This window comes from Pimephales promelas, chromosome 20 (assembly GCF_988280905.1).
Source record: "Pimephales promelas chromosome 20, fPimPro1.hap1.1, whole genome shotgun sequence".
In the NCBI taxonomy this organism is placed as follows: domain Eukaryota; kingdom Metazoa; phylum Chordata; class Actinopteri; order Cypriniformes; family Leuciscidae; genus Pimephales; species Pimephales promelas.
The window spans coordinates 3,120,119-3,338,448 of record NC_142788.1 but is presented as its reverse complement, the minus strand read 5'-3'; the positions used below and the strand labels follow the sequence as shown (position 1 = coordinate 3,338,448).

General features: G+C 38.5%; 4 protein-coding genes and 1 long non-coding RNA gene across 14 annotated transcripts; all 5 read right to left on the bottom strand.

Moving 5' to 3' along the window:
• Window positions 1-73,359: 73,359 nt before the first annotated feature.
• On the bottom strand, window positions 73,360-130,717 carry cc2d2a (coiled-coil and C2 domain containing 2A). Its single transcript, XM_089124367.1, has 38 exons — window positions 130,310-130,717; window positions 130,148-130,220; window positions 128,995-129,039; window positions 125,544-125,624; window positions 124,894-125,002; window positions 122,072-122,163; window positions 121,892-121,993; window positions 120,032-120,124; window positions 119,608-119,826; window positions 117,860-118,019; window positions 117,645-117,781; window positions 116,919-117,050; window positions 111,938-112,147; window positions 111,757-111,863; window positions 109,013-109,153; window positions 108,784-108,940; window positions 108,401-108,645; window positions 104,292-104,469; window positions 104,051-104,204; window positions 101,402-101,549; window positions 101,186-101,324; window positions 100,813-101,016; window positions 98,920-99,012; window positions 98,170-98,261; window positions 92,321-92,488; window positions 92,184-92,235; window positions 91,601-91,710; window positions 89,904-89,997; window positions 89,726-89,824; window positions 87,138-87,314; window positions 84,885-85,088; window positions 84,712-84,801; window positions 83,111-83,224; window positions 79,657-79,791; window positions 76,967-77,089; window positions 76,821-76,879; window positions 74,829-75,006; window positions 73,360-74,354 (listed from the first exon to the last, which is right to left on the bottom strand). The coding sequence occupies exons 1-38, from the start codon at window positions 130,321-130,323 to the stop codon at window positions 74,166-74,168; spliced, it is 4,917 nt and encodes a 1,638-aa protein (XP_088980493.1). The 5' UTR covers window positions 130,324-130,717; the 3' UTR covers window positions 73,360-74,165.
• Window positions 130,718-131,892: 1,175 nt separating this feature from the next.
• On the bottom strand, window positions 131,893-141,697 carry c1qtnf7 (C1q and TNF related 7). Its single transcript, XM_039651289.2, has 3 exons — window positions 141,387-141,697; window positions 135,568-135,807; window positions 131,893-133,359 (listed from the first exon to the last, which is right to left on the bottom strand). The coding sequence occupies exons 1-3, from the start codon at window positions 141,412-141,414 to the stop codon at window positions 132,731-132,733; spliced, it is 897 nt and encodes a 298-aa protein (XP_039507223.2). The 5' UTR covers window positions 141,415-141,697; the 3' UTR covers window positions 131,893-132,730.
• A 3-nt stretch (window positions 141,698-141,700) lies between these two features.
• LOC120462661 (NLR family CARD domain-containing protein 3) lies at window positions 141,701-155,708 on the bottom strand. 7 transcript variants are annotated; one of them, XM_039651284.2, is made up of 16 exons: window positions 155,623-155,708; window positions 155,310-155,375; window positions 154,795-154,942; window positions 154,487-154,597; window positions 153,347-153,454; window positions 150,722-150,826; window positions 150,558-150,621; window positions 149,157-149,361; window positions 147,267-149,067; window positions 147,001-147,174; window positions 146,751-146,918; window positions 145,667-145,840; window positions 144,337-144,495; window positions 143,941-144,114; window positions 142,216-142,386; window positions 141,701-142,076 (listed from the first exon to the last, which is right to left on the bottom strand). In XM_039651284.2, exons 3-16 carry the CDS (start codon window positions 154,902-154,904, stop codon window positions 141,917-141,919), a joined length of 3,684 nt encoding a protein of 1,227 aa, XP_039507218.2. In that variant the 5' UTR covers window positions 154,905-154,942; window positions 155,310-155,375; window positions 155,623-155,708; the 3' UTR covers window positions 141,701-141,916. The 7 variants fall into 7 exon arrangements, with proteins under 7 accessions (XP_039507218.2, XP_039507219.2, XP_039507220.2 ...); XM_039651285.2 differs by having other exon boundaries at window positions 155,310-155,372; window positions 155,623-155,698; XM_039651286.2 differs by lacking the exon at window positions 155,623-155,708 and adding an exon at window positions 155,541-155,607.
• Window positions 155,709-156,098: 390 nt separating this feature from the next.
• Window positions 156,099-206,365, bottom strand: cpeb2 (cytoplasmic polyadenylation element binding protein 2). 4 transcript variants are annotated; one of them, XM_089124363.1, is made up of 11 exons: window positions 205,183-206,361; window positions 191,842-192,105; window positions 184,963-185,053; window positions 175,584-175,634; window positions 169,886-169,909; window positions 169,332-169,505; window positions 167,618-167,707; window positions 167,357-167,475; window positions 164,457-164,571; window positions 164,155-164,336; window positions 156,099-160,978 (listed from the first exon to the last, which is right to left on the bottom strand). In XM_089124363.1, the coding sequence occupies exons 1-11, from the start codon at window positions 206,005-206,007 to the stop codon at window positions 160,751-160,753; spliced, it is 2,163 nt and encodes a 720-aa protein (XP_088980489.1). In that variant the 5' UTR covers window positions 206,008-206,361; the 3' UTR covers window positions 156,099-160,750. The 4 variants fall into 4 exon arrangements, with proteins under 4 accessions (XP_088980489.1, XP_088980491.1, XP_088980490.1 ...); XM_089124365.1 differs by lacking the exon at window positions 175,584-175,634 and having other exon boundaries at window positions 205,183-206,365; XM_089124364.1 differs by lacking the exon at window positions 169,886-169,909 and having other exon boundaries at window positions 205,183-206,364.
• LOC148970517 (uncharacterized) lies at window positions 193,732-196,864 on the bottom strand. Its single transcript, XR_016148050.1, has 3 exons — window positions 195,921-196,864; window positions 194,749-194,861; window positions 193,732-194,583 (listed from the first exon to the last, which is right to left on the bottom strand). It is a non-coding gene; the product is annotated as an uncharacterized LOC148970517 (long non-coding RNA).
• Window positions 206,366-218,330: the final 11,965 nt, after the last annotated feature.

The window sequence follows — 218,330 nt, the reverse complement described above, 5'->3', positions numbered from 1 at the left end:
GTTCAGTTTGTGCTATTGGTAAGTCTTCCAATCAACCTCCAGATGGGTTACTTCAACCGCTGCCGGTGCCTTCGAGACCCTGGTCCCATATCGCTCTAGATTTCATTACCGCCCTCCCACCCTCTCAGGGTAACACAGTGATTTTAACTGTGGTGGACCGATTCTCGAAGGCAGCACATTTCATCCCCTTACCCAAATTACCTTCAGCTAAGGAGACAGCGGTTACGATCGTAGATCACGTCTTTCGGTTACATGGCCTCCCGATGGACGTGGTTTCCGACAGAGGTCCCCAATTTGTGTCCAAATTTTGGCGAGAATTTTGTAAATTACTGGGGGCGACTGTTAGTCTGTCCTCTGGGTTTCACCCCCAGAGCAATGGTCAAACTGAGAGAGCCAACCAAGATGTGGAAAGAACGTTGCGATGTATGGTTTCCAAGTACCCTTCCTCTTGGAGTCAGCAACTGTCAATGGTGGAGTACGCCCACAATACGTTACCAGTGTCATCTACGGGCCTTTCTCCGTTTGAGTGTAGTGTAGGTTACCAGCCACCAATCTTTCCCAGTCTGGAATCCGAAGTCGCGGTCCCCTCCGCCCACGCCTTCATCCAGAGGTGTCATCGCACTTGGACTAGAGCCCGTGAGACTCTACTCCAAGTGGGAGCGCGCACCAAGGCCAAAGCCGATCGCCACCGGCGGAAGCCTCCCGTATACGTCGTCGGTTCCAAAGTGTGGCTTTCTACCAAGAACATTCCTCTCCGATCCGTCTCGAATAAACTTGCTCCCAAATTTATTGGCCCATTTGCTGTCACCAAGATCATTAGTCCGGTGGCAGTCCGCCTTCAACTTCCTCTTGCGTACAAGAGAATTCATCCCGTGTTCCATGTATCCAAAGTCAAGCCCGTGTTTTATGCTCGCATTAATCCGCCAGTCCCGGTTCCCCCACCGCCGCGACTCGTAGATGGGGAACCATCCTATTCGGTCAATCGCATTCTGGATTCTAGACGGAGGGGACGCGGATTCCAGTACTTGGTGGACTGGGAAGGTTACGGTCCGGAGGAGAGAAGTTGGGTTCCTGCTAGAGACATTCTGGATCACTCTCTTATCGATGATTACAATCGACAGGTAAGGGAGTCTGAGAACGCCAGGAGGCGTTCTTAGGGAGAGGGGTACTGTCACGGTGGACAGTTCCTCTGTTTCCTTCTAGTCTCGTGTTTATGTTGTTGTATGAATGCACGTGTGTGAGGGGCGTGTCTGTGTGGCATTACCTGATCCACTCCAGCTGCTCATCATCAATCATCACCAGCTGCAGTCGATTACCACCATGCATATATACTCACCACTGTTCTCTCATCTTTGTCAGATCGTTGTTTGGTGTTGGTGTGTCTGTGTTCCTGATCCCTGCGTTCCTGATCGTCTCGTCCTCCGTGAAGTGTCGATCGTGTTTTGAGTATTGTTCACCGTGTCCTGTGGAATTCACCGTCTGTCTTCACATCATCTGGTTGACCGTCGAAGTCCCTGCGTCACCTTGTATCTGGCTTACTGCATTGGACTGAGTTTCAATAAATCACTGTTCACTCGCAATTGCTCCCTGTGATATATTGCACCATGACACAGACTTAAGAGACTTGAAGGCTCTGAATGATTCAGACAGTGTAAATATTCTTTAGGGTGAATGAAATTAGAGTCACTCGAACCTTCACAGTGGATCACATGCACGAGTTAGCACAGGCCACAATCAGTGGTGAAGGAAGTGCTGAATCTCAGTACTTAAGTAAAAGTACAAATAACCAGATGAATATTTACTTTAGTAAAAGTAGAAGTAACACAATGACAACCATACGCAAGTAAAAAGTACCTGATTTTAAATGTACTTTAAGTATTAAAAGTAAAAGTACATTGCATAACAATTGATTCTCTTAATGACTATTTTCTAATGATTAATAAAACATTTAATTCTAACTCATTCAACCTAATACTCCTATAATGATGTTCAATAATGATGGAAAAAAAGTGTTGTCACCATTTCTGAAACAAGCTTGCAATTAGGCAATATAAACCATGCTTATCCTTACTATATAACTATGTTTGGCAGTAAACGCGATTCATTTATGGTGTAATTCTGAACCTCTTGGCTTGCCATAATCTTAACCAAACGTATATTACACACGGTGTGTTTCCTATGCACATAAAAACACATTTTCGCGTATATATTGCATGATAAACACACTGCGTGCGAGACGCATTTAGTTGATGTATCTATGGCAACCAAACGTCACTGGTGAGACAAACGTGCAATGAACGGACGGTCAGATTACGGTTTGGCAGGGGAAAAACTGATCAGAAAATATAATGAAAATGTAACAGAAGTTGTAGAAATGTAGTGGAGTAGAAAGTATAATAATTGCTGCAAAATGTAACGAAGTAAAAGTAAAAAGTATGCACTATTTATTTTACTCAAGTAAAGTAAAGATACGTAAAAAATACTTAAGTAAAGTAACAAAGTATTTGTACTTCGTTACATTCCACCACTGGCCACAATACATGTCCGTTCAAATGCTCCCAAGCCCATGACAAGAACATATTGCCTTGGAAATAATCTTTAGTTTTTTCAGTACATGACCAATATAATTACATTCACATATACATATATATATATATATATATATATATATATAATATAAATATATATAAATAGTAACAGTGAAAGCATCCAAAGTGCATTTGAAATTGTAATTAAATATAGAAATATGTAAATGCACTAAATCCAGCAGAAACTTTGAACTTTGCTTTGTGATGCTCATGACGGGCTGGCATTTTTACTAAACATTTGCAAACACTTTAGCATTTATCAACTTTTGGACACGCTAAACCACTTTCTCAATGCTTTCTCTGATCCACTGTTAATCCCTCAATGCAAGTGCATAAGTGACTCATAATCCAGGGAATCTTTTTATTTAGAAAGTGTTGATATCATTTCTGTCAAGTGTTTTTGCACTGGGTCCATGAGATCCTAGTTACAGCGCTGTATCTCGACAATGTCTCAGGTTTACCAGATTGAGCAATAAAATTTCCCTCTGGGTGGGGACGTCATTGTAGTGTGACTTAAAAAAACACAATGTGATGAATGACTAATTACATTAGCTATAAAATTACAAACATGGTGCTGTTAGCTCTCGGCTCTACTGTTAGCTAAAACCAAGGTACTGTAAACATGCCACAGAAGAGAGGGGTCGACAACCGTTACTAACCGCATTTATGACCCAGGTGCTCCCAGCTTTACCCTGAGGGGTCAATCAACAACTAGAAGATATGAAGGTCCGTTTATAAATCTGTAAAACAAGTGTTGTCAACTAACTCTCATTAGAGTATTAGCAGACTGTCTGCTTATTATGCTAACTCTTTATTGTGATGCTCCTCAACAGACTTTCTACTGACTATAAGTAAGTTTGCAACTGCATGTCAACTTATTCTATTAACCATATTTTTTACTAACCCGAACCAGTCTAATAATACTCTAATGAGAGTTAGTTGACAAGTATATGCAATGTTACTTAAAGTCAAAAAAGGTCTAAAGGGGACCATCGACAAAAGGGTTACAATAATTTTTTTGGTTTGTACTGCAAGAACAAAAATTAGAAGAAATATGATTGCTAGGTGTAAATTATATTTGAGCTGCACAAATTCATTAAATACTGTATATTTCTTCACTGCACGTCATTAACATTCTGTATAAGTGAAGGAAGTGAAGTAGTTTGGTTTATTCTGAAACAACAGATTGTGACAACCCAGATAGCAAACTGACATTGAATCAACGTGGAAACATGACATCGAAACAACGTTGATCCGACATTGTTTTGCTCATCGAATTAACGCTGAACCAACGTCAGACGCGTCATTCTTTCAAAACTAACGGAAAATCAACTTGAAATCAACGTTGTTTCAACGTTATGAAAGCAAACCAATTTTCGATTTTCATTTAGCTTTGAAGAATGCCGCGTCTGACGTTGGTTCAACGTTAATTCGATGAGCAAAATCAACGTCGTTTCAATGTCATGAGAGACGTCGTTTCCACGTTGATTCAATGTCAGTTTGCTGTCTGGGAACGTTTGCCTTGGTTTAGTTTGCTTTCATGCACATGTGTAAAACTGTCCTTTGTGCATTTTTTTATGTTATGGGATTCTGCTCATAGTGTTCACCCATCAAAATGAGGACTAGCGATTGCTACACACACGCACACCTATACAAATGTGCATAAGCCTTGATTCAGTCACACTTTATATAGGGGGTCCTATTCTCACTAACTACATATTAACCACGACTTTTGCCTCAATAAACAATACAGGGTTCTCAAGTTTGAGCAAAAGCTTGGAGTGAGATCACACGCGGTTAGGGGAGGAGCCATAATGAAGCCCCGCCCCACCCATCCCCGCCCCCAATTTTACCCATTGTTCATAATTAACCAGAACAAATTAAAATTATAACAATTAGTAAATCTGATAAATGAGCAATTCATCACATCAAATACTCTTTAATGCAGTATTACAAATATAGCTAACCAAAAATATAACAAATTGCTCCAAACAGTTTCAAACAAATCTTTAAAAATTGCATTTTGATTTTTGAATGCGTCTTCTATCTAGACGAATGATTTATTGTGTGGTGGGACATTGAGAACAAATGGACAGATTAGAGTGCACCACCTCTTCCACTGTCTCCTCCTCTAATCTGGCAACCTTTTTAGGGGGCTTACCCTTTGGTGCCCAAAATGACAAAATATCTTTCTGCTTTTTTCCTGACATCTTTGAAAAATACAAATGCAACATTATGACAATGATTAAATTTTACCCAGAGCAATCTGCTGTAATACATCCTTAATGTAACTAGAAAGACTATTAATATTACAGTATAATATAATTTAAAATAAAATCAGTAAATCTTCATTCCTTTCCATACCCACTAACATTTCTCTTAGTTTCAGATAACGTAAGATAGCAAAACTGAGCCTGGTTGCAAAGTAGTTGTAGAGTTTTTGACTGCATCAATAATAATGTACGATGGGCTACATATTAAATGTTCTAGCCCAAAAATGTTAGACGAGCTTCTTCCAACTTACCTTCTTCTCCATCACGACACATGTGTTCGCGCGATGTTGTTGGTTACCTAGTAACGAACGTACGGTGGCCGAGGATGTTCCGTCCATTTCCGTGTGTTCGCGCTACTGAATGACATGTCATGTATAGATCAGTGGTGCACGCAGCGCGCATACAGTATATGTTGCCTAGTAACGAACGCAATCTGGCGGAGATACGCGCTGGCGGCAGGAAACTTCACTTTGTTTGCCTGCGTCTCGTATACAACGTTAGAAAGCTTTCGGCCAGGACAACTTGGTTGGCATTGCCTTTTCAGCGTGAGAAATACACAGTGTGGCGTGTGAGCGTGTGAACCGGTCGAAATGTGTGTGTCTCACGGCCAATGCGTGAGACTTGAGAACCCTGAAACAATATTTGGCACAAATTACTGCTTATTAAAGGGATACTCCTCCTTTTTTTTTTTTTACATTTTATAAAAATTTTACAACACCCCCACAGTTAAACAGTTGGGTTTTACCGTTTCCGAATCCATTCAGCCGATATCAGTAACCAGACAGTTTCTGATCCCATTTACTTCCATAGTATATATTTTTTCTACTATAAGTCAATGGAACCAGAAACTGTCTGGTCTACCTCAACTGTTTAAATCTGGGGGAGTTGAACCTATTTCCAAAAAAAAGTGGAGTATCCTTTAATATTTAGTAAGGTAGTTGTTAAGTTTAGGTATTGGGGATGTAGAATATAATCATGCAGAAAAAGACATTACTATAATAAACGCCCAATGTTAATAAGCAACTAGTTAATAGTGAGAATTGGACCATAAACTAAAGTGTTACCCTTGATTCCGACTCTATCTGTGCGTTCACACCGGATGTGAATAGCATCTCAAATTCGTGTCTAGTTTGACGCTTGACCACTTTGTGTTAATTCGCACGTCAAGAGTGAAACTGTCAGAAAACACGTCAGAATCAGGTCAGAATCAACACCCGTTGGCGGCCATCTTTATTACGTTGATCGAGCATTCATCGAGAGAGTCACCGCTCTGTATTTACTCCGGAGAGCAGAACAGCGGCGTGAGGATCATCGTCGCCGTATTTGTGTCCGCCGGACCCTTCGAAGGCGAACCTTTTGGCAAGTTTCACCATTTGCTCGCTCCAGGAGCTGCGCTGGATGACGGCCGCTGTCAGCGGTACTTCCGCCTGTCCCGCGCCCAGTTTGATGACCTGTTGTCCCGCATCGGAGCGAGGATCACCCTCGCCCTCATCCATCTAATCTGTCATTTATTTTTCTCTCTCACGTCCAGACACAAACTTATGCACATGTATGTTGGTTGTTTTTACATCATAATCTTATTTCATATAATCTAGATATGGAATAAATAACATTCAATGCAAAATGAACGTCTCATATATTGAAATAAAGTTTTAAGTGATAAAATATTTGCTTTGTTGTGCATTAGAACCACACCAGGCATTTAGTCATATTACAAAATAATTTATTGAAGCATCCAGATACTTCACCATGTGAGCAAGCAGCAGGCTTCTGATTGGTTAAAGGCCAATTTATACTTCTGCGTCGAGGGTACGGTAATGTGCGGCGTTGGCTACGCACGTAGGCGACGCCGTTATGAGCATTTATACTTCTGCGTTCAGGTCTTGGTTGCTCTGCAGTACTGCTCCGAAACGCTAGTTGGCGGCGGAGGGTTTTAATGTTCCACTGTGTTTAGATTCCTCGCGGCTAGGTTACTACAAGCAATAGCGATTGAAAGAGAGTGGATCATGTTGGAGTTGGAGCTTATTGAGGTGGAAAAACAGTTCACTTTAGTGAAATGACTAAAACTGAAAGGCAGAAATGAGAGAAGACGTCGGAGGAGATGAAACGTGTGGAAATCATAGACAGTGATGGAAATGCGTGAAAAGGTACGTGCGGAAATGTGTAGGAGGAAATGCGATGCTACCAAGCCGACCAATCACCGATCTTGCGGTCGGCGTCGTCGCGACGTGTAGTTACATTTTTGAGGAGGTGCGCGTCAGGCGACGGCGAAGGGTACGCGCAATGGGACGCGTCTGTGCGTATGCTACGCCGTACCTACTGCGCGCACCCTACGCAGAAGTATAAATTGGCCTTAACGCGGCGAGAACTGACGCCAAAGTTCCGATTTTTCAACTCGGACGGCAGGACGCGTGAATGCACAAATGGCACTAACTAAATCATTTGCGCGTAACGCGCTTAATGCGCCAGACGCTCAATTGGCGCCATTCATGCAAACTTGAAAAAAAAAAAATTTCGTAGGAATTTTTTACAAGCGTAATGCGTCTTTGCATTGACTTAACATTGAAATCATTCGCGCCTGACGCGCTATTCGCATCCGGTGTGAACGCACCATTACAGTTACAAATGAATAAAACATATTTTTTCATTTTTTTCAGAGTGGGAATCAAGTCGGTTTTGGGTGTGTGTGTGTGTGTGTGTGTTTGGGGGGGGGGGGGTTCTTGGAATACTCCAGTTTCAGAGAAGATCAATTACACAACATTTTAAAAACTTTGGGTTTCAACCGCGACAACTGATGTGCTTAACCACACAATTAGACACTGCTGCTTTTTATCACATTTCCCATTATGAATTATGACACAGCTTGATTTGTTGGTCGGTTGGGTCAGAAGCGAACCGCTCCAGAGTCTGTATTTAGTAGGGCTGAGACCACCAGGCGATATCAGTGCAGATATTTGTGCCGGAACCGATTCACATACGATTTTTCTTTGTGTATAGCTGTAAAAATGTGGCCAATATCAGATTCAAGTGTCAACAGATCATGGTCTAGGACTGACCCACATGCGCAAAAGAGGAATTAAAAGAGTCACGAAGCACGCAGTCATAGGGAAGTAAACAGGGAAAGCATTAAAGTAAGTGATTAAGCGGAAGACAAGGCAATATAAAGAAACAAAGACGAGGATGCAAAAAAAGAGATGCGAACGTTGCTCTTGAGTTACTTCCGATACGACTGTTCAGACTGAGAACATTCAGAACCACAAATGTGAAGTGGCCCGAATCAGAATCGGAAAGGTTTGTGTCGTTCACACTGTCATTACAAAAAGACTGATTTGAGCCTCATTTACCTGAAATCTGAACATACCCTTAGATACTTCTCTTAAAGTTAGCCATACCTGGTGACATCTTTGGATCCTGCAGCTGTTTGGATTATGTCTTTCATTTCTAAAAGGTCATGATGACAGTCACGTGTCACCCTAAGGCTAAACCAAACACGACCACACCCACACAAATCTTTAATAGGGTCTCGGTAACACACCTACCTTTGAAACCAAATCTCAACTGAAAACAACTGTAATGTCCACCCTTACACAAAACACACACACCTCTTTAGTCTGACACAAACTGGTCCGTCTCAGCTCCCAGCCACACACACGGCTCTGATCGTCAGATACACCGCTCGGCTCGTCTTTCGCCTCAAGTGTGTCACTAATATAGGACAGCTGAACCTTTAGCGACTAAATACAACCTATACAGGCCCTACTCTCTCAGCTCTCGTTCTCCTCGCCCCATAACTCCCCAAGGTGCTGTCACAGAATACAGGAAACTAGGACGAAAGACAGGAGGAAAGAGAGCGTCAGTTCTAGAAGCAGAGCAAGAGTGTTCTCCTTTCAGAGAAAATACAACTAAAATGTAACTAATTCACTCTTAACAACCAACACACTCACTCAATACATTTCTTAACCAGGGGTGCATTTCCCAAAAACATTGTTAGACAACTGTTCCCTCAATGCTAACTACTACCCGCTGTTTCCCAAAACCATACAGTAGTTCCAATGAACATTCCCAAACAGCATCGCGCACTTGTGTGTCTGAAACTACAGCTCTCGACCTGTGGTTCGAAGCACAGTTCACTGTTAGTACGACAAGTGGACATTCATTTTCCTGCTGGAAAATCCAGCATAAACCAGCATGAATTCAATGTTGGTCAAACTGGTCTAGTTGCATTTCCTCTATCCATGATGGAGACCAACAAACCAGAAACTAGCATCCCATGCTGATCCCAGCACGCCAAACAGACCTTATGCTGGTGACTAGCGATGCTGGATTATTCAGTAGGGCAACATGACATCATGACTTTTGCGTAAACATACACACCACTTCAAGTCAAGTGGTGTGTTATCTATATGCATTTTGAGACATATCCTTCGTATGTCTACGCCGTTAAATGTCCGAGCGAAACGAAGCAAAATGTAGATCTACATCTGGGAAGCGATAGTTTTTTTCCTCGAATGTTAGGGAAGACTCATTAATGTTATTAACCCCAGTGATGGGTAGGATTAGCTGTTAAATGCCCGAGCGAAACGAAGCAAAATGTAGATCTACATCTGGGGAGTGATATCTTTTCCGGATGGTAGGGGAAGTCTCATAAATGGTATCAACCCCAGTGACGGGTGGGTTTAGGGACGGAGTTGGGGTAGCTCATATATTTATATATACAGTAATGTAACGTTAAGTCAACGCATTCATAAACACGCTGAAAAGCGATTATGTTGATAGCTCGCCAAAAATGAAAATACGAATTGGCGTGTCATATACAGTATACACCATTTCATGAGATCAGTCTGAGGGGGGATTATATATTTTAAACGAAGGCCAGTTTTAACAACCATGTTATTATGGTTACAGGAAATGGTCATAACTAGCTAGTTAATTTTTGTCCATCGATCGATTGTACTTTGGAAGTTAGGCAGTGAGTTACGTCATTGTATGGGAAACGCACCCGGGGTCAGTTATTATGGTGAAGGTCACTAGCCAGTCCCTCCAGAAAAACGCGATTATGTGATCGCTGAATTTAATGCAAAATCAGCCAAAGTCCGCATATTTATGCGGAGGCCGCATTTTTTCAAATACGCCGCACTTTCGCCGCATAAATTGCCGATTTCCGTGCAAAATATGCGGAGTTTGCATGATTTCATAATCCTCGCATTTTCGCTGCAAAAAAGTCACATGTATCTTAGCAGAAAGTTGAAAAATGTTGCGTTTGCTTCACGCAAGAGCAGCCATTTCCCCCTGTTTCCATGGGAACGTTGTGAAGTGACGCAATTACGCGACGGGATAGCTCACAGCTGAAGTTATTGCAGAGGCCGGACAGACTCACGGAGGCGATTGACATCTCACAAATCGAACTCGTATAACTGTCTGTCACACGTTCTACCGTCACATCGTTACTTAATAAACAAAATAAGATAAAAGAAGTAGCATCAAACAGAAATTACCCGCACACATGGGGTGTTCGAAGCGCACACAGTTCAACAGGGAGCGCGCAGCTCTTAAAGGGGCCACACCTTATTTACACTCGTTTCAGTCTGAAATAAGATGAGAAATTAAATATTCCCAGCACTTTCTATGATGTAGTATTCTTGCTTATCAAAAGAAGTAATAAGAAATTACTCTTTACATTAAGGTAGTAACCTAGTGAGAACAGGGTGTTGGGGGAATCACTTTTTTTCCTCTTTTTCATCAATCCGCAGTTTTTGCAAGTTCCTGCAATTTTGTAAATTCCCACAATTTTTGCAAATTCCCGCAATTTCATCGCATAAAATTGCATAAATATCCTGCATATTACATCGCATTTTTAAAGAAAACGGGCCGCGTAATCAAGGATTTTTGGCCGCAACAATCACAAAAAAACTCTGCGTTGGACTGACTAGCTTCGTTTCCATTACAGATTTGCGCAAGACTTTTGCGATATTTTCTAAATGTCGATAAAAAACTATTGCGAAATGACGATGTTATGCGATAATGTCCTCTCGCGATAAGTCCTTTGTGTAATGTTGGTATATGTTTACGTATATCTCAGCCACCGCACTAGCCATTATTTTTAATGGAAGGAGACATAGACGTGTTATCCATCATTAATGGCGAGGAAAGCCCCTTGTACTTGTGAACAGCACCTATGAGGTGTTTCTCCCTCCTATCTGCTTCAAGCTCTTGATCAATTGTGGCATTTCTTTGTTGTTTGGAATCCAGTATTTCTGTAATAATTTTTTTCTTTTATGAGTTTAACGAAAAAATTTGTGTCGTCTTCTACCCAAACATACTGTATGCCGCGCCGACTTTAACATACACCATGTGACCTGTAAATGCGAAAAAACTGTTTCCATTACAGTTTTGCAAAACATTCCTTTTTTGAATTGCCTGAAAAAGCTTAACATTTTTTTTTTCTTCTTTTTGTGAAATTGACTTGTTTTTATGGGCCGTTTTTTCAATTCGGAATATCAATTGGCGCAATTTGACGAGTAATGGAAACGCGGCTACTGACAGATTAGCCTCAAGCCCAACTTTACATGTAGATTAGGGTGTGCTTACAGTGCGTGTGATGTACATTTCATCATTAGCATAGTACTTGTGCACTGTATGTGCACAGCTAGCATTGTTATTGATTCTACCTTCTGTAAACACTACTAAGGGTACGAGATGCACTAAAAATGGGAAAAAAATATTTCGCGTTTTTCCTCGTACAGTACAAACGACAACGTTTTCAAAACGATCCGTTCACACGGATCTGCAAAAATGACTAAAATCGCTGTATTGTTTATGCCAGGCCATTAGGTGGCGATGTCACAGTAAAGAAACACTACTCGCCTAGAGACTGAAAACGTAATAAACATGCGCATGATGTCACTGTTTTCACAAATTCACATTTTTGTCGTAAACACTAAGACGATAACAGTTTCGTTCTCAAAAACTTGCACATTGAAAAATGTTTGTAATAGTTTTCTGTTTCTGTTTTTTAGTTGAAAACTGTGTCGTGTAAATGGCCACAACTGATGGATTCGGCCTCAGACACCACCGCACCGAACAGAAAGTGAACACTTCGAGGAAATCGTTCGTCCTCATATTCCAAATTTAATGGATTCCTACCGAAATTACTGTGAATTTGCTGAACAAAGGTAAATGTGACCAAACCTTAAGGATCTGCAGGTTTTTATTAGTTCACTAGACCATTTAGATCCCAAAATCAGGCCCACCCCACCCTGGATTTTCTGCTCCATTTTCAGGTACAGTATTTGTTGCAGTCTCTCTCTTTTCGTTTTGGCTCTGATAATCATTTCCTGCATGTTGTAAGAGGTCATCATTTCAGAAGCACTGCAGCATTGTGTTTTATCAGTGTGTTCAGCGCTGACATTATCAGCAGCTGATAGCATTATTCTGTGTGTCTGTGTGTGAATGCGGTCTAAGGTTAGGTGGAAGCACTGTAACAGAACGAGATTTATTTCTGGGTCTCTTATCTGACCTGTATTTAAATTTTCAACCCTGTCTGCCAGCATGGTCTTCACACGCACATACACACACACACACACACACACACACACGGACATTTTTTTTACATTTAATTTGTGTTACATTGCATGCCAAACACCTTACCCAGGGGGCAAAGGGGGTTTAGCAGACATGGGCTGCTGTAAAAGGTTGTCATATAAAAATGAAATCTATGATGTCTGAGGATCGCAACCTGGGTGGACAACCCGGTGAACAAGCTGCTGGAAACTTGTAATTAGGGTCAAAACAATGCTACCTCAAATTCTGCTTTAACTCCCCGGAATCACCCAAACATGCTAAAACGGTTTGATTATATTCATGAATCCTGAGCCATATCTCCCTGATACTTTATGCTAGAAACAAACTGAGCATACCGTTCAAAAGAGTGGAAGATAAGCTTTCATCTGATGCATTGACTGTACATGTAATTAGAAAGTAAGAGTGAACAATGCCTCTTAATTCATAGGTAGGCAAAAAAAAGAAAAAAATATATAACATTCCATTTGTAATCGGTAACATTCTTTACCCTTTGTTGTTGTTAAAATAAAAAAAAAAATTACCATGTGAAGTTAACTTTTACTAGATGAAATCATATTTTGATCATTTTCACTAACCATACAGTCCCTATGGTCCATAACAAATTTAGAGGGAATTCAATTTCAAGCCTATAATAGCCTGTCAATTCAAACTAGTTCCAAGAAAGAAGTTAACCATTAACTGATGTTTATGTATTTACAGTATATAGTTTGCATATTTATGCAATATATATATTATTTGTATTGCAATGTCTAGTATTTGTAATATTCTTTCACAAGTGGGATAGCTTTATTCTATCAAAAAAAAAAGGATTTGAGGATTTTGGGTTAGGCTGGTTTCTGAGTGTGAGACAGGTACTGACAACTAAATGTTGAAATACTAAAACACACAGGTATCATGTGTGGAGTAGTTTTAAAAGTATTTAGTGATTAAAACTGTTACATTAAGCAGCAATTTGTAAAAAAAAACAACAACAACAAAAAAACAACAATAATAATAATAATTAATGAAATAAACAAACAGATTACAATTCAGGGTGATAACTAATTTCTGTAATAATGTTTATACAAGTTGTATAGCTGTTTTCGGAGTCACTGCTGCTGTCGCTGCTCTCTAGTGTTTCAGCATGCTGTATCCTACTACATTTGGTTGCCAACCCCTGGCAATGGCATCCTATGTAGCATGGAATTCACCTTTGGCTAAGCCCCGCCCCCCTTAGTTACTGTTGCTACATCCGTCAAACTTCATCTGCGCTCTGCATGGCTTATGCTGTAACAGCTGTTCCTGCTGAAATGGTATCAAACTTTTATAAAGCAGCATATAAAGTGTCTGATAGAAGTAGGCAAAAGGGGCTGCAATATGCGTTCAGAGGCTATATTCAAGACACACAGGTGAAACGCAAGAAACAACAAGGCATCCAAAATAGAGGCAAAAGCATAACGTTACCGGTCACAGTCAAAAAAATGAACCATCGCATTTCCTACTAATGGAGACGGAGGCTGGGACTATAACAATATCAGGGAGCAACACTGTTCATGCAAAGCTGGGTAGGTCTCTATTCACTTCTATAATCGTTATTACAAAGCAAACGGACTACACGAGTACTGTATAACATTGTATTTATTAGCAGCATGTGCTAGCGTATCAACAACCAGTATGAGAACCGAAATCATAACCTAAAACATTATAAAACGGTCTAACTAGTATAACTTCAAACTCACAGTAAGGTTAGAAGCAAAAAAGATGTGCTTGTTGTTGATATTTGCGGGGTTTAGCTGACTGAGGACGTCCATACAGTTTAATCCAAACACGAGACTTGTCACTGTCAGGATTTTACTTCGGTTTTGGGAAGGGAAAAAACGGACACCCCCTCCAACCTCTCTGGGAAACGCGTATCTGTGTTGCAAATGCCCGAGGCACAATGTTTAACCATATTTTGGATAAAACTACGACGGTAATAGCCTGCCGAGACCAAAAATATGAGACGCCTGTGTTGAAAGTCAATGGAGCGCTGTCAAAAAGTGTCGGACCTCTGTGGGAGCTGGTTCTTGGCTGGGCTGTGATTGGTCAATCTACATTCTAGGGGCGTGGCTTAGCCAAATGTGAATTGCCTTCAACTGCTTGGCCCTCATCCAGAAATCATCCAAAATTCCTGAAGGGGGGATTTCTGGCTTGGCAATATTTGCATTCTTGTCAATAATGGTTGCCAGAGCTGCCCGTTTAAGGTGGAAGAGAAATGCGTTTTCAGTCGGAAGAAGTAGCTTTAAGAGTATTGATTTGTTGTTCAATAACTTGTATGCTCTCAGTGTCCCCAGATCAGAATCTTCAAAGTGATCAGCTGAGGATGTATACACATCTATGATGAGGCCTCGTGCCAGGTGAAGCAGGTAATCTGTTATGTTATCAGTTGTGTTTTGACCAAACTCTTCAAGTGCAGGTATGTCCATTCTCATGCTGCTTTTGAACCAAGACTTCTTACCAGTGAAATAAGGATAACTAGTTGTATCTCTTCCACTAAGACTGTGGACAAATGGCATAGCACAGCATAGTGAAGGTCCCAGTGCTGCTACCATTTCATGAATGGGCAGATAGGCATTCTCTGTTGTTCTCACCCACAGCTCTGGGAGAGTACTGATGTATGTTGAACCATAGTACAGGCACATGACAATGATTTCTGTGTCATTGGCATGGATGACAACTCTGCCAACTCCTTCATTCTGGACACTGTAGAGGGTGTGGAGTATTATCCTTGTGTCTGCCTCCTTCTGTGTGGACTCAAGAGCAGGAACATCCCTGACAGAACCATCTGCAAGCACAACGGTCTTTGTCTCTTCTTTAAATCCACCACCCAGGTAGATACGAGTCAGGCCAATAGGAGGCTTGAGTTGTTCATGCTCACACCACCTCTCACAGAGGAATTGAAGGAGATTTGCTTTATTGGCTGATACAGAAAAAAACTGGATCTGGAGCTGTGAACTGCTCACTAACTTCATATACTTTGGCAGATTTTAATTTTTTTTTTTTAATTTTTAAGTTAACAGATCATTGCCAGTGGTGGAGAACTCAACATTATTGACTTTATTGGCAAACATGAGTGCAGTGACTTCCCCCCCATCCCTCTTCCAGGAAGATGGCAGTATGAGGACTGGTACCAAGGTGAGCTTAGTGAAGATCCTGAAAGAGGAGACCAGAGTGACCATCATTCCTGATCTGCCTCAAAGGATCTTCACTAAGCTTGCCTTGGTACCAGTCCAGTCAATAATGTTAAGTTCTCCACCACTGGCAATGATCTGTTAACTTTAACATATGTGAAGGAAAAAAACATCAGTTGTCATCGACGCTATGTGTGCCGTACGCCACTGGTCTTTTCACAAAGGTGAAACATTTGGACACATTGCTGATAGATATAAAAAAATGCTGATGAATGATGTACCTGTTGGCACTGAGATTATACACTTCTGTTGTGACAGATACAGTGGACCAAGCCTTAAGTCTGCTGAGCAAAGCCGGAGGTACACACAAAAATCTGCCAAAGTATATGAAGTTAGTGAGCAGTTCACAGCTCCAAATCCACAGGAGTTTTTTTTTCTGTATCAGCCAATAAAGCAAATCTCCTTCAATTCCTCTGTGAGAGGTGGTGTGAGCATGAACAACTCAAGCCTCCTATTGGCCTGACTCGTATCTACCTGGGTGGTGGATTTAAAGAAGAGACAAAGACCGTTGTGCTTGCAGATGGTTCTGTCAGGGATGTTCCTGCTCTTGAGTCCACACAGAAGGAGGCAGACACAAGGATAATACTCCACACCCTCTACAGTGTCCAGAATGAAGGAGTTGGCAGAGTTGTCATCCATGCCAATGACACAGAAATCATTGTCATGTGCCTGTACTATGGTTCAACATACATCAGTACTCTCCCAGAGCTGTGGGTGAAAACAACAGAGAATGCCTATCTGCCCATTCATGAAATGGTAGCAGCACTGGGACCTTCACTATGCCGTGCTATGCCATTTGTCCACAGTCTTAGTGGAAGAGATACAACTAGTTATCCTTATTTCACTGGTAAGAAGTCTTGGTTCAAAAGCAGCATGAGAATGGACATACCTGCACTTGAAGAGTTTGGTCAAAACACAACTGATAACATAACAGATTACCTGCTTCACCTGGCACGAGGCCTCATCATAGATGTGTATACATCCTCAGCTGATCACTTTGAATATTTTGATCTGGGGACACTGAGAGCATACAAGTTATTGAACAACAAATCAATACTCTTAAAGCTACTTCCTCCGACTGAAAACGCATTTCTCTTCCACCTTAAACGGGCAGCTCTGGCAACCATTATTGACAAGAATGCAAATATTGCCAAGCCAGAAATCCCCCCTTTAGGAATTTTGGATGATTTCTGGATGAGGGCCAAGCAGTTGAAGTTCCAATTCCATCTACACAGCCTGTCTGGCCTGTGTCATTGGCCATGGTAATATATGTGGTTGTGTTAAAGGTTGTCAGAAGAACTGCTCCTGTGCAAAGAGGGCAATTCCATGCTACATAGGATGCCATTGCCAAGGGTTGCATGCTGCATGCTGAGTTGTTCAGCATCCTGAAACACTAGAGAGCAGCGACAGCAGCAGTGACTCCGAAAACAGCAAAAACAAATTGTATAAACATTATTACAGAAATTAGTTATCACCCTGAATTGTAATCTGTTTCATTAATTATTATTATTATTATTTTTTACAAATTGCTGCTTAATGTAAGAGTTTTAATCATTAAGTACTTTTAAAACTACTCCACACATGATACCTGTGTGTTTTAGTATTTCAACATTTAGTTGTCAGTACCTGTCTCACACTCAGTAACCAGCCTAACCCAAAATCCTCAAATCCTTTTTTTTTTTTGATAGAATAAAGCTATCCCACTTGTGAAAGAATATTACAAATACTAGACATTGCAATACAAATAATATATATATTGCATAAATATGCAAACTATATACTGTACATACATAAACATCAGTTAATGGTTAACTTCTTTCTTGGAACTAGTTTGAATTGACAGGCTATTATAGGCTTGAAATTGAATTCCCTCTAAATTTGTTATGGACCATAGGGACTGTATGGTTAGTGAAAATGATCAAAATATGATTTCATCTAGTAAAAGTTAACTTCACATGGTAATTTGTTTATTTTAACAACAACAAAGGGTAAAGAATGTTACCGATTACAAATGGAATGTTATATATATATTTTTTTTTTTTGTGCCTACCTATGAATTAAGAGGCATTGTTCACTCTTACTTTCTAATTACATGTACAGTCAATGCATCAGATGAAAGCTTATCTTCCACTCTTTTGAACGGTATGCTCAGTTTGTTTCTAGCATAAAGTATCAGGGAGATATGGCTCAGGATTCATGAATATAATCAAACCGTTTTAGCATGTTTGGGTGATTCCGGGGAGTTAAAGCAGAATTTGAGGTAGCATTGTTTTGACCCTAATTACAAGTTTCCAGCAGCTTGTTCACCGGGTTGTCCACCCAGGTTGTGATCCTCAGACATCGTAGATTTCATTTTTATATGACAACCTTTTACAGCAGCCCATGTCTGATTTCCTAAAAAACAGGTGTTTTGCCCCCTGGGTACCTGTTGAAAGGATGAACGAGTCATAGAGTTAGGACAAAAAAGGCCCATATGGGAAGATTTGAATGTCTTTATTGGTCCAAATGCCTTCACATGCTTGAGCTTTGCAGCTGCACACACACACACACACACACACACACACACACACTAGGCTATTTATACACAGTTTCCTTTTATTTATCCATTGTATTGTTTAGCGCACATCTGCTGCAGTCATGAGCACAATAGACGGGGCCACATCATGACACACAAGCGAAGAGTCTACGAACACAGTTTGTTAGATTCAGACTGAAAAAAGTTGATGATTTTTTGCAAGACTATACCAGATGTTAGCTTTCTACAGCATTTTTAGGCACAATTCTGTCTCAAAGATCTTCCACAAGATATTCTAAGCCAATAAATAGACTACAAATACTGTAAACAAACATAAAAATACTATTTTACCCAATGTTTCTGTGTGCTGTGATTTGTGCTTATTAGAGTCTTACATTGTTAGCTTAGCTACATGCTAACATCAAATTCTATTAAAATTATTTTGTCCTCTTTGCATTTCGTGTGAGAATGACTGTTGCACTCAGAGTTACTGCCTATCTTCAAAATCAATCCCTTATGAGGTTTTATTTCAGCTGTTCTGTCTTGAAAGAGGATTGTTCACTCTGTTTTTAAAACCTTTCACTTTCTCTCTGTCCTGTGTTCTTCTCTGGAAAGAGATATAGTATTTGGAGCTGGAAAAAACTGAAAATTTTGTGGAAAAACCAAGCAAACCAAATATAGCTATCGAAGGGCATACCATAGACTTCTGTTGTTTTTATATAACAACTAACCCCAACTTTAGCACTACCAATAAAAGACTAGTTTAATTTTTTTACTTAATGTACCACCCAATGGATGTTTTGCAAGCTTTTTGTTTATATATATATATATATATCACTTATTTATACTTGGTACCAAAAAGTTAGACTTTATTTTGATGGTCCCTTTTAAACATTTATAATGTTGCACCTAAATGTCAACTAACTCTTATTAGAGTATTAGTAGTCTCAGCCTCAGACGTCACGCCCACGGAACGTTGGCTAAACGTCTGATGCATATGGTACACTTAACTGGAAACACTTCAGGAATGTCGAAGTCGTCATCTGATTGGTTGAATTTTATCGGATTTCCGGGGGGCGTCAGTGTCGCGTTTATTTTCGGTCCGCCGGGAAAACAAAGCGCAGACGTGTGATTGCGGAGAAAAACTGTTGTGTTTATATGAGTGACAATGAGCACTTATCAAGATCAGCTAAACGTAGTTGTCCCCTCCTATCTATTGTGGAAGATCAAGTGAAGTACTTAATTGCGAAGGGGATATCACTACCCTATCTCACGACCAATTCGTACGAATTCGTACGAATGATTCAAAAGTGGCTAATTCGTACTAATTCATACGACCTCACTCGTACAAATTTGTACGATTTGTCTAAACCCACGTGACGGTTATGTTTAGGGGCGGGGTCAGGGGTAGGTCATTCGTACGAATTCATACGAATTGGCTAATTCGTAAAATATGTACGATTTAGCTAAATCGTACTAATTCGTACGAGTGAGGTCGTACAAATTGTTACGAATTAGCCACCTCGTAAAATTCGTACGAATTCCCGTGAGATCGGGTTGGATATCAGCCGCGTTTGTGGGCTAACATGAAACAACAGACGCTGACATCGCAGCTGGCCGATTCAGTATTCATATATAGGGCGCACTGAATTTTATAAGGCGCATTAGATACTGCAGAGTCAAACGTTTGACTGGGTTTGCGTTATGCATCCACTAGATGTGCTAAAGGCTAAAGGGAATGAAGTGAGTGCGCGGCACCGGAGGTGAGGCGTTTATAGTAGGCGTGAGCGGGGACGTAATGTGCGCGGCTCGCTGACAGCTACAGCTGGCTGATTTGAATGAGACGACCCGGTTACTGTGAACGGGGAGCGCTTTATGAAGCGCCGAAGACAGTGTGTCTGTTAAGAGTGAGCACTCGTGAGCGGGCACGTGATTTACACACATAACCTGATTTATACGAGGTTGAACTGGCCGTGTGACAAAGCGGGCATAAGATGGACATGAGCGCGAGTTCGTGGGTGAATTTAATAACGCGGAGCGTTGTTAACCAATCGATCCATACATGAGGCGGAGCGCCTCCGGTGACTGCTGACTGACTTGTTGCACGCCGGTCTGTTGTTGTGGGGACATTTCCACGCCCCGAAACGTGACACTGAACGAAACGAACTGTAGTTGGTTGTTTGACATGTCGGTCAAACGGCCTTATGGGCGGGCCTTGGCCAAAGAAAGCTGCTATGAATTCCAGACCTTCAGCCGTCAGTCTGAAGGTCTGGCTATGCGAGACTAGAGTAGTAGACTAACTCAGAACTCGTACGAACTTCTTACTCCACTTGACGAGCAGCACATTAAACAAAGGACTCAAAGTTTGGCTGGTTAATACGGGGTAGCTGTTTAATCTGAGCTGGTAGATGCCATTATTACATCATCTAGCTTCACAGCTTTTTTCTCCTGTCTTAGCACATTAAACTTGTATATTTTAACATTGAAAGAGTGGACTTGACCTTAGTAACCCCCTCACCACATTTAACAGATCAGATACACTCCGTGGCCATTTGTCTGTGAGCATTCGTCTTGAACTTCAACACAAGCATTAAAATAGCCTTGGGTTCCTCAGGCTTCTGTCAGGCTAAAGATGAGTGAAGGGGAGAACTGACGGGTTAAGCTCTTAAAAGCTTCCTCAGCAGGTGTCAAACACATTAAGAAGCAAACACACACCGAGACATCCACCAAAACCTTATCAGGGTAGACAACACATTTCTTGAAGAAAACAAGACTGTGAGGGATGGATGTACAGTCCATTAAATACACCTTATTCACGGCAGCGCCATCTTTGATTTTTAACGAGAATGAAAGCGAGGCTGTGAGGGATAGACTTGCATCTCTTCAATGGGCTGTACTGTTATTTAATGTGCTTTCGGATTGTTCTGCTCATGAAACACTGGAAAAATATCTTTCCAAGAAATGTCAGTTGACAAAAAACTCCCGACAATGTAAGCTGCGGAAAATTGTAAGTAATCTAGCCGCTTTATTCAGCTTTTTACAGCGGATGCCATTGGAAACACGGTAAGTCTATCCCTCACAGCCTCACTTTCATACCTGTCATGGCGCTGCTCTGAATAAGGTTGAATAAGGCTTTAACTCTCCAAATGTCTCATGTTGTGTTTGGAAAAGACCACTCTATCCATGAATAAGGTCCACACACACACACACACAAATTCCTACCCTCATTTCCTGAATCTGAAAGGTCTCAAAATGGCTGACTGAACTGTAAACAAGATCACTATCGTACTACACACACCCACAGAATGCTACATCCCAAAACGAGACAAAACATGGCTCTCTAAAATATGTAGTGTGTGTTTGTGTCTGACCTGCATTAACACTCTTTAACAATGGCTAAAACACACACACTCACATACATACTAAAATTAGCCAGTGGGGCCTATGGCATTCCTTAAACACAAAGCTATGAAAAACATACACACATTTAGATTGTAGAAAGCTGTGTTGTTGCTGGGTGCTGAGGAAGGTTGTGCCGGTTTAGTTCGAGTACATTCTTTCCTCCCCAGACGGGAAATGGCCATTTGTCATTGCCTCAAATAACAGTGTTTACTTCCTGTTGCCATCAGGGTTTTGTTTCTCTTTGAACAACAACTGGAGAGAAATCAACCCAGCAGAAGGAAACTGGAAATCACATGTTTTTTGGGAATCACCTTAAAGGCCACTCCCATTATTCAGTGTGTTGACGTAATTTCCACTGAAATAGGAAGACAGGACAGGACATATCAGTCTCCCTTTTTAAAATAGCCAGTAGCGTCAAGTTTATATCAGAGCCATTGAGCTAAAATCCATAAACTAAAATTGATAACCCCTTTGATATTTAATATGAAACTGTTACTAAAGCAAAACAGTGATCATAATCATGCTGAGGGAGTGACTTTGCGTAGATGTCGTTTTGAAACTTTTGTTGGTGTGTGTCTCATCTACTCGTCAGTGCTGTTTCTAACGCCGAGTCTGTCTAACAGTTTCTCCTCCTAATCTCCTCCATGTTGTGCTAATATCATACAGTGCTATTGCGTGTGTGTGTGTGCGCGCCAGCAGGTCACGTGACACTAACGTGAAACCAGACTTCATTCGCCCCAATAGAAAGCATATTTACACTGTGTGGATCATTCCCTGTGCACTATGTGCCATTTACTATGTAGAAAATGTAAATGTATGAACAAGTGACCGATTTCAGCCACAACTTCATCGTCTATTTATAATATAGGGGGTGGGGCTTCAGATTCTAGAGAGCATTTGATTGGACAGAAAATCTGATGAAGTGCAGAGTGATGTCATCAAAATCATTGATTCATATTGGCGGAAGTGAGAGAATACATATATCTTCTAAATATGAATTTTGTCATTGGTTTTGGAACACATATAGTAACAGTAAGGCTAAAAAATGTATACTAAAGTTCATAAGGGACTTTAACTATAGACGAATCCGACGAGCGTTCTTGTGTAGGCTGCCATCTTGTGGCGACGCCATTACTGAGCTGTTACACCGGCATAGACATATGCACCGGTATGTAAACAAACCTCGGAGATAAGGTGATAACGCACCCTTGATGACAGCTACAGCCAGGCAGACTTGTTGGGTTGATGATGTTAGACATTGGCCTCCAGTCACAGATGAAGGTACAAACGATCTTACAGATTATTTATGAAAATAGCTTGGCAAGCTAGCTAGGCTAACGTTTGCTACCGAGGAAACTAAAAAAAGATCTGTCCATTTGGAAACAATAAATAAATAAATAAATGAAATCAAATAAACAATTTCATGTTTTTCATTTGTGTCCATTATTTATCTCATTTTTACATTGCAACGGGCATGGGTAAGGTAACGTTACAGCTAGAAAGTATACATAATATCGACCAACTACTGTTTTTAAACCATGGAAAGAGGTCAATATAACAGCAGGAGAACAATTATGTCACAAAACGTTACATTCAGCTCAGGAAAGCCATTTAATGACCATAGCATGTTAATTGAATAGAAAAAATAACAAGAGAGGAGATTTTGCTGATCACTATATCACACATTTATTATATTTTTTTACTTATGTCATTAAATAATTGTTATTATACGCGAATGTCCGCGTCTTGTACTCGCCCAGGAGATCTGTGTAAACCGTACGGCTCCAGACAGGGGCAGTCGACCCAGGGTATTCACAATGTTTTCTCTTCAAAATTGAAATTTTACTGCTGCCACCATTGAAACAATTTATAACAGAAACTGTTTACCCACTCGACATTATACAAGGGCTAACGTTGTAGCGTTAGTGACAGTCGTAAATCGCGAGCTGTTTATTCCAGTGGACGCAAGTTGCAACTAAAACAATAGAAGGCAATGGCGCAACGCTACCCAGCAACAGCTCAGTAATGGCGCCCGCTTACTTCCGGTAGTTTCGCCGGATTCGTCTATACAAGTAACGCTTCATTTCGATTGTCCAACATTCTAATAGAGAGCCTAAGTCCCGCCCCACCACTTCCGGCTCATGGGACCTTATTTCGGAAAAAAATATGCATGGTAGTCAATGGCGAGAGACAACTTATGTTTTTATTCCGTCTGAACTGTGCCCTGAATTACACATATGACGTTTGTCAATTTAAAAGGTAATTCTGAAAGTCAAAAACGTTGCAGTTTGTCATAAAACAGAAGAGTAACTTTTAGGTTTATGTGAAAATCGCTCAATGAACTACATCTCCCAGAAGCGAAACAAGTGAGATCCGCTGCTCGTGTGTGTGCAGTCTGGTACAAAACACTCTGGTATGACGGCATAACATTACTATTATAACGTAAGACTATAGAAACAATGACAGACATTAGCTTCAGTAAAGTTAGCTTCATTCATTGAGAGAAAATATGTGCCTTTGGGGTTTGTAGTCTTTATACGTATTTTCACAGTCTTATGCCTCAACGGTTTTGCATCAAACTGCGACTTTCTTGACTTTAAAATGTATCTTCTAAATTGACAAACATCATATGTGTAATTAAATAAGGTCCCATGGTGGTCAACCGGAAGGGGAGGGACTTAGGCTCTCTATAAGTGACTTTACAACCACGTCAACTATCTCTCATTAGAGTATTAGACTGTCAAGAGCAACATGCAGGTTGGACACTTCTATATAGCGTAGTGTATGTTGATGATCAAACAACTACATTTTCTGAACTGGACTAATGTATGTTTAGCCATTAACGATATTTTGAGAAAAATTGTGATAAAATAAGTTTTTTAGATATCTGCTAAAAAAATAAAGAGTTGGCAAATATTAAGCACAGTCTACTAACAATCGAATAATGACAGCTAGTTGACATGCATAGTTATAGAATTTCTAAAGTGGACCATCAAAATAAAAAGTGTTACCAATTTGTAAATTGTTAGGGCCCACCAGAACAATTGTTGAAACTGGAAGTGACGATCGGCGAGGTTTTAAATTCAAGCTCAGGTTACAATAGATGCGAATGAAGAAATCGAGTTCTCCGATGTTGACGAACCTGAACCATAATAGTCTACTAATACTGTAATGAGAGTTAGTTGACATGTAGGTACAACGTTACTTATAGTTAGTAGAATGTCTAATGTGGACCATCAAAATAAAGTGAAACCAAAGAATACACATTATACAAACATGGCATCAGATGATGTTTGTCATTTTGCAAGAGCTTATAAAGTAGTTTTCACAGAGCCGGCCCGAGCCTTTTGGGGGCCCTAAGCAGAATTCCACTTAAAACTTACCATCACGACCTATTGGTTTTCATTAAAGCGAGAAAAATGGAATTTTCTTTTATTGACAATCACTGAGAAATGGTCTATTATTTAAAATGCAAAAAAAAAAAAAACATTTATTATTTTCAAGGTGAAAAGGATTCATTTGCCTGGATCCACACCGAAGAAAACGTCTAAATGTCACATTTTTAATAAAGCAGCCTAAATAGTCCACTTTGGAAAATGTGTAGATGTCAGGTTTTCATTAAACCGAGAAAAATGTTTTTTTTTTTTTTATTTACGATCACTGAGAAATGTTCTATTATTTAAAATACATACATATATATATATATATATATATATATATATATATATAATTTTCAAGGTGAAAAGGATTCATTTGCCTGGATCCACCCCGAAGAAAACGTCTAAATGTCACGTTTTTAATGAAGCACCCTAATGAGTAAAATGTCTATTTTTCCGGCGTCCCCCAGCTCCTCGTTTAAGCAAAAGGTACGCTAAAACAACGTATTACATCGACGTTAAACCTCGTTAACCGTGTTAACCATAACCTTTTAAATACTCGACCTAGTTCTGTTGCTTAGCAACGGGAAGAAACTCCTGTAACTTCAGTGCCCAACCCGTATCACGACAAGACGTGAAATAATCACGTTGGTCCAATATGGAAAACGTGTAGATGTCACGGTTTAGTTTAAACTCAGAACCATAAATAGGGCTATACTGCCCTCTTGTGTCAAATTATATTTCTATATTTATTTTTCCAACAAATAAAACTAAACCCGCAATAGATGCAGTGGCTCAGTTGATAAAGCGTTGGGCTTTAATCAAGAAGATCTGAGTTCAATTCCCATACTTGCGTTAAATTGTTGTGATTATATCAAACAAAGTGGCCTAAACAATATTTCTTCAACCCGGTTTTTTACAGTCTATGATCTAGACACAGACACACCCTTCCAAAAAATTACTGCAGTTTTTTTAGAAGTAATACTGCATGTAGAAAATGCAGTTTTTTGGACACGAAAAAACTGCATTATTGCAGTATACAGTAGTTGGAGTACAACTGCAGTAGAACTGCAACATAACTGCAGTAGTATTACAATAATACTGCAATATAACTGTGGTAGTACTGCAATATAAGTGCAATAGTACTACAATAATATTGCAATTGAAATGCGGTAGTACTGCAATATAACTGCAGTAGTACTACAATAATACTGCAATATAAGTGCGGTAGTACTGCAATATACTGTACAGTAAGTGCCATAGTACTGCAATAATATTGCAATATAACTGCGGTAGTACTGCAACATAAGTGCAGTAGTACTACAATAATACTGCAATATAACTGCGATACTACTGCAAGATAACTGCGGTAGTACTGCAATATAAGTGCAGTAGTACTATAATAATACTGCAAGATAACTGCGGTAGTACTGCAATATAAGTGCCATAGTACTGCAATAATACTGCAATATAACTGCGGTAGTACTGCAATATAACTGCGGTAGTCCTGCAATAACTGCGGTAGTACTGCAATAATACTGCAATATAGCTGTGGTGGTACTGCAATAATACTGCAATATAGCCGCGGTAGCACTGCACTACATAATTCGACTAAAGTACAATACTACTGAAATGCAATACAAATAAAATGCTGTACAATACCATTGAAATACAACCAGAATATCCCAAATAAGTTTTCACACATCTGCAATAATGAATTAAGGTACAAAACAGGGAATGTCTCAAACTGCAATGCAACAAATAATGTGATTTTACTTTTTATTTTATTTCAAATAACAGGCTGAGAGTTAGACAATGTATTTAAAGTGTTTATTTACAAATCATGCATACATCTTCCCCCACATTATTCAGAGAAGTTGTGTTTTTTGAAGAGCTTATTCTCATTCCACTTCGTTCTTTTCACTGCCTTGATCTCGGATGTGGAAACACGATTTTGGAAGTCTGTAATTGTTACGTGTGTGTACTGAGTAGGGTTGGGTATCGAGAATCGAGTATCGATTGGAACCGAGACTAACTTTTCGTTTTTCCCGGAATCGTTCAAAAGTTAAAATTTCGATTCCTAGTTTCGATATTCACAGTCCGCCGAGCGGAAGAAGAAACCGCTGAACAACACCAACGAAGAAGCGTCTACCGGAAGTGTTGGCATAACGCGAGTCAACATGAGTAACGCGCGAGTCGAACATGAGTAGCTTACGTCGGCGATCCAAAGTGTGGCTTCACTTTTCTAAAAATAACGAAATCTCGGCAAAATGCAAAATTTGTGACAGGAGTATTTCCTTCAGAAAGGCCGTTGGTTAGCAAGGTTAGCTAAACTTTTTTGACCCCGCCTCTTAAAAGAATCGGAATCGAAAATCGTTAGGAACCGGAATCGAAACAAGGAATCGGAATCGGAATCAGAATCGTTCAAATTCAAATGATACCCAAGCCTAGTACTGAGCGATTAGTGTGTGTGCTATTTCTTTTGAGCTTACAGATGGCGATGTAGAGTTGTACAGCGGAAAGCGAAGTGACGTCACGGGAGTTCCCGCTATTTAAGCGGTGCCGGTTCTGTCGCTCTCTCTCACAGCGCCCTCAGATCTCCTCTTCTCTCCGCCTACGGCCGCCTAATTACCAGCTGGGGTTTTCGTGATCACCTGTGTGTTGTCGTCTCGCCATGCGGGAGCGAGGCGAATGATTGTTTTCTTTTGATTCTAGTTTATTTGTTTAAACCAGGTAGTGGCTTTATTTCCTTTGTACACTTTTTATTATTTATTTAGTATAGTGAAGGGAAGCAGCGGCCCGGAAGATTCACCCGTTTTATTTCTTTTCGGGAGCCAGGTAAGATCTCTCCCGACTGAAGTACAGGGTTAGTAAGGGTTTCTGTTTTCCCTTTATGGGCCCTACCTGTGTTATTTTTATTTTGATGAATTTATGATTTATTGTTTACTCAACTCTCAAGGCCTCTCTAATTAAAACTATGGTGTGTTAACGCCAGAAACGCTACCCCAATCGTCTGTGATTTCTATATGTTCTGTCTTTTGTCCATGGGAGAATTTGAAACGAGCTGAACTAGATTGAGGGCTGTAACAGTAATAAACAAACAAAAAGAACCAGAGACAATCTTTTCAGTTACTCTTCACCACAGGCATATATTATGCTTAAAATGAATCTGCAAGTTAATGCAGGAACACGCCACTGTTTTTTTGAAATAGGGGATATTCAATGCAATTAATATTGTGCCATAATTAAACAAATCCAGCATTTGGAAACAAACTCAATCTGCTTTGTAAAGGAAAACTCGACTCATAAACAAAGCAAGCAATGTGCAAGTGAAAAGGTCAATTTGAGCGAAAATGCAGTGTGAGACACTTGGTAGGGATGCAAATCATTGGATTTTGGCCGATATTCGATATGCCGATATTTGCAAACTCATTTTGGCTGATACCGATATTTATACACATTTCTCACCATATAATAACATATAAAAAAATACACGCACACACATTTTGATTACTGAAGAGAAATCAAATAAAGTCTCTCTCATGTACTACCGTTACCTTACTACCCTCATGTGTTGTAGATAAGGCAATACAAAAGACAAACAACATTTGATTCTATCATAAATATAATTTTTACAAATTTAGACAGACATTCACACCTTATACTGTAGGCTACGCGAGTTGCACATATAAAATGAAGATAAGGAACAAACACGATCCATCAGGAAAAGCCATATGTCGCTGAATTTTACTGCGCTTTATGAGAGTTTAAGAGTTTTTCTTTTGCGTGAAGAAGCCGTTCGGCGGAGATGTGTTAAAATATAGGAGTGCATTGATGATTATTAGGCTACCGGTATAATAACCCTCCTGGCTCCAGGTCTGAGTGAGCCATTCACTCTTACCTTTGTTCTTTGATTAACATTAATATCGGCCGATACCGATGATCATTAAGCTTTTATCGGCTGATACCGATGTCGTGCTGATGTCATTGTGCGTCCCTAACACTTGGCTTTATATGAGAGATCTCGGCTCGATTTTCTCATAAATGCAGTTGAGCAACTTCCTCTTCTAAAACAGTAGACAGTGATAAACTAGGTGATTAATTTAGTCTCCCAGGTGAGGCCCACTTGCGCTAGTCTCCCAGGAGAAGCCCACTTGCCTTTGCATACAGCTGTGGAAAATGGCCGGTGAACAGGTGTTTACTGTATCTATAATGAACCTTTTTGGGGTTTTCTTTAGCAAAATGTTATTCTTTATCTAGACATATCCATATTAGATTTGATCTAATTGAAATGCATCCTATTTATGTTAATTTATGGTTTATTGTTCAGCATTAATAATGATTGAACACTCCTGAACACTCCAGATAAAAGTTAAATTACTCACCCTCATGTCATTCCAACCCCACAAGACACGGGGAACACAACTGAAGATCTTTTTGATGAAATCTTTGTCACTCCATTGACAGTCTACACAGTTTGCCCAATAACATGCATTTCTGGAAAAAAGCAGAGACACAATTTTTAAAGTCTGTGAGTGCATATTTGTTTCACCGCAGCCATCGTCTTCTGTTTTTAGTTGTTACCAGTACATTTTCCTGGAAATAGCAATCACACAAAAAAGTAAGTTAGCCTACTTTAAAAAAAACAAAAAAAAAACATCCTTTTCTGCACATAATGTCAAACTACAGAACATATTTGCTTGTATTTTCCAGTAAGTTTGTGTCTGATATTTCTAATATTCATGATATTAAATTTAAACAATTTAACTAAAGTCACCATTATGTATAGCACTTTATACAATACAAATAGTTTTTAAAAAAATGCGTTAAAAGTGATAAAGACAATAATGCTGCAAAGTGCAAACATAAGTTACACAATCTGCTGTGACGCAATTAACACTAACGTTAAACAGTGTAACGTTAAACCGGAGAATGGTAAAACTAACATTACAGAATAGAAGCGGCGTTTCCTCTTATTTTCCCACTGGGTTGAACAACATATACGTAAAGTCTTTTTACACCAATCTAAAATATAAAAAAAGAGAAATATGAGGACATTATATGTAATAATTTACTCACCTCTAAGCTGAATGACTTGACAAGGCCTCGCGCAATGAACTTCTTTTCTTCCAGAAAACGCTTCTCTTCCATTCCACTTGTTAATGAACGTCACCACGAGTAACGCTGTCATGTCTTTGTGTTTTAATTGTGATAGTTCATAAATATGAACGTATATGAACGATAATTTCAGTGAGGAAAACAACCAAACCGTATTTTATGGAGCAGACACTGCGCGGAAAGACGCTAACTGTTGACAGTAATGAGCATCAGCTGCTCTCGAGACTCGTTGTCAGGACAACGTTCGCGCGAAGGAAGCTCTGGTCACATGGGCTATGTCTCGCACAAAACAGCATAACTGCAGTAGGCCAAGACTTCAGATGCAAAAAAACAAGAACTTCATCTTTTTTTCATACTATAAAGCTCCTTTATTTAGGTTCAGTAATTTCACTTTTTAATGGCAACTAAACTGATATCATTGCCTGAGAGCCCAATAAAAACAAAAACCTAAAAAAAAATGGATTAGTTTTCTCTATCAAAAAAAGTCTATCACTTTTTAAAGTGTATCACTGAACTGAAGTTATTGTATCTATAGGCTACTTCATTATACTGCAAATCTACAGTTGTACTGCAGTTTTATTTCACTATTCTGAAGTTGTACTTTTTGTACTGTGGTTTTACTGCAGTTGCACTTCAATGTACTCTAGTCACATTGTATCTATACTGCAGTTATACTTCGTTAATACTGCAAATCTACAGTTGTACTGCAGTTTTACTTCACTATTCTGAAGTTGTACTTTTTGTTCTGTGGTTTTACTGCAGTTGCACTTCAATGTACTGCAGTCACATTGTATCTATACTGCAGTTATACTGCAGTTACACTTCGTTAATACTGCAAATCTACAGTTGTACTTCATTGTACTGCAGTTATACTGCTTTGAACTGCAGTTATTTTTCGTAAGAGCAACAGTTGTAACTTGTAGGCAGGTATATTGATCATTAAATCAGAGTTTTGTTGTCTTGAATGACTCATTCAGTCATTTTCATTCATTCATTGATTTATGTCACTTGTTTAAGTAATCTAAAAAAAATAAAAATAAAAAATAACCCCGATTAGAGGGCCCCCTGGTGGTCAGGGGGCCCTAAGCGGCCGCTTAGTTCGCTTATGCCTTGGGCCGGCTCTGAGTTTTCAAGTGAAACAAGCGTGGTGTGGATTCTTAATTATGTAAACAAGCATCTCTAAACTCCATTCTGACAGCAGATTGTGTAAAAGTGTATTCAATGCCATTAAACTGGACCTGCACATGGTGGCTTAAACTCAACTGGTGTTCAGCCAAACAAAAAACACATATTCTGCCAATGTAAAGAGACACTGAGAAATGCTGCACTCCCACAAATACATTTCTGTTTTTATATAATATATTTCTTGTGCCATAAATATCTAAAATAAGATTTTTTTTAATATTCTCTTGACTATAAAAATGTCCTGAGAAAGAAAATGTGGAAATAGACATTGCCATAAAAATAGTCGATGCCAAGGGAACGTGGAAGTCAGGATCAGGAACTATTTGAACTAATGAACATTTGCTCTTTTTCTCACACACTCAACTACATCATTAAGTGCGGGCCCATGCAGGCAACTGATTTCCTAGCTTTTTCGTGCCTCTCATTGGACTCGACTCTCTGTTTCTTCTCTGCTTTGCAGTGGGGCTTTAATTTTTCGTGCTGAACAGGTGACTGTACATTATCCACCCACTCTAAACTGGGTCATCAGGCTGAAAAGTGAACTGGTGTAGTGGGAGAGGTCCAGTTGTGTTCCTGAATTACATATTAAACAATGTGTATGTAACATGCAAATGAACGATTAAGAGTTGGATTTTAACTTAAACTATTAAAAGGACCGGTAAGCATGCATGAGAACATATATTTCAACTCTTCTCCCCAATGGCCCACAGGCATCATCAGTCAATCATCAGTTTTACATGTATACTGAGAAGGTGAAGAGGGCCAAGTACTGAACCCTGAGGTATCCCAATATAAGCTTTTTAGCTCTTAGTATGCATATGTTAGCCTAAAGGTAATGAATAAGCTGGTGTATTCCAAAAACAATGACAAAATTCGCATTTAGCATTCAAAACTTACAGTCTCTCACTTCCGCTGAATTGGATCACAGATTTTTATGATGTCACCAGCTTCAGCTTCTCATCACATCTTCTGTCCAATCAAATGCTCTCTAGAATCTAAAGCTCCGCCCCATATGCTATAAAAACCTGGTCAAAGCGACCGTTGACACTACACAGAGCAATATGTGTTGGAGATGTGTGTTTTCGGTTGCTCAAACGCTTGAGTTTTCCGTTTTCCAACTGTTTGTTGGTTAAGAATGAAATGTCTAGAATTTATTCACACCTCTCCAATGTATCACCAGCGCTCGGATTCGCTTCCATGGTGCTGTCAAGTACGACCTGCAGTCTGTGAGGTAAACGAAACGCTATTGGCTATTTGAAAAGGGGGAGGAGCCACTCAATAAGTCCTGCCTCAGCTTCCTGTTTCAGTGGAAATTACGTCAACGCATCAAACAAAGCTGTGCTTCAGTGGGCCTTTAACATCTGACATTAACATTTTAAAGCAGTAGTTTCTTTCTTCAGTCGAAAAGAAATGAAGGTTTTTGATGAAAACATTCCAGGATTTTCTCCATATAATGGACTTCAATGGGAACCAAACGGTTCAAGGACCAAAAAGACAGTTTCAGTGCAAACTGTTCAAAGGGCTTTAAACGACACCAGACGATGAATAAGGGTCTTATCAAGCGAAACGATCGCTCATTTAATAAATAAATAACAAAGTTTAAGTTTTATAAGCTCAAATGCTCGCCATGCTCTGTTCTGTGATGCGCGTTCGTGACTCTCCTGTTCGAACTTGTTCATCAAAATAAACGAATCTTTTTTCGTGTCATTAAACGAACGAAATGAACGAATTGACTTGGAAAAATATTTGTTCATTTAATTTTACTCTTAATAGCAAAGAACCCATTTTCCTGCCTTCTAATGTTATGCTATTGAGAAGGATATTGTCAGTGAGACTAACAGCTGGAACTAGGGCATTTTTATATATTTTTGGGCTAATTATAAGTAACTTTGCAACTACATGTCAGCTAACTCTCATATGAGTACTAGTAGATTGTTAGGTATAGGGTTCAGGTTAGTGGAATAAGTTGGCATGTACTGTAAGTTGCTTATAGTGTGTTGAGGAGCATCACAATAAAGAGTTAGCAGATATTAAGCACAGTCTACTAACAATCGAATACTACGGCTAGTTGACATGCATAGTTATAGAATGTCTAAAGTGGACCATCGAAATAAAGTCTTACCAATTTGTAAATTGGTAAGGGCCCACCAGCACGATTGTTGAAACTGGGATGTCTCGTCACATTACAGTGAAATCAAACTGTAGAAACATCTGAAGTTGACAGCCCACACACGCATGGCTGCACTTCAGTCTGCCCATCATTATCCCCCGAACTTTGACCTTTGACATCACATCCCAGTTTCTCCTCTTGGCAGACAACAGACTCTGACTGACCTATGAGGGTCATTTCATCTCTGTAGCCTCTAACGTCTATGCACATGAACCCTGACCTTATGTGAGTGTAGAAGATAACGGACAGGTATGATGTTACTGAAGGACTTGCACACCAGCGGAGGAACAGACTAGACAGGTAGAAAATAGACACTGAGGAAAACTTAACAAATGCAGCTCTAAACATCATCTTACCACAAGAACCAAACGTTATAATCCATATTTAGCCCCGGATACTTATATGGAAGAACTCAGTGAACATCATCAAAACACTCTCACTGTAAAAATACACAACTCAACAGAATGAAAACGAGGAAATGTGGAAGAATGGTTAAGACACACATACACAACCAAAATATAACACGGGTGAACAGGCCCTGGCCCGCTGCCCCAGGATACAGTCTAACACATGACACCCACACCTGTGTGAATTTCAGGAAGCACGCACACACACACACACACACACACACTGAGACGTTGGGTTTTCGTGTTTTATGGGGACATTTCACAGTGTAGTGCTTTTTAAACTCTGAAAACTGTATATTCTCTCCTCTTACACTAACCCTACCCCTAAACCCACCCATCACAAACAACTTTCTGTATTTTTACATTTAAAAAAATGTAATTCTGTCTGATTTATGTGCTGTTTTCCTCATGGGGACCAACAAATGTCCCCACAAGCAGACGGATTTTGCATATTGCCATCTTTGTGAGGCAACTCATTTGTTCTTCGTCATGTTCTTCATGGTGTTTGTGATTTAGTTCCTCATTTACTCTGTGTTTAAATATCCCTCGGTATTGTTAATCTGTTGTCAGTTCACGTTAACGCTGAGTTTGATTGTGCTTCCCTTATTTTAATAAAGCCTGTTTACCTTAATCGTCTTCATCGTGTTCCTGCACACACCACGCTTTGCCAGAGTGACATACACGTTATTACTTTTTATTATTTTATTTGATAGTTACACCATATTATTAAGTGATACAAAAGTTAATACAAAAATGATAACATTAATTTATATATATATATATATATATACTGTATATATATATACATATATATATATATATATATATATATATAAATACTGTGTGTGTATATATATATATATATATAAAAAAAATTGTGTTACACTATCTATGCTTATAATGAATTATAGCCAAATTTACACTTAGTATAAATTAGGACTATATATTTATAAAAATATATTTATAAAGACTAATTTAGACCTATACTGCCTGATTAGAACAATTACATTTATATGAATGAATAAAATTATTATTTTAACTGTAAATGTTTTTTGCTTTACTTTAACTGTAAAAAAGTATTAAGCACTATAGGATCAACAGACAAAAACACCACAGGATATGTGTGTGTGTGTGTGTGTGTGTGTGTGTGTGTGTGTGTGTGTGTGTGTGTGTGTGTGTGTGTGTGTGTGTGTGTGTGTGTGTGTGTGTAAAATCATATTGATGAGGTTATGACAGATAACAGCCATGATTGGTCGACAGCTGTTTTCCATGACTTTCCTGTTACCCTTTTCAACACACACACACACACACACACACACACACACACGTTGGTGCACCTATCATTATGAGGACATTCCATAGACGTAATAGTTTTTATACTGTACAAACTGTCTATCCGCTCTCCTTACACTAATCGTACCCCTAAACATACCCATCACACACAACCTTCTGCATTTTTTACATTTTTAATAAGTCAAGGCAAGTCAAATCAAGTCAAGTCACATTCATATAGCACTGTTTACAATACAGATTGTTTCAAAGCATAGGAAATAGGAAATATAATAGGAAAATAATGCAACAATGTTTGTTTCTGGAAGAGAATACTGTCACAGTCCAGAATAAGTAGTTCAGTGATGTTTCATTTATGTTGTAAAAAGTTTTATATATATTTTTATATATATATAGCCACTCTTGTAAACCGTGATGCCATTGTCCAGCACAGTTCAGTTGTCATATAATGGTGTCAATGCAGGCAGATCAAGGCTATTATTGTTGAAAACTGAATTAAATGTTAAATTTCATGTCCCCAACTAAGCAAGCCAAAAGCCAATGGCAACAAAGCTGAAAAAGGCGACAGAGGCAATCTGAATATTTTCCAGTTCCATCTAGTAAAACATTGTTCAGTATGTTTTTAAGCCATCTGAATTATGAGACATTTAATTGAATTTTTATGACATTTAATTATAACATTTCTTTTTTAAATTGTTCCTATTTTCCCTCATGTGTTTAATTTGTGTCAATTAAATGCATATGCCCATATTGAGTGCATTGCCAATCATTATACTGATTACCTGTAAATATATTATGAACCTCATTCATGAAACGCTATCACAATGAACTTCATTTGTAAAAAACGTTTTCCGTAAACTGATGCATATTACGGTTCTATGAATAATTTACACAGAAATTCATACTGCTTATGTGGGCTTTCAAAATATGTTTCTCTACCTCAGACAGACACAGGAGGTTAGAAGAGTGAGTGTGTTGTTCCCGAGATTGACTTGATTCTCACCCTCCCTTCATTATCTGTATAAACCAGCACTGGCCTCAGCGTCTGCCATCACACGCCAAACACACTCTGTGTTGATAGTTCTCAGATATGTTCCAGTCAATTTATGTTAAGTTCCAATTCATTTCTATTTTATTATCATTTTAACCGTGGTGTGTAATTTGATGTTAGATTGAATGTAAAAAAAAGTACTAAATTGCAACTTCATCATTACAAATGTGTAACAAATGCATTTCAACATGACATCATGACTTTTGCGTAAATATGCCACTTTCAAGTCAAGTGGCGTGTTATCTTTAGGCATTTTGAGCTATCCACGTGTATGCGTGTATGTCTGCGCCATTAAATGTCCGAGTGATTTCGCGTGTATGTACACGCCGTTAAATGTCCGAGCGAAACGAAGCAAAATGTAGATCTACATCTGGGGAGTGATATTTTTTTTCCTAGGATGGTAAGGGAACAGTCATAAATGCCATTAACCCCAGTGACGGGTAGGTTTAGGGACGGGTTTGGGGTAGGTCATATATTTATATATACAGTAATTTAACGTTAATTCAACAGCGTTCAAAAACACACTAAAAATACATACTAATTTCAATAGAAATGATATTAAATTATATTGTAGTTTACCATAAAAGCTTGTCAGAACATTTGGCAACACACTTTAATCCTATTTAAAAGACAATATAAGTAATTGTGAAAAAAGTACTGTTCAGCTAATTGCATTTATTATAATGATACATTTTCGAAATTTTGAATTTCGGTTCACGTGCAATGTGTCCGAAAACATTGTTCACTTTGATCTTAAGCATATTCTTTTAAAATATATTATTTACATAATTCTCTTTTTAAAAGTATCCTAAAAGTGTTTTTTTTTTTTCACAAAGGTTGCAACAAGTTCACTATGCGTATAGTCAACTCATTCTCTTCCCAAGGCGTCATATATGACGCTTTTGCCTGAGCGTGGACATCCAACGCCTTGCCCCAGTTCGCACCCTTTAGCGTCACTTCCTGAAATGTTTGTTTGAGTCCTTATCCATGACCATCACAATAGCCTTCACTATGCGGAATACAAATAAACGGCTCCTGAAGACAAAAAAGCTGATGACGTACATTCCAGGTCTTCCACGTCCCGCTCCGGTAATGATGTCTTAGTTAGTCATCAACCAATGAAACTCTCATGTTTGCACACATGGTTCAGACACCGGTCACACTGATGGCGTTTCCCATAGCGTCAATCCAAGACATAGTGTCTCGTTCCACTTTGATAGGGAACTGGCCCAGATCGAAAGAGCTCTCGAGTCTCTGTGATGTTCTGTTATCCTAATAACAGTTTAGTAATGGTGATGAGGTAAGCATTCAATAGAGGGGAAAACAAATCATATTTAACATTTTTAAACAAGCCAGACTCTGGAAAGTAACAGAGAACTGAACAGAGATGAAGGGAAGATGTTTGGAGGAGAGTTTGGTTCATAAGGTCTCGTGAAGACCGAAGTTTACCCTGCTGGGACTTGAGTGTGTGTGTGTGTGTGTGTGTGTGTGTGTGTCTGCCAACACAGCTGACTGTCCTTGCGTTTCCTGTACGCTAACAAGGAAGACTCATTCAGCTGGACGGGATGTGCATCTTCCTCTCTCTGTCGCTGTGCGGAAAAGAAGCGATGACATTACACTATAAAAAGCCTCATTCACTGTTGATTATTGTGATGATTTCTCAGTGATGCTAATTAGAAATACAAAGATACAACAAAAGACAAAGAAAAAACTTCTTCATCCCACCATATGTTCTACACAACATGTGGAATTTACCTTTTTTTCTCTAATTATATTTTAAAAAAATGTATTCTCATGTATAACACTAATTTTCATGATGATTCGACAGTGTAAGGTTTCGTACCATGTTAATAAACTTAGACTGAGAGAGGAAGTAGGTTTGTGTTGGTGACGAGAAACAAAGGATGAAGGCACATTTCTCTCTCTCTCTTCTGAAGCGTGACCTCTCTTTGGGTAGTTTGTGAGACAGGTGAAAGGTCGTGACCTCGACGTAAAGCTCTGCTGGGTGTGGAAGAGGGTCACAGGTGAACCCCGCGGGGCGAAACACAATGCTCACGCACTTCTCACATGCACCGCTCAGGAACATGTGAAAACAAGCCAATCATCACAGAAGAAAGCTGAAATGACAACCAATCACAAATGGCTTAAAGCGTCCACAGGCCACATCCTCATTAAAACATGTGGAGAGCTTCAGAAAGGGCTTTTTGTCTATTCTTCTTTTTTGAATAGTCCAATGCAGTAAAAGATTCTGTTAAAGAGTAAAGACACATTTATCAGCACAGCAACCACAGTAGGCTAATCACTTTTGCGAAACATTACGTTTCTATAAACATAAATCATCAGCTGTATGGAATTCAAAATACTCTTTAATCTATTTTTTTTTTTTGCTCCAGTTTAATGAGCAGAGTAAGACATTTGTAGGGTGATTTTGAAGTATAAACACTGCAGCTATTTGGGGTTTTCAAAACACGGCTCTATTTGTCTGAGAGTCTCAACATGTTGACATAAAGCAAATTCAACGGTGTAAGTTTGGAGTGGATCTACCTGTCAGATCGGTGGGGAATGGCGAATTTCAGTCACAAGGCTGCATAAAAAAAGGATGATTTCACTTGGGACGTGGCTGTAATGTCTGGAGGAGTTTACCCAGACAGCAAACTGACATTGAATCAACGTGGAAACGACGTCTCTCATGACATTGAAACAACGTTGATTTTGCTCATCGAATTAACGTTGAACCAACGTCAGACGCGGCATTCTTCAAAGCTAAATGAAAATCGAAAATTGGTTTGCTTTCATAACGTTGAAACAACGCGTTGATTTCAAGTTGATTTTCCGTTAGTTTTGAAAGAATGACGCGTCTGACGTTGCTTCAACGTTAATTCGATGAGCAAAACAATGTCAGATCAACGTTGTTTCGATGTCATATTTCCACGTTGATTCAATGTCAGTTTGCTATCTGGGTATTAAACAAACATACATAAACTTAAACGAGGAACAAAGAAACACTGCGGTGGCCGAGAGACCTCAACGAGCTGCAATTGAAGAAAACTTACTGTATGCACAATCCCATAGAAAAAACACCAGCAAGTAAAGAAAATATAGGTTTGACAACACATGTACTGGAAAAAACTCACAACACAACCAAATACAGTCACTTTTAAACAATTTAATGCATCATCACTGAATAAAAGTATATTTTTTTTTAGATCTTAATGATCACAGCATTTTGAACACCAGTGTATACTCAGGGGGTGTTCACACTGACAGTTTAGTTGGGAACGGGGCACGGTTCGCATGAAAAATCGCTAATCGTGAACGCTGTCACTGGAGCCGTGTGCGCACTGGGGTACCGAACCCGAGACTACCTGGAGGAGGTGGTCTGAGTTCGGTTGCTCCCGAACCCGTGCCACGGTTCGCGTGAATGTGAAAGCAGCACGGATTCAGGCGCGCACTCGTTCAGGAAGTAAAGTATCCCGCGAATGCGTTTTAGCTTATTGTGATGTATTACGTTAAATAAAACACTTGTAAGGGATGATAGTGTTGATGATTTACCACATTTGGAAATCCACTGTCTCAAAAGAGTCCGTTTGCACAGCCCGATCTCATGAAAGTTCGTGTCTATGGCACGAATGTCATTTCTCGTGGCATTTATACGCCAAAAGCAGTTTTTGCGTGTATTTGGCACGCGATTTTCGCGTACATATTATACGCACTTTTTTGCGTATAATACACACGAACTCCCCACCCCCCTCCCCCCTAAACCTAACCCAGGGTTTTTTAGTGCGTACCATATACACGAAAAAAACACTTTTGGCGTATAAATGCCACGAGAAATGACACTCGTGGTATAGATACGCATCTTCATGAGACTGTGTTGGTTTGCAAGCAGCAGAAGTCCACCTTATGTGACACACGCACAGTAAACCTGTATTGTTCACTCAACTAAGCATAATAGCAGCAAAATTAAAACACAATATTCACCCACGTTCTGTTTTCTATCATGCGCCGTGCACGTTTGCGATGACGTAAGATGCACGCAAACGCACCAGGGTTCGATAGAATCAAGTTGAGTGTGAAACCAGACCAACGCTGCAGGGGGCGCCGGGAGCAAACGCGCTCGGGCTCGGACCGCAGCAAACCAGCCCAGTGTAAAAGCCCCCTACTGGACATTTTGAAAATTGCGAAACATTGAGTCCTTTTTAGGCATTATCTATAGTCTATATAGTCACCTATCACTAAGAATAACAGTAAGCCATGGCCAATAAAATGTTAGGTAGGTCTATTAAATGTCACAACATGTCGTGGTTCTTTCGGATTCATTAAAATGTTCGTATTTTCCAAATGTTAATTGGTACGCAAGAAATCTACACCTGTAAATGGTGCGCTTAACATCTGAACGTTTTGCTCATTAATAAGGCTGCACCTTAATCGGGTACATATTTAAACAGCATTTGAAAAAATATTTTATATAGTAATTACATACGGTTTTTCTTTTTACTTCTACACTAAAAATATTTTTGGTTTAACTTAAAAAAGTAAGTAACCTGGTTGCCTTAAAATTTTAAGTTAAAGATTAATTTAACCATCAGAAACTCAAAATGATATGTTATCTGAACCAAATAAATTATTTAAGTTGATTTGACAAAAGAAAAAAATGTTGTGATTACTAAAATGAGGAGAAGGGGATCTAAGAGCGGGACTTTATTTCTAAGCAAAAACATTAACACCAACAAAAGACAAAGAACTGAACAAACTAGGGGCTTTATATACACAGGCCAAACTAAACATACTAGAAACAGGTGTGCAACCAAATCAGTAACTATGGTAACTAATGAAAACCAGGAAAGTGGGGAACAAAAGGAAACAGGAACAGAACACAAGGTGACTCAAAATAAAAGTCAAACACACAAACACTACACTGAAACAAGACTTGGGCGTTGAATTATTCCACCCTCCAATAAAGGCACGTCTTTTTGAGATAACAGTCCATGGGGAAGTGGAAGGAGGGGTGGGACCTCCAGCAAGAATCCCACGATATTGAGAATGAGGAGGTGACGTCACGCGTATAACTCCGCGGTGCATTGTGGGAGGGATCCGCCATCTTGAGGGGATACGCTATCCGTTGTCATGGTTACTTCGACCATATAACAGTGAAAACATGGATAGCTGGAAAATTCAGTCAATGGTGGGGAAAGAGTAAAGTAGAATTAAAATAAATGCCAATGCACACTACCAGTGGACTAGCCTACACAAAAATTCAGATACTCAGAGTTTTATGTCAAAATCCTAACTAAAATCTTCAAACAATGTAAGTTTCATAAGACTATAAAAAAGTATATTTAATAGGCTACTCGGTCAAAAGAGTTAACACAACTACAAGCCAAGTATACTATGAATACTTTTTTTTAAGTATATGTCTCAATCAAAAGAGAGATGGACATTTAGCCTTGAGATTGTCCATGCTTTTCAACAATTTTGGTTCTCCATGCTCAGTGTGGTACACACAGACACTCAACACAAAGGTCAACTTTGCCCAATTTGGCTTGCAAGTGTGCGTTTCTATATTGCCAGAACATGTGAATTGCTACAGGTGAGTTTGATTGCTTTGATATAAAGGAGCATTGCATGAGTCCATTTTAGGAGTTCTGTGTGGAATGTCTCGGATTTGGCTTTTATTTCCCAGATTTTTTGTGTTGCTCCAATGTAAACAAAGGAAATAGACATGAGAATACCAAAGCATTTGTAATTGCAACTATTGTTTTGGAGAAGTGGCACATTATCTGATATGCCAATATTTTTTGACAAAGACTGTATTTAAAATACAATATTTAAAGTAGTGTACCTTTTATTGGGGCACAGAATGTGTTTATAATTTCAGGGGAATGTTTTATTAAACTTAATGAAATATCAGGTGGCTGGATGTTTTATGCTTCATTTTATTGTTTTAAAACTGATTTTTCAATCATTTTTTTGTTGGACAAAACGTAAATATGTATTTATGTAATACTGTTTGGCGACACAAAATGACACACTGAATACAATTTTGGTGTTTGTTCCCAATTACATTTGAGTTCTACAAAGAGCTTGAGTGACAGGAAAAAGACGAAAAGTATATAATATATAGTCTAATAACAACAGCACATGCCTTTGAGCAGTTTTGTCTTTCTCTCAGATGTTTGGTGGTATGTCAAGTATTTAGATCTACACTGCAGGGATTCATCCCTCCACTGAGCTTTTCCGTTCAAACACACGGTCTGGATCTGTTCAAAGACGTTGGTGAGTATTTGTATGTGTGCTGTTGAAAAGAAGCTGCACTCGGTGTGTATGTTGTGTATGTTTCATGAGCACAGTAGCTATGTGAGAGGTGTCTAGACAAGACCTTTTGATTACAGGCCATCCACATCTTCAGCCGTCCTGCAGAGCTTTCCTGGAACATAATCATTCACTCAGCATGTTGTTTCGTTATAACTTATAATAGAGCTTATGTAACACACAAACACACACACATTGGGTTTTCATTTTTTATGGGGTCTTTCCATAGACATGATTTTTCTTACTGTAAAAAATTATAGATTCTATCCCCTAACCCTAAACATAACCCTCACAGAAACCTTTATGCATTTTTATGATTTATATTATATTTCGTGATTTTTTTCCCCCTCAAAAACATTTTTCCACAAGGACAAGGATTTCAGATATTTCCAGTACTAATCCTCATGTTTACAATATAAAAAATCTAATTGTTTGGTTTTAAGTGTACTTTTTTGACTATGCAATATTGATTGTATTGAAGAGAGGACAGGAAAAGTATTAGGGAGAATAGTTTCCCTTAAATGTTCTTTTAGACTTTCCCTATATAACATTTCATGCAATAACAGTTGCATTATGTATTGTTGTGCACCAACTCTAAAAGCATGCTAATGGAATTTCATAATTTGGCACCAATCCTGAAGGGAGAAATTAGGGATCTAATCAATTCCCGTCAAGGCTCACAGGAAAAGGCTTTTTGCAAAATTCCAAAATGTACCAATACATAAAATCCACTGTGGATTCAAGCAGAAATGACCACTGGTGGCACTAGTGTTTTTTTTTGTTGTTTGTTTTTTACCATCGCTAGGACACATTTCTCAATACTTGGGTCACTTTTTCAAAACTCTAAGGGCCTGCTCACATATTGCGTGTTTTGCGCGGTCCTTATTTCAAATGTAGGTGCGCGGTATGCACGCTCATAATGGAAGTGACTCGGTCGCGGTGTGACACGCTCGTTAATTCCGTGCTGCATCAAGTCAAAAACATCTCTTTTCAAAAACAACTTTTCAGAATACCGCAAGCGCACCATAAGCGCACAATAGGTCACGTGACAAGAACCAACCGGAGCGCAACTGCCCTAGTGCTTTGGAAAAAGGAGAATGTGGCGCACCCAGCGTTTTCTACACGTTTTTAGGCGCTATATGTGAATCCGGCCTTAGTGAACAGCAGTCTGTATGGGGTAAACTATGGATTGGATCATTTAACATCAACAACAACAACATTTATTCAATGACTATATATTTCATATTACGTACAACTTTTCTCACTTCAGACTCAACCGCCAATGTACCAACAGGCCAATTTGCACATGTTTACATGCTCTTTTTTCAAAGAAAACTGTTCAATTTGAGTTTAAAACCTAACATAAAATTGTGTTTGTGGGGTGACAAACTTTTCTAATGTTATGCAAGAATGAGTAGATTTGAAACATGAAGTGTTTTGGTAGTTTAGTGCGTTTTGAATGGGAAATTAATTGCTGTGCCAAGTTGAAAATTAAGTATTGAGAAATGTGTAGCAATTGTAAAATCAACAACAACAACAAAAAAAAACCCTGTAAAAGACAAACAACCTTGGAGTGTTATGGTAATCTGTGTTAGTTTGTGTTTTGGGGTGGGTTGATTTGATTATCAGTGACACCTGTTCTTCATTTCGTTGATTAGTTTGCCTTTTGTATTCAAGCCCTTTGTTTTGTTCAGTTCCTTTGTCTGTTCCCATCTGATTTACCAGTTGTTCTGTTCCAGTTAATCCAGTCTAAATACTCTGACCAATTTGATTTCTCTTTGAGTTTTCATTTAATAAATCTATGGCTGCATTTAGATCCTGTTGTTTCTCATTGTTATTGCAACCGTTGCTGACAGAAGAGCATACTGAATAAATGGCTCTAGTGGCAGTTCGAATCCTCCTGCGCGATCCAGATCAGTTTTTACCTTGTCCATCTGGTACATTACGATAAAGACAGCCTCTGCTCAGAGAAGGACCTCGAGGGAGCTTCCAGGAGACCCTGACCACAGAAGCGCTAAAGCCTTGTAGAAACAATCCAAAACTTCACCAAATGCATTTCTTTCTCAGGTTTACATTTGCCCAACCGATCAGTTAGATTTATTGGAAGGATGGCATGTTATTTTATAAAGCATTCATATTTTAGCGCTATTAACTGTACATTTCATTTCTGGATATTGTAACATGTGCATGGACCAGTCGTATTAATAAAATGTTACTTTATGTCCAGTTTTGAAAAATGCAAGAAGCAACATGCTATAATTTTACAAAAATGTTGCCACAGGCACATTGATAAATGACTGAAAATGATCAATTCAGTATACTCTAATTTTATTCTTATAATATATTTGATGTCATTAGGATTGGTTCCAAATTATGATCATTTATTTATATTTTTGACAAGGGATTTTTACTTGTTTTACAGAGAAAGATTGACTGACTGATATTTTTTAAATCAAAAAACATGTTGAACTGCATATTAAGTTGGGCCATTAGAACATTTACACAATTTCAGCTTTAAATTCGCTTGAACTTTCTTAATGTATGGGCAAAATGTGCCTACAGTAGCCGGTGTGAGGCCTTGGGTGGTGTTCTCATGTTAACCTGTGCCAGTATCCCATCATCCGCAGTGGTGTGGGGTTTGTCTTCGTCTCGCTGGTGAACAAGCCGTCTTTAAAAGCCCCTGACAAGCTGCTATTGAGCGGGGCTGGGCAGATGCCAAGCTCTGTGGGCAGACTGCAGGACTACACACTAATAGATGAGGAGGGAATTACATGGAGATCTGAGCGCGTTCACTTGGAAGAGGGCTGTCGTTTCGGTTTCAAAATAACTTCCAGAAATTCACTAGATGTTTTTTTTTTACTTTGAAACTCTGGGAAGTTTTGGTGTTTTCCTATTCCCCCCTCAGCTCTACAACACTATTAACCTTCTTATCTTATACAATAGTAACTGGATTTTTTTTTTTTCTGAAGAAACTTAAAGTAATGCTTTTACATTTGGACAGATCCACACTAGTGCCGTGAATCAGCGTTGTCCTGGTCATCATGACTGTGTGCTGTGGTGATCTAACCCACATTCTGATCACGATGTCTGTATGTAGGGCACAGCAAGCCAGGCAAATGTCATAAAGTGGGTTGATATCTGATTATGCCTCTTCAGAAGACAATGCAGATACTGAGATAGAGTGTGAGAAATGAAGGAGCGTGAGGGGGAGAGAGAGAACTGAAGAGAGTGGGAGAGGATGAGTGAGAAATGTTAAATATGTTAAATGTGAGACTGAGTTAGAAATGTTAAATATCAGTGCCAGAATTTGTGCTTCTGAATATATATATATATATATATATATATCAGCAGTGTGGTACTCGAGACTCGGACTCGTCTCGGACTCGGTCTCGAGACCATATTTTAATGGTCTTGGTCTTGTCATGGACTCGTGTCCATTTGGACTCGGAATTGACTCGTACTCGAACATTTTTTTTTTTAGGACTCGGAATTATTCCCGAGTCCACTCGAGTTCAATTAAAAATATTTTTCATGATTATTAATGTATGTTAATAAAATATTTCTTTAAATTGATTGACATGCCCAGTGATTGGTGATTTTCTAGTGCGCAACTGCGCATGACAAATTGTAATAAAATTACTTTTAACACCACCTACTATGTGGCCTTTTTACCCTAAACTGATCATATTTTTTAAACTCCAAGTAAATTCAGTATTTTTCTAAGTAAATAAAAGTAAATTAGGTAATCAACCCTCACTGGTCTCGGTCTCGACTCGGACTCGACCGTCTCTGGTCTCGGTGTCGACTCGGACTCGAGTGAGGTGGTCTCGACTACAACACTGATATATATTCTGTATATATATGTCAGGTAACTTTGTATAACACATTTTATATTTTAGCCAACATACTGGGTCATGGTAACTTCAAAAAATCAAATGGTAATCAAAACAATTCTTCAGCTAGCATCTGGATTGACCAGTGATTCTGACTTGTTAAAGTCACGATGACATGGATTAAGAGAGAGGTTATTTGCTGGACATTTGAATCTAGCTGTTTATTAAGACTTGCTTCTATGTATCAGTAATTGATTGGATGTTGAGATGTGGGTGCGACTCAAAAGTGGAGTAATATGAACGCAGGCTTGCCGTGTGCGGGGTATAAACTAACTAAACGATTGGAGAAGTCCAGCATAAGTAATTTTCACTGGAAGATCCAGTTATGAATACATAAATAAGTAAACGGATGAATGATGCACAATAAGATGCATATGAAAAAAGCGTTTTCATTTCATGCCGATTTTAAATCAGTAATACTGTAGTTCCTTTGATCGCTCCACCCACTACTTAGATAACTGTGGCAATTCCAGAGCTAATACATGCAAACGAGCACCGACCCGGCTCCCCTCGGGGGCTCTGGGCGCGTGCATTTATCAGATCCAAAACCCATCCGGGTGCGGCTCCGGTTATATAACTTGATTATAGATAACCTCAGGCCAATCTCGCGCTCTCCGCGGCGGCGACGACTCATTTGAATGTCTGCCCTATCAACTTTGGATGGTCGATTTGGCGCCTACCATGGTGACCATGGGTAACGGGGAATCAGGGTTCGATTCCAGAGAGGCAGCAGGCGCGCAAATTACCCATTTCCGTCACGGAGAGGTAGTGACGAAAAATAACAATACAGGTCTCTTTCGAGGCCCTGTAATTGGAATGAGCGTATCCTAAATCGATGGGCGAGGACCCAGTGGAGGGCAAGTCTGGCGCCATCAGCCGAGGTAATTCCAGCTCCAATAGCGTATACTAAAGTTGCTGCAGTTAAAAAGCTCGGGAGCGGGAGCCTGTCCCGGACCCCTGCCTCACAGCGCCCCCCGGATGCCCTTAAGAGTGTAGAATTAGTTAATCATGCTACAATGTTTTTCTGTTTACGTACTTGGTTATATGTTGTGTATATTTCTGTTTGTTCCCACCAAGCGTGCCGCACAAGCCCTCAAAAGTGAAGCCAAAACGTCTCGATCACCCCCCCCTGTGGCCGGTCCTAGTATAGCTCATAACCCCCGCCTCCCCATGTTATTCAATGGGACGCGAGACCAACTAAACAATTAAATTACACTTCACATATCCTTTTTTCAAAGATAGTTTCTGTCATTTGCTGTAGTTTCTATCACGCTGATGTAATTTCAAGTGTTCGTTTTTAAAATAAGTTTGTTTTTAGTTAGTTATGTGATGATAAAAACGGTGCTCTGACATCATGATTGACAGGTTCTCTGTGCGAGGTAGTCACTGAAGCACCAGCGGACTTTTTTAAATAATGTTGATTATGTGGTTAGTAGTTGTATTTACCTTATTTTAACGAGGTTCTGCAATCGGCAGACATCATTGGAGAAGAACGAAGCAGACAGAGGACACTTAATGAAAGTGCGGGGCGTGTCGCGTGTGCTTGCGTTTGATTCAGCGAGAATGAGGGCGTGGCCTTGATTTCGTGGCTTTACTTCCTGCTCACGACTGGTCCCGAAACACGCAAGTGCGCAGACTCAAGTCCAAGATGTCAGCGTCATATCGAGACTCTGGCGGCTTCGGTTCTCTCTGATGGAAAAGAGCAGAGGGGCGTTGTCCATCTTTTTTTACAATCTATGGTTCCCACTGTTTAATAATTTATGTTGGTGGTTTAAAAACTGTATGAATTACAAATCTGGGTCCACATTTATAAAATGTTGCGTAGAAACCTTCCTACATTTGATTTTACGATAATTTCTGTGTATGTGTGATTCAGAGAGATGAAAATACGCACAAACACACCTGCGTACGCCTCCCAATAAATCAATAAGTCACAAATTATCTTGAAATTGTGTGAGCTGAATGGTTTCAGATACACTGTCTAATTAGTGTCATTAACATATAAAAGAGCACCAGCCAACATCCTTTACTTGAGAACAGTGAGAATGGGAAATATACATGCAGTTCTCCGACTCTCTCAAGGAAATGTACGTCTGCTCAGACCCTGAAGTGGCATGGCAAACGTCAAAGACCGTTCATATCAATATGAGAGTTGCTGTGGATCAGTCTGTGCATACACACGTTTTATAAACGAGGCCTTTCTTGCCATGACAATTAGCATTTAGTGAACAAACTATTTTAAGTTGACTGAACAAAGGGACACATTGAGGACAGGTAAGAGGGTAATTGTACTTAAAATCATGTTGCCTTTTTTTTAAAAAAAATTAAGTGTTTAGAAATAATGTAAAAAAATAATTATTTCTTTCTGGAATGAAAAAGAATAATATGAATATGAAGAATAATAAAAGAATAATATTTAGTCTTTTCAATAGTTAAAGTTACTGAGGACTGTCAAGTTTTTTAAAAAACAAACTGTATCGTAAAAGGAGTCTAGTCACTCCGACTCACTACAAGATTCATTAAGTCATACCATAGCTTTGTGAAAAACCATTCACTGTTAGTCTTCCTCATCACTGGTTCATTTTAGCTGAATCACTCCGACTCATGAACAAATGATTCTGGTTCTGTGTAGATCAATTGATTCATTTAAAAGAATTGACTAATGATGAATTAGAAATCTAAAGATGTGAAGCTGCTCGATACAATAAAGAACTGAATACAAAGAGATCTATGTTTATAATTACAAATACACTTGCTTTTGTATAAATGCCATCGGTACAGAAAGAGAAACTGACAATTATCTTAAACATTACACGATCTTAAACAGCAACAACAAAGCCAAATGTCTCAACAACATTAATTGCAAGTGCTAAAATATCCACAGTAGCAGTAGTTTGAAAGATTAGTTTGATATTAGACGGACATTGATTGCGTACTGCAGTAGTTTATGACTTGACCTTTGTACAGTAAAAGAAGTGTACAGAAACCAGGAGGCTTTCTCCTGAGCGAAACACTGATCTTTGTTCAGCCTCAGTGAATAATAGTGAAGTTCATACAATACACTCCACTGATAGGAGATCAGACGTGTGCACCGATGACTGATGGACCCACGGGACCGGTCTTTATTCCCAGACTCTCTCCGGACTCTGCACTTACCGGCACTGAGGGTGATGTCATGTCGTCTGTCAGCAAAGCTCAGAGAGACAGAGAGCGAGAGACGCCAACACAAGCACAGGCAGAGAAAGGAGACAGAGCTCAGAGAGAAGCCGCTTACTTCCGTTATCATTGAGGTTTCAAGTATCATATCCGCCTCAGATTTTCTCCTGAAATTCCCTAAAAGTCAGTTGTTGACATACAGGAAGAGTATGGTGCTGTACAATTAAGGTGAACGGTTCAGATCGTTTGGTATTGAGAGAATTGGATTAAATGTTCACATTGGTAACTTGGCATCTTTGTTTTTCTTGAAGGGGTGCTTGATTATGATTAGATTTTTCTAACTTTAGTTAGTGTGTAATGTTGCTGTTTGAGCATAAACGACATCTGCAAAAGTTACAACGCTCAAAGTTCAAAGCAAATGGATATATTTGCTTTTAAAGCAAATCGTTTTTTAAGGACTACAACAAACGGCTGGTTGGAACTACACGAGGTTCCTCCCGGATAAGTGACATCACTAACGCTAAAATGTACATAAACCCCGCCCCCAGGAACACGCAGTCTACGTTGAGAAGAGGAAGAGCTGTTGTATAAGCTAACTTTAGCATCCTTCTTTTCACATGCAATAGAAAGTCACTCTGTGTGCAACTCACAACAGTTTCTATACAAGCGATTTATAGATTATCCTGACAGAATATGCTAATTGAAGATTGAAGATAGTTAACTCCACATCAGCAACATAAATCCATCAACTAACCGTTCAGAGATGTCCTGTTGCATTCTACATGTTGTCACTTCTTCTTCTTAGTCTATCCATCTTTTTCTGACTCCGGTTTAAACATAAAATGCAACGGTTTCTTTCTTTCTTTCTTTCTTTCTTTCTTTCTTTTCTTTCTTTCATTTTAGCGTGTGTCTGCGTGAGGTAATTGGAGCTGCTAGCTAACACACGCACAATCTTGAAGCTCCGCCCACTGTGTCGTGAGCTGCAGCTCATTTAAAGGGCCAGACACGGTGCGTTTTTTAACCCTTAAAAAGTGACAAATTTAAAACGCTATATAAAAATATCTGTGGGGTATTTTTAGCTAAAACTTCACATAAAGCAGGTGGACACCAGATATTTATTTTACTTGTGAAAAGGGCATTAGATCGCCCCTTTAAAGAGAAACGGGACTTTTATTTTGTTATTTTGTTTTTCAATAGGTTAGACGTTCTTTGCAGGCAGATTGTACAAATGTAAAAATTAATTCTGATAATAAACTCTTTCACCGCCAGTGTTTAAAAATGGTTGCCAGCATTTTCACAAAATTTTGAATATCTGAACATGCAATAAGTCAAAAGTTAGCCTATATGGTGCACAAGTATATTTCAGACTGTTAAGTAACAGTCATGAAAGTGTACTCTCTTTAAATACCCGTAAGTGGCCTTTTATTTCATTAATATTATCTGCAAGTACAGATTTGAAAAAAAAAAATGTTCATAGTACTTTAAGATTCAAAGTACATTAGAAGTGCACATTCATTACAATTTAGCGCACTTATTTTTCAGCTTATCCATACCATTTCACAAGATGTAAACAACACTGGTCTAGAAGCACTTCCTGTTTCAGTTTTTGAACACTACATAAAAGCAGGGATAAAATACAACCAAAAGAACATTTAAAACTGAATCAAAAAGTTAAACAAACATCTTTAAGATGTTTTCTTTACATGTGAAATAAAGAAAACAGTTACAAACTGAAACAGGAAGTGTTTCTGGACCAGTGTTGTTTACATCTTGTGAAAGTGTTAAAAAAGCGAGTTGGGATTGAGTGTTTACATTAATCCTCTAATATGGTGTCTGAGTTTTATTTTTGGTTCTGGTTAAATTTAGAGTCAGTGGCTGTAATTGTGGTGTGTAATCGTTGCAGTATGTCATCAGGGAAACATTTCAGCACGTGAAAATCCTTCTTTAAATATTTATAGTAGTGATGTTTTAACTAGGACCAGATGTGTTATAGATGTCTGCATTCAAATTAGGAAATGTAATTTTTAAATGAAAGATTTGAGCATATCAGGGCCTTGCTGGACATTTCTGCAACTGATTGTTCAAATAATGAAACGTGATTAAAGCCAATAATGACTTACTGAGAGACACAGACACATCACATTACATTAAAAGAGACACACAATTATGAGAGTCAGACACAGCTGTAGTTATCGACATCATCCAGACGTTGTTTTGTCTACTACTGCGTCTTAGAGAGACATTGTCTGCACATAACAGCCAACTCACATGCAACTACATTAACTTTGAGCCAGACCTGCCAATGTTTTTTGAACTGAGAAAATTGAAATATGTTTTACTGTCTGTCAACAATTTGCAATTATTTTAAGTCTTTCATTTGATCAATATTACAACTTCCAAGCAAGAAGCACACATTTTTATTTTTTTTATTTTTTACTAAAAACAAATGTTTTACTCATAACATGTATATATGAGTCATATTCCAGAAAAAAAAACAAAAAAAACAAACAGTTTTATTCTGCATGGATCCAGTCATGGGCGCCACATGCTAAGATCACATGACCAGTCGTGTTATGCATTTAAGTATTGAGTAATTATGTTAATGATAACAACAATAATAATATTTTTACTTTATATTTAGCCTCTTTCTCCATTGATCCCCATTCTTTGGACTCATTACTATTTGGTCTTGTATACTGTAAATGTAAAACTTACACACACACACAGGAAGTGGAGGAAATGAGGGTGTGTAATGCCATCTCTGCTGTGTTTTTAAAGCATGTCTGTCTATTGATAAGGGCGGATGTGGGGGTAAATATAAAATGGGGTGAAAAAACAATGGTCAAAACGTCAAAAATGGTTTGACCAAAATGGTCAAAAAATGGTCAATGTCTTCCATGCGATTTTGGTATATCTAAATATGTTTAGTGAAAGGTAAAACTTACGAAATCTCCGTGTAAACAATGCGTGACGTAGACGCGCAAGAGATCACTTCCGGCGTTCACTTCCAGTTGGGTTCAGTTGGACATCTGATTCAGATCAGTTTGACGGCTGTTAACAAGAGGTAAAAACGATATAAACACTGTTTGTTTTCTCACACAAACCGCTCGTTTCGTGTCTTAGGCCATCAATGTGTACTTACATTTACGAGTCATTAAATCATGTTTAATTTGGACTTCTCTGTGCATGCTCTTTGAGGTGGTGACCATAGACCTCCATTATATGACTGACAGACAAGAACGGTTTGACCTAAAAATATCAAAATTGAAACTACTGTGGAAACAAAGACACCTACATCTTGGATGCCCTCGAGGTAAGATAAACATAACAAAAATTAATTTCAAAGTGAACTATCCCATTAATGACACCATTTTAGTTTTCGGTTTAGCTCTTTATGTGGGTCAAATATACTAGTTCAGCTAATTGCACTAATATAAACGTTACACTTTAATAGTATGTTTCCCAACTAAACCATTGACTTTAGTACTGTTAACATCATGCTGAGCTACATAAAAACATGACTTTGTGAGAAAATAACTATTTTTAAGGATAATATATTGCTTGACATAAGACCACAAATGGGCTTTTGCCTATGCTTGAGAGTTTTTAAATCAAGCTTTAAGATGCCAGTTTTGTCTTTTTTTACTGGCCCATAAACTTCCATTGTACCTGCCTTATTGTGAATATGATTTTTGTTTGTTTTTAAGGGCCAAACCCAAAATATTTTTTTGAGATAATTGACAGGATGATGCCATAGATGTGACGCCAAAGCGATGTATACTGAACACAAAACACTCCTTAAAGATTTTGACTAAAACATGCTTTAGAAGCAGAAGTCAGAGACCCATGGAAATTACAGCACAAAACACCTTGTGAAATATAATTGCAACCTTATTTAATACACCTGTTAGAAAAGCTTTCTTCAAGCAATTAGTCTCATAACACCTTGCTATATTAATGGCCGATCCACACACAAACACTCATTGAGGCGCTGCTAATGCCACTTTAACATCTGTGTCCCACAGTAAGCCCTTGCGTCACAGTTCGGTTCACTTCAACCCCTCTGACATCACGCTATTACTGGCCTATTGTGGAGGATGAAGAGTTTCTCCACACAAAACCACGGTTTGATCACACAGGTGTTTGCATGAGCATTTCTGAAGACTAAAGAGGGTCTCAGATGAACCTAGACATTGAGTTAATCCCTGTTCGGTGAAAGCATAATCACTGTTATTATCTTGTCACATTTTTAATGGAGCATAAAGCCAGACGAAGGGTTTTGAGACATCCTCTCACATGCAGAATGTATTATGCAACATAATGATGAACATTATGGATTCATGAGGATACGCTTGAGTCAAACAATGGCTTTCTTTTTTGCTGTTTTTGTTAATATTATCACGGGATATTATCAGGGACTTTTATCTGACCAGGAAGAACTGTTATTTTATAAGGAGGGGCTAGGGCGGCCATCTTGATTAAAAAGACAAATGGGGTATGTTTCCCCAAAGCATCGTTAGCCAACTATAGTCACAAGTTCTGTTGTTATCAACAGTTCAACCAATCGTGTTTCCCGAAACCATCATTGTCTTACGTCATAAGGTATCAAACTAAAACAATACCCTTTTCAAACCAGCTTTCAAAAAGATACTTGTGTGTTTAAACCAAAAAAACAAAACAAAACGGTTATTCCAAATAAAGTAATGCTGCGGAGAGAAGTTGTGCTTGTTAAATCAGTTTCCAAGCCAATAAAAGCTTGAAAGGCAGAAAGTTTCACTGGCAATTTGTCAATTTTATAATCACACATTAGTAAAAAAGAAAAGCCCTCAAGTCGATCCAAAATAAAAGTAGGTATAAAAAGGTTTTTTGAAACAAAATTTTAACCAATTCATTTTGAAGCTATTAGAGAAATCTAAAAAATCAAGGCCACCACTTTTAAGCGAATTTACAACAACAGATTTACGAATGTAGTGCATGCGATTCTTCCATTGAAAGTTAAATAAAATCTGATCAATAGTTTTATTGTCTAAATGTATAGATGAAGCAACGTAGGTTAGTCTAGAAAGTCCTACTTTTGACAGAAGGACGCTTCCTCTATAAAGGGATTTGAAGGACAAGTCCCTTAATAACTTAATGTACATTAAAGTGCAGACCTGAGGCATTTGAAAACAACTGCATACTTTTAATTGCCTGATGAACCTGGGTAGATTTGAAGGCAGTGCCATCTGCTAGTTGACTAATTAAAATACTTCTACCAGAAATATGACTTCCTTCTAGATTACTGTCCCTAATAAAATGACAGAAGGCCTGTGCTACAATAAGAAAAAGATATACTAAGACTGGACAGCCCTGCCGAATTCCTCTTTCTAGAAGCAATATCTGGGTTGTACCATGTCCTAATTTCACTGAGCTATTGCCTCCTGAAAACTAAGTTTTCACAGCATTACAAAAATAGGGCCTGAAACCAAATCACTCGAATTAAAGGACGCTCAATAGCATCAAAGGCCTTGATAAAGTCAAAAAAAAAAAGAAAAAAAAAGATTTAAACTGTCATCCTCAATAAGATCAGAGTAATCAATGACGTAAAAGACAAGTACAATATTATTACAAATAGACGGCTTTTCATAAAACCTGATTGATTTTCATCAATAATGGAGTTCAAAATCGACTTGAAACACCCTATAAACAGTTTATAATCATTATTAAGGAGGCTGGTGGGTCTCCAGTTGTCCAAGAAACGTTTTAGGTTTAGGTATTGAGCAAATGACACCCTGCTTCATACTTGTTGTAAGCTCAGAGCAAGTTAAGCTCTCTATATACACTTTGAGGAGGAAAGGGGTTACCTCAGAATAAAACCGTTATCTCGTCGTTACCAGGCGACTTCTTATTTTTTAGTTGAGAAATTGCTTCCTTAACGTCATCAACAGTAATTGGTGAATAATAATTAAAAAAAAACAAAAACGTTTTTATCCTGATTAATAGGATTAACATAATCAAGGTGCTCACAGAGAGTAACTAAGTCAGCTATAGATCAAATTTAGAAATAATAATTTAAATAAAATTAATAACAATATTGGGGAATTTCAGACAGACCCCTCAATATTTTATTAAAAAATTGAATTGTATTTAGCCCTATTTTCAAGTTATTGCTCCAACACTTATGTGACATCATTAATCAATGTGGTTGAACGACCAATTCGCGACAACGTGGTTTCGGGAAACTAGCTAGTTGATTTCTTCAAAGATGCATCATCGTACTATAGCAGTTAAGCAGCGAGTTACGTCGCTGTACGGGAAACACCCAGGCTGTGTTCAAAATCGCACCCATACCCTTAAAGGGTTAGCTCACCCAAAAATGAAAATGAAGTCATTAATTACTCACCCCCATGCTGTACCAACCCCGTAAGACCTTCGTTCGTCTTCAGAACACAAATGAAGATATTTTTGATTAAATTTGAGAGCTGTCTCACTACCACATTGGCTCCTAACGGACTGGCTCTTGACGGCCCAGACAGTCAATGAAGAAAATGTTTAAATATCCCATGTGACCACAGTGGCTCAACTATAAGTTTATCAAGCGACGAGACTACTTTTTGTACGAAAAAACAAACAAAAATAACGACTTTATTCGACTATTCCTTTTCTTCCTTGTTGGCCTGAAACGAGACTTCAATAGATTTCCACGACGCATGCGCGAGAGCTGAACTAAAGTAGTTGAAGGAGATCGCAATTCTCGCGCATGCGTCGTGGAAATCGTATTGAAGTCTCGTTTCAGGCCAACAAGGAAGCAGTGGTCTACAGTGAAGTTAAGGGCATTGTTAGACGTGGAGAGGAGTAGCCTAAAACCCACCCGGCTGTTCTGAATTGACTGTAAGTCATGGCCTCACAGGGCTTGTTGCTTTTAAATAGTTACACCTGTTATACTATTATATATACTACTATTATAACTGTTATACTACAACTATGCCATAGTTATACTATGTATATAGAATAATTTACAACGGCTTTGAAACCAGCTCAACCAATCAGAATCAAGGATCAGAATTTTCAGATTTTCTGTTCCTATTTCTTGGATTCACATTTCTGTGGATTATTTCGAGTAAACATTTCGGAAGACGACTGTCAGTGCAGATCTATGTGTTTATGTTGGCTAATGTTTGGATTAGGCCTGTGTGTGCTACAATAGATTGAATTTTTGCTCTTCGTGGACTCAGCATTTAATTATTTTGTATTCACGGTAATGGGGTTTGTTTGATGCTGTTTGTTTTCATCTTTAATTCACATTATACACTGTCAACATTGAAGAAAACTTGGCTTCCAGTGTTCACAAAAATGAACGGATGGTGTTGATCCCTTTTGGTAACATGGTACCACTTACCAATTTGTGACATCCTGAAAGATAAAAGTGGCATTAGAAGATAATGGTTTACACTAATGTCCACTATAGCACCCCTTGTGGTAACACTGAGAATGTGACACGTTAGCCGTGTTTCCACCGCAGGAACTTTGGGGTGGTACTCAAAAAAGGCCCCCTCAAAAAGTCCCTGCTCGTGAGGTAGTCCAGGAACTTTCGGAGGTGGGACTTGGGCGCTGAACATGCTGATTGGTTGAGTTCACGGCGCTTTTTCAACCAACATTGTTCAAAATCTGTTGCATCATTGATTGCCTGATTTGCCAAATCTTCACAGTACTTTAGACTGCGATTGAAACGCAGACAGCAAAAGGTCTGGGGAAAATGTTCCTGGGACAAATTGTTTCGGGGTAATTTCAGTGGGAATGCGGCTGCACTTGTATTGCGTTATAAATTGCTTTATGACACATTTCAGAACAAAACAAAACCTACCTTGCATTGCTTGATGCATTTGTGTATGCCGACCTACATCCCGGTACTTTCAGCACTAATAAATGAACGAACAATTGGTTTTATATTAACAAGAAAATACGACACAGATGTTTTATATCGCATTTAAGACCAGCTGATAAAGCAGTTTCTAGCATCAACCGAAAGGGAGTTTTGTTGTTATTCTCTGGCTTTCCTTCACCATCACATCAGAGGGAAAGACGGGCTTGACCTTGAATGATGACATCATCCCACTGGGAGGAATGAAACTGTGACTAATCAGCCTCTTCCTCTGCTACTTTAACCTCTCTATTCCTTCACATATCAGTGTTTCCCTCCTGACCGCACTCCTTATTCTGTCATGTCTCATCTGTTTTCCCCATCAACTGGAGGAGGTTTCTCCGGGAGCTTCTGAGGAGGAGACGTGTCTGTTATCCCCATCAGCACGGCTTCTGTCTGGCGCACAGCGTTTCAACTTTCAATCTCACAACACATCCTGTCACTAGACACTATACAAATAAGCCAAAATTCACACACCTTTGTCATAAACCCTCGTGTGGCATTACATTACTACTGCAAATATGATTAGATGGCCAAGCTCCAATCTCTTGCTTTCTGGCTTGCTTCTTGTGAAATCCCAAAACGAAATGCAAATGTGTCCCCAATCCTGAGTCCTCATATAGGACTTGTCCATGATGTGCAGCAGTCAGTACACGTTCAGAATCCCTTTAACACAAACAACATCATCTAATCGGGCCAACTAGTAATAGTTGCTCAATCCAACATTTATCCACTAATCCACAAAACCCCAGGAAAGACAGTGGTTGATGTTGGAATGAATTTGGTCAATTAAATGAAATAAGTCGCAAGTTCATCTGAGCTCTTGAATGGGACACAAAGAATAATTGTTACGTCAAATCATTGTGTTGAGAACCATACTTTTATATCGAAGATCATGCCTAATTATTATGCACATCCCACTAATTCACATTTCTGACATCAAAACCAGGGGTGTGTTTCACAAAAAAAAAAGCGGTAACACTTTACAATACGTGTGCACTATTAAGCATTAATTCATGCTTAACTAATACACAGATAATACTGAATTAATGTGTAACTAATGATTATTTAAGATATTCATTAATGATTACCACATTAGGAACTAATTAAGAGTCTAGTAAGGTTAATGTATTAGTTCATACGTGAGTTGTTATTAATTAAATATGTAATTGTGGATTAATTCCATAATAACTCATTTTTTAACTAATAGCGTTAATTAATATGTTAATTACCAGAATGAGCCAAAGCCCTGTATTTCAACTTCCAGATAATATGACAGGTACACTAATATGCATTAATACATGATTAATTACTTCATTGTTAGTGCAAATTCATGTGCAAATTACTACAATTACTAAATGACTAGTTAATAATGATGTGCCCCATCAAGTAAAGTCATAGCATAATGATACCTTTGCAAATCATTAGCTAATGATTAATTAAAGCAGACAACTGGAAGTTGAAGTGCATAGCTTTGACTAATTGTGGTAATTAGCACATTAATTTACACTATTATTTAATAAAATATGTTATTAAGGAATTAATACACAATAACACATTGAAATAACAGCAATCCATGTATTTCTTAATCTATTAATCATATTGACTCTTTATTAGTTGCTGATGCAGTTATCATTACTTAATGGTTTAGTTCTTCATTAGTTATACATTAACTCATGATTATCTGTGCATTAGTTAATGATGAATTAATGCACATTAGTGCACCCGTATTGTAAAGTGTTACCAAAAAAGCTTTGTTAGCCAACAATGATTGCAAGTTTCGTGGTTATCAACACAATTCAACAATCTGATGTTTCCCAAAAGCACAATCCCAGCAAACATTTTCAAAAAGCATATACGCACCATTTTAGAAGTGTGTGTATGTGAACCCTAGACAAGATGGAAAACATATCGAATCAGACATCTGGAAATAAGGCAAAACAAAAACAGAGAATAAACATGAAAAAATACCCCTCAAACCGTGTCCTAACTACACACGACACAATAAAATTCCAGCGACAGCAAGTGTGTGTCTGTCCACACTAGACGCGACGCGACTGTGAGACGCCACACGTCAATCAAAAATCACAGCCATTCAGAACAGCGTGTGGGCGGAGTCTCTCTGTGAAAGTGCACTGCTGGCCCGCACTCGCATTGGAAATGTGTAAGGACATAATCAAATCAAGAAATAACATTATTAAAAATCAAAACATTAACAAAATAAACTCATTGGGCTCTATCTTGCACCCGGCGCAAATGACTTTATACACTGACGCATTTATCACGTCGGTAAACTAGGAAATGAACTTGCGCTTGTGTGTCGGCGCAAACATTCCCTGGTGCTATTTTGCAGTTCCAGAAAACAATTGCGCCACTGACCAGAAAAAACCTGGTCTAAAGTCAGTGGCGCGTTGCGCGTACATTCAGATGCTATTTTAAGCGCGCATGCTTGGCCATAATACAGAGTGTGAACGACGCGCATACACTGTAGATGATTCTCTCAGCTACACAGATGCATTTTACTTTTTGCAAATGAAACCCCAGATAGCAAACTGACATTGAATCAACGTGGAAATATGACATCGAAACAACGTTGATCTGACATAGTTTTGCTCATCGAATTAACGTTGAACCAACGTCAGACGCGTCATTCTTTTAAAACTAACGGAAAATCAACTTGAAATCAACGCGTTGTTTCAACGTTATGAAAGCAAACCAATTTTCGATTTTCATTTAGCTTTGAAGAATGCCGCGTCTGACGTTGGTTCAACGTTAATTCGATGAGCAAAATCAACGTTGTTTCAATGTCATGAGAGACGTCGCTTCCACGTTGATTCAATGTCAGTTTGCTGTCTGGGACATTATTATAAAAAAAAATATATAAACATGAGGGAAATCATTGTTGTGTCCATGACGATGGGAAAAATAGGCATAAAACTTACACATTTACCCAAGTTATTATATGCATGTTTAACCGAAGCTAATTTGGGTGGGTTTGTCCCGTCCCTAATGTCCCTTTTCTTTCTTTTACGGCCCTGACGAGAACATCGATCTCCTCGGCTGTGAATCGATTGTGAAGTGCGTCTGGTAAATGCACCGTTAAAATAGAATTGCGCAATGAAACAAGCGCACCTCGTTCTTTAGGCTTTTAAAGGGAATGTGATATGACGCTTTTATTGGTTTATTTCCGTTACGCCCAAACCACACATATGAATAATGAAGCTACTCCAGACCAACCCCTGAGCTGAGGCATTTATCCCGCCGGGAAAATAGCAACAGCGCCGAGTTACTTGCGCTTTGCGTTTTGACACTTGCGTTTCAGATCGTTAAAATAGGGCCCATAGAGTAATTTTGTTATGAAGTACAGTTGTATGTTTGCATAGAATTCATTTTGAACGCTATATTACATGCTTTCAAAATCTGAGGTAAATTATCCGTTATCGCTTGTGGCACAGTGACCCAATGCCTTTTTTGAACTTCGACAATCAGTTCCTCGTCGGCCATGTTTGATGATTAAATATTCATGACACGCAGAACTTCCATCCAATGAGATCTCTGTGTGGGCGGATCAGTCAGCCGTGACGTCGCAGAAATAGGAACCGTTTCTAAATTAGAAACTTTGCGTGTCGCCATCGCGTACTGGTTAGGACAAAAACTCTGATTAACATGGAAAAGATTTTACCGCGTATCGCGTGTAGTTAGGACACGGTGTCAGATGTCATGTTTATTATAGTAATAATAAAAGTTGCTAGTTTTGGGAAACAGCCATAATTGGCTTGATAACATCTCCAACGATGCATTGTAGTTAGTAGGCAATGAGTTACTGTCTGGAAACACACACCAACACACCTTCGACCTGCCAATCTATTTGTCAGAACTCCAATTTAAGAAACACCATTGGATTCACATGTCCAAACAGACACATTTTTTTAACAGACCCCTTGCACCCTTTCTCTGTCTCTCTTCAGTGGGCTAAAGTGTGCTGTAAAACTGAAGAGAGTTTCAAATACCTCTCCCTCCCTCCAAGCTTCTGTGCATCCTCACCAGGTTTTGTGCTGCTAATCTCTGATATATCTGGTGTCAGTTACTTGTGACCTCCGGCAAGCAGTACGAAATGTGATCACATTCAGCTTGGGTTTGTGAAATGTCTTGCACTCTTTAGTGGATGCTGGGTCAGTGTGAAACTGTGAAATGACCTTTGAAAAGGTTTGACTTACCTGAAAAAGACAGATTATAACCACACACATACACACGCACATTTTTATATGAAGCTAATCCTAAAATAAAACTTAAAAAGATACACTTTTACCTTGAAGACATCAACAAAAGTTGGCAAGATTTAACTTATGACTAAAGTATAACAGTATAGGTGAGTTAATTACACACACACACACCATAAAACATGGGTTTCCATGTGAAATGACATTCCAGATATAAAAAAATATATACTGTACAAACTGTATATCCCATATCCCAAAACCTACCAACCTACCTCACAGATTTTTTTTTCTGCATTTTTACATTTTCAAAGGACATATCTTAGTATGATTTGTTACGTCAAGCTGTTTTCCTCATGGGGATCAAAACATTTCCCCAAAGAACAAGGATTTCGGATTTGCCATCTTTGGGGACATTTTGTCCCCATAAGGTAGGTTTTACCAGGACAACACATCTCCAAAAACTTCCACCATTTATCATCGTTCTCTCCTCTTTTTGCCCTGCGGCCGTGTGTGTGTCAGAATCCCCCGATGATAGAACTAGATCTTTTTAAACTGGGCGAGTGCGTCACACACACACACTCAGGGACAGGTTGTCCCACAGCCCGCCCCAGATTAGACCCGAGCTGCCGGCAGTGCTAAAGTTAGCGCTGTAATTAGCACGCAGGCTAATTAGCCCAGAGACATGCAGAGCGCACACACAAGACGACAGTGATGGGGGGCAGCGGGTGCCAGTGATACACCACCTCCTTGTGTTCGTGACAGTTAAGGTTAATTTCAACATTTACTAATACATTATTAAAATCAATCAATGTTAATATTTAATGGACCTGACTATACATGAACTGAAATTGAACAGCTGTATTTTTATTAACTAATGTTAAATTATATGTTAAATGTTAAATTAAATGTAAATTTTTTGTAACGCGTTACAAAGTAATGCATTTAAATAATACATTAAAAACTTCTATAGCGGTGAATCAGAGACGACAGCAAGTTTACTTTAATATTTCTCATTTGCTCCATATATGATAGGATTTCCACAACTTGCCAAAAGATGGGAAAAGGTTTCACTTTAGATTAGGGAACATATCCACTATTGAATAGTTGCTCATTAACATGCATATTACTAGCAAATGGACTGTTTATTAGTGCTTATAAAGCATATATTAATGCCTCATTCTGCATGACCAAATGCTGCATCCCTTAATCCTACTCCATGCTTAAACATAACCATTAGTAAGTACTATTAATAAATCAGTAAACTGTTTATTTAAAAAGGGGGGGGGGGGGGACCTCCTGGTTAACAGTGAATATGTGTTACAGTACCTTATCAAAAGTGTTTCCAAGAAAAATAATGAGAGATTGACCACAGCAATCAGGAGAGAAAAAGATCTAACAAATCCGTCAGTCCCCCAATCACCCTCGCAGCAGCATTGATTGATTTTTTGTAATATACTGTCAAGGTAATACAACAAAGTATAGCATTATAAATGTATTCAACTTTTTTAAAAATGAAAACTTGTTGCTAGATTTGTGATGTTGATAATGTCTTGGTTACTACTGTCACCTCCATTGCCTGATGGAGGGAACTAGACGTTGTGTTAATGTACTGACACTGGGTGTCACACTTGGAGAAACGGCCAATGAGAATTTAAGAGTGTAATTTACATGTGCCATTGGACATAAAGGGATAAGATAGGTGGCATGCATCCGCTCATTCAGGTTAGTGCTGAGGAGTCAAAAGTGTGTCCCGGCCCTTCAGCAGGTAGTTCAGCATTGTGGCCATCAGGGAATGGAGATTACAATAGTTACCAAGAAGTTCACCATCTGTCCAACATGACATCATGACTTATGCGTAAACATACACGCCACTTTCGAGTCAAGTGGTGTGTTATCTCTACGCATTTTGAGCTATCCGCGTGTATCCACGTGTATGCGTACGTCTACGCCATTAACGTCTGAGTGATTCCACGTGTCTGTACACGCCATCAAATGTCCGCGCGAAACGAAGCAAAATGTAGATCTACATCTGGGGAGCGATCTTTTTTTTTCTAGGATGGTAAGGGAACAGTCATAAATGCCATTAACCCCAGTGACGGGTAGGTTTAGGGACGAGGTTGAGGTAAGTCATATATTTATATATACAGTAATAACGTTAAGTCAACGGCGTTCATAAACACGCTGAAAAGCGATTATGCGTCTTGATAGCACGCCAAAAATGGAAATACGAATTGGCGTGTCATACACACGCTACTTCATGAGATCAGTCTGATCAGTGAGTCACTTTGATGTTGTGTCGCTATACTGACACTAGGGGTCCCTGTGGAAAGCATCATAACAGCTGAACTGAGTTAGGTACCATGTGCACTTACAACATCGTAACCTAACCTACCCCCAACGCAGGCCGTGTAGTCCTTCGTACCACGCAGGGACAGTACTTAAAATACAAATAGATCTTTTTTTAATACAAAATTCACAGCTTTGCAGCTCAGAAATTAGCACTGGGGAAGTGCTCTACCTATTAGGTAGGAGAAAGGACAGCATTGTGGACATCAGGTAATAGAGATTACACTAGTAACCAGGAAGTTCACCATCTAGCAGTCACATCGATGTTGTGTTCTGCTAGGTAGGAGAAAGAACACTACGGAGACCACATCCTGCCTGAGAGAGGGTTAACATGTGGAGAAAACATCACATGGACTTACCAACTGGGAAGTATAACACGTTGAAAAAAGTAGGCCCATCTGTGGTAAGCCCCTACCTGAAAAGAAAGGAGGTCTACAAAAAACAGCAACTGGAGGAAGAGCACAGCTCTGTCTGGGGGACTACACAAGTTAACAGTCAGCAAAACCGTGCTGTGGACAATACATCATATTGGATTACCATCAGGGAATCACTACATATGGAGCCCCTAGCCAAAAAGTACACAGGCTGGCCTGAAATGGACTTACTTCACGAATTCTGTGCTTGGCATTGAATTCCTGGACATCTGTTCAAGGGGAACCCCTGCCTGTAGAAAAGCAAGGGCTGAACATATACGTTGACGGATCAGTGTGATAGCCACATAATGCAGCGCCATGCCCATCTCGAGGCACAAGTCTGAAGCCAGTGCTGAAGTGATCTCATACACATTGAGCCGAGCGGCGTTATAGCCATCGACAACATGACATCATGACTTTTGCGTGAACATATACGCCACTTTCGAGTCAGGTGGCGTGTTATCTCCACGCATTTTGTGCTATCCGCGTGTATGCGTATATGTCTACGCCATTAACGTCCGCGTCATTCCGCGTGTCCGAACGCGCAGTCAAATCTCCAGTCATAAATGCCATTAACCCCAGTGACGGTTAAGTTTAGGGATGGGGTTGAGGTAAGTCATATCTTTTTTTTACCTAGGATGGTAAGGGAACAGTCATAAATGCCATTAACCCCAGTGACGGTTAGGTTTAGGGACGGGTTTGAGGTAAGTCATATATTTATATAACGTTAAGTGAACGGCGTTCATAAACACGCTGAAAGGCGATTATGCGTCTTGATAGCACGCCAAAAATGGAAATATGAATTGTCGTGTCATACACACGCTACTTCATGAGATCAGTCTGCCATCGAGGACGCCATATGTCCCAGGAGCCTCTGAAACGGTTTTAGTAGGGCCGCTGTTTTTCAACTGAATGACTTCAGGCAATCCAGCCCTGACTCGCCGTGTTCGTTTGTGAGATTCTCTGTCCTGGAGTCCAACTCGAGAAAGGAGATTCTCTGCACTGGGGAAAGCTTCCTCTTTTCCTAGTTGACCTGAAGCCCCAATCGGCTGAGGTGTCTGAGCAACAGGTCCCTGTGCACTTACAATAAATCTCAAGAATGAGCTAGGATCAGCCAGTCATCAAGATTATTGAGAATGCGGATACCCACTTTACTTAGCGGTGTCAGCGCCGCCTCTGCGACAGCCTGAAGGGGAGGACCATGTACTGGTAGGATATCCTAACGAGCTGAGGATCTGAATCAGGTGTGTTAAATAAGGGAGACATACACAATATGCAGAGCAGTGGGTCGCGAGGACTGGAGTTGAGAACCCCTGCTTAAAACCAAAGCAAAGGAACAGTCTGTATTGAGGTAAAAATCAAGATATGAAAGTACGTGTTCTTCGTACGGGCACGGGTCTTTCGGTGCAAACCAATCTAGTTGGCTGACACATGTCAAAAAGTGCATTTACATCTTAGACGGGAGCCTGTGCAGGGCCCGATTCAAAACTTGCAGGTCTAACCCACCATATTTCTTCGGTACGACGAAGCTAGGGCTGTAAAATCCCTTCTTCATCTCGGCTGGAAGGAGCTCTATTGGACCATGTAGGACCACAATTTCCACATGCTGGACAGGGGCGTCTTTGCCCGCCACCGAGGTAAAAAGGATGCTGTTGAACCTGGCCGGGTGCCTGGCGAACTGAATCACATAGACGAGTCTGACTGTTCGGATGAACCTGTCACCATTTCAGGAGGCAGTGCATCCCAACCCTGTGGCTGTGGGTGCACTGGGACATCTACCCTGCTGTGTAAACCCCAACTGTAACCGAAGTGAACCTAGAGTGATTTAGACAGGTGGCAGGGTTCTGTGACCCGGTGGAAATGCTCCTGTTGTTGCCGCCCTCAGTGCTTGCCGTGGCCGCCTTGTGCAGGACCGAGGGGGGAGCGACTCCTTCTCTGACTAAGAAAACGTCGCAACCACAACATTGCCATGGTCATGTTCTCAATATGGTGGCTTAGACCTGCAAGTTTTGAATTGGGCCCTTCACAGGCTCCCGTCTAAGATGTAAATGCACTTTTTGACATGTGTCAGCCAACTAGATTGGTTTGCACCGAAAGACCCGTATACCCGTACAAAAAACACGTACTTTCATATCTTGATTTCCTTTTGGGAGTCATCCCTAAGGATTAATAAAGATAAGTCTAAGTCTAAGTCAAAATGAGGACATTAACCATCCACAAACTCTTTCTCAGTGCGGGAACGACCCAAACCTAAAGGGTCAGAGTTTGTGGCAGTCCAATGATAAGAGAAATCGACCGCAACCAGAAAAACAGGTATCTTTTAAAAAGACTCTCTCTGTCCTTGCTTTTAGGGTTTTTTTGGGGGGGAGAAAGCTGCTGTTTTAGCTAAAGAGCTCTCTGCACTTATCCATGCCCAGGTAGAGAGACTGCTGTGATGCCCTGTTATCGCCAGCAATACTCAGCTTCTTCCCAGAGGTGAAGAACAAATCTGAGTGGATGCACACCATCTCCTTTGTTTAAAGGGAAATTCCACTCGCCAATTCTCATTGTCCTTTCCTCAAATTATCAGATGTACTTTCCCCCTTGGTAGAAGTCGCGTCCCAGGGGGGGTGGGTTGGGGGAAATCACATCACACAGGGCAGAGCGAAATGACTGAAAAGGCCACTTATGCTTTCACTATTAAAGGGGCTCATTCCTGCCGTACTCTCATTTTTGTACCTAATATTCCAGGTGTTTAAATCTGACTGATGCTTGAGTTCAAGAATGTCTTTCTCTACAGTAACTAAAATGGCCACGTTCCCACATGCTCTGTTAATGGTGTCACTCAGCCGAAACGTATCCAACAGATGAAGGGAAAAGGAGAACGAACGAATGAATCTCAAAACAAGAGCCCCGGGAAATGTGTGCGATGGTAATCAAGACCACAGCCAAAGAATGCAGAGTGGAAAAAAATCTAACAATTACGACTCTGTTGGTCAGTAGGAAACTGACTCAGGTGCAATCAGCCCTCATTCACACATTAAATAGAGCTCTTTGTGGGTTCACACACACACACACAGTATCGCGCAGTATCTCTCAAAATCAGAGTATCAAGTGAATGAATGCACCTCACACATTCTCTCTGAATCATTGCAGATTACATATAAAAGAATACAATGAGAACATATTGAGGTATCAGATAACATAGCGCTCCCTAATATGCAAAAACACACACACTCGAATGGCCTACAATAAACATGCACACTTATTCCAAATTCTCTTAAATTCTTTCCTCATTCCCAATCCCTCACAGTAATAGTAGCTCATGCCTCGTTTTTCCATGCACACATACCTGGTTGTGAATAGATGTGGTAGTAACAGATGGAGCTCCATAAATCACAGCAACAAAGAAGAGTGTGTGGCCTATAAAGCGAGCAGCACTGTGGGGAGGAGCAGAGGTCCGGTCTCCAGATCACCCAGGAGGCCACAGGCCATCACACGAGAGGACTTCTACTGTGTCCTCTTGGTCAAGGCTAGATTGGGTGAAAACGATTGCTTCAGATATCATTTGTGTCTGTGTAAGAGTGTGCACAAATATGTCTGTACATTTGCGTTTGTGCAAATGTCTATGCAAGTGTGATGGTATAAATCTGTGCATAGGTTTATGGGGTCAGGTGATTATGGTTTGAAGAGTTTGATTTGACGTATATTGAATAGACAGGTTTTGTCCTGCTCTCAAAGGGTTTGCATAATTGTGTACTATAAATGCATTCAAGTGTTGCACATGAAGCAAGTGAAGGCACAGTTAAAAGTTCAATCCAGCCATGATGAGTGACAGGGCATTTTATTGGTTTTTGTCGGCATTGTGATTGGCCAAACCCAATAATTAATATTCTTACCATGATTTTTTGTGTGTGACTATGCTAAGGTCAGTGTGATGTTCACTTCTGTGTCTGATCACGGTTGTATCAGCTGCTCTCCAGTAGCCAGAGGGGACTTTCCAAACTCAGCACAACCAAACCACTATTCTGCACTTCCTTTATCCCTCTCGTCACGGTTTGCTGTGGTCCAGCGTGACCCGACGGTAGCACTCAGCAGAGAAACTTGCTCTCTACAGTTCCTCCTCGAGCCCAGATTTAGACTCAAAGTTTCAGGCTGGACTCACACAATGCCGGCTTTCACCATCTGACTTCACGCATGACCGCAACATCTCAATGACGCCTTCGGCAGGATAATCTACAACCTCGCACACACACATAGACATCTGGTGGAATGACACTCACACACATTCATGCAAACACAGCAGCGGCATTCAAATGAAGTAATACAAAGAGCTGCAGTGCCGCATATGGCATTTAGTACTGTAGCTCACTGCTGCCCCCTTTTGGCTCTGTCAGGAATTGCTTTATCAAACGTATATATATGATAAACATGAAGTTGCCAATTTTGTTGGGTAATTTTGCAGTATGAATGGTTTTAGTGTCAGCACTTTTTTAAAAATATACTTTAAATGTGTCATTTTAGCGATTAAGGAGGTACCAATGTAATACCTAGAAATCAGAATATTAAAGAGAGACAGTTTAGACCCGGGTCAGTAAGAACCGACTAGCAACCACACAGAACACCCTTTACACTTTCCACCAGAGAGGCTCACACTGAATCTACATTAGAGCCAGACCGATATATCGGCCGATATTAGGCATTTTCCATAATATCGGTTTTGGCAGTTATAATGGCCGATAAATGTTTGTTTAAAAAAATAAAATAAAAACAGACGAAACACGCTTCAATCATCTCTCCTTGGCCTGTTATATTGAAAATGTAAATGTACAATTTGCAGTATGATGTTATCTATTGCTAAATTATGGCTCATCATAGACTAGCTAACCACAAAGCTAGCTAATGCCACTATAATCAGTGGAAGACCGCTAACGTTAACATTAATGAGCTTGGAAACCACAATGAACTTTTTCTGGCTAAATAAAGTAATGATTACTGTATTTATAACTGGCATATCTCTAGTTACAGTCCCTGTAAGTTATACAAGCGAGGAGTGAACATTTAGACATAGAGAAAAAGTATCAAACGTATCTTGTGCAGAAAAGTTAGCTTTTCTTTTACACGTGTGTAAAATACAACAATATTTAATTAAAAAAAAAAATATCGGCCGATATATCGGATTTTAAAACCCAAAAATATTTGTATCGGTATCGGCCTTCAAAAATCCTTTATCGGTCGGGCTCTAATCTACATGCGCTGAACTTCGCATTAAGAGCACATTTGACCAAGTTCAAATCCAATCCTGCAAAATTCCACCAATTTTCACCCCAAATCCGAGTGGAAAAACGAAAGAATGGCTATATTTCGGTCAGTATATCCATGTAATAACAATGGCTGTATTTTTTTGCGGTTTCATTGACGCAAATGAGATGCTGTCTATACTCCATTTGCACATTCCTAAGGGAAATAACACTATAACCATCAACAATATACTTATCTGTGTCCAAACCGACATGAAAGAGAGCAGTGCTGCTGCTCTTATATCAGAATAATGACAGCAACAGAGTTATTTCATTTTCATTCTGCAGTGTTTGATCAGACGCCAGAGAACAATGTGTCCGCGGCTCAACGGAAATGCCGTGCGATGCTTAATGATTCAAACCTCAAGTGGCGTGTTAAAGCTTACGCCGTGTCCTAACCAGATGATGCAGCAACACACTCTCTTTTCCACACCGAAGGCCCGTTCACACTGACACCGGTTGAGTTGGTGAGTGGTTATTTCATCCATCCGCGCCTTAACGCGTATGAAATTTAAAATATCCAGCCGCAACCTGACAAAACTCTGAGATTATTCTTTTATTTTACAGCTTGAACCAATGACCCCGCTTTCAGGTACCCCAGTGATCATGGCGGGAGGTCACGTGCCTTGTGTCTAATGGCCTGATCTGATACAGATGTGATCTGCGGTCATGTCCTTTAGCAGGAAAACAACAGATCTGAGCGGATAAATTAAACTCATATGATGAAGAGGAGCCATCTAGTGGTCATTGCATTATTTACTTTAATCTAGTAATAGTCACAGTGTGATTCTTGATGTCCTTTGTGGTTTCTGTTCTGGCTATTTGTGCATGTTGTTGTGCTTCAGAGTATGCCTGTGCTGTCTGAGTTTAATACAGGAAAGTGGGGCGAGAGAAAGGGGGGATTTAGAGCACATCATGAAGGCAGCACGCAGCTGATGACATTCCAGAGCGGGTCACGTCTTTAAAGAGCACTTGTCGTGAAGAATCAAAAGATTCCTTGATCTTCTGAGAGTCAAGAGTTTATTGCGCTATGAAAACAACTGCAACTTTCTCAAAATATCCTCCTCAGGAAAAAAAAAAGAACTTGTTCTAAATTTCCTAAACGTTCTGAGGTCAGACACACGAATACCTAAATGTTACTCGCTGAAGCAGGAAGGATGCATTCATTTCTAAACACCGGAATAATACATTCAAATGCTGTCAAAGCAATGCTGTTTCAGACTGTGTGTAGCACCTATCTACCCCTCTGCAGATCTGTCACTTCAGTCTGATCTCAATCATTTCATATTCCATCAAAGTTTCCTATTGCACTATTTTAAAAGCTTCCGATTTTGTTTGGTAGGTCTCCCATGACAGATCTACATGCATCACTCAGTGTTTGAAAACGGTTTGTTCGAAGATTTAGTCTCTCTCTAAACCCCGCCTTTCAACGAACTTTCTGTTGTGATTGGTCAGATGACCCAGTCTGTTGTGATTGGTCTAGACTGCTCTGATTGGTCAGATGACCCAGTCTGTTGTGATTAGTCTACTCTGCTCTGATTGGTCAGATGACCTAGTCTGTTGCAATTGGTCTACTCTGCTCTGATTGGTCAGATGGTTCAGTCTGTTGTGATTGGTCTACTCTATTATGATTGGTCAGATGGTTCAGTCTGTTGTGATTGGTCTACTCTGCTCTGATTGGTCAGATGACTCAGTCTGTTGTGATTGGTCTACTCTGCTCTGATTGGTCAGATGGCCCAGTCTGTTGTGATTGGTCTACTCTGCTCTGATTGGTCAGATGACCTAGTCTGTTGCAATTGGTCTACTCTGCTCTGATTGGTCGGATGACCCAGTCCATTGAGATTGGTCTACTCTGCTCTGATTGGTCAGGTGGCCAAGTCTGTTGCAATTGGTCTACTCTGCTCTGATTGGTCAGATGGTTCAGTCTGTTGTGATTGGTCTACTCTGCTCTGATTGGTCAGATGACTCAGTCTGTTGTGATTGGTCTACTCTGCTCTGATTGGTCAGATGGTCCAGTCTGTTGTGATTGATCTACTCTGCTCTGATTGGTCAGATGACCTAGTCTGTTGCAATTGGTCTACTCTGCTCTGATTGGTCGGATGACCCAGTTCATTGAGATTAGGGTTGGGAACCGAGAACTGGTTCTTTTCCAGAACCGGTTGTGTTTTTGAAAAAATACCGGAACCGTGCAAAATTCCTAAGTTTCGGTTCCGAAAACGGTTCTGATGCCGATGCGATATCATCATGTGGGCGAAGTGCTGGGAGTAGAAGACGCCGTCTTATTCCTAAATGACAAAAACTTCACCACTGAAGTTGCGATTTGCTCTCACACGCGCTGCATTTGTCACACACAGATATAGGCACGCTGCGCGCGCCGACCGCCGAGTCACTCTCTAGCCTACATTCAAATCTGTTTGCGCTGAGAGAGAGAGAGAGCAGTTGTCGATATGAAACTGCTTTACAATCACAGTCTCAATATTTATTTGTTTCACATATTCAAATGATTTCCGTTACAGAATTAGTGAGATTATAGTTTGAGTAAACATTGACGGTAGTGGTCAAAACAGATGCAGTCCGTATATTTTTTGTGTTCAGAATTTACAAAATATATACAATGAGCGAGTGCATCATAATGTTGTTTTTTTTCAAACCGTGTTTTTGTCTTATCTTGAATCACTACGTAAAGCCTGTAATAAGCGTTAAAACTCGGACTTCTTGTTTAGACTGGCCGGCGGATCGCAGCTGCTGCGGAGTAGCCCAATGCCTGCGTGACTCGTCATGGACATAAACAGAGAGAAGTAGCTCCGGCAACAATGTTCTTCCGCAAGACGCATGCAGTTATGTTTATTAACTGCTAGAGCGCCGATTTATCCAGTAATGAAATAAGTAAAGTCTTTATGAATCAATCATTCAAACCGTTTTAAAAAATAATCTGTTCTACACACATATGTGTGTTAAAGCATATACTATTCCTTCTGAGAGGGTATTCTTCACTGTTGGAGATACAATAAAGGAGAGGTCTAAATTATTATAGAGAATGCAGAATTTTTTAATTTCCTTTATATATATATATACCCTATATAAATATATATATATATATATATATATATATATATATAATTTTTTTTTTGCAAAGATTGCTTAATAATATTTTGAGTTTGTTTACATTACCAGTCTGTTAAACTAATTTGTCAAGTACTATAAGAAATAAACACAAAAAGGATTGTGGATTTTTCTCTTACTAATATTTTAATTGAATGGGAACCGGAACCGGAATCGTTTGGCGGAACCGGAATCAGAACCGGAACCGGAAAATTTCTCACGATTCCCAACCCTAATTGAGATTGGTCTACTCTGCTCTATTGGTCAGGTGGCCAAGTCTGTTGTGATTGGTCGACTCTGCTCTGATTGGTCAGATGGTCCAGTCTTTTGTGAATATCTACTCTGCTCTGATCGGTCTGAATAGTTTTTTATTCTGTTAGGAGACAAAAACTTTATTTGTCGTGGACTTTGATATTTAAAAATTTTCACACCCTTTTATATTTCACAAAACGCTATAAAACACACCAAAAATAAAGGTAATATTTAAAAAAAAAAAACAAGATTGGAAAAAGAGGAGCCAAACACACAGTATTATGAAGTGTCCAGGTAAAGAGTGAAGCCTCTTGCTGTAAAATTGTCATCAGGAAGTTTATAAAGTTTGATAAGCCTGAAATCAACACACTGATACTAAAAAACAAAAAAACACTCGCAAAACCCAACAAGTTCCAACCAAACTGAGCTGATAACAGCGGACAGATCTGATAGATCCGTTTCTGTCTGTCTGAGGCAGACAAATACATCAGTCACACACAGTGATAACATCTCTCTGTAGTACTAACGAGTCTCTCGAAAGATTTACAATTTCACATGGAAAGATCAGTTAAAAGCATCTGCACGGTTTTATTCTGTAGCACAAATACTGCATAATGTGCTATTTCGACACTTAATTGTGCCTCAACAATCAACTGATTCAGTTTAATAGTGTGCTTACCTCAGCTTGAACCAGTACAGTTCAAATATCTATAAATGAATAAAGTATTCAACTGTAAAGAACATATTCAGGTGATATTGTACCTCATCATCAGAAGAAAATAAAAACATTGTTTTCATGAAAGTGCAATATGGCCTAGACATGTTCCAGGTGGGTTTTGTGACATTGACCCTGAAAGAACGATACTAGGGGAAACAAGAACAAACTTAGCAGTCTAGTGTAATAAAAATGGTCTAAAATTATTTCATAAAAATCGGTCTAGTACAAGCACGAAAAATATTCTTTAAAAATGTTTCTTTAAAAATAAATAATATAACTAGTATTAGTAGCCATAGTGTTAAAACACACTGGCAGGCACAGGAGCACTACAAAATCAAAACATGTATATAAAATATGACATTGATATCAGCATATCTAGAAGTCTTTATATTACTGCTCCGCTGAGATCTAGTGTACAATGAGCAGGGAGGCGATGTAGACCCAAACGGAGAGCACGTTACCGGGGTACGGGTGCACGTGGACCGCCAGGGCAAACTCAACGTTTGGTGCTTCGGCTTTATGAACCCCTGTGCTGTGAACGGCTTCGATGATTGGCCGAATCTCTGAGAAAGGAAGGTGCAGGGGAAACCCAGATATCTGAAACAGAACAATGAACAGGTATGATTAATTAACATCTCGATGAGCACACCTGGCCCTTATACTGATCTGAGAACAGTGTTCGCCAAATGAGCCGGATATTGGGCTGCATGTCACGCTATTTGTAATGCGGGGTGTTTTAGAGAGTCGGAGATCAGGATTTCAACGTCAACATTTATTTACACAAACAAAACGAGTGTAAATCCATGCACATGACGGAGAAGTACTGACAACGACACATACGAAACTTCCACAAAGAATAACAACATGAGACACTGAACAACGAGAAGCTAACTAGCAACAGGTCAGGGTAATCAATCACTATGGCAACAACAAACCAGGGTAACTATAGAAACAAAATATACCAGGAACTAAACAGAGGACGTGAACACTGGGAACAGAAAATACACTTCAAAATAAAAGTCCAAACAGCTAAAGCAAGAAACACGAAACCAGGGAACTTTGTATTCTCACCTTGTATTCTCCCAGAAGGCTTTGCAGCTCGAGGCGATGTTCCTCCGCCACCTCTCGTCCTCCGCTCAGCTCTAATTTTGGCAGGAACTGGCGTAGCGTGGAGACGCAGTAGCGGTTCCAGCGAGTGGGGTGACGGGGTCGCCATTCCATGATCTTCTCCTTCAAAACCTTCTCTATCCTACATCACAGGAGCACAGGCGTTTACTGCACGAATATCATTTCATAACACGCCATTAAATATTTGTACCTACAGTGGATGTGAGAAGTCCCTGTTAAAACAGCTGATTATTGGGATGCACCGATATGAAAATTTTGTCCGATACGATAATTCGATAAATTTGAGAGATAACCGATATATCGGCCGATAAATCTAAATCCAAATTTTTATATAATTTTTTTTTATATAAAGTCTCACCATTAAAATCCATGTCCCAAGCACACAATTATAAGGATGTTATTTTATGTTGCCGATATGACAGACTTGTGTTGCATTAACTGTATTTTCCTAAGCGATTCCGATCATATTTCAGGCAATTTAAAACCATCATGTCGAACAGTGCACATGTGAAGTAAATAATACATTATTTATCGGCTTCAATATATCAGCCAAATTTTCTTATCGGGTGGATAACGATAACATTACAAATAAATATATATCGACCTACACCGATATGGCGGCCGATATATCGCACATCCCTAAAAAAAAAAATAAACAAAGATAAATCAAATCAGACGTTTAACATGTTTAACCCTCTGGGGTTGTTGTTCGTTTCAGAGTCACACTCGGGGTGTTCGGGTCCAAATGGACCCAAAGGATGGGATTCATATTTTAAAAAATAAATAAATAAATAAATCATGATTTTTTTTTTTTTTTACTCTTTTTTAATAATATTTTTTCTTTTCTTTTTTGGTGTTTTGAGAAAATTTCAAAAATAAAAAAAAATTATAATTAGTATTAATGCAATAATTATGACAAAATTTCCCCCCATTGAACATAATAGAAAAAAGATAAAATGTAAAGCAGTATTTCATTTTAGAGTCAATCCTAGGCCTCATAAAAGCAATTTTTGAAATGAGATGGATGCCATCTGGTGGACAAACTGAGCATTTTAAAAATGCAAAACACATGTATAATCTGAATTTTTTGGTGTGTTTGTGTATAAAAGTGTGTTTGTGTGTGTGTCTGGATGTGTCTGTTTTGCACTCTTGATGTTTTATAGATTCACCCCTTCACTGTTGTGTGCTTTTTTTCAAGATCGTGGCTGATTTGTAGATTGTACGCACAAAAAAAAACCCTCAGTATTTTTCAGCATTTTCCATGCGGGTCCATTTGGACACCCCAAATAGGGATGGGCAATGATTAATCGCATCCAAAATAAAAGTTTGTGTTTACATAATATATGTGTGTGTAGTGTGTATGATTAATTTGTATATATAAATATCCACACATGCATGTATATATTCAAGAAAAATGTGTTATTAATATATCAAATATTTATATTTATATATAATATTAATTGTGAATAAATATATATAAAATATATACATGCACATATTTCTTGAATATATACATGCATGTGTGGGTATTTATATATACAAATTAATTATACACAGTACACACACATATATTATGTAAACACAAACTTTTATTTTGGATGCGATTAATCGCGATTAATCGTTGCCCATCCCTAACCCCTAACCACTTAGACTATTCACATCCTGTCCCCAATTTTTTTGGGTGTTCAAATACCAAATATCAACAAAGTCACCAAATTTCGGAGCATTCCAAGGAAGCTTTTTTGATTTAAAAAAAAAAATAAATAAATAAAAAAAATTTAATTCTTCGGGTCCATTTGGGCCGAACAACCCCAGAGGGTGAATGAAAAAGTTACAATGCCACTGACAACCAAAGATATTTCAGAGAAAAGAAAAGTGCATAAGTGTTCACACCCCTGAACTGCCGCATGTCTAAACAAGACTTTTACAACTAACCTGTCCTGTAACTCCACGGCAGCTGCTTTGTCCGTGCGTCTGTACACCAGTGCCTCCGGCTGAAAAACAGCCCTCAAAATCAGTTCTGACAACACAATTTGTGACCCTGTTAAACGGAGGCCTGTGATTGGTGGAGCCGTCCTCACCTGCACACTAGAGAGGCCGGGGTCAGGGAACGATCGTGAGAAAAACGCTTTCCAGAGCTTTGGCTTAGAGACATCGAAACTCATTCTCATGGGAGCAGCGTATGGCTGGATATTAAACCACACCTGAGACACAAATATTATAATCATACACTATTTGACCACATCACATACAATGAAAGCCAGAACACACTGGAATCAACTTCAGTGCAGCTTTGACAGAAACTGCAAGTTTTTAAGTCTCTTCTGCTCACCAAGTAAATATTAAAAGATATTGTTTCAATTTACAATATAAAAGAACTGTTTTCTGTGTATCATCCCATCAATGTTGAAAACAGTTGTGGAAACATTGAAGCAACATTTATTTGAAATAGAAATCTTTTATAGCATTATTAAAGTCTTTATTGTCACTTTTAATCAATTTAAGGTGTCCTTGCTGAATACATTTTTTTATTTTATTTATTTTTTTTTTAAGGAAAACCTTACCCCAAACATTTGAATAGAAGTGTATCACAGTTTCCATATCCTACACAAATAGGCATTGACGCATATGTTTTTGAATATGTGGATTTGAACTTAATCGACACTAGAGCCAGACCGATATATCGGCAGGCCGATATTAGGCATTTTCCAAAATATCGGTATCGGCAGTTATAATGGCCGATAAATGAATATTTTAACAATAAAATGAAAACAGACGAAACACGCTTGAACCATGTCATGAGTGTTGGAGTTGTATAGTTTGTCCACCAGAGGGCACTCTACACCGTCCCTGTTGGGAACACTCGTTGAGTTTGTCACGAGACATATATTGCTTGAATAACAATTAAAAGATCATCCCCATCAGTTCTCTTAACTCAAATAAGCATGACAAAATTTGTGACTATCATGTCGCAGTTCAATAAGCCGAGAGTGAAGCGGAATTAGCTAGTAATAATCACGTTACATTGTTACAGTGTAGTCGACTGACTGACGTGACAGTTATAGCAATGAGACGCATCATCTCTCCTTGGCCTGATATTGAAAATGTATCATAATTTGCAGTATCATGTTATCTATTGCTAAATTATGGCTCATCATACGTAGACTAGCTAACCACAAAGCTAGCTAATGCATCAGTCTGTTCTGTTGTGACAATAAAAGAAACAAGTTACTTTTTAAAATGCATTATCATATTATTTTAGTCAAAACTCCATTTTAGTTAAATAACAACAAATAACTAATGTTAGGGAAATTTGTTAATGTTTTGTTGCGCGTTTCTGAAAAAAAAAAATATATATACACATATATTTTTTATTTTATTTTTTTCAGAAACGCGCAACAAAACATTAACAAATTTCCCTAACATTAGTTATTTGTTATTTCGGCCGATATATCGGAATATCGGATTTTAAAACCAACAAAATATTTGTATCGGTATCGGCCTTCAAAATCCTTTATCGGTCGGGCTCTAATCGACACACTATCGATTTCTTAATTCGGAACACACTGTGATCACAGTTATGAATATGCAACTACTGACATAAACCTTGTATTTTTACTCCTTGTATTTTGATTTACAGTGAGCAGGTAATTACAACAACAACAAAGTCAGACTTGAGGCAGATATGGACAAATAAATAAGAATTTTCTGACTTTTGAGCAATTTTTTTACTGCTTTGCACACATTGTTGATAATTGCCGAGAGAGGCACGTTAGATTCATTTTGAAATTCAGTTTTCAACATTGATATTAATGAGAAATGTTTCTTGAGCATCAAATCCTCATATTAGAATGATTGGTAACACTTTACTTGCATAAGACTAACATGACACCTTCATAACCATGACATGACATATGTTATGAATATGAAGGAAGTTTATGACAACTGTCATTAAGTGTCATTCGCTCAGTTATGACATGTTTAATGCAAATATGACATTGTTTGAGATGTCTTTATGACATCTTGACATAAACCAATACATCATATCCTGTCAGTGTCTTTGGCATGACAACTTGATATTACTGAGACAACACAACCTGTCATAAACATGACATAGCAGATTAATGATCAAACTTAAGAAAGCACTTAGCTTTATAGGTTAACATTACATTAAACTGTCAGGCGGTTGGTTTCAACATTGGCCGTCATGAAGACATTATAACTTTTTAATGATAAACTCAATTAGTACCACTGTAGTTATAATGCCTCATGACAGCCAATGTCAAAGCCAACCACATGACAGTTTAACTTCATTTAATGCCAAAGACACTGACAGGTTATGATGTATTGGTTTTTGTCAAGATGTCATAACAAAGACATCTCAAACAATGTCATATTTGCATTCAAAATGTCATTATTGAGCGAAAGACACATAATGACAGTTGTCATAAACATTCATATTCATAACATGTGTCATGTCAGTCTTATGCACACCCCTTCAAGTAAAGTGTAACCGAATGATTTCTGAAGGATCATGTGACACTGAAGACTGGATTAATGATCCTGAAAATACAGCTTTGATCACAGGAATACATTACAATATATTCAGAATATTTCACAATCTTACTAAAATATAGTGTTGGTGAGCAGAAGAGACTTTTAAAAACAATGCAAAATCTTAATTCTCCCAAACAGCAGTGAATTGTACGTTGTAATATGTATTTCAGCACAGCTGAGGTCATTTATGCGAGCTGTATGCGGTTATACTGACGTTGTCTGAGTTGATGAGGCAGCCGATGGTCTGTAGGGGGCAGAATATGTCGTACTGCCCGTAGTGCTGCCCAGTGCTGGGATTCCAGATCAGATAGCGGTTCTGCTCATACGTCAGAACGTACGCGGTAGGGCCCTGAAACAACGGCACAGGCATCACACAACAACACACGTCCATCCTCACGGGTGTCTGTGCTCAGGCTCACTAACACAGAGATTTTCCACCAACTCTTTCTAGGGCTGTCAACTTTAGTCGTTTAGTCGACTAATCGGTCGATGCCGTTTTGGTCGACTGACATTCGCATTTTTTTTTTTTTTTTAACCAATAGAAATACATTTTCAATGATTTACTCCCCCAGATAGCAGACTGACATTGAATCAACGTGGAAATATGACATCGAAACAACGTTGATCTGACATTGTTTTGCTCATCGAATTAACGTTGAACCAACGTCAGACGCGTCATTCTTTCAAAACTAACGGAAAATCAACTTGAAATCAACGCGTTGTTTCAACGTTATGAAAGCAAACCAATTTTCGATTTCATTTAGCTTTGAAGAATGCCGCGTCTGACGTTGGTTCAACGTTAATTCGATGAGCAAATCAACGTTGTTTCAATGTCATGAGAGACGTCGCTTCCACGTTGATTCAATGTCAGTTTGCTATCTATTCCTTTATAAGCAGTTATTTACTACTGTATTCTAAATATAATTAGCTTTTGTTTTATCCCCAACTTTAAAATGCTTTAATTTAGGCTATTTTTCGTAACTGCGCCACAGTTTAGCGCACACACACATAATACACTCGGGAACCGCACCTGTGGCCGGCTGCGCTGCTGCTCGCGCTCAGTAAGGGATGTACCGGTAGGTAGTTTTGCTGTATTCATTCAGCATTCAGTTCACCCTATTTGTTTAGTCGACAAAATGTCCAAGAAATCCAAATCTTTTGTCTGGCTACATTTTTGTGGAGGTAGGCGACCGCGATCGCGTTGCTCCACATCGCTTGCCTACATTTGAAATCGAACTTGAGCGCGCAAAAGACGTGAGCAGCCCTTTTTAACGGCTTTATCATGCTGACACAATAGATTGTGTTTTCTAAATATGTTTTCGTTTTTATTTGTACACTAGACGCATTTTAAAATAGCCTAAATAATGTAACAAAACGGAAATAAACCTATATGCCTTCTTACAACACAGCCTATTTCGGCTAGATCGGCTGGACAAAAGTTAACCTAAAGATAAACGAGAGCTTTTGTTAAGGCGAGACACTACAGGTGAATAGGGTAAAATTTTAAACTAGCAGATATCACCATGAAACTTTCCCAGTTGATTACCTACATTAAGATGAGAAAAAAATGTATTACAAGTTTTCTGTAATTTAATGTTTAAATATGCAAATGAGGCATTATCTGATTAAATATGCACTAATTTGCATATCTTTAAAACAACGAAATCTGACTATTCAATTTTTTTTTTTTCATTGTGTTCATATAATAGATGGGGAAAAAATTACAGAAGGATTTATGGATATCTACTTTTGTTATCCTGTAAATCAGAATATACCATCAATAGTTTTAAAAAAATGATTTTCGCCATGTTTTTTGGGATAAAATGTTACATAAATCAGGCTAGGAATAATATATTTACAAATCCCTCTGTAAATGTCTTCATAATATAACTAGGTACAAGACTGGAAAGTTTGGTGTATATAGGTGCTACTGAAGTGGAGATTTCAGACTTTGAGTATGAGAAAAAAGTCATTTTGAGAAAACGGGCTTTAAAAATTTATATTCTAAAATTCCACACATTTCTACATGAAAACATTGCTAACAAGCAAAATAACTGGCCAAGTTATTGTTTGTAACAATTTACATGAAAAATGACAACTGAATAAAACAACATTGCCAAATAAGCAGCCACTGTTGTGTTGCGTGGGCTTCATCTTTATTTATAAATTGGCTTCCCATCGACAGCTTGCGTTCAGATGCGCTTCCCGAGGGCATTTCACAGGGTAATACATCACTAATTTTCCTTTTCCCCCTAGCAAGTGACAACTGCTGTAATCTTTTCGATGACTGACGTGAAGTCATTTTCATTCATTCATTCAGAAAGTCCCGCGGAAAGCTAAACCAAATCAGCAAGCGTCAAAGCATACCATGTGACGATTGACGAATCACGTTAATCCCCGAGGTAAACAAATCCCCACTTTTGCTTCCACGATTGGATGTTGATTAAAAGGAAATGACCATATTTGGACCTGACAGCATTGGAAAGGAGAGAGATGTGCTTTGTATGTGATGACAGGGTGTATGCAGCGATCGCGGAGCAGCGCGATCATTTAGAACGCAACTTTTGTTGAATTTATGAGAAATCTACAGGCGCAAACGGACAAAGTGTAGTAAAATAAAGACCTAAATATGTATTTCGGACTTTTTTTCAACACAAGTCTGAAAGAATACATGTTATTGAAGTCAAATATCCCCAAATCTCAAAATTGACCAGTGGAAAAAAAAACGATGTTTTTGCCTGCCGTGTCTCGCCTTAAGATTTTTCATTATGTGGCAGATAGCAGTTAGCCTATATTTTTTGTAGCGTTTGGTGTAAGCAGGTGCGCGATTGTGACTGTCACCATAGACCGAGGACAGAGCTCCTCACTTTTTGCAGTAAAAAAAAAAAAATCACTTAATTTTCATAGAATTTCGTTATTATTATAGTTTGATTTATTTTTGATGTGTTTTCGTTGTTGTTTTATAAATGCTCTATGACAATTGTCTAAAAAATGTTCAATCAAAACATCCGGTTTTTTTTTTTTTTTAGTCGACTAATCGTTGCGCAGGTCGACTAAGGATTTCTTTGGTTGACTACAGCCCTAATGGGGTCACATCAGTAAGTGGGTCACTGTCTCCTGTCAATAGTGTAGTGACGCATCTATGGAGTTAATATTGTGCCAAAATTAAACAAACAAATCCAGCATTTTGTCTCACAATCAATCATAACAGACAGATATGCATTTGTATGCACTAGATTTGGTATTTTGGCAATTTGTATTGGTGGATGGTTTGTATTTATTTGTGAAATATTATCTAGGCTCATTTATTTATATTTGCAAAAAACAATGCATATGGGTTACTCCTCTGCATTTTCGCTTGTGCTTTGTACTTGCACATTACTTTCTGTTTGTTTGCGAGTCGAGTTTTCCTTTCCAAAGCAGATCGAAGCAGTTTGTTTTCAAAATGCTGGATTTGTTTGTTCAATTATAGCACAAAATTAACTCCATACGCAATATATGAAGAGCTCACACAAGCTTTCTGTTGATCAGTGTGCAAAATCTAGTGAGGAAATCTGTCATCCTCATCTGAGATTCCTGATTGTGTGGAAAGCTCTTGAAATGACTGGACTTGACCTGTGTGAATTAGCCAAACACGGTTAGCTTGGAAGCCTGAGACTGAGACTCACCTCAGGAATGGCGGATCCTATGATCAGCCAAGCCCGTTTCCCCATTGACAGGAAGTAGTTACAGAGCAGAACTGCATGCTCCTCCTCATCTCCAGCTAGCAGCGTTAGGAATTGCTAAAAAACAGCACAAATTAAACATCGAGCACATATATATTTAGTCAAATTAAAAATTACTCATTTTTTTTACTAGTATATGACATAATAGTTCATTTATGTACGTGAGGATAGCAAAATAAAGTAAACTGTGACATTTTATACCCAAAAAAATATTCTTACAGTGACTACCAGTGAAATTTTTCAGCAACAATTATTCAGACACTTTGAGCTGACCATGTTTGTTTTCTGTAATTGCTAACGCACCTTTTTACACCACGGACTGAACACAATGAAGCATTGCTTGGTGATTGGTTGACCTAAACTGGTATTATCTAATTGTGTAGCTGACATAATTCATCTGTGAGACAAAATGTCGTATTTTATAACCATTTTTATAACCAAAGCGAATAAACTGTGATAATGTGAGAAATTTTGAAGGTGTCTGAATACATTTTGGTTTAACTGTGTGTATATATATTAGGGCTGGGTAATAAATATCGATTTCTCGATATTAATCGATTCTCATTTTTACGAACCGATATCGATTCTTAAATCTCAAGAATCGATTAGTCATCCTGTTTCATTTGAATGAATGGATCATTGTATCACGGCTGCGCGCATCCAAAAAATCGCAATAATCTTTGTCCTTTGTTACTATTGATATGAAACAAAGTCTCAATTTTCAAATTCCGTCCATTTTCTTTAGAAATTCAAAAACATAAATAGCGTTTTGTCGCTGTGGCGTGAGATCGCTCTGGAGAAGCAGCAGCGCTGATCTCTCTTCCGGCTTAATAATACCAGTCACAGCGCCAAATAAACATGAATGAGCATCTGAAAGTGTGTTAAAGATAGAGTACAACTTATCCAAATCCGGATCATGTCACATTGATTCGCTCAATCTGCGTTTCAACCGTGGAAAGACGTCAACAGCTTGTAATCAATGTCATGTATCGTCATATTTACCTCAGAAAACCCACATAAACTCGTTAGTCAGCTAGAAAAAATAACTCTAGAGAGGAGCATTTTGCTAAATATATACACCATATTACATATGCATTATAATCTTAATGTTCTTCAATATTTAATGCATATTTGAATAAATCTGGCAAGTTTTTTTGACAGCCACCATTTAAATGTTTATATTTCATATAATCTTCTTATTATAAAAATAAATAAAAGTGTAATTTAAGTGTTTGTATAGCTACAAAACAGTTCATTATTACCTTCATATTAGGCTAATGAAGCCTATAGGCTACAACTAGACTCCCATAGTTTACAGCATTTAAGAGATTTGATTCCCTTGAGAAAAATGGCCATTTATTGTAACTGATATCCAAAATAATCGACATTGAATCGAATCGTAATCGAATCGAATTGCAAGCTTGTGAATCGAAATCGAATCGAATTGTGAAATTTGTCTCAATACCCAGCCCTAATATATATATACATATAACACAAACTCAAAGAACAGAAGCTTGAAGCAAACGATGAGAGAAGCGCCTCACGTCGCACGTGCTCCAGAGGTCACAGACTCCTGCGAACGAGACGCTGTCTGGAAGAGAGGGAACGAGCGACACGTATCGTGCCACTAACTCCTGAGGAGAGACAAGAATGGGAGGGTGAACAGAAGGAGCGCCACAGAACGTGTGTGTGTGTGTGTGTGTGTGTGTGTACGGACCGCGGTCTCCTGAGGGCTGTTGGGGAGTGCGTCCAGCAGCTCCTGCGGGGGGTTCAGAGGTCGTATGAAGCGTGTGACGAACACCGTTTTGCCGTTGATGTCGATGACGGTGGAGAGACAGGGCCGGTCGGGGAAATGCCGACTTGCCTCCTTCTCAAACACTTCACTCGCTATCAGCAAACGCTCAACTTCCTGAGACTCAAACTGAGAGGAGGGAATTGAGCACAGTGGTTTCTCTTATATTCATTAAAGGATAATTCTGGTATTTAACATCTTGAGTCTATTTTGTAGTTAGTTTTGAATGAAATAGAGTGGTGGACTTAGAAATTTCAACAACGGGTCCTGTCTCGACTTTTTGACTATTTTAGAATCGCCTGTGACAGCGTTAGACTGGGTGTCTATGGGCATGCACAAACATGTCCTTAAAACAACCCTTAACGTTCATTTTCAAAACTGTGCAACTCACCGAGTGGTTGGTGGTGTTCGTTGATGATTAAAAACAAATATATCGGCGCAATGTACGCTTTCAATCCGTGTTGTTTGCTATAGTGGAACTATTTTTTCAGATACCTCACAACCGTGTATAAACTTCCGCTCGATATTCGAGTCTGAAGCGTTAGCACACTCCCGACCACTTGATGGCGACAACACGGTGTCTAGCGCACCGTAAAAAAGTCACAGACACAGTCGAATATGGAGACTGAGCGAAAAGACTACAACCAAATGTAAACAGACCCCTTTCCGTTAGCTAGCCTAGCGCAGTAATATCAACGAGCACTGAGTCCTCCAGCAGACATCAATGCGATTATAAAAAATGACAAACAAAACACGACAGAAACGGTATTTCGCTAGCTACTTGTTTCGGAACATCAAGGAACACCACCAACCACTCGGTGAGTTACACAGTTTTGAAAATGAACGTTAAGGGTTGTTTTAAGGACATGTTTGTGCATGCCCATAGACACCCAGTCTAACGCTGTCACAGGCGATTCTAAAACAGTCAAAAAGTCGAGACAGGACCCATTGTCAAAACCCAAGTCCACCACTCTATTTCATTCAAAACGAACTACAAAATAGACTCAAGGTGTTAAATATAGGAATTATCCTTTAAGAGCAAAATGTGAGCAAAATGTTAATTTTAGACATTTCTAATCTTTGATACAGTACCGTTTGGGGTCGGTATGATTTTTTAAAAGTTTTTGAAAGAAATCGTTTATGCTTACCAATCAGTAAAAACTTTATATTAAAATTATCCGTTTTCTATGGAAGGTTGTTTCCGCCATTAAAAAAAAAAAAAAAAAAAAAAAAATTATAATTGCAACTTTTACACTTCTGGCTTTTTTCCCCACTTGTTTCATTTCTGTGTGGATTATTTTATATGAATAAAAGGTTCAGAAAGATTTGAAAAGGAAATATTTTACAACATTATAAACATGTTTACTATCACTTTATGGCATCCCTGCTGCTTTAATTAATTAAACTATTAATTAAAAAAATCGAACTGACCCCAAACTTTTGAAGGGTAGCGTATTAACAGGTAAATGCATCAGGGAGAGATATTACACGTACTGATCTAACAGAACTCCACTAAACACACCACACTTACAGGGATGTTCTGGGTAAAGCTATGATGCTCACAGACGCTGTCAATCACGACAGAAAATAATATCAACTTATCTCTCCATTAGTGAAAACAAACACAAACCGTGTAATGCATTTACATACAATCAAAGAAACTCTGAAATGATTCAAATAGAAACTGTGTATCTGTTAAAGCACTTCTATTAATTGATCTACTTCAAATGTGTTTTATACGAGCTGTGAAGTTTCTAAACGTTCCCTTTAGAGGCGGGCTACAGTTCTGGCTTCCTGTGGCTGGATCGTTCTCTATGTAAACGGTTCTCTATGTCTGACACAGACAAGGCTACTAATACATGTTGCAACATTGATCTCATATTAACAGAAAACGTTCAAATATGTCGAATTTTATTGTAACTGAGGGATAAGTCGAAAATATTTCCTGTGGTAATCGACAGCAAGTCAGATTGCTGATCCCAGAATATTCCTTAATAAAACTAGACTCCAAATCTGTTACCTTTACTTCCTTCATCTATTAAAAGCAGTCCAAAGACAACAACGAACAGAGAGAGAGAGAGAAAACAATACAAAAAAATAAATAAATAAAAATCTTACTTTACTCCTAAAAGCCGTTTTTGGTTAAGATAATGATTAAAAGCTCATTGGGTCCTGTACCTTCTCTCTGACGGTGTCTCCAGGCACCAGCTGGGGTTCAATGGTGATGAAGAGGCTGAGGAAGGTCCCTTCGCTCAGGCTGCGGATGGTGTCATATCCCCCTTCACTGCCCAAAGTGCGCTCCTTACTGTATCCCAGCAGCACTGGCGGCGTGGACACCTTAAATGTCCCGTCAATCTAAACACACGACGTACACATTCAACTAAACCAAGATCGCCATCAATCAAACCTGGATATTTTCTGCTTTACTGAGAGAAAACAGCCAATCAAATTTAAAGGTGCAATGTGTAATATCTCAACAATTTAAGATCCGACCTTTTCAGTGGTGTATAAAGACCTTACTTAATGAACCATTACGTTTTATTACCTTAGAATGAGACATTTATATCTCCATATTGCAGTCCCTCCAGGATTTCAAAATTTTTTTTTTTTGTGATTTTTGCGATCAAAATGACTGATTTTGTGGTGGTAATTTCCCAAAATTTGTGAAAAAATTTGCGATTTATATACAACATTTACCATAATAGTATTCAGTCCTTCCAGAAAAACGCGGAGTTTTTTTGTGATTGTTGCGGGCAAAAATGGATTGATTACGCGGCCCATTTTCTTTATAAATGCGATGGAATATGCGGGATATTTATGGAATTTTATGCGATGAAATTGCAGGAATTTGCAAAAATTGAGGGAACTCGCAAAAATTGCGGTGATTCCCCCAACATCCTGTTCTCACTAGGCTAATGTAAGAGTCATTTCTTATTACTTCCCAGTTGAACTCTCTGCAGTGTTATACAGGGTGCGCCTCGAACACCCCATGTGTGCGGGTAATTTCTGTTGGATGCTACTTCTGTTGTTTATTAGGTAAAGATGTGACGGTAGAACGTGTGACAGACAGTTATACGAGATGTCAATCGCCTCCGTGAGTCTGTCTGGCGTCGCGTAATTGCGTCACTTCATAACGTTCCCATGGAAACAGGGGTCAATGGCTGCTCTTGTGTGAAGCAAACGCAACATTTTTCAACTTTCTGCTAAGATACATGTGACTTTTTTTGCAACGAAAATGCGAGTATTATGAAATTATGCAAACCCCGCATATTTTGCACGGAAATCGGCAATTTATGCGGCGAAAGTGCGGCGTATTTGAAAAAATGCGGCCCCCGCATAAATATGCGGACTTTGCATTGAATTCAGCGATCGCATAATCGCGTTTTTCTGGAGGGACTGATATTGTGACGTCGTCATGTTTTTACCGTAGCCGAACACGAACACACAGCGCTACAGAGCGCGTTTCGACACTACCGTGAAAGAGAAGCCGCAGAAAGCTAGAAGCTAGCTATAGACGCCGCGAGTAGGGACTTTTCCCTTGTCAGTGGTGTAAAATATGTAGTTGGACTGTTTCATGTAACCCCTCCCTCGCTGTGTAATGGCTTTGACAATCAGCTGATTAGTACTATTATATTACATATTAAAACCCTTGATTCTCACCTGACTGTGGCTTTGTAAACTTCACCCATGATGTGGTTTATAATGGACTGTGGTACAGAAACAGTGACAATGTTACACACTCGTCTTACTGCTGACGATACGCTTGTCCCGTTTTAGCCACCGTAGCTTCTTCGAAAGGGAGGGATGAGCCCTTAGTGCCACTCGCAACCGAACCACTAGATGCCGCTAAAAATCCCACACTGCACCTTTAAGGGCGTGTTCACGCTTGTAGTTCGGTTCTCTTTGCTGTTTTGGTGCGGACTAAAAAAGAAAATTATACATTTAGTCCTGGTTTGCTTAGTCATTTTGAACAGCGAACCTGAAGATATAAAATAAAGAACAGCTTTTATGACGTAATTTTGCAACCGAACATATGAAACAACACTGTGTTCTGGGATAGATGCGCTGGTTGTGTGTGTGTATCTACATATGATGGTATTTTGACCGGCTGAGAACTCGTGAAGAGCTTATAAACAGCGTCAGGAATCCCTTTATCACACAAATGTAGATCTGCTGTGAGGAGATGCGATTCTGATCCTGTACTGAACTGTGATGGACACATCACGACTATGATGAGAATAAACAGACATGCTGGAGCGTTCTGACCTTTTTAGGGTCACATCAGATTGTTTAGATGTCTTTGGTCTATGCCGGATTCATATTTCAGTCGAACCGCACCAGAACCATATGGAAGTGGATCTCAGTTTACACTTCACACCAAGGACGATAACTGTAAAGATATACATCTAAAAATCTTTCTAAATATTAAAGAATGGCATAGTCCACACCACAACTATAACCATAACGGCACAGTGAAACAATATGGCTGAAATCACTTTCAGCACTGGCTGATGAGTGATAAAAACATTGACAGCCAATCAGAATCCATCCTGCTTTAAAGAGCCCCAGCATTTAAAGCGGCAGGCGACAAAACTGGGGTGCGCACTTAGAATAGACAAAACAATATCTGGACACTAATATAGAGTTTGTTTTATGGAACCAAACCTGCCGTGTCCATTCATAGATGAAATCTTGTACTTAATTCCTTGAACATGGCAGTTTGTGTTAGAAATGTGTGTATGAAGTGTCAGCGTTTAGCATCTTGCCCGAGACTGCAGGTAGATGGTGCTGAAGGGAATCTTGATGGAGCCGAGCCAGTGCCTCTCTATACGCGTGTGGATGGTGTTTCCTCTGTCCCTCTCGTCCTGAAGGAAAGAAGATCGACAGCTCGTGTCATCGCCACATCATGAAGATTAACATGACACACATCTGAAGGCTTCTCACCTCCATCATTGAGAGGACCTCGTCAAAGATGTTGATGAAGACCTCATCTCTGACCGACTGCAGACTGGTGGAGCTGTAGTCTCCGTTCGGCGCGCTGGGGGAGATCGAGGACAACGAGAGGATGATACTTCAACTGAGGACATAACACACCTGACTGAAAGACCAGTGAACTTTAAGGCATCATAGGTCCACACCCAATATGAAGGGACGTTATGCGGCCTTCTAACACACCTCATTTTTCTGGCCAAATTGTATCATTTCACAATGAGAAAAAGGAACTCAGAACAAATGGACAATTTTCAAGAGAAATAAAAATTATTAATATACATAATTTTTATTTTTTTATCATTTATAATGATAATTTTTAATATTTATAATTTTTTAAAATATATATTTATGCTTCATTCAATACTGGGGAATATTAATAATAAAAAAAATGTTCAAAGAAATAGTAAATGATATATATATATATATATATAATTTACTATATATATATATATATATATATCATTTACATGATATATATATCATTATATATATATATATATATATATATATATATATATGAAGAGTTCAGATGCAAAAGCCTCTAAATGCCATTTGAAATTTTCTTCTTTAATGATGATTTTTATCAAACTTGTATATTTAAGTTCAGTAATTTCACTTAAATAACAATTAATAGGTAATTATCATTGCCATTTAAGTGAAATCACTGAACTTAAATATACAAGTTTGATAAAAATCAAAATTAAAGAAGAAAATTTCAAATGGCATTTAGAGGCTTTTGCATCTGAACTCTTCATATATATTACTATTTCTTTGAATATTCCTTTATATTTATATACATATATTGTTTTACAAACTTTATGCTTTGTTCAGTAATGGAGAATATTAATAAAAATATGTTCAAAGAAATAATAAATATTATTAATGCATTTTTTAGTTTTTATACTTCATTAAATCTTTAGTGTGTCGTGTGTCATACTGGAGAATATCAATAAAAATATATATTTACTTCAAAGAAATAAATATTTTATATTTAAAGAATGTTTATATTTAAAGAAATAAATATAAATATTACTAATGTATTTGTTTAATCTTTATGACTCATTCAATACAGAAGAATATCAATAAAATACATTTAGTTAATATTAATAAATATTGTAAATTAATTAAAAAATTTACAAAAATACATTTGTTTCATTAAACACCGGACAATATTAATAAAAATAAAATTTGTCAAGAAATAATAGATACTACTGATATTATATATATATATATATATATATATATATATATATATATAAAATACTTATACTTTATTCAATACTGGAGAAAAAGAAATTTGAATTTTTCAAGAGAAAAAAAGAAATTATAATTTTTCAAGAAAAATTATACTTATTAAAATAATATAATACTGAAGAATATCAAGAAAAAAGGCCTATTTTACCCCCATTTTGTTCTACGTGCTGTGGATTTGAATGCTTATTAGAGTATTGTGTTATTAGTTTAGCAACATGCTATTTGAGTGTTGCTTGGAGCCGCTGACAATGTAGAGCACTTCAAATGAGCCACGGGTGAGGTTTCATTTCAGTCAGGAGACAGAAGCCCATGTAGACAGCGAGCGTTCACTAGGGTTACGAACAGAGCTAATGAGACATGCTGATGTGATGTTACACTGGCTCTCCATGCCTGACCTGAATGGCAGAACAATCTCCTCGTTCCAGCAGGGATTTGGACCCTCGGCGGTGGACGTCTGAAGCACTGAGCGCTGGAAAGACACCTCCACAAACGGCCTGATCAGAGGCTGGAACGCACACACACTCAGATAGTTCAACGATTTCTGAGAGAAGCTGTTGAAAATGTGATTATCTGCTAGATGTCTGTTCTGTGTACGTGCTGGATGGTGTAAATAGAAGGACATTAGACTATAGAAAGAGAGATAGCGGAGATATTAGGAAAGAGGAAAAAGGTCACAAATAAAAGTGTAAGAAGGTTTACGATCAGGCAAGAGCTTTAGGGCCAGCATGAATATTTAGAAAAGCTTTATTTTTGCTCGACACGTGAATCGAGATATGTTGATGTTGTTGAAACGTAGTTATTTTAGGGGCGGAAAAACATAGGGAGGGGTATGTTTGTTTGGGTGCTGATTTCTAATATAAACTGATATCTAATATGAGACTTAGTGCAGTAAGTCTCTCAGAAATCACTTACTGCACTTTTAAATATAATTTCAAGTAAAGGTACAGGATTGGTGCAGCGATGCCGTCATGCCGTTACCTGTCCGAAGGGCCACTCGCTGCCCCCAGGCTTGGCCGACACAGGGGGTTTGCTGAAAACACAACAAACAACACATGAGAGAACGCAGTCGTTTAGTGTCTTCTCATCGCTCAACTTTCCTGGGTGTGTGCAGGTACCTGGCACTGAGTCTGCGGACAGGGATGTCGTATCCTCGGATGATGTTGACCAGGAGTTTGATGTCACCATCGGAGAGGTTTTGAGCGGTCACCTTCTTCCTCTCCTTCCTGCGAGGCTTCAGGGGCCGCTTGGGCTCGGCCAGTTTGAACAGGTTCCAGCCCAACACCCTGAAAAAGCATCCGCTGAGGGTCAGTGTGGAGATATCCCATAACACACTGCAGGATTAGTGAGCTTAAAGGGTTAGTTCACCCAAAAATGAAAATTCTGTCAGTATTTACTCACCCTCATGTTGTTCAACCCCGTGAGACCTTCGTTCATCTTCAGAACACAAATTAAGATATTTAAGATATTAAGATCGCTCCTGCATACTAGTCCATAGGCTTCTTGAGGGACTGGCTCTTGCTGTCCCCGAAAAGTCATTAAAGACATTGTTAAAATAGTCCAAGTGACTACAGTGGCTCAATTTTAACTTTATCAAACGACGAGAACACTTTTGTGCGCAAAAAAACAACAAAAATAACGACTTTATTTCAACTATTCGTTTATTTCTCCCTCTGCGCGAGTCAGGTTACTAGTTTAATAGCGTAAGCTTCTGTTATTGTACGTCACACGCATCACACACACATGACCAGCGTCGGCCAATAGTGAGCCTACGTGTGACGTAGCTCTACGCAATCACACTACGTTAACTGACTTACAGGCTCATGGAGAAGGAAGTGAATAGTTGAAATAAAGTCGTTATTTTTGTTGTTTTTTTGCGCACAAAAGTGTTCTCGTCGTTTGATAAAGTTAAGATTGAGCCCCTGTAATCACTTGGACTATTTTAACGATGTCTTTAATGACTTTTCGGGGACAGCAAGAGCCAGTCCATCAAGAAGCCTATGGACTGTATGCAGGAGCGATCTTAATATCTTAAATATCTTAATTTGTGTTGCGAAGATGAACGAAGGTCTTACGGGGTTGGAACAACATGAGGGTGAGTAAATACTGACAGAATTTTCAGTTTTTTCATTTTAGTTCAGAAACTAACCCTTTAAGCAATAGACACTGAGACACAGGACTTGATCAGCCTCACATAGTCAGCCTCATGTCTCTCATGCTGATGTTGAACACACAAAATAGTATTTCACGTCTATGTTATATTATTGAATTTGTATTGAATTTGATTGATTGAGCAGCATCCCAATACCCCTTTTCCACCAAAAAAAGAGCGGGTTCGGAACTGGTGCTGGTTCAAAGTTGGTTCAACTTGCGACCCTTCTCAGAAGCTGTTTGTTTTTCCACTGACTTGAGAGCCCAGCGAATGTCTTGCTCTCTCTCCCTCACGCATATTGATCAAAATCAATTGAAACGATAGTTAAAGGTTGGACGATTGCAGTTTCACGTGAAGCATTTGGAGATTTTTTTCTCCTGAATTACTGCGGTGTGTGAATTGTGCTAAAAAAAAACATGTTGCATCTTCTCTAAAAAGCGTTCGCCCATTCAGCTGACATAAACCACATTTCAATACACGAAAAAACCTATCCAGTGATTAAGTGTTTTCTGTACTGACGCAAGTCTTGCGCAATGTCCTAAACTGCCAAGATAATCCCACAAGCGTGCCGCGGCTAGACATGCCCGATACACAAACAACTCATTCACTTTAATGAATAATTAAAACAAGTGACCTGTCACTGAACTCACGAGACCTCTGAATCGGTGTATAAAAAAAATCAGTAACACTTTATTAGATTATTTAACTAAGCTACTATTAATAAACTGCACTTCTACGGCATTGTTAATGTTAGTTTCAATATTTAGAGAGTCTCTATAGGCCCATAATATGTGTAGTAGCCATTAAATAAGTGCATTTAGTTTCATTTTTGTTCAAATATTATTATGTTTTTTTTTTTTTACATCAATGCTGATTATGAAAATTGAACAGGATGAGTAAGATGCACAATATATCAGAAGATTTGATGATTTTGACCACTAAAATAAGTTTTGTTTTGTAGAAAGCCTTTCTTTGAAGTGAATTTTGTTTTGTATAAATTGTATCCTAAATTTTAATCAATTTTTTTATCAACCAATTCCCTGGATATAATAAATAAGAACAAATATAGCAGACACTATGATCATGATATGGAGGCGCGGTGCGATTGCATTGCAGGTGAACTGGAGCACATCTCATCATAAATTTTGCTCATTTAAATAATAGTATGTGTGTGTGTGTGTGTGTGTGTGTGTGTGTGTGTGTGTGTGTGTGTGTGTGTGTGTATATATATATACAGTGGTATGAATAAGTTTTGGCACCCATGCTAAAGTTGCCTAAAAAGAGGAATAAAAAATCATCTTTTGGATATTGATCTTAATGCCTTAATTAGAAAAATGAGGAAAACTCCAACCTTTAAGGACACCAATTTTCTTTGTGAATGAATAATGTATCATACATAAATAAATGTTTTTCCTTAAAATACAGGGTGCATAAGTCAGGGCACCTCTATGTTAAATTCCCATAGAGTCAGGCAGATTTTTATTTTTAAAAGCCAGTTATTTCATGGATCCAGGATAATATGCAACCTGATGAAGTTCCCTTGGCCTTTGGGATTAAAATATCCCCACATCATCACACACCATTCACCACACCTAGAGATTGGCATGGGGTACTTTCCATAAGATCATCTTTCAATGCAAATCAAACCAGCTATTAGGCTAACTGAAGTAAAACCATGCCAATCTCTAGGTGTGGTGAATGGTGTGTGATGATGTGGGGATATTTTAATTTTGGTTTCTGAGAGTAAGAAAAGGCTATAAAGCAAAGGTGGTGAAAAGCCCTAATATGCATGTTATATGCTCTGGGAGTGTTTTATGCAAATTACTACCATGGGGCACGTGAGCACTCATTGAGAATATTCGAAATCCATTAACATTACAACGAGGTTAAGAAAAAAAATGTGCAATTGTGCATACACATGAATTGTGTGTTAGGCTAAACTTTAGGTTGAGACGTTCTCCTGTGGGTGAAAATACAAACAATCGACGTAATTATTGGTGAACGAGACCCACTGTCTTTACGAGCGAGTCATTGAATTATTTACTCAACTGATTCATTCAAAAACACTAGTGTTGATTCAACACTGACTTAGTTTAGAATTATTTTAGCTGGCAGAGCCAAAGTAACTGAGTAATATTGTGTCTAAAATGTTTTTGTTTATTGATCTGCTGTATAAAAGCAATATAATACTCCCAATAATACTGCTGTTCTGAATATCACTGTGGCTGTGAAAGCTTAAGCAGAGAAGATTATCTCTCAGCCTGTTCCTCACACAGAGCTTTAATCATTTTTTATAATGTTGGTCGATTTATGATTTAATAATATGGAAAAGAGCAGCTTGAACATTCAGCTAAAACTCTCCTTTAGTGCTCTACAAAGAAAGAAATGTCACATGGGTTTGGAACATAATGCAAAGAGAATCTAACTGCACACTCTCTAAAGCAGATTTTATGTTTATCAACATTTCGGCACAACAAGTAGCCCTTATCAAGGGATAATTCCTACCTCTGCAAGGAATTATACCTTGACAAAGGCTACTTGTTGTGACACAAATAATAAAATGTGCTTAAAGTCCCCCAGTAGTCAATAATTTTATCCCTTAAACCTCATCTTTGAGGTACATATTTAAACTTTATTTCATTGAAAAAAGTCTTCATGCCTTAAAATATCTTGAATGTAACTCGACACCCTCGCCTCATTTAGTATATGCGGTTCTATGAATATGCAAATGAGCCCCACCTCCACTCACTCAGCTCAGAGATCCACTGGTTGACGATCACACGCTGATCTGATTGGTTACAAGGTGGTCTGTGACGTCAGAAACACCAGCGATTACAAAGCGTGTGTTTGAGACTGTCTTTGGTTCACTGCAGTTTTAAGGAGGAAATACTCAGCAATTCTGTCCACTTAGTTATGAACTTACACATGGTGTGTCTTAAAGTGGATTAAAAACATCACATAGACACATAATCAACATTAAAAACTTGACTTTCACCACAGGGGGACATTAAGAGTGTGTGCAGTTATATTCTCTTTGTATTAAGGCTTTTCCTTTAACTTGCACCTCAATGGGTGTGTGTTTGCTTTGCAGTGTTTTGAGGATATGGGTTTGTAACAACATGAGGTTGAGTACATACTGTACATACACTAGTACTGTTGCTCTAAACACACTATCAGCACTCACCATACACTCACCTAAAGGATTATTAGGAACACCACACTAATACTGTGTTTGACCCCCTTTCGCCTTCAGAACTGCCTTAATTCTACGTGGCATTGATTCAACAAGGTGCTGAAAGCATTCTTTAGAAATGTTGGCCCATATTGATAGGATAGCATCTTGCAGTTGATGGAGATTTGTGGGATGAAGCTCCCGTTCCACCACATCCCAAAGATGCTCTATTGGGTTGAGATCTGGTGACTGTGGCGGCCATTTTAGTACGGTCAACTCATTGTCATGTTCAAGAAACATTATCCTGCTGGAAGTAGCCATCAGAGGATGGGGACATGGTGGCCATAAAGGGATGGACATGGTCAGAAACAATGCTCAGGTAGGCAATGGCATTTAAACGATGCCCAATTGGCACTAAGGGGCCTAAAGTGTGCCAAGAAAACATCCCCCACACCATTACACCACCACCACCAGCCTGCACAGTGGGAACAAGGCATGATGGGTCCATGTTCTCATTCTGTTTACGCAAAATTCTGACTCTACCATCTGAAATCGAGACTCATCAGACCAGGCCACATTTTCCCAGTCTTCAACTGTCAAATTTTGGTGAGCTCTTGCAAATTGTCGCCTCTTTTTCCCATTTGTAGTGGAGATGAGTGGTACCCGGTGGGGTCTTCTGCTGTTGTAGCCCATCCGCCTCAAGGTTGTGTGTGTTGTGTCTTTGCTGCATACCTCGGTTGTAACGAGTGGTTATTTCAGTCAAAGTTGCTCTTCTATCAGCTTGAATCAGTCGGCCCATTCTCCTCTGACCTCTCGCATCAACAAGGCGTTTTCTCCCACAGGACTGCCGCATACTGGATGTTTTTCCCTTCTCACACCATTCTTTGTAAACCCTAGAAATGGTTGTGTGTGAAAATCCCAGTAACTGAGCAGATTGTGAAACACTCAGACACCAACAACCATGCCACGCTCAAAATTGCTTAAATCACCTTTCTTTCCCATTCTGACATTCAGTTTGGAGTTCAGGAGATTGTCTTGACCCCTAAATGCATTAAAGCAACTGCCCTGTGATTGGTTGATTAGATAATTGAACAGGTGTTCCTAATAATCCTTTAGGTGAGTGTACAGCAGATCAAACACACAAACACTCTCTCAGTGTGTGATTTCCACAGTAACACACACACACTCTGCAGTGTGGGACTGGACTCCTCTAACATACTTTACACTGATTAATTCTACAGAAAATGGCATCTCATGAACACACAGATCTGAGGGGAGGAACACAAGGAAAATAAAGTAATACAAAAGACTAAAAAAGAACAGAAAAATCCTCAGAACATACCCAGCACCTGGACCACTGAATATACAAACAAACAGGAGAAAAAAAAGAGAAATAAAATACAAAAGCTGTCAAATAAAGATCACTTTATACAGATAATCAGATTAGATAAAAACTGGTGCTCAAACAACACTGCCCATGGCATGAACATACCATAAACTGCTTCTATATAATCAAATACAACAGTGCATGGACTGGATTTAGCTTGATTTCTGAAAATGACATCTAGGAGTGGGCGGAGTCTTAAAGATGAGGACGCCTCAATATTTAAAGTCTAATGAGATCAACAATAGAGACGTTTTACCCGATGCTGGGAACCTCGTCCTCCGAAACCACATCGGACAGGATGAAATGATGCTTCGCTATAAGGGAGCGATTAATGACTGACTCCCGGACCTGAGACAGAGAGACAAACAGAGAATTTGAGAGGGAATTTGATCTGCAGACCAATCCACATTCATCCTATACACAACTGGCATTACTGTCCGCTGTCTTTTCATGTTTAAAACATAGACAAAACAGAAAAAAAAGAGATTTAGGGTCGATATGATTTTTTATTTTATATTAATGTATAGTTTTATTCATCAAGGATGCATTTTATTAATCAAAAGTGACAGTAAAGACATATATAAAGATTTATTTTCTTTAAATAAATGCTGTTTTTTTTAAATTTCTTAAATGAAACTTGAAAAAAGACTGTTTCCATAAAAATATCAACATTAATAATAATATTCATAAATGTTTCTTGAGCATCAAATCCTCATATTAGAGTGATTTCTGAAGGATCATGTGACACTGAAGCCTGGAGTAATGATGCTGAAGATTCAGCTTTGATCACAGGAATACATTACATTTTACCATTGTATATTCAAATAGAAAATGTGTAATAATATTTCAAAAAAGTACTGATTTGCTCTATTCTTGATCAAATAAAGGCAGCCAAGGTGAGCTAAAGAAACTTCTTTCAAAAATATCTGTAAAAATCTTCCCGACCCAAACTTTTGAGCGCTAGTCCATGTAAGAAAGAAAGAAAGCGAAATAACTCAAAACTCACTCTTTGCAGATATTTGGCCACGAGGGCTCGATGTGAATCAATGTGATCTTTTGTATTGATGATCTCGCCATCCTTTAGTCTCTTCTCATAATCCTGAAACAAAACGATGACACAAATCCACCCATTTGTTCTTACATATGAACTGATTACAGGTACATACTTCCTAAAAAGATTGCACTGCAGGTGCTGGAAACCTACATTAACTGTCCTAATGACACCTTGCACAGACATCTACTCGACACTAGGTGGCACTACAATAAACTATAATAATTGACCATTTTTAAAAAAATGTTCAATTTAATTTTTAAATGCAACTTTCAACTCATACCTGGACAGTCTTCCCATTTTTATACATCTTTTTCAACCAGTATCTCTTTGAAGCCCTTGGCCATTCATCTAGTCTGGACAATCTTAGGGCGCCCACGACTTCACAGACAGTTCTGTTATAACCATGTTGAAAACAGGCCGTTTTCACCAAGCGGCAACCATCCGATCTCACTCTTGAATCCAACACGGAAGTGACGTAAACTGCAATTCAGTGACTGGCCACTAGAGACAGGCTCCAAAAGAGAGTCAATCCCATGAAAAATCCCCCAAAAAACATGTCTACGCCTGGAGCAAAAAGTGGTTTTGGTCTATATAGCTAATTTTGCCCTTCATGAAAACTGTGAGGAAGGTGATTTTTTTTACAACTCATCCGTTTAAATTATATTAAAGGGAAAGTTCCCTTTGAAATTAATTTTTAGTCACCACCTCAAAGAGCATGCTCAGAGAAATCCAAATTAAACAATATAGCTGCGAGCAGCGATTGCGGGCCCAAGCCGGTGGCAACGCAACCCCGGTGCCTTTAGTTACCTAAACCCCACTTTTGTCAAACCCCGATTTGCTTCAAACTGCACCGGGGTGGCGGTACCGCCAGCTTTGGCCCTTCATCGCTGCTCGCAGCTATATATATATATATATAAAGCCGGTGGCACCGCCACCTTGGTGCCTTTAGGGTTATTCTGCATGACGTGCAAAAATGTAGCCCCCGCTTTGACTGAGAATGAGGTTAGTGTTTTCAAATTTTTAGGAAAACAAATACATTGAAATATAGCACATGAATTTTAAACTCTTTCAGCTTCAATTACAAATACAATCTTACTTTTATTTAAAGCAAACTTATGATTTAATGACTCGTACATGGAAGTACACATTGATGGCCTAAGACACGAAATGAGCGGTTTGTGTGAGAAAACGAATATTATTTATATTGTTTTTACCTCGTTAACACAGCCACAAAGAGCCCGCGGCCTCAGATCACTTGGACGTGCCTGTGGTTACAAGAGGTAAAAACGATATAAATACTGTTCGTTTTCTCACACAAACCGCTCGTTTCGTGTCTTAGGCCATCAATGTGTGCTTACATTAATCAGTCATTAAATCATGTTTAATTTGGACTTCTCTGTGCATGCTCTTTGAGGTGGTGACCATAGACCTGCATTATATGACTGACAGACACGAACGGTTTGACCTAAAAATATCAAAATTGAAAATACTGTGGAAACAAAGACACCTACATCTAGGATGCCCTTGAGGTAAGCTAAACATACCAAAAATTAATTTCAACTATCCTTTTAAGCCATAATTAGGGGCGTGGCCACTTGAGTGACAGGTGGATTTCCGCTACCGTCACTACTAGCCGTTTGTCTGCTGTCTGTTAGTGTCACGTCACCTCAGCTAATCCGCGTCTTTGTCCATTTTCTGTTATCCGGGAGTGATGCTCTGCCAAGATGGCAACGGCCGGCTCCGCCCACTTTGGGCTTCAAAAATGCTCTTCAGAAACCTACGTGTGATGTCACGGACACATATTTTTTGCAGTCTATGGTTCTCACAGAGGTTAAATGATCTCACCTGGAACACTTTCGGGGATATCTCACGCTCCATGGAGGGGACGCATTTAAAGTGCCTGAACTCCGCCACCTCCTGACTCCGCAGCCTCAGGAGGCGGAAGCGGCGGGAACGCTGCAGCTCCTCATCGGACAGGAAATTAAACTCCTCCTGAAGCTGCTCCAGACGAAAGTATTCAGGAGCCGCCACATCTCCACCACTCACCACCTACACCAAGAATAATATAGAGTTGAGTACTCAAAGATATATTTTAAATGATTAAACTGCATATTTCACCATCAATATCAAGGTTTCTGCCTTTTTTTCAAATTAGAATGGCTAATAGGCACAGCCTTGTGATCCGCAATGTTTAAAGGAGCATTCATGGGAAATGTACCGAGAGTAGCTGCATGATGGAGGTGTTGTTGGGGTCGTTAGGGTCGAGGCGAGACTCAGCCGCCCACTTTCCCAATTTCTTCATATCGTTCAGACTAGATGCCCCGATACAGGCTATAGCGTCCATCTGCCCAAGACCACTGAAGAGAGAGAAACAGTCCATCTTATCCAGCACAACTCTGACAACAATCCACCAATGCAGGGCTGGGTCTCTGACCTGTACTTGCCCCCTCCAGGCTGACTGGACGGGGGAGCGAGGGGGACGTCATCCTCCCCTACAGCCCATGAGACGCAGCAGGAGAGCTTCCCTGACGTCAGCAGGGTCTGTGTGCTGGTGCCGTCAGCCTCGAAAGAGAACGGGACACCTACCACAAATGAGATATTAAACAATCTGGAGGCTGAATCGTTTGGCTTCCTGCAGTTTGAGACAGCCTTTGCTTTGGGGGGCATGACGATGATGCACAGAAATTCGTTTAGGGACGGCTCTGGGAAATACTTCATTCTGATAGGTCAATTTCACCATCCAGCGGTAAGTTACTCCCGGATAACAACCACTGAAAACAGAAACACAGGCTCATCCGGGTCACTGAAACACTTGATAAGAACGTTTTTTCTTCGCGGAAGTGAGCTAATAAATTATTAAAGAGCCCCTATCATAGCATTTGAAATGTTCCTATTTTTGTTTAACATGCATGCAAGGATAAAAAACACTTTATTTGTCTTATAATATGCATTTATTTTTAACTGATTTGCTCACCGACTCCCAAATGATTCGTACAACGACTCATTTTTCCAAACCACTCCTTTGCGTGACGTGAATCGGCGGTGATTGATCAGATGACCCAGTCAGTTATTGTTTGTTAGCATAACGCATAAACATATTGATAAAGCACTGCAGTACTACAAGACGCTCTATTCTTTATGACAACTCCAATAACAGCGACAAACATTTTACATATTTAAATAAAATTGACATTGGAGACCTAGAAGCTGCGCTGAGCGTAACTTACACACACACACACGCGCGCACACACTTTTTGCGCCCTTCCCTCCTCAACAAAACCGTTCAAAACCCATAAAAGCAACAATTATTAATAACACTTACAGGTTGTGATTCGAAGGAGGAAGCTGATCCATATATACTGGGTAAGTGAGTTACTGAGCCCTCCTTCAGGAACAACCGCTTGCGAATCCACATTTGAATTCATGTATGTTTTTGAACGATTCGTAATTAAAATGATGAACACAATCGGGCTATACTGTTGTGGTATCGTTGCAAATATGAACTCTGACCACTGATTCGTCACATGCTCGTCCCTGGACAAAAAAACAAAGTGGCTGAACTATCTTTGCATTGTAGAACACAGCGTCTTCTCCACATGATGCGATGATGAAGTATTTGAATGTGTAGAATTCAAGTTTACACTTCCGTCTGCGCGCGCAGCTAGTATGTCTCTATGTCACGACGAACCAGCTAATAACTCGTTTCAAAAACAATTCATTTCATAGACTCAGAGTCGACTCTCACTTTTGAAAGACAATAATTTTATATACGGTGCACTTTCAGATATAAATCTTTGCAGGATGTTTTCATTCGCTGATGCAACGTTCACACCGGACGCGAATAGCGCGTCAGGCGCGAATGATTTCAATGTTAAGTCAATGCAAAGACGCTTTACGCGCGTGAAAAATTCCTGCGGCGCGAATGAGGCGTGGACCGAGGCGCGGAAGACGCGAATACGCCTCGTTCGCGCGAATGGCGCGAATTGAGCGTCTGCCGCGTTAAGCGCGTTAGTGCCATTTGTGCATACACGCGCTTGACGCGAATTCGCGTCTGCCGCCCTCGTTGAAAAATCTGAACTTTGGCGTGAATTCGCACCGCGTTAACCAATCAGGAGCCTAGCTGCTTGCTCACGTGGTGAAGTTTCTGGATGCTTCAATAAATTATTTTGTTAATATGACTAAATGCATGGTGGGATTATGCACAACAAAGCAAATGTTTTATCACTTAAAACATTATTTCTATATACGAGACATGTTCATTTTGTATTGAATGTTCTTCATTCCACAGCTAGATTATATGAAATAGTATTATGTTGTAAAGACAATCAACATATGTGCATAAATTTGTGTCTGGATGTGAGAGAGAGAAAAAATAATCACAGGACAGGTTAATAACTTTTGGAGGCTGGCTCTATTTATCATCAAAACAAAAAATAAATGACAGCTAGATTAGATGGATGAGGGCGAGGATGATCCTCACTCCGATGCGGGACAAAAAGTCATCAAACTGGGCGCGGGACAGGCGGAAGTACCGCTGACAGCGGCCGTCATCCAGCGCAGCTCCTGGAGCGAGCAAATGGTGAAACTCGCCAAACGGTTCGGCTCTGAAGGGTCCGGTGGACACAAATATACGGCGACGATGATCCCCACGCCGCTGTTCTGCTCTCCAGAGTAAATACAGAGCGGTGACTCTCTTGATGAATGCTCGGTCGACATAAAAACAATGGCCGCCAACGGATTTCGATTCTGACGCGCGTAAATTTCGCTTCAAACTTTTGTTTTTACGCGCGCCAGTTTCGCTCTTGACACGCGAATTAACACAAAGTGGTCAAGCGTCAAACTAGACGCGTCAGGCGCGAATTTGACGCGCGATTCGCGTCCGGTGTGAACGTAGCATTAGAGCTATAGTCCACACCATATGAACAGTCATTTTCAAAAATCCATGATAGGGGCTCTTTAATAAAATGAATAAATTATGTGTAAATTAATATAAAATTAATAAAATATATCAACTCTGTTTCACGGCGAGGTCTTCATCACCCTGAGATAACAACCGGCTGGATGTACATTATCCCGTACTTACCACTGCCGACGCCCTCGTGGTTGAAGGTGACTCTCTGGTTGCTGCTGAACTCCATCTCCTCAGATGGTGCACTGCCGGTCAGGACAGAGGATTCGGGAACCGGCACACACACCTCCACCAGCAGGGCGGAAGACGAGCCGACACCCTCAAACACCTGCGAGACAACACCCAGAACGTCTTAAACGCACACACACACACGGCAATGGAGTTGTGCATATACACTGACTGAACCCAACCGTACTTGCAGTTTGATGCTTTCTGGCCAGTTCACAATCTTCAGGTTGAAGATCTGACCAAAGTGGACTCTGAAATCCATGTTGAGGGCTCGACTGTCCGTTCTGGAAACTTCTTTATCGTTGTACAGGACCTTGATGAAGAGGGCACGTTTGGACACATCCTCTCTGCGAGCAAACTCGGCACTAGACAAGGCACATACGAAAACTAGTTTACTTTTTCAGGAGAAACCAGAGACAGAGCCAGACTTTCTAAAGCCCCAGACACATCAAACCAGCATCAAAGAACTAGCAGCAACGAGTCGGACTGTGTTGTCACCTTGTGTGTTGTGCTAAATGTCCACGGCCTTAAAGGGATACTCATTTATAGGCTCATTTTACCACTCCCCCAGAGTTAAACAGTTGGTTTTTACCGTTTTCGAATGTATTCAGCCGATTTTTTATATATATATTTAGAAGAATATCAGAACCAGACATTTTCTGGTCTCATTGACTTCCATAGTATATTTTTTTTCCTACTATGGAAGTCAATGAGACCAGAAATTGTTTGGTTACTGATATTCTTCTAAATATATATAAAAAAAAATTGTCTGAATACATTCGAAAACGGTAAAACTCAACTGTTTAACTGTGGGGGAGTCGTAAAATGAGCCTATTTCCAAAAAAAGTGGAGTATCCCTTTAACAAACCACAAAGCCAATGGACAACTAGCACAATACGGTAAAAAAGGGGGTTTACTAGTAGTCCAGATTTTTACTGTAAGATGTCAACAAGCTTCTAGAAGACATTTTCACCTGACTAAACCCAATGTTTAGATATTTTGTGTTATTTATGCAAATTGGCACATATGTAATTAGATTATGCACCATTTACCCATGTTAACAAACAAGGAAAAAAACTTGTATTACATTTTTGTTTGTCTCGATACAAGTAATCAACTCAGTAATTTTCATGGTGATATCTAAAGGTTCAAATTTTTACCCTATTCACGTGAGAAAAAGAATCAATAGGCTATTCTTTATTTGGGTCTTTTTCGAAACTTTCCCCAATGGGATTCTTTGGGGCTTTTCTTTCTTTACCTAGGACATATTGAGGATACAAAATCAGTTGAGTTTACTTCTGTTGCAATTTGTTCTAGGTTGACCCCTATTTTGACTTAAAATTACAGGACTAAAGTTTCAACCAGAGACGTATAAAGTACTAGAAACCCGGACTTGAGTAAAAGTACAAGTGCTCTATCAAAAAAAGTGACTTGAGTAGAAGTTGAAGTGCTCTTTAAGCACCACACTTAAGTAGAAATACTAAAGTATTCAACATTTTTTGTACTTAAGTATTGCAAGTAGTTTATTTTAAAATTCTCTACTTAAGTACTAAAAGTAAAATTACAAGTATTGTGTCATTTAATTATTAAAGAAAGCAGTGAAAAGTTTGAACTAGCAATCAAATAAGGCGCTTAGTTTGGCGGGATACAAATTTGCTTTGGCGGCCGCCAAAAAAATGTCATTGCAGGACATCCCCTGCATTAGTTGTCAATGTGTGTGTCAATCAATACCATTACCCTATAAAACTGGTGTGTGATTTAGGCAGCATGAAAGCCAACTTGCAACGAATGATTCATAAAACTTTCATAATTGTAACGAGTAACTAGCAGAACATTAAAAAAATATCGAAGTAAAAAGTATTAAATTCATCGAAAATATCTACTGAAGTAAAAGTAGAAGTATGAGAAAACACAATACTCTAGTAGAGTACAGACACAGCATTTTAGTACTTAAGTAGTTCTACTTCGTTACTATACATCTCTGGTGTCAACAGTGTAGAAGACACTGTAAACGAGGCCGAAAGATGCTCAACGATGACCCAACAGTGGCCAACCGTTGGAATGCCTTGACATTAGAGGCTGACATTTTTGCGGGAATCCCGCGGGATGGGAAACAAAATCATTATGCATCACAGGATTGGGAGGGGAGAGAAAAAAATGTCAGTGGGAGTGGGCGGGACTTGGAATCATTATAAAACTATGATACCTGCCTTTATACATGAATATACAGTTTCTATACATACATTTTGAACTAAACTCTATTTGCCACGTCTCTTCAAGCTCTCCTGTTTGCTTTGGTGTGGCTGGTAAAGTGAATGACGTGCTCCACACACCCGTACCAGTTGGTGGCTGTAATAGATTACCGAAGTTATGACGTCCCTCTGTAGGCCAAACGCGGGTTAACTGAGTTAGCATTTTAGCCAAGGGGGTAATCCATCAGCCAGAAGCTGAAGCCTCGCGGGAGCCGCCATTGCAGCAGAACTTCACCTGCTGTTAGCATCCCATTAACTCCCATTCATTTTGGCGTCACTTTGACGGCGAATAACTTTACATCTGAGGCGTCCAAAGACTTCATTTGTCCATTATTTATTTCTAAAGAAACACGACAATGTATAAAATGCTCCATTACTTTGTATGCCTGGAAGATGAGTTTTTCTGTATATCTACCTGTTGAGCCACTCGCGACCGAGTGATTATGCCCCAAATTAGTTCAATTCTCACGGAATCTAGAGCGAGCGTGCACGCGAGACAGAGATTGTGCTTCAAACCACCTAGCAGGCAGAGAGGGAAAGTGAGCGAGAGACCTTGGGAGTGCGCGTGTCATCCAAACTACCCAGTTTTACAGTTATTTTTCTGTAACTGACAGATTCCGGTAAAAAAACAAAACAATACGGGAGTGGGAGGGAATATGAGTCATTCTTCGGGGATTGGGATGGGACAGGTTTGAAAATCCACTCCCGTGTCACCCTCTAATTGACGGCACCTTCCCGCCGGAACAACCCCCCTCAGCCTGACCGAGTGACAAAAGATCCGCTGCGTAATATAATAATCCTAATAATTCAGAAACCCTTAAAGGATTAGTTCACTTTTGAAAAAGCTTTTGCTGATAATTTACTCACCCCCACGTCATCCAAGATGTCCATGTCTTTCTTTCCTCAGTCGAAAAGAAATGAAGGTTTTTGATGAAAACATTCCAGGATTTTTCTCCATATAATGGACTTCAATGGGAACCAGGTCCAACCGAGGTCCAAACGACAGTTAATAACAGTTTCAGTGCAGCTTCAAATGTCTTTAAACGACACCAGACGATGAATAAGGGTCTTATCATGCGAAACGATCGGTTATTTCAAAACTTATTCCAAAAATGTAACTTTTCTAAGGACAAATGCTAGCCTTGCTCTATTCTGTGAGGCGCGTTTGCAACGTCACGTAATACGTAATTACGTTCAAAAGGTCACGGGCGACGTAGCCGGAAGTACAGAATCAAAATCGTCTGACATCGTTGTTTTTCCTTTTAATTCCTTTTTTTGTAAACGGCGTTTGAGTTAGTTTGCACGTTCAACCTATGCGTTCAACTTGTAAACACTGACTCTGTACTTTCGGCTACGTCGCCCGTGACCTTTTGAACGTAATTACGTAATACGTGACGTTGCAAACGCGCCTCACAGAATAGAGCAAGGCTAGCATTTGTCCTTAGAAAAGTTACATTTTTGGAATAAGTTTTGAAATAAGCGATCGTTTCGCATGATAAGACCCTTATTCATCGTCTGATAACGTTTAAAGACATTTGAAGCTGCATCTGTAACTGTTATTAACTGTCTTTTGGACCTTGAACCATCCGGTTCCCATTGAAGTCCATTATATGGAGAAAAATCCTGGAATGTTTTCATCAAAAACCTAAATTTCTTTTCGACTGAGGAAAGAAAGACATGGACATCTTGGATGACATGGGGGTGAGTAAATTATCAGCAAAAGTTTTTTCAAAAGTGAACTACTCCTTTAACCCAAATATTGGCTGCATGTAAACATAGTCAGTGTTAGGGGCCATTCACACAAAACAGGTCGGCGAAGCAAAACATTTTGTTGAACTCATTTTAACTTGAGCGCCACGTTTTTGGAATGGCGCGTCATGCAAAAGATTCGAGCGCAGCGGTCAAACACGACAACAATGGAAAAGTAGAGCGGTAAAATGGAAAAAAACACATTCTGTGTGAACGGCCCTCATTTATCTTCATAAAGAGACTCAGTACCCTTAAGGTCTGAGGTAAGTGTATCAGTGTGTGTGTGTTCATTCACCGTGGACACTGCTCATTGGGGGTGATGGGCCCGGAGACGGTAAGTTCTGGGATCAGAACCGGTTCTCCAGGTTTCCTGCGGATCCTGGCAGCCTTCTCCCGCACTTGCTCTTCCAGGGAGCCCGTGTCTGGTTTCTCTGGAGGATCCGGCTTCTCTGGCTCCTCTCCCAACTCCTCCTCACTCTCCTCATCCTCCTCTTCTTCCTCCTGCTGTCTTTTCTTCTTCTGCTTTTTCTTTAAGACTTTCTGAGAGAATCAGAAGCATGTTTGTGGTTTTAAACAGGATTATGAATGCATAAACGGTAGTTTTTAAGGCAAGACATAAGTGGCTATTGACATGGACCATGATTTGCAGGAACAATGAGACTGCATGTGTAGTGGTACCTGTTTTCTCTTCCAGGATTTCCATTCCTCATGTAGTCTTCTGTATTCACTCATCTTCCTCTGATAGTCTTCCTCAGTCTCCGCCTGCAGCTCTTCCACTTCCGCCATGATGTCATTCTCATACTCCTGCTCGTCCTGCTCTCGCTCCACCTTCTCCCTGCAGAGGCAAAGCCACATGTGCCATTACACAAAGCACAAAACATGTGACACGTGCCATATGATGACATACCTCCTGACGAAGAGTTTGAACGGCGTGTTGGTGAATCTCTGGAAGTCTCTGAGAGCTTTGAGCTCCTTCCACACTCTGATGATGCTTTTGAGGAGAGCTCGGTCCTTGTCCTGCTCCACATCTCGCAACTGACGAGTGTGTCTGACAATACAGGAGAATGCAGAAATAGAACACTGAAGGTGGAGGAGATTGGAAGTTTCTTCAGGGTTCGTACAGATACTGTAAAATTAAATAGTACTTTTTTGGTTTTGAAGGGCTACAATCAGAGATCGCATTTATAGAACAATATCTTTAGTATTTGTTAAGGATTTTTTTTCAACTTAAATTACAGATTTAAAGCATCCAAAATACAACTTACAATGTATTTCAGAATCAGAAAGAGCTTTAGTGCCAAGTGTGCTTGCACACACAAGGAATTTGTGTTGGTGCTGAAGCTTCTAGTACACATTTACACATACAACAAGAAACATAGTATTACAAATTATATAAAAAAAAACATGAGAATAAAAGTATCACAGTTGGGTTTAGTCAGAATAAACATTTACAGATTATGATGATATATTATTTAATAATATATATACATATATTAAATACAAAGGTTATAATGGTTATTATTGTTCAATAAATCATTTTTTTATATTATAATGTTGGCATACTTCGAAAGATCTAATGGTATCAGATGGACTGCAGTGTTAAATTTGCGTGAAAAGATTGCATTTGTGTTTTTCAGAAAAAATTACATTTCATATTGTATTTAACCCACGGGTGCTCTTTGTTTCGGGGTCACACTTGTCATCTTCCCTGTCGAAAGTGACCGGACACCTAAAAATTAAATTTTCCTCCATCCCAGTAAAACGAACGCAATTTATTCTTGTTCTATAATATTTATTCTTTGTAATTTAGTATTTGAGACAATTTGACTGAATTTATTAATATTTATGCAATATTTATGGTCTATTTTTGCCATGGAAAAAATATATATTTTTCTATATATATATATATATATATATATATTTTTTTTTTTTTTTCAAAAAATTATTAATGCAGTATTTTAGTTTAATATAGAGTCCAGGCCTTCAGAAAAAAAATATTTTTTGAAGAAAATTAGCACCATCTGGTTACAGTATAGAGAAAAAGCATAGAATCTAGATAGCATGTAGAGCTCTATATGGAGATGCATGTGAATTCCCCAGATGTTTATGAACACATTTTTTTTTTGTGGATTTGAATATATAGTTTAAACAATCTCAAAAACGATTTTTTATTTAAAAAAAAAGTAAAACAAATAAAAAAAAATTGTGAATTTTTGTATTTTTGTCAATTTCCCATTCATTTTCTATGGGGGTCATTTTTGACCAAAGACCACAAGTGTGACTATTTTTTTTTAAGACCACTTAGCGTGCTCAGATCATGACCTCAATTTTTTTGTGTGTTCACATACATAATTCCATAAAAGTCACCAAGTTTCGTAACATTGCGATGAAGCTGTGATTTTAAAAAATTCAAAACATACTTTTTGTAATCAAAATGTATTGGTATGTATAAAAGTGTGTTTGTATGTGTGTGTGTGTTGGTGGGTGTGTCTGTTTTGCACTCTAGATGTTGTAGAGTGTCACCCCTTTCCTGCGGTGTACTTTTTTTTAGAATTGTGGCCGATTTGTAGATTGTACGTACAAAAATTCAGAGATTTTTTTTTTTTTGTCAATTTCCCATTCATTTCCTATGGGTCGGTCATTTTTGACCGAAGACCACAAGTGTGACTATTTTTTTTTACAACCACTTAGCCTGCTCGGATCATGACCTCAATTTTTTTTTTGTATTCACATACATAATCCCATAAAAGTCACCAAGTTTCATAACATTCCGATGAAGCTGTGATTTTTAGAAATTCAAAACTTTCTGGTCAGAAATGACCGAAGAGCACTTGAGGGTTAAATAAGTCAAGTCACTTTTCAAGTACCTCTTCACAAATATGGTTGTTTTCAATGGAAAGCCGTTTTAGATATTTTTTGATATCAACAATTGAATTCTTGATATCAAAAAATGTAATTGTTGATATCTGTAATTGTATTTTCACTAGTGAAATGTCACCATAGGCTGCCATTCAAACTAATTTGTTGACATCAAGAATTGTTTTTTTACTAGTAGAAATATCATTTTGATATCAATAATTACATTGTTACTAGTAAAAATGTGAATTCCTGATATCAATAATTAAATTGTCACTAGTTGAAATGTCTATTCTTGATATCAACAATTCAATTGCTACTAGTAAATATGATCATTTTTGATATCTGAAAATGTATTTCTGAAATCAGTATTATTTCAGATATCTAAAATAGCTTTCTTACTAGTATCAATCACATTCATGATATCAGAAATATACATTGTCACTAGTAAAAATGTAATTATTGATATCAAAAATGATCATTGTTACTAGTAGCAATTGAATTGTGGATATCAAGATTAGAAATTTCAACTAGTAACAATTGAATTCTTGATATCAAAAATAAAGGTTTTTACTAGTAATAATTGTATTTTTGAAATGTGAAATAGGAATTTCAACTAGTAAGAAATCAATTCTTGATATCAACAATTGTTTTTGAATGGCAGACATTTCACTAGTGAAAATACAATTGTTGATATTAAGAATTCATATCCTGGAAATGAATAAAAGCTAACACGGCTTGCCATAGTTTTCAAGGGTTTTCCAGGTCAAGTACTTTAAGCACATTGTTTCTTACCTCACTTCCTGTTTGTACTCGGCCATCCTCTGCTGGGTCACCTGACTCAGAGCCTCTCCTCTGTGTAGCTCCAGCATATTATGTATCGTGTTCCTCAAGCCGTTCAACTACACACACACACACATTCAGAATGAGTTTTAAGAACAGGAGGTTTGGTTTTGATGGCCGTCTTCTGCGTTACCTTGTCGGTCAGGAGTCGCGTGAGGTTCTTGTGCTGTCTGGTCAGATGCTGATCGTACAGCTGGGCGAGACGGGCCGCCAGCACGTGTTCACGGCTGAAGAGAGGATGATGGGAGAAGATGAGGCCCGACACATCTACATCCAGCTGGTAGTCTGACTGGGGGTCGCCCATTCCAGATATGTAGCGGTTCAAATGCTTCGACTTCAGAGCCTGACACAGAGCGAACAATCAATTCAGTATGAAGACATATCATCCATTATGCATTATGCTTTTTCACTAATAGTCTTAAAAGTAGATTATTAAGTCTGCTTTAACCCCTAGCTGTCACCCCCCTTTTTAAGAATGGGGGTTAAAATGCACTATTCAAACTTAAATGGTTGTATTTTAAGAATGCTTTGGAATATATACCCAAGTTTGGTTATATAAAATATATATTTTATATATATATATATATATATACTCGAAAATTTCTATAAAATCAAAGCCACAAATCTTATCAAGTTATGTTCCAAATTTAAAGTTGATATCACAAAAATTGAAGTTCTCATGAGATTTTGTTTAGGCGTAGTACCAAAAATAGCCACCGGGTGCAATTGAATTATATTGAATTTAAATTAATACATTTCTGTCCAAATATCAATTATGTGGCAAAATTTGGAACCTTGAAACTCTGACCTTTCTGACAATATCAGTTTTGTCAAGATTAGAAAAAGTTTTGATCATAAATTATGAAATATAATGACGCCCAAAAGGGGAGGAGCCTGATAAAATAAGTACCGTTTCTATGGTAACGCAACTTTCAATTATAAAACAGTTTTCACATGATGAATTCGGAGTTTATAAGCTTTCAAATGATACCTAATTTATGATAACTACTAAAATATGTGATATAATAGAAAAAAGGCGATAAAAAAATAATATTATATTTTAGAGGATAATAAATATAAATATTATCATTTTTAGAGGATAATATTATACTATATTTTTTTATTGAAAAATACTAGATTATATGTTTTATTATTAACTTTTAACATAAAAACCAAAGTTTCAATGATTAAAAGTGGGTGCATTGACTTTTTGTGACAACGCTGAAAACTCCTGTTATGATGCAGATTTTTTGAGGTGCACTCTTGTCATAAATTCATCAGTTACTCTTCCTACGTAATTTTTAACACTCAACGTCTGCTTCTCTACGATCTTCCATAACAGGAGAACTTCTGCTGCTCCCAAACACTGTCCCACTCAATCCTGGACGGACCTCAAAGACTCCCACAACCTCATCTTACACTTAAAATCAATCTCATAACATAACTATTGACTACAATTATTCATCAGGCGTATAGAACAAAACTTACAGGTATCGTAATCATCAATATCACTACATAGTGAATTAACAGCTCTGACATAGAGCTAACATAAATATTTTTATTTTTATTTTCAAAATGTACAACACACTTGAAGTACACTCATGTAAAACAATATATACTATATACAGCCCATTCTCATCCCAAGGCGTCACCTAACTGACGCTTTTGACCATGTGTCAACATCCGACGCACATGAGACCGTTTAGCGTCAATATGAGACCATAGACTGTAAAAAATATGGACAAAGCGTCTGTGGCGTCACCCATAGACTCTCTGAAGAACGGGTTTGAGGCTGTTTATGGGGGGTATGGGCGGCGCCATACTGGAAAATCTTGGAAAATACAAAAGTTTCAGAAAGGATACAGAGGTGGTATGATGTGTTGTGTCAGATCATGGCCGAGACGTCAAAGTCACTCGGCGCAGCCCGTTATCAGCTGTCAATCAAAGTTAACCGCCCTTATTTGTCATACGTTTTACATCTAAATATGATCTAAACTAACGAGTTAGAAAAAAATTCACCCCCCTCACAGTTGTCAGGCACACAGAACATATTGAAGATTACAATAAAAGTCAAATGGGACCAAACTGTAAACATATGAATTTATGCTGTGAAAACGGACATTATAACATGACGTCTATGGATATTTGCTCCCTTTTGGAACCGGCCTCTAGTGGATTTGAGATGTATTGCAGTTTTTCGCATTTCCGGGTAGGCTTCATCTTTCAGATTAGAATGTTGCCGCTTGTATGAGACGCAGATATATATGGGCCAGAAGGCGCCCCCTAGTGGTCTAACCATAACCCTACCCCAGACCTAAACCTACCCATAACGGAAGCGTTAAGGGTGCCATGTGCGTCGGATGTTGTCGCATGGTCAAAAGCGTCAGTTAGATGACACTCTAGGATGAGAATGCGTTGCTATATAGTAGGGGAGTAACGTTATATGTATTAGCTGTCACCCCCCTTTTTGAGAAGGGGGGTTAAAATGCACTATTCAAACTTAAATGGTTGTAATTTAAGAATGCTTTGGAATATATACCCAAGTTTGGTTATATAAAATATATATTTTACAAAATATTTTTTACTCTAAAATTTCTATAAAATCAAAGCCACAAATCTTATCAAGTTATGTTCCAAATTTAAAGTTGATATCACAAAAATTGAAGTTCTCATGAGATTTTGTTTAGGCGTAGTACCAAAAATAGCCACCGGGTGCAATTGAATTACATTGAATTCAAATTAATACATTTCTGTCCAAATATCAATTATGTGGCAAAATTTGGAACCTTGAAACTCTGACCTTTCTGACAATATCAGTTTTGTCAAGATTAGAAAAAGTTTTGATCATAAATTATGAAATATAATGACGCCCAAAAGGGGAGGAGCCTGATAAAATAAGTACCGTTTCTATGGTAACGCAACATTCAATCCTAAAAGTCCTAAACCATGAAGGCATAAAGTCAGTCACAGGCGATCCACACTATTGTCCAGAAGGGGGAGCGTATTAATCCTCCCCTTTGTGTGCGTCAATACCACACCGTGACAACTAGCATTTAGCGAGTTTATCATAACATAAATGTAACAAATCATTTTTGGTAACATGGAAAGTGCCTGTAAATGTTTTTCTTTCTTGGGTAACAGAGTTGAATGGTCGATAGTCAACGCCGCTCCTCTACATGACGACTAGTGTACTGTTTCTCATTGGTTATGAGCCATGCACTCCTGATCCACTTCATGCTTCTCATTTTCACTCGTTTATGTTTTAATGGGTTGCATTACCAGAACACTTTGTGTCAGTTAGCTCCACATGTCTGTGAGCACTTTAATATCCAGATGGCGTGTTCTTCTTCTGATTCATTTCGATGCTGTGTGTGAGTGTGTATCCTAATATCCATTACATATCTCCTATTTTGAGTTCTGCAAGGCGTGACCGGCACATGTGACCTCACTGCCCCGTCTCACAGCAGAATCCGTGACATCACCACACATCTGGATCCCATCTCCGTTCTCACACCTCTCATCTCAACAAATATTATTGGCAGGTCATATTGCCTGGAAACAGGCTGCATGGAGGGTTTGAAACCAATAGGTGCTGGTAAACATTACAGGATTGCATTTTAGAAAATATTTTAGAGATAAGCTAGTAAAAAAATACATTTTCACAACTTGCCATGAGATATAATCTCATGTTTTCCAGACCTAGTGACATGGGGTCCCTGGAATTAATTATCGTCAAAAAAGAAAAAGGAAAATAGATTGTGAACAGGGTTTAGTGTTGATTTCAATCATTTTATGTGGGAAAGAAAACTGGTCTGGGGCCTTGGGGCCATTGAAACCCGTCATGTTTCCTTTGAAACTTTGGCAAATCTAATAACTAGTTATTCTTTGAAAGCACTCACTGAAGCAGCCTGGGAACTTGTATTAAGGGGTGGTGTCAAAAAATGGGTTTGGGATTTAATAAACCCAAACATGGTGATCATGAACCCGACGAAAAGTGATTATTACACGCCAATTTGCCACATAAGTAAATGAATTAAGACATGAAATATTGATTTGAGTTTAAATATTTTATCAGCTCATTAAAACGCCAAGCTTCTGAGAAGAAAAACACACAGAATCCAAAGTGATTATTAGGGCTTGGTATTGAGACAAATTTCACAATTCGATTCGATTTCGATTCACAAGCTTGCAATTTGATTCGAATATCGATTATTTTGGATATCAGTTACAATAAATGGCAATTTTTCTCAAGGGAATCAAATCTCTTAAATGCTGTAAACTATGGGAGTCTAGTTGTAGCCTATAGACTTCATTAGCCTAATATGAAGGTAATAATGAACTGTTTTGTAGCTATACAAACACTTAAATTACACTTTTATTTATTTTTATAATAAGAAGATTATATGAAATATAAACATTTAAATGGTGGCTGTCAAAAAAACTTGCCAGATTTATTCAAATATGCATTAAATATTGAAGAACATTAAGATTATAATGCATATGTAATATGGTGTATATATTTAGCAAAATGCTCCTCTCTAGAGTTATTTTTTCTAGCTGACTAACGAGTTTATGTGGGTTTTCTGAGGTAAATATGACGATGCATGACATTGATTGCAAGCTGTTTAACTGACGTCTTTCCACGGTAGAAACGCTGATTGAGCGAATCAATGTGACATGATCCGGATTTGGATAAGTTGTACTCTATCTTTAACACACTTTCAGATGCTCATTCATGTTTATTTGGTGCTGTAACTGGTATTATTAACCCGGAAGAGAGATCAGCGCTGCTGCTTCTCCAGAGCGATCTCACGCCACAGCGACAAAACGCTATTTATGTTTTTGAATTTTTAAAGAAAATGGACGTAATTTGAAAATTGAGACTTTGTTTCATATCAATAGTAACAAAGGAGAAAGAATATTGCGATCTATTGCGATTATCGCGCAGCCGCGATACAATGTCCCATTCATTCAAATGAAACAGGATGACTAATCGATTCTTGAGATTTAAGAATCGATATCGGTTCGTAAAAATGAGAATCGATTAATATCGAGAAATCGATATTTATTACCCAGCCCTAGTGATTATAACGATCATTAGCTGGACCTCTGACCTTTCTGTAGGCCGTCTGCAGCGCAGGGTCCAGCTCATCCTCCAGGTGGAAGAGAGGCGGTCTGGAGGAGGACTCTTTGATCGGGTCGGGCAGAGCCAGAATACGCCCATCGTCTCCAAACCACTTCCTTCCCTACACAAACCACAAACACTCACATTACAGATGACAGCATTTGTAAACATTTGTTTTTTACAGTATCAGATTTCTATTAGCGATGTACGATATATCGGTATCGGCCGATGCGTGTTATTTTTTTATTTGTTATCGTTAATGGCCCGACAAAGAAATTTTGCCGATATTTTAAAACCGATAAACCGATAAATAATGTCAATTTCCTCCAGCTGAGACACTTCAGATGCGCACTGTTCACCATTATGGTTTTGTATTGCTTGAAATATGATTGGAGTCTGTTCAAAAAAGGAAAATACAGTTTAGTGCTTAGTTCTGCCATATAGGCTTCATGAAATTATGAGAACATTTTTATAATTGTGTGCTTGGGACATGGATATTAATGGTGAGACTTGTTTTTGTAATCAGACTCTAAGAATGTTTATAAAAACTTGGATTTAGATTTATCGGCGTGTATATATACCGATTATCGGTTTTCAAATATTAAGAATTATCGGTTATCGGTATCAGCCAAAATGTTCATATCAGTACATCCCTAAATTTTTATAGAAGTTAGCAGTTGTGTGCTCTTGCCCGATCCTGATTTCTTTTCATTACCTCGCCCTGCTTGAGTATTCGGTTTTCCAAAATGTTCTGATTCCTCAGGCAGACGTGTGGCCTCTCGCCCACATATAACCCCTCCTCCTCCGGGTAACGGGGACGCACGTTCTCGGCCAGCTTACTCGAGGCAGGGACTGCGGGACACATGGGGACGTGTCATCGTTTGACCTGCTAGAGGAGGGTTAAGGTAAAGAGCGTTTCTGTGTGTGTACCTGTCCTCATGCTGGGAACAAACAGTGTCTCTCGCTCCCTCTGCAGTCGCCTACTGTAGTCTGTGTACTCTGCTCTCCGCACTTCCAGGAAGTCCTGTGCTGATTGGTCAATGATGAACAAATCCTCCTCCTCATCTCTGACCAGTGGAGCATCTTCATCCTAAACAGGGATTGAATTGCATTAAGGTAGTTGATGTGAAATGTCCAAGTAATGAAGAATGCTATATCTAATCTAAAACTTTTGTTGTGCAAATAAATTTGCATGGGCTAATATTAATTGAGAGACTACATCGATAACTCAAAATATATTTGTATAAGAATGCCCAATAAACTGCAAAAATGTATTAAAAAGGTGAAAAAAGGTGACCAGTCATATATAACAATTTGTAAACTAGGGCTGTCAATAGCTTACTATTTTTAATCGCGATTAATCGCATACTTATCGTAAAAAATGAAAACCTACAACGTGACGCGAGTCGCATCTCTGATGTAACAAGCTGGTTCTCTTTAACCCCCTGGGGACCAAGGTGTATTTGGGGTCCTTGAGATGTTCTGACATGCCCTGACATCTGTACTTTTTTCAGTTGCTTATAAACATATTAATGGCACAGGTGAAATTACACTCTATTTATCACAAACAGGGCTACCATAATATGTGAGCAACATGTATGTATGTTTTTATTTTTGAGAGAGTTTTGTTTATGCGTGGTTATTGAAAAAACTAAAGATGAAAGTTTCTGAAATAAGTTCACAAAACACATACGAAATATGCGTCCACAAGACTTTTGACTAACGGATGATGTTGCCTTGAGTTTTTTCTTCACAATGATCTGAAAATCATCCACCTAATCGTTCACATAAAACTGTGAATTGGGTTATATTGTGAAAAAAATACACGCGTTTTTGGTCCTCAAGGGATGTTGGGACTGATTGTTCGAATGGTTTCACTTACTGGATTATTGGACTAAACACTTTCCCAGAGTTTAGCGGCTTAAAATGATCTGAACAGAGAAGTGAAATCAGGTTAAAGGGTTCAAATGGAAATTTCAGAATGTGCTTGTGCCATGCTCAGCTTGATAAACTCCCGACTTTTAAGATCATCTAACTGTGTGACATAAATGTGTAACTCTTTTAGTTTATTCTTAGCTAAAAACACTTAGTTCTTTCAAAAATATATGTGCTCATTAATATAATAATATAATTAAATAAGTATTCTGGTGAGTGTATAATATGCCATTGAAAACACATACGGGTAAGGGGTTCTAATGTCGGTCGCCATGTTGCCCCTCCATCTTGAAAGTACATTAGCCAAAGAGGGACATACCCATTAATTCAAGCTTCGCCTTTCACGTTTACGTTTGAGTTAACACTCATGGACGAAGTCGAACTGGAAGCCATGTTAATCTTGGACAACATTGGCCACGTAGGAGTTAAAAACCAAATCGGAATTGAGAGGAACAGAAACAGAGGAACAGAATATACATTTTCACCGCTAGATGGGGGTAAAAACCACACAGTGCAGCTTTAATGAAGCAATTTCGCATGCCACAGTAATTTATTTGCGTCAAATTATCCGAACTTGTTCATTTCGAATTAATTGCACTGGTTAACATTGACAACCTAATATTTTGGTTCTGATTGAAGGGTCAACGTTTGGTCACTGACATGTATAAAGTGCATTGTTGTTTGTTAGTGTCCATCTTTGTTGTTGTATTCTAATCAGAAACAAACACATAAACACAAGTCACCCTGGCTTCAGACTCTTCCTCTCCTTCACACTCCCTCTCTTCCTCCCCTTCTTCTTCATCCTCTCCATCTTCTTCCTCTGATTCCCCCTCTCCTTCCTCCTCTGCTTCTCTTTCCCCGGGGCGTCTTTTCTTTCGTAGGCGTTGCTGTTGAGGCTCTGGGTCGAAGTTGAAGGTGAAGAAGTTGTAGGCCTCTTCAGCGGTCGGCAAACCAGCTTCGGTCTGCTCAGAAACCAAACACACACACAGGACTTCTAATGCATTTCCTAATTAATTCTGTACACATACTTCACCTGAAGTGTGAAATATCATCTTTATTACTACACACACGCAACTATGCACAATGTAGAGTGTAAAGAAATATTAAAATGTCAGAATCCATCCTTTCCCTTCTGAGGACGCAGCCGACACAGGATCTCTTTCTTACCCTTTTGTCTTTGGTTGCACGTCTGGCCACATCACGAAACTTCAGCCTGGCAGTGAAGGACGAGTCTTCATCAGCCCGGAGATCTGGATCCGTCTGACAGGATGAGAGCAGATCAGATTACATTTCAAACTTCTAAACAAGAGCTGGTGTGTTTTACTCTTAATTATAAGATGAACATATGGAATAATTTAACGTTTTTTTCAGAAGTCCCCCTGTAGTCAATAATTGTCTCCGTTAAAATTCATTTTTGATTATTAAAATGACATATTTAAGAGTTTTTTCTTAAAATATCTTGAATGTAACTCGACACCCTCGCCTCATTTAGTATACACGGTTCTATGAATATGCAAATGAGCCCCGCCTCCACTCACTCACTCAGAGATCCACTGGTTGACGATCACACGCTGATCTGATTGGTTACAAGGTGGTCTGTGACGTCAGAAACACCAGCGATTACAAAGCGTGTTTTTGAGACTGTCTTTGGTTCACAGCAGTTTTAAGGAGGAAATACTCAGCAATTCTGTCCACTTAGTTATGAACTTACACATGGTGTGTCTTAAAGCGGATTAAAAACACCATAGACATATAAACAACATTAAAAACTTGATTTTCACCACAGGGGGACTTTAATGTTTTTGAAAGAAGTCTATAATGCTCACCACCAAGACTGCATTTGTTTGATTAAACATGTGACACTAAAGACTCCAGTCTTCAGTGTCACATGATCCTTCACAAATCACTCTAATATGATGATTTGATCCATTTCTGATTATTATCAATGTTGAAAACAGTCGTGCTGCTCGATATTTGAGTGGAAATTGTGTTTTTTCAGGATTCTTTGATGAATAGAAAGTTCAAAATAACAGTATTTACTTTAAACAAAAATATTTTGTAGCATTTTCTTGGTCCTTGCTGAATAAAAATATGAATTTCTTTAAAAAAAAACATCGTACTGACGCCTCACTTTGAACGGAAGTACATATTATAATACTTGGTTTATGGTGACAAAGAAACTAAATGAGACGAAGTATGCTTTAGTACGTTTCCACACCTGAAAGTCTGCACCAAGGTCCGAACCAAAGTTCACGTTTTGATACATTTTCAGAGAGTTTTGGTTTGGTTTCACACTTCAATAATGCGAGCGCACTGAAGAACTTGCGTCCTGTCGTCATCATCTATGTGGGCTGCATCTTGACATTGATTGGTTTAGTAAATGGACGTCAGCGTGTTGTCAATTCAGCGAGTAACTTTGACAACATGAACGAACTGACGCATATCGTTGTAACTATATTGTTATTTTTATGGCATAATTACCGGCAGCACCAACTATACACAAGGCTAGCTCAAATTCGCCAAATGAACGTCCTCGTCGTGCAAACTTTTTATCGTCGCCGGCAGGAAAGGAGGAGAAGACTGAAAGTTGACTTATTATGTCATCAGACCATACTTCAATGAACACCTCGTCTCCTCATCTCCCCGTGTGCTACACGGCTCATTCCTCCTGCAACCTTCTGTCTTTTGGCTTTTTGGGAACCACCAGAACTTCCTGTAAAGGGTCTGAAAGTCCGAACCATACAGAAATGCTTTCACACTATAAACGAACCAAATCTTTGTTCAGTTTGATCCGGACCGACACTACCTCTTTTCGTCAGACCAAATTTCATCTGTGTGATGCGTGGGAGGTTTCACACCTGTAATTTTGATTCGGACCAAACTGAAAAGTCCGAAAGTACGGACCAAACAAGGTAGGTGTGAAAGGGCCCATAAACATGACCATACCAGGACAATTGAATTGAAATGTATTGAATTTCCATGTTGCCATTTTTCTTTCCCCACCCCTGTCATTTGCCAGTTTCTTACGTCTCTGTCGAACCGAGTGAGGGTTTCTCGGTCCCGTAGACTCTGTAGGCGGCTGGCGGGCTCGGTGATGCTCTCCTGCTCTAGAAGACTAGCAGCTTTAGACTGAAGGGACGGCACAACTGAGAGTTAGTATTCTGAAACATATCCTGACACACATGTTCTCTTATAGACAAACTTCACCTTCGCTGCTCTCAGCTTCTCAGTCATTCGCTGCCTCATGGTGGTCTCCGATTGGCTGGATCCCGGCCTCATCACAGGACGAGGAGGAAGATCTGGGGAGATTGTGAGGATGAGAGTGCCATGCTGTGACACCAGACTGAACATCTTCAAATTATCAATTGTCACACTGTGACAGCACCCAGCCGTAAGGCCTTGTCCACACTAATACGTTTTTGTTTGTTAACTCATCTTTTTCTCTCCGTAGTTGCCTTCCGTTTCCACCAAAGCATTTTGAGAGCCGGTTCGGAGCCAGTGTCCACTCGAGAACCAGTTCTGTGTGTTTCAACAGCCAAAGAACAGGTTCTCGGCCAGGAAAACTGGTTCCAAAGCGGCCGGACTAGAACCGTTCTTTTACAATGTCATGCTTGCGTCAGGGGCGGGGTTATTGAGACCAACGACGCGACGGGAATGGGAAAGCTAAGACGTACGGCGACGTACACTGTGACGTAACAACGTTGTTTGCTGGGCTCTCTAGTCAGTGGAAAAACAAACGAAGGTTCGCAAGTTGAACCAGCAAACCAGTTCCTTTTTGGTGGAAACGAGGTAACTGAGACGGCAGTTTTAGGAAAACGCTCTTTAAAGTGGATACAACTCACTCTCGAGTTAAAGCCTGTTCACACTGGGACGAATTTCGGGCACGTTATTCGCTGACGTTTAAAGGGTTAGTTCACCCAAAAATGAAAACTCCGTCAGTATTTACTCACCCTCATGTTGTTCCAACCCCGTAAGACCTTCGTTCATCTTCGAAACACAAATTAAGATATTTAAGATATTAAGATCACTCCTGCATACAGTCCATAGGCTTCTTGAGGGAATGACTCTTGCTGTCCTCGAAAAGTCATTAAAGACATCGTTAAAATAGTCCAAGTGACTCAATCTTAACTTTATCAAACGACGAGAACACATTTTGTCCGCAAAAACAAACAAAAATAACGACTTTATTTCAACTATTCACATCCTCCTCTATGGGCCTGTAGTCAGTTAACGTAGTGTGATTGCGTAAAGCTACGTCACACGTAGGCTCACTATTGGCCGACGCTGGTCATCTGTGTGATGCGTGTGACGTACAATAACAGAAGCTTACGCTATTAAACTAGTAACCTGACTCGCGCAGAGGGAGAAATAAACCAATAGTTGAAATAAAGTCGTTATTTTTGTTGTTTTTTGCGCATAAAAGTGTTCTCGTCGTTTGATAAAGTTAAGATTGAGTCACTGTAGTCACTTGGACTATTTTAACGATGTCTTTAATGACTTTTCGGGGACAGCAAGTGTCATTCCCTCAAGAAGCCTATGGACTAGTATGCAGGAGCGATTTTAATATCTTAATTATCTTAACATGAGGGCGAGTAAATACTGACAGAATTTTCATTTTTGGGTGAACTAACCCTTTAACACCTCGTGACTAAACAAAGGGCGCCAATGTGAGTGTGCACACCGACGCGTAAAACGCCACGTGTGAAAGCGTTATTTTAAAAAAAAAACGCCTAGGGCTCATTTTTTAGTTTGATGCGCTGCGTCAAAAACTGTCCGACCAATAGGGTTGGGTATCGTTTGAATTTGAACGATTCTGATTCCGATTCTAATTCCTTGTTTCGATTCCGGTTCCCAACGATTCTCGATTCCGATTCTTTTAAGAGGCAGGGTCAAAAAAGTTTAGCTAACCTTGCTAACCAACAGCCTTTCTGAAGGAAATACTCCTTCTGTAAAAATACTCCTTTTGTCACAAATTTTGCCGAGATTTCGTTATTTTTAGAAAAGTGAAGCCAGACTTTTGATCGCCGACGTAAGGTACTCATGTTAGACTCGCGCGGTTATGCCAACACTTCCGATAGACGCTTCTTCGTTGGTGTTGTTCAGCGGTTTCTTCTTCCGCTCGGCGGACTGTGAATATCGAAACTAGGAATCGAAATTTTAACTTTTGAACGATTCCGGGAAAAACGAAAAGTTAGTCCCGGTTCCAATCGATACTCGATTCTCGATACCCAACCCTACCGACCAATGAGATTGGCGCTTTTGCTCACGTGTTTGGATCTTCTGAAATTACAGTAAAACACAACTTGGGGGCGCTCAAACACAAAACGGTTGTTGGTGCTAGAACATAAAGAACTATATGACAAACGCGACAGCAACTGCAAACATCTTGATGAAAGAGAACTGATATGGAGTGGTGTTGCAGAGCAAATTGGCGCCATCTAATGTCAGGGAATGAATATGCATGTTCACTCGGCTCATCATCAGTGAAAATCGCTTGGGTGTGAACACAAAAAACGCGTTGAAAAACGCTGACCAATAACGCGCGCTGATATTCATTCTGGTGTGTACAGGCCTTTATAGTGTGGGGTGCGAAAACGGAGATATTTAAAAACGCTGACGCATATTGTACCAATAGATATTCATGTTTATACCAATATTGTGCCTGTTATGAGCTGTTCACTTTCACACAAATTGCTGAAATATGTAACTTTGCACGCTGTTTCAGACCAAACACATACATAACGCATCAGTGAATGCTGAGATATTTTGCTAAATAAAATGATCCTCCCAGAAGAATTATGTGATAACTTGATTATGTCTTGTTAAATCTGTATCATCTCTTTCGTGAGGGTTGGAAGGTGAATTTAGCGTTTTGTGATGTTTCGGTGTGGATGAGAAACTTTTGGACAATGCTATAAAATGCTAGTGTGGACGGAGAACATTTTTAGTCGAAAACTCATTTTCAAATGTATCCGGATGAATGTAGACGTAGCTCTAGAGAAAAGCTTTGTAATGACGAGTCCCCTCACCTCTCGGTGAGCGCGCTGGCGGTCCATCATCATCATCTGGTCCGTCCTGCTCCTGCACTGCTGTCAGCTCATCGTCTGGAGGAGCCTCGACCGTCCTCTCCTTCAGCAGCTTCAACACGGAGAACACATGCAGGCGTTACACACAGCCGACGAGCCTTCTCTTGCACCATAGTCACACTTTTGAACTTCAGTTTGCAGGGAAAGTAAATATTTCATGTATTCTTTGCATTATTACTTGACTTTTTATAGCTATTCATTTTCAAAAATAAAAATAATGATGACAATAGCATAACAGTAATAATAAATATTATGTTTTATTGATGTGATAAATCATAGTATCAAAAAAAGAAGCAAATTACTAGTTAAAAATTATGCCATTATTAACTTTTTCTATTGTCATTTTCTAAATAAATAAATAGCAATGGAATATTCACAAGTAGTGTTTTTTATTGTTGTAGTAGAAAATAAATGAATGATTAAAATTGATTTGCATCATAACTTAAATTTAATAACCATTTTCTAAAATAAAAATATAAAAAAATAGTAATGAAATATCCATGATTAATGTTAAGTTTTTTTTTTATTATTGTAGTAGTCATTGTAATATATATATATATACATATATATACATAAGTTATTACAGTCCTGACCTTCTTCTTTTTCTTCATCCTCTTTGCCATCACTGAGCGTCTGAGTGTCTCACCAGGGTCCTCGTCACCACCTGCCATCTCCTAAAATACACACTTAGGAATATTACAATATAAATATTTATTATCATCAACTGTATCTCATGGACAGTATATATATATATATATATATATATATATATGTGTGTGTGTGTGTGTGTTTTAAATGTCCACTATGACCATTATTTATTTATTTATTTTTAATTTGTAGGTTTTCAGAATTCTTGTTAAAAGTCGAAAACAAGTCCAACAGGTTTTTTTTTTAAATAATACTGTATAATAATACAAATAATATATAATAAATAAAATAATAATATAAAAAATAAATTATATAATTTATATAATATAATAAAATACAATAAAATATAATATAATATAATAATGCAGTCCAATTAAACCCAATTATTGCGGTTATCTCTAATAACCAGGATGATTAATCAGTAACTGGGACAGGCCTAGCTGTTAGTAGTCCAGTTCCATCAAATGATAACGCACAGCATTTCCCCCACTGCTCAGAAGCAGTTTTTAAGGAAGTCACATGCTTGGATACAAGAATGATCAAGAAAGTCCAGAAGAAAAGCATGTGTTCACCTATTCAAATAAAAGTGGTTCATATGCTTCATGTAAAAGCATACGGCATGCTCTTCAGTCCTTAAAGGGATAGTTCACTTTGAAATTAATTTTTGGTATGTTTTATCTTACCTCAAGGACATCCAAGATGTAGGTGTCTTTGTTTCCGCAGTAGTTTCAATTTTGAATCGTTTAATCGTTAAATAGTTTTTACCTCTTGTAACCACAGTCACGTCCAAGTGATCTGAGGGTGCGGGCGCTTCGGTCTGCGCAAGCGGCGGAAATGGCACGTCACTTGTCACTTGGTTACACGAGGTAAAAACGATATAAATACTGTTGGTTTTCTCACACAAACCGCTCGTTTCGTGTCTTAGGCCATCAATGTGTACTTACATTTACGAGTCATTAAATCATGTTTAATTTGGACTTCTCTGTGCATGCTCTTTGAGGTGGTGACCATAGACCTCCATTATATGACTGACAGACAAGAATGGTTTGACCTAAAAATATCAAAATTGAAACTACTGTGGAAACAAAGACACCTACATCTTGGATGCCTTTGAGGTAAACATACCAAAAATGAATTTCAAAGTGAACTATCCCTTTAAATCACCCTCCAATTGAACTGTGTAAGAAAGAGCAGCATGGATATGGCAAGCCGTTTTAACTTTTAATCATCTGCAGGATATGAATTCTTGATATCAACAATGCCATTTTTTGATGTCAAGAATTTAATTGTTGATATCAACAATTAAATTCTTGATATCAACAATTAAATTCTTGATATCAAAAAATGGCATTGTTGATATCAAGAATTGAATTGTTGATATCAATAATTTAATTGCTGATATCTGTAATTGTATTTTCACTAGTGAAATGTCACCATAGGCTGGCAAGCCGTTTTAGCTTTTATTCATTTCCAGGATATGAATTCTTGATATCAACAATTACATTCTTGATGTCAACAAATACATTTTTTGATATCAAGAATTACATTTTTGATATCAACAATTAAATTATTGATATCATCAATTCAATTCGTGATATCAACAATTACATTTTTGATATCAAGAATTCAATTGTTGATATCAAGAATTACATTTTTGATATCAAAAATGTAATTCTTGATATCAACAATTGAATTCTTAATATCAACAATTGTATTTTCACTAGTGAAATGTCCCCATAGGCTGCCATTCAAAACCAATTGTTGATATCAAGAATTGATTTCTTACTAGTTGAAATTCCAATTTCACATATCAGAAATACAATTATTACTAGTAACAACCTTTATTTATGATATCAATAATTTAATTGTTACTAGTTTGTTATTTTTGATATCAACAATTGAATTGCTACTAGTAAAAATTTTCATTTTTGATATCAATAATTCAATTTTCACTAGTGATAGTGTTAATTTCTGATATCATGAATGTGATTGTTACTAGTAAGAAAGCCATTTTAGATATCTGAAATAATATTGATATCAGAAATACATTTTCAGATATCAAAAAGTAACAATTTTACTAGTAACAATTGAATTGTTGATATCAAGAATAGACATTTCAACTAGTGACAATTTAATTATTGATATCAGGAATTCACATTTTTACTTATGTATATGTAATTATTGATATCAACAATTCAAATCTTGATATCAACAATTGAATTCTTGATATCAACAATTCATTTTGAATGGCAGCCTATGGTGACATTTCACTAGTGAAAATACAATTACAGATATCAGCAATTCAATTGTTGATATCAACAATTCAATTGTTGATATCAAGATTTGAATTGTTGATATCAAGAATTCAATTGTTCATATCAAGAATTCAATTTTTGATATCAACAATTAAATTCTTGATATCAAAAATTGGCATTGTTGATATCAAGAATTCATATCCTGGAAATGAATAAAAGCTAAAACGGCATAGGCTGCCATTCAAAATGAATTGTTGATATCAAGAATTGATTTTTTACTAGTAGAAATATCATTTTTTATATCAATAATTACATTGTTACTAGTAAAAATGTGAATTCCTGATATCAATAATTAAATTGTCACTAGTTGAAATGTTTATTCTTGATATCAACAATTCAATTGTTACTAGTAAAAATTACCATTTTTGATATCTGAAAATATATTTCTGATATCAATATTATTTCAGATATCTAAAATGGCTTTCTTACTAGTAACAATCACATTCATGATATCAGAAATTAACACTATCACTAGTGAAAATTGAATTATTGATATCAAAAATGAACATTGTTACTAGTAGCAATTCAATTGTTGATATCAGGAATAACATTTCAACTAGTAACAATTGAATTATTGATATCATAAATAAAGGTTGTTACTAGTAATAATTGTATTTCTGATATGTGAAATTGGAATTTCAACTAGTAAGAAATCAATTCTTGATATCAACAATTGGTTTTGAATGGCAGCCTATGGGGACATTTCACTAGTGAAAATACAATTGTTGATATCAAAAATGTAATTGTTGATATCAACAATTGAATTCTTGATATCAGAAATGTATTTGTTGATATCAAGAATGTAATTGTTGATATCAAGAACATAATTGTTGATATCAATAATTTAATTGTTGATATCAAGAATTAAATTCTTGATATCAAAAAATGTAATTGTTGATATCAACAATTGAATTCTTGATATCAAGAATTCATATCCTAGAAATGAATAAAAGCTAAAACGGCTTGCCATAGCATGGAGACTCTGGTGTGTGAGTGATGACAGATTGCTTATGCTTGAGAGAACACTGAAGGAAAGCAGGGAAGTGTTAGAGGAAGTTGAAAAGGTGAGTCCAGAACCAACCTCCACCGCAGCGTGATCATTGTCCCAGTCTGCCGGAACCAGAGCCTACAGCAGATCAGCACATTCATGCGTTCAGTGAGGCTACAGCTTTATTCTGCTCGTCTCGTACCACAAGCTGCTAATTAACAAACATGTCTAGCTACTTCAGAGATCAAATACAGCAAATACGTGTGCCTGCACACTGCTTCCGGAAGCTTTTCTTTTTTTAAGTTCATTTCTCCCATTGGGATTTAAAAATATTGTTAAATGGATATTAGCAACGAACCAAATCAACCAGCAACGAGGTGAAACACAACAATAAAAACTTTTGATTTGAAGCAAAAAAAGTTGGACAAAAAATATAAGACTTACGTTTTAGCGAGGGACAGAACTACAATGCCATGAAGCATTGTGATCAAATCAAATAAAAATGATGGCAAAATGTAAACCTACTCATTGACAAATGTTGATTATATGTATAAAACTATATGTATTACAGATATAAACATTTCAATATTTTTAGAGAGTGTAGGGATGGTCATTCACAGTGCTTCATGAGAGTGGGCGGGGCTAAAGAGGCGGGGTTTTCTTGTTACTATTCTCTGATTGGTGTAATTTTTGTACAGCATCATGGGTGGTGTAGTCTTTAACCATAAATTATGCTAATACACATTCAAAAGTTTATAAGTTATCGATTTTCCCTATGGAGAAAATAAATGGAGTTCTGGAACCCGCCGGTTACGCTCTATTGCCCAAAAGTGCCGCATCTTAAAAAAAAAAAAAAGTGATGAACAACAAACATAGCAAATGGAAATCACTGTTCATCACACTGTACCAGGGTTTAGGGATCATCCTCGTATGAGGGACCCTGTCCTAAAATTCAATCTATCATCATTAAAAAAAAAGACCCAATTTATACACTAAAAAGCCTATATGAATCTAAAATTAGTTTTTATTTAGATACATTATATATTTTTCTACTCACTTCAGTAATGTCCTGTATGTTAAATGTATAATTTTTTATTTGTTTAATTTATATTCATTTATATGGATCAATCTGTATTTATTTTAATCTTTAATCTTATAAAATTCAAATAATTAATCTTATTATTAAGTTTTCTCAAGGGTGAAACCCTCAGTACTAATAATGTTCTGCACTGATTATTATTACAACCTGTTTATCATCTCTGGCTCTTCCTAAAGACTGCAGTTCTCTCCTCTTCTTCCTCATCTTCTCCCCCACATCCCTGAAGACAACAGGACAGAAAACTTACTCTTACAATAATCACACTTATGTTTTTTTTTTATTCCTGAATTAGTAAAAAAGGAAGATTACCTGGGCGAAGACATTTTGATGTCAGATATCTTCCCGATTCATATCAGATGCAAGGACTTCACGGGAACTTCTTGATGAAACTGTATTTAAGCGAGTTTATAACAGAAGGACTGACAGTAACTGCTCATCCACAGGAAACACACGGACATCAATAAACACACCTGATGTTTCTCTTATAAAGTAAGTTCCAGTGCAGTAACGTTAAGTGCATCTTTGTATTCTCTCGGTGCAGGAAATAAACATCACCCTGAGTGAAAAACAGAAAGCAAATGCTTTCGAGACTGAAACAATGCGAAAAGCATTAAGTCCTTGAAGGAGCAGAGACTGAATATGTATTTCGGTAGAGTTTTACCGTCACGCTGGCTCTCGCTGCCTGGTAACGGATGTAAATAATCTGCTGCAACCGAACCCACAGCGGTTTGCGTCCGGTCCGCCCCACTCTGTGTCAAAGCGGCTTTTTTATTGGCCCAGACTCCCGTCAATCACATAAATCTGCTGATGCCACTAGGCAGCGCATAAATCCGCTATTTTTTTTATTTTTTTTTAATCTTTTTCTGTCTTTTATTTGTTTGAACACGGTACAGTTTACAATATGACTAAACTTATATTTGTTGTAAAAACAAAAATATGTTCAGAAAAACATGTGTTTTATGTTTTATTCCACCGAGGAGTGTCTTCTCAAAGATTAGGTCTATCATTTTAAACTAAAACCAAAAGCATTAACCTACTTCAGTATTGTCTTAGATGCAATAACAATCGACACTCAAGTTATAATAGCACAAATTTGCCGCCTTCATTAGTCCTGTTTTCAAACCAACCTTAGGCCTACATTAATCATAGTTTGAGTGATGTTAATTAAACACAGAATATACTATTTAAAAATTATATTATTTCTGAAACTGACCAGTTCCAATATTACACCCCATTTTGATTTCCACTATTTATTGGACTGTAAGCTACAATCTAACACAGTTGTAATTAGAATCTAAGATCACTAACCACTCAAGGGAGCTATTCGACAGCAATATGCAAACAAGTATTTCGTTAGTGGAAGAAATAAGACCTTATTCACAGTAATTCCTGTTTGCTCCAGAAAATATCCTCTAAAACTGTTGAGATTTTTTTTCTCCTCAAGTTTCATGTTTTCCTAAAGAATACAAAATCAACCAATATGGTGAGTATACACTCACTAATTCTGTACTGTAGGCCTATTATATGATCCTTTTCAGGTTTGTAATCATCATTTATATAGGGTGTTTTACACATAACTTCTTTTTTTTCCAAATGCAAAACACTATATTTGCATTACTCATGAAGTACACTAGTGTAATAATCTTTTGCCAAAATCATCTGTCTGGCTACACGTTTTCCCACTATTTCTAGTCGGTGTCATATGGAGAAGAATTACACACTAACATGCACATACAAGCAGAATTAAAGCTCGGATAAAAGCTACGGATCTTTGAAATCTTCTTATATATATATATATATATATATATATATATATATATACACAGCATATTTAAAACAAATATTATCCTTTTTTCGGGTCAAGGTCTCTGAACAGTCGTTCAGTCGTTCAGCTGTTTTCTCTGACAGTAGATGAACTCTCCCATGACAAATTGAACTGAATTCAAGATACAAGTGACTCATCGACGCAATAAAACCGAGGGAGTTTCTGTTCAAATATTTGGATTCAATTGACACATGAATTCATGGCAAATAAATAATGTAGCATTAGCTAAACATGCCAAAAAAATGTCATTACAGTCAGCAATGGTTTATTGGTCAGCAAATAAACAATATATACTCTTTGAACATGGTATGTATAATATAAAAATGTAATATTTCACATGAACACTTCGCAAAAGCGAAGGGAATTAATATTTCACAACAACTTTATTTTGTATATTCAGTAAGAAAATAAAGACAATTAATAAAAAGAACTTGGACACAAAATGAACACTTAAAATATATATACAAATATTTTAAGTAAATTTATATGGATTTGAATATGTTGTGGCCCATATACAGTATTTACAAAATATGGGAAAAGTTAATTCCCACTAAATGTGGGAAAAGAAAAAAAAATCAACTTTAAAATGGTTAGTTGAAACCATTAGTTAAAACCCCCAGTTGAAACCATTAGTATTTTGTATCAACAATGTACATGGTGACTTTCAGCAAGCCAGATGTTCTTCCATGCAAAAACAGCTGACAGAACAGAACTGAGGGTTCTTGTTGTGTCACACAAGCTGTGTACAATTTTTTTATTTATTTTTACGTAACAATTGCTTTTTTAAAACTGAAACAGTGTCAAATGCAACGTTCATGGCATGTGGTGCTGAAAAAACAGCATAACCCGATACAGGGTTACAGACGGGAATGGACTAATACCATTTATTGATGTTACAGTAGCTGCTATTTGTAGTCTTCCGCCAATGTATCCATATAGTTTGTATCAGCATACAGTAAAAACCCAGAGAACAGACTGTCAGCCCAGCCGGGGTCAGCAAACAGGCCGTTCTGGTCCTTGTAGAAGATCTCCAGCCATACCTCATCCTCTGGGTTGAGAAACATCACAGTTGAGCCAGACGCTACGTCATGGTTTCCGGTGTTGGCATCAAAAGTCTTTATCCGGTACTCTCCGTTCTGGACAAGACCAATGGCCAAGTGCTTGTCGGCCAGAGTTATGTCATAAGAAAAGTAGTATATTCCTGGGTATGCACAGATGAATTTTCCCGTCTCGGGGTTGTAGTGGCCACCTTCATTAAACAGGACTTTGTTGAACTTGATAGGTGCTTGTTCGGTGGGGTAGCTACTGGTGATGCCTACTGAGAAAGCGGATTTGGGAACCAAACTTCCACATTTGCAAGTTCCTGGTTCTCCCGGAGGGCCACGTTGGCCCTTGTCACCCTTTTGTCCAAGACGTCCTGCAGGACCAGGAGGCCCTAAATCTCCAGGATCACCTTCAGGTCCACGTTTCCCAACAAAACCTCTCTCCCCACGATCTCCAAGTTTTCCCATTGGCCCGCATCGACCTTTGAGCCCTGAAACAAACACAGTCGTCTTAAAGATGCTGAATTTGTGAGGTAAAACCGTACCCCAAGAAAGGGGTCTCTAACCCTGCTCCAGGAGGGCTATCTTCCTGCAGGCTTCAGATCCAACCCTGCTCCGACACACCTGCATGCAATTTCCCTGTAAGTCTGAACCCCTTTGATTAACTGGTTCAGGTGTTTGATTGGAGTTGGAGCTGAACTCTGCAGGATAGTAGCTCACCAGGAGCAGACTCATCAATTAAGCTGTATAAATTAGGTCAGTCGGAACCGCAAACACTCCCACCCAATGTACTCGTTGCATCATAAGAAGAACGGCATCTATGAATGAATGAATGAGGCATTTATATAGTGCTTTTCGTATGTACTACTGTGCTTTACAATCATGACGGGGTCACTCCTCAACCACCACCAGTGTGAGCATCCACTTGGATGATGCGACGATTGCCACAGTACAACGGTGCCAGTGCGCTCACAACACACCAGCTACAGGTGGAGAGGAGAGAGAGTGATAGAGCAAGTTCAGTGGATGGGGATCATTAGGGGGCCATGATTGGCAAGGGCCATTGGAGGGAAAGTGGCCAGGGCACCGGGGTTACACCCCTACTCTTTACGAGAAGTGCCATGGGATTTTTAATGACCTCAGAGAATCAGGACCTCGGTTTAACGTCTCATCCGAAGGACTGTCCTCTTTGACAGTATAGTGCAGGGGTGCCCATTCCTGCTCCTGCCGATCGACTGTCCTGCACAGTTCATCTCCAACCCTAATCAAACAGACCTGCCTTTAATTTTTTAAGTGATCCTAAAGACAATAAGTGGTTGCTTCAGGTGTGTTTGATTGGGGTTGGAGATGAACTGTGCAGGACAGTCGATCGGCAGGAGCAGGATTGGGCACCCCTGGTATAGTGTCCCTGTCACTATACTGGAGTGGACCCACACAGACCACAGGGTGAGCGCCCCCTGCTGGCCTACTAACGCCTCTTCCAGCAGCAACCTGGTTTCCCCAGGAGTCTCCCATCCAGGTACTCACCAGGCTCAGGCATCCTTCAGTGGGCAACCAGTCTTGGGCTACAGGGTGATAGGGCTGCTCACATATGCTAATATAATATTATCTCCTTATCTAATATTAGTCTCCTTGTTTATCCCAAGGTTTACCGTAGTCAGCCGGGTCCGGCCCATATCCAAATCAGATGGAGGACCTGCCCCTAGACACAACCACAACACAACTAGACTCGACACGACAGCCAGCGGCACTGATCCTCAACAAACTCGCCACCATACCTGCATGACGAATAAGATCTTCAACCAGATGAAACTGGATGAATATTCTGAATGTTCTGATCCAATCTGACTTCTGACCTTTATAGGTACAATATGCAAGATTTTTGCAGTAAAATATCCAAAAACCACTAGGCCAATGTTTTGTTAAGTTGATTACTTACAATATCCCAAATGTTTCCAACTATTTGTAAATCATGAGAAAATTGCGATTTTTAACCAAGGAAACGGGGCGTGTGAGCAGGGGTGAGAGTCGCCAGTCAATGACGTCATATCCACGTTACCCCCCAGGTTTGACCTCCTACTGTGATAGTAACCATGGCGACAGACGTGGACAACTGGGTCGGTTATGCCCGTTATGCGAGCTCAACAGCGTGAGCGTCCCTAGTAGGGTTTTGTTCAAACATTATGGACCATGGCAAGCAGACTTTGAGACAAAAAGAGGATTAAAACGAAGATCAACATCTTTCCAGATGCGACGCGAGAGATTCCAGACGCGAGTGTTGCATGTTACTTGAGCAAACAGGTGAGCAAATGTATATAAAAGTAATCAATGTTATGTAGTTCAACATGATGAAAAGTTAGAATATGATCTCTAATGTTTATCTAGCTACTGTAAGTCTAGTTATTGTAAGAGGTTAGCGACCCCTGGTGTGAAACAATCTTGCATATTGTACCTTTAATGCTGGCTGAATCATAATTCTACACTTTGTTCGTTGGCCAGATGAGAACTGGCCCCTTAACTGAGCCTGGTTTCTCCCAAGGATTGTTCTCCATTCTAACACCTGATGGAGTTTTGGTTCCTTGCCACTGCCGCCTTTGGCTTTTGGCTTGCTTATTTGGGGACACTTAATATTCAACAATATTATTGATCTGCCTGCATTGACACCATTGAATGAGAACTGGATTCAATGAGAACTCTACCTGGATCTCCTTTTTCTCCCTTTTCTCCCCTCCGTCCATCCCTCCCATCTCTTCCAGGGATTCCGACATGGCCATCCTCCCCAGGAGGCCCAGGGGGGCCAGACTTTCCTAGTGCCCCTGGCATCCCTGGAATGCTGCAAATCAATTGAGGCAGGGCTCCTTTGGACCTGGCCTCCAGCAGCTGTCCCATAATGCACTGAGAGAGATAGATCACACCTACCATTGTCCACATCCTTAGACCTAAGTGAGAAAAATAGAAGAGCAAGGGGGTAAAAACCAATGAACCAAATTGTTCACCTCATTTTTGGCTGAACTCTTCCTTTAGTCTGCTGGTCCCCAAGCCAGTGTATTTATATAAGGAATCAGAAATGTCACTATTATAGAATAAACTGTTCCACATGAAGTAGAAGATCATCATTGATGATCTCTTAATTAATGCTGATTCATAACAGGCCACTTTATTGTTTTGATTGTCTGCACACACTTATACTATTTATCACTGAAAAAAGTGTATTCAATTAGAAAAATGTGCATGCATATCAACCATAATTATTTGCTTTTTATTTTGTTGCATCATATCAGGGAAAAAATGATAATGTTATAAAATTGAAACATCTACTAAAAGAGATATCAGATCCTAAGGGGAAACCAAAGACATGTGTACATGATAATAATAGAAATGAAAACACAATACTGACACTCTTAAAAAGGAAAAACTGCAAGTCCAGTCTTGAAAGAGACAAAAACAGACTGCACAGCTTCTTAGCACGTGTTTTTTTTTTTTTCAATGGGAAATCAACTGCATGAGCAATTGATTATGATTATACATCTCCCCGTATCCCTGCCAAGTGTTCCAATAAGATCACACAATGCGTCCTTAAGAATTCAGATGTGCACGGGCATGCAACTACCCAAACCGTGCTTTCATACGTACACAAATATGCACAAATAAACTCTGAACTCTTGCAGGCCTGTGTGTTTTTGACAGATGCATGGCATGAAGCAGGAGTGATCTTACAGACCTCTCGGAATGATGATATGGTAATGGATCTGGGGCTCTGATCCAGCTCATTCCAGGGCTACAACATCACTGAACTGTGTCAGCGAGCAACATGAGTGCAAAACACTGCAAAATACTGACAAATTATTCTATGTTAATGCTGAAAAAAAAAAATATGTCTGTAGTTTACCAGTGAAAATATCCAAGAATCTTTTAAATAATGTATAGTTTACAATGGGGCTAAAGTTGCACGGGGGTAAAAGGCAGCTTACCATAACAGTGATATAAAAAAACAACAAGGAAAAAAATGTTGTCCCCCTTTTTTTGTCACGGACATTCGTGCTTTGCCTGGACCAGGCAGACTGTCTACTGGAAGACCAGACTTGGGACTTTATCCAGCTTGCGTGCCAGACACACAACCTGGATCGTTTGCTCTGTGTATTGTATCGCACTAACCTGAGCGAGCGGTCCAAGGCACACCTCCCAGCGGACGGTCCAAATAAAAACTTTGCTGAATTTGTGAAGTGGGTACTTGTTAACAAACCCCGGCCCCCATCCGCCACCGAGGACCGGCACAATGGAGATATGAGAGCCCACTGGAGACCGTGGAGACCAAGAGAGGAGCTTGAAACACAAGGTGTGTCTGACCAGATGCGTGAGCCCGCTACATGTGTATTGACGAGGGAGGGATAGTGGAGCATGAGGGCTGCGAGGAAAGCCTTAACCACATCCCCACCGTGGTGGATGGCTTTTGGAACAATTTTTCTCCCTGAACTTCTGGTTTTCCTGCTGGTTCCTCCCATCCCTGACCCTCCATTTTCCCCTACTGGTTCTGTCCATCCCTGAATCTCCTGTGATCCCTCTCCCACCTCGTCTAATAGCCAGTTCCTCAGCCCCACCTCCTCTGGTACCCTTCAGCCCCTCTTCATACCCGGCACTGAACTGTGTGGATCTTCTTCGGATCTTCAGGCCACCAGATCCGCCGAGTCCAGAGGATCCCCTGGCTCCACCTCCAGCCTCTGAACCCAACACTTCACCACGGCCTGTCAACGCATCGGCTCTGCCTTGGCTCCACCGGAAACCTTCAGCCTTACCACTCCACCGGGCTCCTTCGTCCCACAGGCTCTGCTTTGGTCAAACGTCGCCCTGCCTGCACCTTTGGTTCCGTCTGGCTCCGCCTTCCTCCTCAGTCTCACCAGCTCCGCCTCCGTCTTCAGGTTTCCATGTTCCACCTCGGATCGGTCGCCGCGGCTCAACCTCCGTCTCCAGTGCCAGCAGTGTCATGTACTGTAGGCTCTTTGGCGTGTCAGCTCCACCTGGGTCTCCATCGGCCATCCCCTCGTCATGGCTGGTTCTCTGGACCAATATTTGGCTCTTCCTGCTCTGGACTTCCCCTTGGCTTCTCCCACCCTCCACTCCCCTTTGGATTTGTGTTGTTTTGTTTCCCCTCTCTCCAGTTCCTTTGTTCAATTATTTGTTGTGATGTCCGGCTTGTGGACGAATCGGTCTTTTTAGTGAACCGGTCAAACCTCTTCACCAAATTGGACTTAATCATTAAAAATAGGTCATGTCTTGAGTCAGCGTTGATTTTTTTGACACCCCGCTTACATCTTTTAAAAGTGACCCGTATCCGATTTTTGCATTTTCACTGCTGAAACTACCAAATGTAGATGTTCTGACTCGGAAAAGCAATGCAATGGATGCAGATGCAAATAAACTTATGCAGTGTTTTGCTTTCCACAATATTTTGAAAAGTCATCAAAACATTGGTCTCGTAAAACCGTGCCTCCCATATCTCGTGAAATGTCTTCAAACACGGATTTATTACCGTACATTTTTTTCCAGCACTCTTCACCCCAAACACTCAAGAGACATGAAACCTCCGCATTGCTCGACTGTGTGTCTCCTATGTCCCCCATCGCTCCTATATTAAGTCATGTGATCTCAATTGGTGGTGTCTATCAGAGTTGACGTCACTTTTTTAATGACGTACCACTCGCATTTACTGGGGAATATCTGATTTGTCTGCTTACATGGCACACACAAATACACGTATCCGATTCATAACCGATTTATTACCAAATATGAGTGAGGCCTGAATCCGATCTGAGAAAATCGGGATCCATGCGTTTTTTTCCTGCTTACGTTCACCGGTCATATCCGATCTGTGCCACATGAGAGGAAGAAATCGGATTTGGGTCACTTGAACCGTGCAGTGTAAATGGGGCGTTAAAAACTATTTTGCTGTACTCTTAATGAGGTACTTGTAACCAGAAACTTTTGACACATACCTCACTTCAGAAGGTCTTTATTAACCCCCGCACATCCGTGTCGAGCACTTTAATCATGAATAGATGCGCTTTAATGTACTTCCAAAGTCAAACAACCATTCACTGCCATTATCAAGCTTGGAAGAGCCACTACATTTTAACATAACTCCAGTTATATTTGTCTGAGAGAAGAATGTCATGTACACCTCGGATGGCTTGGGCTAATTTTCATTTTTGGGTGAACTATCCCTTTAAGAATTGTTTTTGTTGGCAGATTGACTATACATTAAAAAAATAAAAAATAAAAGTCAACATGTTTAAGACAAGGAAAAAAAAGCTTTTGATATTTCAAAAATCCTTGTGAATCGTAATTATCAAAAACAAAAATTTTATTTGTGAAGCTGGGATATTTGGGTGGCAGGTTTTCTATGGTTTCAGTATTCAGATTTGGTATTCAGATCTGATAATGAAAACCAGCACATGTTGTAGTATTGGCCAAGAGAGAGTTTGACTACATCCATGCTGCTTTGCCTATCTGCATTATGCCACTTGAATATTGAGATTACCTGATTTCCAGCACTAAACCAACCCACAAACTTAAACGGACTGCTTTAAATTACGCAAATTCATGACCAGGCCATGTCTCTGCCGTAGTTCAAATGATGTTTGCATAGCGTTCTTTTAAAATGTGAACTCATTTTGTCCTATGTGACAACCGTATTTATATTGTGTTTATATTTGTCAACACATTAACACACTTTGTTTTTCCTCATTTTATACTATATGGTATTGTGATATTTTTACTTTGCACACTTGAATTATAAATAATTATCAGGAGTAGTTATCAATGTATGACAATCATCAAACAGTACTTGTTACTTAATTGTATTAAAGTACTTCAGTATTAAGTTTTTAAAATTAATTTAAAAAGGAGTACTTTTACTGGAGAAATATTTTAATATGGTGAATTTGTCCACATTTGGTACTGTCTGATGAGTCAAGCACAGCTGTGACAGCAGATTGGACCGTAACGCACATTTATATGCCCTTAAATCCAGTTTGTGGAGAATGCAATGACACATCTGTAATGATCAGCAGAAGTGTGAAATGATCATCAAACATCGTCCCTTGAGAGACAAACACTGCTACTATGACAACAGACACAACGAACTCTGTCTAAACACACGACTTTAGTCTGTTAAAGGAACAGTTCACACATAAAATGTTTTAAAGCTAGCGCTCATGTTGTTAGTCCAAAATCAGCTTTTACTGTTACCAAGCCCAGCGAATGACTCGTTGTGGAATGTGCTTATCTTATTTCATTCTGCGTAACTTCATCGTTGCAAATTTGGCTCCGCCCACTGGTCTGTTGTAGCGAAGATACAGGATCATAACATTACCTTCCAAAGGATCCTATGCTAGAAATGTGGTTATTTATTTTCAACAATGTGAATGTCTTATTTGAGCATTATGTATTTGTATTTGGTACATTTCACTGTGGATTCTTTGGTAAATCAGTCGCAATTTCGGCGCAGGCTCTGCCGACTTAAACAGATTTTTACAATATGGACTTCACAGTAATCCCACAACACGTAAGTAACTGTGTTAATTCTAATCCCTGATTTGTAATCAGTCATTTATGAATTGTAATAATTCATGTATGGTCAGATGTGACTAAATGTTCATCTTCACACATTGTTTCTCTTAGTAGGATGGAAATAATCTGTTATTTAAACTGGGATTAAATTATATACAACAAGACATAACTTCCCGTAATAATGAATTAATCTCTTGCGAGAGTGCAGAAATCGAACTGCAACAAAGAGATCACTGTAGTCTGTGATCGGCTACGTTCATCATCGCATTCATTGCAACATGTAATGCCATCATCTAAATATAATGCACATTTCACGATTAGTTAACCTTGAGATCTGTAATCGTCAAAACGTGCTTAAAGTTTTCGAGAGGGTTCCACATGTAGTATTTATTGCACATGCAAAGCTGTCAGCCAATCACAACACTGGACGTTTACACTGAAGTCTCACAGACACGCCCCTTCAAACAAAGGCTCAAATCAAAGAATAGGAAAAATGCCTTGTATTTGTATAAAGTATGACAATTTTTTTATGTAAAACATTATAATGCACCACAAGAAACGTTATAAAACAATAAAAACAATGCAGTTCACGACCCCTTTAAAATTCCAGAGGCTGGATAAACCTCCATGAAATCATAACAGCGATCGAATGACTTGTGCTCTATACAATTTTTGCGTGAGGAAAAAGACCCAAATCTAAGTTGTTACACTTACATTTCTTTAGTGTTTCTCATATGGGGTTTTGAACAACATGAGGTTGAGTAAATTATTTTTTGTGTGAACTATTACGTTTCCTGCTCATGAAAAATACAAAATTGCTAATCTTAGCAAATAAACTCTTCTGGCATCTCGTAACATCACACAACAAATAGTAAAAAAAATCAAAACACAGCTTTTATTGAACACTTATAATGCACATCCAAAAATGCAATGTACAAAAATCGTAACTTGCCAGAAAGTTGCAGGATGGTTTTCGTCATCTTGAATTAGTCTCTCAGTAACGTCCTTCGTCTTTTTGAATTCCTAACTTTGTGCTGTGGCTAACTTTTTTCTTTCTTCCTTTCTGTACGTCCATGAACACGCCAAATGCCTGCAGCACACACCGTCATCTCTCTGGCTTCTCTTTAGCGGACCTCATGCTTCTGTCCCTCTCTGAACGAGTGCATCTCTGTGAGATTGTGCTGACTATGAGAGACACACCTCTTGAGTTCCTCAGTGAGGTCACGCTCGACCACGGCAATCACTCACTACACAACGAACAACTTGCTGAGACAACAAACTGCAGCATATTTGTACTGTATTATGTCTTCTAATTCAATGTAATTCTCATTCCATTCTTGTTACATTTTATTCCATTTCATGAACACTTTTTCTGTTTTCATGTATTTATCCCCCCCACCACCACCCGTTACATTAATATCTATAGTGTGCATAGGATACTGAAAATCCTAAACTTTCTGTGCAACTCCACTTGCATCGACACTAGAATAAAAGATTGATGTTTGATATAGAAGTCAGAAACTGCTCCATCTCCTGGCTGATGTTGTTTCTGCTGAGGTCCAGTTCAACAGATACGGACTGGCAACTGAGAACTGATGCCAGGTATTGACAGCTGCTGTCACCGAGAGCACAGCTGGATAACCTAAACACAAAAACATATGGAAACACAGTCATGACGTCATTCTAAAATCAGTATTTGATCTATTTAAATTGGTTTATGTTTTAATGTTATATTACTGTTAAGAAATGAGCATATTTTGTAAATGGTTATTTGAGCTTACTTTAAAACCTTCAATGCACAACTGCCTTCCTGCAGTCCGAGACAGAGCAACCGAACGCCTTCATCTTCAAGACTGTTGTTGCTCATGTCCAACTCTTTCAGGCTGAAGTTTTGGCTTAGACCTTTAGCCACTAGCCCACACATATCTGGAGTGAGTTTACAAGAATCCAGGCTACAGCGATAAAGAAACAGAACAATTTTAATCTTAAAAAAAGTTATTTTCTTTTAATAATTGATATCCTTGATGCAAACATCTCTCCAAATAATTTACTCAATTATACAGTATATCTTAATGGGCAGGTTGTTCCATAATCTTAAAATCAGCCTTCGAGACGCACACTGGGAATTGTTAAAAGGACCTTATTTGATGGATCTTAGCATTAAACTTGAATTGTAAGGATTAATAATCTCAACCAGTGGTGGAGGAAGTGCTGAATCGCAGTACTTAAGTAAAAGTACAAATAACCAGATAAATATTTACTTCAGTAAAAGTAGAAGTAACACAATGGCAACCATACTTAAGTAAAAAAGTACCTGATTTTAAATGTACTTTAAGTATTAAAAGTAAAAGTACTTGCATGACAATTGATTCTCTTAATGACTATTTTCTAATGATTAATAAAACATTTAATTCAACCTAATACTCCTATAATGATGTTCAACAATGATGGTTGTCACCATTTCTGAAACAAGCTTGCAATTAGGCAATATAAGCCATGCTTATCCTTACTATATAACTATGTTTGGCAGTAAACGCGATTAATTTATGGTGTAATTCTGAACCTCTTGGCTTGCCATAATCCTAACCCAAAACACATTTTCGCGTATAAATCGCATGATAAACGCACTGCGTGCGAGACGCATTTAGTTGACGTATCTATGGCAACCAAACGTCACTGGTGAGACAAACGTGCAACGAACGGACGGTCAGATTACGTTTTGGCAGGGGAAAAACTGATCAGAAAATGTAATGAAAATGTAACAGAAGTTGTAGAAATGTAGTGGAGTAGAAAGTATAATAATTGCTGCAAAATATAACGAAGTAAAAGTAAAAAGTTTGCACTATTTATTCTACTTAAGTAAAGTAAAGATACGTACAAAATACTTAAACTATAAAGTATTTGTACTTCGTTACATTCCACCACTGATCTCAACTAAATATTCTGGACCCATTCATTCAACAATGGCGCAACGCTGTTAGTCTACTTAGCATTCATTAGCACCAATGCCGAGACATTTGTACTAGTTGGACGTGCAACATTACCATGACAGGTCCCAATTACAATAATCTAAACGAGAAAGGATAAAACCACGAATGATTCTTTCCAAATCACTAGCTGAGAGAATCGAATTTATTTGGCTATTGCCCTTAGATGATAACAAAAAAAGCAGCTCCAAACCACAGTTTTTATCTGTCTATCGAACTTTAGAGGTATAAAACTTGACTCCCAAGTTCTTTACTTGACCCTGCAGGTAACTAACCCATGGGAAGTTATCATCTACAGTCTTGTTACAAACTATACGGCCAAAAATTTATGTATGTGTTCCTTTCATTCAACTGGACAAGATTATCATCCATCCATGTTTTACTTCCTCCAGACACCTGAGGAGTATTGCACTCAAGTCCCTACTACTCATACTCAAAGGCAAGTAAAGTTGAGTGTTGTATAGGCAAGTAAAGGGACTGTAATATAGATGGCAGGTCCATGTTTTGGCCAATACTGACCACATCTTTTCAAGAGCACAGTCCTTTTCTCCAAGGACTGTAAAAAGCTGCATTATTCCAGAGCCTCCAGGGAAATTTTTGCTCAAATCCAGCTCTTTCAGGCTGAAGGGGTTTGATCTCAGAGCTGAAGCCAGAGATGAGAAACCCTTATCGGTCAGTCTGCAACATGACAGCCTGGAGAATAGGACAAAACGTTTTCAAGCCATCTAGTTATAGAGTATAATGCTATTATAGTCAATAAATATCACATGTAAAGCCTAGCAGTTGATTAGTCAATTATTATGAGTAAAAGATAATTTATATATATTTTTTACACGATTAATATCTTTTCGTAAAAAAAAAAGAGTCACATACGATAATAGAGCTGATCAAGTGCTGTGAAAAATGAAGCATAACCTTAATTTCTGAAGTTTACAGGATGGAATCTTCAGTGAGTTCGCGAGTTTCTTCATCCCAGAATCCTGCACGTCATTGTCAGAAAGATCTAGAGCTGTGAGACGAGAGTGCTCCATACCGAGTTCACAACTTTTAAATGTAAAATTGCATCTCTCTAATCTGAAAAAAAAGAGAAAAGAAAATGGCCCAAAAATACAGCAATTATGTAGCTAAGCATGGCCGCAGACATCTTCTAATTTGAACAAGATCTAAAATTTAGAATCCAAATTTAAAATGTACTGGTACCTTCAGGACATAATGTGTCACACATGAACTATATTTTAAAAATATGTGAGTAGCTCTTGACCAGTTGTGTCAAATTTGGGGAGGATTTGATGAATTCAATAGGACAATATAAAAAATATGATTTCAAGGATCCAACCCAAAAGCATTCCATAGATACACCCTCACTGCCCGTTCGGCATCCTCACTTGCGAACTGGTTGTATGACATGAATGAACAATGACATATCAAAAACTTTTGAGCCACTCTCTCAGTGACTACATAATGCAATTTTTGGGGGATGAATAGGATTTGAAAAGATATGGGCATAATTTGTATCAACTGAATCCGGTATGACCCAAGGTATCAAATTACAAAACCTTATAGTTATTATAGACGAATCCGGCGAAACTACCGGAAGTAAGCGGGGCGCCATTACTGAGCTGTTGCTGGGTAGCGTTGCGCCATTGCCTCCTATTGTTTTAGTTGCAACTTGCGTCCACTGGAATAAACAGCCCGCGATTTACGACTGTCACTAACGTTACAACGTTAGCCTTTGTATAATGTCGAGTGGGTAAACAGTTTCCGTTATAAATTGTTTCAATGGTGGCAGTAAAATTTCAATTTTGAAGAGAAAACATTGTGAATACCCCGGGTCGACTGCCCCTGTCTGGTGCCGTACGGTTTACACAGATTTCCTGGGCGAGTACAAGACGCGGACATTCACGTATAATAACAATTATTTAATGACAAAAAGTAAAAAATACAATAAATATGTGATATAGTGATCAGCAAAATCTCCTCTCTTGCTATTTTTTCTATTCAATTAAAATGCTATGGTCATCATGATATGGTCAATCAAGTGTTTACATGTCCAATTGATAGGATTAGAAATGGAATGAACCACCCCTTTCAATCCTATCGAAATTTCATTCGATCGAGCTTAATCGGATCGATTAAGGTGTTTACACGAAGGCTTTTCAGTCCGACTGAGATGAGATGAGATGTGAGATGTGTCCGACACAAATAAAAGACCAATCTTACAGAGATAATATCATAACACACCTACCTCAACTCTTCGAGGTTACAGTTTGGGTTTGCAAGTAAACCAGAAAACAGCCCAACTCCCAAGTCCCAAAGTTTGTTATCACTCAGATCCAGTTTCTTAAGTTGGCATGGTTTTGAACTCAGAGCAGATGTGAGGAAAGCACAGGCCTCCTTTGTGATCCCACATCTTGTAAGTCTGCAAGTGACATTGAATATCTCTTGAAAGATGCAAACATTAGTCAGGGGTCATCAACTCTTTCATCAACTTGTTCTTGTGGATTTTAGCAATTTGGGAAGCCAGATAGCTACAGGGGTTGGACAATGAAACTGAAACACTGGCCAATGTTGGAGGTTTCACATCTATATGCCTGGCGGCCAATCTTCAGAGTGAAGCACGGGTGGATCAGTGATGGTTTGAGCTCCAATGTCATGACAATCCTGATTGTATTTGATGGACACGACACTGCCGAGGACTACCAAACCCCTTCTGGAGGATCATGAGCACCTGATGCTCAAACCGTGCACCAACACACACAGCAAGACTTGTGACAGAAGGGTTTGATGAAGATGAAAGTGACGTTGAACATCTCCCATGGTCTGCACAGTCACCAGATCTGAATATTATTGAGGTGTTTTGGAGGAGCGAGTCCACCAGCATCATATAGTGACCTGGACACTGTTCTGGAAGAGGAACGGCTCATAATCCCTCTGGTCACTGTGAAGGACTTCTATCTGTCAATTGGTGCTGTATTTGGATGCAAAATGAGGCCCTCACCATTCTAACAAATTATTGTGTTGTAAAACCAGGTGTTTCAGTTTCATCGTCCAACCCCTGTATGTGCTGCTCTGTGCCATTTTACCACTGGGTTGTAGTAATTCTGCATCTTTTAGTGCACAACCAATTGGTCTGCACTGCATGGTTTGGTTGGAAAGAGCAAATTCGTAATATTTTCCAACCCATTCAAAGACAAGTTTACTTCACGAAAGGAATAACGGAAAGAGTGAATTTGACTAAAGGATTTCGATCCCTGAACTAAGTTGTTAACGGCCATATCAATATCCATTAAAATGTCACTGAAAAAAATAATAATAAATAAAAAAAAAACCTGAGAGTCTCCAGCCCACAGTCAGGCAATAAACCCACAAGCCAGGTTGCGGCCTCATTTCCAATGTTATTGTAGCTCAGGTCCAGCTCCTTAAGATGTGATGGGTTTGACTTAAGAGCAGAAACAAGGGCTGAACAGGCGTCTCTTCTGAGTCCACAAAACTCCAATCTAGAAAAATAAAATACAGGTTAGAGGGACAGCCATATACCAATTGTATTGATTTTTCATACTCTTAATAGAATAGAGGTACTTTAGTGTCTCTAGTTTGCAATGTGGACTCTTCAGCCCAGAGCAGAGACTTTTCACCCCTCTGTCTTCAATGTCATTGAAACTCAGGTCCAGTTCTCTCAGAACATTGGGATTGGACTCAAGGACAGAAGCCAGAGCCGGACAGCTTTTCTTCGTCAGTTTACACGAGGACAATCTAAGAATTATGAAATACATTTCTAAAAAACGTGTTCAATACTGAACCTTTATTTAGATGATCTTTCAAGTGAGAAAGTTGATGACACTTACATGGCAGTCCGGCTGACTTTGACAACGGGATGAAGCTTGAAAAGACAATCGTCTGATTTGAAGAATTTCCTCAAGTCAAAAATCTCCAGTCCCTCGTCACTGGTGAGCAGCACAAAGACCAGAGCCGACCACTGCGCATTTGAAAGTACCTCCATTGAAAGTCTTCCAGAGTGAAGGAAGGTTTGGATTTCCTTGACAAGAGAATGGTCGTTCAGTTCATTGAGGCAGTGGAATAGATTGATGGACCTCTCTGAGCTAAGACCTGTCCCAAGCTTATCCTTTATGTACTTGACTGTGTCCTCACTGCTGTGTGCAATGTGTCCAATTTGTACTGAAAGGTGTTTAAACAAGGTCTCATTGCGCTCCTGTGAAAGGCCGAGGAGGAAGCGGAGGAAAAGGTCAAAGTGCCCATTCCTCGACTCTAAAGCCTGATTTACAGCACTCTTGTGTAGGTCAAACAGAGATGAATCCATGCAGAGCTTTCCGAAGTCTGTGTCTTGAATTGGTATATTGAATTCATCCCTGCTGGGCTTTTGAGTTGTAAACCATTGAAGGTGAACAAACAAAGCTGCAAGATACTCTTGGAAACTCAGATGCACAAAACAATAGACTTTCCTTTGGTACAAGCCAAACTCCTCTCTGAAGATCTGCGTGCACAGTCCTGAGTATAGTGATGCATCCTTGACATCAATGCCACACGCTGTCAGGTCTTCTTCATAGAAGATCACAAAACCTTTCCTCAATTGCTGGAAGGCCAGTTTTCCAAGTGAGAGAATGTTGTCTCTAGTCAAGTGTGGGTCCGAGTGATGTAGTTCCCTGTACTTGTCCTGCATCTGTAAGGTCTGGAAAATCAGGAAGTGGGTGTACATTTCAGTTAGAGACTTGGGGATGTGGCAACTCTCTTTGTCACCCAACATTCTCTCTAGAACAGTGGCTGAAATCCAGCAGAACACTGGGATGTGACACATAATGTACAGACTTCTTGAGGATTTGATGTGTGTGAGGATTTGGTTGGCCAGACTCTGATCAGGTACTCTTTTCATGAAATACTCCACCTTCTGAGGGTCATTGAACCCTCGTACTTCCGTGATCTGGTCGACACACTCGGGAGGGATCTGACTGGTTGCTGCCGGTCGAGAGGTGATCCAGATGAGAGCAGAAGGAAGCAGATTCCCCTTGATGAGGTTGGTCAGCAGCACGTCCACCGAGGCTGATTCAGTTACATCAGAGCACCTTGTGTTGTCCCTAAAATCAAGAGGTAGTCGACACTCATCCAAACCATCAAAGATGAATATGACTTTGTATTTCTCAAAGTTTGAAAGTTTGAATCCCTCAATTTCTCTGAAGAACAAATGAACAAGTTTCTCCAAAGTGTACTCCTCTTTGCCGATCAAATTAAGCTCCCGAAAAAGCAATGGGAACACAAAATGAACATCCTGATTGGCTTTTCCTTCCGCCCAGTCCAGGACAAACTTCTGCACAGAGACCGTTTTCCCGATTCCAGCAACTCCTTTAGTCAGCACAGTTCTGAGGGGTTTGTTTTGCCCAGGTAGGACTTTAAAGATGTCATTACATTTGATCTGTGATTCCTGTGTCTCTGGTTTCCAGGATGTTGTCTCAATCTGTCTCACCTCATGCTCATTGTTGACCTCTCCACTCCCTCCTTCTGTGATGTAGAGCTCTGTGTAGATCCTCTCGAGTAGGGATGGATTTCCTTGCTTGGCAATACCTTCAAATACACATTGGCTCCTGTTCTTCAAACTGGACTTAAGCTTTTGCTGACATGCATCAATTTGATGAACTAAATACAATAAAGGAAGATAACAATCAAATTGTTACTTTGTCTTTATTTAATGGATAACTATGTCCTATTCTTACACACATACTAACATTGAAGCAGCTTGTCAAAGAGGCTTTGCTCCTTCATACACTTCAATATGTGCAAAGTGATTTTGACTGCAGCTTCTTTGGCTTCGAGACCATCTTCTTCTCCTTCTGGTTGACTCTCTGTACACTCTGTGAGATCAGAGTCCAAAACGCTGTTGATTTTTCTGAGCTCCTTCTTTACAAAAGTGATCACATTGCGTTGAAGTTGCTAAGACAAATGCAAAGAAACAAAAAAATATATATTCAGACAATATTTTATTCAATAATACCCTGCTGAAAAAAACAATAGAAACCATTACAGAAATTGTAATGGTTTCCACTACAAAACCATTACAAACCATCAGCCGTTAACCAGTAAAACCATTACAAAATGGTGTCCATTACGTAGTGTGTTTTGGGCCATATTCTATTAGGATGTATTGGTTTGTATAGGTTTCCATTACACATTTGTATTGGTAATGATATATTTAATGGTTTCCTTTAGAGTTTGTATTGGTTCTGATTTGTAATGGTTTCCATTACAAAGATGTATTGGTCATGATTTGAACATATTTAATGGTTTCCATTACAAATTTGTATTGGTCATGATTTGAACATATTTAATGGTTTCCATTACAAATTTGTATTGGTCATGATTTGAACACATTTAATGGTTTCCATTACAAATTTGTATTGGTCATGATTTGAACATATTTAATGGTTTCCATTACAAATTTGTATTGGTCATGATTTGAACACATTTAATGGTTTCCATTACAAATTTGTATTGGTCATGATTTGAACATATTTAATGGTTTCCATTACAAATTTGTATTGGTCATGATTTGAATATATTTAATGGTTAGGACAACCTATGTGTGTGGGTCAGGTTTTGACCTGATCACTCCTGACAAGAGCTGTTAAACCTGAAATCACATGGGACCAATGTTTTGACCAATGGCTATGATCAGTTTTTAAAAACTGTATCTAGCCTATTAATCATGCGTAGCCTACATTAAATCATTATTATCAAACCAAAGGAAACACTAAATTTATTGGAGTCCTAATGGTTCATAATGGTGTCCAGTAGATACCAACATGTAACCTATAATTTTCAAAGGTGTTCTATTGGTCCTTAATGGTATCCAATAGAAAACATAGAAGAAAGCAAATTACCAAGAGAGAATTACTAGGACCATCACAGTTTCAATTAAAACCAATACAGAGAAAAAGACAAAACATGCCACCAATTGAAGAAAGCAAATTACCAATAGAGACCTACTAGGACCATTACAGTTTCCATTAAAACCAATACATTTCCCTTTATAACCATTAAAACCATTAGGAATTCTGTAATGGTTTCTATTGTTTTTTTCAGCAGGGTTTTTGAATGTGAATGATGTAAAACCAGAAAAAAAGGCTAACCCTCAAAATAGCAGCCATTTGTGTCTTTCGGGATGACTGAGTGTGCAATTCTACTGGCTGCTCTCTGAGAACAAAACAATGTATTAAACTTAAAAGAAATATGCAAATGTATGATTAAATATGTATGAGGGTAAAACAAAGAATACAAACAAGACCAGACATACAAGACAGAATCAGCCATATGGAGATTAGTTGGTGGATCCATTGACCTGTTACTCTGGACGGACACATGGGTGTTGGCGGACGAACCAAGCCAGTCTTCTGGGAGACTTTGACAGAACAGAACACAGTGATTTAATGGATGAAAAACCTTATTCATAAAGTAAAGAGAAGAACGTGATCATACATGCATGTTGTGAAGGGAGCTCAAATGATCACAGTGCAAACAACACATGGGTTTAAATGAACATGAATGCTTATAAAATGTACATCTTGAAAGACCGAAAGTCTTTTTGTTTAAAAGCATCTTGCAAATTCTTATTTTTCTCTTTATTGCAATTATTACATGTTCTCCTGATCTGTGTTTCTTGGTTTTGATACATGGACTTTTATTTTGAAGTCTATTTCCTGTTCCCCTTCTTCCAGTGTTTAACTTACTGCATTTAGTTCCTGTTTGCGTTTAATTTCCGTAGCTGCCTTTTTTTGTTTCCATAGGGTGAATTCCAAACTGCATTTTTGCACCCTTGAAGGGCATTTTGGGAAGGGGACGCCATTTGTAGTGCCGTTCCAAATGAAAGTGAACAACTGAATGCCTTCACAAAGGGCCCTTCCACAAGTTTGTGAGAAAAGATAATGTGCTATGGTCACTACAAGGAAGTAATTTAATCGCTTATGGTCATGTGACTCGAGTTTCAAGTCCGGTTCATTTTAAATCTAGATATGTTGGGAGAGTTTGAGTTAACATATAAACACAATAATTCACAGAATAAGTTTGTTGTGATTTCAGATCATGCATTTCATATTAAAGGGGTGATGAACTGAGAAATCAAATTTTCCTTGAGCTTTTGACATCTAAGAGGTCATCATATTATAAGAATATCCTGTAAGTTTCAGAACTGAAAACGTCCTTGTTAGTCCAATAAAAGCTTTTATTGACACCAGCCTCTGAAAACGTCTCGTTTTTCAAAGTGGGGAACTATGACGTCATAGAGGATAAAACACCACCCCCGCAGAAGAAGATCAACACGGACGGTTTAGCCCCGCCCACCAATTCGTGCATTACACATATAGCTAAATAACATAGATGCCTAACTCGTGATGACAAACCGGATCGAGCTACCGAGCAATAAATATGCACTGACGCGTGAAACTCATTATAATATGCAAAACTGTTATCCACTCACAGCAGTGGGCGTTTACTTCCAAGTCTTCAGTGCGAGACACCCATAAAAACCCAGCGTTTTTGAACTAGGCTCAAAACTAGCGTAGAAAATAGCCTATTACTTATTAATTTTAGTTGAAAAAATAATGTAAAAACCAAGCGAACGTCACAAGTTGACCTCAGACAACAATATAAAAAAAATAAAAAGCCAGCCATGACCCCTTTAAGTTTTAAAAAGTTTTATTTGTAAAAATAAATAAATAAATGTTTAATGCTTTAAGTGTTTAATTCCTAACGTATTATTTAAGAGCAGATCGGTTACACACACACACACGTAAAGCACATTTTTAAAACTCCATTATAAATGTACATTTCATATTAAAAGCAATAATACGATCTTTCTGTTATCACTGCCTAGCTTTGTAGTGGTCACATTCGAGGTTAATCTAATGAGGAAATGATGTGGTCTTTTATTAATTGCTCCCTTTGCCATGTGCGTTCCAAACGGCTTAATTTTGGCTACGTTCACACTGTCAGTCCAAATCCAATTATTTATGATTGTGATTTATTCGATTGGAATCTGATCTAAAATGATTGACTGTCCTCACTGTATCGTCACAGTTCAGATCCAATTTGGGTGTCCCATGTTGATCTTGAGGCTGGTATGAGCGGCTTTATTCTGTTCTGTCAAGTCCGTTATATTTTCTGCTCGTCCGGCACTTTGCAACAACACAAACTGGTTTCTGCCACGACTTTTCAGCATATTGCCTATAACATTTACGTTTTACATGTGTGAGAAAGTCATATAAACCATGAAAAATCCAATCATAGGGATCAGACTGAAACACATTTCATGTGATTTTAAGCTGTTCACACTTAAATCTGATCGGATTTCACATTTCCGATTGGCATTTGCCCATAGTTACTCTCATTAGTTGCCATAGTGATTAATTGCTCACACCTGCCCCTTGTTTCCCGGTATATTTTTACCCCTGTGTTTCAGTAGTCTGTTGTTGGTAGTTGTCTTTGAATTCTTGTACCTTTGAATTTTATTCCTGTTACTGGTTTGGATTATCTTTAATTTCTTTTGTTTGTGTTTTTGAATAAACTTTTGTGCAATTGGATCCTCGCCTCTACTTTTTCCTGTAACAGTAACATACATTTATTATGTAAATATTACTCAGAGACAAACAATAGAAAAAAAAACTGAATTTGCAAGATGTAGATCTAAAAATCAAGTTACTTTTAGAAAATATTATACTTCATATAAACTGGATATTCAAAATTTTCACCTACAACTAAATAAATGAGCATCGACAATGGTGCTTTTGAATAACTATCTATATTTTCAGCTCCTAAACTAAACTAGGAAAGCAACATTTTGAATGTTGGCTCATGATGAGAAAGCCGTCAGCCAAATCAGCAAGGCATGGCACCACTATAGCCTCACTGAGTAAATGTGCTTTACCATGGATCTTCCTGCTGGAATTTAATTGGAGGATCCATTGACGCATCACTCTTCATGGAAACACAGCTGAGCACTGGAGATACAACTCTCTTCTGATGAACCTCAACACTAGAAAAACAACAAGAACTGGTTTGGATTATCTTTAATTTCTTTTGTTTGTGTTTTTGTATAAACTTTTGTGCAATTGGATCCTCACCTCTACTCTTTCCTGTGCACAGTAACAGTAATATACATTTATTATGTAAACTTTACTTAGTGACAAAAAATAGAAAAAAATCTGCAATTTGAATCTGAAATCTGAAAATTTGCAACAACTTTTACAAAATATTACACTTCATATGAACTGGATATTCAAAATTTTCACCTACAACTAAAAATGAGCATCGACAATGGTTGAATAACCAACCATCTATATTTTCAGCTCCTAAACTAAACTAGAAAAGCAACATTTTGAATGTTGGCTCATGATGAGAAAGCTGTCAGTCAAATCAAGGCCCGCCCCTTCTCTTCCGGCTCATGGGACCTTATTTCGGAAAAAATATGTATGGTAGTCAATGGCGAGAGACAACTTATGTTTTTATTCCGTCTGAACTGTGCCCTGAATTACACGTATGATGTTTGTCAATTTAAAAGATAATTCTGAAAGTCAAAAACGTCGTAGTTTGTCATAAAACAGAAGAGTAACGTCAATTTTTACGTGAAAATCGCTCAATGAACTACATCTCCCAGAAGCGAAACAACGAGTGAGATCCGCTGCTCGTGTGTGTGCAGTCTGGTACAAAACACTCAGGTATGACGGCGTAACGTTACGATTATAACCTAAGACTATAGAAACAATGACAGACAATATAGCCTCAGTAAAGTTAGCTTCATTCATTGAGAGAAAATGTGCGCCTTTGGGGTTTGTAGTCTTTATAATTACGTATTTTCACAGTCTTATACCTCAACGGTTTTACTTCAAACTGCGACTTTCTTGACTTTAAAATGTATCTTTTAAATTGACATACATCATATGTGTAATTAAGAGCACAATTCAAACTAGATCAAAATATTTGTTGACTACCATAAGGTCCCATGGTGGTCGACCGGAAGGGGAGGGACTTAGGCTCACTATAGCCTCACTGAGTAAATGTGCTTTACCATGGATCTTCCAGCTGGAATTTAATTGGAGGATCCATTGACGCATCACTCTTCATGGAAACACAGCTGAGCACTGGAGATGCAACTCTCTTCTGCTGATGAACCTCAACACTAGAAAAACAACAGGAACTAAATAAGGCTCATTTTAATAACTGTTCTAATCAAAATACTTTAGTATAAAACAATCAAATTGACACATTATATTAAAGACATGCTTAGAAGATGAACAATATATATATATATATATATTTTCTTTCTAGTTGAAAATGCAGTAGACTAATGATCAAAAAAAGAAAAAGTAGGCCAACCTTTCGGATTCTTTGGCCGTGTGAGGTTCAGTAGGAGAGAAGCTGGCGTCATCTTTGTCCTCATGGCTGCTTGTTGTGACATTATCTTTGATTTCACTAGACTCACTCATGGTGCCGTCTTTCAGCCCACCTTACTCTGTCCTAAAGTCTACAGCGACACAAGACACCCAAAGTGCTTTCTGTCAGTTGAACATCATTTGCACACTTCACCTTAAATTTGCTTGCCTGAACTACCATGTTCGAGTTTATGAATGTGGACATGTAAAATGGCTTCTATGCAGTAAAGTAGCCAACATAATAATAATAATACTAATAAAAATTACATTAGAACTTCCTAATCATGTTTAGTGTATGATGACTTGTTTAATTCACATGCTGGAATAAATGTTTTATTGTTTTTCAAATTATGAGAGACAGATAGAGAGAAGGCGATACACATTTTTTTCCCTTCTTCTTTCCTTTTAAATTCGAAGGAAACTGAATTTCACAAGGCATTTTTAAAGAAGTAAATAAACCTGAGTTTGATCGTCGTCATGGTCATCTTGGTTCTTATACACTCATCTTGGGGCATTCAACATCTTCTGAAACACAACACGGGTATTTTTACAGAATTCCACATGACCAATTTGAATGGCCTTTACGCAACACAATTTCACACAACCTTTCGACGAATGAATAGGTCTAACATTGTCCCGTCATATTTTTACTCTTTTTAAGAGGGGAAAAGCTTAATGTAAAATTGTTACCTTCGCCATCGGGATATCTGTTATCTTATTTTACAGTTTTAACTAATTCTGAGGGGATGTACAACTGCGCAAGTGTATTTACCTTGTTTTTGTTAGTGCGTTGGAGGAACTGTGGAGTTTCGTTTTCTGTTCTCATTCAGGATTGAACGACATTATTAAATGACTGGAGCCAGACACCTTAACTGACGTCACATAGGCGGGTCATTCATCTGTCAGAGGTTACGTTGGGAACTTGTCTTGGTCTACATGCTATACAATATATATATATATATATATATATATATATATATATATATTAATGAATGAATTTACCATTGTTTAAAACAAAAACAAAAGAGTCTTCCGGGTTGGACAGTATTTTGTCCTCCAGGGGGCGCCTGAAGGCTCGTGAATTCAATTCCTCTCGTGTGGAAATCTTTACAAACGACTTCATAAAAAGTGCTTTGTACAATAATCAATCACAACCACTGCCATATTTCTTCCTAAATGTCAAACAACATGGCAAAAACTAGACCAAACCACACATATTTAAACCAAAGAATACAGCTGAGACGTGGCTTGTGTCTGAACAGAATGGGTCTTTATTCAGGAAATCAAAGAAAAAGATTGTAATCAACACCCCATTTAAATACAAAACAAATTAAAAAAATAAGGAACAACATGATATTCAGTTTGCATATCAAAGAGCCATTCAGTAATAATTACAGTCTGAACACTTCATAAACCACTTGTGTGAATCTATACACAAACTTGATTTAGAAACTAGAACATTAACATTATTACAAAGATTTTAGCTTTAAAAATAATTCAAATTGAAATAATATCTTAGCAGTTAGCATCATAAAATTATATATTCATATCTTTCCACATAAAAATACAAAATAATATTAATGACATATAATATGAAAAATTATCCCAAATATTTCGCTACTATTAGAGTAAAATAAAAATAAAAAAAACAAGAAAGAAACAAACCAACAAACACAAAAGAAATAGAAATATGCATGAAAAAGTTTCTCCTTTTGTTAGCAAAACACTATCCAAAATAACTACAATCATTTACATCAGTACAAAGATATCTGGATTTAAAAATAGTTGCAATGAAAAAAAGGGGTTTCATCTTTTCTGACAGTAAAAAATGACACTGTGAATCAGAAATTTGCAAAATATGCAATGAAAAAAATAAATCTGCATTTAAAAAGGTATACACTGCAATTCTCACTTTTTTTATACAAACATTAGAAACAGTATTGCACGTCACAACACAGATTCGAGGTTAGTAAGCCTTTCAAAATGTGTTATATTCAAGTTTCTGAGTATCAGTGAGGGGAGGGCTGATACCCCTCCATCTAACCAGGGAGAGTCTCAAGTGTTTTCCATGAACATAGTAGAACCCTCAATGCTTCCTTCCTTCAAATAAACTACACCACCAAATTAAATAGTAATCAAATCCATGTGTGCTAAGCAATAATACATAAATAGATTCATACACACACACACACACACACATACACAACTGCACGGATGATGACGATTCAAGAAACAGCCTTTTGCGTGTGAACGTAATCATAAATACGTGGGCAAATCAACTGACAGTCAGAGGTCTACAGAAATAGAAAAATACAATTTAAATCAAATAGTTATCTGTCTACAAAAATAGTCAAATAAATACGATTTCTCAAAACGACAACAACGAAAAAACCCACATATGAAGCAACAGTGTTGAACACAGAAAAAGGACTGCGGGTTTCAGTTCCCAGAAACACCTTCGATGACCATAATCTGGGTCCGGCGTCTTACACAATACATCAAATAAGTTACTATGCAAAAATAAAGATATTTAAATTATCCAATAGACTTAAAATAGGTCGCAATTCTTCTAGAATGAAATAGTACACACACACACACACATATACAAAACAAAACAAAACAAAAAAGTGACGTGATTCCAAATAAAACAAAGACTGTTTTGCGTTCGACTCCAAACGTCAGGGAAAGAGGGATTGGTTCTCTCAGAGGAGAAAGGAGAGGAGAGAAATCGGAAAAGGTAGTGCATCACGTGTCCTCCAGAGTCTGGGACGCGTCAACAAATAAATATACACATATATATACGAAATAAATTAAACACACTGTTGACACTTGAAAGGTTAAATCACATACACGACAGTACGACGAGGGCACTGAATTCTTCACCGAACCCGCCAACACAAGGATATATAGAGTGCAAAAAAGAACGACAGAAAGAACAGTACAGTACCAAACGGACGGCCGGTCCACTGCTTCTGTAGAGATTGTCCACAAGACTGATCCGATCGAATCACCTGATCGCTCGGAAAATCGAAACGGCTCCGCTACGCGAATGTAATCGCCGACAGGTTTCCTTTCGTAGCGTCTCTCTCCTCTCTTTTCTCCATGACCGATAGCCAGATAGCACACGTACGTCTGCAAGATGTCTGTTTACGATCACTTCATCTGGAAAGCATCTGCCGTTTACTAACGTCTGATAGACGTCAGTTTAATCTTTACATCTTAAAGACATCTTCTAAACGTCCTATTGACGTCTTCCAGATGTAAACACACACATCACCCAGACAGCAAACTGACATTGAATCAACGTGGAAACGACGTCTCTCATGACATTGAAACAACGTTGATTTGCTCATCGAATTAACGTTGAACCAACGTCAGACGTGGCATTCTTCAAAGCTAAATGAAATCGAAAATTGGTTTGCTTTCATAACGTTGAAACAACGCGTTGATTTCAAGTTGATTTTCCGTTAGTTTTGAAAGAATGACGCGTCTGACGTTGGTTCAACGTTAATTCGATGAGCAAAACAATGTCAGATCAACGTTGTTTCGATGTCATGTTTCCACGTTGATTCAATGTCAGTTTGCTATCTGGGCAAATAGACGTCTCCTTTATGTACGTGTGCTATCGGTGTTGTATGGAAGCTTTTTCCGCCACGTAATAAACAATTTAAAAGATAATTGCGACTTATCTCAAAATTCGGACTTTATTTCTTGCAATTCATGCAAAACATTTAGCCGTAACTAGTTTAGAAACTAGGTAGTCGAAGAAAAACTGCGAAAACAAAACTAGCTTGTTTTGCTACAATGCTAGCTACATAGACGAGAGATCGTGCCAAGAGTTCGAAATTGCCATCATTTGTACAACTCTAGCATGAACGAACACCAAGGTAGTAACATGGGTTGTAACTCTAGCGTGAGGGATTGCGCAAAACTGCATGCGCCGAACGCCGTGTACGAGTCAAAAGAAATAGCAAGGCTGTGCGTTCGACACGTAAAAAAACAAAATATGCTTTCTACTTGACGCACAGTGCGCCCTCTAGTGCTCACCGTCAGAGAAAGCGAGAGGCCCGTTGACAGAACTGCCACGGCCCAATCGGACCTGTCGTTAGCCTTGCTAATTTAAATATTCAAGCGCAAGAAGATAACTAGCGCAAACTGTGTGAGAAATTTCGTCTGCGCCAACTGCACATCCAATTAAACTCTCTTTCACGTCTTCTTGCGCTTAAACGCACAATTTCACAAACGATTGTCAAAACTATCCTATCCTAGTAAATCTCGCGATTGTGAGTTTATGTCACGCAAGTGCGAGAAAAAAAAATTCGTCGCAATTACCTTTTTTATTTTGTAGCGGAAACAAGCTTCCATACTTTTTCGTCCGGAGAATAAACTACGAAACGTGGAGACGCACAGACAACGAACGACCACAGCTACAATTCCTTCGCCAGTTCCTACCAACCAGAGAAGAGCTCTCGTCCTGCGCTCCAGCGACTACTGTAATACGAGGGGTGGAATTCAGGGGTGTTCAGGAAGGGCAAAGGTTAAATGTCGATCCTCTAGATCGTAGAGTTTAAATCGAACTGAAACCTCAATTCATAACTAGACTCACACTGCACGAAGACAAGACACGAAAACCACGGGACAGCACACCGTCTCTTGACTAATTATCGAGTTACAAAATGGCAGAGCTCACTACTCTAAAAACTAACGTCACTTCTCTCGTAATAAGTTCGTAAAGGAATCATCACAACAACGCATGCAAAGGTTTACGAAGAATTTTACACTGTTTTTTTTTTCCTTTCGTTATTAGTATTGATTATCTAAGAGTCTGACCTTTTTAATTTCCGCCTCATGCTACATAAATTCCTCTGTGTATCGTTAATATGCTTCTTTCTTATATGTGCTGGTAACCTTTACACGGCATGCAAATGATGTACAGCCACAAACATGCACGGAAGATTCCACATTCTGTGTTTCCATGGCGCCGGTCGGCCATGTCGTGCGACTGCATTTCTGTGTGCGACATCGCCAGTGACGTCACAATGGCATTTCATAGAACACCGACACTATCTATTCGTTACATCCTATATAGCAGCAAAGCTTCTTCTATAGCTTGTGATTAAATTGCAAGAGTAGAGCAACAACAAGCCAGATTAATATTCTGAGGTATTGTCTTTTCTTGTTTGTTTGTTGTTGTTTTTTTTTGCCAGTGGAAAATGGAAAGTCTCAGTAATTCATTATTGAATCATTCCTATTCCTGCTAAGAGCACGTTGGAGTGAAAACAATGGGGGAAGGGGGGAAATATTACTCCTTTTTTAGTATTCGGCGGCAAACGTCTCGTTTTCAGGCCGCGCGTTTCGCTACCTTTGGTTCGAGATCCAGGGCAGGCATCAGAGATTACGTCATCGAGAGACAATTGCGCACTTTGCCCACTAGGGGGGGATTTAGCAGCAGACGGACACGCGACGGACACAACGAATGAACACAACGGACAGGCTGCCCCCCCAAGCGAAAAAACATTCTCGTTTCTACTTTTTTTAAATCTCACATATAAAAATAATTTGAAAAAACTACAAAAAATCAATCTCTTTTTTTTCTTTTTCTCAATCTCCTTTTTAAAAAACACGAAGGTACCACAAAAAAAACTCTGTTCCGAGCCTGAGATGTGCAGTGAGGGAGGGAGGAGAAAGAAGTGGTTTGGTGAAATAAACTGAGGCTTGTAGTGTTTCTGGCTGCTACAAAAGATAAAGATATATTTATATATTTATAGACATATATATATTCTCTATATACTGTATACGGTTAATTACTCTATACTGACAGCTTGGGTTCGGGGGGTCGAACTAAGCATCTTTTTTTTTTCCCCCCGTAGCAGACGCATGCTCTCCGAGGGCGCCCGTCTTTAGTTCCAGCGGAAGTGGATCTGGCGGGGACGGTCGGCTCCCTCTTTGACCAGCGGCTTGTGAAACTCGCGTCCGGCGCGGGAGTGGATGTTCGCCCAGCAGAACTCGCAGTAATACTGCAGGCAGGTGACGTTGGCGCAGAAGAACGGGGCGAACTTTCCTCCGCAGCGCGCTCCCTGGCACTCGTCGCACAGCTGGTCGTCCAGCACGTACGGCTTCACCTCCACCTGTGTGATCAGGAAAAACACGCTTGATTTCTACTCGGATTAAGTACAGCTGCTCATGTAGTCATCAATAAACAGTGCTGGGTTATAGTTAGTGGGAAATAATGATATGTTTATAGCCTTGAATTACTCGAGATCAGTGTCTCGTTCAAATGTTGTATTTATGATTTCTATGAGTCCTCCTGTGGTGAAAATCAAGCCTTTAATGTTGCTTTTAATGTCAAAACGCAAAATATTGAATCGTGATTAATCACATTAATCTCATAGTTAACTCGCGACTAATCGCAATTAATCTCACATTTTTACCTATTCTAAATGTATCTTGATTTCCTTTTTCTCATTTTAATGCTCTTATCAACATGGAAAAGTGGATCGGCTTGCTTTGTGTAAATGTTTTTTATTGAAAACAACATTGGCATATATACTGTGTTCAAATTCACACTGACATTCTCACTCGGAGCAAATAATCTCACACACTGTAACACCGTCCATCAATAAAAGGGTGAAAGAAATGGGTGACGAGGTCCTGATATTGACGAGGGGCGGAGATTTCGCATCAGTTGTGTGTGTGTGTGCGGGTGTGTGTGTGCTTGGTCATCATCAAGTGGTGTTTCAGACTGGACGTGCTGGACACAAAGATCACTTTGTCTTGTCAATGAAACCATTTGGCAAATTTTTAAAAGTAAAATTTCCATTCAGAATCTTATTAGCATCCATTTCGGCGTCTCGCGCTCGTCATCCACTCAACGTAACGTTAACCAACTATTAAACTATTCAACTATGGCTGGCTCGCAAGCCCAAACGAGTGTGCGCGGCGTGACTGTTGTTTTGTTTACGGTCTAGCTAGATCCACTTGCGCTTTGGTTGGCGAAGCAACAAAAAGTTCTCGTGCGGCGCAAGCCATTGAAATGAATAAGTTTCATAGCGCAGTGCGCGCATCCTAGATAGCAAACTGACATTGAATCAACGTGGAAATATGACATCGAAACAACGTTGATCTGACATTGTTTTGCTCATCGAATTAACGTTGAACCAACGTCAGACGCGTCATTCTTTCAAAACTAACGGAAAATCAACTTGAAATCAACGCGTTGTTTCAACGTTATGAAAGCAAACCAATTTTCGATTTTCATTTAGCTTTGAAGAATGCCGCGTCTGACGTTGGTTCAACGTTAATTCGATGAGCAAAATCAACGTTGTTTCAATGTCATGAGAGACGTCGTTTCCACGTTGATTCAATGTCAGTTTGCTGTCTGGGATGCCACGTCCTGTTGCAAAAGCATGTGAAAGAAAACTACAAAGTTTGCTAGGCCAAAAAGACCGTTAATCGCACGATAAAAAAATGAACGCCCCTAAAATGGGTTTGCGTTAACGCCGTTAATAACGCGTTTAATTGACAGATCTCTTTTAATGTAACAAATCATGTGCAAATTCATAAGTCGACAGCATTGCTAAGTATTTTATCCTTAAAAACAAAACACGCCTCAAAAACACGGTTTGAAACGACACAAACGACCTTGTAACCAATCAGATCAACGTGTGATCAACCAGTGGATCTGAGTGAGTGAGTGAGTGGAGGCGGGGCTCATCTGCATATTCATAGAACCGCGTATACTAAATGAGGCAAGGGTGTCGAGTTACATTCAAACTATTTTAAGGCATGAAGACTTTTATTTAAAAACGTACTTTTGGTGATCAAAGATGAGTTTTAAGGGACTACAGGGGGACTTTAACACACAAGTAAACTTTTGTGCACATGTTAGTACATATTAAATAAGTACATGTTTTGAGTCGTTTTAGTAATATTTACATTGATGTGTTGACTAACATACTAAAGCTTATGTAAAGTACTTCATCATAATTTTACCTGTAGTGTGTTATTTTATACTACATTAAAAACCAATTTATTCGAAACATTTACTAAATTCATTGCAAATTATATTTTAGTTAACCATAAATACTTGTCAGTACATTCAGCAGTACACTTTAACCATATTTCAAAGACAATAGAAGTCATTATTAAATTACAAATACCATAAAAATAGACCATAATACCATAATAATTGCACTGTGGTATACAGTATTTCTTGTTCTTTGTTATAATGCACCTTTTGCCAAATCTAGCTCTTAATTATTCTATGTATACAGAGCATTTAAAGCACAGAGTGAACACTATACACTTTTGGACAGCAAGTGTAAGGGCCTGTTCACATATCGCATCTTTTGCGCGCTCAAGTTCGTTATTTCAAATGTAGGTGCGTGGTATGCGCAGTCATTATGGAAGCGACGCGGTCGTGGCGCAACGCGCTCGTTTTTTCCAAGCACGCCCGCGCCGCATCGAGATAAAAACATCTCAACTTTTTAGAAAGCCGCAAGCGCACCATAGGTCACGTGACAAGAACCAACCGGAGCACAACCGCCCTAGCGCTTTGGAAAAAGGAGAGCGTTTTCTACGCGTTTTAGGTGTGAATCCAGCATAAGTGTGCTGCTCTGGGGTGCGTTTCCCGTACAACGACGTAGTTCGCTGATTCACTACGATAGTACGATGCATCTTTGGAAAAATCAACTAGCTAGTCACGGCTGTTTCCCGAAACCCACTGTCGCAAAGTATCGTTCAACCACGTTGGTTTCGCACGTGGTGGAGTAATAACTACCTTTAATGAAACTGTTTGAGATCCAATTAACGCTAGATTTGTTTTATATCAATCACAGACATGTCATCTGTGGACTATTTCTAATTGTTCTCAGTTGTTTTGCTTTATTACCAGACTCAATATTTGGCTCGTTCTTACATAGTAGAGCACGGTCGCACATGCGCACTCTTCAAACACGTTACTTCAAATCTTCAAACTAAAAGACGTAAATTCCACTTGTATGTATTCTAAATAAAAGACACCGGTTGTACTGAATGTCAGCTTGCTTATTTTGCTCAAGATAAGGATTTATAACGTCCAAATGTCAAGCAATATAGAAACGATGCCTCTAACCACAGGTCGAGAGCTGTCGTTCAAACCACACAACTTTGCGATGCTGTTTGCCAATGTCCGTTGGAACGATGGTTTCGGGAAACACCGACTATGCTGATAACGACGGAACTTGCCACCATAGTTGGCTAACAATGCTTTCGGGAAACGCACCCCTGGATGTAGCAGAGAATCGCGTAAGAGGCGTCCGGTTACCCGTTTGTCGATGTCTCCGTGCTGCAGCTGGACGAACCGGGCGCTGATGGCGGCGATGTAGCTCTGCTGATTGGAGAAGGCCACACGCCCCGCCCCCTTTGGGTACTTCAGCTCGGGATCCGTGTCGATGCCCGCGTAACACACGCCGCCATACAAGCGGTCCATGATCATGGCTAGCTCCACTGCAGAGCACACACACACACAAGGAAAACTCATTAAAACAATATCTAGACAGAGAACATGATTTGACTTAGTCACATTGATTGAAATAAATGGGGATTATTGGCACAGGTGAGGGTTACCCGCTCTCAGTGGACGAGGCACTCCTCCCACAAAGATGGTTTTGCGTGGATCCAGCGGCTGAGATCCGTCCATCACGAAATCACTGTCACTCAGGTTCCACGGACGAATCTGGACCTGAAACAAACGCAAGCATGTCAAACAAGTGTTTTCACGCCCGAGTCCTCTTTAACAAGAACCGAACTCAGACTCCTTTAAGTGGACTGAGAGGTGAAGTGAAAAAGGACCCAGTCCAGGACTCTGCTCCTTTTTCGGGTCCACTTAAGCAGGAATGTGGTCATGTGTTCACACTGTTGCTTTTTGGATCTAGTTCAGTGTGCCGTACTCAGACCGCCTCCCAAGATGCTCTTGGTTCGGTTCGCTTTTGAGATCGTTTGTAGTGTTCACACATTGTTTGTTTACTGGTTTCAGCCTGACGCAGTTTTCATTTTCACGTCCTGCGACGCGTTATCCAAATGCAATGTTGGGTGTAACTAATTACTAAGTAATTAGTTAATGTAATTTAATTACTTTTCCCTTGAAAATGTAAAGTAAGGGATTACTCTTCATTTACCTGTAATTTAATTACAGTTACTTCTGATGTAATTGAGGTAAATACTGTGTAAAGATCAATTTGATTTCACAGTGATTCGTATGCATTTTATGAGGTGTCTAAATATTACGACCGCACTCGTACAAATTCGTATGAATTATTGTAAAATATGTCTGAAAAAAAGTGTGAAATGTCATGAGATCAGACATAAAACAATAGTGGGTTTAACATCAAAATGTATTGTGTGATGCTAAAAAGTATGTTTTTATAATGTAACCTTCTTCACCTTGGTCAGTTTAAAGATAATTCATGCAATTTTATAGTATTTATTTGAAAGAATTAAAACAGATTCATGCCTATCCTTGTATTATTCAGCTGATTGAGATTGATATGGGATTTTGAAAGTAATTAGTAATTAAAATTAATTAAATACTTTTTAGAGAAAGTAATTAGTACAGTAATCTAATTACACTGTTGAAGAGGTAATTAGTAACTAGTAATTAATTACTTTTTTAGAGTAACTTACCCAACTCTGTCCAAATGTCAAATGGATTTGCACCCATGTTTTCCCCCATGGGCTGCTGGTCTGAGAACGAGTGTGTGTTTAGGCGCATTGTTGCTATTTGAGGAACTGAAATAGACTGAACCATTGACCAACTGAAACCTCTAAAGTCTATGGCGCAGTGTTATTTAAAGGGGTGTTGATTGCGATTTCACTTTTTTCATTTTAAATAGTGTGTAATGTTGCTGTTGGTGCATGAACAGTATCTGCAAAGTTGCAGCGCTGAAAGTTCAGTGTAAGCATATCGTCTTTTTAAAATCAGGAAGTATAATTGCCTACAAAAACGACTGGATTGGGACTACAGCTGGGTTATGGTACGTCACTAACCCACACATTTACATCAACCCTCCCTCAGAATATGCAAAAAAATGGCATGCGCATATTTCTGCGGCTCGTCGACTCGTCGAGTGTGTTGTGTTCATCCAGCTGTCTTGTGTGTTCGAGCTTCCCAAGGATGCTGTACTTCGTCAACAATGGATACAATTTATGTTTGATTATGTTCCTGAAAATGACGATTGTAATTTAGCTCTCTGTGCTGCGCATTTACGGAAGACATCTTCCAGAATCTCCACAAATTCAACACCGGATTCAACAAGAAACTGTTACTAAAACATGAAGCAGTTCTGACTTTAAAACCAGAGGCAGCAGTTGTTGGGCCACAACCTGTAAGTCGGCGAAGACTTTATCATTTTAAATGTATTTGCATGTATAATTCCAGACGTATCCTTGTGTTTTATTTTTTTCAAATGCCAGCGCTAGCTTTATAGTCACTATAGGCTACTAGTAATGCTATTTTGTGTCTACGACAAACGCGTACAAACATTATGGACCTGACTTTTGTATAAGTACTAATGTTTTAAACGTATTTTTCATGTATATATGCTTAATGACGTTATTTTCGATTTGATCAAGAACGTAAACTTGCCAACGCTGTTTGTGTTTAACATTAGTAGCCAGTCAGTTGCTATTGTTTCCAGTCAGATGCTATTGTGTAAAACAAACGTGTATAAATTTTAAAAATGTAGCAAATTATCATTCATAAACGTTTATTAAGAGCCGTGTGTGGTGTGGTTCTGCTTGACTCTCTTTATCGCCGCTTTCTCGGTCTGATTCTGCCTCAAACTGATACTGCAGTTCGACACCATTATTTACATCCGGAGCGCAGGCCCGTTTCGCCCGTAAAGGTAATGGGCGTTAACCTTCCGGACAACGTAAGCGACAGTTTAGCCAATCACCACACATCGGCCCAAACTAACCAATCTGAGCCCACGACGTGTTTCTGAGGGAGTGTTTTCATAGACTCAGGAAGTCAACCGCTCGTTCGAGGACAGAGGAGAGCGCGGCTGACAATAAAGCTGAAGTTTATGAAAAATAAGACTTTTAAAAAAAGAAAAACCATGAATACATGTTATATTGCACCCCATAAACACAATCATGCAAAGAAAAAAAGCAGTGATATATTGTGATATTTTCATGTGAATATAGTCATAAGATGAATAAACACTTTACGAGCAGAGCCGTTTCCTAACTAGAGAAGGGTTCAGTTTTTCCGCTTATAAATCTCGTCATGTAAATATAGCGAATCCGCCGCGGCGCGAGCACAACTGGCTTTTAAAGGGAGTAGGAGATGAGACTCTGATTGGTTTACTGCACGTTACACCCAAAACTCACCCCGTTAGGAGAATAACGCTTGATCGTCGACCATTTTCCCCGTCGTTATACTAGCAAAAGTGGATTCGGACTCGCCCTAAGTGCACTTTTACACCATGTGCTTAGATCCTGAAATAGTGGCCAGTATGTGGACTCACAGGCTTGTCTTTGATGGTGGGGCTGGACACACACAGGTAGAGTTTGCCATCCTCCTCCAGACAGGCTTCGATCAGGGCCTGCACTGAGCTCTCCTCTTGAAACAGGAGGAAAGCGTAACCTAGACAAAAGCCCACCACACACACAGTCCGTCCGTCAATCATTAATGATGAAGAGGGTTGTGATGTCTCAGTTTACTGTTTTACAAAAGAGTTTAGTATGCACATGCAGATCCTGGATTTCCCTGATTTTTCTACACGTACCTTTAGGAGGGAAGTAAGACTTGCTCTCTGCTTTGTGCGGCCAATCAACAACCAGGTGACCGAAGCGGCGAAAACTGCTTGTGATTTCATCTGTGTGAAAGAAGAGACACTGAGAATCAGAGAGAGCTGCGGGATTTGCGAGATTTTAATCTGCACGAGTATAGGAGAATCAAACATCGGGTAAAAGTCTTTCGCATCATTCGTTTCGATCGATATATATCTGCGGATCGGGTCAAATTCTCTTCAGACGGACAGTCAATCAACATGTCTCATCAGCGGCAGCCATTTTGTTTGATGATCTGCTTGGGTTTTATGTGTCTCAGCGCTGTTATCGAGTAATCTGCTACCAGAGAGATGGCAGAACGATTTCAGTGGCTTCGAGGAAAGACTGAAACTGGTTTGCAAAGTCCTTTGTGCATCTGAAAGACTGTAGATCAGAGCCTGATAGTGAAGAAGACGAAACCAGAGAGTGGAAGAACAGGTGACGAGGAGTGAAGAGGTTCCTGCTGTCTAAAACATTCATTAAGAGTTCATATAATATAATATAATATAATATAATAGGGCTGTCAAACGATTAATCGCAACTAATCGCATCAAAAATAAAAGTTTGTGTTTACATAACATATTTGTGATCACTGTGTATAATTATTTTATATATATATATATATATATATATTTAAATACACACACATGCATGTATATTTAAGAAAAAAAATATTTATATATATATAAATATTGATATTTATATATAATATAAATTATATATAAATCTATATACAATATATACATGAAAATATTTCTTAAATATATACAAGCATGTGTGTGTATTTATATAAATAAAATAATTATACACAGTGCACCCACATATATTATGTAAACACAAACTTTTATTTTGGATCCGATTAATTGTGATTAATCGTTTGACAGCCCTATAATATAATATAATACATTTTAGAATTACTTCATGATATTAAATTGTTTTAATTAATCCAATTAATTGGAGTACCAGACAGAGAGGTGTACAAACAAAACTGCTTTCAAAAACATATAAACAACAAGAAATACTACATTACATAAAAAATAAAAGATATAATATAATATAATATAATATAAGGGAAATGTAATATTCTAAAATATTTTTTTAGAATCCATTATTATAAATTCTATAATAATAATTAATATAAGGGAAATGTAATATTATAAACTAAAATAAAAAATGTTTTTAACACATTCTATTATTTCTGAAATAGAATAGAATAGAATTTTATAATTATTATAATATATATTTTTTTAATTGATCCAATTAATCGGACTGCCAAACAGAAAGGAGGTGTACAAAAGCTGCATTCAAAAACATCTAGACGGAGTGAAATATCATATAATCATATTATTATGATTATATAATAAAATAACATAACATTTTCAGAATCCATATTTAATATAAATATAATATAACATCATTTTAGAGTGAATTAATGTATTTTTTTGTTTTAATTAATTGAACTGCCATACAAAGAGGTGTACAAATATAAAATATTTTCAAAAACTGAATTAAATAAAATAAATGCATTATTTATCTACTTAAAATGTTTAAGATACAGTATAGTATTGCTGATTTTGACAAATTTGACATGGGATTTTAAACATCACATGCAAACCCAAGTGTGTACGTTACAAATTTCCCCCGTGAATGCAAGCGTGACCGTTGACGCACCCTCGTCGATGTCAGGGGGCAGGCCGCCCACAAACACTTTGCGGGAGAACCTCTCGATGCGCTCCCCGTTCTGATGGGGGTAACAGTGAGGAGACCCCAGGACCCCCGGGACACCCTGGTTGCCATGGCCGTCGTCCAGGAGACCGTCGTCAATGGGGAAGAGGGAGGAGCGTCCTGTGGAAGAGTGAGTGACAGGTGAGACACCCACGGCATCGACATCCATCTCGGGTGATCTGATCAGCATTAAACATCTCAAACGCCATCTTCTGACACGGAAGAGTCCGAGTCAAATCAGTATACATCATGTTAGTAAGTGGTTATTCATGTAATAAGACACTGTCTCTGATAAGCGTGATCAGACCTCCTGAGATCGATGTGTAATGCTAGTATAATTGCTAGCCCGTTTGCATCATGAACTGCGCAGTTCTCACACGTAAGACTTGTGATTATTCTGATAAACCAAGTTATTTCTTGTCAATGAAGATAGAAATGTCACAGCGTACACACATATACATCAAATGTTGCCATGCTAACACAGATAGCGTAGATTTTACCTCGTCGTCTCCCATAGCTCCGGGCTGCATGTGAACAGAAACAATACAGAACACTATGAAACAGCCGACCATCGCTTAAATTCATGATTGTGTAAATACAGATGATGAAATGTTCAGTACAGCGGGTCATCATGGCTAGACCTATGGGTGGGCGATGTGGCCAGAATCTCATATACAGCCATATCTATCATGCTGGAAAAAAGACTGTTAAGATACACCAGTAAGGTGTCACACAGCAAAACCTAATACTAGCCTGATTAATGTTAGGGTGTGTTCACTCTTGTAGTTCGGTTCATTTGATCCTGACCCCCAAAAAATTAAAACATTTTGTTTTTCTGAACTAACGAGTTAATTATCTCAGAATTACGAGAATTTTTCATGGAAAAAATGTTTTTGCTCTGTTTTTTCTGAATTAACAAGTTTATCATCTCAGAAATACGAGATTTTTTCATGGGAAAAACGTTTTTGCTCTGTTTTTTCTGAATTAACGAGTTAATTATCTCAGAATTACGAGACTTTATCATGGAAAACATGTTTTTGCTCTGTTTTCCCTGAATGAACAAGTTTATTATCTTAGAATTATGAGAATTTTTCATGGAAAAAAATGTTTTTGCTCTGTTTTTTTCTGAATTAACGAGTTAATTATCTCAGAATTACGAGATTTTTTCAGGGAAAAACGTTTTTGCTCTGTTTTTTCTGAATTAACGAGTTAATTATCTCAGAATTACGAGACTTTATCATGGAAAACATGTTTTTGCTCTGTTTTCCTGAATTAACAAGTTTATTATCTCAGAATTATGAGAATTTTTCATGGAAAAAAATGTTTTTGCTCTGTTTTTTTCTGAATTAATGAGTTAATTATCTCAGAATTATGAGAATTTTCATGGAAAAAAGTTTTTGCTCTGTTTTTCTGAATTAACGAGTTAATTATCTCAGAATTACGAGATTTTTTTCATGGAAAAACGTTTTTGCTCTGTTTTTTCTGAATTAACGAGTTAATTATCTCAGAATTATGAGAATTTTTCATGGAAAAAAATGTTTTTGCTCTGTTTTTTTCTGAATTAATGAGTTAATCATCTCAGAATTACGAGAATTTTTCATGGAAAAAAGTTTTTGCTCTGTTTTTTTCTGAATTAACAAGTTTATTATCTCAGAATTATGAGAATTTTTCACTGAAAAAGTTTTTGGTCTGTTTATTCTGAATTACCGAGTTAATTATCTCAGAAATGAGATAATTGTTCATGGAAAAAAGTTTTTGCTCTGTTTTTTTCTGAATAAACAAGTTAATTATCTCAGAATTACGAGACTTTTTCATGGAAAAAAAGTTTTTCCTTTGTTTTTTTCTGAATTAACGAGTTTATCATCTCAGAATTACGAGAATTTTTCATGGAAAAAAGTTTTTGCTCTGTTTTTCTGAATTAACAAATTATTTATCTCTTATTATTTGATAATCATGTCATTAATTCAGAAAAACAGAGCAAAAACTTTTTTCCATGAAAAATTCTCGTAATTCTGAGATAATTAACTTGTTTTGATAATTAAGATTTTGAAGTGAATGCATTACATTTCCGTAAAATACAGAGTTGAATAAAGTAAAATAAAACACTGCATAGTCTTCACTGTATTAAACTAAAAATTAAAGCTACAAAGTTATTTTTTCTGAGGCCACTGTCACTTTAAGACCTAATGACCCGATCCATACAGACACACGTCAGCTGTTCACGATAAAGACACTGTGTTTGTGTACTCTTGCCATGCCAAGAATTTTGACAAATATTTGTGTGTATTTGACCATTTAGGCGCCAGCTAAGTAAACTGGTCTTTTCAGATGACTGAAGGTTCAATGTAAAGGTGTGCTCAAACTTTCAACTGTGACAGTTCCTCTTAAGGAGTGTTTTTATTAATACCAAGTGAAGAAACAAGAATGAAGCCTCACTGTTGTCATTACTCAAAGCACAATACTCCAGAAAGCCTCTTCCCACTTCCATATAATCACATGACAGACAGCACACGTTCCAGTGGATCAACTGACCAACATTAGTGACTGCTCTTTCTTAGGTATCATGTGATCTACTACCACACGTCCTTCACGCTCATGTGAACTAGCGGCTAAACCAGTTCAACAGCACATATAAGTCTGTCAGGGCTATGAACATGCTTAGCTGGCCCAATCCCATTAGCCGTCTTTAGCCCCAAATATTTTTGTCTACACTTCACTTTGATATAATTTAAGTGTTCAAGCCTTTCAAAGACTGTGAGTGCATATGGACACAGATGTTAAAGTGAACAGTTCTTAGAGTGAAGAATATGAATCTAAAGAACCTTTTGTGCACTGGGAAGTTCTATGGATGTTAAAAGGTTCTATATGGAACCATCGATCATGCCAACAAAAACTTTTATTTTCAAGAGTGTACACACGAACATTGGCGTAATATGTCACGTGAGCAGCCGAACGTGGACAAGAGTCCTTTTCAGTGTGTTGCTTGCTGACTAACAAAAGTTATTTTGTTGATCTTACTTAGATTTTCAAGTTTTTGTCCAGAACTTGTCCACATGTTGTCCCAACTTTCCAAATTGAGTTATCTGAACAAACAATGTTGCGATTTTTGGAGTTTTTAATAAATAGAAACTCTGAATATTATACTATCTGAACCACATTATCTAAGTTAAAAGTTGAGATAACAATAATTCAACGATAATATAATTCAATTCAACGATAATAGTGTAGTTTTAAGAGGCAAATAATGCTCCTGGCATGAAGTTAGCTTTGAATATCAAAAGAAATTATAAAAAATTCAAAAGACTAACTGTTACTGATTAGATGAACAAAAGTATTTAAGCTGACTTTAATTGGAGCAAATTAGTTGAGCTTATGCTGCGTTCCAGGCAGGTTTTTGAGCACGTAAATCACGACTTCAAACCACGACTTACGACTTTGTAGCATTCCAGGTCATTCACGCCAAACTAACGTTACCTAGATGTTAAACAAACCAGCATGGCGGACCTTACGGGGCTCACGTGCATTTGTAATAATTGCTAACGCCAAAGGTGCTTACTCCTTGTTTATTTGTGGGAAAACTGAGGAGGAAAAATAGCGCATGAGGCAAGATAAGCTGTTATACCTTTTATTTTACACTAGTTAACGTTATGTTGTCCTAAAGTGTCCTCAGCGTGTACCGCCTGCAGAAACACTGCATCCGTAGGGGCTGTCATTGTAGTTTTGTATAGGTTCGCGGGCTATGTGACGTCAGAACTCGTAACTGGGAGTACATCGGTCTAGTACGAGTTCACGGGTGGGAAGTCACGGGTTTGACTGCCGTTCCAGTGCACTTTCACGGATATAAGGTTGTAAAAACACGAGTTACAGGTTGCCTGGAACACGGCATTACTTTAAAAGTTGAGTGTGATATGTTGCCTTATTTTTTTCAAGTTGGCTCAACTTGTTTTTTGTTTGTTTTTTTAGTTACCATGACAGGAATTATTAAGTTCAACTGGAGTTTACTTAAAAACTTGAGTGTGATATGTTGCCTTATTTTTTTCAAGTGGGCTCAACTTGTTTTTTTTTTAGTTACCATGACAGGAATTTTTAAGTTCAAATGGAGCGAATTAGTTGAGTTAACTTAAAAAGTTGAAAGTGATAGTTTGCCTTATTTTTTTAAGTTAGCACAACTTTTTTTTTTTTTTTACAGTGGGTCTAATGATTTATAGCCAAGGTCGATATATCAGTTGGTATTTTTAATTATCGCCATTGGCCGTTATGCATTTAGACTAATTTGGATTTTGACAGCAAAACACTTTTCCGTTATATTGTCATTTTGTCATATTGTCAACACGTAAAATGTCACATGAACCACGGGAAACAGATTTCCAGAAATACGATTTGAAAAGGATTTCAAACCACATGAATGTAGTTCAAAACGTATTTGTAAATCAATTTATATATATATATATATATATATGTCGACAACTGGACCAATTCCAACTCCATTTCCGAATGAATAGATATTGCTCAGGTCAATCCATCAGTGTAAATATGTGGGGGTCCATTCCACTAATATCTTATGTGTAATGCTTCTGGTTAGGAGTTAGGGCCAATCCCAATTCTACCCCTTACCCCTTCACTTTCCCCTTCCCCTCCGTTTTGCGCGTCCACGTGAAGGGGTAGGGTTGTCCCAATTCTCTTTTGGTTGGAGGGGGAGGGCTAGGGTGAAGGGCCAGATAGCCCTTCAAACGAAGATTTTTCGGGAGCACACTTCAAACGAAGGGGTATGAGAAGTGTCACTGCTAACCCAGGCTGGCTGCCCAAGCGACAAAGGAGACCCATAAATGTAAGTATTTGTGGCTTTAATAAGTATTATAACGACAAATAATGATTTGCTTTATGTTACATTCAATATTGTGTTCATATTTACGGTCAGTTTCTTCACAGAAACGTTTGTAAAAAAAAAATCGCTAAAATTACTGTAGTTTGCTAACGATAGTCCCGCAACATATTTTCGTCGTCTCCATTGTTTCCTGCGAACTTCACAAGATGCAAGAAAATAGCTGTAACCCACGCGACTGAGATAACTGCAGCTGTCGACGGCATCTTGGAAGTTGTGATAAACATCGGCGCATCTCCTGTGACGTAGGCGCTAGCGACGACTTATAATGACGTTTAACGGAAGCGTAGTGGTGTCCCATTTCTTAGGGGAATATTTTCACCCCTACGCATTGCCACTCTGTTTCAAGGGTCAAGGGGAAGGCGAAGGGGTAGGGCTAGGGGAAAGGGAAGGGGTAAGGGGTAGAATTGGGATTGGCCCTTAGTTCAGATCCGGTATAAACCCTAAATATGTGCCATAGTAATAGTAATGCTTGTCTTGGATTGGTAAACATCACCGATTAAAGACATAAAACAAACAAAACGAAGCCATTTGGCTACAATCACAGTTATTTTTAGAGTATAATTTTTGATGATCCAATTATCCAAAAAAGAAAGCAACAACTGTTTCTGAAATATGGCATCACATGAGAGCAAACGTCAATTTTGCGAGGCTTCAGAGACTGATCTAAACCGAGCGTGGCCAAACACAATGAGCGAGGGTGAAAATAGACGGAGCCCTCTGGATACAGCGAGCTGATTGGTCAGCCAAGACTGCAATACACTATGCATAAAATGCAAACTTGTTGAAATTCCATTACGACATAATTCAAACGCGAAAGTATCTGTAACATAACATTACGACAGCAACGTGACACGGACATGAGTTAAACGAGAACATTTGAGAGGGGCAAAGTGAGCCAACTGTGGTAATATGACTAACAAGTATGAAAGACTTTAAACCACGCAGAGTCTTTCAGATTGACAGATGAAGACTACACTGGGGCCTCGATTATAAAACATAAAACCCGTCCTTAAAATCTTCTTAAAAATAATTTATTGTGATCCACAAGCACCTTCAATGTTCTTCAGACTATGCAGAGCGTGTAAAGGTTTAGCAGTATTTCTCTTAACAATTAAATAGCATTTTAACTACTATAATATTAATAGTTGAGGTCAGTCATGCTAATACACACAGTACAAGAGTATGTCACATCATCAGTGGAAATAGTAACTCATCGAACACAAATCTTTTTCTCAAGATGGCCTCTGCACACACATATTAGCCTACAGATAGAAGGAAAACAAAAAAAAACTGCAGCTCACTGTCATAATTACCATTGAGCATGAGTAGGCCATCAGCGCCGGGGTGGGGACATCCCACACGGCCTGAACATGAAAGAGACGAGAGAGAGAGAGAGAGAGAGAGCAGTATGAAACATGTGTCAATCTCACAACAACTAGAGAGCTGCCTATGTTAGACATCTAGAGAAGGTAAACCCAGAACAGAGCAGAACAACCTCAGAAAGGTTAGAAAATCACATCATTAGCTTAGCATTATGCTAAAAACAGAGAATGAATAGGGAGTTGGTTCTCTAACATAAAGAGTGATGTTTTCCCTGCCGTTTTGAAGCTAGCATCCAAACATAGACATATACACTAGACCTCACCTTGGGGGTTCTAAGCATGCGTCAAAACCGCCGCCATCTTGGAACAGGGGTCTTATCATAGGAAGTAGCTAGGTAACGCTGCTATCTCTGCCGTTACTTCGAATTCATTGATGGTGGCGGACTTTTGTGCAGCGTATGAAGTTCACGGATGAAATCTGAACTAGGAAGAATGTTTTTAAAAAAAATAAATAAATAAATTTCTTTCTGGAATCAATGATAAATACATGTCTGACCGTGGGAACAAACCAAAAAAAACAAGAAAAATCGCATTCATGATGATTTATGGTGATTTTATTTCCGTTAGACCTGTGTCTGAAGTCTGATGCATTAAAGTGGAGGGGCTCCCCTGTTTCAAGATGGCGGCTCTATTGACGCATTCGTTCCAATGGACTGCCGTAGCCAAGGTGAGGTCTAGTGTATATGTCTATGGCATCCAAATCAGCCATAGCCTAGAGCGCAACAGTTCTGAGGTAGACACGCATTTGCTTTTTTCTACAGGAAAACAACAACAATAACTTATAAACCTTTAAAGACAGAACTGCAGTGAACTCAGAGGTTGTTAATGGGTGAAATGAATGGGGAAAAGCACTAATGCGCTTTATTAAAGGCCCATTCACACAATGGATGATAACTATATCAATAACTACAGAGTACGGTTTAATTGGATGAGAACACACCACTTATTAAAGGAGTAGTTCACTTTTGAAAAAACTTTTGCTGATAATTTACTCACCCCCATGTCATCCAAGATGTCCATGTCTTTCTTTCCTCAGTCGAAAAGAAATTTAGGTTTTTGATGAAAACATTCCAGGATTTTTCTCCTTATAATGGACTTCAATGGGAACCAGGTCCAACCGAGGTCCAAACGACAGTTATAAAAGTTTCAGATGCAGCTTCAAATGTCTTTAAACGATATCAGACGATGAATAAGGGTCTTATCATGCGAAACGATCGCTTATTTCAAAACTTATTCCAAAAATGTAACTTTTCTAAGGACAAATGCTAGCCTTGTAATATATTGTGAGGCGCGTTTGCAACATCACGTAATACGTAATTACGTTCAAAAGGTCACGGGCGACGTAGCCGGAAGTACAGAATCAAAATCGTCCGACATCGTCGTTTTACCTTTTAATTCCTTTTTTGTAAACGGCGTTTGAGTTAGTTTGCACGTTCAACCTATGTGTTCAACTTGTAAACACTCTGACTCTGTACTTCCGGCTACGTCGCCCGTGACCTTTTGAACGTAATTACGTAATACGTGACGTTGCAAACGCGCCTCACAGAATAGAGCAAGGCTAGCATTTGTCCTTAGAAAAGTTACATTTTTGGAATAAGTTTTGAAATAACCGCATGATAAGACCCTTATTCATCGTCTGGTGTCGTTTTAAAGACATTTGAAGCTGCATCTGAAACTGTTATTAACTGTCGTTTGGACCTCGGTTGGACCTGGTTCCCATTGAAGTCCATTATAAGGAGAAAAATCCTGGAATGTTTTCATCAAAAACCTTAATTTCTTTTCGACTGAGGAAAGAAAGACATGGACATCTTGGATGACATGGGGGTGAGTAAATTATCAGCAAAAGTTTTTTCAAAAGTGAACTACTCCTTTAAGATAATGACACAAAGGAACTACACACTTTCAGATTTATTTTTTTATTTATTAAGAATAAAAACATTGACAGTCAATCAGACTTGGCTCAGGCATTTAAAGTGGCAGATGACAAACCCGCAGCCAGCGCATATCTGACGTAAAGACACAGACGTTCTGGTTTGCTGGTGTGGAGCTAATATTAGCATTCTTTGTGTGAACGGGGGTCGATAGGTTTTGAAACAGAGCCCCTGTCCCTCATTATGAATGTTTCTAGCAATGATGAACTAGCTTTGATGATCATCCTTAAGTTTGACCCCAGTCACATGACATACGCAAACATAGAGATCCCGAAGCTCTGTCACATGACGCATGCTAGTTTAACACGTGAGCACGAAAAATTCCCTTTGAATGTGTGGCTGTCGGGGACTCCCAGGATGGTTCCCAGGGCCCGGTCAGATCCAGGGGCCCACACGGGGTTACACACTTCATGTTTGGTTGTCTGTGATGTGTTCTGAACTATTCCCAGGTAATGTTATCTAGCCTGTGCTAACATAGACAAGGTTCTGGTGAAATTGCAAAAATCCTCTTGAAAGCCTCAGTAAAAACAATTTGAAAACAACAAGTCATTCATTGTTTGCATTGTGTGCCATTGTTTTTATGAGTTTAAGGAGTTACTTAATTTCTAGATTTCAAGATGCAAATGTTCTCTTTTCGAAAGAAAAAATATATTGTTCTTTCTTTTTAAATAAAAATAACTATTTAAAGCAAGAAATATAAATATGTCAAAATAATATTGTAGTGGGGAAGAGTAGTCTTCATTTTCTTCATGCAAAATGTATTCAAAATATTTTTCTGTTTGATTTTGGGAGTCAAATGTGACCTGGACATGATGTCCTGAGATTTATCCCTAATCTAGTCTGACAGATTTTTTTTTTTTAGAAAACGTCCAGGTACACACACAATAAGCTGTAATTCTTCCAAGTCCTCACACACACACACACACACACACCATCTGTTGTCCAATTATTAAACGCAGAAGCTCCTAGAAAAAATTACAGAGCTCTCATCGTCCTTCCACGGTCAATCGAACTATGGTTTCGTTTAATCTGCTTTGTGATTACATTCAATAACATCACAAGACAAACCAACACTGGAAGTGGTCCGGTATCTCTGCCAAGTGTTTAATATTTCAACAGCGGTGTGTTGTTTTGAGCGCTTCGGCTAGTGTCAGCACATTCCCTGATGCTGGCACACACTCGTGACGACCCGTCGTCTATCGAGCGGGTTTCTCAGGAGTGGTTCGCTCAGCACATCTCCCGCGATCTGTTCGATTAAGCCAACGTCGGCATGTTAGAAAAGCTAAAGCGCAGGAAATGCACAGGTCACCACTACTGAAACATTTAGATTAGGGCAGTCAAACGATTAATCGCATAATTAATCAAACGATTAATCGCAAACTTTGTGTTTACATAATATATGTGGGTGCACTGTGTATAATTATTTATATATATATATATAAACACACACACATGCAAGTACATTTAATAAAAACATTATTTATATAAAATGTTTATATTTATATATATAATATAAATTATATATAAATCTGTATACAGTATATACATGAAAATATTTCTTAAATATATACAAGCATGTGCATGTATTTATAAATATAAAACAATTATACGCATTGCACCCACATATATTATGTAAACCCAAACTTTTATTTTGGAAGCGATTAATCGTGATTAATCGTTTGACAGCCCTAATTTAGATCATAATTTGGTGGTTTCCTACTGTTAACCCCGCAGTTCCCATATTAAAGTCAACTTGAAATAGCATTTGAAAGCTGTAATAATTCCATAATGAGACGAAACGGGATATTCCAGAGCATCTCAGACAAGTGAATCCAAATAATAATATATTTCTATATCATATTGTTATTTGCTTTTATTATTTAATCAACATTCTTGTTTTTTTTTAAGAATGTTGCAGTGTTTATTATAAATGATCTATCCGTGCACATCATTGTTTTAACTCATGTGCCCCGTAATCTTAATTCAAAGTAACTTCCCCTCCCTCTTGCAGCTCTTCTCTTCTCTGATGATGCGTTTACTGGGGGGGCGGGGCAACCTGTCACTGACGTGAGATCCACCAATAGCAAACCACAAGCATTCAATCCATTCCCCCTGGACAAAATCAAGCCCCGCCCACATTTGTTCTTGTTCCAGAAGCCGTTTCACTCAGATATATAACAATACGGACGAAAAGACTAGCTCACAGTGTTAACTGCGGGAATATTTTAGAAAGGTTGCATTATCAATTATGCAAAATTTGACCAGGATAGAGATTGAAGTAAATAAGGTGAATTCTTTAAAGGGGTCATGACATGAGAAATCAAATTTGCCTAGATCTTTCGATATATTAGAGGTCTTTGTACCATTAAAACATCCTGTAAGTTTCACAGTTTAAAACGTCCTTTTTGATATTACGGGATCCGTGACAGCACACGGGCACGTATATTTGCATATGACTGCCTCCAAAGCTTCGACGAACAGTCATTGCACCACAGGCCCCGCCCACTGGTGTTCAGTCGCTCAATGGCTGACTTGTTCCTACACCGGATGTGAGCGTCGTAACAAAGGCAAACAGAACCCATTATAATGACTGACGCTGTCTACACCGAGACGGTATACAGATGTGTGTCCAGTTTCTGAAATACCTCACACACTCGAGTCTGTATTGATTCCAGTCCAGTTGAAACAGCTATTTTACTCATTTGTGTACAGACTTCAGAAGGATTTCTGCATGTGAATGGTTAAATTTAATGGCGTCCCGGATCTCGTCTGAGGATTATATGTTTGTTCGGAGCATTTTGTTTTGTAATTTAGTTCGCATGCCAGACAGCCGCTGCATCACAAAACACAAGTACACGATTTCATAATGCTCTATCTGTGAATGACGGTTTGATATGGATAATGTTTTCAAAACACTTAATCATGTGGAATAGTTTCTTAGGCGATGACATTAGCCAATCATAACAGTGGCCGTTTACTGACAAGCCTTAACCAGTTAACCGTTCAATCCGTGCGCCAGTGTTCTGTCGATTTTTGCTGCCTTGTCGAAAAAATGCTACCGTAGCGCGAATTGATCACAGAATGCCGATTAAAGTCGTATGAAATACAATTATAATACAATTCTAAGTTATGAGTAGCTACTGTATACTACTGTTTTTATTTTTAAAACGGTGTGAAAAGTAAAAATTACTATAAAATATTCATCTTTGACTTGTCAAAGTACACCTTTCCTCATAGTAACTGAAACTTTCAGTTATTCTTTTTCAGCTGGCTGACCGTAGCAAATGTTGATGGGTAGCGCTCTGAAGCGTTTTTTTATTTTTATTTATTTAGTTCAAAGTTACCATCAGATTTAATGTTATAACTTGACAAACTATACATCAATAAAAACATTTAAGACTCGAGTTTCAGTATTTGACCACGATTGTATTCTGAGAAACTTATAGTGATAGTTATGTCTTAATTTGTTTCAGGAGTTATGAAATGAAGAAAATGAGTCGATACCTTTAATATGAATTATGAGCGTCAGCTGGTCCATTCACAAAACAACGTTCCTCATGGCTTTAGCTCAAAAATGTGCAGACTTGGAGAAAATATTGATTGATTCTCATAGATTCACATCATATTTCTATAGACAGGAATACTATTTATTGAATTTATACTAAAATGTGTCAATGTAATCATTATGAGCGCTTCTTCCTGAGATGTGCTGTGTTTTCAATTCATACCAATAGCCTGAGGGCGCTGTCTGCACAGAATATTCCATATATGGAACATGAAGAAGAGCCATAACCATGTGACATTCCAGGAACTGACATGCCTGACGTAAACATAGCTAACAGAAATCGCTGTAACCATAGATATCTATGTAAAGGCTAGATATCTCGTCCGCGCAGAGGTCGACGTCAGCACCTGGCGGCCATCTTGTCACAGGCAGCTCGCTCACTGGTAACATTGTTTTAATGGTGCATGTACTTTTTAAATCACCGTAACTTGCTCAATTTTCTACCGATTTTCAAACGGTCCGGTTTGTTATAAACGACAGAGATGTAGTTATGATACTGCATACTTATGAATAATAAGTGTATAAATAAATAATCATCCAGAATTATAGCCACGTTAATAACGTTTGTAAGAAACCAAACCGCTTGTAAATCCGTCAAGATTTCAATGAGATAAGAGTATTTCTTACATCAGAGCCTGCCAGAAAGCCTGTCTGTGACAAGATGGCCGCCGGTGATGACGATAAATACTTCGCTGTGAGACATCTAGCCTTTATATAGATATCTATGGCTGTTACATGCAGATAAAGATGTTTTGAAGACAATAAACATGATTTCAATGATTTTGTTCTTCAAGCCATGCCAGGTATTTTCATAATAATAGATTATATTTATAATGTAATGCTAATCGATATAGATTTTTTCATTGTGCACAATACAATAAATAATATATTTTCTGTCTGATTTTTTATCTGAAGCCAAATTAGATCACAGAAGATTATTCAAAACACTCGACTTGCGTTCTAAAGTAAATTTGGAGCTCAAACATGGTTTTAATCTCAAAAATTGTCGTGTATTGATGGTGTGCTAAGCTAACATGCTAGCAGGTGCACCAGAAGTTATTCCTTTATGATTTTTTTTTTTTAAATAGGAATGCTTACTGAAATTTTTCAGTGCATTTGATAGTTTCAAATGTGAAGCACGTTGATAAAAGAAATCAGGGTTTGAAACCCTATGAACAGCCTGTGAATAGCAATCGTTAGTAGCTATAATGCAGACAAAGAAAATGCATATTTATAGCCATATAACCAGTCTGTAAAGGTGTGAATGTGTGCATAGGGAGACTGAGACTAGATGGGGCTCGTTTGCACCACAAAACAATAAAGACAATAGACTGAATAGATGACTTAGAAGATGACTAAACATCAGTTTGCATTTTAGAGTCTAATCAAAATAAAGTAATTTGACATGATCTTGAAAAACATGTAACTAAATACAGAGTTTTAGACTTATCATTTTCAGATTTTAAATATAGAATGGTCACACACAGTATGGCTTTAGCCGCAGTGCATTTCTAGATTGCTACAGGGCCAACGTCCATTTAATTTTCATGAAGATGTTTCATAAAAATACATTTCTAATAACTTTAAAGCTATTTAAAAAAAATGTTTTTCATTATGGCAATAATTAATTCAACATTTACTATAAACAACCAAATGAGATCATACTTGTGCTTTTAGTGCAAAGGGTTCATGAATTGTATCTTTTTCAGTTGAGGTATGTCATTTCTGGGGATTTTTCAAAAGGACCAACGCCTTAAAAACGGATCATTTCAGAGTGAGGGTTAAAAATAATAATTTTCCTCACATATATTTATTTTTGTGCAAAAAAACCTTACAAGTTAATCTCAAGCAACATATTCAAATAATAAAAAATATCCATGTCATGACCCCTTTAAAAGATGGCCTGTTGAAGCTGGGCCCCATTCACTCTCCTGTCCTTTATCTGTCACACACAGCCGGGTGGCATGAGCTAAATATAGACCCACACCCTTCCCTCTCTCTCTCTCTCGGTCTCTGCAGTGCGTGCCGCCCCATGTGTCTGGTCCATCTGCTCCAGCAGGCTGAGCGAGAAGCTCCAGTGAGAGAGACGCAGTGCCACACCCAGATCCACAGCACCACACACACCGTGAGCCTGGGACTCCACTCACAAACAATCATCCGTTCATTCATTCATTGCCCATTTCAGTCCTATATCTGACTCTTGGTGAAACTATGGGCCATATCTCCTGCCATACGTGAGAGACTGTTCGTGAAACCCTCCCAATGAATCTCAATGGCTTGGACACACACACACACGCATTCACACCTACAATTTAGCGTCTCTAATTCACCTATACTGCATGTTTTTGGATTGTGTGGGAAACCAGAGCACTCGTAGACACACAGGGAGAACATGCAAACTCAGTCGGGACTCGAACCAGTGTGCCACGGGGTTCAGGCCATGATAGGCCGTGCCCCTGATTAGTTGCTTTTAAACTTTAAACTGGATGAGTCCTTTAAGTTAGTGCTTGACATCTCCGACATAAATGCTGTAACAACCTATTTTTCGATACGATATCATGTGGAAAAAAATGTAAAAGGGAACTTGTCCAATAGACCTGGCCACAATATCTATTTTTTTCTTAGTAAGTAATTATGAAATAATTACAAATAAAAATGTTATACTTAAGAGTGTTTTTGACCCACTTAAGTTTAGATAATTGCATTTAATATAAATGCACACTATAATACATTTGTATTTCATTGCAAGTAAAATTGAAGTTTTATTTTACTCATTTTAAAGTCTATTATTTGCATGACAAAAAGGCTACTCCTTAAAAGGGAAGTTGCGCTTGATGATACTTTTTTGATGCTTTTACCAGCGTAAAATCCACTATTTCTAATAGCTTATTTATTAACAGAATAATTAATAATTAAAAACTATTGCAAGACGCTGACAAGAAAAAAGTACATTATTATCCTAATTTAACTGTTGTGTGTCCATGTGGCTGTTTTACAACCCCTTTAAGCATCCTCTAATAATATCCAAGAGACAAAATTATCCATTTTATAAGCTCACTTTTTGATATCAAGAAACATTTATCTGTATAACCAAAAGTGGCTAGAATCCCAGAGCTCAATGCAACCCTCTCAATTATATGAACAAATCAATAGAGCCAGACCGATGTTATCGGCCGATATTAGGCATTTTCCATAATATCGGTATCGGCAGTTATAATGGCCGATAAATGAATATTTAAAAAATAAAATAAAAACAGACGAAACACGCTTTAATCATCTCTCCTTGGCCTGTTATATTGAAAATGTATGCTTTACAATTTGCAGTATGATGTTATCTATCTAAATTATGACTCATCATAGACTAGCTAACCACAAAGCTAGCTAATGCCACTATCATCAGTGGAAGACCGCTAATGAGCTTGGAAACCACAATGAACTTTTTCTGCCTAAATAAAGTAATGATTACTGTATTTATAACTAGCATATCTCTAGTTACAGTCCCTGTAAGTTATACTTGCGAGGAGTGAACATTTAGACATAGAGAAAAAGTATCAAACGTATCTTGTGCAGAAAAGTTAGCTTTTCTTTTACACGTGTGTGAAATCCAACAACATTTAATAAAAAAAAATATCGGCCGATATAACGGAAATATTGGATTTTAAAACCCAAAAAATATTTGTATCGGTATCGGCCTTGATAATACTTTATCGGTCTGGGTCTAGTACAGAAACTCAGTACAAAATGCTGGTTCTTCTAAGACCGTGATGAAGAGTCATGTGCAACAAAGCCTTATGAGACAGGAAACATCTCTTACCCTTCAAAGGGTCCTGCTCCGCCCTCATGATGTCGATCAGGGAGCTCTCCAACGAATGCATGTTCAAGCTGTCATACATCCTGGACCGATCCTGAGGAACAGAGTTGAGGGATGTGTCAATATGTGCAATAGAGATGGAAGCAAGTAGTTATGGGATTACATGCACACAGTCAGGGGCAAACAGGCTCCCTCAAACGCAGGGAACGGCGTTCTGTCCGCAGGAATAGAGCATGTTTGTGTAGGCCGGTCACCCTGAATCCCGGGAATTCTGGGACACAGGATTCCGGCCTTCTGGAATGCTGTTTGTAGAGCTGTCACGGGTGGAATTAACCAGGCCCGTTTGTTAGCTTTAGTGTATTCTGGACTGAAAGTTCAGCCAAACTGGTCTCGTGTGTGTCGCTTGTTTTTGATATTCACGAGAATATCCTTCTTCCCTTTGGTTAGGGGCATCCCATCTCCCTATCACAACACCTGCCCTAACAACATGCCACAGATATCTGTGTCATTACCACAATGAGACCAAGATGGAATGTGAACATAAACACAGTTATATCCGCCACTGGACCTGTGTGTGCACACACTGCAGGAAACACATTCACGACGGACACAAACACAGCACACATGCAAGAGCAAGTCCAGGCTTGTGGAAAAGAAGTACTCAGTTGATGTGAATATGCACACGTATGTCTATTTTTGTATGTGTACTGACAGATAACATTAATAGTCCACTTACAGATGGTACACTTTCATATAGGGATGCACGATATATCGGCCACCATATCGGGAGCGGCTGATATATGTTCAAATTGGTGTTATCGTTATCGACTTGAAGAAAATTTGGTCGATATATTAAAGCCGCATCATACTAATTCGTTTCGAAGTTAAACCATGGCCACATCGTAATGTGTTTTGTTGTTTAAGTTAATCCGTGGCAGTATTGTACTAATTCGTTTCGATGTTTAAGTTAAATCGTGGCAGTATTTTACTAATTTGTTTCGATGTTTAAGTTAAACCGTGGCAGTATTTTACTAATTCGTTTCGATGTTTAAGTTAAACCGTGGCATTAGCGTACTAATTCGTTTCGATGTTGAAGTTAAATCATGGCAGTATCGTACTAATTTGTTTCGATGTTTAAGTTAAACCGTGGCATTAGCGTACTAATTCGTTTCGATGTTGAAGTTAAATCATGGCAGTATCGTACTAATTTGTTTCGATGTTTAAGTTAAACCGTGGCAGTATTTTACTAATTTGTTTCGATGTTTAAGTTAAACCGTGGCAGTATCGTACTAATTCGTTTCGATGTTTAAGTTAAATCGTGGCCACATCGTACTAATTCGTTTCGATGTTTAAGTTAAACCGTGGCAGTATCGTACTAATTTGTTTTGATGTTTAAGTTAAACCGTGGCAGTATCGTACTAATTCGTTTCGATGTTTAAGTTAAATTGTGGCCACATCGTACTAATTTGTTTTGTTGTTTAAGTTAAATCGTGGCCACATCGTACTAATTTGTTTCGTTATTTAAGTTAAACCGTGGCAGTATCGTACTAATTCGTTTCGATGTTGAAGTTAAATCGTGGCAGTATCGTACTAATTTGTTTCGATGTTTAAGTTAAACCGTGGCAGTATTTTACTAATTCGTTTCGATGTTTAAGTTAAATCGTGGCAGTATTTTACTAATTTGTTTCGATGTTTAAGTTAAACCGTGGCAGTATCGTACTAATTTGTTTCGATGTTTAAGTTAAACCGTGGCAGTATCGTACTAATTTGTTTCGATGTTTAAGTTAAACCGTGGCAGTATCGTACTAATTTGTTTCGATGTTTAAGTTAAACCGTGGCAGTATTGTACTAATTCGTTTCGATGTTTAAGTTAAATCGTGGCAGTATCGTACTAATTCGTTTCGATGTTTAAGTTAAACCGTGGCAGTATCGTACTAATTTGTTTCGATGTTTAAGTTAAACCGTGGCAGTATCGTACTAATTTGTTTCGATGTTTAAGTTAAACCGTGGCAGTATTGTACTAATTCGTTTCGATGTTTAAGTTAAATCGTGGCCACATCGTAATAATTCGTAATAATTTGTTTCGATGTTTAAGTTAAACCGTGGCAGTATCGTACTAATTCGTTTCGATGTTTAAGTTAAATCGTGGCCACATCGTACTAATTTGTATTGTTGTTTAAGTTAAATCGTGGCCACATTGTAATAATTCGTAATAATTTGTTTCGTTGTTTAAGTTAAACCGTGGCAGTATCATACTAATTCGTTTCGATGTTTAAGTTAAATCGTGGCCACATCATACTAATTTGTTTCGATGTTTAAGTTAAATCATGGCAGTATCGTACTAATTCGTTTTCAAGGTTTAAATTAAATTGTGGCCACATCGTACTAATTTGTTTCGTTATTTAAGTTAAACCGTGGCAGTATCGTACTAATTCGTTTCGATGTTTAAGTTAAATCGTGGCCACATCGTAATAATTCGTAATAATTTGTTTCGTTGTTTAAGTTAAACTGTGGCCACATCGTACTAATTTGTTTCGTTGTTTAAGTTAAACCATGGCATTATCGTACAAATTTGTTTCGATGTTTAAGTTAAACCGTGGCATTATCGTACAAATTTGTTTCGATGTTTAAGTTAAACCGTGTCATTATCGTACTAATTTGTTTCGATGTTTAAGTTAAACCGTGGCAGTATTGTACTAATTTGTTTCGTTGTTTAAGTTAAACCGTGTCATTATCGTACTAATTTGTTTCGATGTTTAAGTTAAACCGTGGCAGTATTTTACTAATTTTTTTCGATGTTTAAGTTAAACCGTGGCAGTATTGTACTAATTTGTTTCGTTGTTTAAGTTAAACCGTGGCCACATCATACTAATTTGTTTCGATGTTTAAGTTAAACCATGGCATTATCGTACTGATTTGTTTTGTTGTTTAAGTTAAACCATGGCATTATCGTACTAATTTGTTTTGTTGTTTAAGTTAAACCGTGGCATTATCGTACTAATTTGTTTTGTTGTTTAAGTTAAACCGTGGCATTATCGTACAAATTTGTTTCGATGTTTAAGTTAAACCATGGCAGTATTGTACAAATATGTTTTGTTACGTTAAATCGTGGTCACATCGTAATAATTTGTTTCGTTGTTTAAGTTAAACCGTGGCCACATCGTACTAATTTGTTTCTATGTTTAAGTTAAATCATGGCATTATCGTACTAATTTGTTTTGTTGTTTAAGTTAAATCGTGGCAGTATCGTACTAATGCGTTTCGATGTTTAAGTTAAATCGTGGCCTCATCGTAATAATTCGCTTTGTTGTTTAAATTAAACCGTGGCAGTATTTTACTAATTCGTTTCGATGTTTAAATTAAACCGTGGCAGTATTTTACTAATTCGTTTCGATGTTTAAGTTAAATCGTGGCAGTATCGTACTAATGCGTTTCGATGTTTAAGTTAAATCGTGGCCACATTGTAATAATTTGTTTCGTTGTTTAAGTTAAACCGTGGCAGTATCGTACTAATTCGTTTCGATGTTTAAGTTAAACCGTGGCAGTATCGTACTAATTTGTTTCAATGTTTAAATTAAACCGCGGCATTATCGTACTAATTTGTTTCAATGTTTAAGTTAAACCATGGCAGTAACGTACTAATTTGTTTCGTTGTTTAAGTTAAATCGTGGCCACATCGTAATAATTCGTTTTGATGTTTATGGTTAATTAAATTCATGGCCATATTGTACTAATTCGTTTTGTTAAGTTAATTTGTGGCCACATTGTACTCATTTTTTGAAAGATGATGTGTGGCCACATTGTTCTACTTTGTGGCCTGAATTGAAATGATTGAACTAAATTGAAGTGACCAAATTTAAAACGAGGGAAAAAATTAATAGAGCTGGCCACACTATCTATTATTTCTTCCACGTCATGTATGAGGCTCTGTCGTAAATATATAAAGATACCCTGACTGACACATGAATGTATGATGGACATTGTTCGGAAAGCACACAGGGAGGGAGCAAGGGCTGACCGCGTCAAGCGCAGATGCTTCCAATTGGATATATCACGGCCATCTGCCTCCCACAGGTAGAGCAGGTTTTCTACCAGTCCTGTGCTGTTTTCTGTCCCCAGTCCTATTCGCAGGCCCTCACGCCGGAGCTTACAGACAGCCCGAGGCTGGAGGGGGCTAAATATAGTTTCAGCAACATCGCCAGAAATAGTGTCTGAAAAGCAGCTCAGTTCTCCAGTGAAGAACACAAGGCCTGAAGACTCATGCTCATCTGAGACTGTGGGTTATTATGCTACCTTTCAATATCATTCAAATACTTAATTACAAGATGATGTGACATGTAGAATTACAACATGTGGCATTCTGCTCCTGGGAATTATGCATTTCTATGGCAACAATGAATCTGCCAAGTTCTACGAGAACGCTTTTAACAATTATGGTAATTACGACCTGACGTTAGCGCGCCTCGAGTCCAAGACCATATTACACGTGGATTCAGACTCCACCCTATCTTGATTGAAACATATTTCCGTCATTAACATTTCAAATTTTAACATTCGAAGTTAAAAGTTCAAAGAAAATCGGATGAAATCTTTGTAGCCGCATTTATCTCAGTCCTTTCCTCCTCCCTTCTTTTTTTATCTTTTTTGTTTCTCTTTTCAGCACATGACGCACTTGATCTCTGGAACGCAGAGCGAACATGGAAGGAGGAGAGAGGAGAGGCTCGTCGGGGAATGCGAGGAATCCCAAACGGCACCCTGTTTATGGAAATGAGCAATACCGTAGATGCTACTAGAGCCGGACCTGTTTCCTGAGAGAGATGAAGGCCAGACCACACTCCGGTTCACATCTCAGGTTCCTCATTTCAGTTCGGTTTAGCTTTAACGGAATTAGCTGCGACGTGCCAAACACTGATCTGGTCCGAAATAAAATACAAACTAAAGATGAGTTGTTCTGTGCCAGACCATAACAACAGCTCTTAATGACGGAAAGGCATGTTAAATATGTCACAACTAAACTGGCTTGATTCAATAGCACATCTACACAGGGCCTGAATAAGATAAGCCAACTCTAGAGAGTAAGGATGGCATACCAGCAGTCATGTGATACTAAAATAAAAAGTAACAACAGCAGTTTGTATCAGCAGAGGTTTAACTGACCATGTGCATGACCCGCTGTTTCAGCTCATCAACAAAACAATGGGGCAACATGAGTGACAAAACTGTGCGGCCTCTCACACACTCAGTGTCTCACTTTTAGCTAGGGGTTTAACGATACCCTCATGCCACGATTCGATACATATCACGATACGATATTATTGCGATACTCCAAGACATATAGTAAAAGGTTAACAAAAAATGTACTATTGATTAAAATGCTAAATTTGATATTACATTGAGGGTTTATGAAAAGGCTTGGACACGGTGCTTGTTACCCAAGGAAAATGGTGACACCAGAATAACAATATACATGATTCTGAAGCTGAAAATACAGGATTATTTTAGAGGAATATTCTTGCACTATATTTTTAAAATAATGTCAGGCACTTTTACTGGAAACATCAGACGTTTGACTTTATCAGGACCCACGAATATTCCCATATTGCATTATTATACATTATAATCAACATTATATATAGTAGTTTAATGTAGTAGTACACTAAAACTCTGAAAACTATTTTGGCGGGACTATCCACGATACGTATTGTTGCATTTTTGTATTGCGATATATTGTGGCTCGATAAATTGTTACACCTCTACTTTTAGCGACTCTCACTAAAATAAGCAATAAGCATTAAGCAGGGCTGGACAACATATTGAATATTTACTATAAGTTTGCAATCATTTTCATGGTTTTATAAAAGGTGAATATTACAAAATCGCACGCTTTTTTATCATCAGCTATTTTTAATTCAATTTAATTAAAATTTCTGTTTGTTTTTTTCATATATTGGTTATTTCAATTAATTGATTCATTCGATTTTATGTAAAAAAAAACAATGTAAAAAAAAAAAAAAACATTCCTAAATGATTTCGCTTTGTGCATTAAACTTTCTAAATCTACATTGCTACAGTAGTTTGGTTGAAATAATGGTTCCTCCTATACATGTGTGTTTTTGAAAGAAGTCTCTTATGCCTACTACAGACTGAGTGATCTAAGTTTTAGCGCATCATGTGTGTGTACCGAACATCATAGTCACCAAGGCTGTATTTATTTGATCAAATACACACACACATACACATACACACACATATATATAAAAGCTATTTCAGAACAAATATATACCTGCCAGCCCCAGTGGTACGACACCTTAGAAAGTCAATCTCATAAATAAAGGTCAATGGCCATTCGAACATGTGATTTCATTGCACTTGAGATGGGGATGGGTGGTGATGGCGCAGTGGATAAGACACATGCCTTTGGTGTGAGAGACCCAGGTTCGAATCCACTGTGAGACACCAATGTGTCCCTGAGCAAGACACTTAACCCCTAGTTGCTCCAGAGGCGTGCGACCTCTGATAAAAGCGTCAGCTAAATGAATAAATGTAATGAGATTCATGAACATTTCATAGTCATAGTCATGTATCCCATCTAACAGCAAACTGGAGATCAAATAGGTTGAATGAATTTTTCCCAAAGCACACAGACACAGATTTCCAGAACTGAGTTCTGCCACAAAATGATGAAGGGAGAGGACAGGTTCCTTCATGATGAAACCAGCAAAACCTCGATGACCTCACCGTGAGTCATCATGGATCCTGCAGAAGGTCAACAGGCACGCACAGGGCGTACCGGGTGTACAGACACACGATGTCTGATGCTTATGTATATTGAGCAATAAATATAAAAGAACTGGCTCCCACCCCAGGCTTACACACACATACCTGCGGGGGCAGCAGCGCGTTGCTGTTGTTGTCGGTGCGGAACATATTCTCTTCCATCCAGGATTTGGGTCCCATGGCCGAGCGGGGGAACTTGGGCGGAGCGATGACGTTACTGGAGAAGGGTTTCTTCATGGGGGAGATCTGGCTGACGGAGCCTGGCACGCCCATGCCGCCTCCACGCCGATGGTCCCGCCCCCAGGACATCCCGCTGGAGTTCCAGCCGCCGCCCTGATGGGAGCCCCACGGGGACTGCTTCATCATGGGCTACGGACACACAGGAAGAGGAGTTAGGGACCAAACACAAACACTATGCAAACGCTAGACATGAAGTTCAAGTCCATTTTAAAGCAATCGGCGGCCATCTTGGGCATGCGTCACATCTATTGATAGTCATGCAAGTACAGATCCTCTCTAATTAAATAGGGAAATATCCAACGCTATCTCACGACCAATTCGTTCGAATTCGTACAAGTGATTAAAAAGTGGCTAATTCGTACAACCTCACTTGTACGAATTCGTACGATTTGTCTAAACCCACGTATGGGTAGGTATAGGGGCGGGGTCAGGGGTAGGTCATTCGTACGAATTCATACGAATTGATCAATTCGTAAAATATGTACGATTTAGCAAAAACTGTGAGTGAGGTCGTCCGAATTAGCCACCTCGTAAAATTCGTAATAGTTCCTGTGAGATCGGGTTGGAAATATCTCAATTTTACAACATTACTCACTTTTCTAATAAGCAATACAATCAATTGTAATGTAAATGTTGTCCTCAAATAGCACAGAAAACTGTATTGTTGATATAGCCGGTGAGCATGTGGCGTTCGTGGCATTAGAGGAAGGAGACGTTCTCAATCTAAAAGGACAAACATATTGGGTATCCTTGCAAAAAGAAGTGTGCTTGAATGTGCACTTGCAGATAATGTAATATTAACATTCACTTTCACGACACACTGAATTACACTTTTAAAAAGTGCCTTTTAAAAGTACACTTATTTTGATGTGTTGACTGACATGTATAAAAGCGGTCACCATGATCTGGCCAAGTAAGACATGATCCTGGATCAACATTCTTGTACCAAAATGTAGTTCTTACCCCTAAACCTAACCCTACCCATAGAGGGTAAGGAAAGGTGAATAACACTGACGTCTCAGTCCTTCACCCTGGTTCTAAGCCTACACTTGACATAAACTGTAAACTTGTCCCTCAAATCTGATTGGTTGATTGGAAAGTTGATGCAGGCCCAGGTGAAAAGGAAATATATTTAAATTGTACTTATTTTGATATACTTAATGTATTTTAAATGTACCGTATTAAATATGTATTAAATGTGCTAAATTGAAACAACTTCAAGTATATTAAGTGTATTTTAATATGTATTTAAGTTCAATTTTAAGGTAATAGTAATATATTTTATTATACTAAATTGTGCTAAAATGGAACCATTTTAAGTACATTTAATGTAATATAATAGCACTTATTTAAAGTGTATTTTAATACACTTTAAATCGACTTTAGAAATACAGCATTAGTATATTTTTAGCTTCACATTAATGCGTTCTGAGTATATTTTAAATATAATTTCAGCTTATTAATAATGTATTAGTAGAACACTATTGGACCCACTATTAACATATTAAAAATATATTTTTCCAAAAACCATTTAATATAAAAATAATATATTTTAATGTATTAAAAATACATTTAAACATTTGAATTCAACAAAACCCAATAAAAAAAATATTTCTACAAAACACACAAACACTCTTTGAAAGATAAACTTTAATGCACTACATCAGTAAAGCATTATGAAAACTAAACAAAATACATTAACATAAAATGCATTGATTTGCAGAGGTATTAAACAGATCAAAAATAAATAAATAAATAAACTAACTGAAAGGAGTAGTTCACTTTTGAAAAAACTTTTGGTGATAATTTACTCACCCCCATGTCTTCCAAGATGTCCATGTCTTTCTTTCTTCAGTCGAAAAGAAATTAAGGTTTTTGATGAAAACATTCCAGGATTTTCTCCATATAATGGACTTCACTGGGAACCAAACAGTTCAGGGTCCAATGGCTAACAGTCAATTTGTCGTGAAAGCATGAGAATTGGCTCAATTGCGAGAGTCTTGTGCTGAATGCTTGAGAGTTGGCAGCCCTGACAAATCTTTTTTCGAGTCAATTCATTCATTTCGTTCATTGAATGAACCTAATGACTCGGAAAAATATTTGTTAATTTTGATGAACGAGTTCAAATAGGAAAATCATGAACATGCATAACAGAACAGAGCAAGGCGACCATTTGAGCTTATAAAACTTAAACTTGTGGTTTTTTTTTTTTTTAAATGACCGATCGTTTCGCTTGATAAGACCCTTATTCATCGTCTGGAATCGTTTAAAGCCCTTTGAACAGTTTGCACAGAAACTGTCTTTTGGACCTTGAACCGTTTGGTCCCCAATGAAGTCCATTATATGGAGAAAATCCTGAAATGTTTTCATCAAAAACCTTAATTTCTTTTCAACTGAAGAAAGAATGACATGGATATCTTGGCATGGGGGTGAGTAAGCTATCAGCTAAAGGTTTTTTTTTTTAAAGTGAACTAATCCTTTAAGTCAAACAAAGTGAAATACAATAGCAAAAAGTAAAGTGGCCAAATCTTGAGTAAAAAGAGAAGTTCGTGACTTGTTCAGTCTGCCATAGACTCTTTTGGGGCCATCAGAAACACTGAGGGAAATCTGGCAAGAATAAAAAAAAACAAGCATTAGTATAAACTTGTTCATTTATAATTCTAATAAAAAGCTGTCACTTTGTTACTTAATTCAGAACACTTAATGCACAAAAAGTCAGATATAATTATTATAACAAATAGGATTTTTCTTTATCATAAAGAATTTTCTAACCATTTCTGAGGTTTCAGGAAGACACAGCTCAGATGATCTTGGGCTTGAGCTGAATGAACCTCGTTTCATGGACTCCAGGGCCTCTTTGAGAGATGCTAATATCCCTGGAAGCTCTATAAGAAAAAATAAAGTCGCATGTTATACAAAGTTAGGGCAGAAAAAACACTAGTTTGTGTTCTTCATATATAATTTGTATTTTGTTTAAATGGTGAAACATATTTAATGAACCATTACTGTAACTTCCACCCTATTATTAAAGTAATTATTCATTATTAATAAAGACAGAACTTTCTATTGAAAGTTACAAGTTGGTGACAGCTGATAACGCCTTGATTAAATGTAAAAAAGCTGAATACCACTCATAAAATCATATAAATCAGTCCCTCGAGAAAAACACGATTATGTGATTGCATAATTCAATGCATAATCAGGCAAAATACATATTCATTTTTCAAATACGTGTTAATATATATATAGGTCACTTAGTTACTTAGCTGCTACATGACACACTATTGCCTTTTTTTGTTGTTTTTCACCAACAAAAAGTTACAAATCAAGAGGATCAACTACTACTTACTCGACTTGACCTCATCTACTCACGGTTGGGTTTAATAAAAAAAATGTCTTTGCAATGTGCAAATTCCTTGGCTAGGCTAAATATTAAATATAAAATCTCTCATTTCATTATTTAACATCATTTTAATTTCTCAGTGCAAGATATTTAATAATTGGTTTTGTGAAAGCTTATAGTTGGTGATTACAACTTAATTTATTTATCGAATTGACATGAAAACTGACAGCCTACTAATAATTAATTAGATTTTACTATGAATTAAATATCACAGATGTGAAAGTTTTATTAGAGCTTAAAATATATTATAATATTTAAAACACAAGAAGTTACTTAGGGACAATCAAGCCTGTCGTGTAATCACCATTAATAACCTTTTTTCTGCAAACACAGTGTGCAATGTTTTTATAGTTGTATTATGTCACTGTCTAGATCTATAACAATTAAGTTGATAGACGTCAATGGATTAACTCGCTTTAGTGTCAAATCAACAGAAACGCCAGTAATCCACAGAACATCGACATCAACTTCTGAAAATATTTTCTAAACCCAAAGTGAGAATAAAGCCAATTATACTAATCACTTAAACTAATAAACTTACCACCAAGAAGTAAGATCTTTTCTGGCAGTATCTTGCTCTGTCCATGTCGTGGCGGCGCACCTCTGCGTTGTCCTCTTCACTGCTAAATTGTTCGCGGGAGCTGACGACCTGGTAATCTGCTCGTGTGTTCTCTCAATATTAGATCGGTGCTATCCACATTCACTAGGTCCGAGCCAGTGAAATAACAAAGCAAAATTTGGAAAATACATGATTTCTGTTGAAATATCCGAAGCTATAATGGGATACCACAGACAGTCAGTATCCGTTGTCCGCGCCCCGCCCAACATGTAAGTTCAAATGGCAGTGTGTGATTGGACAATTGCCGGCAAGCTTGTTTTGAAAAGATTGGCTCTGATTGGTCCAAATGAATGCAACTGGAAATATTAACTAACATCCACAAAAAAAGAAACAACTCTGTTTATATAAACCTAACATGCTTATTAACAAGTTTTTTTTAATTAATTTTGGCTAAACAAATGTAAGAGTCAAGCTTTAAGAAATTTATTTTGTTTTTCTAGTATGTACACATGATCTTTTATGTTGATGTGTGCAAGTACTGGTATTCACTTGTTTTGTGGAAAAGACTATTTGATTAATTAATGCAGAAGTATAGAAGTGCATTACTTGTTAGTCAAATTTTAGTGCTTTTCATAATTATAACAAATTAATTTTAAAAAGTTAAACCTAAAACACATAATATAAAGTGTGAAATACATATGCATTGAGTTAAGTGTTGGTAGTATTACAAAAAGTGTGTTAGTTTTTGGTATATTTCTTAAAAGCTTAACTGAGCACATATTTATAATTAAAGTGCTACTTCTAGTCTTTGTAGAAATATACAATTAATTTCGATACATGTTTAATTGCCTTCATGTTAGGAAGGGAATTAAAGGGACTTGAATTTTTAAACTTGAAGTGAACACAAAAAATACTTTAATTTAGCAACAAGTATGGTTTCTGTAAATACACTAAAACTTCACTAAAACTATGTTTGTTTTTAGCATATTTCTAAAAGTGTAATTAAGTGTATATTTATTAGCATTGCGTTTCTAGTAAAACATTTTTAAATATAATTAAAATATGTTTGTATTTAGCATATTTCTTAAAAATGTAATTAAATACCAATGTACTTCTAGTACACTTTTTAGAAACATATTTAAAGCATGATTGTCATTAGCATATTTATTAAAAATATAATTAAGCACACATTTATTACCAATGTACTAATAATATACTTTTTTAGAAATACATTAAAAGTATGCTTTTCTATAGTGTATTTCTTAAAAGTGTATTTAAACATATATTTATTACCAATGTACTTCTAATATACTTTTTAGAAATACATTTAAAGTATAATTATCATTAGCATATTTATTAAAAATATAATAAAGCATATATTTATTACCAATATATTACTAATATACTTTTTATAAATACATTAAAAGTATGCTTTTCTATAGTATATTTCTTAAAAGTGTATTTAAACATATATTTATTACCAATGCACTTCTAATATACTTTTTAGAAATACATTTAAAGTATAATTATCATTAGCATATTTATTAAAAATATAATAAAGCATACATTTATTACCAATATATTACTAATATACTTTTTATAAATACTTTAAAAGTATGCTTTTCTATAGTATATTTCTTAAAAGTGTAATTAAATATATATTTATTACCAATGTACTTCTAGTATACTTTTTAGAAATATACTAAAATGCAATAAAATACATTTTTAGTACACTTTAAATAAGCATGTTGTAAATACAAATGTATTATAAACACACTATTTGTATTTCAAATATATTTTTAATACATTTAATACAACGTCTTTTTCACCTGGGGGAACATGTGGTACTTGGTGAAATCACGTTCACCGCACTATAGTACGGAGTACATGACTATAATTTTGGTGTTATTTGATATTACATTTAGAGTTAATATATTTTAAATGTACTTAAACTGCATCTTCATCGTTACTAATGTGTAATTACAACTATATTTCAATGCATGACATATACATTAAATCATATTTTAGTTTACCATACGTGATTATTAGTAAATTCCCCCTTGACACTGGAACCATAATTCAAATGCGAAATAATAACAAAATTACATTAAAAATGTAGTCAAGTCCAACTTGAGGGTAAAAAAGCACTTAGCTCCAATAGACGTTTTTGCAATTAACATGGAAATAAGTGTCTGAAAACATTACATTCACTTCACAATTCGGTATATTCTTTTAAAGTGTATTATTTGCGCCCTAAGAACTCTTTTTAAAAGTGTGCTATACTTTTTCTCAAGGGATACGCCTGTGAGTACTAGATGATGTCATCGATACTTTTGTTCTGTTCTCCAAAAAGAGAAAGACTGGACATCTGTGTTGTATATATCTGTTAAAGGAGTAGCACGAGCACAGATGACCTCAAAGCAACAGAAATAGAGTGAAAGCTACAAATTTAACGCGTGTGTGGGAATCTGAATGAGAGTGACTGGTGTAATCACCCGTGTGTGTGTGTGTGTGTGTGTTACTTTGAGCATAACCAGGCTTTGCCTAGCTGTACATGTAAGAAGATTTAAAGCTTTACATCTAAGACTCCACATCTCGTGAAGAAAGTGGCGAGAACACACACTTGTCTTTATCCTAGAATATAATGTAAAAACGCACACCAAACAATGGCAAAAAGAAACAAATTGTCATTTTCAGCAGGTGTTGTCATGGCAAATCAGAGTCCCACCCATCTCCGTAATGTCTTTGTGTGTAATTGGGTAATGGCCTGAGTGTGCGTGTGTGCGAGACTGCGTGTACATATAATCTGGTTGAGCGTTTAAGGGATAGTGAGAGATAATTACCGCTGATGTGCGTCTAGACACTGGGAAGCTGTTGAGGCCTATGCAGCGAGAGTACACCACATCCCAGAGCCGGCGCTGGCAGTTTACACAGTAGAAATGAATCAGCCAGTAGAGCTGATGCGACGCTGCTAAACATCATTTAAACAAACAAAATATCAAATAATCAAAATGTGACGTGTCCTAAACAACGAGTTGTTTGGAGTTGCCAAGCAACATCTCCACTTGCCTCAATAACACAGGTCGCATTACAAGTGATTTGGAAGCATAACGTTCTAATAGTTTTAACATATTACTATGTTTTACTACAATAACCGCCAACTGCGACTCATGCCTGCAACAGACTGTGTGATTTCGGCCATCCAATAAGATCATTAAACTAAACGTGCATGTAGACTGTACGATGATGACACGTACAAGGCTACGACGTCACGCAAGTTAGTCTAGATGCAGACTGATCTCATGAAGTAGAGTATGTATGACACCAGTGTTGTAGTCGAGACCACCTCACTCGAGTCCGAGTCGAGACCGAGACCAGAGAGAGTCGAGTCCGAGTCAAGACCGAGTCCATAGAGAGTCGAGTCCGAGTCGAGACCGAGACCAGAGAGAGTCGAGTCCGAGTCGAGACCGAGACCAGTGAGGGTTGATTACCTAATTTACTTTTTTTTACTTAGAGAAGTCCTTTTTTTTTTTTACTGAATTTACTTAGAGTTTAAAAAATATGATCAGTTTAGGGTAAAAAGGCCACATAGTAGGTGGTGTTAAAAGTAATTTTATTACAATTTGTCATGCGCAGTTGCGCACTAGAAAATCACCAATCACTGGGCGTGTCAATCAATTTAAAGAATTATTTTATTAACATACGTTAATAATCATGAAAAATATTTTTAATTGAACTCGAGTGGACTCGGGAATAATTCCGAGTCCTAAAAAAAAAATGTTCGAGTACGAGTCAATTCCGAATCCAAATGCACACGAGTCCATGACAAGACCAAGACCATGAAAATATGGTCTCGAGACGAGTCCGAGTCTCGAGTACTACAACGCTGTATGACACACCAATTCGTATTTCCATTTTTGGCGTGCTATCAAGACGCATAATCGCTTTTCAGCATGTTTATGAACGCCGTTGACTTATATTTACACGGAAACGATTCTGAAGAGAAAACGCAAAAGTGCCGTTACGTTATCCCTTTTTATTCTGCGTTTAGACGAGCGTTTTGTGTGGGAAATCTGCGTGCAAACGGTGACGCAAAAGTGTGTGAAATTCAATGTAGTGTGCACTTTAGGCGGCTAGGAGTGCATACTACAACAACACCAAGTCCGCGCGCCTGCGTACAACCTTCACAGTCAAGCAGACTTTTGCGTTTTTACAGTTTACACGGGAACGCAGCGGTGGAGCGTTTTTAAGATTTCCACTCTGGAGGGGGGTTTCACTTTTTTGCGTTTTTAAGCCTCAAAAACGCCGTCGCCGTGTAAACGAAAGGCGCATCCGATAAAATATTTTTACGTTTTCACCCGCGAGTGTTCTCGTGTAAACAGGGCCTTAAAGTTATTACTGTATATATAAATATATGACTTACCTCAACCCCATCCCTAAACTTAACCGTCACTGGGGTTAATAGCATTTATGAGTCTTCCCTTACCATTCTAGGAAAAAAAGAGATCGCTCCCCAGATGTAGATCTACATTTTGCTTCGTTTTGCGTAGACATTTGACTCGGACGTTAATGCCGCAGACATACACGCATACACGCGGATAGCTCAAAATGCGTAGAGATAAACACGCCACTTGACTCGAAAGTGTCGTGTATGTTTACGCAAAAGTCATGATGTCATGTTGCTAGATGAATGAAATGTCATTAGTGGGAAAGTCATGATTTGGGAAAAGAGGCCGACTTGGGATGCTAATTTTGCAAATGGAGCTTGAGGAAAGTAGCTTTAAGTTTTAGTGCCGTGTCGCATTGATCGATACGCCATTTCATGTTGCAATTTTATTGGCTAGTCGGTAGACGTAGTTTGTAGCAGCAAACACACTGAGATTGACTGAGAGACACAGCTATTTAAGACCAGGCTCCTATCTAAGGTTTACACGAAGGGAAAATGCACATATTTCCTTGCGGATTGGCCTCGCGTTTACACGAAAACCCTGTGTTTATCACAGAAAACGATTATTTCTAAAAACTGCGGCCAAAGTGGAGATTTCTGAAAACGCCGGTTATGTGTTGTCGTGTGAACTGGGAGAAATGGCGTTTTAGGTTCTCTCTCTTCTTGCGTCATCACTTTTTATTCTGCGTTTAGACGAGACGTTTTGTGTGGGAAATCCGCGTGCAAACGGTGACGCAAAAGTGTGTGAAATTCAATGTAGTATGCACTTCAGGCGGCTAGGAGTGCATACTACAACAACACCAAGTCCACGCGCCTGCGTACAACCTTCACAGTCAAGCAGACTTTTGCGTTTTTACCGTTTACACGGGAACGCGACGGTGGAGCGCTTTTAAGATTTCCACTCTGGAGGGTGGTTTCACTTTTTTGCGTTTTTAAGCCTCAAAAACGCCGTCGCCGTGTAAACGTTTACACGAAAACCCTGTTTTTATCACAGAAAACGATTATTTCTAAAAACTGCGGCCAAAGTGGAGATTTCTGAAAACGCCGGATACGTGTTGTCGTGTGAACTGGGAGAAACGGCGTTTTAGGTTCTCTCTTGTCGATTCTGATTGGCTTGCATGGCTTTATCTCCCTACACTGCCGCCCATAGGTTTGCATTGATATGATGGCGCTCGACGGGTGTGCGCACAATGTTATTATTGAAAACGGAGAGGGGGAAAATATTTGTTTCTCTAAATACCCGGCCTTGTGCAAACGTGGCCTAAATGAATGGGAAGAGAGTCAGAACTGGTCACCGGGACATAAAAACAGCATGTATAGAAACAGCAGTAAAATATGATCAAAATCGCTGAATTTGCCCCAAAATAAGTTTTAAAAGGTCTTTTTTCCACAGATTATATGTTTACTACGCATGCACAAGGGTTCTCGTCTCCGCTTTCGCAGACATCAACTGTGTGTGTCAGTGGAACCAGACTTTAGGCTTACATGTTTCCCGGCTACACTGTTAAAAGCAGACGATTGGCTTTCCAGCGGGAGGGGCGGGGCTTGTGCATACAACCGCCATCTTTGGCGTTACAGGTTTTCCCGGATTGAGGAAGTGGCATGTCTCTATATAAATTGTCTCTGTCATGATAAATCTACGACACAGTCAGAAAATCACAGGTGAGCATTTATTGGCTGTTTAACTACGGCTTTAAATATGGCCCATCCAATCATAATTTAGAATCAGATCTATTTATCTTATAATATAAGGTTTACTGATTTGATCAGTGTTACGTAACGTAATGCCATATTTATCATTCGTTTGTTATGATTATGAATTACTTTATCTTTTGGTTTATAAAATGTGCAAATAAACTAAAATGTGCAAGTCATTAATATGAGATGAATACTTTTTAAGTACTTAATTGTCAAAAAAACATGTATCGCCACTTGGGTTGGGTATCGAGAATCGAGTATCGATTGGAACCGGGACTAACTTTTCGTTTTTCCCGGAATCGTTCAAAAGTTAAAATTTCAATTCCTAGTTTCGATATTCACAGTCCGCCGAGCGGAAGAAGAAACCGCTGAACAACACCAACGAAGAAGCGTCTACCGGAAGTGTTGGCATAACCGCGCGAGTCGAACATGAGTAGCTTACGTCAGCGGTCCAAAGTGTGGCTTCACTTTTCTAAAAATTAACGAAATCTCGGCAAAATGCAAAATTTGTGACAAAAGGAGTATTTGTGACAGAAGGAGTATTTCCTTCAGAAAGACCGTTGGTTAGCAAGGTTAGCTAAACTTTTTTGACCCTGCCTCTTAAAAGAATCAGAATCGAGAATCGTTAGGAACCGGAATCGAAACAAGGAATCGGAATCAGAATCGTTCAAATTCAAACGATACCCAACCCTAATCGCCACATAATCCATTTGTTTTCTTAAATTCATAGCAAAACACTGATGGACGTTCAAGTTTTGGGGTCGTGAGATTTTTATGTTTTTGAAAGAAGTGTCTTATGCTCACTAAGGCTGCATTTATTTCATTAATATTATTATTATTTACAACAACTCTTTTCTATGTGAATATATAGTAAAGTGTAATGTATTCCTGCGATCGACGCTGAATTTTCAGCATCATTGCTCCAGTCTTCAGTGTCACATGATCCTTCAGAAATCACTCTAATATGAGGATTTGATGTCTTATTATTATCATCATCATCGTGCTCCTTCATATTTTAATATATATTTTGTGGAAACAGTGTTACAATCAAGTCAGGATTCTCTAATTTCATTTAATATAAATTAGAAATCATTTGTAAAATGATAGCTGTTTACTATCACTTCAATTCTGCTCTTCCCGAGCATTTCCCACGACTCGGGATACGGCGTTATAAGATTATGATCATACCTCTCACACCTAATAAATACAAAATGCTGGACTCCTGAAAACGGGCGTCTCCAGCTTAGCTGCGATATCATGATAAAAGACATCTACTCTTAACAGCTGTTAGACCAGCATGACTTCAGATGTACAAATATCCCAGTGACAGATATAGGGCCACTCCTAAACCATGTGACCGTCTCTACCCCACCCCCACACGACCAAACCCACACAGGCCGAGAACACTTCACCGCCAGATCCCAAGATATCACAACTGGCTTTTGTGAAATGCGTAATGTCTCTAAAACGCTGTCCGTTCTAGCAGACGCTTGACTAGTTAAAATCGACAGCACAATAAGAGACATGCTGCGTATTTACTTCATCTCATCAACACTGATATGATACAATATCATTTACTCAGTGCTGTTGTAGATTCAGCAGGTGGAATATCTCATATAATATCAAAGAAATGCTGAAATGTAAAGGAATAGTCACATTCACCAAAATGGCCACCGTGCCACGGTAGTGAAACGCCAAACCAGAGTGAAGCTTGGACTGCAGATTACTGTAATAACAGCTTCTTTCAGACAGCGCTGCAGTTTGGCAGGGTGATGACATCCCCAAGCTCTCGACGGGACGCTGAGGTCAAGACATCCCTGGAATGTCACGTGAAGCCCTTCAACAACATTACCTCGATGAGTGGAAAAACATACTACTGTTGTCTCTATTTCTGCATTATGCAGAGCGCAAATCAACTACTTTTGCCAAAAGAGTGCATAAAACCAGAGCAAGATGGTTTCACTGGACTAGGCCTGACCTTGCATTTCCACTGCAACTCATTATTTGATTGTACTACCAAAACTTATTATGACATTACACCAAATTGCATTAAAAAGCACATAATGACCATGCCACTCTCCATGTTCATAAACATTTGGCCTACGGTTGCATACTGGGATCGCTAAGATTCTGGAGCCGTATTGCATTACTTTTATGATAGATGGATGGGCTTTGTGGGCTTCGCTATCTAAGGCAACATTCACTCCCATTATAAAGCTTGCAAGAGCCAGGACATTATTTAAATATAACTCATATTGTGTTCGGCTGAAAGAAAGTCTACACCTAGGTGAGTAAAGCATGGGATCATTTTTATTTTTGGGTGAACTAACTGTTCTGACAATTCATGCTACCCATCGAGATTTCCTACTTACCGGTTATGCGCATGTGCAGACTCACAGTTTTTTTTTTTTTTTTTACAAAAGGTACATTTTCACATGTTATAATGTATAATTTCCCTTTAAAAAAATGCTTACTACCATATGAATATTTGTACGGTCAGCCAGCTGAAAAGGAATAACTAAAAGTTTCAGTTACTATAAGAAAAGGTGTACTTTGACAAGTCAAAGATGAATATTTTATGATAATTTTTACTTTTCACACCGTTTTAAAAATAAAAACAGTAGTATACAGTAGCTACTCATAACTTAGAATTGTATTAGAATTGTATTTCATACGACTTTAATCGGCATTCTGTGATCAATTCGCGCTACGGTAGCATTTTTCGACAAGGCAGCAAAAATCGACAGAACACTAAACCTTAAATGATTTTTTTTTAAAAATACAGTAATTCAAAAATACAGTAATATTGTTAAGCATTCCTAAACATACTAATACCAATGTCACTATTATTTTTTAAATGCTACTAAGCAGGACAGTGCAGTATGATAGCATTTGTGTTCAACGCACACACGTCACAATGGCTTCACTCACTGAGCGCTGCATTATGACGTAACAGCAGACGTTCCATGTCGTTACAATGACAGTATAACAGCCTTTGGAATTCTATGAATTCTCGAATTTACTAGGTATGTGCGCGTTTTTATACGCCGTGTATGTGGATGAACTGAACGGGCGGTGACTCGAGGCCGGTGCGCTCACCTGGTGGTGGTGGTTGTAGTTGTTCCTCTGCTGCAGAAAGGCGCCCTGCTGCGGGGGAATCTGCGGGCTGACCGGGGACCGGCGGCTCTGCGGAGGCTGCGGGGGGACGTTGATCTGCGGGGGAAAGGGGCTGCTAAACCCCTGCACCGGGCACGGGTTGGCCGAGAAGCTCTGGAAGAAGCCGGGGTTAATAGAGGAGGGGATGCCCGGGTAGAAGTTGTCAGGCTCGGTGGTGGGGATCGGGTTTATTGCGTTCGCGGAATTGGAGACGGGCGGAGGAGGGGAGCTCGTCTGAACGGACCACGGAGTCCCGAAAGCGGGCAGGGTTGGGGAAGCTGAGCCGCCGCCGCCACCCCCGGGGTTCTGCATCTCCGGGAAAGCGGCCGCGAGCATGTTATTGCCACCGGTGCCGTTGTTGATGTGGTGCGCGCTGGGGGACTCCATCGGGATCTTCACCTTGGACGATGGCGCATCCGTGTCCAGGCCCGTGGAAGAGGAGGAGGAGGTGGTGGAGGAGGAGGAGGAGTACGTCTGCTGCTGCGGAGGATCACCCTGCTGATGTATGTTCCGGTCGTGCTGAAGGTCACCGGCTGTCTGTGCGTGACCTACAGCGGAGAAACTGGACTGAGAGGCTGTCAACCCCGCAGGCTCATCCTGCATGTTGCGCTGATGTGACGGGAAAAGAGGGGACACCAGAGGCGAGCCGCTGGCGCGCACCGGAGACGGGCTGGAGTAGGGTGTGAACGCGCCTCCGCCGAACAGTGTCGAGCTGCTGCTGCTGATGATGTTCGCTGTCTGCAACAAGCCGAACCCGTAATCACCCATTTAATTGCGTCAAAAACAGCGCAGCTTTCCTCTTCCCAGGCCTGGTCTGGAACAATAAGAGACGCGCAGTGTCCTAGAACTTCCTAAAGCCTGTTCGGGAGCGAGAGAGGAGGAGCTTTCGGTCGAGTCGGTCACCTTTTCGCGCACTATAAATATTGGTCGCGGATTTAATTGTCTGCGGCTTTTTTTAGCCGTTCTAGCCGTCCGTCCGTCCGACCGACCGCGCATCCCCCTCCTCGCGTTACCGGCTGATCTGCTGCTGCGGCACAGGATTAAAACTCCTGCATGCGCGTCACAGCCGCGTCACAATGCGTGCGCGACCCCGCCTCCCTCCCAGCCGCAGGGTAGAGAGATAGCCGCAATGTGCGCGTCACTCATTCATTATTCAGGAGGTGCAGCAGAGCAGAGAGTTTGACACTGGCTGTCGGAAATATGGCAGCTGGGTGGCCAACTGCTCGTGCGGGTGCCTTCCAGTCTTCTCTCACCTTTTTAGCCTAATAATCTCGGGTCATGCGCGCGGCTATAATAAACTGCTTACTGATGATGTGCTTAATGAACATTCACATATCACTGGGCGGACCTTCCTGATCTTTGATACGACATGATTTGGATAATGTTAGCTGTACTGTATAGCATACTGGGCAGGCCGATTTAGTAGCCTACATAGTGTATACTACATGCCCTAGTCTAGGCTAGTGTAATAATGTTGGTATTTAGTACATAGTCAGTACTGTAGTGCCCTATTATGCAGTTGTTTATTATTATTGAATATATTGTGTAGTGCATTAGGCTATGTGCTATACAATCTAGATTACACCATAGTATTCAATACATATATTATGTAGTGTTGTATATTCTATGTACTGTATTATAGTATGTCGTTTTTAAGTATTTTGTATAGTCTATACATTGTGTATTACAACGCCATAGTAGCCTATAGTGTATTCTTATTTACTTTAATTGTGTCATTGTTACATATGTTGCATGTACTACAAGCAACTAACCCTAACCATCATCCTATAGTAAGCACAAGTTGTTATAGTTTCTAGCACGGACACCATAAAATAATGGGTTGCACTTGATTTTAAGGTGTCAGAGTGTAATTATATGTAAGTACTGAGTAACATTAAGCGACTACATGTACTCACTCACTGTAGGATTAGGATTTGGTTGAGGGTTAGTAAGTATGCATAATTTACTATGGTAAGTACATGTAACATGTGTAACAAGGACCGTGTAAAATAAAATGTTACCAAATAATGTGTAACCAAATATACATTTGGTATTCAGTACATAGTAAGTACTGTAGTGTGCTCTATGTAGTGCTCTATATAGTATGCAGTTGTTTATTATTTAATATATTGTGTAGTGTATACTACATAATGTAAATTACACCACAGTAGACTATTCAGTACATAATGCCTATTTTTAACAGCTATTGTGTATACTAGATACACTGTAGATTACACCACAGTATTCAGTAAATATTATGTAGTCTTGAATATTTTATGTATTGCATTACATAGTATGGAGTCATTAATTAAGTATTTAGTATATTGTGTAGTGTACATAGTGTAGAGTATTCTACATTGTAAATCAGTGTTCATAATATTGTGGAGTAGTGTATATAGTGAATACTATATACTCTGTGTTATTGATACTGTTGTATTTAGTATGTTATGTAGGGTAAAATACCTACTACATAGGATGTAATGTTCTCTACTATTTAGTACACTAACTAGTATATATTGAAGCATTTCGTTTTTGTTTATACTGTAAAGAATAGTGCATAGAATTAAGTATTTATTCTTTATAGTTTACATATACAGTTGAGATTGCACTGTATACAGTTACTGTGATAGTGCACTATGTAGTGTACAGTCTAGTTTATACTGCAGTACTGGTCTAATATGTAATGAAACACACAATGAAGTGCGTATTGTAAGTATACACTCTATTTAGTGTAGCATATTATATAGGGTGTACGAAGAATAATTCATTATACTGTTTAGTGTAATATTCACTAACACTTTATTTTACAGGGTCCTTGTTATGTTACATGTAGTAACTTAACCAAACAAGCCCCAACCCATTAGTAAGTATGTGTAGTTAGTATTGTATTACACTAATATAATACATATAATTATATAAATGTATTATAACACTGTAACAAAAACAGAATATTCGGTTACACTTTATTTGGTAACACTTTAGTTGTTACACTGTAATTTTACATAACAAGTACTGAGTAATAATAACTACATGTACTTGATATAGGGTTAGGATTAGGGTTTGGTTTGCTTGTAATATGCATAATGTATTCATGTTGTTACTATTGTATGTAACAATGACCCTGTAAATATGTTATTTACTTCAAATATTTTACTTCACAGAAACAAAAAAGTAGGCTATTTATCCTATTAACATGTTTTTTCGTTTTAAGAAATATATAAGGCCATGCTATTCATCATTTGTGGAACCATTCAGCACCATGTATATATCAAAATACCTCAGTATTTCATGTACAATCACATTACCATGTCATCAATATAGCAATATAGTTTTGTTTAGTACACACTGTAGTGCATACTTAAGTATATACAGCTGTGTATATAGTATGAGTGAATGTGCGATGTGCGTGCTGTCCTCACAGTGCGCAGTGACGGCGGCGTCTAAAAATATCTCTTTAAAATGCACCCGGTGTCAAGGAGATTAATTCCTTATGCATGCTTAAACAGCATCCTCATGCTTCTAACAAGGGGACATTATTGTGTCCCTCCAGTCTTTGTCCACCTTTTACTGCGTCTGATCCCGTTTGACAGCTGGTCGTGTTTGTACCTCCCACGTCAAATGTGACATTTGTTTTAAGCACTTTCTGTCTCTCTCGCTGCTGGGGTCTCCACAGCCCTGATCAATAATGGACGCTTTTACTGGAGGTGTATGAGGGGGTCATTCTGTCACTAAGCACAGTTCATTATGGTTATATTGACGTCCATCCAATACCGTCGTATCATCAGGCTGGAGTGAGAGGTAGAGTTGTGTGTCATAGGAAAAGCCATGTTTCTGAATGACAGATCCTAGTGATGTCAACCAAATTTAGGTTCTGGGAACGTTCTGGGAACGTTAGTTTTTGGTTCCCAGAACGTTCCTAGAACTTTCCCTTAAGGTTAAGGGAACGTTCCCAGAACATTCACCCTACGTTATAAAAATGGAACCTAAAAATAACCTACATGGAACGTTCCTATAACGTTCTTGTTTGGTTCCCAAAAACAATAACCTCATGGGACCATTCGGGAACGTTAGGGGAACGTTCTGTGTTTGCTGGGATGTAGATGGAAAAGAGCAGTGGTCCAAGTACTGAGCCCTGAGGCACACCAGATTCCCTTTCAAAATTCCCTGAAATGTCTTACTTTCTACTGATGTAATCACACCTCTGAAACACTGAGGACAGATTAATCATATAATCATAGATCTAAAGCCATCACAGCTTCACCACCTCAGTGCAGCGACTCTTGTGACGGTTACAAATTAACCAACACTTCATCACAATTGATCAAATCGCTTTTCCTACAACATGCCATCGCTATTCCCGAGCACCCAAAAAGCTAAAAGACACATCCTGTGATTTGTTTCAGGAATTTATGGGGTTCAGTCCCTGTGTGTGCAGATGATGATAAGGTTGGTCCTCAAACCCTGCAGGATGCCTTTGTAATTGGTCATTACTGGCTGGTGAATGGCGGCTTGCGTTTGGAGATATACTGGAACCACCAGGTCTACCAGCTGACGAGATGCAATTGTCCTTTCTGAAATTAATTTTTATCACACATACACAAACTGGTGTATAGTAACTGAAGATGGATGATTGTGTTTAAATGTGGACACAGACAGATGAGATAAGGAAAATAGAGTTAGTCAGGAATGGGGGTATAGAGAGTCGGAGATATGGCGAACAGACATTGTACACAATCTAATTTGCTGATTACCAGCATATAGATTTCAGCCTACAACTAAATACCAGCTGGCCTTCTGTGTGTGTGTGTGTGTGTGTGTGTGTGTGTGGTGACACATCCACTTATGTTAGCAAACACTTACCTGGCTTCTTAAAAACCCCTTTTTAAATCTTTCTTGTCTATATTAAAATCAGTTTTAGATATGTCCTGGTCATAATCAATCTCCCCAGATAGCAAACTGACATTGAATCAACGTGGAAACATGACATCGAAACAACGTTGATCTGCTCATCGAATTAACGTTGAACCAACGTCAGACGCGTCATTCTTTCAAAACTAACGGAAAATCAACTTGAAATCAATGTTGTTTCAACGTTATGAAAGCAAACCAATTTTCGATTTTCATTTAGCTTTGAAGAATGCCGCGTCTGACGTTGGTTCAACGTTAATTCGATGAGCAAAATCAACGTTGTTTCAATGTCATGAGAGACGTCGTTTCCACGTTGATTCAATGTCAGTTTGCTATCTGGGATGTGGCCTGCTGTTCTTAAATATATTTATATCTACAATAATTTCCCAATCATCTTCAAAACGTCTGCTAAAGAGCACTTCATCTGTTGTGGAAAAAAAATCAGTTTTACATACATTCTTGTCTAAATGTCTATTAACATCTGACAGAAAATATTTGAGAGATTTATTAGAGATGACACCTCCAGAAATACATCTTGCAGACATCTACATCAAGTGCATGTGTCAACAGGGTTCATATCCTTTGGACGAAAAAGATTGAAAACTAGGGTGTGTCTCAATCGGCTCCCTCACTGGTGTTGTATACAGTATATATATTGTGCACATGAATTCGGGCACTGGTAAGGACCTCACTAGTACACATTGGGACACTGATGACGCCTGTTTTTGGTGACTTGACAACGTCCTCATTGTACAACATCACTACTGGTATTATGTACGGCAGCAGAACTGATATCTTTCAGAAATCATGTTTTAAGATTATCTAAATGATAAATACTTCAATTTTTACATATACCTGCAACGTTAAGCCATAAATAAATTTTAAATAGCTAGATTATGCCTGATTAGTGTCCTATAGGGAGCGGATTGAGACGCACCCAAGATCTTAGACCCAAGATCTTAGTGGTGTTTGGTTAAAAGTAAAACTAAAGCCACAATGCTAGCTGTTCAGTGTTTTTAGCATGTAGCTATGTGGTTGCAAGCAGTGGTATTCTGGTCTCTAAATATAGCTTTATTTTATTTTTTAAATTTAATCATTTAGGCACTTTTATAGAGCAAAAGAAGCAATAAAACTAACAATAGGACAATAATATGCAAGTGCTGTGACCCTTTCCAGTTTAGACAGTTTATGTAAACAAAAAAATCTAGCAGATATAGAATAGAAGAAAAAAAGAAAAGAGAGTGTTAGTATGGATCAAGTGTTGCTGTAAAAGATGCGTCTTCAGCCATTTCTTGAAAGCATGGGTTGAGTTAGGCAGGTCATTCCACCGCAGGTAAAGGTCCATTACTGCACCGCAGGTAAAGGTCCATTACTGCACCACAATGTGACATCCACTTGCAGAATTTTTTGCATCAGTGGGTTGAATTTGATGCAAGCCGTAACTGGCAACCAGTGCAAAATTGAGTGACGTGCGTCTCTTCGGCTTGTTAAAGACTAGATTACTGTAATGCTTAGCCGGTTGTCCTGCATCCTCAATAAACAAGCTACAGTTAGTACAAAATGCAGCTGCTAGAGTTCTTACTAGGTCAGGAAAATATGATCATATAACACCGATTTTATCATCTCTACACTGGTTACCTATTAAGTTCCGCATCAACTACAAAATACTACTACTGACCTATAAAGCCCTAAATGGTTTAGCTCCTATGTACTTAACGGACCTTCTTTCGCCCTACAATCCACCGCGTTCCTTAAGATCACTAAATTCAAGGCTTCTGGTCATTCCTAGGATATCGAAGTCCAGTAAAGGAGGGAGGGCGTTCTCGCATTTAGCTCCAAAACTCTGGAATGGCCTTCCCGATACGGTCCGAGCCTCTGACTCGCTGACACAGTTTAAAACTAGATTAAAGACGCATCTCTTTAGTCAAGCATTCACATAATGCTTACCTTTTAGTCCTCTGTTATGCCATACGGAACCGTTTGCCACTGAAACTGCTTAACGCACCAGTGGGGCTCGACAGCCTTTTAGACAAACGGGTCGGCGCGTATGGTTGGGTTGCGGAGAGTTCGGGTTACGGAGAGTTTGTGAGTTATAACGGAAATCATTATGAACATCAGCTATGCTAATTATTTCCCATCTGCCTTTCTGCTGTTATCTCGGGACGCTTGTCCCGAGAAAAATGGCGTTTGTCAGGTCCAGTTTTGTGTCCAGCCTCTCACGGGGATTTCGGATGCCCCAACGCCTGTGATGAGACGACTCAACGCCTGTGATGAGACGACTCAACGCCTGCGATATGTTATGGCGCCGTTTGATTCATAAACAATATTTATATTTAATATTTATATTTAAACAATATGAATGTAAGCCAGAGGAGAACTGGCCCCCGACTGAGCCTGGGTTCTCCCAAGGTTTTTTCTCCATCCAATCTGATGGAGTTTGGTTCCTTGCCACTGTCGCCTTGCTTTTGGCTTGCTTTGAGCTTGCTCAGTTGGGGTTATTTAGTGTTTAGCAATGTTGTTGATCTGTGTTGTGCTACTTTAAAAAAGCGCTATATAAATAAATGTGACTTGACTTGACTTAAAGACATTCTTGCTACAGCGTTCTGGATCGGTTGCAGGGGTCTGACAAGCTGGAAGGCCGGCCAAGAGAGCATTACAACAGTCCAGTCTGGATAGAACAAGAGCTTGGGCAAGGAGTTGTGTAGCGTGCTCTGATAGGAAGGGCTCGGTCCTCCTAATGTTGTATAAAGCAAATCTGCAGGACCGGGCAGCTCTACCAATGTGGTCTGTGAAGTTCAATTGATCATCAATTACAACTCCAAGGCTTCTGGCTCTCTTGGATGAAGCTATGAATGACAAGCCTAGATGAATGGAGAAGTTGTGTTGTAGTGTTGGGTTGACCGGGACCACAGGCAGCTGAGTCTTTGCAAGGTTTAGTTGAAGGTGCTGGTCCTTCATCCAGCTAGAAATGTCTGGCTACCGTCGTATCCTCAGGCTGGAGTGAGAGGTAGAGTTGTGTGTCAGTATAACAGTGATAGGAAAAGCCATGTTTCTGAATCACAGATCCTAGTGATGTCATGTAGATGGAGAAAAGGAGTGGTCCAAGCACTGAGCCCTGAGGAACCCCAGTAGCTACTGTAGATGTTGGGTCTTAGACACCTCACCTTTCCACGACACCCTGATGGATCTACCTGAGAGGTAAGACTCGAACCATTGGAGTGCGGTTCCTGAGATGCCCTTCGTCCCAAGGATAGACCTTTCTCACAACTTCCGTATTTGGGACCGGAAATACGCAATCGTCGTGGTAATCTTCTACCGCTCCATTCATAACAGATAGCGCCGCAGGCAACTAGTGAGAGTTGTTGCGTACCGATCTTTTTTGTTATTCGCAAAAGCAGCCACACCTGTCGTTTTCATTCCTTCCCTCGTCAGTTCCCTGTCGATGAAGTCCGACGGAAATGGATTCAGGCAATCTGGCGGGATGTTATCGATCCTGTGATCTTCTGTACTTCCCATGTCACCATTCACTAAGCCGTCATTGTTTATGTTTATTTTTTATGTTTTATGATTTGTGTATTTTGAAGTAACGTTAGTTCATGTTAAACTTTATTAAGATATTTGTATCCAGCGGAATAAGCACATACAAATATACACCACATTATAAAACAAGATAAATAAGAACACACAACAGTGGGCTACATATAAATGTAAAATATTAATATATACCATTCTGAGTATTTAACAATCTTGAGTGTACAAGCGATAAATTAATATTTGTATAAATTGTTCTTCATCTTTGATCGTTCTATAGCAACAGCAGTGCAAAATATTCATTACCTAGAGGATAACTGTTGAATAAAACTGACAGACTTCTTTCTGGTATTCACATCAAAATGCAGTTTATTGTAAATAATACTCCCTAAATATTAATAACTTTCCACACACTCCACCTTCTTACCTTTAATGAACGTATATTGGGAAGAATGAGTTCTGAAATCAATATCGTAGGTCTTAGATCAGCTGCAGACAAGCATCACCACAGCATTTTACAAAGTCATCAACAACTGGACCATGACAAGTTTACATTGTTTCGAAGTTTTGAAGACTCTCTGACCAATTTTCTCCTCCCAAAGTAGGTTTTTCTGATGTGTCGATAGTTGACGGGAACTCCGTTTCATGCGAGTAGCACAAGCAGTGCGGGACGAGTTATATACCAAGGCGTAATACTTAAATAATAAAAGTGTGTGACATTATCAGAATTGCAGCAAAATGTATCCAAAAAAGGTCCATGTCTATGGTCAATGGTGAAGCAATGTATGAAGCTCAGCTCACTTTCAAACCAAGCAGCTTTCTGTTAGTCAATTTGGTGAATTCGAGAGACCAACCTGAACATGAACGAAATACGTGTGGGGAAATCTTTAACCCTCAAGCTAAAACTGCACAGATTCCTGTTGGAGTCCGCTCCTTAAGATTTAGAGGGTTGTTTAAATATGGAATAATAGCAAAAGTAAAAGTAAAGGCTTGTTCATCATACCAAGTGTGCCAACTATTATAAGTATTTATTTGCATCCACAGCAAGCGTGTGCTGCAGTTTGGGCATCTGCTGCCACATTAAATTTGTTCTCATTGCTATAGTTGTGGTGTGGGTGTTTCTATTCTCATACAATTAGAATGATTATTTAAACTTTATAGCTATCATTATATTTATCTTTCTCGTTGTGAACACGAAATGGGAAATTCATGCTGACCGCTACAGGTAATAGATTAAAAAGAGGAAATTTCACCAGCTGATCACTGCAGAGATGACACTGACTATTCCCTTGAGGCCTAACACACACACACACACACACACACATCCTCATCGTCACTTGTATCCTCTTGAGATCTCTGTTTATCATCCCCCTTCCTCCATGTTTCTCTTCAGCTGTTAGCCCATAAACTCCTCCTGCTCTTGTTGCCCAGATGGGGCAGATCTACCAGTTTAAAGGCAGGTGTGGCAGCCCTGGCCGGTTCTGAGCAATCACTGACTGTGATTAGTGTGTGTGATTTCTGGGTGGGGTTGAGTGTGTATCTGTGGTGGCGTTGGGCGTGTGTGTGTGTGTGTGTGTGTGTGTGTGTGGGGTTATAATAGGGCAAGCTGCCAGCTGCTGTCCCCTTCTCAATGTATAGCCTTCTTAAACAGGATGGGGGTTGTATTTGTGTGTGCCTTTCTTAGTGGGTCAGCTGCCACAAAACTGAATGTGACACCTCGATCTGATGATGAGCACATACTATGGCTGCGTTCCAAAACATAGCGAGAGCGCTTACTGTCGACTTTCTTCGTAGGCGCCTACCTGGTAACCAAAATGTAACCTTATAAGTGACTGATTTGGAGCGCTCTTCGATGGCAGCTGCACTCAAAATAGCATGTTGCACGTAAGACAATTGGTTCAATACAATCTGATGTTAGCATGTTGCTAAGCTAACAACACGTTCGGTCACATTTACTGCTGTTTTGCAGATTTTTGTCGTTGAAATACAGTCACATTTATTGGAATCCACACGACTGGGAATTTTGCGTGAGGGCAAAAGATGTCCATACACAGATTTCACAACGTGTTAAAGCTTGTTCGCCACATTGATCACAGACATCTGGTTGATTTTGAAAGTGACTTTCTGTGTGAGCTGTATTTCGAATATCACTACACTATTAACAATAGAGCCGTTTTGCTGTGAAACAGACTTTTATAATAGTCTTATAGTTTAGCACATTTATTGATACTTATTTCACTTGACCCATCCACCATCTTGGATGTATATTTTTTGACACAGTTACAATTCCTTAAAGTGCTTCATAAGTTGGCATTTTTGGGGGAGTGGAGCTTCTCAGGAAGGGGGGCAGTCAGTTGGCATGATTGTTGTGGTGCAAATCTATATTTAGATCGACGGTGGACTTGCTTACCAGACTGGCTATTTTCAGATTTCTGAGAAGACCTCGGTCTCACTCCCTGAAGTGTCTAAGACTGAACCAAATGTTTGATGTTGTTTATTATATTGAGATTTGAAAAGATTTGAGATTTAGATATGTATCTGGGTTTACATGCATGAGTTCATGTAATTAATTGAGCGTAGTCAGGTTAAACTGCATATTTAATTCATGCAAATGAAAACATGGCTGTGAGGGACAGACGAACAGTCTGTTGCATAGTTTTATGGTCATATAGGTCTCGTCTCAGCGAGCCGAGACGATCAACAAAAGATCAAGACAAGACTCAGATCAACACAACAGTACTACCCTTTGAACAGACTGTACGTTTATACCTCACTCACTGTATGTACATTCTGTATGATTTACATCAAAATGGATCTGTCTTCTCGTTTAAACAATCATAGTAATTCTGATCAAAGAATATGGTCTTTTGTTTGAATCCTGATCCTGTAAACTCAGGAAGGCCACCATATCTGTTGCTTTGAATCCACATCTTAACCTGACGTGAAATGATTAAAATAAAACTCAGGTCAGGTTTTGCATTTTTTTTTTAAGTATCTTAATGGGGTGATGACAACAACAATCAAATAATCACTGTCTACCAGTATTAAGTGTTTATCGCTATAAAGTAAAATCATTAGTGGTGTTTGGCAACTATTGCTATTACTATTGCTCATAGTTAGTGTTATATACTCAGAGATTGTTGTCTATTTTTTGGATACACAAATGGTGTTGTTGCATAAGACCAAATTTGATTATTTTGTTTAATTACCTGTACAAACCAGTAACAGAATGTAATGTACGATATGTCAGTACATACACGTTTTGACTCTATGTGGACGGTTCTCAATTTGATACACTTTTTTGGAAAGTTGTATTAGTTATGTTATGAGTTAAAAATGTAGCGTGTCCTTAGCTAAACTGAGCTAATGAAGGAATAAATGAATCAGTGAATGAATGAGTTGTTCAGTGTAGTCTAGCTTCTAGTCTAGTCCAGTATAATAAAGAGTCTATTCTCTTTCTGTTAAATATCACAATAGACTGATGAATGAATGAGTATACTGAGACAGGCACAGCTGTTGAAACTCTATGGAGACTTCACAAGTGAACAGACATCTACTCAGAGAAGCAGAACAAAAGACACAACATCCTCCATGATATCCGTAATGAAGCCATAGATATGTTTTAATGTGTTAAAAGCAGAAATAAAATCCCGGACGAGCCCCCATTAATGTTACGAACCCGCGTCATTTGACAATAAAAACACTGTACAGAGAGGCAAATAACTCAACAAGAATTCAAAGAATGTAAAGTATTTTTGATTTATTTCAAAGTATAAATGGAAAAAGATAACAACTGACAAGTGTATTTCCGTAAATTGTCGACATAATTCAACACAACAAACATACAGCCAAAGATAAGAAAAAATTGTAAAATGGAAAAGGAATTGAATTGTGCCAAAACAAAGAAATAAATGAAAGTTTATTTTACAGTCCTATTCTCCATATACATAATATGTACTCAGGGCAATAATACACAGGGCAACTTTTTGAGCAATGTTGCTGGGCAATCTTGCCGAGTGATTGTTGCTTGGGCACTTTTTCCATTGAAAATGGGCAATAAATTTATATCTGGATCATTTATATCAGTCGTGGGCCCTGTGTCTCATCTGGTTGATGGTAACATTCAAAAACTCAAAAAGTTGCCATGTGTATCATCACTTTAACAGAACAGCCAAAGACTTAGACACACTTAAACTTAAACACACTTGACTGTTCCAGAAATTGATTAGTTTTGTTTGGAACGTTAGTTCTTCTTCCTAAAAAAGGAAAAAAAAGAAAGGATGTAACAATAGAAACTATTGTAGTATACATTGTAAAAAAAAATCCTAATTTCACAGAAAATAACTGTGATTTTTTGACCATCATTTTCTTTCATTTTAAATTGTACTCAAAACACCGTTAAATTACAAATAATATCTGCAAAATAAAAATGCAGCTGATATTTTAGGTATTGTTACATTAAAGACAAATTCCAGTCATTCACATTTTTTTTTACAGAAATTGATTGTATTTTTCATACAGTATTTTTTCTGTTTTCTTAAATTACATAAAAATTTATGTAAAATTACAAATAGAATCTGTAATTAAACAGTAACAAAACAGTTAAATGACTACATGACTGGCAGCTCAAAAAAACTGTAACATTAAAGTAA

Coding starts and splice junctions, on each gene's coding strand:
- cpeb2 (XM_089124363.1), bottom strand. CDS start 206,007: ATGGGTGATTACGGGTTCGGCTTGTTGCAGACAGCGAACATCATCAGC. Junction 169,506..169,885: donor GAGCTATGGGAGACGACGAG/GTAAAATCTACG, acceptor ACTCTTCCACAG/GACGCTCCTCCCTCTTCCCC. Junction 167,476..167,617: donor GTCTTACTTCCCTCCTAAAG/GTACGTGTAGAA, acceptor GCTTTTGTCTAG/GTTACGCTTTCCTCCTGTTT.
- LOC120462661 (XM_039651284.2), bottom strand. CDS start 154,904: ATGAGTGAGTCTAGTGAAATCAAAGATAATGTCACAACAAGCAGCCAT. Junction 154,598..154,794: donor ACGGCCAAAGAATCCGAAAG/GTTGGCCTACTT, acceptor TTGTTTTTCTAG/TGTTGAGGTTCATCAGCAGA. Junction 145,841..146,750: donor TGTGGGCTGGAGACTCTCAG/GTTTTTTTTTTA, acceptor TGTCACTTGCAG/ACTTACAAGATGTGGGATCA.
- cc2d2a (XM_089124367.1), bottom strand. Junction 89,825..89,903: donor AGGTCCTCTCAATGATGGAG/GTGAGAAGCCTT, acceptor TCTTTCCTTCAG/GACGAGAGGGACAGAGGAAA. Junction 87,315..89,725: donor CCATCTACCTGCAGTCTCGG/GCAAGATGCTAA, acceptor TCGTGTGTTTAG/ATTGACGGGACATTTAAGGT.
- c1qtnf7 (XM_039651289.2), bottom strand. CDS start 141,414: ATGACGAAAACCATCCTGCAACTTTCTG. Junction 135,808..141,386: donor AACCATCCTGCAACTTTCTG/GCAAGTTACGAT, acceptor TTTCTCACTTAG/GTCTAAGGATGTGGACAATG. Junction 133,360..135,567: donor GGGAGAAAAAGGAGATCCAG/GTAGAGTTCTCA, acceptor TGTTTGTTTCAG/GGCTCAAAGGTCGATGCGGG.